General features: G+C 37.2%; 3 protein-coding genes across 4 annotated transcripts in view; 1 reads left to right on the top strand and 2 right to left on the bottom strand.

The window, feature by feature from the left end:
* The window catches only part of SYNPO2 (synaptopodin 2), a 210,921-nt gene extending 209,353 nt beyond the window's left edge, over window positions 1-1,568 (bottom strand). The window contains exon 1 of the mRNA XM_074275234.1: window positions 1,321-1,568. Within this exon, the coding sequence (XP_074131335.1) occupies window positions 1,321-1,425 (105 nt within the window). The 5' untranslated portion in view covers window positions 1,426-1,568. The remainder of the gene's footprint in view (window positions 1-1,320) is intronic.
* A 92,904-nt stretch (window positions 1,569-94,472) lies between these two features.
* SEC24D (SEC24 homolog D, COPII coat complex component) lies at window positions 94,473-203,650 on the top strand. Its single transcript, XM_074273759.1, has 23 exons — window positions 94,473-94,617; window positions 101,098-101,260; window positions 106,202-106,331; window positions 116,183-116,331; window positions 120,774-121,049; window positions 122,925-123,058; window positions 127,799-127,910; window positions 132,243-132,370; window positions 157,251-157,389; window positions 160,628-160,743; window positions 169,294-169,418; window positions 174,346-174,537; window positions 175,653-175,746; window positions 182,487-182,603; window positions 184,540-184,710; window positions 185,775-185,871; window positions 187,491-187,636; window positions 189,391-189,529; window positions 191,794-191,912; window positions 193,044-193,223; window positions 194,554-194,745; window positions 198,324-198,413; window positions 202,736-203,650. The coding sequence occupies exons 2-23, from the start codon at window positions 101,140-101,142 to the stop codon at window positions 202,874-202,876; spliced, it is 3,108 nt and encodes a 1,035-aa protein (XP_074129860.1). The 5' UTR covers window positions 94,473-94,617; window positions 101,098-101,139; the 3' UTR covers window positions 202,877-203,650.
* Window positions 203,651-209,209: 5,559 nt separating this feature from the next.
* METTL14 (methyltransferase 14, N6-adenosine-methyltransferase non-catalytic subunit) lies at window positions 209,210-243,467 on the bottom strand. 2 transcript variants are annotated; one of them, XM_074273761.1, is made up of 11 exons: window positions 243,218-243,467; window positions 235,166-235,254; window positions 233,186-233,273; window positions 229,568-229,648; window positions 227,850-227,937; window positions 226,228-226,318; window positions 222,167-222,308; window positions 220,270-220,362; window positions 215,850-215,966; window positions 212,769-212,979; window positions 209,210-210,596 (listed from the first exon to the last, which is right to left on the bottom strand). In XM_074273761.1, the coding sequence occupies exons 1-11, from the start codon at window positions 243,281-243,283 to the stop codon at window positions 210,283-210,285; spliced, it is 1,380 nt and encodes a 459-aa protein (XP_074129862.1). In that variant the 5' UTR covers window positions 243,284-243,467; the 3' UTR covers window positions 209,210-210,282. The 2 variants fall into 2 exon arrangements, with proteins under 2 accessions (XP_074129862.1, XP_074129861.1); XM_074273760.1 differs by lacking the exon at window positions 235,166-235,254 and having other exon boundaries at window positions 243,218-243,356.
* Window positions 243,468-243,793: the final 326 nt, after the last annotated feature.

Genomic DNA, 243,793 nt, shown 5'->3' on the forward strand with positions numbered 1-243,793 from the left:
CCCCCCCGGCCGTTGCAAGTACAGTAAAATTGGACTTTCTTCTTGCTGCCAGCTTTTACAAGGTAAAGTGAAGGAGGAGGAGATAGTTACAGTGGCTATCTACTAGATAAAGCTACATATCCTATACTGATGGTTGTTAAAAACAGTTTCAATGACAATAAGAACTCATAATCAAGGCCATTCTTTTCTATAGTAAGATGATTCTATTTTTTAAACCCTTTTAAAGTCCTGCAAACAGAAGTTCAGCTTTTATTGTCCCAGTATAGCTGAAGTCTGGTTATCCAAAAAGAAGGCTATATTAACATGGGCATGAATAAACTCTCCGAGGCTATATTCTACTCTAAGGAGTAAACAAATGCACATTTTAAAAGCTGAAAATGAAACTTTCAAACAGTATCCTAAATGAACTTTGGGTTACTATGGATACCTTTCAATTAATAATTTTTGTCCTAGTGTAGCTGAAGCCTGGTTATCCAAAAAGAAGGCTACATTAACTTGGGCATGAATAAATTCTCCAAGGCTACCTAAGGAGTAAACAAATACACATTTCAAAAGCTGAAAATGCAACTTTCAGTGTTATAAATGAACTTTGGGTAACTGTAGATATCTTTCCATTAATAATTTGATCTCATCTACTTATAGGGTGACCCATAAGTCTTAGTGCAGTTCTACCCTATGGAAGTGGACAAATGGGCTGTAAAAATTGACTGTCTATGAAAGGAGCATTATGACAGCCTGTGTTCAGAGAACTTTCTACCCCTGCCCCAGATTGGCCTGGGGCTGACTGCTGAAGAATGGGTGCCACTACAGACATCTCCCTAGATAGAGATCCCGGGTCACCAGTCAATGGTTTGTGTCTAATAGCAACGCCTTTTCTCCTTCCAGGACCGAGATGGTCCTGATCCTGATCCTGGTCCTGACCCTGCTCCTGGTTCCGGTCCCGGTCAAGAATGAGCTAAACTGAGCTTCTGAACCTCAGAATCTTAAACCCTCCCAAGATGCTCGACGGGAGATGACCCCGATCAATCTTTTCCTGTCTCTCGTGGGAGGCAGTGCTTTATTCTCGCCTGGCTGGAAACCCCAACACACCCTGGAGAGGGGCTGTACTTTGGTGCACAAATCAGTGTCTGTGCCTCCTGGCCCGCCACTGTTTCAAGCGAGCCTAGGCACTCCGGCGGGGAGCAGCCCAGCCCAACAGCCAGCCGGGAATCTGCCCTCCCAAGGCTCCGGGAGCCGGGGGGGCACGCGTCTCCTTCTGCGCCCCGGGCCACGGCTCCCCCGCCCGGTCCCTGCCCTCTCGCAGGGCAGGGCGCTGCCTACCTTGGCCACTTGTAGAGGATGGTTCTGCTCCTTGCCCCCGTGCAGGCGGAAGCCCCAGGGGGCCCCTCCGCTCATGGAGATGCAGACAAAGTCCCCCGTGCCCATGGCGCTCCACTCGGGGGCCAAGCCGCGGGAAGCGCCGAGGACGAGAGGCAGCAGTCCCGGCCGTGCCGCGGGAGATGTGCTCTGCCTTCGGCTCCGGGGCTGCTGCCAAAGACGGATCAGCTGAGCGGGCAGGCATGGAGCGCCCTCCCCTCTTTCCTCCTCTCCCTCCCTCGCTCCGTCTCCCAGTCCCTCCTTGCTGGCCGCCCTCTGGGCTGTAGCTCATGAATATGTTTATGAGACAGAGAAAGAGACAGAGACACAGAGACAGACAGAGACAGAGACAGAAAGAGAGACACACACACACAGACAGAGACACAGAGAGAGACAGAGACAGAGAGACAGACAGAGACAGAGACAGAAAGAGAGCATGAAAGAGAGCACAGGAGAGACAGACAGAGACAAAGACAGACTGAGACAGAGACAGAGAGAGAGACAGAGAGACAGACAGAGACAGAGACAGAAAGAGAGCATGAAAGAGAGCACAGGAGAGACAGACAGAGACAAAGACAGAGAGAGACAGACAGAGACAGAGACAGAGAGACACAGAGAGAGACAGAGACAAAGAAACAGAGAGCAGAAAAAGAGAGAATGAGAGAGACAGAGAATGAGAGATAGAGACAGAGAGACAAAGGCAGAGACAGAGAGAGAGCATGAAAGAGAGCACAGGAGAGACAGACAGAGACAAAGACAGAGAGAGACACAGACAGAAAGAGAGACACACACACAGACAGACAAAGAAACAGAGAGCAGAAGAGAGAATGAGACAGACAGAGAATGAGAGATAGAGACAGAGAGACAAAGACAGAGACAGAGAGCATGAAAGAGCACAGGAGAGACAGACTGAGACAGAGACAGAGAGACAGAGGGAGGAGACAGATGAAGAGAGAAAGAAAGAGAGAAGGGGGAAGGAGAGAAGGAAGGAGAATCACATGTATAAAATAGTGGGCAGAAATAGAAGAGGGAAAGACAAAAACTATGGAGGGCTGGGGGAGGAACAGAGATAGAAAAGGGAGAGATAAAAATAGTCGGAGTCCCCAGGCTCTCTTGATTTAATGGAAAGGGGGAAATGACTGTAATCCTGAAATCCATCAAAACCCAGGATCTCAGACCATTGTATATGCATACCCAGAAAGAGCCCACCCATTCCCTTTTCCACTTTCTCTCCACTTAAAACACTCTCAGCACAAACTGGACGAAAAGTCTGTACTTGCACTTCAGCCATGGCACTAAGTATTGGGAAGGGAAGGCAGCATAGGACCAGGGAAGAACATGGATTTTGGAGTCAGAAGATTTGGATTCAAATCTCACTTTCCTCATCTGCAGAATGAGGGATTTGGACGGCATGGTCTCCAACGTCACTTCCAGCTCTAGATGGAGAGTTCTAAAGGAATAACAATATGTTCTAGAAAAAGCTCATGTCTCCACAGACATCAGGATTCCCAGAGCACCTTTCTTGCAAAAATGCAAGTGCAGAGCAAAAGGAATTAAGTTGGGAGTCAGGAGATATGGATTCAAATCTTGGCTCTACTATATACTATGTGTGTGACCTTGGCAAGACACTCCCTATTCAGTTCCTGTACTGCCCCTATCCAAAGAAGAGAGGGAGCTGAATGAGTGAACATAAGGAGTTTATAAGTATTTATTAAGGGGTAGAGGGGGAGAAGGGGCACTGTGCTAAAATTAGAGATACAAAAAGAAAAGTCCAGGCTTTCGAGGAGCTCCCATTCCAAGGAAGAGTGACATCACACAGGGAAGACTTCAGCTGCAAGTCAGATGAAAAAGTTTCCTGGGGGCTGCAGCAAAGCTGATGGTGCTGCCTTTTCTTTCATGGCATTTCTGTTGGTCAAATCAAAACAGTTTCTGTTCTATGGTCATTGGACATTGCCAAGGTCAATGGCAAGAACCTTCTTTTCAGGGTCTTCAATAGGAGTGGCTTCAGCCTAATGCCACGGTGAGTCCTCCGGGAACTGCTGCCCAGTATAATCACTGAGGGCCTTTAGATGCAGGGTCTGAGGGGAGGCAGTGGTTAACATAGTGAGGGTATGATTTGCCTGGAGAAATAGCATCTGTGCCATCTTCCCAAAAGTCCTCAAGGTGTCTCAGATGCCTTGGCAAGGCTGATTTACCTGCCCTTTGAGTGGCAGTTGACTGGCAATTGATGGAGATGGTCGGACCTTTCTCCATAGGAGTTGTTTCGTTAGGACTGAATTGGAAACAGGACTAGTGGTTTGACAGGTGATGGAAATCCCTGGACTCTTGGGCTCATCTGTCTCTTGGTGATAATTAGAAAGCAAGTATAGCTTCCTAAGGAAGAGAGAACATGAGAGAGACAGACAGAGAATGAGAGATAGAGACAGAGAGACACACAGAGAGAGACAAAGAAACAGAGAGAGAGAACATGAAAAAGAGCACAGGAGAGAGAGACAGAAAAACACAGGCACAGACACAGAGAGAGAAAAAGACAGAAAGGTGTGCCTTTCTCCATCATGATTTCTTTCCTTATTGGTGGCTGTTTGGAGGACATGGATATTCTCAAGGTTATTGGGTTCAGGGTGCTGTATACCTCTTCCATATAAGTATGAGGAAAGGTGATAGTCAAGATGGTGGTGAAAGTTTGCCTTGCTTGACATATATTACCTTCTCTCTCCCTCTTTTTCCCTCTCTCTCTCTCCCCCCTCTTCTGTTTACCTCTTTATGTCTCTCTCTTTCTATCTCTTTCCTCCCCTTTCTCTTGCCTTCTCTTCTTCCTTCTGCTTTCTTTCTCTTGCTCTCTCTGTCTCTCTGTGTTTCTCTCTTCTTCCCTTCCTCTCCTTCTCCTCTGTCTCTTTCTCTCTCTATGTATCTATTTTTGTCTCTCTGTCTTTTTTTGACTCTGTTTCTCTTTGTCTCTCTTTGTTTTTGTCTGTTTGTGTGTCTCTGTCTTACTCTCCTTTCCTCTTTGCCTCCTCCTTTCTCTTAATCCCTCTCTTTCTTCTCTCTCTATCTGTCTCTTTCTTCCTCCTTGCTTCTCCTCCTCACTCTTCCTCTCACTACTCCTCCTTCCTTTTCTCTGTCTCACTCTTGCTCTTTCTCTCTGGATCTCTATCTGTCTTTGTCTATCCTTGTCTCCAACTCTTTGTATGTATGTCCTGTTTGTTTCTGCTTCTCTATCTCTGTCTGTGTCTGTGTCTCTGAATCTCTCTCTGTCTCTGTGTCTCTTCTGCTTCTTCACTTAAGGCCTTTCTCATGACCTCTAAGATGTCTCTGAATCTATAATCCTATAAACAGAGCTCTCAAGTAGAGTTTGAAGAGTAACAACTTACATTCAAAGCTATGAAGAAATTTATGAAAGTTGTATTTTTCCAATTTTGTGGAGGAATAACGTGAAACTCAGAGAGTCTTTGTGCAGTCACACAGATGGTAGAGAATGGAACAGGGATTACAACTCATTGCTCCTACATCCCTCTTCTTACTAAATCAAAATAATGTATTATAAACTAATATGAAGAGGAAGAATAAGAAGCATTTTTCTGTATTTACAACTGCTGTGGACATACAGAATCCCACAAGCAAAAAGGAAAGACCCACCCTTCACCCCCAGCTTAAAATATATTTATGAGAGGGAGGAGAAAATGTGTTGGGCAGGAGGTTGTATATCATCTTGCAACCATGACCACTATATGGTTTGAGATATTTGAAATTCAAAGAAGTGTTTCATTTTCCTTTTTCTTTTGATCTTTGGAATACTGCCTATAAAGTCACCTTATTCCCTGCAAAAGGAATCAGCAAGCACACTCCTGAATAGTCAAACATCAGAGGGTGGGTTTGAAACATGGCCAAAGGTCTGTGGTATTTTCACTCTGTATATATACGATGGACCATGGACTGGGCAAATGGGACATTTTTATGTCCTAGTCACTCTTTGAGTTTTAAAAACCTTCATCCACATAAAAATCCATCTTCATAAAAGAGAGCCAGGAATAGCTGAACTGCATTCCATGACAGGCCAAATGAAAGGACTACACAGGGCACCTGCCAGTTTGAGGCTAACAGTGTTCAGAACAGTCTTCATGTTCATAGGGCTCTACTAACCCCAAATCACAACCCATTACAGGGAAATTTACCTGGGATTAGACAGGAAGAGACAGAGACAAACAGACACAGAAATAGGGACAAACAGAGAGACCAAGAGAAAGAGAAACAGAGAGAGGGAAGGAAAAGGGGGAAGTTAAAGAAATAGGAGAGAGAGAGAAAGAGAAAATGGGGGAATGAAGGACAGAGATAGAGAAATGGAGAGAAGAAAGGACAGGGTGAAAAAAAAGGGTGAGGGAGAAGGAAGAAAGGAAGAGAGAGACAGAGACAAAGATATAGAGAGAGCAAAAACAAAACAGAGGGGGGGGGGGAGGGATAGTGCCAGGAAGAAAAAGGAGGAAGAGAGGAAAGAAAGAAGGAGAGAGAGAATTAGAGAAAAGGAAGGAAAGGGAGTGAAAGAAAGAAAGAAAGGAGGAGGGAGAGAAACAGAGACAGAGAGACAGAGAAACAGAGAAAGTCAAAGAGAAACAGAGACAGAAGGCAATGAGCTTAAAAATAAATAAATAAATGCCAAGCAGAAGAGTTTGCATTTAACTTTAGAGATAATGGGAAGTCATCAAAGCCTATGGAGCAGAGATGTAACTATGTCAAAACTATGCTTTAGGGAAATCACTTTGGCAGCTGTGTGGAGGATAGAATGGAGAGGAGAAAGAATGGAGTTGCAGAGAGACCAATTGAGAGATTATCGCAATATCCTAGAAGAGGTAATAATGGCATAAACTAGAATCTTGAATATGTGAGTGAAAAAAAAGAGATACTAAAGATACAAAGGAGAGGGAATCTTCCAGAATTGCCAACTCAATGAATATTTAGAATGAAGAAGAGTGAGGCCCTGAGAATGATGCCAAAGTTATCAAACTGAGTGGAAGGAAGAAAATAAGCATTTATTAAGCTCCTACTGTATGCCAGGACTGGGCTTAGCACTTTACAAATATTGTCTCATTTGACTTTCACAGCAACTCTGCAAGGTAGTTGCCATTTTTATTCTCATTTAATATTTCAGGAAACTGAGATAGACAGAAGTAAAGTGGCTTGCCTAGGATCACACAACTAGCAATTGTCTGAGTCTAAATGTCAATGCAATTTGTCCTGATTCCAGGCCCAATTCTCTATTCACTGTACCACCTAGCTGCCTCTGGAAAGAAAATGGGACATAAGCTGTCTATAGAATAATCAAATGAAAAGTCCAATAAAGAGTATTGGTTCAATGTAAATGTAGAAATATGTATAGAAGAATTGCACATGTTTAACCTATATCAGATTACTTGCTGTCTAGGGGAGAGAGGGTAGGTGGAAGGGAGGGAGACAAATTTGGAACACAAGGTTTTGCCAGGGTGAATGTTGAGAACTAGTTTGCCATATATTTTGAAAATAAAAAGCTATCATTAAAAATTTTAAAAATAAAGATAGCACAGTTCAAAAAAAAAAGAAAGAAAAAAGTGTAGCTGATTCAGGAACAGAGTCATTTGCATAGAGATGATAATTTAATACCATGAAGGCCAATTAGAGGAGGGGAGTGGCAGGTAGTTAGTGTAGTAGAGCACCAGCCTTGAAGTTAGGAGGACCTGGGTTCACATATCACCTCATTTGACACTTCTTGACAGTGTTATTCTGGACAAGTCATTTAACCCCAATTGCCTCAGTAAAAAGAGAGAGGGAGAGAAGCAGGGAGAGATAGAGACAGAGAAAGATGAGTTGATGAGCAGACAGACAGAAACAGAGAAGAAGAGAGGTAAGGAAGGAAGAAGAGGCAAAAAGAAGAGAGAAAGACCCAAGACAGAAACATCAATGATCATGGAACAGAATATGGAAGGTAATCCAACCAGGAGACTGAGGAGTCACTAGAGAGATAGAAGGAAAACCTGGCAGAGCAGTGTTATAAAAATCCAGAGGAAAAAAGAATGAAGAAAGGGATTTCCTACATCTTGAAGTCCTACAGACTGGTCAGGAAGAATGAGTACTGGGAAAAACACCATTAGCTTTGGCCATGAAGAGGTCAGGAACTTTGGAGACAGCAGTGTCAGTTGGATTATGCTGGAAGCTGGACTGCAAAGGGACTGCAAAGTGCCCATTCTGCTGTTCCCCAAATGTGCATGACAAATGGAAGCATTGGTTTGAATCTGTTGTTTAAAAAGAAAAGACCTTTCTCCCCCTGCCATATTTCAGGCAGCGTCACAAGACTGCATCTCATTGCCTGAAAAGAGCAAAGCAAGAGTAAAGAAAAGTGTTCTGGATTTGGAGTTGGAGGGAATGAACTAGAACGCCAGCTAATTACTGATTCCCTGTGTGATTCTAGATAAATCATTTTATCTCTGTGGGCCTCAGGTGCCACCTGTGTACACCAAGCACTCTGAAGTCTTTCCAGCCATAGTAACAATCAGAGAAAAGATATGCTTTTCTCTGATTGACCAATGAGTAAGAGTCAAACTATTCACTCATTCACACATAAGCTGTTGTAACAAACAAGAGCTTTGGAGCAATGAAACCAACTCCAATTTTCCTGGTATTTTAAGCCCTTCTTAAATATTAACAAGAGTTATGCATTTCTGTCTTGTGAGTTAGGAAGTATAAGCATCATTATCATCACTTTACAGATGAGGAAACCAAGGCTCAAAATATTTGTCGATGGTCACAGAGAAAGGAATCATCCAAGGTGGATCCAGACCCTAAGTTTTCCACCTCCAAGGCCAGCAACACTATCCAGCAGCACACTGCTTCTCCAAGAACAAAGTGAAAGTGAAAAGAATGACCCAGGCAATTACTAAGCAAGTATTAAGCACCTATTATGTGTTGGGTGCAGAGGATAAAAATATAGATAATGAAACAATTTAAAGGATAGAATAGATTTGATGTTAAAATATAGATTTTCTTGCTTCTTATGATTTTCCACCATGAAAAAAAGTCATATAGTAAGAGTGATGTCTATAATAATGGAACTGACCCATGAGAACCATGGGAGGCATGCTGGACTTAAGACCAGAAGACCAGAGTTTGAAATCCAGTTCCATCTCTCTCTGTAAAATGCAGGTAATAATATTTACATTATCTAATTCACTAGGTTGCTGAGGAGGTGGGGAAGAAAGAGGATGCTTTATAGGCTTCTAAAGCACTCTAGAAGTATGAATTATCAAAAACCATAGGAATGAATTTTGAGGAGAGGAAATTCCACAAATTCAAATAAATAAGAAAACTGAGCCCTAATTTAGTCTCTATTTAGCAGGTTTCATTCCCAGAAAAAAAAATAATGACCTTTAAGTCAGAGCTTCTTAAATTTTTTGCCAAAAAGGACCCATTTTTTCATGAGGAATTTTTATAAAACCCCAGGTATATAAGTACATAAAATTGGTTTATAGTTCAAATATTTGCTGATACTAAATCATAAAGAATTTTTTTAAATTTTGCTATATATATATAATTTTACCATTTATTAAAGATGAAAGCAAATTTCCATATTAGTGAAATGGATGTGCTTGCTTATTTTTACATGAAGAATTAAATCTTGGTGGAATATTTAATGCTTTTTACTATTGCCAAATTTTTCATGCCCCCACATTCAGTTATGTGAACCTTTGTGGGGTCAAGACCAATGGTTTAAGAAGCTTTGTTCTAAGTGACAGAGTGAGGAGAGCATTGGTCAGGAAGTCAGGAAGATCTGAATTCTATTCCAGTCCAAGTGTGACCACTGGCAAGTCACTAAATCAAACAAAACAAAACCCACCTCTGTCTGCCTCAGTTTTGTATGTGTAAATTGGGTTTACTATGATCAACCTCCCAGAGTGATATTTGTCAAATATTTTGCAAACCTCAAATGTCTATACAAATTTTTACTATTGCATTAAATTGAGCAAGAATAATCAAAGAATTACTAGTCAAGGTGAAGTGACAGCTGTTTTTTTCTCAGCATGTCCTATCTAAAAATCTCACATTTTTTAAAATCTCTCACCACCCTTGAATCAATCAACAAACACCTGCTATGGACCTGAAAACAAAAAGATTTGGGTTAAAATCCCACATATGGCACTTACTTCCTGTGTAACTGTAAGGAAGTCACTTACCTGCTCTGTGCCTCAGTTTCTTTATCTGTAAAATGAAAGGATTGGAATACATAACTTTTAAAAATCTTTTCCAGTTCCAAATCTATAATTAAATAATATTGTGGGCCAGGCGCATAGGTGTATTAGATGACAATGATTTAAAGAAAAACTAAATTTCATTTTATTTTCAAACAAAAATCAATTTCCCCCCTCCACTCTCTCATCCTATCCCCAATGAACAACAAGAAAAACACAACCCCTATTATAAGCATGTATAGTCAAACAAAATGGAATTCCTCATTAGCCCTGTCTAAAAAATCTCAATCTGCATTCTCTATCTCTCTGTCAGGAAATGAGCATCATGTCTTATTATGAGTCCTAGGGAATTGTGGTTGGTCACTGTGTTTATCAGAGTACCCAAGATTTCATGCACACACACACACACACACACACATCCCACACACCACACACGGGAGTAGTTGGGGAGAGGGGGGGAATGACAGAGACAGAGATGCAGAGAGATAGAGACAGAGAGATACAGAAAGAGAGACAGAGACAGAGAGGACAGAGAAAAAGAGACAGAGAGAAATATATTCATATCTATCCAAAAACAATGCACACAAATATAATGTACATACATATACTTATGTATGTAACTGTGTAATGCACATATATATGTATGTGTGTGTGTTGTTTGTTTTTGCAGGTCAAGATCTGCTTTCCCCAATCCTGCCTCTCCTCCCCATCATTGAGATCTGAAGAAAAACAAAAGCCTTTTCTACATATATATTCAAACAAAACAAATTTCCATATTGATTACATCCAAAAACTTCCTGATATACTGAATCCTTCTCCTCTCAGTCAGGGGGTGGGGAGCATGTTTCATCATTATCATGAATGGTTATTATGCTGAGAAGAGTTTGGTATGATAATATTCTATCTCATTTATATACCACAATTTGTATATGCATTTCCCAATTTTTGATCACTTCCTCAGATGCCCATCCTTTACCATTTCAGAAAAAACTATAGTTATCCCTTCCACATTGTTACTTCCCCCATCATGGCTTTGATATTTCACAGATTGGCATAAAAAAATAAATGGGAATATTATGGGGAGTTTTGCAGATGCTACAATGTGTGAAGACCAGCAGATGACACAGAGCCTATGATCAAATACTTAACCCAATTTTTATAGTAAGGTACTGTAAAAATACCATAAAAGAAAAAAGTCAGATTTCTTCTTTGGTGCAAAGGTAGAGGCAAAAAAAAAAAATTTACATGGATTTTCCAAATTGTGGGAGGAAATTACACCCATAACCCACATAATGTGGGAGGAATAAACTTTTTTTTTTTTTAATTTAGAGTTTGTTTTACTTAGGGCTAATGCTTCCCTCCATCTATCTTCCCTCTAATTTCTACCTCCCACCTCTCTCCCTCCTATTTTCTTGTATTGGAATGTTTTTCTGTATCCAACTGTGTGTATACACAGTGTGCATATTTTTCCTTCTTTTGACTAGTTCATATAAGAGTGAAATTCAAGTGTTAGATCTCTCCACCCTCCTTATTTATATAGATGTCTATCTGTGCACTTTGATTATATAATTCTCTCTCTCCACCTTGCTTTTCTTCCTTTTTTTCCATTTTTTAAAAGATCATAGTGATATTACAAAATCACATGCCATAACCCAGGTTGTTTAATCAGATTGCCTTCATGAAAGCTAGTGATGATAGGATTGTTCATTTATATTTACCTTTTTATATTTCTCTGCAATCCTGTATTTGCAATTCAAAGTTTCTCTGCAGCTCTGATCTTTTCATCAGGAATGCTTGGAAGTCCACTATTTCATTAAAGATTCATCTTTATGCATTATAGGATTATATTCAGTTATGCTGAGTAAGTTATTCTCTGTTGCAAGCTCATGTCCTTTGCCTTCTAGAATACTATATTCCAACAATGATGGCTGCCAAATTGTGTGTAATCCTGACTGTGGCTCCTCCATATTTGAAGTCTTTCTTTCTGACTGCTTGCAATAATTATTTTTTTCTACGATATGGCAGCTTTAGATTTTGACTAATATTTCTGGGAGTTTTCATTGCAGAGTTTCTTTCTGGATGTGACAGATGAATTATTTCTCCCTAGTTCCAAGAGTTCTGAACAGTTTTCTCTTAAAATTTCTTGAAATATAATACCAAGATACTTTTTTAGCCATGGCATTCACATAGTCCAATGATCCTAAAATATTTTTTCCTTAATCTATTTTCTGGGTCAGTTGTTTTAGCATGAGATGTATTTTGTTTTATTTTTTTTTCAGCCTAACGACTTTGCATCTCTTGTTGATGCATAGAGACATCAGCTTCTATTGTCTCATTCAAATTCTCAGAGAGTTGGTTGCTTGGGCAGGTTTTGTACCTCTTGTGCCAACTTATTAATTCCCTTTACAATTCTGTGTTTCATAGTTCTCACTTCTTTTCTATTTTCTCCCCTAAGATCTCTTATTCAACTTAAAAGAATTTTATCTCTTTCTTTAATTCTTTCTTTACCTCTTATAGAATTCGAGTGAAGTTTGAGTTTATTTTTAGTCATTCTCTCCTCCTACATTTGTGTTTTGAGTATTCCTGTTACCATAATAACTCATTAAGATGGAATATATCCCCCCATTCCCCCACCCAACTTTCTACTTAAAACGTGATGCTAGGGGTTGCTGGGTGGTGCAGTGGATAGAGTACTGGCCCTGAGTTCAAATCCAGCCTCAGACATTTACTACATGTGTGGACTGAATGAGTCATTTAATCCAAATTCACACACACACACACACACACACACACACACACACACACACACACACACACGACTTGAAGCTTAGAGTCAGGCTCAGCCACACTTCTGGAGGGAAGTTACAGGCTGGAGTGTTATGTTATTCCAGGTCTCAGAGATAGACTGAATATGCAAGCTTTCAGTACTCCCCACTAGGTCTGATCCAAGGTAAAGTCTGATAGCTGTTTTCCTGGTGTGAACTCTACAAGTTCCTGACCTGATCCATGGGCCTGTCTACCATGGAATGTCATTCCTCTTCAGAGGTGCTCTTCTCACTCTACAATAGATCTGTGACCTGGAAATGGGTAATGAGTAATCCAGCTCCAATTTTGCACCTATTTCTATCACAATGGCCCAGTATGGATCTAGAAGCAGTCCTGTTCATATATGAGACCATATCTTGCTCTGATGCACATTCTCTTCCTGGATGTTAGAGTTCTCTGCCCCCCCCATTTTCAGCCTCCCTGTCCCCAGTATCCCCAGACCTCCCTTTATATTAACCTGTGCCAACCTGTGCTAGATAAATGACTCACTGTGAACTTTCTCTGTTTCCTTATCAGGATTCTATTTAGGACATTTTCTAGATCTGTTTAGAAAATGGGAGAGTGGTTGTACTACTTTCTCTCATTCCACCATCATGATTCTACCTTCCTACAATGGAAAAACGTTTTTTCTTAAAAACCAATTTTGGTTATTCACTCCTACATTCTACAAATCAATTGATCATCTCATAGAGCCCAAATAATAGGTTCTCTGACTCACTGGCAGCTCTATAAGAGTAGTAACACACTGTGCAGAGATCTCTGAGTGGCCCCCAGAATGACAATGGGAAGGCAGTTCTCTAGACATTGTTCCAATAAGTACTATTCTTTTTGCATTTGCAATGACTCACATATAGGAATTCCTTTAATAGGGTACTGAATGTACCAGGTAAGGAACATGTATTTCTCTCTTCTGTGCAAAATTAATTATGAAAGAAAAAGATTCATAACACATATCATAAATATACTTAAAATAGGATTCAATATTTTGCTTATAACTATAGTTACACAATCTCAAGAGGATGATATTTAAACCTCAGAATATTAAATATTTTGTAGCACAAGTAAATATTCCTCATCTGACTTTGGCTTTGCCCTGTCCAAACAACTTCTAATACATGTATTCTAATGAAACAGTGTCCACTTGGATGGATCCTCTTGTTGGTGTTAGTCTTTTGTATACAAGTGCTAGAACTTCCTCTCTCTGCTACTTCTGATCCCAAAATAACTAGGATCTCTGAGCCTCTTAAACTCACAAGGTTGCCCCACTGAACAAATCCATCCCAACATAGGTAGTTATTAACTTAGGACCAGAAAAAGATAAATTACAAAGAGACAGCCCAATATGTTTAAAAGGATTGTGCATGTTTAGCATATATCAGCTTGTTTGCTGTCTTTGGAGGGGGAAAGAGGGGAGGAAGAGAGAAAATTTTAGAATACAATGTCTTGCAAAAAAAGGATGTTAAAAACTATCTTTATAAATATTTGGAAAAATAAAATACTATTGAGAAAAAAAAAATAAAACAAAATAAAAAAGGAAGCCCAAACCCAAAGTTTTATTTGTCAAGGCAGCACATCTCTTTTTGAAGCCATGTGCTCATGACCACATAGTGACTGGGGTGGGAGGCAAGGCAAGCCACCTGTCTCCTCCTGCTCTTGAAAAGTGACTTAATATGATCTGAAACCAAAAGGGAAGGAAATTCAAAGAATGGAGGCATTTTCTTTTTAAATATCCACTAAGTCATCAGCTTTTCCTAATTAGCAACCAATCAGGAGATATTCTCATAATCTCAATGTGCCAACTCTCCTCAATTTAGTCAGGCATATGTCACCTAGAAGTACAAAGGTCATATTCAAGTGTGTCCTGTTCAACAAGTGTTATAACTGATTAAAGTTCTTTCTATACATTAAATCTTATGACAGAGTGTCATATTGTAGTTAAAGAAAAAAAACAAAGAAGCAGGCATCACGTTGTGCTTGATACCAGAAAGAGCTCAAAAGTACACTGAACCTCAACATGAAGGAAAAGTTACTTGGAGCTTACCCAGATGATTTTCTGGAAGCTTTTCCATGCATCTTGTTTCCTAGCACCTTGGTTTTAAATGCCCCGAGAGGAGAAATTTCCTGTCATTTTTCTTCTTTCTATCATAAGTAATTCTGCCAATGGTTCATTGATTTTTACCACCAAAAATATTTTTTTCTAATAGCACATAGTTCCCAAATCTCTTCTAATTTTTCTTCCTGGTTCCTCCCTTTCTCAAGGGTTCCACTGCTAACTCCGTCCTTTGGATAAAAGATGATTATGATCAAGACCCACTGGGCCTGAGGGATTCTCTCTCTCTCCAATGAGTGCCTGGGCAATCATTCAAAAACTATCTTGCTTTCCCTCTCAAACTGATAGATGGATTTACTTGTAAGAATATCCGGAAATGATGTTATTCAGGAAATACAGCTGCTTGGCTAAGTTCCACCAGATTTTATAGAAACATAAGGAAAGCTTGATATTTGAGAAGGAGCAGCCACTTGTATAACGTATTCTCAGATTCTATCTTCATTCATTAACTACACACATGAATGGAAGCTCCATTTTCCCCCTCATAGAATATTTTACTTTTGGAAACATTTTTTAAATGGCCAAGACAAATAAAAGGAATTCCAAGAATTTTAGGAAGATTAGTATGAACTGATATAGAATGAAATGGGTAGAACAGTGGGCACAATGATCATATGAGAGCAAAAAAAAAAATTCACTAAAGGGAAGTGAAAATCTGAGTTACTGGGGGTGGGGGGAAGAGAGGGCAAGGACAGAAGAGGAAAAATGGTCCTAAAAAACAGTTGATGAAACAATTTCTCTTATGCCCAAACAATTTCTCTTATGCCAATATAGAGGCAGGTGTTATAAGAACAGGCAAGATCTTAGAATTGGCGATTTTTACTCAGTTTCTTTGTTGCAAGGAAGCCTTCAATCTCTAAGAGCACAGGGAATTAGTACTCAAAAATGGTTATTTTTATAAAAACTAATTTCATCAATAAAAATTCACTTCTTAAAATGATTATAAATGCCATATGGTGTTATGCTGGAGTTGATGTAAAGAGACCTGGGTTTGATGCTAAAATCAAAAAGGGAATAGCTGGGCAAGATATTATTTCTCTGATCCTCAATTTCCTCTTTTCTAGAAAATGGGGGAAATAAGACTCAGTAGCATGAACCTCAAAATCAGTAGATGAGGACAGTCCTTCATAAATCTTTAAGTGGTTTATCAATCATTCAACATGACTAAGCCCCTACTATGTGCCAGGCAGTGTGCTAAATGTTAAGGAGATGAAGACAAAAGTAATGGAAACATTGCAATGTGAATATGACATTATTCATTTAAGAACTAAATCTAAAAACCATGAAAGTAAGCTGACTCTGCAAGTCACTGGAGGATCAATATTTGTTTGTTTTTCATAAATGCAAATGACAAACAGGAAACATTTAATTCTAGTGAAGTCTCATTTTTGCCTTTTGAGAGCACTAACGAATTCATTTCCTCTCTAAACCTAAACAGAAAGACTATGATCACAAATTTAGAGCTAGAAAAGAGGCCTTAGAGGCCATCTAGTCTAACCCTTTCTTTTTGACAGATGTGGAAGCTAAAGCCCAGAAAGGTTAAATTAAATTAAAGGTCACCTTGGTAGTGAACCAAAAGAGATTTGGATCCAGGTTCTCCAACGGATCTTTCTACTGTGCCACATGCTATAATGGGCACTAACAATTCTTCCTGTAATAAGGTATCTATGGAAACATGTTAGCATTTTTTTTTTTTCATTTTGCAAATAGCATCGAGGAGAGCAGGACAAAACTTAGCTCCTCCCCAAAATCAAACATGGCAGAAGCTGCTCAAAGATATGGAGAGCAATGTTCCAAACTAACTAAACTCTAACAAGCCTGGTTTTACTTGGCTTCCTTTGGAACCTATTTGATCCTGCCCCAGAAATCAATGGAATCCAGATGTGAGAAAGATGAGCTAGCCTCTATTTTAAGGTTAGGATCACTTTCCAAGAAAGATGCCAATCAGATCACTTGTTCTTAGGGATGATCCTTCCAGATCCAGGAAGGGGAATAGGGAGAAGTAGAAGGTGCTTTTGTTGTTATTATTGTTGTTTTATATGGGTAGAATAAAAGGCATGGTCTGAAAGACAAAAAACATCTTATAATCAGCCATGCAGAGATAAAAATAAAAATCCCCTTCTGACCCTGCGATTCTTTAACAACTATCAAAGAAGCAAATGCCAATATTTTAGAGCTTTAAGTCACCTTTGCTTAAAGTTTAGGTGAAAAGTTTGTTGCATTTTAATTGGGGTTTGTGGGGAAGGTCTATATAAGCATTCTTTAATGTAAAAGTACATTGGACTAAGCTTAAAAAAAAAATCCTTATCTGTTCCAAATTCTAATTAGCACATAGATCATATGTTTAAAGCTATAAGAGACCTTAAAAAGGTCATTATCCTTCATTTTTGTTCATCCATTTCAGGCATGTTTAACACTTTCTGGCCCTTTTTGGACTTTTGACAGAGATACTAGAATGTTGCCATTTTCTTCCTCAGTCCATTTTATAGATAAGGAAACTGAGGCAAACAGAGTTAAATGACTTGCCTAGCTTATAAGTATCTGAGTTTAGATTTTAACTCAGGCCCTCCTGCCTACAGTACTAGTGTTCTATCCACTGCAGAGCCACTTAAAGGCTTAGAGAGCCCAAGTGACTTGGCCAAAAGCCATATAACTAAACAACTTGGTTAAGACTTAAACCCAGATACAAGACTCCAAGTTTAACAATTTACTCATTTTACCATCCAAATGAGAGAACATTATAAATTCAGCAGAACCAGGAGGATCCTGACACTGTTCAAAGGTGGCAATGAGGACCAGATATGCTTAGGAGCTTGTGAAAGCATCAGGAAAGCAAATGGGAAAGCATCAACTCTCCAGAAAACCAGTGGGTAGGGAGACAACCAGTCTAGTTCTGGTCTTGTAAACCAATGGGGAAGCCTGGATCTGTTGTCATTTTTTGCCTGGCCTAGTCTGATCTTTATCTTTCCATATTTAAATAGTAGATAATAATAACTACCTGCCCCCAAAGCCTTCAGGACATGTGACATTTAACACAAGAGTGATTGCCAAGGTTCAAGTTAAGACCTCATCATCAACACATAATTGGAAAGAGCTCCATCTGTTTGCCTTTGAACTTGCAGCTTACAATTCATCACTCTGTTCACTATACCACCTGATCATCATCATTTTCTGAAATTATTCTATCTTTCAGAGCACAGTCTCCCAATATCTAGTCTCAGACCACAATAATGATAATGGCATTTATGTTTATTATCTCTACTGAGTCTTACAGAGACTCTGAGAAGTACATTGTTTAGGTATACTGTCATCTCTAATTTACAGAGGAACAGGCAAAGTGAATCATTCACAATGACAAAGCTACAAATGTCAAAGGTCAAATTGGAATTCGAGCCCCTTGTCTTCATGCTTCATGCTTCATAAGTCTTAGTCTTTTGATGCTACTCTGGACATGTTTTGTATTCTCTGCTTAGGGGAAAAGTGAATAAGAAGAGGTTAATACACATCTTACAAAGAGGTGTTTTTTATTCTTCAAGGTGGGTTCTCCAGGGTTCCTGTGTTTTACAAGTATAGCCAAAACATATGTTAATACATGAAATTTGTAAGACATTTCTGTAATTTGTCACCTTTAAAAATAACAGTTCACTTTCACTATAATGAGTAAATGGATTGATTAAATCCCTACTATTTTTGTAGGAAGTTGATCAAGGACATTGATTAATTTGGGAATTTTGGGGGGGTATGTATTTATTTATTCAAATTATTAAAATAGTCTAGAATTCACTTGAGTTACTAGAAGAAAAAAATATAAGAAAACTGGGAAATTATGTATTTTTAGAAATATGAATCATGCCCTATGAACACATAGAATATCTTCTTCATTTTTAAAATGCTACATTGGTTCCCTGACCTTATAGAATACACAATACATTTTCTTTGGTGGGTTATAAAGAGCATGTGCAATGGTCCCTGATTGTTTCAAATAGATACTGCTTATCATTTTAAAGAACATTCATTCTATTCTTATGCTATGTAATGTTTTTAATAGGAATAGGTTCGTAATCCCCAATTTGTTTCAAATCAATAACTGGAAGCTTGTGAAATTTATTCCTGTCATAAATGAATGAGAGGAGACAGCTATATGATAACAAGAAGAGCAGAGAAGGTTATGTTTTATTATTATCCTTTTCTTTAATGAAAATGACTATTATTTCTATATTCCTTAATATTATTTAGGTCCCATTTGTGTTGGAATACTTTCTTCAAATTCTTCTTATTGATTATAATTTTATTGGACCATGACTCACTCAGGAATGTATTTAATATTTCTACTTTTCTGTATTTATGGGGTGTTTTTTGCCCTAGCACATGGTCAGCTTTTACAAAAGTAACATGCACAATGGAGAAAAAAAGTATATTCTTTTCTATTTCCATTCAATAATTGTCAGTTATTTATATTATCTACCTTTTGTAAAATTCTATTTAGGTCTTTGACTTCTTTCTTACTTTAGTTATTTGTTTTGTCTAAAGGAAGTATTTTGAGATTCTATTCAGCAAAGCCACTTCACCCTAAGAAGAGCCCAGCTCATCATTATCCATCAACTCAGCAGCCAAAAGCAAAGCTGCCTTCCTGGTTCAGTTCAGTAATGGCCAAATCTGGTGACAAACCAGGCCATTGCATTGACATATCCAGCCAAGGTATTATGCTCTTAGAAAAAGGCTGCCCAGTCAAGCAATAGAGCATGTCTTCCATAGTCAACACTGCATGTGAGAGTAAACATCATGAGGATATCTTAGAGTTGTGACTTACCTTGGCCACACATGTTCTCTATAGATATTATTCACTAACATTATATTTTAAGTTCATGACCATTCTCCCCACCTTCTGGACTTTGAGTGTTTATATGGGAGAATTTGTCCCTTATGCTGGGAGTGGGGAATGCTTTATAAATGCTATTCTTGCTTTGCTATTTGAGTTAATGCCTTTGCTAAAGAATTTAGTCTGATTGCAGATTGCAAAGAAAAAGTACACTGGTAGGTAGGGGTCTCACATGCAAGTTTTAGGGGGCTGGTCAATCAGATAGATACCTTGACATTAGTAGCAGCCATTACACTGGAATCTAACTTACCAGTGTTGATGCAGATTGGGGGACTGAGACCAAATGAGATAGGGAGAGCATTCAAATTCTAATTATCAGAGTACACCTTTTAGCTATTTGTAATGGCAAAACTGTTCCTTCTACCTCTTAGCTCATGTTGACTGGTCAGAAAAGGCAGCTGCCTGGTTTTAACAAAGATAGTCTGCACTGATTCAAAATTAATTCATCCCCAGTAAAGGGAATCTTCCATTAACCTTCAGATCTGGCTAAGCGTGAAATATAACAATACTATATTACCTAAATAGGCATAGATGTTAGCAAAATGGAGCATACCTAAATGCATATATTTGGCAAGAATAAAAGCTATAAAGTTTAAGAACCAATAAATCTACTGAAAGCTCTGGTCTTTTCCTGCTCTCTTCTGGGGAAAAGAATAGTAGTTCCAGTCCTGCTCTTGTGTTTTTCCTAAAATCATGTGTAATCATTGGAATTGTGCGCTCTGCAAATGGACCTAGCATCGTCACATAAAATTAATGCTAAATAAAGTCCAGAGATATACTAATTACTCAAGAAATACCACTTGACACATATGATGCACAATTGTATAATATGTCATCATATCTCTCCCTCAACAGTAGAATGACAGACTTAGAGTTGTAAGGAAACATTGAATCCAATCTCCTCAGCTTACAGATGTGAAAACTGAAGCCCAGAGAATAGAAGTGACTTGTCCATTCCCAAACTCAAACATATGTACTTTGAAACTTGTCTCTTTCTTTCAATCCAATGGTTGATCTTTAACAAATAGTGAGTATCAGGCCATTCTTTCCTTTTATCAGTAAACAAAAACAAAAACAAAAAAACAAACCCTAAGATGATGTTTAGTTTTGTTTTAATAAAAAACAATATTCATAAAGAAGTGGGTTTTTTTTTTTTATGAAAACCTGGGTGGTCTTGTTGACCTAGAGCCTTTTGATTTCACTGAAAAATAAAGTCTGACATGACTTCCAAACTCACTTTGGTCATCGACCTCCATTTTGCATTGTTCCAAGAAATTTCTGAGTCTGAAACTCTCTCAGATAGAACTCTGAATACATGAATACATTAGCTTGCCTTCCCTGCACCACCACCCCTGGAGTGAGCCACACATATTTTAAGTATAGGACAGCTACTTATTTCCTCCGCTACAAAAGGAACACTTAAAACATAAAAGTCCCCTAAGTTCTCATTGGCAAAGGGTGAAAACATGAAGCAGCAACATCACTCATTATATTCTCCCAGGAAATCAAGAAGCATTGTAGAACTATTCAACAGAGAGCACACATTCACTTTGGATCTCTACATTCAAACAACTCACAAATCCCTATCTTCTGGCTAGATAAACAAGATTCTTTAGTCCTTTCACCTATAAAATCTTCCTGGTGGCAAATACCCTTATCTTCAAAGAAACTAACCAATAAATATTTATTAAGCACCTATTTTATGCCAGGAACTATACTAAGAGCTAGAGAAACAAATGAATAAGACACTCCCTAACTCAAGGAGCTCACAATCCAATGAGGGAGAGAACAAATAGACACAAAGCAAGCTATATTTAGGATAAATACAAAATAATTAAGAGGGGAAAAGCACCAGAATTAAGAGGGATGGGAAAACATTTCCTGTAAAAGAAATTTAAGAAGCAAGGGAGCAAAAGACACCAATGGGGAGAGATGAAGAGGGAAAGTATTCCAGGCATGGAGGAACAACCAGAGAAAATGGCTAAAATCAAGCAATGAAGCATCTGGAACAGCCAGATGTCACTAACTTGAAAAGTATGCAAGTATATAGGGAATAAGGTGTAAGAAGTGTAACATGCTGTTGTCTCCAGAAGCTGCCAATCACTCTCTGGGAGGAGATCTGCTGTGTCAACTCAAATCTCTCAGACAGATTCTTCTTCCTATAGAGAGTCGACTTCCCTTCCTGCAGTGAGCTGCATCAAGCCTGGAATAGAGCAGAGACTTCTTCTATCTCTGGAGTGCTGTCCTCTTTATCCTCCTAGAGAATGGGCGTGGGATAATGCAAGGGCTTCTGGGAAGAACCACTTCAACCAACGAGCTTGCTCCTCCCAAGCACCCAAGCTCTTCCCTAGGAATTCACAAGTCAAACTACCAGGAAAGGCCGGAACTAGAGAATTGTTAAGTACCGATTTAGCACTTAGTAAGAATCTAATATCTCATTATCTCATTAGCACTTAGTAAGAACCTAACAAAGAAGAGTGAAAAGGAAGGAAAGGATCAAATTATGAAGGGCTTTGAATGCCATTGCATTTGATCCTAGAGGTAATAAGGAGGCATTGGAGCATATTGGAGTGAGGAGACATTGTTATTGCACTTTTAGAAATTCACTTTGATGGCTGAATAGAGGATGAACTGGAGTGGGGAGAGAATAGAGACAGGAAAACCCACTAGAAGGCTATTGTAATAGAGCAGAGTTGTTTGTTTGTTTGTTTGTTTGTTTTGTTATTTTTTGTTTGTTTTTTTAGAAGATATTTAAGAAAAGGCAATTTATATATTAAAAATTCAACTTATTAAATACAATAGGTATAAATAAACTCTGAATTCCTTACTCTGCTTCAGAATTAATAAAAGATCTTTACAACTCATTTAATAGCACTTTTACACTATAATTTCACTTGATCTTATTATTATTATAGTTTTTTATTGACAGAACATATGTATGGGTAATTTTTCTTTTTTTAAATTTTATTTTGTTTTTTATTAATTTTTATAATTATAACATTTTCTTTGACAGTACATATGCATAGGTAAATTTTTTTTTTTTTCTTACAACATTATCCCTTGTACTCCCTTCTGTTCTGAGTTTTTCCCCTCCTTCCCTCCACCCCCTCCCCTAGATGGCAGGCATTCATATGGGTAATTTTTCAACATTGACTCTTGCAAACATTTCTGTTCCAACTTTTCCCCTTCTTCCCTCCAACCCCTCCCTTAGATGGCAGGCAGTTTTATACATGTTGAACATGTTAAATTATATCTCAAATACAGTATATGTGTACATATTTACACAGTTCTCTTGTTACGCAAGAAAAATCAGATTTAGAAAGGTAAAAATAACCTGGGAAGAAAACCAAAAATGCAAACAAATAACAACAGAGAGAGTGTCAATGCTACGTTGTGGTCCATATTCATTTCCCAGTTTTCTTTTGCTGAGTATAGCTGGTTCTGTTCATCACTGATCAATGGGATTGAATTGGATCCTCTTAATGCTGAAGATAGCCATGTCCATCAGAGTTGATCCTCATATAGTCTTGTTGAAGTATATAATGATCTCCTGGTTCTGCTCATTTCACTTAGCATCAGTTCATGTAAGTCTCTCCAAGTCTCTCTGTATTCATCCTGCTGGTCATTTCTTACAGAATAATAATATTCCATAACATTCATGTACCATAATTTACCCAACCATTCTCCAATTGATGGGCATCCATTCAATTTCCAGTTTCTAGTCTTTATGAAAAGGGCTGCCACAAACATTTTTGCACATACGGGTCCCTTTCCCATCTTTAATATCTCTTTGGGATATAAACCCAGTATTAACACTTCTGGATCAAAGGGTATGCACAGTTTGGTAACTTTTTGACTATAATTCCGAATAGCTCTCCAGAATGGTTGGGTCCATTCACAACTCCACCAACAATGCATCAGTTTTCCCACATCCCCTCCAACATTCATTATGATCTTTTCCTGTCATCTTAGCCAATCTGACAGGTGTATAGTGGTATCTCAGTTATCTTAATTTGCATTTCTCTGATCAATAATGATTTGGAACACCTTTTCATATGAGTAGAAATAGTTTTTATTTCATCATCTGAAAATTGTTGGTTTATATCCTTTGACCATTTATCAATTGGAGAATGACTTGATTTTCTTATTAATTAGAGTCAATTCTATATATATTTTGGAAATGAAGCCTTTATCAGAACCTTTAACTACAAAATTGTTTTCCCAGCTTATTATTTCCCTTCTAATCTTGTCTGCAATAGTTTTGTTTGTACAAAACCTTTTTAACTTGATATAATTAAAATTTTCTATTTTATGATCAATGATGATCTCTAGTTCTTCTTTGGTCACAAATTTCCCCCTCCACAAGTCTGAGAAGTAAACTATCTTATGTTTTTTTTTTAACTTGTTTTATAATATAATTCGTTATGTCTAGATCATGAATCCATTTTGACCTTATCTTGGTGTACAGTGTTAAGTGTGGGTCCATGCCTAATTTCTGCCATACTAGTTTCCAATTTTCCCAGCAGTTTTTGTCAAATAGTGAATTCTTATCCCAAAAGTTGGGGTCTTTGGGTTTGTCAAACACTAGATTGCTATAGTTAATGACTATTTTGGCCTGCAAACCTAACCAATTCCACTGATCAACTAGTTTATATCTTAGCCAATATCAAATGGTTTTGGTGACCACTGCTTTATAATATAGTTTTAGATCAGGTACAGCTAGATCACCTTCATTTGATTTTTTTTCAATAGTACCCTTGAAATTCTTGACCTTTTGTTCTTCCAGATGCATTTTGTTGTTATTTTTTCTAGGTCATTAAGATAGTTTCTTGGGAGTCTGATTGGTATAGCACTAAATAAATAAATTAGTTTAGGTAGTATTGTCATCTTTATTATATTTGGTCTATCCAAGAGCACTTAATATTTTTCCAATAACTAACAATTGGTTAGTTATTTGTGTGGAAAGTGTTTTGTAGTTTTTCTCATATAGTTCCTGACTTTCCTTTGGCAGATTGATTCCCAAATATTTTATGCTATTGACAGTTATTTTAAATGGAATTTCTCTTTGTATTTTTAGCTGTTGGATTTTGTTAGTGATATATAAGAATGCTGATGATTTATGTGGATTTATTTTGTATCCTGCAACTTTGTTAAAGTTGTGAATTGTTTCTAATAGTTTTTTAGTTGATTCTTTAGAGTTCTCTAAGTATACTATCATATCATCTGCAAAGAGTGATAATTTGGTTTCCTCATTACTTACTCTAATTCCTTTAATTTCTTTTTCATCTCTTATTGCCGAAGCTAGCATTTCTAACACAATATTGAATAGTAATGGTGATAGTGGGCAACCTTGTTTCACTCCTGATTTTATTGGGAATAGTTCCAGTTTATCACCATTACATGTAATGGTAATAGTGCAGACTTGAAGTGATAAAGGTCTGCATTAGAGTAATGGTAATGTCAGAAGAGAGAAGAGGGCATGTATAACAAATGTTGCAAAGGTAAAATCAATAGATTGGATATAGGAAATGAGAGATAAGGAAGAATATAGGATGATAACTCAGTTCTGAACCTGAGAGACTAAAAGAGAAGAGAAGAGACAGGAGGGCTTGGAGGAAAGATAATGAGATAATATAATAAACATATATTGTGTTTAAGTTGTCTATTAGGTATTCAGTTTAGGATGTCTAGTAGACATACATTTTGAAGTCTGAAAAACCATTAGAGATGTGAAATTAAAGGTCAACAGAGTTGTGAGATTAGAGGACAGCAAAGTTGTTGGAGGAAGACAAGAAGATTTGACAATCAGAATAGAGATGGTAATTAAATCCATGGGATACAATGAGATCAACAGTATTAGAAACATTCGATGGAGAAGAGAAGAAGGCCTAGATCAGAAGAGTAAGACACAGAACGTAGGACAGCTATAGTTAGAGATAATGATCTGGAAGAGGGTCCAGCAAAAAAGAATGAGAACAGTCAGATAGGTAGAAGGAGAACAAGGACAAAGGAGTGTCCTGAAACCTAAAGAAAAGAGCATATCAGAGAGAGAATGATTAAAATTTTGAAGGCTGCAGAAAGGTCAAGGAGAATGAGGATTGGAAAAAGGCAACTAAGATTTTTGGCAACTTTGGAAAGAGAAGTTTCAGTGAAAAGTAAAGCCAGTTTGTAAGAAGCTAAGAAGAGAATGAGAAGAGAAAAAGGGGAGACACCTAATATAGATAACCTTTTCAAGAAGTTTTACTACAAAGGGCAGAAAAAAATATAGGATAATAGCAGGATTGGAAGAATAAAGTGAGTTTTTTCAAGATGAGAGATATGGCCATGTTTGTAGGCCTCAGGAAAACAGCCAGTTGACAGAGAGAGACTGAAGGTAATAGAATGGGGAGGACAGCAAGGGCAATCTGTTAGTGAAAACAAGTTGGAAAAGGATCACTTGAAAGGTGGCAAGGATTAACTTTGGTAAAGAGTTAGGCCACTTTATCACATGAGACAGGAATGAAAGAGGAGAAAGTGGCAGAAAACATTTGAGTGATAGGAGATGAGGATGAGGAGAGAACAAGATGCTCATAGGAAATGACCTCAGTTTTTTCTATAAAATATGAGGCAAGAATCTCATATGAGAGGATGGAGGAGGGGAAGCTAAGAGAGGTTTGAGGAGGGATGAAAAAGTTTATAAAAGCTCATGTGGCGACTAGGATAATGAGCTGATAAGGGAGGTATAATAAGATTGCCTAGTAGCAGAGAGGACCCATTTGACATTGTATATTACAAATATGTAATGAACTCAGGCAGAACAGTTGTATAATTTTCTTCACCTTCATTGAGAAAAAAAAAAAAAACATGTATAGGAAGTGAGAGTGATCCAAAATTGAGACTTAGCAGCAAGTAATTAATATGATAAAAAGGCTTAAGATTCAAGAGAAGAGGATAGTATAGAGTTGAAGTAGTTCAGAAAAGGGTCAAGATGGAGGGTGGGAAAGAAATGGTGCAAGGTTCAAGAGAGGTGAGCTAAAAGAGAATATAGCGGTCAAAGGATTGGAGGGTTGAGGAATTGTGGGTAAAGAGTAGGATTTTGTAAGGGAAGGTAGAGGTAGAGATGTCTCACTGAGTCCAAACACCTGAAGCATAGGGACTTCCGGCCAAGATGGCGGTGTGGAGGCAGACAGCCGCTTGAGCTCCGTGTTTTCTCTCAGGACTTACTTCATGACAAGCCTTGGAATTAATGCTTGACCGGAAAAGAAACCCACAAATAATCACCAACAGACGACATCCTTGAAATTAGCCAGAGAAGGTCTGTGTTTGCTCAGGGGAGGGTCAAACAGACTGGGCACAGATTGAGGGCAGGCAAGCCAGAGCGAGACAGACAGCTCACACAGCTCAGACCGGAGGGGGGAAGGATACAATCTCTGCCGTTTCTGCAAAAAGACTTTTACCCCAGTGTAGCTATTCCATCTTGGCAGCAAGCCAGGAGCAGCGGAGAGGGTGTAAACACTGGAGGTGAAGAATAAAACCCCAGAAAGCTATGTCTCTCTCGGAACTGCCCACCCCCACCCCCACCCCCACCCAGAGTGACTCAGCTAGTTCTTAGAGCCTCAGAGCGCAGACGCAGTGCAGCCATCACTGTTCTGTTAGTGGCTCAATGCTGCCCTCCCCCCAGTCTGTAGAGGAAGCCCATTAACACCATCCAGCCCCATCCGCCCCCCAAAAAGAGACCAGTTGTTTCTCTTGTCAATTTGTTTTCTTCAATTCAGCTCTGACAAAATGAACAAAAAGTTCAAAAGGGCTCTAACCATTGACAGCTTCTGTATGGAGAGAGAGCAGACTTCAAATACTGAGGAGACTAAAAACAGACTGTCCCCAGAGGAATCCTCTAAGGGGGATATGATCTGCTCTTCAATTCAAAAGAATCTCATAGAGGAAATCAAAAAGGCTCTCACAAGAGAGCTAGAAGAGAAATGGGAAAAGGAAAGGGAAGCTTGGCAAGAGAGCCTGGAGAAATTATCTAGAGTGGATAAAGAGATCAAATCATTGAGAAACAAAATTAGTCAATTGGAAAAGGTAAACAACTCAAAGGAAAACAGGATTTGTGAGCTGGATAAAGAAAACAGCTCTCTAAAAAATAAAATGGATAAAATGGAAAAAAATTCCATAGAAGAAAAAAACTCACTTAAAAACACAATTGGACAATTACAAAAAGATATAAAAAAAAGTGAGTGAAGAAAATACATCATTGAAAATTAGACTCAAACAAGTAGAAATGAATGACTCAAGGAGAAACCAAGAAGTAGTCAAGCAAAACCAGAGAACTGAAACAATTGAAAAGAATGTCAAGTACTTTATTAGAAAGACAACAGACCTGGAAAACAGATCCAGAAGAGACAATTTGAGAATAATCGGAATCCCTGAAAAATGTGAGGTAAAAAAGAGTTTGGACACTATTTTCAAGGAAATTATCAAAGAGAACTGCCCAGACGTTTTGGAAACAGAGGGTAAAATAGACATTGAAAAAATTCATCAATCACCTACTGAAAGGGACCCTAAAATCAAAACACCAAGAAATATAGTGGCCAAGTTCAAGAACCATCAGACAAAGGAAAAAATACTAAAAACTGCTAGAAAAAAGCAATTCAGATATGGAGGAGCCACAATAAGGATAACCCAGGATCTAGCAGTGTCCACATTAAAAGAACGAAGGGCCTGGAACATGATATTTGGGAAGGCTAAGGAACTTGGTATGCAGCCAAGAATAACTTATCCAGCAAAAATGAGCATCGTTTTCCAAGGAAGAAGACGGACATTTAACAAAATAAATGAATTCCATCTATTCTTGATGAAAAAACCAGACCTACATAAAATGTTTGATCTTCAAATACAGAATTCAAGAGATTTCTAAAAAGGTAAAAAGAAATCTTGAGAACTATACTTCTGCCATAAAAATATATAAAGAACATATGTATAATTTGTCCTGGAAACTAGAGGTGGAAAGGGAATTATATGATAAAAAAGTGTAAAGTGGTGGTACTACATCTCATGAAGGTGGCAAAGGTAACCTATTATATCTGAGAGAAAGAATGGAGGGAGATGAACATAGTTTGTATCAATAGACATATTTGATTTATGGTGAAACTTCTTCCACTTCATTGAAAAGTGAGAGGGAAAGAGTAAGCTAAGGGGAAGGAAATACAGAAATTGTGAGGAAAAGGGGTAAAATAAGGGGAGGAACTTTAAGGTGGGGGAGGGATACTAAAAAGGGAGGGCTGTGAAAAGCAAGTGGTGTTCACAAGTTTAATACTGGGAAGGGGGGTAAGAGGGAAGGAAAGGAGAAAACCATAAGCAGGGGTTAACAGGATGGCAAGCAATATAGAATTAGTCATTCTAACCATAAATGTGAATGGGGTAAACTCCCTCATAAAGAGGAAGCAGTTAGCAGACTGGATAAAAAGTCAGAATCCTACTATATGTTGTTTACAGGAAACACACCTGAAACAGGGTGATACATTCAAACTAAAAGTAAAAGGGTGGAGCAGAATCTACTATGCTTCAGGCAAAGCCAAAAAAGCAGGGGTAGCCATCCTCATCTCAGATCAAGCAAAAACAAAAATTGATCTAATTAAAAGAGATAAGGAAGGGCTTTATATCCTGCTAAAGGGTAGCATCAATAATGAACCAGTATCAATATTAAACATATACACACCAAGTGGTGTAGCATCTAAATTCTTAAAAAAGAAATTAAGAGAGCTGCAAGAAGAAATAGACAGCAAAACTATAATAGTGGGAGATCTCAACCTTGCACTCTCAGAATTAGATAAATCAAACCACAAAATAAATAAGAAAGAAGTCAAAGAGGTAAATAGAATCCTAGGAAAGTTTGATATGATAGATCTTTGGCGAAAGCTAAATGGAGACAGAAAGGAGTATACTTTCTTCTCAGCAGTTCATGGAACCTATACAAAAATTGATCATATACTAGGGCATAAAAACCTCAAAATCAAATGCAGTAAGGCAGAAATAGTAAATGCATCCTTTTCAAACCACAATGCAATCAAAATTACATTTAATAAAAAGCCAGGGGAAAATAGACTAAAAAATAATTGGAAACTAAATAATCTTATACTAAAGAATGAAAACAGCAAATCAAACACCTGAAGCAAGGGTCTCTATTACTCCATAATGTAGTCCCTTCCTTTCTTCTCCTCATCCCTTATCTTTTCCTTTCTTATAATGGTCTATTGAAAAGGGTCCTAAATTTGGAGTCAAAAGACCTCTCCCACTTTGGCTCCCAGGGTGCTCATCTGTAAAATGAGGAGTTGTAGTAAGTGATCACCAGGGTCTTTTCTAGTCCTAATTCCTAAGATCCTGGAGCAAAATCTCATTTCTCCCTCATCGCCATCCTTTATCTTCGACTCATCCCCAAGCTCTCTGATTAGAGTTCATTGTCTGTACCTTCAAGATTTCCAGAACATTTGCCTCACAATGAATACCCAGCTACTTTTGCTGACAAGAAAATACAAACTTCTTTTAAAAAGCCAATAAAAAATCATGAAGGAAACTGCACAAGTTTATCACTATTTTGCTTCTTGATTGCTTTCTCTTAAAAGATTCCCTAGCTGGTAGTAGCTCTAAGTACATTTTAAAATCAATTTCATTTTCCTGGTGTATTTCCCTTTCATGGGCATGTCCAAAATGACCATGGAGGCATTTCTTTGAATCACATGGTGTTGGCTGTGGTCACTGTGGAGGTATTTGATCGTGTGTGTGTGTGTGTGTGTGTGAGAGAGAGAGAGAGAGAGAGAGAGAGAGAGAGAGAGAGAGAGAGAGAGAGAGAGAGAGAGAGAGAGAGAGAGAGAGAGAGAGAGAGAGAGAGAGAGAGAGAGAATCAGTTCCTTCAAATTACTCAGCAGCAAGTATCAGCAGTAATCTCAGGTTCCTGAATCCAAATAGTCTCAAAGTTGCAGCTCCTACTAGCCTATGTCCTTTTCCAGCTTGGGCAAGGATGCCTACTATCAGCTGGAATGCTGATCTTTGTAGCTTCTTCTGAAGAATGCAGAAACTCACTGGGGTGTAAAAATACTTGAGGTCAATTGGAAACAAATGGGATACATTTTCTACTAGAGAGAACAGCTCCCTATCCCACCACTGCCAACTGCTTTGTCTTTACCTAGTACTTAATGTGAAGTAATCTGGCTTTTCAGCAACCCAGACTCTTCCCAATAGGACTCAGAAAAAAAAAATTCTATAAACAAATTTTACTACAGAAAGAACACTAGGCTATAGTCAGGAAAATATGAATTCAAATCCAGCTTTAAGCCTTACTATTTATTATGATTCTAGGTAAGTCATTGAATCTCTCCCAACCTCAGTTTCCTCATCTGTAAAGGGGGCAGGGGTGGAAGTGGGGGGAAGGTTAATCATAATTACTCCAAGGATTGTTGTAAGGATCAAACAAGATAATACAATATAAACCTACTTTATAAATTTTAAAGCACTATATAAATGTTAGCTAGCTGTTATCATCAACAGGGAAACATGGGATATTTTCATGGTGTTCAAGGACTTAGAGAAAGCCTCCACAGTCAGTAAATCTTCTACTAGGCTAGTGTTTCTTCTGCATTCGACTAAGCAAATATCAAAATGCCTACTATGTGCAAAGCTAGTGCACATAGGGGTGCTTAGGATACAAAACAAAACAAAAAGCAAGACAAAAAAGAAAAGAAAAGAAAAGAAAATTATGTCTGCCTGGAGGATGGAAGAGGAGCTAAATGAACATAAGTATATGTAAAGCATTTGGAAAGTAATCTTTGGAGGAAGCAGCTTTAGAGATTCTAGGAGGGTACCCTAGGACATCAGGTTTAATCTCATTTGGTGAGGAGGGGCAAATAGAGTTTAAATGATTTATCCATAGTCACACAGCTAGTATGAGTTGGAGACACAATTTGAACTCAGGTCTTCCTGGCTCCACATTCTATGCCAGATTCATTGTGTGGTGTTCCATTAAGGAAAGAATACTGTTACCTAGAGGTTTATATGACTATGTACAAGTTGTGAAACCATAGTGAGTATCAAAGGAGGAAGGTAGAAAAGCTGTTTTGTTAAAGTATCCAAAAGCAAGAGGAATTTTTGTTATATAAGGAGATAGAAATCTCTCTTGTCAAAACTGCTAGATTTTGTGAATAGAAATATAATTTGATGTACCCATTATAATGACCAATATTGGCTCCAGAGAAGAAGTGAGGAAATAATTCATCCATCCTTTTGTTGAAAGGGTGAAATACCCCAGATGCAGAAAGCTGCATAGCTATTTCAGAGTATCCCTTTATTTGGATGTGTTACTTTGCCTTTTTTTCAAGAAAAGGTTTATTGAGGAGAAGTTAGAGGAGAGAATCTATTTTTAAAATATCTGTGGTATAAAAACAACAAAAGGTATTAAACTTGGGAAGAAAAAAAGAAAAATGTTGCTTGGGCATTTTTTTATTCTTAAGCCAAGGAGAAAAAAGCATTTTAACCCCATCATAGAAATTCCATCCTACACATTAGTTCTAAGAATAAACTTGAGATTTAGTCATCCTCAGATGAGAAAATAGAGAAAAATCATGAAGTTGAGAGAAAAATCCTGTTCAACAAACATTAAGTATCTGCTTTGGGCAGAGCAGGCTACTGACCTTTGAAGGAGATATAGAGTTCAGATACCACTGGTCCCTGACTTGGGGGAGTTTGTGACTTATAGATTATAGTTCCAAAAAGGAGAGGAGAAGGGATGCTGAAGCATTTTGCCCTGAGCAATGTATGAGCATTTTGAAGAAATTGATGTGCAGAGTGGTTAGGAGGCCAATCTATGGTTATACTGATGTGTTGGAGTCAGAATTCATTCCCATTCATTCCTTGTCATTAAGCAATCACTTTTCTAAAGCACCTACAATGTGCCCAGTATATTGCAAAGCAGTAATGTTATAGAGATGAAAATTTAAAAGTCCCTGGCTTCAAGGTATTTACATTCTATGGGAGGAAGCTCCATGTACACATATAAGTAAATACTAAACCTAGGAAGGGAGAGAGACTGTGAAATGTATTCTACCAATGAACATCTATACTTACTTCACAACTCAGATTCCTAGAGAACTGCTTAGAGAATCAAAAGATTTAATGATTTTGCTCAAGGTCACATAAGCAGGATGTCAGAGGTGAAACTTGACTCCAAGGATTCTTCACTACAAGATTGGCTATTTACATGCCTACTGCCTCTCAACCAAATATAAAATATGTACAAAGTAAGAAAAAAGGAATTTGGCAAGCAATAAAAACTGGGGAGGTCTTGAGACAGCTCTTGAGCTGTCTGAATAGAAGAACTAAGTAAAGAAGAAGATATTCCTGGAATTGGACAAAGGCTTAGAGAAAGAACAGAAACAAGTGTATGTGTGATTTAGTGAGATTTCAGCAAAAGTTAAAGATCTGGGAGGGTTAAAAGAAAGAGTAGTTAAAAGAAAAAGGGTAAAGACTAGGAAGAATTTTTTTCTATCTTAATAAGGGGCATATCAAGGGGTGAAGATGACTGAATTGAAACGAATCACCCTAAGATAAAAAGGAACGTCTTAAGCAGGGAAGGGACTTTTGAGGGAGAAAATATTTGTTGAAAGGAGAGGAAAGCCTTCTTCCTTCTCTAGTAAAAATGTGACAACCTTAGGAGAAATATTTTAAGAAAATCAAATGATAGGAGCTTCTGGTGATACTAAGGGTAATAAATCTAACAGTATTTTTAAAAAAGATTAATCTTATCCTTCCTCCATTTTTTGGAAAGAAAGAAAGAAAACAGCTACTCATTGAAAATAAGCCAAATTTGAACTTTTGAGGACACTGGAGAAAATTCATCAAGACCCTCCCCCCAGTATTTAAATCATCTCCACCATATGTATACTCCACTATGTGTGTCCAATAACTATTAAATCATAAGTTAATACCTATTTTCCTCCCTCTTGGGCCTTTGTATTTGTGAGAGAGTATTCTCCTAAGGAAAGAGTATTTCAGACATTTAGACAAAATGCTTTCTAACTATTTTTCTTGATATACCATTTGACAAAACATTTTGGCTAAAGAATTGAGACAACTGACTGGTTAAGGGGAAGCATATGGTTGGGAGCCCATTAACTATTAACAGCTGCATCATCATCATCAATACCTACAACAAAGGAAAACGGGGTGTTATATTAGCTGCACTCAGGGCTTGTAGACTATCCCCTAGAATCATAAGAGCAGTAATAACTATCCTTTTGGAGACACAATCAGTTAGTGTCATTGTGAATTGGATGAGTGAGCTCCAAGGCAGTATTATATGAGGAAAAGCAAGTATACCAGTTTGTCTGGACTTTAGTGTTCAAAAAAAAAAAAAAAGGAATAATGTAAAATCCATCCAGAAAGGCAAGTCAGAACCAGATCATGAAGGATTTTAAATACCGAGGAAAGGATTTTCTTTTAAATAAAAAAAAAAAAAAAATGTCCTGGAGCAAGTGGGAGGAACAAATCTAGATCCCCTAACTTCAGAACTAGTATTCTTTTCTTAGCCATTGTATATACTGGTGCATCTATGCCAATTCAGAATGCTAAAGGCAAAACACCAGGACTTTGCCAAGTTATCTAAAGGGCACTTTTAATAAACCAATGAATATGCATATATTCTGTAAAAACAAACAACAATTGTTCTTTGGTTGGCTTCTAAGCTAGAAGTGAATTTGCCCATTGATAGCATTAATTAACCAAATCAATTTTCTTTTCTTGATGATTGTCAGGTGTAAGCATCTAGATGAGAAGAGAAAAGTAGCTACAGAAACCCACTCTTCACATGTGGGCTAACATGTGGTCAAGAACATGGAGAATATGCTTTTTAAAAAATCTTTATTATATCTATTCTTTCCTGCTCTTGGCAACAGAATATTGAAGACAGAATGGATCTGTCAAGGATCTCTTAAATTTAAAAGATCTGGAAAAACCACTAGCAAGAGGTCCACAATCTGAAGTCTATATTAGAATTTGACAGCATTTATACCCCAAATAGACCCCTATATGGTGCTAAGGAGCTACCTTCTTGGCCTAGCCCAGAAGTGACTCAACAGCTTGACAACATGACCTACTTAGCAAGGGCTCATTCCCATGCATCAACTTTGGTATTCAGAAGCAAAATTGGTGGGGCCAGTGCTTCATGGGAACTACTTTAGATTTGAGCCCATTTTCCCCCGGGGATGGAGGTGGTAGAAGGGAGAATATATTCCCAGTGTTCCAGGGAAAGTACTTTGTAATTCTGTTCCTACTATTTTCTTCTAATAAATATTTTTTTATTTTAATTACTTAAGTTCATTGGCTAAAATTACACTGGGGCATTAATTACAGGGTCAATTAGTAATAAATATAATCACAGATAAAGGTGGATAAATGACATAGTGGATAGAGCACTTTACCTGGAGTAAGAAAGAAAATAATTTAAATCCTGTTTTATATACTTGCTAGCTGTGTGACTCTGGATATGTCACTTGACCTCTGTCCAGTTTTCTCACCTGTACAGATAATAATTGTACTTATTCTTAGCACCATAGTGAAGATAAAATGAAAAATTATTTCAAGGTAAATTACAAATATTAACAGACTATATAAATGCTATTATTACATAGGAGAAATATTAACTGTAACTAATATTGATTATATTGAGGAGATATTAATTGGCAATTGCTATTGGGACAAACACATTAAAATAAGGACTTGAGCCAATAATAGTATAAGAATCACTCCACTCGAGTTTTCCCTAGATCTTTGAGGGAAAGGATCAAACTATTCTCTGAAGACTCAACTTGCTAGAGAGACTAAAAGTTGGGGTAGGCATTTATAGGGAAATTCTGTAGGTCTATATGAAGTTTTAACATAACCTAGTAAAAAAATGTCTGAGTTAAGAAAAAAAAATATAGAAGCAAAGATTTTATTGAAGATAAAAATACCAACCTGAAGTTATGGTATATAAGCTGTATAATGAACTAATGATCTAAATCTGTAACTATGATTTATGTTACTAAGTGATTTAAAAAGGGAAAAAAATGAGTTGCAGTTGAAATTACATAAATTAGAAAATGAAAATGCTAATGCACTAAAAGAAAAGACAAAAAATAAAAAAAATGCTAAAGTCAAAGAAGAAATCAACAAAATAGAAAACAATATAATAAATAAATAAATACCAAATAATGCAAAAGTTGTATTTTTTTTAAAAGACTGATTAAATAAACGAGTTGGACTAGAAACCTTCTGAACTCCCTTCTAGTTCTCAGATTCTGATATTCAAATAGCAAATTATCTGAAAAGGAAAAGGGTGAAAAAGTAAATAACCTAATTAGTAAATAAGATGGGAATATTACAACAAATGTAGAAGAAATAGACAAAAACCATCAGAGACTTTAAATATTACTACATGTTTCCCAAACTGAGAATGGAAAAGAAGTAGATGAATACTTTTATAAACATAAAATATCTAAACTATCAAAAAATGAGAAACAGTGAATCTAAATAAATCAACAATGAGCGGAAAAATGAAACAGGCTATTGATGAGATATTCTATAAGAAACTATCAAACCAACCAGATTTATAAGCATTTTCAAAAACGGAGATCCATGACATTCTACCCAATTATTTCTATGACGAAAATGTGATTTTGACCTTTAAGTTTGGCAAAGCAAAAGAAAATTGTAGAGAGGTATCAATGCAATATCAATGCAAAAATAGTAAAGAAAATTCTGGCTAATAGAATAGAACAGTATACTTAAAATGATTCATTATGATCCAATTGGAACATTCTTGGAGCTCAGAATAGCCAAGAATATAAATATATTTAAATATTTAGGGAAAACTAGTTCAATATAATATTAATACAAATAATATAAAATCATGTGATTAAATTAATAGATACATAAAAGATCTATTATGCATTACAATATTCAAAAATATAGATTTATGATTTTTAAAAATACTTATTCAAAGCCAAGTATCAACATTACATATAATAGAGAGAAGCATAAAAGGCTCTTCCACTTAGAAAGCTAGCAAGGGTATCCTATTTTCATCATTGTTATTGGACATGATTTATGAAATTTGATCTACAATAATTTAGCAAGAAAGAAAAATTAAGGGAATAAAGAAGGCAAAGAAGAGACTTGACAAAAAGAAATAATTAAAGTTATATATGGTAACATGGTGTCAGCATATGTTAAAGCCATATTTTTTTGAGATCTGGTTGTTAAATTTTCAATGTGAATATTTATTCTTTGGAAATTGGCAAAAGTGTATTTAGGGGGGCGGAGCCAAGATGGCGGAGAAGAAACACACTACTCAGTGAACGTCCTCACTCCCTCACAACCAATTAGATAAATTAAGTCTCAAAATTAGCTCAGGACTGATAGATACCACAAGGACTGGAAGCACGACTTACCAGCTGAAGAGAATCTGGAGTTTCAACAGGAAAGGTCAGTTCTCAGGGGAGGAATAAGAAAGACCAGCACAGACGGTGGGGTAGGGGCACACTGCGCCCATTGCGCTGGGAGGGGCTCTGGGATCAGAGAAGCCACTGAGGTAAAGGAATCTGGCACAGGTTGTTAGCTCTTCTCTGCTAATTATTTAGCAGTTCAGAAGAGAAAGCCAAAATATTTTAAAACTCAGATTAGATTCCCCCCCCACACACACCCTGGGGGTGACTCAGCAGAGAATCGGCACCAGGGGGTGTGGCCTCAGCTCCCTCCTGAGAATAGTTAAGAGACTGACAAGTGGGTGGATACGGCCCAAGGCAACACACACTGCCTAGCTTAGCTGGAGGGAGTGGAACTCAGCTCCAGGAAGTCCCAGAGAAGCGGAACCTTTGAACTAGGGACCGCGGTTTCTGGCAGACACTTCCAGTTTGAGCGCAGGGGCTTCTCACGTCACCTGTTGCAGACACCCACTCCCCACCCGGACACATAGGCTGAGCTTCTTGCTGTCTTCACTATTCTACGCCCTCAAAGCACAGCAGTGCTAATCACCTCTGAGGCGCTTCCAGGGAGGGGGTGGGGAACTCTCTCCCAGAGCTCTCTCTTAGCGCGGGCGCAGGGGCCACTGCATCCATCCGGTCTGGGAGGAAGCTGGTAAAGAAGTAAATAATTTCCTACCCCAGGGACAGACCCCAAAACATTTTTTAAGTATGAGCAAAAAAGCTAGAAAAACTATAGATTCCTTCTATACAGAGAAAGAGCGGGTATCCAACCCCGAGGAAGTTAACAGCAAAGATTCAGAAGATAACAACCTAAAGGGGAACGATTCCTGCCCCCCATCACATAACTCTCTCCTAGAAGAAGCTCTTAAGAAATTGAAGGAGATCGAAGAAAAATGGGGCAAGGAAAGGGAAGTTATGATAGAGAATAACAACGTCCTGAAATTGGAGTTGGAAAAAATAAAGAATTCACAGGAGATGCAGGGAAACAAAATTAGTGAATTAGAAAAGGTTAAAAAAACACAGGAAAGTAGGATTTCTGAATTGGAAAAGATAAAAAAGTCTCAAGAAAATAGAATTTCTGAATTGGAAAAAGAAAATAATTCTCAAAAAAAAAAAATTAGGGAAATGGAAAAAAATTCAATAGAGCAAAACAATTCATTTAAAAACGAAATTGGGCATTTACAAAAAGAACTAAAAACTGTGAAAGAAGAAAATAACTCCTTAAAAGTCAGGATGGAACAAATAGAAATGAATGATTCACAGAGAACCCAAGAATCAGTCAAACAAAACAAAAAAAATGAGAAGCTGGAGAACAACGTCAAATACTTACTGGGAAAATCTATAGACCTGGAAAATAGATCTAGGAGAGATAATCTGCGGATTATTGGACTTCCAGAAAACTATGACCAAAAAAAGAGCCTAGATTCTATTTTACAGGAAATTATCAAAGAGAACTGTCCAGAGATAATAGAAACAGAAGGGAAAGTAGATGTGGAAAGAATTCATCGAACTCCTTCTGAAATAGACCCTAAAAAAAGAACACCACGGAATATTGTGGCTAAGCTGCAGAATTACCACACAAAGGAGAAAATCCTGCAAGCAGCTAGAAAAAAACAATTTAAATACCAAGGTGCCACAATAAGGGTCACCCAAGATCTGGCTGCCTCCACATTAAAAGATAGAAGGGCCTGGAACCTGATATTCCGTAAGGCAAAAGATCAAGGACTGCAACCAAGAATGAACTACCCAGCTAAGTTTAGCATCTTTTTCCACGGAAGAAGATGGTCATTCAATGAAACAGAGGAATTCTATATGTTTCTAAGAAAAAAACCAGACTTAAACAAAAAATTTGATCTACATCCACAAGACTGAAGAGAAACAGAAAAAGGTACACAGAACCCTTGAGAACTGTAACTCTGTTGTGGGTATATAAAAAATACTCAAGGATAATTTGATTTTACTGATATAAAAGAAAAAAAGGGGGGTGTGGTAAAGGGAAGGAGGTCGGTTCAGAAAAAGGGGAAGAAGTGATAAAAAGAGGGAAACTACATCCCAGGAAGAGACATAGAAAATACACCATATCTGAGGGAACTTAGTGAGGGGGAGAATCATTGTGTGAATCTTACTCTCATCAGAAGAGGCTCAAAGAGTAAATAATTAACATATTTGTTTTTCAGAGAATTTTCTCTCACCTCATTAAAAGGGGGGAGAGGAAAAGGGAAAAGGAAAAGGGGAATAAGTGAAGGGACTTGGAGGGAGGGGGGAGGGATCCTAAAAAAAAAAAAAAAAAAAAAGAGGGAGAGTTGCGCGTCACAAGGGGGGTCTGTAAATTAAATATCGGGGAGGGGGATCAGGGGGGTCAAGGGAAAAAAGCATAATCTGGGGATAATACGATGGCAGGAAATACAGAATTAGTAATTTTAACTGTAAATGTAAATGGGATGAACGATCCCATCAAACGGAGACGGATAGTAGATTGGATCAAAAAGCAGAACCCTACAATATGTTGCCTACAGGAAACACACTTAAAGCAGGGAGATACATACAGAGTAAAGGTAAAAGGTTGGAACAGAGCCTATTATGCTTCAGGTAAAGCCAAAAAAGCAGGGGTAGCTATCCTTATCTCAGATCAAGCAAAAGCAGAAGTAGATCTCGTTAAAAAAGATAAGGAAGGAAACTATATCCTGCTGAAAGGTAGCATAAATAATGAAGCCATATCAATACTAAACATATATGCACCAAGTGGTATAGCATCTAACTTTCTAAAGGAAAAGTTAAGAGAACTGCAAGAAGAAATAGACAGTAAAACTATAATAGTGGGAGATCTCAACCTTGCACTCTCAGATTTAGACAAATCAAACCACAAAACAAACAAGAAAGAAATTAAAAAAGTAAATAGAACATTAGAAAAACTAGGTATGATAGACCTTTGGAGAAAACTGAATGGCAATAGGAAGGAATATACTTTCTTCTCAGCAGTTCATGGATCCTATACAAAAATTGACCATATACTAGGACATAAAGATCTCAAAATTAAATGTAGGAAGGCAGAAATAATAAATGCCTTCTTCTCAGATCACAATGCAATAAAAGCTACATTCAGTAAAAAGTTAGGGGTAAATAGACCAAAAAGTAATTGGAAACTGAATAATCTCATCTTAAAGAATGACTGGGTGAAAGAGCAAATTATAGAAACAATTAACAATTTCACCCAAGATAATGATAATGATGAGACATCATATCAAAATCTTTGGGATGCAGCTAAAGCGGTAATAAGGGGAAATTTTATATCTTTAGAGGCTTATTTGAAGAAAATTGAGAAAGAGAAGATTAACGAATTGGGCTTACAACTTAAAAGGCTAGAAAAAGACCAAATTATAAACCCCCAACCAAAAATTAAACTCGAAATACAAAAATTAAAAGGAGAAATCAATAAAATTGAAAGTAAAAAAACTATTGAATTAATAAATAAAACCAAGAGTTGGTTTTATGAAAAAGCCAATAAAATAGATAAACCTTTGGTAAATTTGATCAAAAAAAAGAAAGAGGAAAATCAAATTGATAGTCTTACAAATGAAAAGGGGGATCTTTCCACCAATGAAGAGGAAATTAGAGAAATAATAAGGAGTTACTTTGCCCAACTTTATGCCAATAAATTTGATAACTTAAGTGAAATGGATGACTTCCTCCAAAAATATAGGCTCCCTAGATTAACAGAGGAGGAGATAAATTGCTTAAATAGTCCCATTTCAGAAAAAGAAATAGAACAAGCTATTAATCAACTCCCCAGGAAAAAATCCCCAGGGCCAGATGGATTCACATGTGAATTCTACCAAACATTTAAAGAACAATTAGCCCCAATGTTATATAAATTATTTGAAAAAATAGGGGATGAAGGAGTCCTACCAAATTCCTTTTATGACACAGACATGGTACTGATACCTAAACCTGGTAGATCGAAAACTGAGAAAGAAAATTATAGACCAATCTCCTTAATGAATATTGATGCTAAAATCTTAAATAAGATATTAGCAAAAAGACTTCAGAAAATCATCTCCAAGATAATACACTATGATCAAGTAGGATTTATTCCAGGAATGCAGGGCTGGTTTAATATTAGGAAAACTATTAATATAATTGACCATATTAATAATCAAATTAATAAGAACCATATGATCATCTCAATAGATGCAGAAAAAGCATTTGACAAAATCCAACATCCATTCCTACTAAAAACTCTTGAGAGTATAGGAATAAATGGATTATTCCTTAGAATAATCAGGAGTATATATTTAAGACCGTCAGTAAGCATAATATGCAATAGAAATAAACTGCAACCTTTCCCAGTAAGATCAGGAGTGAAACAAGGTTGCCCACTATCACCATTACTATTCAATATAGTACTAGAAACGCTAGCCTCGGCAATAAGAGCCGAGAAAGAGATTCAAGGAATTAGAGTAGGAAATGAGGAAATCAAACTATCACTTTTTGCAGATGACATGATGGTATACTTAGAGAACCCCAAAGACTCTGCTAAAAAGCTACTAGAAATAATTCAAAATTTTAGCAAAGTGGCAGGATACAAAATAAATCCACATAAATCCTCGGCATTTTTATATATCACTAACAAAATGCAACAGCAAGAGATACAAAGAGAAATTCCATTCCAAACAAATGTTGATAGTATAAAATATTTGGGAATCCATCTACCAAAGAAAAGTCAGGAATTATATGAGAAAAATTACAAAACACTTGCCACAAAAATAAAATTAGATTTAAATAATTGGAAAGACATTCAGTGCTCTTGGATAGGCCGAGCGAATATAATAAAGATGACAATACTCCCCAAACTAATCTATTTATTTAGTGCTATACCAATCAGACTCCCAAGAAACTATTTTAATGACCTAGAAAAAATAACAACAAAATTCATATGGAAGAATAAAAGGTCAAGAATTGCAAGGGAACTAATGAAAAAAAACTCAGAGGAAGGTGGTCTAAGTGTACCTGATCTAAAGCTATATTATATAGCAGCAGTCACCAAAACCATTTGGTATTGGCTAAGAAATAGACCGGTAGATCAGTGGAACAGATTAGATACAAAGGACAAAAAAGGGTACATCTATAGCAATCTAATCTTTGACAAACCCAAAGATTCCAACATTAGGGATAAAAATTCATTATTCGGAAAAAACTGTTGGGAAAACTGGAAATTAGTATGGCAGAAATTAGATATGGATCCACACTTAACACCATATACCAAGATAAGATCAAAATGGGTCCATGATTTAGGCATAAAGAGGGAGATAATAAATAGATTAGAGGAACAGAGGATAATCTACCTCTCAGACTTGTGGAGGAGGAAGGAATTTATGACCAGAGGAGAACTAGAGATCATTATTGATCACAAAATAGAAGATTTTGATTACATCAAACTAAAAAGTTTCTGTACAAATAATACTAATGCAAACAAGATTAGAAGGGAAGTAACAAATTGGGAAAATATTTTTAAAAACAAAGGTTCTGACAAAGGTCTCATTTCCAAAATATATAGAGAACTGACCATAATTTATAAGAAACCAAACCATTCTCCAATTGATAAATGGTCAAAGGATATGAACAGACAATTCTCAGAGGAAGAAATTGAAACTATATCCACTCACATGAAAGAGTGTTCCAAATCACTACTGATCAGAGAAATGCAAATTAAGACCACTCTGAGATACCACTACACACCTGTCAGATTGGCTAAGATGACAGGAACAAATAATGACAAATGTTGGAGGGGATGTGGGGAAATTGGGACACTAATACATTGCTGGTGGAGTTGTGAAAGAATCCAGCCATTCTGGAGAGCAATCTGGAATTATGCCCAAAAAGTTATCAAACTGTGCATACCCTTTGACCCAGCAGCGCTACTACTGGGATTATATCCCAAAGAAATACTAAAGAGCGGAAAGAGACATATATGTGCCAAAATGTTTGTGGCAGCTCTTTTTGTTGTAGCTAGAAACTGGAAGATGAATGGATGTCCATCAGTTGGAGAATGGTTGGGTAAATTGTGGTATATGAAAGTTATGGAATATTATTGCTCAGTAAGAAATGACCAGCAGGAGGAATACAGAGAGGGTTGGAGAGACTTAAATCAACTGATGCTGAGTGAAATGAGCAGAACCAGAAGATCACTGTATACTTCAACAACGATACTGTATGAGGATGTATTCTGATGGAAGTGGAAATCTTCAACATAAAGAAGATCCAACTCACTTCCAGTTGATCAATGATGGACAGAGGTAGATACACCCAGAGAAGAAACACTGGGAGGGGAATGTAAATTGTTAGCACTAATATCTGTCTGCCCAGGTTGCATGTACCTTCGGATTCTAATGTTTATTGTGCAACAAGAAAATGATATTCACACACATGTATTGTACTTAGACTATATTGTAACACATGTAAAATGTATGGTATTGCCTGTCGTCGGGGGGAGGGAATAAGGGAGGGGGGGTAATTTGGAAAAATGAATACAAGGGATAATATTATAAAATATATATATATATAATAAAAAAAATTAAAAAAAAAAAAAAAAAAAAAAAAAAAAAAGAAATTGGCAAAAGTACAAATTAAAATTTAGTTTACTCTTTTACTAATTGTCTTGTCTTAAGAAAGCAATGAAGAAGGTTTAATTATTATTGATATTATAAAATATAAATAATTCAGATTAAACTTAGTTATAATTTTTTTAACTTTTTTTTCCCCAAAAAAGGTAGTTATTAAACTTTTACAGCATACCTCAGTGTATAAAGAAAGCCAGACTCAAAACCCAGAAGACCTGTTTTCATATCCTACCTCTGAAACATATGAGTTATGAGACCCTGGAGAAGTCACAACCTTTTTGTGCTCCAGACCATTTTCTGAGACTATAAATGGCAGAGAATATGTTGACCTAAAAGGGTATAGAGTACTTCCTCATCAGGAATTTCCTATTCCAATCAAATTACAGGTCCTCTATCCGCACCCCAAAACACACACACATATGCGCGCACACACACACACACACACACACACACACACACACACACACTTTAGAATGTAAACAATTTTTATTTTTCTTTTTTTTTTCTTTAATAGTCTCCCAGAGACCACCAAAAAATCTAGACAGAGTAATAAATTGTGGTATATGAATATTATGGAATATTATTGTTCTTTAAGAAATGACCAACAGGCTGATTTCAGAAAGGCCTGGAGAGACTAACATGAACTGATGCTGAGTGAAATGAGCAGGACCAAGAGATCATTGTGTACTTCAACAACAATACTATATGATGATCAATTCTGATAGATGTGGCCATGTTCAACAATGAGATGAACCAAATCAGTTCTAATAGAGCAGTAATGAACTGAACCAGCTACACCCAGTGAAAGAACTCTAGGAGATGACTATGGACCACTACATAGAATTCCCTCTAATTTTGTCTGCCTGCATTTTGGATTCCTTCACAGGCTAAATGTACACTATTTCAAAGTCCAATTCTTTTTGTACAGTAAAATAACTGTTTGGACATGTGTGTATATATATATATATATATATATATATATATACACACACATATATAAATATATATACACACACATATATAAATATATATACACACACATATATATAGTATTTAATTTATACTTTAACATAAATATTAAATACATGTTAAATATGTATTGGTCAACCTTCCATCTGGGGGGGGGGGAGGATGGAGGGGGAAAATTAGAACAAAAGGTTTGGCAATTGTCAACATTGTAAAATTACCCATGCATATATCTGGTAAAAAAAAAAAACTATTAAAATAAAAAAAGAAAAGAAAAGAAACATGAGCCAATTAAACTCCATAAAGGAAGGAGCAAATAATCTACTCAAACAACATGTGCACTGACAGACCCCTCTGGTTAGTGTGATTGACAGTTCTGTCTACCTTGTTCACTAGCACCACCTGGTGGTAAATATTTGTCTTCATTGAGGATTAGTTCCAAGTCTGGAATAAATGGATTATTTTAATACCATGTTCTCTTGACCCTAGTATTCTCATGTAGCAATTTGATAATAATTCCCATTAAAACATGACTATACATAATGTCCAAGGTTCCTAAAGTTGATTCTGATTTTGAAGGTTTTTTGAGCCTCGATCACAATCCATTTTAATATATTTATCCAGAGATGCTTTAGTAATTTAATAGCAATGAACTAATACATAACAATCGAAACAAATTACTCTATTGTTTACAAATAACTCATTATGTAAAATACAACAATTCAAGAACAACTCATTAATAACAAATTTTACACCCATTGGTTTTGATGCTGATTCTGATTTTGAAAAGACTGATCCTGCACATGCCAGGCCTACAACTTGAGAAGCTTTAGGCAAGATTCTACATACCATGCAATTACATTCCAATGGCATAAGGTGCACTGAGTTATATCTCAGATCACTAATACCACAACTTCATCTCTACAGCAGTTATTTTACAACAGAGATTTCCAAACATATTATTTTCTAATGCTGATTCTTTTTTTTTAAGCCTTGGCAGCTGAATCTTTTTTTTTTTTTTAAGTTTATTGTAATTATTTTATTTGTTAAATATTTCCTCATTTTTTTTTATTAAAACTTTTTATTTTTCAAAATATATGCATGGATAATTCTGCAACATTAGCCCTTGAAAAAAACTTGTGTTCCAGTTTCCCCCCCTTTTCCCACCTCCCTCTCCTAGATGGCAAGTTGAAATATATATTAAATCTAATATATGCATACATATTTATACAATTATCTTGCTATACAAGAAAAATCAAATGAAACCAGAAAAGGAAATGATGAAGAAAATAAAATACAAGCAAACAACAACAAAAAGAATGAGAATGTTACAATTTTTGATGTCCGTGAGTCAATTGCTATAAACATTGGATTAACAGCCATGCTCTTTCAGTGGCACATGTAGTCAGAAATGGAACCACCAGATATTTCCTAGGTCTTCTCCTTCATTTCAAGGGACTTCTCTTTTTCAGTCTCTCTCCAATGGACAAGATGAATACGGCTCATTGGCATCCATTTGATTCCTTCTCCATCTGTAGAGATACAAGCAAGTTAACCTCCCCCAAGCAGTTAACCTATCTGGTCTCTTCCATTCATCACTTTCTGAATCTCTCCACATCATATGGCGATTATCTAAAGATATTAAATATCACCAAATTGTATATCAGGAATATGTATAAGGAGACCTGATGCTACTACTTCTCCTGGGTGATAGATCACACATTGCCTACCTATATTAGTGACTGGGATATTAGCTACACATTCCCCGGTTTCCCAAATCAGTGTATGGATAGACACTGTTTTGTAAGCACTCTCAGAAGATGAAATGGTCAAGCCTACTCTTCCTGGAGGCAAGGGATTTATAGGCCAGACAAGGACAGATTTCACCTCTCTAGGGGATATCTCAGTAGTCCCAGTAGCATAAAGCTCTATTCTCCCTAATGGCAATCCCCTTACCCCATCAGGTTATGTTTCAGTTGACTGATCATGTTGGAGTGCTGAACTTTTAAAGACTCTGTGGGTGTAACAGTGGCTGTCATCATGCCCCAAGTGTTTTCTGCTTGGGGTCCTAGAGCTGAGCCCCACTTTCCATTTCCCTGAATCACTCTGCATTCTGATGCCCAGTGGAAGTCCTTGTTGCATTTTGGACATGGGGTTTTGGGTCTTATTTTCCCACCCTGTTCTTTCATTTTATCTTTTTGTCAACATTGAGTTTTCAGATGCCCTGTTTTACCACATTGAAAGCACTGACAAGTCTCTTTGGAAGTCCCTTCCTAAGAGGGACCCTTTTTTCCCATGTTCAGATTTTGAAAAGCCTGTATCATAGTCTGGGCATAAAAGGCATTTGTGCCCACTGTGGCACAGCATCTTATGATCTTTTTTGGTCCTAGTATAATTCTTCTACAATCCTCAAGCATTTTCTCTAGCAAATTGTCTTATCATAATTTCTGTTGCTACATTTTCACCAATAGTTCGTGTGACAGCTGTCTGCAGATGTCCCACAAAATCAACAAAATAGTTCATTTGGACTTTGCACTATTTTTGTGGAGTCTTCCCCTCTATTTTGTCTTCCTGGAAGGGTGCCCCATGCTTTGATAACTGCAAAAGCAATTTGCTCATACACTGCCAAAGGATAATTAATCTGTGTTAAAGTGTCTGCATAAGGACCTACAGCTGCTAGTTGGTGAAAGGTGATTAGTATATTAACTCCAGGTTACCTATTTCATTGGGCTTTATTCTACAGAGTTCACTATACTCAGAAAGCCACAACAAGTTTTGTCCAGGTTCTAAACATGTCCTTGCTATAGATTTCCAACATTAGGGGTTAAAATTTCATAAGCCAAATTCTCTAGTAGCATCTTAACATAAGACGATGTAGGCACATAAGGAGTGCATATATCTTTGATAATTTCCAGATTAAAAGGAGTGTATTTTCTCCTAACTTGACCTGAAGAGTCAAGCTCTTCAATCACAGGGTATGGGTTCTATTCTCAAACCAGATGTGTCCTGTCCTTCCTCTTTAGCTTTAACTAATACCTCTTGTAATGGTGACATGGGAGAGGGGGGAGAAAGTGCTTCATGGGTGGTGCTGATAGTGTCATTACCCCTCCCACAAAGGTGGAGTTGAAGGAGGAGGATCAGGAGATGAGAAATGCCCTAAGGGTGCATGCTTGAGTGTAAGGAGTGAAACTGAGCTGGGAAAATGAAAAGGTCCATTTCCTTTAAGCTTATCTGCATGGTACTTAAGGTACTTAACTTGGCCCAACAGGCTATGCTCTCCAGCTTTGATGTCAGTACCATCTTCCTCCTGCTTTTTTTCCTCCTGCTTTTTCTCCTCATACTTCCTTGTCTGGCCATCCACATTAAAATCTTTCCTTGTTTTGAAACTTGTGGGATTCTTTAAAGCCAATTGTATTATATTGTACACAAGGAATGTTTCCTCAAGAATTAAATCAGGACCCAAAGCTTTGTAATATTCAATTACTTGCTCTCCCACTATTTCCCACATCTCTGGCTCTATTTTTTCTTCCTCAGAGAGCCAAGGAGACATGCACTTTAATATATTTAAGAGCCCAATGATCTGCTTCTGAGTTACCAACAAACCTTGCTTCTCTATTAACCTAACTACACATGCCTCATACTTCCCTCAGGGTGGAGAAGGCTCTTTTCTTAGTATTTGCCCCATTTCAGCTGAAAAATGAAAGTGACTAATTTAGCCCTTACCTAATCTTCCCACTTGACTATTTTTATATTTACCCTATTTCTGATAACAGGGACTTCTCCACTGAATGCACCAATTGGTCAGTCAAGCTGCTGAGTGTAGGGCCTCATGTCCTAGCCTCATGGCTAGGCCCCACATTTAGACACTAAAATGTAGTGTGTTTTCTAGAACCCCCAAGTTGGGTTGCCAAAATATACTATGTTTTCCAGAGCCCCCATCCTGGGCTGCCAAAATATGCCATCCAGACTAGCTCTCTAGAGGATTTTGGGGACCAAAAATCTAAGATCTTAGTGGAGGAGTGAAGAAGGCAAGAGCCTCTTGAGTATAGTCAAAGATGGAGTCCATTTATTTCCAGTCCTATCAGCCCCTAAATACCTTAGTATGATTATATCACTATAGCACATTGAGCATGTGCCAACTAGAGAACCATTACAGCACCATAGCACACTGTACAAGTACTAACTATAAGCACCCTGCTATTGATATGTAAATTTCTCTCTTTCCTGTAAGTATCCCTTGCTTCAAGTAGAACACAGGTGGTCATGCCCTCCTTGACTTCTCAGAAAGAATGAGAGCCCTTAGGGGAGATGGGGAGCCAAACCAGATATTGTAAGCAGGTCCACTCTGGGCTGAAAGGTCTTATGCCTTACCTAGAGTTCTCCCACTATAGTTAATTTACCCAAACACATTCAAGACTTACATAAATATGATTATAACACACTAGTCAAAGAAGGCATTAAATAAGTGGATGGAAATTCCTTAATCATGGTCAAACTGTACTAATATAATGGATTTAATGCCAATCTAATCAAACTAACACAGTTTTGTTATGTAAAACAAGATAAAATAAAATTAATTTGAAAGGGAAAAAATATCTAGAATGTCAAAAGAAAAGGAAGGAGGAATAAAGGGTAATATAACTTCCAGATCTCAAATTATATTGTAAGGCATTCATTATTGGTGTGATTTAATATTGGTTTAAAAAATAGAAATATAGCTATCTGAAACTCAATAAATATGCAAGAACAATAAGCAATAAAATCCAGCAACCTACTATTTAATACATCTTAGGATATAAACTTTTAGAAAAGGACCCTCTATTTTATAACTGCTGATAAGCATCTAAAACAATTTGTCAAAAAATATATTTGAACCAGCATCTTATACCATATATCACAATAAACTCAAAATGTATAATATAACTTGAATATTATTTTGTTAAATATAAAATACAATTAAATAAAATATTACAGTTTTGTGCAAGAAAATGGATATATATGTCACATGCCCTTAGGACTCATACAATAAACTCCCATTAGACTAGCAAATTGAATCCTTAGAAAACAACTGAATCAATTAATTTCTACATAGGGATAACTGCTAAAAAGAAATAATAAGGGCAAAAAAAATTATTTTTTAAAAATCTGCCAAACTGAAAGTGAACTTTTTTGAAGTACATGCTCATTGCCTGGGGAAAGTACATTCAAACTTGAAGCCCAAAATCTACACATGGAACATACGTGGCCAAAATGTTCCTCCTGGACCTGGAACTCCTTTTCTCCTTTTCTAAAGGCTTCTCAAATTTTATTTCTAAATATGGCATAGCTGATGAATGAATTGCTACCTTGATCACTTAGGCTAACTCCCTTGGAATCTCAGCTATTTTGTCAATCTTTATTTGACAGAATCAAGTAGGCTGATCCTCAGGAATAGTTCCCCACTGACTTCAGCCATTGCTGTCTCTAGCTCTGGAACTATGGTTGTGGGTGGGACCAGAGATAGCTTTGATCTTCCAGGATTACTAATCACCAAGATATATCCATATCAAAATACTCATTTGACTAAGATTAGGTGGGGGGAATAACACTATAGACAAAAGAAATAAAAGTGTGATGCAATCATGATTACCTGGCAGCCCTGTGGGATATAGGACTTCTGCTGTTTGCTCATCCCATACTCTATCAGTCATCAGGAAGTAGTACAACCTCTCCCCATCCCATCCCAGAACATTGTCTTCTTTTTTGTATGTGAAGTCAATCTCAGCTCTATCATTAGTCCTCTCATCTGTAAAACAGCTCATCAAAACATAGCATCTAAGTCATTCATGACTGGAAAGTGACTACTCAAATTTCAAATGTTAGGTAGGAAAAGAAAGTCTGAGCATCTTCCAAGGACTGAGCTTTCATTGGCCAGTTTTCCCATTATATATGACTCTTTTTCTATGGGTAGGAAATAATTCTTAAACAAACAAGAGACAGAGGAGATATCAATAGATAAAACAGATAATTTTGGTTACATGAAATTAAAAAGCTTTCTCCTAAAAATTAATGTAACTAGCATAATAAGGACAACTGCCCACTGAGAAAAAAAATAATCTGCATAAAATATTTACTGATGAGGATCTGGTATCTGAGAATACATACAAAATTGTGACAAATAATTAAAATAGAGTCATTCTCCAATTTCTAATTGAACAATTTCTAAGTGGTTTTCAGGAGAAGAGTTACAAGCCATATTAAAGGTAGTTCTATATAACTAATAATAAATAGATATTAAAATAAGTATGAAGTTTCATCAAATTGGCAAAGGTAAGAAAAGATGGAAATGTTCATATTTTTGGGAGGAAAACCAGCATGCTAATACATTCTGGGATTTTGTCCAAAAATTCTGGAATAGAATCTGGAATTGTGTTTTAAAAAAAGGGGGGGGGGTGGGGGAGAGACTAAAATATTCATTTCTTTTAATCCAGAGATCTCACTGCAAAGATCCCATTTTCCCCCAGGCAAAGACCGAAGGAAAAAAAAAAAAGGTCCCATTTCTGTGCCAAAATATTCATGGCAACTCTTCTTTTGATCACAGATAATTGGAATAAACATAGATGAAAAGGAAGCAGAATCAGAAAAACAAAATACAAGATGACAGCAATCTTTAAAAATGAAAGGAAGGAAGGAAGGAAGGAAGGAAGGAAGGAAGGAAGGAAGGAAGGAAGGAAGGAAGGAAGGAAGGAAGGAAGGAAGGAAGGAAGGAAGGAAGGAAAAGAACAATAAAGTAAAAAAATGTTATGAAATGTTATGAAATTAAAGTGATTAAGATAATAAATTGAAAAAATGTACATTCTTTCCTGTTTAACAGATGCAGGAAACTATTGATATGAAGTATTTCATACACTTGAGATGCAGTTGGGTTGGTTGAGATGCAGAGAGGTTGTTTGGTTTTGTTGAACTGTCCTTTTGTCTTTCCTTCCTTTTAAATCTTTGTTAAAAGGATTGGGGGAGAGATCTATTCAGAAATGAATATGATATACAGCTAAAAAATATCTTTCATTTTTAAAAAAGAGAAGGACAGAAATAAGATGCAGTTCTTAGAATAGGCAGAAGGTAGTTAGAACAGGTTATTAAAATAGCAGAAATGATGTATGTCAGTTTTGTACCAAAATGATGTGGGTGATAGAGGCACCAGATGATGGTAGGCACCCAAAGTTGGGATTCAGTCATGTGAAGAATTCACAATGGCTATACTCTTTGACCAAAGGCAGATTTATTTAGGGGAAGAGGTTACAAACAAAAAGAAGATATATATATATGAAAGAGTGGGAGAATATATGAAAGACAAGCTCCTCAGTAGAACCTCCAATTACCCAGTTGAAAGGGAGCACCTCATGAGTTTGAGGCATACCCTTAGCTAGTAGGCTAAATCCTGAAAGGGACTTGGCACCCTAAAAGAGCTACTTAGCTGTAAGGAGGAGAAGGGGTTTTGAGAAACATAGTGTAGTTAATAGAGATACCATGTGTCATAGGGAAAGAGAAAGGAGAAAGACACCATGGCAGACTGACCCAAAGGAAGGCAGCAGCCATGGGATGGCCCATAACTAGATTTTACAGGGAAAATTTAACCTTGGGGTTTCTGATAGGACATGGCAAAGTGAGGCTGCTCAAGATTTCTATAGAACGTAGGTCTCAGGAATTTGATTTAAGTTGGATTTGAGACTAGACCATGTCCCCAGAGGGTGGGGCCATAGAGCTAAACTGATCTCTGTAAGAACTTTCTCATTCCTTGCCTTAGGGATTAATTTTTATCAATTCCTCCAATTTTGTGAGTTTTGAAAGGTCAGAAGGGCACCTCAGCCTTTCAGAGGCTAGATATGTGGCACTGAAAATCTGGAAGTGACTTTTAGGATTCTAGCCCAGCAGTAGTTGAGGCCAGGAAAAAAACCAGCAGCACTGCTACCTTTGGACATAAATTTGGTGAGACCAAATTTAGCTAAATTGAACTCATTACATCCTCTCTCTCTTCCCTTTCTCCAGCAAGATTTCTATCACTCCTCAAGTAGTGAAGAAAAGGTTTGGATATTTGTTCTTGCTATATCTTTGAAGTAAATATACCTTCATAAAATTGGTAGATAGCATTAGGGTGCTTGTCATTGTCAATGGAAAAGATGACAGTATTTGCTCCATTTTTCCCAAGAACTCCCTTCCATGTCTGGTAGTCTCAGCCTACTCTAGCATTAAAATCTTCCAGAATTAAAAGCTTGTCCTCTTTCAGCACATTGACAATAATGGTCTCTGAGTCATCACAAAATTTTCCTTTGACCTCATTAGGGTTCATCATGGTAGGAGCATAGGCATTGATAAACGGTGGCATAACATTTTCTTGCATGTGGCAATCATATTGTCATGAACTTATTATTCATTCCTTTTAGAAGATTTTTTATTATTTGTTATTGTTATTTTTAAATTTTATTTCCTAGATTAGTTTTGATTACAAAACCTACACCCATCTTCACAGCACTCCTTTTCATTGCAGCCACTCTAGAAAAATGTATATCCAGCTCTTGCTTCAGTAAACTAGTCTTCGTGATATCTGTTGAGTTCTCTCGCAATAAGAGCTGTTCGTCTTTCAAATCTACTGGATTTTGTGCTGTGTACAAGTGTGCACACACTCCATGTGCGTGATGGTGAGCAGAATCAACTTTGTAGAAGTTTTTGTACAATTTTTGTTTCAATCACAGGGTGCCATCTCCATCTGCAGTGGTAAAGCTAGGTAAGCTGATAATTTTTATGGCATCTTTTCTAGCTCCTTCCTCACACCTGGAGGTGGGCAATGAAATCCTTAAAAAGCTGTTTAGACACCTTGGGGCTACCAAATTTCACTGCTGGTTCCAGTGAAAAGGCAATCTTAAGGCTTGGGTCACCTGTGTGTAGTTCCCAGTGTATTTGCATTTGCTGCTTCACTTGCCCATCACCACAGGGGTTTGAAATAGGTAGAAATGGTAAAATGGTGATATCTTCTGATTCATAAGTAAATTAAATTTAAATGAAGCAGAGCTGCACAAAGTTGTCAACCTCACTCTGTCTTCCAGAATCATCAGTATCCAATGTCAGAACAGCACTCTAATCTGTTGACATTAATTCGTCTTGTAGTCTTTTTGCCTTGGGGCCACCACTTTTTTACTTTATGCAAATATTTAGCTTAGATGGTATAAGTCTATGATTAGTCCAGCACTCTGCACCATACATTACCTTTCTCACTCTCACACTGTATCTGTCTCTTCTTACAATCATACTGACACATGCATTGCCATAGCTAAATCAATATTTGGGAGGCTCCAAAAGAAAGTATGGGAGAGGACTGGTATTAAACATATTATGAAACTGAAGGTCTACAGAGCCATTGTGCTGAGCTCATTGTTGTATGCCTGTGAAATCTGAAAGGTACACCTGCACCATGCCCAAAAACTGAATAGCTTACATTTGCATTGTCTTAGAAAGATTTTGAAGATTACTTGGCAAGATAAGATATTAGACACTGAGGTCCTTTCTTGAACTAAACTGCTAAGTAATTCAACTCTACTGCAGACAGTATAACTCAGTTGGGCTGGTCACATTGCTCAAATGCCAAATGTACATTTGTCCCCCCACAAAAAAAAAAAAAAATATATATATATATATATATATATACACACACACACACACATATATATGTACATACACACACACACACATATATATACACATATATATATACATATATATGTGTATATATATGTGGAGAATTTACACAGGCAAACACTCACAAGGTAGTCAGAAAAAAAAATACAATACAAAGACACTCTCAAGGTCTCTCCTAAAACTTTAGAATTGATTATTGACATGGAAGATTCTAGCACAAGACTAAGGAGCATGCTATATTCTCATTTGAAAATATGCTATGCTTCATGAGCAAAGCAGAATTGAATTAGCTCAGAAGAAACATGAGATGCTCAAAGTAAGAGAAACTACCCCAAATATTCCTAGGGACTATTTGTGTCTGACCTGTGGCAGGGCATTCCAAGATTGTAATGGTCTGCTCAGCTTGAGCTTGTAATGGGCCGATCAGCCACAGTTGAACACACTGTAATTCAACTCTAACATGGTGATGTCATTTTGATCCTCTTCAAGAACAAAGGTCAACAACCAACAGCCAATCAATGGAATGAACACAGTCAGTGGAGGCTCAAGTCAATGTCAAGAGAAAAGAAATAATCTCTCCTTGCACTCAGGTTAAATAGCTCAAGGTATTCTAGAATTGTAAGGGCAAATATAGTCTGCCTGCCTTAAGGATTATGAGCCAAAATATAGTCTCTACATATATAAAATTATTTAAATCATGAAGTTGGTCTAATTTAAGCCTGACTTAGAATATAAGGGATAATGCTTATAATCCTGGATCATAGATGTCTCTCTTAAGAACCCTTTGTTGTTTTTTGTTTTGTTTACTCCTTTCTGAATCACAATGCTCCACTATGCAGTCCACTAAAACCTGGGGTCTTTTTCTGACAAACTGCTAGCTAATTATGTTTCTCCCATCCTATACTTATAAAATTAATTTTTGAACCCAAATTTAAGGCTACATTTTTTTCCTATTTTAGCCTGGCAGGGTTTTTATGACCCCTAACACTCATCTAATGTGTTCGTATGTTCCCAGCTTCATCTCATTTGCTGATTTGATTAGTATAGCATCCATGTTTTCATCCAAATAGTTTATAAAAATTTTAAACAGCATAGGGCCAAGTTCAGAGACTTAGGGTATTCTTCTTGAACCTTTGAGATCTTATAGCACCATACATCCTCATGTATTTTATAAAAGGGGGGGGGGGTCCTGAGGCTTTTCCCATTACTCACATAATCAACTATGGCCTCATCACCTCTCAGCTGGATGAATGCAGTAGCCTCCTAAGTCTCTGCTTCCAGTCTCTCTTCACTCCAATATATCTAGTTACTAAAATGGTTTTCCTTGGGCCCAGAACTATATCATTATTCAATAAACTCTAGTGGCTCAATGTCTCTAGGATAAAATCCAAACCTCTTTGGATTTTGAAGCACTTTACTATTTGGAGTCATCCTACTTATCAGCCTTACAGTGCACTATTAGGCTTCCTTAACTTCAATGGTCCAGCCAAATTTGTCCTCTCTATGTTTCTCACAAATTTCCATTCCTTTTTATTGGCTGTCCCTTATACCAGGAATGAACACCATTTCCCATTGGCCTCAAGGAATTCCTCATTTGCTTCAAAATTCAGCTTCCTATAAGAAGCCTTTCCTGACCTATCCTTCTCCCAGATGCTTGTGCTACCCTCCCCCTAAATTTCCCAACTATTTATTTTATATTTATTTCATCTGTACTTAGACGAAATGTGCATGTTGTCTAAAGCATAAGCTCCCTGAGACCAATTAGCACTCTGTTTTGGGGTTATTGGGTTTTTTGGTCCTTGTATCTCTAGCATCTAATACAGTACTTGCTTAGCACATGACAGATAATAAATTCATAATAAATATATTCTGATTATTGATTGATGAGGCATCTGCATGGGGCTATGGATAGGATGCTGGGCCTGGAGACAAGAAGACCTGACTACAAATTCAGACTCAAATATTTATTAAATGCATGACCTTAGCCAAATTACTTAACCTTTCTTTGCCTCAGTTTCCTCCTCTGTAAAATGAAGATAAGGATGAAATGAGCCAAAAATTTTAAAAGAGCTTAGCAATGTTTCACATATAGAAGAGACTTAATAAAGGTTGGATTGATTATTATTATTATTATTGTCCAAGGTTACAGAGGTAATCAGGTGCCATGCAGGCATTCAAAATAAACTACCATAGGATTGGGTCTGTCTCCAGTAATTTCCTCTCCTTTTAGAAGAATAGTGAAACAAATTGTTAAAGGATTTCTCTGCAAAGCTGTCAGGATAACTGGTTTTTAGCCACTTATTAAATGTAACTGTTACTGCTTAGTACAGCAATTAAAGTTTAGCTCTAGCACCAAATTAGCCAAAATAATCTAATTATTCTAATTCCAAAATCTTTCATTTTGGAGCTATGTCTCTAGAGGAAGAATTGAAGATGAATAAATCATTGCCTCAAATGACCACATGACTCGCTGTATTCCTAAGACCAATATGGTCCAAGCCCACTGGGACATGTGAGTTGAGATCAAGCCACAGAGATAGGACACAGGGCAGGGGAAGAAGTTTTGGTAACAAAACCTCTCTAAGTGATGAGTGAAGAGCCACTAAGAAATTAAGAAAAGAGTCAGAAAATGGCAGGGCTCAGGAAGATGAGGGATTCAGGTGAGCCTAGGAGTTTGGCTTGGTCTTGGATCTTGATAAAAAAGAAAAAGTTTCTAGAGTGGAACTCTGCCCTCTATATTCAAATTAATTTTGTTGTTGTTGTTGTTGAAATGAACTAATCAACCTAGTCCAAAGAGTTATAGCACAAGTATCCCAAAATGACTAAAAACTCATAGAATCAGTTTTATTGATTTATTTGAATTAAACCAAATTTCTATTTCACAAATGATGAACTGGGGGCACAGTTTCATAGCTTATCTTGTTTCTGTGGCTCAGAGGCTAGGGTTAAAGAATGTGCATGAGAGGAGAAGGGCTGGGGAAACATCTTCCAGTCTGATTCATTTCAGATTTGATAAATGTTGACAATATTCAAGGTCTAAAATAAATTTAGATATGTTAATCGTCTCTCACTGAATCTCAGCCATCAGAATTGACCTCAGAGGCCAACTTCTTCATCCCTTATATGATCAGGAATCAACTCTGAAACAGACCCAACAAGGGACTATATGGTCTTTGTTGAATGATCTCAAAAAAAAAAAAAAAAAAAAAAAAAAACCTCTAGGGAGGAGAAATCACTTACTCTTATCCTACTTTTGTAGAATCTCTAATTGTTAAAAAAAAAATTCACCTCCAACTTTCCATTCCATCCCATGCCCCAGTAGAATGTAAGTTTCTTATTTTTGGCTTATCTTTGAGTTCAGGGTTTCCCATGGGACCTTCCACAACAAACGCTGTTTGAAATGCATTACCTCAAACCTGTCTTTGCCTCTTTTTGACATGTATCCTGACTCCTACTTCTGCTATGTGGGGCCCAAGCAGAATTTTGTCATTAAAAATGATAAGAATAGAGACTAGACTTGTGATTTCATTAGAAAGGTAATTCTCAGATGAGGAAACTCCCTCTAGACCTTCTTTGCAACTTAACAGTCTCTTGAGAGTTGCCTCAGGAACTGAAAAGTTAGGTGATAGGTAATGAGTATCACAGACAATTTTTCTCTGGAACCAAGGTTTTTCAGATGGGGAATGGGGGATGGAGGAGAAGTGTCCTATCTATTTCTATTACTAAATATTAGTTACCTCTATCTGTTGTCATGTTTCTTCTCTTTTAAAATGAAAAAAGTTTAAATCCTAAAGGAAATTTCTTTTTTTGGGAGGGGTGCAGCTAGGCAAGTGGGGTTAATTGACTTGCCCAGGGCCACACAGCTAGTAAGTATTTAATGTGTGAGGCAGGATTTGAATTCAGGTCCTCCTATCTTCAGGGCCAGTGCTCTATCCATTGCACTATCTAGCTGCCCCTAAGAGGTTTTATTTTAAGAATATCTGGAGATTTCATGGCCATAGAATAAACCTGGCAATTCCAAAATCTTGCCTAGATGTTTGCATCTGCATTATGGGGAAAATAAGAGCATCTCTGTCAGATTAGATAAGGATCCAGTGAGATATGTAGAGAGAGTGCTGCTTTAGCCCAGTGGCTAACCAAATCACAGGGCTGGCAGCCTGTACCAATCACTATCCATTACCTGCCATCATCATTTGCCAGGATATAGCTCAAGGAAAAACCTGCCTTCTCACTATAGGAAATAGACTTCTTAATTGTCACATTCATAACTCATCACCACCCACCTCAGATTTCCAAGGAACAAATTCATCTTTGCCTCTAGATTAAAGATCCCCACACTCTTTCAAAAAAAAAAAAAAAATACTCAATATACAAAATGAATTGGCACATAATGGGTTCTTTGAGTTCCATACATAAATAATGGTAGAGGTGAAGATCACTGAGCATATTACAGGTAATTAGCACTAACTTGGCAGCCTCACTTCACCCCCCTAAGGATAAGCAGCTGAAAGACTAATAATTAAGCTTCTTTCTTGGCAAAGCTGCTTATTAGCTGTTAGACATTTTGCCTCTGCTCTACCATCATCCAGTCCAACCATAAAACATAATCTGTTGGTGGTATCTCTGCTGATAAGTCTTCCCTATGGTCTGTTTACTTTTGTCTCTCTGGGCACAACTACTTGGATAGTCTTTCCCTTGAATAGTGGGTGCCAACCTACTCTCACTGAGGCTTAGGGGCTCTCTCTTGGCTGCTGGTTGAATGCTTTAGAAATGGGGAATATGTCAATTGCTCTTTGAGATCCTCTTCAATGGAAAGAAAACACAAGAGTGAGATTATCCTATTTTGCCTAGGAAGAATAAATGCTTGTGGCTTGGGGCCCAGTTGGTAAATCAGATAGGGGCATCCTCCCCACTAGATAACCCAAATCCATCCTCGCCTTTGTGTTTCAAATATCTATAGAGTTCTAGATCATCAGACAATTAAAAGTTTTCTAATCATCACACAGCACCAATCCCTAAATCATCATGGCCAATAGAAAGCAATCAGTGGATATTGGTGCATGCTCAGAAACTGGGATCATAGATGAAGCAAGTCCTTGACTGGAATGCTGACTGAGCTGATCCTCAGGTGGCACCACTAGAGGTCACTACCTTCGGGCCACATCAGTCACTTTTGTGTCGTCCTTTGCACTTGTCAAATTAACTGTTATATTGTCATTTTATTTTTTAAAGGCTAAAATATCTAAAAGTTAAACACTTTAAAATATATAAAATTATGTTTGATGTAATACATTTTAAAATTGGTAACTATTTTCTGTAGCTATAGTATAAATCAAATTAGAATTAATAAATGATTTTAAAATTATATTTTGAACTTGGAGAATAGTTTTGTGAATAGAACTTGTTATAGCAGTTTTAAAAATACATTTAAGGGTTCCAAACAATGTTTTTTCATGTATTTTCTGCATTTATTCCCAAATAATAACTCGTGCACAGTAGACCATCCTTTCTTATAGCAAAAACAAAACCAAAAAGAGTCAAGCAATCATTGTGATTCAGAGATCTTGACTGAAAGCATATGTGACATGCCCATTCCCTCTTTTTGAGGAAGATGTGAGTTTCTTTATCAGCTCTATGAAAGCAATGCATCTCATCTGAATCCTATTGCATTTTTAGACATTTTAACCAAACTCAAATAAATCTTCTACATGTGGTATGGAAACTAAATCATAATAGTGCTTCCTACTATTTATATACAAATGTGTCATTTATATATAAAATGTTTATGTAAGCCACTCTAATTTTTTCATAACATCAACATATCCATATAATTAAAATTAGGAAGTTTTAGTTGGAATCCTAGCTCAAATACTAACTGTGTGATCCTGAGCTAGTCCTTTATTTCTCTGAGTTTCCTCATCTGTAAAATGGGTAGCTAAAAGTTCTATCTCTGAGGAATATTGTGAGGAAAATGTGCTAACAGAACTATAAAAATATTTCATCCTATTGCTTCTGCTAATGGAGTTGCATATACATTTTAATAAAAGATAGTTTGTTGCAGAATATTGTTTCTCTTAAAACCTCCTTGATCTCATTCCATCAATTTGGAAAAAAAAAATTTGACCTCAGATAGGAAGAATGTGATCTTCCATATTGAATGGCAAAATAAATACAGGGATCATCCCTCCTGAATTATCCACAGCTGTATGGTATTAGAAAGTCAAAACTCAGGCCTCTTTCTGTCAACCAAATATCAGACATCATTACTTAACCATATCAAACTATTCTACCTAGAAAAAGGAAAATATTTTGTAGAAAATAAGATCAATTTAAAGAATCACACTATTATTCTCGAATGAAAAGCTGCAGCTAACTAAAAATGGTTAAATTTATCTGTGCCATCCTATTCAGAATCTATCATCATTCTGTCTTCCCATAACAAACTGCCAAAATAGGATAGGGAAATAAGTGGGGAAATAGGAGAAAGATTGAGGCCATTCAGAATTAGAGAACAGCCCATCTTTCTTTTTTTTCTCTTTTCAATTTTCCTTTCTTTCCAGTGTTATCTCAAATCATTCCCTTCCAGGCAATCTATACATCAAACAAACTAGTCTTCCCTCCATCCTCTAAATGTGCCTTTTCCACTGTCAATTCCATCCCTTTTCAGTGCTATGTCTTAAACTTAATGTTCATCAGTTGAATTTCAATCAGTTCTTTAAAGTCCAACGCAGATGCAACTTCCTTTAGGAACTCTTGATTCCTTTCATAATGGTCTTTCCTTTTAGACATCATAGAGTACTTTGTTTAACATCTTATTCTTATTGTCCAATGGCAAACAGAATAGAAATCTATGTGATCTCTTCCATCCCTACGCTTTTAAAGGGTGGGAACCTTTTTTATCTAACATCTTTATTTCACATTACTACCAATGTATTAAAAAAATAATAAAAAATTTTAATCAATTGATTAATGAATTAATCTGGACTTTCATTCTAGAAACAAATGGAATAATCATATGTTAAACACCTATTACATACAAGTCACAGTTCTGAGAAAAAGGGGTATAAAGATAAAACATAAAAGTTGTTGGCCTAAAAGATTTTACAAGTTTGGGGGAAGGAAAGAAGAAATGTATGTATTTAAGCACATGTCTGTAACCTTTATATTGTCTAAGTTTGGAAAATTAAGGCAAATATGAAAGAATGAAATGTTAATTCACTCCCTTCTCTAGTCCTTACCTTTAGAATCTGAATATTAGATAGTACAGATGTTTTATTTCTCGTTCCATTGGGCAATCCCTAATCTCAAATTACCAGCTTTGACTCTAATTCTGCATAAAGCTTTGTGCATGAATGCAAGGAGGAAAGGAATAAAAAGGGAACAATAAAGAAAGAAACAATGCTACAATCAAACCTTTTCCTCCTAATAATAGCCATTAATTTACTTTAGCTTAAAGGTAATGAAAAGAATTCCCATTTCTAATTTTAGGAAATTTATACACCATATTTTAAAAATCAGTATCAAGCTATTATGTTGTCTATATCCCAAAGAGAGAGGGAAACAACCCATATGTACTAAAATATTGATAACAGCTCTGTTTGTGATAGCAAAGAATTGGAAACTGAAGAGATCCCCAACAATTGTGGAGTAACCAAATAAATATAGTATAAAAAGGAGATGGAATACTATTGTGCTATAGAAATGATAAAAGGGATGTTTTCAGAGAAACCTGGGAAGATTTGCACAAACTGATGCAAAATAAAAAAACAGAACCAGGAAAACAATTTATATGAAGACACCAATATTGAACAATCAACTCTAAAAATCTTAGGGACTCTGATCAACAGAATGACCAACCATAATTTCAGAAGCTTCATGGTTAATCAGGATAAAATAGGCTGTTCACCTTTTGATACAGAAGAGATTGAGATTTTTTTTTCAACCTAACCAAAGCAGCAATTTGTTTTGCAAGAAATTTTGTTTTTCTTGAATTCTTTTTTCAAGGAGGGATAGTGAGGTGTAAAGATAACTTTTTAAATTGCTCATTTCCTTTTATTAATTTTTTTAATCTTTGGTTCAAGGCAATTCCTTCTTCAACATTTGATTAACTAAAACTCCCTCTTTTTTAATAGTAACCTCACTTAACCAAAACTTGTTCCATAGATTAAAAAAAAAAAAAAATTACTGAAGGCCTTCAATATTCCTTAGCTAAGAAGCTACAAAAAGAATCTCAACTGTCCCAGACTCTTTGGTAACATATACTTCTTCTTCTATCAGTCTATGAGTCCTCTAAATGTAGTTTTGATGAGGGTGAAACCAGACAGCCCAGTATGTAAATGATCAACAAAACCTTACATCCTCTGGAGAAAAATTCCTTTCTTATACAAACTTAAAAAGACTTACAGTGTCTGGAGAAACTCCTTTGTTATACAAACTTCTCCATATCCTCTGGAAGCAGAAAAGTCTATTCAGATACAAACTTAGGTATTCTTGCCTATTCTGTTCTATTATTTTGTTTTTGTATAAAATAAAGTTTTCAAGCCATGTTGCTTTGCAATATTACTTCTCTCTTGAAGTTGATATTGCCCGCCAAGACTTTGTGGTGTCTTTTCCTAACGAATAAAGGCTTTCTTATCACAGCTTTGAATAGGTGAGTTCTTTCACCAAGACCTGTCCTTAGAACTTTGGAGAGAGAGAGAGAACCACATACCCATCTCTGCCTAGTATTGCACCCTCTTCAGTTTAAACTGCAACCTGACTTAATTTACCTATAGAATCTTTTTAATTAGATTTGTTTATTCATGAGACTATAACTATTTGACTAAATTTATTCAACTTGTATGACATTGAAGAAAGTATGAAATTATTAATTTCTTTAACTCCATGATCTAAAAAGAGTGTACAGGACTGCAATATGTAAAAGAATTATTTCCACTGTCACTCTAATGTAATTCCATTTAAAAGAGATCTTGTTAGAATCTTAATCTTCATTCAGGTTTATTATTTTACTCGAAGGCCTAAAGCTAAGCTATTCTTAGTTTAAACATAGTAAAACCTAGATTTCTTTTTGCCTCTATAATTACTGCATGATGATAAATATATTTTGGAAGAAGTTTTCTACCACATGAACCCAGAGAGAAGATATTTCTTTCAAAAAAGGGAGAAAGTAGATCTTCATTTTAAAAAAAATTTTTAAATCAATATCAATAAGATTCTCATTTTTTTGGATCAACCAGTCAAGATAGAATCCTAGTATTTTAAATGTAGGATAATTGTTCTGAATTTCTATATATACAAATTCCAGTCATTATTCCTCTTTTGCAACCCCACTAACCACAAATAAAAAAATATATATAAGCAAAAAATGTTGTGATCAATCATAATTTTATGCAGAATGTAAACAAACTTTAAAGTAATTGCTAAAACCACAATTAAATTATTTTAAAGAAAAGAAAATCTATGAATTGAAAGACACTAAAACATACACATGAATTCCTGATCAGGGTAAAGTTTAATACCAATAAGACACACACCAAGGCTGTGCCTCTACAAACAAAGGCACCAACCACCACAAGATGTACAGCTGCACTCAACATCAGTTATGGCAGTGATCCTTCTTTACTGTCTCCCCAATGTCTGTCTCCTCCATTCCTTGCTCTTAAAACATGCAGGCCCCTTTTCCAACCCTGTATCTCTTTGTACATTTTCCACAATATCTCTTTGTCTCTCCTAGGATTGGAAGAAACAGTATTGTCTATTTCAGACTATAGTTCCCAGAAATTCATGCAGCTGGGCTTTTAGAACCTCCTATCTTTACCTACAGAAAAATGTTTCCTAAAAAAAGCAAACAAACCTACATACTTACATAGATACGTATATATTACAAGGTATTTAGGAAGGGAAGACCCTAGCAGTGGGATGGATTAATCAAGAAAGGCTTCTTTGGAAGGTGATCTTTAAGGAGATAAAGTATATTATGAGATAGAGGTGGGGAGAGAATACATTCCAGTCATGATGGATAGCCAGTGCAAAGGCATTAATGAATTAATCCAAAAAGCATTTATTACATACTACATCCCAGGGACTGTGCTAAACATCAGGAGATATAAAAAGAAAAGAGAAGACAGCACTGTCCTCATTTAACTTATGTTATAATAAAAAGGACAATAAATATAAAGAATTGGTAGACAAAGGGGCATGTTGGTATGGAAAATTCCAGGGATATTATGTGAAGCCATAAGAGAATAGATTGTTATATTCTTTATAATAGCAATAGTAATCAACTTTAACATGAAGTTCAAAATTAAGAAATAGGGTGAAAAATAAGCAAAAAGATAACAACAACAACAATAGAAAGAACTTGACCATTAAAAAACTACTATAGTAACAGGGAAGATCAACACTCAAACTCAAAAGCAGACAATGAAGTAAAAATAGCTATGAGCAAAACCTCGAAGGGGAAAAAAATGTGAATTGGACACAAAACCAAGAATTCCTGGAAAGCTAAAAAATTATTTTCAAAATCAGATTGTAGAGGAAAAGTTAGGTAAAGAAATGAAAGCAAAAGAAGAAAATTATAAAAGATAATCAACAATTTGATAAAAGACACACACACACACACACACACACACACATGCACGCACGCACCCAAGAATACAGAAGAAAATACCACTTCAAAAAATAGAACTGGCCAAATAGTGGGAAGAAAAGAGGTCTAAAAAAACCTCACTAAAGAAAATAATTCCTTAAAAATTAGAATTGGAAAAGTGGAAGCTCATGACACCATGACATATCAAGAATTCATCAAATAAAATCAAAAGAATGAAAAAGAAAAGAAAATGTAGAATAAATAATTGGAAAAACAACTGACCTGAAAATAGGAGACATAATTTTAAAATTGTTGTACCACCTGAAAGCCAAGATTGAAGAAAGAGCCTTCACATTTGAAGAAATAATCAAGGAAAACTCCTCACTATCCTAGAACTTTTATCATGCCCGTTTTTGCATGAAACCTTCCCTTGATATCTCTAATTTTCTTGAAGAGATCTCTTGTCTTTTCCATTTTGTTGTTTTCCTTTATTTCTCTATGTTGCTCATTTTAGAAAATCAAGAGAAAGTTTCAGTCAAAAAGTGAGTATGATAAAAGACAAAAATGGTGGGGATTTAACAAAAACAGAAGAGATTAAGAAGAGGTGGCAAGAAAATACAAAAGAATACAAGGAAGATCTTAACATCATGGATAACCACAATAGTATGGTTACAGATCTAGAGCCAGACAACCTAGAGAATGAAGTCAAGTGGACCTTAAGAAACATAACTAACAGTAAAGCTAGTTGAGCAGGTGGAACTCAAACTTAGTTATTTAAAACCCAAAATAATAATATTATTAAAGTTCTGCCCTCAACATGTCAGCAAATTTGAAATACTCAACAATTAACAAAAAAGGAAGGTTTTTTTTTTTTAAATGTGTGCTTCAATCTATATTCAAAGTTTATTAATTCCCTGTCTCTGAAGGTAAGTAGCATTGTTCATCATGAACATGAATTTGTTCCAGTGGTTGCTATAGATCTCTACTCTCTTGAAGGACAGTTAGGATGATTTCACTTTTGGACACTCAGGCTTTATGTCTAATAAATTTTCCTCCATTATACTAATGCTCAGTCCTTTTTTAATTGATTCATACCTCTTGAGAGATAAGACACTGTTGTGTATATATGAATCTCTCCTCCTCTCCACTATCCTTCTTCCTGCCCCCACCCCAGGCAGTCTTTTAGGACATGATACATAGGCTAGGTGGCAAAATTATTGGCTAAAAGATGGAAAGAAAACAGGAAATTGAGCCCTGTATATGAACAACAAGAAGTTAATTTGGACCATAGAATAAGGGTTCTTTACTGAAAAGGAAAAAGGAAGGATGACAGAATTTATCCATCAGGGAAATGACAAGGTTAAATCTTTATCAATGGAAATTCATTCTGGCAGCAATGTGGTGGTTGAACTGGAGTAAGAAGGTATGAGACAGTGAGAACAATCAAGAGGTTGTAGCATTAGTTTGGGTGCAAAACAATGAGAAATTAAACCTCCTAGTGATTCTATAAGTACAGCAAAGAGAAGGCTTCAAGAAACATTGCAGTAGAAATAGCAAAGTTCATAACTTGTCCTTTCAAATCTTTTTACATATTATACAACCACATATGTATTTTTTTGTCCTGTGACACTGGTTTCCTTCTTGTCCTTGAATAAGATATCCCCTCTCCTGACTCTGGGTATTTCCACTAGATGTACTCCATACATGAAATGTTCTTACTTATCTCTGCCTCCTGGCTTCCTCTAAATTCCAACTATAATGCCATCTTCCATAAAGCTCTCTCAGTTGGCTATTTAATATTTATCAGATATATAGCTTGTTTGTGGATAGATATTTGCATGCTATCTCATCTATTAAACTATTAATTCCTCATGTGCAGAGACTGTCTTTTGCCTTTCCTTATATCTTTAGCAGTGCCTGGCACAAAATAGGGTGCTTCATAAATGTTTACTGACTGACTGGTGATTAGATGTGTGCAATGAAGGAAAGAGAGGAGTTAGAATCAAAACCAAGACTTTGAACCTAGAAAACTGAAAAATAATAGTACTTTCAACAGAAATCTGGAAGAGTGAGAGATTTGGAGGAAAGATTACAAATTCTAATTATCAAAACAATTCAGTACTTAAGAAACAGGTTGATCAATACAATAGATTGAGTACACAACATGCAAAAGCAAATGAGTACCATAGTTTAGTTTTTGATAAACCCAAAGACTTTTATCCTTTGTTTGATCATGAACTTATCCCCTGTCCTTAGATCTGAAAGTTAATTTCTTTACTATTTCTCTAATTTATTTATGAATTCACCCTTTATGTTTAAGCAATGGATCCACCTGGAGCTTATTTTGTTAAACTGTGTGAAATGTTGCTCTTTGTAATCCATGATCAAACAAAAGATAAAGATTCTCACAGAAGATCAGATGAACAAAATTATCTAAAAATTAAAACTTTTTTTCACATCAAAAAAACCCCAATAATGCAGCTACCATTAAGAAGGAACAAGTGGGGATGGAGTCAAGATGGCAGAGAATGCACACATGAGAATCTGAGCTCCTCTCACCCTCATTACCAATTTTTAAAATCAGCCTCAAATATTGTGCTAGACTGGTAAAGTTTATGAAGATTGGAAGTACAATTCACCAGCCAAAGATAATCCAGAATATCGCCAGAAAGGTTTGAACTGAGTGGCAGGAGCAGACCAGGCGCAGGGCAGGGATAGAATTAGGAGCAGGGTGGCCTCTGCAGTTGGAAGGTTTACATAGAGCTCTCTGCCATAGCCTGACTACTTTGCTTTGGTTGCAGAGTGGTGGACCAGCAGAGAAGTTGGAGCCTAGAGTAGTGGGTACACTGAGGGATGCCTGAGCCTGAGAGGATCTGACTGCGCCCATCCAGGACCAAAAGTGACTCAGTGCAGACCATAACACAGCTCTTTGCAGCATTCTGCAACTAGGAGCTCTTCTTGGGGGGCAATCACAAACCTGCATGGCAGGAGCACAGCCTGGGGCAGCCTCTCATCTACACAGTGAGGGGCTCAGCCTGGGATACTGGAATCTCCTCAGCTTGACTGCGCTCCCCAGGCAGAGATACCTCCAGTGTGGTGAGTGATAGAGCAACTGCTAATACTCAAAGTGGGCATTTGGGGGGGGGGGGCAGTGATACTTTTGCTGCTTAACCTCTAGCCCCAAGGCAGTCACTAATCCTCACATCAGGGCTCCTGGCAGGACACTTACATAGCCCAACCCTTGTTACCCAGGCCTACTCACTTCCCTGTAGAGCTCTTCCCAGAGCCCTCCTGCAGCTCATCTGTTCCTTGCAATCCATTGAGAGGACAGTTACTGTCCCTATACCCACCCTTGCTTTGCAGAGGAAGCTGGTAACCTCCTTGCCCTGAAGGCAGACCCTGAAGGCTTTTTTTAAAATGAGTAAAAAAATGAAGAAAACAATTGATAGCTTCTATACAGAAAGAGAGCGGGTTTCCAACCCCAGGAGGCTAATAGCAAACAGCCTCCAGACAATACTCCAAATAACGCTCTCCTAGAAGAGACTATTAAAAATCTCAAAAGAGAGTTAGAAAAAAAATGAGGAAAGGAAAGAGAAGCTATGCAAGAGAGTAACAACCTTCTGAAATGTGAATTGGAAAAGGTAAACAACTTCCTGAAATGTAAATTGGAAAAGGTAAAGAATTCACAGGAAGTACAAGGATCTGGCTGCTTCTACATTAAAGGATTGAAGGGCATGGAATTTGATATTCCGAAAGCCAAAAGAACTTGGAATGCAGCCATGAATAAACTAAGAAAATGTTAAGTTTAGCATTTTCTTCCATGGAAGAAGATGGACATTTAATGAAACAGATGAATTCCAGTTGTTTCTAAGGAAAAAACCAGATCTAAGCAAAAAAAATTGATCTCCAATCATAGGACTCAAGAGAAGCAGAAAAAGGTAAAAGGAACTCTTGAGAACTGTATTTCTGTTGTGAATATACATAAAGTCCACATGTATAACTTGATTTTACTGATATAACAAAAAAAAAAGGGAAATAGAAATAGAAAGGGGATAGTGTCAGAAAAAGGGAAAAGGGGAGATAAAAAGAGAGAAACTACATCCCACAAAGAGACAAAGAAAATCTATTATATCAGAGGGAAATTAGAGAAGGGGAGGAATTGGCTCAAAGAGAAAATTAATTGACATATTGGTTTTATGGAAAATTCTCTCTCACTTTATTAAAAAGTGGGAGAGGAAAAGGGAAAAGGAAAAGAGTAATAAGGGAAGGGTACAAGAAAGGGAAAGGGATTTAAAAGGAGGAGGGAGGGATACTAAAGAGGGAGGGCTGCATGATACAAGTGGGGCTCATAAGTTTAATACTGGGGAAATGGTTCAGGGGGGCAAGGGAAAAAAGCATAATCTGGGGATAATATGATGGCAGGATATACAGAATTAGTAATTTTTACTATAAATGTGAATGGGATGAACTCTCCCATTAAGTGGAGATAGATAACAGACTGGATCAAAAGTCAGAACCCTACAATATGTTGTTTACAGGAAACACATTTAAAGCAGGAAGATACATACAGAGTAAAAGTAAAAGGCTAGAGCAGAATCTATTATGCTTCAAGTGAAGTCAAAAAAGCAGTGGTAACCATCCTTATCTCAGATCAACCAAAAGCAAAAATTGATCTAATCAGAAGAGATAACGAAGGAAACTATATCTTGCTAAAGGGTAGCATAGACAATGAAGCAATTTCAATAATAAATATATATGCACCAACTGGTATAGCATCTAACTTCCTAAAGGAGAAGTTAAGAGAGTTGCAAGAAGAAATAGACAACAAAAGTATAATAGTGGGAGATCTCAACCTGGCACTCTCAGAATTAGATTAATCAAACCACAAAACAAATAAGAAAGAAATTAAAGAGGTAAATTGAATATTAGGAAAATTAGGTATGATAGATCTTTGGAGAAAACTGAATGGTGATAGAAAGGAGTATACTTTCTTCTCAGCAGTTCATGGAACCTATACAAAAATTGACCATATATTAGGACATAAAGATCTCAATTTTTTTTTTGAGGCTGGGGTTAAGTGACTTGCCCAGGGTCACACAGCTAGGAAGTGTTAAGTGTCTGAGATCAGATTTGAACTCGGGTCCTCCTGAATTCAAGGCTGGTGCTCTATCTACTGCACCACCTAGCTGCCCCAAGATCTCAAAATTAAATGCAGGAAGGCAGAAATAGTAAGGGCTTTCTTTTCAGATCATGATGCAATAAAAACTACATTCAACAAAAAGTTAGGGGTAAATAGACCAAAAAGTAATTGGAAACTAAATAATCTCATCTTAAATAATGATTGGGTGAAACAGCAAATTATAGACACAATTAATAATTTCACTTAAGATAATGACAACGATGAGATATCATACCAAAGTATGTGGGATGCAACTAAAGCAGTAATAAGGGGAAATTTTATATCTTTAGAGGCTTACTTGAAGAAAATAGAGAAAGAGATCAATGAATTGGGCTTACAACTTAAAAAGCTAGAAAAAGACAAAATTAAAAACCCCCAATCAAATACTAAACTTGAAATTCTAATATTAAAAACAAAAATTAATAATATTGAAAGTAAAAAAAAACCATTGAACTAATAAATAAAACTAAGAGTTGGTTTTATGAAAAAAAAACAATAAAATAGATAAACCTTTAGTAAATCTGATTAGAAAAAGGAGAAAGGAAAATCAAATTGTTAGTCTTAAAAATGAAAAGGGGAACTTTCCACCAATTAAGAGGAAATTACAGAAATAATAAGGAGTTACTTTGCCCAACTTTATGCTAATAAATTTGATAACCTAAGTGAAATGGATGACCACCTCCAAAAATATAGGCTTCCCAGATTAACAGAGGAGGAAGTAAATTGCTTAAATAGTCCCATTTCAGAAAAAGAAAAAGAAAAAGCTATTAATCAACTCCCTAAGAAAAAATCTCCAGGACCAGATGGATTTACATGTGAATTCTACCAAACATTCAAAAAACAATTAGCCCCAATGCTACATAAACTATTTGAAAAAATAGGGAATGAAGGAGTCATACCAAATTCCTTTTATGACACAGACATGGTACTGATAACCAAAGCAGGTAGGTTAAAAACAGAGAAAGAAAACTACAGACCAATCTCCCTAATGAATATTGATGCTAAAATCTTAAATACAATATTAGCAAAAAGACTTCATAAAATCATCCCCAGGATAATACATCATGATCAAGTAGGATTTATACCAGGAATGCAGGGTTGGTTCAATATTAGGAAAACTATCAGTATAATTGGCCATATTAATAACCCAATTAACAAAAATCATATAATCATCTCAATAGATGCAGAAAAAGCATTTGATAAAATCCAACATCCATTTCTATTAAAAACACTTGAGAGTATAGGAATAAATTGACTTTTCCTTAAAATAATCAGTAGCATCTATTTAAAACCATCAGTAAGCATCATATGTAATGGGGATAAACTGCAACCATTCCCATTAAGATCAGGGGTGAAACAAGGTTGCCCACAATCACCATTACTATTCAATATTGTATTAGAAATGTGAACTTTTGCAATAAGAGTGGAGAAAGAGATTAAAATAATTAAAGTAGGTAATGAAGAAACCAAATTATCACTTTTTGCTAATGATATGATGGTATACTTAGAGAACCCCAAAGATTCTATTAAAAAGCTATTAGAAATAATCCACCCTTTAGCAAAGTTGCAGGATACAAAGTAAACCCACATAAATCATCAACATTCTTATATGTCACTAACAAAATCCAACAGAGTTACAAAGAGAAATTCTATTTAAAGTAACTACCGTTAGTATAAAATATTTAGGAATCTATCTGCCAAAGGAAAATCAGAAACTATATGAGCAAAACTACAAAACACTTTCCACACAAATTAAGTCTGAGCTAACCAATTAGAAAATATTAAATGCTCTTAGATAGGGTGAGCAAATATGATAAAGATGATAATACTACCTAAACTAATCTATTTATTTAGCATTATACCAATCATACTCCCAAAAAAACTATTTTAATGACCTAGAAAAAAATAATAACAAAGTTCATATGGAAAAACAAAAGGCCAAGAATTTCAAGGGAATTAATGAAAAAAAAAAAATCAAGTGAAGGTGGTCTAGCTATACCAGATCTAAAATTATATTATAAAGCATCGGTTACCAAAACCATTTGGTATTGGCTAAGAAATAGTTGATCAGTGGGATAGGTTAGGTCCAAAAGACAAAATAATTAATAACTTTAATAATCCAGTGTTTGACAAACCCAAGGACCCTATCTTTTGGGATAAGAACTTAATGTTTGACAAAAATTGCTGGGAAAATTGGAAATTAATATGGCAGAAACTAGGAATTGACCCACACTTAGCATCATACACCAAGGTCAGGTCAAAATGGGTTCATGACCTAGGCACAAAAAATGAGATTATAAATAAATTAGAGGAACATAGATAGACTTGTGGAAGAGGAATGAATTTATGTCCAAAGAAGAACTAAAGATCATTATTGATCACAAAGTAGAAAACTTTGATTATATCAAATTGAAAAGTTTTTGTACAAACAAAACTAATGCAGATAAGACTAGAAGGGAAACAATAAACTGGGAAAACATTTTTACAGTCAAAGGTTCCGATAAAGGCCTCATTTCCAAAATATGTAAAGAATTGACTCTAATTTATAAGAAATCAAGCCATTCTCCAATTGATAAATGGTCAAAGGATATGAACAGGCAATTCTCAGGTGAAGAAATTGAAACTATTTCTAACCATATGAAAAGATGCTCCAAGTGATTATTAATCAGAGAAATGCAAATTAAGACAACTCTGAGATACCACTACACACCTGTCAGATTGGCTAGAATGACAGAGAAAGAATGCAGAATGTTGGAGGGGATGTGGGAAAACAGGGAAACATTGTTGGTGGAATTGTAAATACATCCAGCCATTCTGGAGAGCAATTTGGAACTATGCTCAAAAAGTTATCAAACTGTGCATAACTTTTGACCCAGCAGTGTTACTACTGGGCTTATATCCCAAAGAGATCTTAAAGAAAGACCTGTATGTGCAAGAATGTTTGTGGCAGCCCTCTTTGTAGTGGCCCAAAACTGGAAACTACGTGGATGTCAATCAATTGGAGAATGTTTGAAGAAACTGTGGTATATGAATATTATGGAATATTATTGTTCTGTAAGAAATGACCAACAGGATGATTTCAGAAAGGCCTGGAGAGATTTACATGAACTGATGCTGAGTGAAATGAATAGAACCAGGAGATCATTGTATACTTCAACAACAATACTATATGATGATCATTCTGATGGATGTGGCCATTTTCAACAATGAGATGAACCAAATGAGTTCCAATAGAGCAGTAATGAACTGAACCAGCTACACTCAGCAAAAGAACTCTGGGAGATGATTATGAACCACTACATAGATTCCCAATCCCTCTAATTTTGTCTGCCTGCATTTTGGATTTCCTTCACAGGCTAATTGTACACTATTTCAAAGTCTGATTCTTTTTGGACAGCAAAAGAACTGTTTAGTCATGTATGCATATATTGTATTTAATTTATACTTTAACATATTGAACATGGATTGGTCAACCTGCCATCTGGTGGAGGGGGAGGAGGAGAAAAATTAGAACAAAAGATTTGGCAATTGTCAATGTTGTAAAATTACTCAAGCATATATCTGGTAAATAAAAACTATTTTAAAAATTAAAAAACAAATTAAAAAAATAAGAAGGAAACGAGTTACTGAAATCTTTGCAGGGTTTTTTTTTTTTTTGTAAAGATTTCATTTCTAATATATGTACAGAATTAATTTAAATGTATAAGAACTGGAGAAATTAATTCATAAGAATAGAAGATTATTTAAGACTATTTTAAACAGATTTCAGAAGAAATCTATCAATTGACATATAGAAACAGTCTTCCAAATCACTAATAATTAGAGAAATTCTGAGGAAAATAACTCTAAATTTCCATTACAAACCCATTAGATTGGCAAAGTTGCCCCAAAAATAAATAAATAAATAAATAAATAAACAAGGAAAATAACAAGTGTGGAAAGGTTATGGGGGGCATATATTAATGCATTATTGATAGGAGTTTGATATGGTTTAGCCATTTTATACAACAATTTAGAACTGTGCCCTAAAAATTATTATGCTGCTCATACTCTTTGACCCACTGATACTACAACCAGGTCTATAAAACAAATGGCAAAGAAACAGGAAAACGACTCTGTATACAAAAAATATTTATGAAAGCTCATTTTGAAGTATCAAAAAAATAGAAACAGTTCTGAGCAATGACTGAACAAATTATGATATATGACTGTCATGGAAAGTATTGTTCCATCAGAAATGATGATAAAATTGTTTCAGAGAAAACAAGGAGGACTTATATGAACTGATACAGAGTGAAGTGAGCAGAAGCAAGAGAACAATTTAACAACAATATTGTAATGACAAACAACTTTGAAAGATTTGGTAACTGATCAATACAATGACCATCCATAATTCCAAAAGAACTCATGATGAAACATGCTACATACCTATAGATAGAGATCAGATAGACTCAGAGTACAGATCAAGATACACTTTCTTTTCTTTCTTCTCTTCATTTTTGTTCCTTTTCTTTATTTCTTTCATCTTTCTTTTCTTCATGAATAATAAGGAAATTTATTTTTATGACTATATACTTATATGAAAATTTTGGTTTTCTTATGTTCTTAAAGGATGGGGAAGGGGAAGATGGAGAGAGATTATTTATAAGTGGAAATACAGAAATTATTTTTAATTATTATTATTTTTTTTTACTTAATTAGTAAAAAGACTTTAAAATTCTTTTTTTCCCCTGAGGCAATTTGGCCTAGGGTTATACAGCTAGGAAGTGTTAAGTGTCTGAGGTCAAATTTGAACTCAGTTCCTCTTGACTTTAGGGCTGGTGCTCTATCTACTGTGCCACCTAGCTGCCCCCAAGGCTTTAAAATTCTAATCAATGCAATGTTCAACCATGATTCCAAAGAATACATGATGAAATGTGCTTTCTATCTCCTCATAGAGAGGTGATAAACTTGAATGAGAGAAAAGAGTATCTAGAAGATAAGGGTAATCAACAGTGCCAAATCTAGGCAATCCATTTAGCAAACTCTCATTTAATGGAAATTCTCATATATAATCCTGTAAATAGGATCATATGTTCCATACCTAAGACAGGAATGATTTAGTTCTTTTTCAAGGAAAACAAAATTTATTTGTCACATCATCAGATCACAAATTTAGAATTGAAAGGGTCTTCAGAGGCCATTGACTTCAATGCACTCATTAATTTACAGATAAGAAAACTGAGGCCCAGAATAGACCTCAGGTATTTAGTAGTTCTGTAACTTGTCAAGGGTCACATTGTAAATTAGAGGCTGGATTCAAACTCTTCTTCCTGACTTCAAAACCCCATTTACTGCACTACTTTCCCAAATCCCCTGCCAGAATAACCAATGTAACTTGTAACTGGTTTTTCCGAATGCAGATCAAAAAAAAAAAAAAAAAAAAAAAAAAAAAAAAAAAAAAAAAAAAAACTCCAAAGATATAAACAGGTTCTGAAACTGTCACAGGAAGAAGCAAGTGTTTTCTCAGAAAGCAGTCAACGCCTGCTTTGCTAGTAGAGTATACTTGTCGTGGAAGAGTTCAGAACAGGTGACTCAGCACTAGTCATTCCCACTGTATGGAATACACTCTTCTAGTAAAATATGCCCTCCCCAACATCTAAGGCGTAATTACAGGTAAGTCTATACAGGAGTTTGAGCACCAAAAAGAATAGCTAGCATTTATTAAGTGCCTGCTATCAGAGAAGAAGAATGGAGTAATGGACAGAGAATTAGGAAGGCCTGAGTCTTAGCGAATTACTTATTCTCTTAACACCCTAGGTCAGTGGTATCAAATTCAAATAGAAATGGGTATTGAGGATGGGAGGGGGTGCATAAGGACACCTGAGGCTGTATATTTACCTAGTTTAAAAATATAATTTTTTTTGTATATTGTATTTATTCTATATATTAATACATTGTACATGTTTGTATTGTAACATATATTTTATATGTGATAAATATTACATATTTATATTTTATTACATTTGTATTTATTGTATTTCCCAGTTACATGTCATACTGGTTATCCCTGGGAAATGTTTGAGCTCATCTATTCTGGGCAACTATGGGACCACAAGAAGTAGGTGGCACAATGAATAGAGAGCAGGGCTTGCAGTCAGGAACTCCAGCCTCAGACCATGTGACCTTTAAGCAAATCATTTAACTTCTATCTTCCTCAGTGTACTCAATTGTTAAATAGGAATAATAAGTACTCCCCAGGGTTGTTGTGAGGATCAAATAAGATCATATTTGTAAAGCACAGTCCCTGCCACATAGTAGATACTATACAAATGTTAACTGTGATAATGATGACAATAAGTTACAAAGAAGGTGATTTGTGGAGGTTGTTTCCTCACCTGAGAATTCTCTATATCATTAAATTCATAGGCCCAGTTCCTACCATAGAGTTCAGACTAAAATGTGCCAGATAGTCAGACAAAAATGACAAAAATTAAGTAGTCTCTGATCTCAAGAAGGAAACATATGGCAATTGAACACAGCATACCTTCTTGATAACCACGTTGGCATGGAAAGTCTGGGCTACATTTAAACAATTAATGAAAAGGAAAACAGAGAAAATGAAAGGAGAAAAAAACTTTCCCCCTCATAAGGAAGTTCTTAAGTACAGGGAACTCTCCCACTAGGAGTTAGAGACCTAGAATTGACTAAATATCACCATACACACACATACTCTCTTAGCCAAGAAATCAAACCATCATGGGTGAAGATTCCAGGATTCCCTCAAAGGATAACCCATATAGATTACCTGTCATCGGGGGGAGGGAGTGGAAGTAGGGAGGGGATAATTTGGAAAAATGAATAATAAAAAAAAATAAAATAAAAAGAAATTAAAAAAAAAAAAAAAAAGGATAACCCATATATTGCTCTAATGGATTCCCAGGCAATACATAGGACAATTCAGTTGTTGGTCTGAACCAAATCTCTCTAGGAATCCTCAAAATACATAGGACTCTCCATTTGCTCCTTCTGCAAAATGATAGAGCATTCCATATGTTAGTCTGAAGTCACCCAAAGGTAGAAGCAAGCAGTTTAAAGAGAAAGTAAATAAACTTGGTTTGACTCTCCCAAAGGATTATACATCAAGGGTGGAAAAGAATTGACCCCTCAGATCCAATGTATAAAGAGTAGGTGATACTGGGGAGGTAAGCAGCCTGAACTATTAGCAATCCATTGAGGCAATAGATCCATTAAACATGTACTTAATAGATGCTTGTTTCCTACCTAACTTCCTCATTTCTCTACTATCCCTACTGTCACCCTGGCAGATTCATATTCTTGGAATTATCATCACAGAGAGGGATGGGAACAGTTTCTTGGAAAGAGGAAGTCAAGTTCCTGAAAGTATGAGATTCATCTGCACTGAGAGGGGACCAAATTGTATGAGCATGTCAAATGTATCTATTGCCTCAATGAGTTACTGATAGTTCAGAGTAAATGACCACTGCTAGTGAAAAAGCAGAGAGAAAGGATAGTATTAATAGGCTTTATTCCCTTGAAGTCTGCTCTTATTAGCTCATGATCTCACTTCTAAAGATCTGAATTTTGAAACTATTGCCAGTTTTGTAAGGTTCAATACTGGGCTTTCTCCCATGCCCATCAATTCTTTTTTTTTTTTAGCTTTTTATTTTAAAAATATATGTATAGTTTTCAACATTCATCCTTGCAAAACCTTCCAAATTTTTCCCTCCCTTACCCTACCCTCTTCTTTAGACATATGCCTATCTATTCTAAGTTTGCCCCCAGATCAGCTTCTATTGGTCCTGTAAGCAGACTCCTGTCTCCAAATGCTTTTTTTCTCTTCCTTTACTTTCTCTTTCTGAGCCTGGAGTAAGGTACAATTGCTCAAGTTTTGTTGACCAACAATTTTGTTTCATCACAGTGAATATTTAACAAGACAGACTAAGTTTCTCTAGCCCAGAAGGAAATAAAGATGTTCAAGATTGCAAACAGCCCTTAGGAACATTTGGCTTTCTCTCTGGAGAGAAAAGAGATGAGGAAAGAAGAAAATTTTGATCTGTTATCAGAGTTATTGGCTTCATAGACTTCCTCTCTCCATGGTATCACACTGTCATTTCTATGTAGATGACTCTGACTTAAACATGGACAATGTTAATTTTTCTCCTTTACTTTAATTTCACATCACCACGTGCTGGTTGGATATTTCAGACTGGATGTCCCATAAGCATCTTAAACTTAACATGTGTGGCCCTGTCACCCAGCAAGTCACTTAAGATTTTTTACTCAAATTTCTTCAACTATAAAATGGGGACAAAAACAGTACCTTCTTTCCCAGGTTTGTCTTGATGGATCAAATAAGATATTAATTATACATTGCCTGGTAGGTGTGAACTTAATAAATGCTTGTTTTTTTCATAACTTCCTCATTTCTCCACTATTCCTGCTGCCACCCAAGCAGATTTACATTCTTGGCATTATCATTCTTTACATTCTTTCAATCCAATTAGTAATCAAATATTATCATTTCTATCAAAATATCTCTTTTCTGTCTCCCTTTCATCACTTTCACCTCACCATTACAAATCAGGCTTTTAATCATCTCTCACATGAACTATCACAATAGCCTCATAATTGGAACTTTGCCTCCAGATGCCTCCCACCTGCAGTTAGCCTTACTTTTCAATGTTCTCTTTACTTTCTTACCACTTGTTCAGTTTTCCTCAATTTGGGATCTTTTTTCAAAAATGTATGTATGGGCAAAGTTGGTAGTCAAGCTCAACTCATTCCTACTCCACCAATGACAGTGACTATTTCTGCCCAAATCTCTTGAATCACCATGGAGTTTAGCATGGTATCTGGTACATGGCTGGTACTTAATAAATGCTTGCTGATTTTTTCCCCTGTGTTTTATAGGAGCCATCTACTAGTGGCTGCTGGGGATCTAATTCTGACCAGCAGAATAGATCCCTTCATGTGAGAGGATGATAATGATACAAGGAGTCTGAGAGACAGTTACATTCTCTGACCTCCCTCCCTTTCCCTCTTGCCTCTGATTTATTTCATTCCTCATTCACAAGCAACATCTTCATCAGTAAAGGCTGATTTGCAATTCCTTCAAGTGTGTCATGATTCACAACTGTGAGGGCTTTGAGAACCAACCCACCCCTTAATGGTACAGTCCCCTTTAACTTTTTACAGGCTTTCTAGGTTTAGACTTGGTCCGTGACATTTGTGGGCATGGCCAATGGTCTGTTACATATAAATTTAAAACAAAGTAATTTCTGGAGGGATGGCATCATAGCAACTGTGGAGGATGTTGAATCATTAAAGGCACTTGGACTAAGTGATGGAGCAAGCAAGAGGGGAAAGTGAGAAGAGAGTGAATGGACATGGGGACAGCTAGGGCAAAGGCAAGAGATGGAAGGACATATTCCAGGAATTGTGAACCGGCCAATTTAACTGGAACAGAAACTGCCTCAGAACAATGTAAAGGTAGGGATTGGAGCCAGATTATGAAAGTCTTTAAGTGCCAAACTTAAATGCCAAGGAGTTTGTTTTAATAATATTTGGCACTCCATTGGAGTGGAAAATGGATTGGAGACGGGAGATGTTAGGCCAATTAGAAAGATACTTGCAATATAGTCTACCCAAGGGGTAAGGGATGGCTCATACTGGGATATTGGTTATATGAGTAAAGAGAAGAGGAAGTAGTTGAGAGAGATTGTAAAGGTGGAATTGATAAGATTTGGTAACTGAATAGATAGGTAGGGTGAGAGAGAATGAATGGTAGAAGATGATTCCTGAGGAACTACAAGAGGATGAGAATCTTAAAATGAAGTACCAATGTCAGGAAGAGGGGAAAGTTTGAGCCATGTTGATTTTAAGATGTCTCTGAGATGGCCCATTAGGAATGGCTAGAGATCAGAAAAATCTAACATGGATGTCTATATCCTAAAATGATCTGCAAAGATAGGATAATTATGGCAGCTGATGAGGTCTGCAAATGACAAAGTGAAGAGGGAGAATGGTACCCAAAGAAGAGAATTTGGGGTACACCTACAGTTGCTAGAGGGAAAGGAGATGTGAATGATGATCCAGCAAAGGACACTAGATAAAAGAGGTTATATCAGTAGGAGGGAAACTAGGAGAGAACAGTATTATAAAGAGACACAGAGAAGAGAGAATCTATTTAAGAAAATGGAACATTCAGCATCGTCCAGTGCTGCACCAATATCTCAGATACACCTGTCAATGAAAATTCAAAATTTCTCCTCCTTTTATTTCAAGAATAATGTCATGGAATTTGGATGTAGCTCCATTTCCTAAGCAATAGGGAACATGGCCAGTTTTCTAGAGGAAGAGATTGGCTGTTCTGAGAGGCATACTGTCCAGAAATGAGCTGATTGACTCTACTCCAACTTAGTCTGGGCATTCTTGAAGCATCATATTCAGTTTTGGGTGCCATATTTTAGGAAGTCAACAAGCATGAATTAAGTGCTTACAATGTGCCAGACACTATGTGAAGTGCTGGAAACAAAATTTAGAAGATAACACATTAAAAGAAACCGAAAAGTCAGGGTTGGGGGGAAGGCACCTACACCAGGCATGGCAGAGAAAGAGAAAGTCAGAAGAATTAAGAGTCTAGTCTGGAGAGGAATATCAGACATTAATCAGCTAGAGAGAATCCAGAGAATCCAACTGGGATGATAAAGGTTCTCAAAATCAAGTCATATGAGGATCACACAGTTGAAATAAAGGGGGATACTTAATCAAGAAGAGATTTTATTTTGTGAGGAGAATGAGAGATGACATGACAACTATCTTTAAAGATCTAATGATGTTACTTGGGAAAAGGATTAGACTTTTTTTCTGCTAGATCCCAGAGGACAGGACTAGAAACATATATAAGTGTGTGTGTGTGTGTGTGTGTGTGTGTGTGTGTGTGTGTGTGTGTGCACATATAAATATATGATATTTTTAAACATTTTTATTTTAAAATTTTATATTTCAAAATGCTTATATCAGCTCTCTTTGTGGTGACAAAAAACTGGAAATTGAAGGGATACCCATCAATTGGGGAACTAGTTGTTGGTATATGACTGTGATAGAATACTACAATGCCATAAGAAATGAGCTCAATGATATTACAAAAACATGAAAAGACATCCATGAAATAATGAAGAGCAAAATGAGCAGAACTAAGAGAACACTGTATATGATAATAGCAATTTTGTTTTAAAAATGAAGTTATTTTGACTATTACAAATATCCAAATTACCTATAAAGAACATAAGAAAGATGATGTCTACATCCAGAGAAAGAACTGATAAATAGAAGTATGTATAGAATCATTTTACATAATCCTCTCCAATCTCATCCCAACCTACTTTTCTGGTCTTATTTCAACATCATCATCTTTCCCACAGTCAGTCCACAAGACTTTATTAAATGTTTTTTATGTGCCAGGCACTGTGCCTAGCTCTGAAGGTATAAGAGTGGCAAAAACAGTCCTTATCTATAGGTGATCATATTTTAGTGGGGAATACAACATATGATTAGAAGATTATCTTAGGGAGAAGGCTCTAGCAGTGGACAGGTAGTATACATTTTCATGCCCTCAGCACAGGGTTTTGCCCATAATCTATATTTTCTAAATGTCTGTTAAAAGTGAATGAGTATTTTTTGTTCACATCCAATAGCAAAGCATTGCCTTTTTGTATGACCCCAAGATCATCCACTTCAGTTGTGTGCTGGTGAATGTTTAAATATCAGATTTCTGGAGGAATGGAGAAAGTATACCCAGCATACTTTAAAATATGATCTACATTATAAACATTTTCTCCATCACTTTCTTAAATATAGAGAATCAACAAAAATAAAGTCTCAATACATAACATTTGCTTATTTTTAAAATATAAGATTATCATTTCTCTAAAGTCAGTTTAAGTACTTTTAAAAAATAGAGATTAGGACTTTTCATTACTATGGGGAACTCTCAGATGAGGAAATTCACTCTACTAATTCAGGCTGACACTCTGTCTGCAACTTCTAGCCTTAAAGTTTCCAGGGCATGGGGAGACTTAGCTAAGGCCACACAGCCTGTATCTCTGAGACAAGATCTAAACTCAGATCTTGTACCTATTGTCCCATGCTTCCTCTCATAACCTCCTTATCATCATATGCAAAGTATGTCTGAATCCAGTTTCCTGGTCCTATTTGAGACAAGCTTTATTTCTATTCCAATGTCTTACATACTTTCTTTTGTCTGTTGGTCTCTACCTTGCCAAGAACTTTAGTTTCTCTGAACTCCTTGATGTTTACTTATTTATCTTGGGCATTTAATTAGTCATTAGGGCAAAAGATTATCACCATTATCCTGAGAAACTGGGATGGCCAGTTCAGAATGAAACCTTAATTCACATTTCTGGAAGGTTTAAGAGGATTTAGCTTTGAGGACCAGAGGGATCAAAGCAGAGGAGAAAGTAATTGTTTTATGTGTATTTGGAATCAGTGATTCTTGGTTCAAGAAAGAGAGGGCTGCTAAGTGCAATATCTCCTCTCCTGGGAGGAAATGTGCATAAAATACACTGAAGTTTAATCTACTAATTTTTAATCTAATTCAGATTTTTCTATCACTTTCCTAAGTTTAGGTAAGCAACAAAACAATAAATCAAGACCTGGTTTTTACTATTTGCTCATTTCCCAGGTATAAATGTTCACAATGAAAATTTTAACAATCATCCTTGCAAAGGGTTTCTTCATTATTGCTGTTGTTCAGTCACCTCTGATTCCTTGTGACTCTGTGGATAATAGCACAGTATTGTTGTCAATGGGGTTTTCTTGGCAAAGGTAATAGAGTAATTTGTCATTTCTTTTTTTCAGTGGATTAAGGCAAATGACTTTTTCTAGTCACACAGCTAGTGTCTGAGGTAGGATTTGAATTCAGAACTTCCAGACTCCAATTTCATCAATTGGACAATGGCTGAATAAATTGTGGTATATGAATGTTATGGAATATTATTGTTCTGTAGAAAATGACCAACAGGGTGATTTCAGAGAGGCCTGGAGGGACTTACATGAATTGATACTAAGTTAAATGAGCAGAACAAGAAGATCATTACACATGGCAACAACAAAATTATACAATGATCGATTCTGATGGATGTGGCTTTCTTCAACAATGAAATGATTCAAATCAGTTCCAATTGTTTAATAATGAAGAAAGTCAGCTACACCCAGAGAAAGAACTTTGGGAAATGAGTATGGACCACAACATAGCATTCCCACCCTTTCTATTATGGTTTGCTTGCATTTTCGTTTTCTTTCTTGGGTTTTTTTTTTCTTTCTATATCCAATTTTTCTAGTGCAACAAGATAAATGTATAAATATGTATACACATATTGGATTTAACATATACTTTTAACATATTTAATATGTATCGGGCTACCTGCCATCTAGGGAGGAGGTGAGGGGAAGGAGGGGAAAAGTTAGAACAGAAGGTTTTACAAGAGTCAATGTTGAAAAATTACTCATGCATATGTTTTATAAATAAAAAGCTATAATAAATTTTTTTAAAGTTTCCAAACCAGAAGTTGAGAGGTTAATAAAAACACAGATAAAAATATTTTTAATGGCAATGATTTAGAAAACCCAAGAGACCAACCAAAATAGGCAATGGTCACCAAAAACATGCCAGCTGTATGCAGTGTATGGATGGAGGACCAGTTATGATGGCTGAAGATGTGTTCAGCTCCATCACCAACCAGGTGGCTGTAGAATTTACTCCCTGTGTGACTTGGACCAAGTACATAACCTCACTTGGACCAAATTTCCTCATCTCTAAAATAAAGGAGATAGACTAAACCCCTCAGTTTCCTTCTACTTTGTAACCTATGATCCCCCCCAAGCACAAATCTGTAATGAAGTTTCCTCACATATGGCTAGCCAGAGAAACATGTAGACACAGGAAAGAGAATGTTTTAAATAAACTACAAATGAATGAGCTCTAAGCTAATTGCAGGCAAAATTTGAGAACAGCCTGTTAAACACATGGCTTATGGATTCTAAGAAAGGGAAGCAGTAAACATACAGAGCCAATATAGATTCATTAAGACTAGGCAATGCTATAGTGATCTAATTTCTTCTTTTTTTTTTTTTTTTTTTTTTTTGACATTGTTACTAGACTGGTAGATTAGCAGAAAGCTCTAGGCTTCATCTAACTTGATTTTATCGAGACATTTAATAAAGTTATAATTTCTTTGTGAACAAGATGGAGAAATGCAGTGTGAAAGAGAGAATAAGTTAGGCAGATTCAAAACTGGTAGAAAGAATGAATTTGTTTCAAATCTGGGCTCAAACACTTAACACTTACTAGCTGTGTGATTAAATTAGTCACTTAACCCCCATTGCCTAGCCAAAAGAAAAGAATGAGTTTGTTGATTAATAAATGAAAAGAGTAGAGGCAATGTGCCATGATCCTGTTCTATTAATATTTTTTCTAATGTTAAATGCATGAACAGGGGCTATGTGTAGTCATCCAAGGCCCTTCCTCTCTTCTGCCCCAACCCTCTTATAGACACATATATTCTAAGGCCCAGAAGAACTAAGGCCTTGTTGCAGGCCCTATAATTCAATTTTATTAGGTTTTGGACATCCTCAACTGAATACTGACTTCCTCCCATATGTACCCCCCAGATTACTCTTCCACTCAGGCCTTTGAGCTCTCTACATCCTTACCAGATTGTTATTAATTGTAGATATGACTGTTCATACTACTTGGATGACTAGATAGTCACCAACTATAATCTAGAAAATAGAGAAGCTTTAGGGGATTACCATCTGCCCTGACGTTGTTCCCTAAAGTTTACTTGAGTCTTACTTTCTGCCCTAATGTTGAACTCTTCAAACCCTTGGCCATTGCTACCTGACCTGCTAGGATAGATCAGAGATAACTAGGTTCATAATGTATAGAATACTGGGCCTGAGTCAGTAAAATGTGAATTCAAATCCAACTTCACATACTTATCAAATGTATGACTCTAGATAAGGCACTAAATCTCTGAAATGAGGATCGTGATAGTATCTGCCTCCCGGACTAGTAGTAGATAATGTTTTAAAGGTTATTTTTTCTAATTACAAGTAAAGACAATTTTTTTTATATTTTTTAAAAACTGAGTTCCAAATTTCCTCCCTCTTTTCCTCTCCTCTCCTTCTCTAAGACAATAAGCAATTTGCTATAGGTTATGTGCAATTATATGAAACATTTCCATATTTGTCATGTTGTGAAAGAAGAAACAGACTAAAAAAAGAAAAACCACCAAAAATGAAGTGAAAATAGGATACTTTGATCTGAATTGAGACTCCATCAGTTCTTTCCCAGAATAGCTGTGAGGATCATATGAGATAATATTTGTAATTAGCACAGTGTTTAGAGCATAGTAGGTGCTTAATACATGCTAGTTTTCTTTCCTATGGCATTCTAAGACTGCCTGGGCTTTGTCATCTATATTGTTGCTATATCCTTAGAACTATTGACTGGGTTTTTTCATTTCTCCTGCAGATGAAACCCCTTCTATCTGTTGTCTCCCCTGATTTGAATGTGAGATCATTGAGAGGAAGGACTGTTCTGCTTGTAATTTCAATGCTTAGCACAGTATTGGGTAGATTGTAAATGTTTTAATACATGTTTTTTTTCATTCCATCAATAATATCTGTAGAGACATTAATGACAAGCTTTATTACATTTGCATGATGGAAACTGGCAAGAATAACTAACAGTTTGGGTGACAGAAGGAAGATGTAGAAAGATTTGAAGAAACCAAGAAAATGGGACAAATTAATAGCACAGAATTTAATTAGAACAAATATGAATTCTTGCACATAGCTAGAAAAGTCAACTGTTAGCACTGATCCTAAATGAGGGATCCCTGATTTAATAACATTTGAGGGCAGGGCTACAGATTTTGGTAGTTTGCCAAGTCAATATGAGTCAACAATATGATGCTGAGTTATCCCAAAAGGTTAAAGTCATCTTAGAATATTAAGATTGTGGAGCTTAATAGCGTTTCAAGATCTAGTCCAAGGTTTTCATTCAAAATATAAGCAAACTAAAGCCTAAAGAAAAAGGTCACAAGTTGATTGAGTGGTAATATCTGGAACTAACTCCAGATTAGCTATCTTTTTTTTTTTTTTTTTTTTTTTTTTTTTTTACTAATTCATCTGTATTAATAGAATTACTATAATGTTCAAAGCAAGGGAATTCTACTCCACTTTGCCCTAGATAGGCCATGCCTGGAATACTCTTTCTAGTTCTTTGGCCTTCATTTAGAAAAGGGGTTGACATGACAGAATATGTCCAAAGGACAGAGACTAGAATGAAAGGGCAATTATAAAGTATGCACTATAAGTATAGCACTCATATTAGTGTGTGGTACGGAAATGGTGAGGGAACACCATTTAATAAAAAAAAGCTGGAGAGAGCTCTAGAGAAAAGCAAAGTTTATTGTACATTCTCGCGAGAAGGGCGTCCCACTCTTCGAGTAGACTATCGAAGAGAGGAAGCGCCTCCTGTGGGCAGGACAGCACCTTTAATCCCTAACGCAAAATGCCCCCTCCCACCACTGACCCTCATCCTCATTGGCTGAGAGTCTTACATTCTAAACGCGAGATCTACCCATGAAATTGAACTTGACCAATAAGTACATAGTTGCCCATATTTGGATGAAATAGGGAGATGTCATAGGAGGGGAAGGCAATGCCCTTCAGAGTCCTTCAGGCCTACTCGAACTCTGAAGTAGATGAAGCCTTACTCGATTTTCACAACTGTCTTGAGAGATCTCACCTCATCTCATTCATTAGGATATCTATTAACCTCCACTAGCACTGGCTGGTTGATTCTCTGGAGCACAGGTGACTATACCTCTTCCCAGTGTTCAAAAATAATCTTCAAGAATTATAGTTTCTATTATTGTTGTTTGATGAATTGTACAAATGGCGCTCAACGTGGACGCATCAGGAATTATCAGGTTTTGAAAATATTTAATATTCAGAATTAAGATTCTGAAAGATCCGGTAGAAACGCCACTTAAGAGGGAAGACAGAGAAGTAATATGGACCCAGGTAACTCTGGGATCGGGCTCAAGGACACAGCTGAACATAATGCTTATATAAAAAGGTTAAAGAGCCAGATGGAAGATCTTTTAACAGAGATCACCACTGAAGAACAGCAGGAAGCTTGTAATCAAGCTCCCAGAAGGCTATCCCCACACCCAGTAAATATAGCTCGGAGAGGGAGCAACCTAGAGCTAATGCGTATGTATGACAGTATAGAGTATAAAATGCCACAGCAAGAGTTGCTGGAATTGCAGGTTAAACTACAGATTGAGATAGAGAAAGAAGAAAAAGCTAGGTTACTACAGATAGAACAGGAAGAGTTCAAACCAGTGGCTGAAACTAAGGAAGGAAATAAACGAACCACATGGACTTCAGTGGTAGAAATTCTTCTTAGCGTTTTGTTGGTTTACCTTATGTATTGTTGTTTTAAGGAATTTATCGATTACTCTTCCATTGAGAAGAAGTTTAGTTCTTTTTATGTGCAAAGCTCAGGTTTGATTTTAAATCAGCCTTTGGGGAATTTTCCAATTCCTCTTGCCTCGGCCTCACCTTCTTGGGCCTAGGGAGAAGGAGGAGGAGGAAAAGGAAGGGAGATAATATCATCAGCACTGCCCATTAATCCATTCAAAACTCCTGTGTCTTCATTTCAAAAGACAGGAGTGGTCTTTATGGCCCAAGGCAAAAAGGAATTGTGGGGTATTGACTATAATCAGAAAAAATTTTTAAATACAGTTCAGTTAATTTCTAAGAAACCTTACAGGGATAAGACCTTGCAGTTAGAGAGAGTGGAGTTTTATACTTGTAAAACTGCTAGGATCCTCTGGAGAGTTGGAACTCCTCTTCTTACTTCATGGATTTTCCACTTCCACAGGTGGGCTTGATTTCCCAACCCCCTATGAGTAATTATAAAACAGTGTTTATGTTTAGAATGGTTTGGAAAATTGCTGTTTTAATCACTAGAAGAAATAGACAGTGTGTGATCTTTGACCCAGGAGGAAAAGTAATATCAGATTTATTGATTCACACTCCTGAAGTACAATTCAGTATCAGAAACTCAAACTTTGATTTTTAGGCAAAAAAATTCAGGGATATAGCCGAGTGTTCTTTTTTCATTAACTGTATGAGTGAATGTTTTAAGACCAATGGACATTATGGCTTCATTACAATCTGGAGAAGCAGCTAGACATGTGATCAACCATTTTTCTATTGTGAAATTTCACATGCATTTAAGACAGTTTATGGATTGGCTTACAAATACTTTGCCTTTAGGTGTTTTTGCATTGAATTTGACTTTGCCCATTCCATTGGCATTTCTTATCCTATTAGTAAAGTCATTACTGCACATACTATATCCCCAAGATCTTTTCTTCTAAACAAGAGAAGGGAATTTTGGGATATGAACAAGATGTAGCAATACATATATGTGATTGCTTGCAATTTTAAAATTTTGATTTTACATTTTTAAACACTTTTGATTTTACATCTTCAAAGTATTTTGATCTTGCTAAGTTATTTTGATTTTACATTTTAAAGTTATTTTGGTTTTACATTTTTAATCTATTTTGGTTTTACACTTTTAAATTATTTTGGTTTTACATTTTTAAATTTTTTGCCTTTTACCTTAGCAATGCACTTCGGGCATACACAGAAAGTGCAGCTAAGTGACAGACTGACTAACTTTTGTCTGACTTTTGTTAATCTTTTTGACAACAACTTTGTTTCCACTGTGATGTGGAAAGGCCTGGATGGCATTTGGAAAGGCCCAAGTTGGGCCCCGAGTACATTCCTTCCTAGGTGCAGATCCAGCAGTAGAGTTCATCCCCACCAGAGACATTTGTAACCTGGGGATCCAAGAGAAGGACCAGACAACAGCCCAGAGGGACCAGCCAGATGTCCACAGCCCTTCAGACGCTGATGGCAGCGATGCCCCTCCTGACCGCGACACCAGAGACAGCAGACACTGTTCCAATGTAGCAGCTGAGATGGACTGTTTCGGGTGATATGCAATATAAAGACTGTAAATGGACAATGGGCCTGCTTGCTTCTCCCGTGGCTACTTGCCATATGGTGGCCTGGGGAGAGGCTTTGCCCTATGCTTTCTATTGAAGGACTATGCTTTTAAATTAGTGGGTGAAAAACCAACACACCCACCTGCCGTTGTTATTGAGACAATGTTATTGGACATGACTTTGCTTATGTGCACCTGTGAAACTAGAATTGTTCTAGGATTGTACAACAGAAAATTGTAAGAAACTAGAATTGGTCTAGAATTGTGACAAATGTGACTAGAATTGTGACAACCTACCTCACTGATATTTAATTGTTAACTAGAACTGTGATGTTTTAACCTTGTTGACTTCCCACCTCAGTGTTGACATCCTACCTCATTGGCATCCAACCTCATTGGCATATTATATCGAGTATGACTTTGATGAATGGGTTGAACACTTGGGCCACTGTTGAGCCTAGTTCTCATTGTCATACTTCTGTTTACTGATCTGCTGCTTTGTACCTCCTTGGGCATAACACTCTGTCATCTCATGGATCAAGTGAACTATAGCTGGTGCTAAAAGTTTAGCTTGGTGAGATGTGCGGTTCCCGCAAAACAAGAGAAAGGGAATTGTAAGGGCCCTTTAAATGGGTTTCACCACAGCGCATCATTGAGGCCTGGAAGTAATTTCTGTGGATATTAGGACTGCCTTGTAGGTGGGAACCTGTCCATTTTGAGATAGCTTCGTAATGGGTGACTCTCTCGCTGATTGGCTGTGTGTGTGACCTCACAGGCCCTATGTAAGCCCACTGCAGGCAGCAATCGCTCTCTTTAACCTGGCGCTCTTCACCCTGGCTCCCTCAGCCTGGGTGGCCAAGCCAGAGATGGATAGCCAAAAGAGGTCAAGGGTTTTGGTAGTGAACACGTGGGTCTTCTGACCAGGTCAGAAGGCCAAAAGATAAGTTCACAGCTCCTGATTATTAGAAATTCTTTTTTTTTTCCCCTTTGTGGATTCCTCATGAAATTTAGCACAGTGTAGCAGTGTATCTGGGGGAGGGGGGGAAACAGGGAGGTCCAGGAGGCTGGTGTCCTTATAAAGTCCTAAAGTTGTCTTTCCTCAGTGAATTTGTTTAACTGGATCATGATGCAGGTATTGCTGCCATTCCTACCACTTAACTGATTTGCTTTGATGTACATAGGCCAAGAAGTCTGTTTGATCCTTTCAGCCAATTATGAGATAATTCCTATGTGATGTCATTTATATTTATCCAATATTATCCAAGGACCTTAGCTTCCAAAATTGATTAGAGACTTATTTGAGCCTAGTTTTCACCTTTGATTGATTTGGAAGTCTGGGTTTTGAAAGCCTTATATAAATTAGGAATCCCCATTCTCTGATGCAGAAGAAATAAGGATGCTTAGCCTGAAAAAGAGGAAGCTTATATTTTAGAGGTCCTGGTTATTGTCATATCTTTCAAAGGATGTCAGGTAGACCAGAAATGAGATTTGTTCTTCATGGCCCCAACTAAACCAGTACTAACAGATAATTGATACAGGGAGCAAAATTTTGATTCAGTATAAAGAACATTCAAAGGACTAGAGCTTTCCAAAATTGGACTAGGCTACTTTGTGAGGGTGTGGCTTTCCCAATCATTGTAGATATTCAGGAAAAGACTGAGTAACCACTTTTACAAGATGCTATAAAGAGTGTGATGTTCTGTTTCCCTAAATTGTAATCATTCTCTTGGAGCAGATCTCTTGGGGAACTTCTGGAGGCAGCCTTAGTTTCGTCTCAGTTCAATAATCCCTAATCCAGCCAGAAGTTAAAGCCCTTACTGTCTCTTTCCAAATCTTATCTCCTTCACTTGGGGCTCAGCTAGTTTTCTGGAGGCTTTCCTCTCTCTTTGGTTCCCAAGAGCTCTTGCTGCTAGTCCTTTCAGCTTCAGCCTCTAGCTCCCTCTGAATCCAAAGCCTTCAGCTAGCACAAATGTTGAAAATGGAATGAATCAGACTCCACCTCCAAGAGTGTGGGATTGTGGGTTTCTACCTTGTAAATCCTAGATCTGAATCTCCTTTCCAATGGGCTTGTCTTTTATATGCTCTCTAAAGGTGTGAAGTCCAATGTGTGAACCAATGATTGAACTCCTTTAAAGGTGTGAACTAAGTACATTACCTTGTCTCAAGTTCTGGCCCATAACATCGCCTTATAGGATCAGATCAATCATACTGAACCATTAGATAATTATATCCATTCCAGTGACACTTGGCACCTTGTAAGAATCCTGACATTGAGAATCATAAATTAGGCAAGCTCTCATTCTGGAATGCCATAACTCCATGATATATTTATTCCATATCACTGGAGGCTGTTTTACAACATTTAAGTGTGTTTCATATTCTGAAATAAAGAACTAGACAAGACAGTATGAATAACAACAACTAGTTTTCATATAATATTTTAAGATTTGCAAAAACACACCAGGGAAAAAGGAAAAGAACTTGTATGTTCCAGAATATTTACAGACTCTCTCTGTGTTGGCAAAGAAATAGACATTGAAGGAATGCCCATCAATTGGATAATGCCTAAATAAATGATGATATATGATTATGATAGAATACTACTATGCTGAAAGAAATATGCTGAACTGGTCGGGTTTAAAAAAAAATGGAAAAATTTGCATGAAATAATAAAAAGTGAAATGAACAGAACCAAAAAAAAAGATGTCTATAGTAACAGCAATATCTTTTGAATAGTTCTGAATGACCAAATGATTTTGAATGTTATAAATACTCAGATCAATTATGAAAGACCTAGGAAGAAAAATGTCATCTATGACCAGAGAACTGATAAATAAAAATATGCAGAATATGATTTTACTTATATTTATATATCTATTCCAAATGGTGGTCTTCTCTTGTGCAAGAGAGGGAGGGAGGGAGACATGAAAATAAAATTGTAAAAAAAATTGTTTTAATATTTGCAAAAACTTTAGACATGCTATCTCATTTGATTCTCATAACAACCCTGGGAGGTAAGCACTATTATTACTATTTTACAGATGACTGAGAAATAGAAAGGTTAATTGACTTTTAGAAAAATCAGTGTCTGAACAAGCTATAACATGTTTGTGTCAGGAATTGAATTCAGATCTGCCAGTCTCTACATCCTCTGTTTTAGCCACTATACCACATTCATGCCTCTTCTCACTACATGAACACAGTTAGAAGAACTACTCAGATGATGTGCTAGGTGTATCACCTACATACACCATACAAAAGTAGAGTTCATGGTATAACAGAAAGAATACTACCTTGGGAGTTACAGAACCTGCCACCTTGGGGCAATGCACTTCACACTCTGGGCCTCAGTTCTCTCATCTGAAAAATGAAGGATTTAGACTAGATGGCTTCTCAGATTGCTTCCAGTTTTATATCTAAGTTTCCAGGAAAGCAAGAAGAAGAGATCCTATGGATTATCTGGTCTAACCCTTTCATTACATAAGCAAATACAAAGAAATTGAGATTTTCCTGAGATTTTATATGGTGTGATAAATAGATAGGAGGGAAGATCCTATCTTCTGTCTCTAAATTCCAAATTCTTTTCATGTCATATCTGTAGAACATTACGTAAGATACACATATTACGTATATGTTTATATTATATGTATGTTTGTAACTGTATATACATACTATATATAATATTATACTTTATATATTGCATATTATATAATGCATTTTATAAATATATATTTATATATAGATAGGATCTATCTGAAGGTGTTACCTTTTATTACCATTTTTTTCTATGGACATCTTTAGATAGTAAACAGAATTTGTCAAATTCCTTTAATAAGAAACAAGTGCACAAACTCTTCTGTTGATCCAAATTTCATCATCTTTTGCATTAAAGGAGATATTGGCATGTCCTAATGGTCATCAGTTTTGGAGTATTTGTAACTACTGGCTAAAACATCCCTGTAGAGTAGTCACCTATAGCAACAGAACATGGGTCAAAACCTAGCACAGTTCAGTTTTAAGAACAAGATGGACAGATCATTTCCTAAGTTCCCCTTCAGCTATCTTCATTTCCAATTTCTTAGCCACATCTGAAATTGACAGTTATATGGCTACAAACTTGGCCCCAGAACTCACTCCTAGATCCTGCTTTTTAAACCTAGAATGAGTGTACATAGTAGCTTTCAGTTGGAGGCCTGCCACCCATTCAGAAGCCCAAACTTCATTTCCTACAGTTGCCAAGTCATTTGTAGGTATCTGAAATGTGGTGGCAAGAGCCCTGAATTTGGAAGCAGAGGCCTCTGCTTAAGTTGTGACTATGTTACTCCCTTCCTGAATAATATGGAACCAGTTTTGAAAATAAAAGGATTGGCCTGCATCCCAGACAGCTCTGGTTCCATGACTACAGAAGAAGTCTCCTTGTACTGCTTAAACCTTTCCTATGGGCTTACTTCCCATTCCTACCATGTTTAGCTTGCATATACATACTTGCTTGCATATTGTCTCATCAATGGACTAGGAGGTCCTTGAAGGCAGGAGCCAGTGCAGGAGTCTCTGCATCTTAAGTGCTTAGCCCATGTCCAGCATAAAGTAGGTACTTAGTGTTTCTTCTTGATAATGAAATCTCTCATTCTCTTTGGTTATCAGTTTGCTCCTCAGAAGAAACGAGGGGCTTGAATTAGACATTTTCTTAGAGCTCCTAGACTGCCATTCTCTCAATCACAGAACCTAGAGTTTGTTTTCCCCTGGATGCTGCCTTCATTTTTGTTAGGTTTAAACATGTTACCCATCAACTCTGAGCCTCCTCCTGTGCTGTAACAATGTCTCTTCTTAAACAGAATCTGTTTCAAAAGTAACTCCTTAGGGATACATGTGAAATGTTGAGTGAGAACTCTCACCCAAGTGTTTCCAGAGGATGGACATGTAGCCAGAGCCGGGAGTTCAAAGACAGCTTGAAGACCATTTAGTTCATCTTCCTTTTACATATCAGGAAACTGAGGCCCTGACAGAGCCAGGGATTTGCCTCAAATCACATAAATTCCGAGATTTGGAGGCAGAGGGACCTTGTAGGGCATTAAGTTTGGCCTACTCCTTTTATAGAAGAGGTGACGGATGCTCAGAGAACTTCAGGAAGGATGAGGGGGGAGGAGGAAAAGGAAGACGGGGTAACACTTGGAGGAGGAGAAGATGAGGAGGAGGGGAAAGGGGAAAAAAGGAGGAGCGAGAGGAGGAGAAGGAGAGGAGAATACGGGGGAGGAAGAGGGGAGGAGAAAAGGGGGGACAAGCTGAGGCCGAGAAAAAGAAAGAGAAGGCGGCCTGCGCCTGCAGCAGCCTTGAACCGCGTTAGCTTGCTCGCTGTGCTGCAGCGGCTCTGGGCCGCGGGCTCGAGCCTAGGCGCGCACACACGCCCTCCCTCCGCGGGGCCCCGCGTCGAGCACGCGCGCGCTCTCCTGCAGCCGCTGCCTCGGGCAGGGCAGGCTTTGACGTGGCACTCACAGCCCCGGCAAGCGAGCCGGCGGGCGGGCTAGTGGGCGGGGGTGTGCGCGGAGGAGCGCGCGGCGGCTGCAGCGGGCCAGGAGCACAGCCGAACCGAGCGGCCGCATCTAGCCAGGTAGGCATCCGCGGCGGGACCCCCACCCCACGCCCCTCCGCTTCCATGTGATACTGGCATCCCGGGCCCTTTGCCTGCTGCTCGACGTAGATCTGTAAGGCCCCCGCCTTTCTCCTAGCGCCTCGGTCCCGGTGTCCCGAGCCCCCAGAGGTGGCACGTACTTCCAAACACTCGGGGATCACCGGGTCCGCCCCTTCCTGTTGCCGATGGAGAAACTGAGGCCCGGAGAGGTGCCCAAGGTCGAGCAGTCAGAGATGGGATTCGAATCCACATCCTCTTTCTATGACACCCGTGGGCTTCCTCTCCTCCCCCCCCCCCAGCTTTTCCTTGGAATATGAGACTGTTTGAGTCATTGTCAAAATCGGGGGTTGTGATTTTAATGCTTTGAGATCCGAAGCGGTTGCGTGATTTTCAGGGTCCAAGGGGTACTGAGGAGCCTCCCTCCCGGGGGTCCCGAAGGACCTTGCGTCGGATGATTTCCTGTCGGGGATATCTCTCTCTATGTGTCTGTTTCCCGCTGAGTCAGGGTGCTCCGTGCTAACTCGCTGTTCGTCGTGTGTGTATGTGAGTGTGTGTATGTGTGTGTGTGTGTGTGTGTGTGTGTGTGTGTGTGTGTGTGTGTGTGTATGTCATGGGCCGGGAAGTTTGACGTGGCAAACTGCGCTGGGCGAGAGAGGAAGCAAAGTTCCCCCACTTGCATTGGAGAGATCCCAGCCTCTTCCTGTGCACTTGCGGGAAGCATCCCGGGCTCCCGGTGACAACTTTAGTCGGCAGCAGCTGAAGCCGGCAGGTGGACTAGTGGATGGGCGAACAGGGGTGTGTCCTGACCAGCTCTGCTCAGAGGTGCCCTGTTGGATAGGCTTGACCAAAGCTCAAGCTGCCACGTCTCCCTGTCTGCTAAGCAGTGGGAGGAGGGAAGGTACTGTCCCCAACAAAGGACACTGCAAACAGGCCTTTGGTCTTTCCTCCCCTGGTCACGTTTGCTTCATGGGTGGAAGGGAAGGAAGTCGGCTTGTAATGCTCTTCTTGATCTCAGTGTTGGAGTGCAGAGTGATACTAGGGGAAACAAATGGGGGAGAGGGGGATTTAAAGCTCCAAATGTTAAGGATGATAGGAACCTCAACTATCTTCTTAGCAGAGGTCTGATTTCTAAGAATCTTCCCAAGAAAACCACAGCTGGTGCTCTGGGTGCACTGGCTTCTCCAGACAGAGGTCCTTATAAACCATCTTTGTGCCATGGATCTCTTGTGGCAGGCTGGGAGATACCTCTAGGCCCCTTCTCAGAATACAGGTTTTAAATGCAGAAAATGAAACTCAGTGGATTAAAAAGGCAACCAAAAGATAGTAAAAGTTGAGATGTCATTTTTTCCCACCTAAGTTCACGAGCATCCTTGGATCCCAAGATAAGAACACCTAATCAGGAGCCAGATAGCCTGATTTTAAATTCTAGGTTTGTTACTCTCTGAATTACCTTGGACAATCCTTTAACTTCTCTCGTAGTTCCCTTAGCTTGAAAATAAGAAAGAATGATAAAAGAAGATCCAAGTCTAAAAGAGCTTTAAATCTAAAGAAACACAATTAAATATGATGAATAGTGTTCCGGTATTATAGCTATGGGTCATGGCATTGGAGGAAGGAAAAGGTCATTAGAAGAAATCTGAGAATTTGAGAGCAGAAAGCTCTAAAAATCATCATTTATAGATGGGGAATCTGAGGCACACAAATGAAGTGAGCTTCATGAGTGATAGGCCAGAACTGTATACTTCATCTTCCACTTACCATGAAATAGGTTTCTTGTCAACATACAACTGGATCTTATTTTTGTGAAAACGAGAAAAGATTTTAGGATCACAGATTTAGAGCTAGAAGGAAAAATTGGCCCAAGCTTCTCATTTTACAGACATAGAAACTGAGGCTGCAAAAGGGGAAGTCAACCCAAAATCACACAAGTAGTAAATGGCAAAGCCAAGATTCACATCTTTCCACTGTGCCCCCATTTTCCCCCCAAAAAAATTGATGTCCAATTCTGAGAATACAAATGGGCCCCAAACAATAAATGGTTATTATGAAGTTTCACTTTTCCTCTATCTGGCCTTTTATAGCGTTTCAGGTAAATTGAACATCTTTTTATATATAAGGGAGAAATTAAAATTTTCCTGACAAATTCACAGCTGATCTTATAGATTTTAAGGTTGGCCAAGTATCTTTCTCAAAGCAGGCTGGGAAGGGTTTCAAAGAGATTGTGATATATACAACTAGTATTTGAAAGGCTCCACTGCCCCTCCACCCAGATCTGATTCCATGCTTACTAGACACTTTATCACTGCTGTCTCCTTTGCTTAGGATGACTGTGGGCAACTAAAGACTGATTATAATCTGCCCTCTAGTTTGTCTAAATTATGACCCATAACATTGATTCAACATTAATATGGAAGGATGGGAAGAGCTTCCAGCTGATCTGGGTTTGAAGTCCCAGCTTTTACTTATATTCTTTAGTCATTTCAGTCACATCTCACCTTTCATAACCCTATTTGGGATTTTCATGGCAAAGATACCATAGTGATTTGCCATTTCTTTCTCCAGCTTGTGTTATAGATGAGGAAACTAAGGCAAACAGTGTTAAGTGGCTTGCCCAGGATGACAGAATTATAAGTGTCTGAGGCTGCATTTTAATTCAGATCTTCCTGACTCCAGGCTCAGCACTCTATCTATTGAACTACCTAGCTGTGTATCATTGAGCAAATGTTTTCAGTTTCTATATTGATAAGATGAGTGTTGGATTTGTTGATCACCAAGATCATTCCCAGTTCTGAATCCTGTCAACTTTGATACTTACAATCTTTCATTTCTTTTAATTTTAATTATGTGACTTACAGAATCACACATCTAGTTAAGTTCATCTAGTTGAATCTCATATTTACATAAAAATCCCAATTCCATATATATATATATATATATATATATATATACTAAATAGTCATTCAGACTTTCTTTGAGGACCTCCTAAAAGTAGGCATTCACTGTCTCCTGGGGCAGTCTCTTCTCCTTTGAAACTGTTGTAATTGTTAGAAAGTTTCTCCCTATCCCAGAACTTGACCCTCAATTTGCTTCTCAATTGTTTTAGTTCTGCCTTTTGGGACCAAGTAGACCTAATCTAATCCCTCTTGCATATGACAATCCTCCAAATATTAGATTTCACCAACTATCCTTTTAATAATGCAGCTATCAAAATCAAACTATGAACTACCATTTACAGACTCTATTCTCTTTCTTTTTAAAATATCAAGTTAATATTTAGTCTTCTCTGGTTGGGTAAAAACTATCATGTCCCACAGAGTTCTCTTTTCAAATTAAAATGTTCTTATTTCATTTAAAAGTTCTTCATTTGGTGTGATGCTTTTCAGTTTATGGATAGCTTTCCTAAAATGTGGTGCCCAGAGCTAAATACAATATTGTAGGTGTTGTCTGATCAGGACAGACAGTGCTATTTCTTTACTCTTGGACCCCTTTAAGACCCCTCAGATTGTGTTATCTTTTTTTGACTTCTGTATCACACTGTTGACTCATGTAGAATTAGAAATCCACCAAAGGCCCTGAACCTATGTCAAATGACCTACTGTCTAGCCATGTACCCCACATCTTGTACATGCAAAAGTTTGTTGTTGGGTTTTTTTTGCACCGAAGGGTAATAAATCTTTATATTATCTCTATTCATTTTCATCTTATTTGATTCAGGTAAATGTGCTAACCTATCAGAATCTTTTTGAACTCTTCTTCTGTCATTCAGTGTGTCAGCTATCCCCCTAATAATGTGTTTTTTGACAATTAGATGAATATACCATATAGACCTTTATCAAGGTCTTCATCCCTGTTCTTGATCAAACATATTAAGCAGTATAGGGTCTAGTACACATCCTGAGGAATTTCAATGGAAGCTTCCTTCTGAATCAACATAAGTAAGGCCCATTAACAATTATTTTTTAGCTAGTCAACCAGTTGATATTGAGCCACTAATGATTCTTTTTGAATTATCTGACCAGGTTATAACTTATTAGACTGGAGTGGCAGTCTGTATCACTCCACATTGTCCCCAGGAATAGCCCAGAGAATCTTTATCAAATGCCTGCTAAAATTCAGAGACTCTGTTTCTTCATGATGCTGCTGATTTGCTAGGCTAAAGAAGCTAAAGAAGAAGTAAGATTAGTCTGTCATACCTATTCTTGAAGCTGTGATGACTCTGTTCTCATCACTTCCTTCACCAAAGAAATCCCTTTAACAGTGCCCTCTGTGTTTGCCAGGAATTAAACTGTGACCTACCATTTATTGACACTATTATTTTTCCTTTTAAAAATTTGGGAACTGTGTTGCTCTTGAAGGGGGTGGGAGTGGGGGAAGCTGATGTTGATAATTATCTGGTTCTTCATGATCTTTTAGAGATTTTTTGAAAGTTCCTAGTGAGCACCTATTTGAACTTGTTTCTTTAGGTTCATCAAGGGAAGCCAGATGCCCAGGAATGAGCTCTCTACTTATCTTAGTTTTCAATCCCTATTAGTCATTTTTATTCTATCCTTTCTAGTTCAAAGATCATTCTTGTTGGCAGAAAAAAATAATTAGTACATGAGGTGAATGGTTCTGCCCTTTCTTTGACATCTATTTCTACTATCCCATTCACCATGAGCATTGGTCCTATCTCTTCTGGGAACTTCCTCATTCCCTCATTATAGCTTAACAATCCCCACCCTTTTTGTTGTTCAGAATCTCTTCTCTAGCCTCAGCTTTTTCCAAACTCTCTGGCATTCTACTCACAAGCCTCTGCCACACTTCTTTGTTCATCTTCAGTTACCTGCCCTTGTTTATCTCTCCTATACGTCTTTTAAAATTATAAGCTAATAATAAAAATAATAGCTAATATTTATGCACTCACTATGTGCCAAATATATTATTTGATTTGATTCTTACAACAACCCTGGGGAGTAGATGCTATTATTATTATTATCCCTCTTTTACATATGGGAAACCAAAGCAAACAGAGGGTAAGTGACATATCTAGGGTCACACAGCTAATGTATGAGTGCAAATTTGAACTCAGGTCCTCCTGTCTCAAGTCTCAGCATTCTACCCAGTGTGTCATGTAGTAGCCTCTAATAAGTTGCCTAATAGTTCCTTCCTTTGAACAATTCCTATTTTTCATCTTCCTTGTGTGTCTTCAGAATTCTGTTCTAGTTTCCATCTCTCCTGGACTGACTTCTTCTATAGAATTTTAATCCACTGAATCCTGCCTGTCCTTCCTCTAAACTCTCTGAATTCTGTTTTCCTTGTATCTAGGGTGCAAGTGAGACTCTGCCTGATTTCTTTTTTCTTCATCATCATAAATTCTAAGATGGAGTATTACTTCTCCATGCTTATCTCTGCCTCTCAGACTCCTCAGCTTTTCTCAAAATGCAGCTTAAACACCATCTTCTTCATAAGGTTTTTTTGATAGTTCTTCCTACTACTAGGGTTTCCCCCCATCTCTCAGATTATCTTGTAATCATTTATACATATTCATGTGTTGTATGTTACATGTTGTCTCCTCCATTAAAAGGTAAGCTCCCTGAAACTAGGAACTGTTTTTACTTTCCTTTGAATCCCTAGTGCTTAGTGCTGTTCCTGGCTTATGACAAGCATCTAAACTAGTCCCTGGTGCTTTTGAGCTTGGCATTTTTAATAAACTCCTTTTTAATTTTCTTAAAAGAAAAGAATGAGATCCTCATAGATGCATGCCCAGGTTAGCCTCAGGGTGATGACTTTTCTGGCACATAATTTTCAAAGCTCAAGTCACAATCTACATCAGGGGAGGCTATTTCCACAGTAATGAAAGCCTGGATCTTAAGTCATTTCTATCATTCCTCATATTCCCCCCCCCCCATCTTGTTATCATTCAATCCTATATAACTCTTCTTAATACTATATGTGGTTTTCTGGCAAAGATAGTGGAGTGGTTTGTGATTTCCTTCTCCACTACAAAAAGACAAACACCGTTTAAATGGCTTGCTCAGCTACAGCCCAGCATTCTGTCCACTAAACCATCTAAATGCATTGAAAACATATTTGTTGTCTAGTAAGTAATTAAATCTAAGTCAGCTGCTTAGAAGGAAACTGTGCTAATCACTACTAGTGCTTCCTATACCATTCCTACTACATTGTAAGCTCCATAATGGAAGAGTCTTTAAACTTTGCATCTTTCAGGCACCCAAAGAATACTCAATAAACTGCAGGAACTTAATAAGTATTTGTTGTTTAGTAGTCATTTAACCTTTTTGCTCTACAGCAGCTATAATGAAATGAATGGTGCTTAATGATAAATGGATGTAATAATTGTCCCCCATGGCAAATCCCCAGATTGCCCCAGAGTCCTTAGAACATCTGCAAAATGTCCATTTCCTTTAGGAGCACAATAACTCAGCCCTTGCGTCTGACCTTATCTTTTCCCTGTTTCAGCCTTAGAAGAAATCTATAATCTGGAATGAGATAACTTTCATCATGAGCCAACAAGGTTATGTTGCTACCCCTCCATACTCTCAACCACAGCCTGGAATAGGGGCACTTTCCCCACCTCTTCGTGGACACTATGGTGACCCATCACACTCAGCCCCTCCATCAGGTAACATGGATGATGTTAGTTCATTAAAAAAAAAAAAGTAGTGATTTTGAAAAGGATTTGGAGAGTTTAGTCATCTGCAAGCTTAATGAGAATCAATAGTGTTATATGGTAGTCAAGAAATCAAATGCACTTTTAGGCTTCAGCAAGAAAGAGACCTATTTCCAGGGACTCTGGAGGGAAAAATTCTGCTCTGCTCTGTTCAGATGCCATCTGAATGAAAAACATTTCTTAACCTCTATGTGCTAAGTGAGAGGCAACATAGTCTAGTGAATAGAGTCAGCCTCAGAGCCCGAAAAACCTTGGACCAATTCTGGGTCCTGATGTGTGCTGAAAGAGTGACCCTGGATAAATCACTTCAGGATCCTAGACAGCTCCTGAAGAATATAGATGGCAGCAAAAGTATGGCTGTATGTTGGTAGGTGGAGTTTCTTCATCTAAAAGTTCCCTCATATCAGTGAATTCACAGATCCCACCTTTTCCTGTCCTCCTAGGCGCTGAGCAATAGGGGAGATTGTGTTCAGTTTTGTGTACTACATTTTTTAAAAGATCTTGATGGGCTGGAAAGTTTTTAGTGCAGTACCCTTTAAGGTCATAAGATCCACAATTAAGGGCAGCTGGAAGGGATTCAGTAGCTTAGCTAGCCCAGTTCCCATACTTGACAAAAATATAAAGTAACTTAAAATAAGTAATCCAATAAATCAAATAAAAATTTATTCAGCATTTAGTATATACCAGACATTGTCTTAAGTGCCATTAATTAATAAATTCAGAGTCATTTGTTATTATACATTTATGTAATATATAGTTATTATATGTAACATTCTGTTATACAATTATATAATAATATATTTTATGTATATATTATATATTTTGTAGTATATCATTATTATAGAGTCACATAATTACATAATTGTGTTGTTCAGTCATTCAGTCATGTTTGATATTCCTGTGAAATTGTACTTTCATGGAGTTTCCTTAGAAAAGATAACATTAATGTTAAATGACTTGCCCAGCATCACACAGCTAGTTAATGTCTGAGGTCGTATTTGAACTCAGGAATTCCTGAGTCCAGGCCTAGTGTTCTGTCCACTGAGCCAGGTAGCTGCCTTCTTAATTATATAGTAAAACTATATATAATTTGTGTATAATATAATAATATATTACACAATCATATAATGTGTTTTTAATTATATAATCATGACAATAATAATTGTATATAACTATGTAGTTATATGTTACATAATATAACTTCATAATTAATGATTAATAAATTTATTAATAAGTCTGTGATTGATTAATGAATTCATTTATTAATAAAAAGAAAGACAATCCCAGTCATTAAGAATTTACAACCAAAATTCAGGAAGTGGGAGGAGAGGATGAGGTCATTGAAGCAACAAAGATGGAATTTGATCTCGAGCCCCTTGAATTCAAATTCTCTTAGGTTCCTACTTCAATAATTCAGACTTCTGCCATAAGAGGATAGAACAAATGAGGAAGGTATCTAGCTAGCCTAGAGGAGCCCAGATTTCCAAGGTAACAGACTCACTTCTCTCTGCAAATATTTGAAGGGAAGAGGGATTAGACATGTTCTGTTTGTCCTTAGATAAACCAGGATCATACACTTAGACCTGGAAAAGACCTCAAGAATCATATAGTCCAATTCCTTCATTTTACAGAAAAGGAAACTGAGGCTGAGATTTCCAAGAATATTTCCTACCCACTGCCAGGTCAGATGTGGCAGAAAGAAATTCAAGCCCACATCTTCTGACTCTCCATGTAACAGCTTTTCCTCAGGATTGTATTGCTGAGAGAGGTGAAGAGTAAGGAGGCAGTAGTCTGTTTGTACACAGTACTAATCATGAAGCATGTAGGGTTTGCTTAGTCTGGGCCAAGGGGTAAGAGAGGGAGAAAATATGAAAAAAATTCTGGAATGAGTAGACTGATGCCAGATTGGAAAGGGTTTTAAATGCCAAATAGAAGAATTGTATTTTAATCTATAGGCATGAGGGAGCTACTGAAGTTTATGGAATAAAGAGGTAGCAACTTTGGGAAGATTTGGCTCCTGACTCCAAAGAGGTGCTATTATGGACTTATTTATCATCACACTAAACTCCAGATCTGCTGGAATATTACTGGGTACACTAAGAAGCAGTGGGACATAATGACAGGGAAAAAAACTAGGGTCAAGCACCAACTTTGACACATACTGTGATTTGATCTAGATAAATCATTCTGGACAAAATTAGTTGCAAAATACATACCAGTGAAAAATGGGTTTCTTCCGTAGTCTTTTCCCTATGCCCACAAAACTATAATTCCAAGCCTGGGACAGCGAGATGGCCTGGAAAATAGAACACCAGCTCTGGAGTCAGGAGGACCTGAGTTCAAATTTGACCTTAGATATGTAACACTTACTAGTTGGGTGATGACAAGTCAACCCCAATTGTTTCCCCCCCAAAATAAATAAAAACAAACAAAATTTTAAATATAATTTCAAGCTTTAAAAAAAATCCACAAAGGTTTCTTGGAGAAGTGAATTCTATTCTCCAGCATCTCTGCATTTTTTTTTTTACCTGTTTTGTTGTTTTTATTATTGTTGTTTTAAAATTATCTGCCCCCATCAGAATGTGAATTCCTTGAGAGTGGGGATTGTGTTCTTGCCTTCCTTTCTTTAGCCAACTATTAGCACAAGCCCTTGCTCACAGGAAGCCCTTGATAAATACTTGTTGACTGACTAATTTTTGAATGGAATGGCTGGGCAAGAGTGGGGACACAAGTGAGACCCAAAGCTGTCTTACAGTCCATCATGGACTCCTTTCCAGGTTCTAGGTCTTAGAACTTTTGTTTTATGCTCATGTCTTTAAAGTTATATTCATCTCTATCATGAATATTTCAATGGCTACTTCCATAGAGTCTAATCTACTTCTTATATAATGTTATATATATATATATATATATATGTGTGTGTGTTTATGTATGACATATACATATGCATATGTATGCATTCATGTATGTATAGCAAATTATGTGTATATATACATGTACATATGAGTAAGATATACATATCTTACTCTAGTATGCATATATATATATATATATATATATATGTATATATATAGACAGTTAGGTAGTACAATAACCTGAGGGCCAGACCTGAAGTCAGAATGAGTCATCTTCCTGAGTTCAAATCTGATACTCACTAGCTGTGTGACCCTGGGTAACTCCTTTAGCCCTGTTTTTCTCAGTTTTCTCATGTGTAAAATGAGCTGGGGAAGGAAATGACTGACCATTCCAGAGTTTTTGCCAAGAAAACCCCAAATGGGGGCAAAGATGACTGACTGAATGTCTGTCATGACTGAAATGATTCAATTACAACTACATATATGTTTACATTTATTGTATGGTATACGGTTTTTAGGTATGTAATAAGAATATATTCTTCATCACTTTCTTAAGTCTTGACAATTGAAAAAACAATAAATCCAAATGAAAATCTCCTCTTTCCTTTTAAAATATACCTAAAGTTAGAGAAGCCACCCCAAATGTTGACAGGAACTATTTGTGTCTGACTAGGGCAGAGCCTTCTGGGCTCATGTTGGTCTGATCAGCCAAGTTATGTGCACTGTAACTTGATTCTAACATAGTCATTTTGGTTCTCTTCAAGAACAAGGACTACACTAACCAACCATACATATTCTAATATATATGTGTATATGTACACATGTAAACATATGTGTGCATATATGTACTTTTCAATTCAATAAACATTTGCTAAGTGACTTATGGGTGACTTATGTGGTGAACACCAAATTAGGTAATCAAAATCTAGTAAGGAGATACCTCCCAATAGATATCGTGTGCTTCAGTGTAATGAACCCCAAACTCAGGTCCCTAGGGTGCTGAGTTTGGTCTTAACTCCTGAATTTGGATCTAAGCTCTGTCTCTTACTAGTTTGGTGATGATGAGCAAATGTTTTAACCTCCCTGGGTCTGTTACCTCATCTGTAAAAGTAAGGTCAATCGCAGAGTAGACAACTTCTAAGATTGCTTCCAGCACCAGAGTTGAGACCCTGTATCTGTGATACAGGAAAGATCATAAGACATACAAATGAAATGCTATGACAAGACTGAGAAGAGAATGGTTATTTGTGGGTAATCAGGTAAGCTTCTTGGAAGAAGTAGCTTTCTATCTGGGGCATAGAAATTTCAAGTGGAGATGAGGGCAAAAAAACAAGGGAAATATTGTGTAGACAAAGTACAGATGAAGCAGTGTGGGATGCAGAACAGGTAAATTTTATTCCATTCAGCAAATAATTATTAGGCTCTAGCAGTGGGGTTTCAAGACCAAATGGACCAACAATTTTTCCCCCTAGTCACAGTGGTAAGAAACTGAGCTGGGATTCAAACCCAAGTCCTTATACTACAAATTCAGGACATTCTTCTTTTTCTCTTGATAAATTTAGTCCAGTTTGATGGATGAATGGAAGGAAGGAAGGAAGGAGAGACAGAGGGAGGGAGGAAACCAGGGAAGGAGGAGAAAAGAGCTCATTTTATGCAAAACACAAAGTTTGGCTGACATGCATTTCAGGTGGATGGAGAATATTCTAGTTATTTTCCATTCTCTTTATTTTATTTTTAGTTTTTTTCATCCAATTTCAGTATTAGTCACTGAGGCAGGGCTCACTCAACCAGGACTGGAGCCCAGAATTTCAGCACAGAGTGAGAAGATTATGCGATTCCAAGCTGGAAAGGACATTAACTACTTCATGAGTCAACTCTTTTTACTTCAGGATGAGGATATTGTTCCATAGATTATTACCCACTTTTTCTTCCTTTATCAGTCCATGTTATTGGCTTAAGGATTTTATATCACCTGCCATAATCCATTAATAGCATATAAACCTACATTTATTTACCTGTACTCTTTGTTGCATTACAGGTATAATGAAGCCAGCTGGGCCTTTGGGACCAACTGCTCCTATTGGGGTATTACCTCCTGGACCCCCCAATCCTGGGGCCCATCAATTCGGCCAGAATGGTCCTAATATCTCAGGGTATACCCAGCAGAGGTGAGTTACTCAGACTCAATTTCTTCATGATATTTCTTGATCAGAAAGTTGTTTCTAAATAATTTGAGTGTTTATGGGATGTGCTGGCCAGCTCTTCAGGGCTGGGGAGGGGGAGGTATGCTCAACACAATTTTAAGGTTTTTTTTTGCTTTTTCTGAGGCAGTTGGGGTTAAGTGACTTTCCCAGGGTCACACAGCTAGGAAGTCTTAAGTGTCTGAGGTCAGATTTGAACTCAGGTCCTCCTGACTTCAAGGCTGGTGCTCTATCCACTGCGTCACCTAGCCACCCCTCACAATTTTAAGTTTAATCTTCTTTATTGATATTTCTTCATCACTTTCTTAAGTCTTGACTATTGAAAAAACAATCCAAATGAAAGTCTCCTCTTTCCTTTTAAAATGTGCCTAAAGCATTTGGTCCGATTCCCTTATTTGCTGCTATTATTCACTCTGTTGTATGGCACTTATCTGTATAACCACAGTATCCCTCCAATAGAAATAAGCTCACTGAAGGCAGGGGCTGGGGCATTTTTTAGTTACGAATCCCTAGTTATAGCCCAGTCCTTTGTCCATATGGATCTGTAGGATCATCTATATTGGTTCTCCTTCCAATGGAGAATACCACAATATTTCCTTGCCCCCTCCTCCTGGGTGACTCTTCCTCTTGTCCTTAGCAGATAGTCCTCCCTATGTGTTGGGGATCTTTCTCTGATTCCCTTGATGTTGCAAGGGTAGAGTACCTTGGCTCTCTCTTGATCTTCCCTCGGGCTTTCGAAATAACTGGCCCTCTTGTCTTTCCTGTGGGACATCTCTCTGATGATATCCCTTATGCTGAGTTTTCTGCACAACTCTCGGCTTGTAATGTGCTAAAGCCTGCTAATTCCAATGAATAGGCCTTACATAGAGTATAATAAATAAATGAATAGATGGATAGATGAATTGGTGAATGAAAATAGCTAGTAGCTAACATTTATATAGTGCTTACCATGTTCCAAACTGCTTTATATTTGATTCTCAAATACCTCAGGGAGGTAGGGACTATTATTATTTATCTCCACTTCACAGATGAGGAAACTGAGGCAGAGAAAAGTTAAATGACCTCAAAATGAAAAGGCATTTATTTATTAAGCATGGACTTTGAGCCAAGCATTGTACTAAGTTCTGAAGACAAGATATATAAGCAAAGACAGTCCTTGACCTCAAGGCAGACATTGACTATGTCACAGATCTGACAGCTGAAAAGGACCTTAAGTGATTATTTGATCTAATCCTCTAATTTTCTAGAGCACTGCATCTGGGAAGTCAGGAAGATCTGAGTTTGAATCTTGATTCAAATATTTGAATAGCCCTCTTACCTTAGGCAAAGTACTCAGTCTCTCAGCTTATCATTATTATTATTACATTCTAAAACTAAAATCAGCAAGGAAAAGGGAACAGAAGCTAATACAGTAGATGGAATGTTATTGGAGTCAAATCCCAGGCTTACTCCCTAACTAGTGGTTATGGGTATCGTGAATAAGTCATTTAACTTCTCTGTGTCTCAATTTCTCTCTCTGTAAAATGAAGAGTTAATATTTATGACCTTTGAGTATACTTCTACTTCTTGTCTAAAGTCACACCTATGGTAAATGGCAGAGCTGAGGTTTGGATTCACTCAGATCCTCTTATGTCACATTCAAGGGTGGTTCCATGATGAAATTATTTTCTTTCCCTTGGCAAGTGAGCATTCATGATTCATAAATCTTTGTTGGATGGGATTCAATGGACTTGAGGCCCTGAAAGCAAAGTCATAACAACTCAGGGAGGAAGTCACCCAGGAAGGAGTGATTAGCCCGCTGAGAGGTCAAAGAGAGAGCTGGGGAAAAAAAAAAAAAAAAAAAAGGTCATGGGATTGTGCAATAGAGATCATTAGGTACCTTTTCCCATTGAGTGAGGGGGCTAAAAGCCAGGTATCAGGGGTTGAGACATGAGTGGGAAGTAAAGTAATGGAGATAACCAATGGAAATTGGGGGGGGGGGCCACATAGCCGGACAGAGAAAGAATAATTGAGGATGATGACTCAAGAAAATGGAAGGAAAGAGGGAGGGTTTTTTTGTTTTTGTTTTTGTTTTTGTTTTTGTTTTTCAAAAAGGACGAGTCATGGGCATATTTAATGGCATCCAGTGACACAGATCTGGTTATCCAGCCCTAGTATTTCTCCTAAGCTCCACACTTGTATCACCAGTTGCCTGCTGTACATTTCAAAGTGGACATCCCAGAGATATCTCAAACTCAAACTCCAAAACTCACACCAAATCTGTCTGAACTTTTTTATTTCTGTCAAGAGTCCCACCATCCCTCAAGTTACACCAGTTTGTAGCTTCAGTGACTTCTGCTTTTGGATTTAATTAGAACTTTCTATCATACCCTCTTAGGGTACCTTCAGTCCTTTATTTCCAACCTCCTTTTATGTACTGTTTTCTCCCAATTTGAGAACAGGGACTTTTTCTGTTTTTCATTGTAAATATATCTAGCACAGCACCTGATACATAGTAGGCACTTAATCAATGTTTATTGACTTCCTGACTGACTGTTAGGTGGCCACTATGTAACAGAGTGGATTGAGCATTACACTTAAGAATCAGGAAGACTTGAATTTAAATGTAATTTCAGACTTACTAGCTGTGTTCATCTCTGGTAAACTGTATTAGGCTTGGTTCAGTATTTTAACCATTTGAAGATGTTTTTGACTCTTCAAATGTCTCCTAGCTTCCTGCCATTTATAAAGTCAATAGAGTCCTTCTAGGCCATTTCTATCACCTGGATAAATTATATTAGCATAATCCTCTGTATCTGTCATTCTTATAACTATGTTTTAAAAAAATGAAGTTAGTCTAGTACAGGGCTAGGGAATCTTTTTTCTGCCAAAGGCCACTAGGATAGTTATAATATTATTTGTAGGCCTTAGAAAGTGATCAACTTATAAAACTCAAGCAGTGGGGGGGGTTGTTGTACCCAGCTCTCAGGTCATCATTGCTTGCAGTTGCCTTGGCAAATGAAAGCCCATGGGCCGACATTCCCCATTCTTGGTCTTAAATTGGTTTTAAATTTTCCAAATTCTATTTTTTTTCTTTTGAATATTTTAATTACATTTATATACTTTGTTTTACCATTCTCTAATGAATCTCTTTTAGAAAGCCATTCCTCATAAATAATGTTTTCAAGAAAAAGAAATCAGCAAAACCCAAATCTAAAAATAAATATGCAATGTTTTACACCTCTGCTAAGGAGCTGGGAGAGGTGCCTCTTGGTACCTCTCTTTGGAGGCCAAGCTTGTTCTGTGTTATTTCCCAATATTCACTGGCCATTGTTTTGTGGTTCTTTCCATTTTCATTGTTGTCATCATTTACTTTGTTTTTTTAGATCTGCTTACTTCATTTTGCATCATTTAAGTCCATATTTCTCTATATATCATCTCACTTGTCATTTTATACAGCACAATAATATTCCATTGCATTTATGGACCTCAGTTTGTTTAAATTTCTCAATCAAGGAACATTGACTTTGTGTCCAGGTTTTTGCTACAAAAAAAGCAAAAACAAAACAAACAAATAACAACAACAACAACAACAAAAAACTCCCTGGCACAATCTGTTTTTAAAGCCATGCTAGCTTTTTGTTATTGTTTTCTTTTTCTAAAAGTTTACTCACCATCCCTTTGATAATAAATTCTATAGTTTATCCAAGAACGCAAGGTCACTGACCTAGATTATGCAGATTCCACTGTCTTCCTCTTCTTCAAAAATCAGGACAGCATTTACAATTTTAAGGGTTATATTATATCATGGATTCTCTACCATCTTTTTTTTTTTTTAAACTGAGGCAATTGGGGTTGTGACTTGCCCAGGGTCACATAGTCAGATTTGAACTCAGGTCCTCCTGACTTCAGGGTTAGTGCTCTATCCATTGCGGCACCTAGCTGCCCCTCTCTACCATCTTTCAAATGTCTCTGATTGACATGGCTCAGCAAACATACCTGCCAGCTCTGTCCATATCATGGGACTTTGTTAGTCTGGTCCTGGTTATTTGAATTCTTCTGATGCACCAAAGTGATCACTTACTCTTCATCTGTAGCCACTCTTTATTGACTATTTTGACCTTTCTTTCCAAAAATAGCCTTTACAGAGATAACAGAAGAATTGACTAATTCAGCCTGTTTTGTCATCTTTTATTGTTGCTCCATCTAAATCCCCCCCAATTCTTTCTGTTCTCTTCTTTCTTTGATCTTCTACTTTCATCCAGTATAATAATGTAACTTTTTCGTTTTCTTTAGCATGCCTTCCTAGCTTCAGATCCTTCTGATTGTTAGCACTTTTGTGGCTAACCATCCATTTCAACTAGCTTCTCAGATTTCTTGGCATAGATCTGTGTGTATATAACTGTTTCTGATCTTTTTCTTGATTTCTTTGCTCTCATTGTAATCTCTCCTTTCTCTCCTCTAACATTCTGGTAATTTGGGTTTACTTTACTAATTTTCCCCTTAGATTTCTTGTTATTTTCCTTTGTTGGTCTTCTAAACAAAAAACAGCACTTGCATTTCATTATTGTGTCCATTGATCTTCTATTTTCAGTTGTACAGATCTTGCTTATTTCTTTTTTCTTTCTTGGTAGTTTGTTACTTTGTTTTTGCTAAGTTGTTGGATTCAAGAGATAGAATAAAAACTCAATTCTTTTATTGTATCTTTCTCTTTTGCTAATATAACTATAAATTTCTGCCTAAGTCTTACTTTAGCTCTACCTCATATCGCTCATAAACTGTCAAAAGTTTGACAGATTGCTTTCTTTCTCTTTTGGCAACCATTTATTTAATATTAGAGGTAATTGTTCTCTGAATGTGTGATAAAATTTGCTTTTAAATTAATTTGGGAATGGGTTTTTTTTCTGTGGAAATTCATTTGTGTCTAGTTCAATTTTTCCTCTTTTTTTGGAGTTTAGGATGATAAAAGTTTTTTAGTCTTTATTCTTCTTAATTATGCATTTTCATTAAGATTTATTGACATTTACTTGAGCAAAGTAGGTTTCTGATAATTTCTTCTTTTATTAAAATATTCATTTTTCATTTTTAAAAAATTTTGGTAATTTGATTTTCTTCTTTCTTTTTTTTTAAACAAATTAATGGTTTGCCTTTTTAAGAAGCCCTCAATGTATTTGTTAATACAATGGTTTTTGTTTTTCAATTTTGTTTAACTCTTCTTTTCATCATTTTAATTTTTGTGTTTATTTGGAATTTTTAAATTGCATGCTTTTATGGAACCTTTTTTTTTTTTTTTAGTTCCCTCCCAGTTCATTGATCTTTGCTTTCTCTCTTTTATTGATGAAACTATTTAGAGGTATAATTATTCCCTTAAGAATCATTTTGGCTACAACACAAGAGTTTCGTTACATTATCTCATTGTTGCTTTCTTTGACAAAATTATTTATTTCTGTGAATCATTCTTTTGGATTGTATTATTCAGTCTCCATGTATGTCTTATTCCTTTCTTAAAATTCTTCATATTGATTATAATTTTGTTGAATTGTGGTCAGTAAAGTGTTTAAAACATTTTTATCAGGTTGTTGGTTTGTTGTTGTGATTTTGCTTTAACACAAGTTTAGTTTTTGTAAAATTGGATCCTATATGTTTTTCTTATTGACATTCAGCAATCACCAGTCTTAATATTTGTAACTCTTCTAACATTTGATCCAGGTATTTAATTCCTTTCTTGTTTATCTTTTTGTTAGATTTGCCTAGGTTTTAACAGAGTATATGGAATTTCCCAATGACTATTGTTTTACTATCTACTTTTCCTACTTCAACTAGCTTTTCTTTGAAGTACTTAGTGCTTCCTTAAAGTGTGCTATTCAACATTTTTATAATTAATAGTAATAGTGCTTCATTATCTGTGGTGCCCTCAAGCATAATGTTGTTCCCTTGCTTATCTCATTTAATCATGGGCATTTTTATTGTTATTTTGCCTGAGATCATTATTTTTATCCCAGCTCTTTGAGATTGACCCAAGATATAATAGATTCTGTTCTAACGAATTATCCTTTTAATTCTGTATGAATCATTTTGTTTCAAGTATGTTTCTTGTAAATAGCCTATGGTTGATTTCTTCTTTCTAATCTGTATTGGTGCACTCTCCTGTTTTATACAAGAATCTACTCCAACCAAATTCATGGTTATTATGTTTAGGCAATTTTTTTTCTTCCATTACATCCTAGCATTTTCTCTCTAGGGTCCTTCCCATTCTTCCTGAATTAAAAGTGGGGGCGGAAGTGAGGAAGGAAAGGGAATAGGATCAACTATATAATCTATAATTATAGTTGTCTGGTCCTCCTCCTCTGCTCTCTTCTCTTGAGGGCAGTGAGGTGGCAGCTAGTAGAGAGAGTGCTTGATCTTAGAATCAGGAAGACTTGTATTCAAATCTGGGCAAGTCATAAGTCATTCAGTCTCAGTTTCTTCATCTGTAGAAGAAAAATAATATCTATTTAATATGGTTGTTATGAGGATGAAATTATATCATTTGCAAACATCACAAATTTGTAAACCTTAAAGCTTTATATCAATGCTATTAATATTCTTTTTCTGTCCTATGTAGTCAGCCTTCCCTAGGTGAATTTTCTTTTACTTGTCAGTCAACTAGTATTTATTAAGTGCCAGACACTGTGCTAAGTGCTAGGGATACAAAGAAAAGTAAATGATTGTCTCTGCCCACCCCCCAAAATGTTCACAATCTAATGTCTGATGGGGGAAATGACATGCAAACAACTAGATACAAACAGGATATAGATATACATGAGTTGGAGGCAGTAAGATTAAGAAAGTTTTCTGTAGAAGATGGGACTTTAGCTGAGGCTTGAACAAACTCAAGAGCACTGAAATAGAGATGAGGAGAGAGAGAATTCCAGTCATGGGGAACAACCAGTGAAAACATTCAGAGTTGGGAGATAGAGGAACAATGAGGCCAGAATCATTAGATCACAGAGTACTTGAATGGGGATGAGATGAGAAGAGTGGAACATGCAAGAAATTGAAAAAGGATGGAGAGGAACTAAGTTAGGAGGCCTTTGAACACCAAACAGAAGTTGTAAATCTGATGCTGGAGCCAATAAGGAGCCACTAAAATATATTGACAATGATTAAATATACTTTAGGGAGATCAGTTTGATATGTTAAGTAAAAGAAAGACTAGAGTGGAAAGGAAGAAAAGGAATAAAGGTATATATATATATGTGTGTGTGTGTGTGTGTGTGTGTGTGTGTGTGTGTGTGCGTGTATATATATATATATATATATATATATATATATATATATAATTTATTATATGCCAGGCCTTAAAGAACTTAAAAAAAAATTACTTCATTTGATCCTTTTTTGGGGGGGCAAGGCAATTAAGGTTAAGTGATTTGTCCAGGGTCACATGACTAAGAAGTGTCAAGAATCTGAGACTAAATTTGAACTCAGGTTCTCCTGACTCCAGGGCTGGTGTTCTATTCACTGTGCCATCTAGCTGCCTGAATTTCATTTGATCTTTATAAGGGTACTGCTATTATACACATTTTACAATTAAGGAAGCTGAAACAGACAGAAGTAAATTCTAAGTTCATAGAACTAGTAAGTGTATCAATTCGAATTTGAATTCAGATCTCCATAACTTCAGGCAGTGTGATATCAGCTTCTGAGAGAGACTTGAGACAGACCAGTTGTAATAGTTTAGGTGTAATGGGAGCCTGCACCTTCTAGTCATTCTTTTCCTAGATTTGTCCTCCATCTTTCCTTTCTCTTTTCCCATGTTTTCACAACTGACTTTAATGTATTCCTATATCAAGCTCTGTATATGTATATGTATGTACATGTATATTCAACTTCATTTTCCATATGAGGGAAGTTTATGGGATTCCTGACCTCCCCACCCCAGCTTTCATGTGTACATGCTCTTCTTAGATGTACCCTAATGTTGAGAAATAGTAAGCTTCTATTTCTTCCTCGTTTTTTCTCTTTTCTTACTCATCTAAGAGAAAGCAAACAGGAAAAAAAACAGACCCCGAGTTTTTGGTTTTTTATTCTTCCTCCACTGATGACAGTAAAATTCTAAAGAAACAATGGTTTCTTCTCCTTCTAATAGTATATGAATTTGTGATCATCATTTAACCTCTGCAAGTTGCTTAAATGTATTTATCTGTCTAAGTTTTTCTAGTTTCCTGAGATTGCATTTCAGACATTCTACCCCATCTGTTTTTATAATAGGAATGCTTTAAATTCATTTATTCTATGGAGGTTCATTATTCTCTTCCTCCCCTAACCCTGCCTCAATATTATACTCAGCTTTTTAGGTTGTTATATTTGATTTTAAAAAGTCTTTTTTGCCTTTTGTCATATGATATTCTAATCTTTCCTTTTCTGTATACTATCTGTACTATATCTTGGTGTATTCTGATAATAGTTCCTTGATATTTTATCTCTTTTTTCTTAGAAACTTATCATATGTTTTCTCTAACATGGAATATATGAATTTGGCCTATGACATTTCTGGGTGTATTCAATTTGGGGTTTCTTTCAGGTGATGATTGATGGATTCTTAACTTTTTCACTTTGCCCTCTGTTAAGGATAGTTCTAAGTAGTTTTTCTTTATGATTATATAAAATATAACACCTAGTGTTTTTCTGTGGTCATGGTTTTCAGGGAGTCTAGTTCTTAATTTCTCAAATTTTCTTTCCTTATCTGATTTTCCAGATCAATTCCTTTAGCTAGTACATACCTCACATGGTCTTCTAGTTTTTTCTTCTTTTGGTTTTGTTCTAGTATTTCTCATTGTTCATTGAATTATCAAGCAGCTTATTCCATTCTTCTTGGAAGGGCATAGCCATTGTTTCTCTAAGGATTTTCATCTTTGATTTTAAACTATTCTCTTGCCAAATATTCTAATTTCATTCTTTATCTCTTGTTTCCGATCTTTTTCCACCTACTCTTGGAGTCCTTGTATCTAATTCATTCTTTTTTTTTTAAGGCTCTACAATACTTATTGTGATATTAATTTCTTCCTCTGGAATATTATCTTAGAATTCTTCTAATCCATGGTATTTCTTCACTGCATTAAGTAGGTTTTTTTTTTCTTTCACTCATCTCTTCAATTTTAGTTTCTAGAGAAGAACTTTGTATGAGGGGCAAAGCCCTGTCCCCTCCTGATTTATTGAAAGGGATGGCTGGGCTCTTTTTCTCCATCTGTCTCCAAGTCTTTTTTTTTTTTTTTCTTTTTCTGAGGCTGGGGTTAAGTGACTTGCCCAGGGTCATACAGGTAGGACGTGTTAAGTGTCTCAAATCAGATTTGAACTCAGGTCTATCCACTGCACCACCTAGCTGCCCCCTCCTACAAGTCTTAGGTGACTGAAGCATGGTAGTAACATCAACAGGAATAACAAAGTTAAGAGAAGGTTCAGGGAAAGCAGATGAAGTCACCTTTGGATATGTTGAATTTTATGTCATTGTGTAATATATTTTAAGCTGGAATAGTCAGATGACAAAACTGAAGACCAGAGGAATGAAGACCATGTAGATTGTAAATAGCAACTCTGCCTCACTTAAATCTAGTTTATGAACAAGTCAAGATATCACCCCAATATGTCATTGGTTTTCTTCAAAAATGACGGACCAACAACCACAAGAAGCAGATCTGGGATTCCTCCCACAATCTTCTATTTCCAGATACAGTAGTATTCTTTTCAAGACATTTCCAGGGGTATATGTACTTTAAAGAATCATTACAATCTTCCAAATTATGTGTCTGTGAAATCCTTTCTATTACTGTCTAACCCCAACTCTTCTCTCTTCTCAGGTTTCCAGGCCTTCCACCTGTCAACAATGCTGTCCCTCCCTATCCACCATCCTCTCATCTGCCACCAGCATCCTATCCAAGTCCTGTGTCCACATCTGCCACCACCCAATTGGGTCATCAACTTGGTGCCATGCAAATTCACAATTACGGTAATGGTGAATTCTTCCTTTTCAGTGCTCATTCATGTGCTAAATTGTTTTTCGTGAGTAAGGGCAACAGCTGATAGACCTTGATCTAACATAGAATCATAGAGTATCCAGAAGAGGCCTTAGAGGCCACTGAATGCAATACCTTCATGTTGCATATAGGAAAACTGAGATTCAGAGAAGTCAAGCAACTTGCTCAGGTTCACACAGCTGAGAAGAATTCTAGGCAAGATTTGAACTTACATCCTTCTTTCTCCAAGGTCAGCACTCTGTTCTATATACCTATGAGTTCCTAAAATAAGAGTCGTGAATATTATTTTCCACAATATTCTTAACTTTATTTGGTTGATATAACCTCCTTAAGGTCAGGGTCTACTTGATTTTTGTCTTTGTATGGTCTCAATGCCTTCCTCTATGCAGCTAACAAACCAGTATCCCTAAAACACAGATCTGTTCATGGTATGTTGAAGAGATTCCTCAGCTAAGAATTTAAACCCCATTCCAATTTGGCTCCAACTCCCCTTCCAGACTTTTTTACCTTAGGCCCCTTTCATCTACTCTGATTTTCAGAGAAATTGGGCTGATTCAAATGGGGTCACAGAGAGTTAGACAAGACTAAAATGATCCATGGAATGTCAGAGATGGGATATGAAGCCAAGTCCATGCAGGACCATGAACAATTTTGCTTTTAGGTGATTTTTACAAAAACTGAAAATCTTTTTCCAGAGCCTTGAAAGGAAATCAATGAAAATACAAGTGTAGAGAGGATCGTTGTAAGGATCAAACAAGGCATCAAATGCTATGCAAATCCTAAAGTGTTCTATAAATGCCAATACTTAATATTATTATTCTGTCTCTCATAATTGTATTTTTTCCTTTTTTCCCCCAATTCTTTTGATATATATTTATGTGTATATATATTTTTTTATTAAAGCTTTTTATTTACAAAACATATGCATGGGTAATTTTTTTACAATGACCCTTGCAAAACCTTCTGTTCCAAATTTTCCCCTTTTTCTCTCCACCCCTTCCCCTAGATGGTAGATAGTCCAATACATTAAATATGTTAAAATGTGTTGAATCCAATATATGTATACATATTTATACAGTTATCTTGTTGCACAAGAAAAATTAGATTAAGAAGGAAGAAAAAAAAACTGTGAAAGAAAACAAAATGTAAACAAACAACAATAAAGAGAGTGAGAATACATTGTTGTGGCCCATACTTAGTTGCTATTTTGCAATTGTACTTTGAAAGAAAAGTGCAATTAAAATAACATTTTCTTATAGGATAGAGTGCTGGGCCTACAGTTAGGAAGATCTGAGTTTAAATTCTCCCTCACTTACTAGGTTAACCATGTGACCCTGGGCAAGTCACTTCACCTCTGTCAGCCTCAGTTTCCAAATATATAAATGATCATCATAGTAGTATTTACCTCCCAGGATTATTGAGAAAATAAATAAGATAATATTTGTAAAGTGCTTTGCAAACCTTAAAGTATTCTATTAATTTTAGCTTTGATCTTGATTAGTATTAGCTAATTTTAGATTACATAAAAAAGGAAGGAAGGAAGGGAGGGAGGGAGGGAGGGAAGGAAAAGTGTCTTAAAAGTTAAATGCTTTGGCAATTCAACAGCTATAAGGAAGCCAAACCAATCCAGCAAACATTTATAAAGTGCCTACCATGTTCCAGAAATTCTACAAGGCATGGGAGATTTTTATTGTTGTTGTTCAATTGTGTCTAATTCCTTGTGCCCTCAATTGGGGTTTTCTTGGCAAAGATACTAGAGTGATTTTCCGTTTTCTTCTCCAGCTCACTTAACAGATGAGAAAATTGAGGCAAACAGGGTGAAGTGACTTGCCCACGGTCACATAACTAATAATTATTTGAGGTTAGAGTTGAACTCAGGTTTTCCTAACTCTAGGACCAGCTTTCTATCCATTGTCCTACCTTGCTGCCCATTAAAGCACTTCGGATACAACTAATATAAAGGCAGTCCTGCATCAAGGAATTTATAATCTAAAAGAGGAGACAACACACAAAAGGAGGCAAGAAAAGGTGAAGAGACATAAGGGAGTAAATGATATGGGGCCATTTTGTTCCTTGGAACTGAAACCTGGTAGAACAGCAAATGCAAAGTAGAAAGAACTGAGGGTTCTGCCCTCTAAAAAGCAAGACATTGAGAGGAGTTTAGTGTTCTACCCTCCAATCAGAGGAGAGAGGAAACCTAGGGATATGGTGTCAATTAAAGTTTGAATTAGCAGCTTGTAGATGAGTTTAGGAGTGATGTACATTTGATTCCTGATATTTAATAAATCTAAAAATATTACTCCACTACTGCCTCAGCAAAAAAGAACACCAAGGTTCTCACTGACTGGTTACATTTTCTTGGGGAAAAGAGGTCAGAAGATCATATGATCTATAAAGAGAGCTGAAAAACATTCAGAACCACTCTCATTGTTAAACAAGTTTTTTTGAAGTCCCTAAGCCTTTTAGATGAAAAAAAAAAATTTACATGTATTATACATAATATATGTGCTAATACCTATGTATATGTGCTATATATATACATAAATATATGTATACACATACACATACAAACATAGCTACACACATACATATATATATATATATATATATGTATATGTAAACTAGGTTTAAAATTTGTTTTCTGTTTGTCTATGGCCTTCATCTTTAAGTCTTTTTTGATGGTGAGACTTGAAGCCTTTAGTTTTCCTTTAATTCCAAAGTGTATTTTGTTTTGATTTTTAGTAAGCTAGAAGAAAAATTGGACAGAGAGCAAGAATGTAGTCATTCAACCAGTAAATCCCTTGGATATTCTAGAGGAAACACAAAATCTCTTTCTTTCTGGTTGGCCTTAATAATAGACTTCACAGTCTTTTGACTGTATCTTTTTTCTTACCTGATGACCCAGTAAGCCACTTTCCATCTGGGGTTTGCTCCCCAGGAAAGGGGAGGAATTAGAAAGTAACAGTAGAAACAGTTCAGAAATGAACTGAGATCCTAGGTTAAGAGTTAGAAGGTGGGCAGCTAGGTGGCTCAGTGGATAAAGCACCAGCTCTGAAGTCAGGAATTCCTGGGTTCAAATATGACCTCAGGTACTTAACACTTCCTAGCTGTGTGACCCTGGGCAAATCATTTAACCTCAATTGCCTCAGGAAAACAAAACAAAACAAAAATAAAAGAGTTAGAAGAACACTTCAGAAACAGGAAAATTGTTTGGATTGCACTCTTTATAAGGAAGGCTATGAGGGTTGGGGAGGCTAAATTAACATCTAACAGCTGATTTTTAAGTTATGGTACAGAATAAATAGTTTCATAGATTTAAAGCTATAAGGAACCTCAGAGGGCCCCTACTTTAATTTACAAAAGAGGAAAGTTTGTCCCAGGAAAGGAAAATGGTATGGCTAAAGTCACACAGTGAGTTGTATGACCAACAGGTCATGAGTCCATTTTCTCTGGCTCCATACTCAATCTTTATTCTTACTCTGCCTTTCCATTCCTAGGAATGGTTTTCTTTTGTTAGGATTTCAAGATGGTGTAGTGAAAAGAATTCTGAATTTGGGGTAAGAGAATCCCTGGTTCTGCCTTATACAACCTGTGGGACTTTATGTTCTTTTAAGTCTCAGGGTACTCATCTGTTAAATAATAGGGATGGACAGCAGCCTCATTGTTGTTCAATATCTGGTACAATGGGTCATTCAGAGCTTGAAGATTCCAAAAATCCATCTCTTTAATAAATAATGTGTGTATATAGATGTACGTACACCCATGCACAAACACTGCAAGGTAAAAGTAGTGTGGCAAAGCAGTTAAAAATTAGCACATGAAAATAAAAGCAAGTAAAAGCCACTGGTAAAAGACTTGAAAGCAAGCAATCTGCAAGGAGGTTCCTGGGGTCTGGAGATGTCCCTGTCAAAGTCCTACAAATTGCTTTTATGCTCTTTTTATCCAAGGGCCCATAGTTAAGGTGGACTCACCCAGATCTGCACCACTATTTCCTTGCTCACTTTGGTCCTTTCTGGGGGCATAGGAGTATGGGGGCTAACTCCTCCCAAGTTTCCCCAGGATCCTAACCTGTAGCAGACTAGAGGACCACATTTACCTCTAGTGTCAACATTCTATGACCTTCTGAATGGTTCTTTTCATCTTTTGGAGGACACACAGCTTGGTTGTGCCCAATTTGCTTGAACTTCTGTATAAGGCACAATTTCTCCTTCCATCTTCTTGGATTGCAGGGTTCTGAAATTCTTGCTCTGAAAATGTCATAGAGGGAGGAATACCATCTACAGTACATGAGAATCACAAGAACTTGGGCCTTTAATATTGAGTGACCGGAGAACTCAGGCAATTTATAAAAGTTTCAGGCTGCTGGAGGCTAGTTTCAGTTCTTTTTCACATTATTCCTGATGTCTTTGCACAGGTCCTGGCATGCCTTCGGGCTCCCCAGGCATCCCAGCCCCACCTTCAGCAGCATCTTTCCAAGGTCCTCCACAGCTGCCCCAGCCGTCCATTCTACAGCCAGGCCCCCGGATCCCCCCACCTCCACCAAGCACACACAACGGTCTCAGCACTGCTCCCCCATTGCCACCAGCAAACAGGCAGGATGGACTCCCTGGATCTGGCCCTCCCACTGCCAATTTTCCATCTCTGCCTCTTCCAGGACAACCTCCAGGCCCTGGATATCCTCCTCAGCAAGGTAAGAATGGCATTATTACCTTGGGGGGAAATACTGAAGAGGAACCCATATAAAGGTCTCATAACTGAATGAGGGGGCCCATAAAATTATATTCTCATATACATTGGAGTCATATAAAAATTTCTTGGACAAAAGGGAAAAATGAATGAAAAAAGTTTAAGCTCTCCTAGGCAACTCCCCAGGACCCTAAGATTCAGAAAAGATGCCAACTTTCACCAGGAGAGCAACTTTCCTCACAGCTCCCTTACCTTTCCTTCTACCAATGACATCACAGGTCCAATTCTCATTCACAATTTCTCTTAGATATGAACATTAATAGTCATAATTTTATCTTCCCCTAGTTCACAAATAGTAACTTGAGTTATTCTCTCCCAGTTAAAGCCTTTAATACACTGAAAACATTTACATGCAAATGAGTTGATAGACCACAATGCCCTTCTAGGTTTCTTACCAGAAATAATACATTTCCTTTGAGGCAATCCTCATAACATACAATCTGGGTTTCTCCTCAACATTTTATCTGATTTAATCAGTTTTTCTTATGCATAGCTTCTATTTCTGTCCCTCTCAGCAGTCAGAATGTCCATATATAAAAGGATCAGTTAATTGCATATAGAAGAAAGCTTTGTGTTAGCTACATCTGATATCTCTAGAGCTTTGAAGCTAAGGTTCTTTCATAAGAAAAATAGGCTAAATGACCTTACATCCATAATTTTCCTTGGTTTTTAGAACTGGACTATCACTCCGAACCATTAGCAACTTTAGTGAAAAGCATTAAATCAGGAGATAGCTATATATATATTTCTCACTGCTGAAAGACATGACAAATGCCTGTCTCCTGCCTGTCTAGGGGAATTCAGCAAGATCATCCAAAGAAAACCCTTTTATTAGAATTTTGCAGTGCCAATTGTGACAATCATTGCTGCTGTTATAGGACTAAAGAACTGCAAGGAAAATGGAATTAGAGCCCTAGTTACAAAAGAGCTTCAGAGGCCATTTAATTCAATCCCCTCATTTTTCAGATGAGTCCACTAAGACACAGGAAAGTAGAGGGTTTTTTCCCCCCCAGGATTACACAGATAGTGAAGTAGGATTTGAATCCACATTCATTGACTTGCTAGAATTTTTGTAGGACTTTAAAATTTGGTAAGATTTTTACAAACATTGTCTCTTTTAATCCTTATAACAACCGGAAGTAGCTATTATCCTCATTTTACAGATGAAGGAACTAAATCAAATAGCAGTTAAATAATTTGACCAATGTCATACAGGTGTTTGAAGCTGGATTTGAACTTCTTGACTGCAGGCCCGGTCTTTTATACTCTGTGCCACCTGGCTGCCCTATTAAAGGAAAACTATTAAGCATGCTTAATACCACAGTATATTCATATATAAGAATTAGGGCAGAGAAGATAGACACTTGTTCATTAGAGGTTATTTTTAGTTGTCCTGTTTTGGTTCCTATATTTCTTTATTGGCAATAGGATGTAGTAGATGAGGAGCTGACCTTGGGAGCTGTAATGGTAATTTCCTGCCAGTAAGACCTGGAAGCCTCAAATGCCACTTTGGGCATTACTAATTGGGTGATTCTGAGCAAATCACTTAACTTCTTATTGCACTAATTCTCAAAACTATTAATTAGAGAGTTTGGTAGAGAAAATTTTCTCCCCTGGGAGTTCCCTCAACTACTAAAAATTATAAATCCAGCTCTGTCCTTTCATGTGTTCTGCTTCTGGCACGTGTTGGGATACTTGGAGATTCTAAACTTAAGGTATAGACAGAAGGCTAAAAGCAGCTTTGTTCATATCTGGAGATGATAAAGGCCCACCTGGTCTTAGATGGTCAAAGCTGACATTTATTTCATTGTTTTTAAAGGGACTAATTATGGCCCTCCCCAGATGCCTGGAGCTCAGCTGACTTCCCCAGTTGGATTTCCTGGTGGCCCTGCACAATTGGCTGGGCCAACACAGCCTCCAAAGAAGCTTGATCCGGACTCTATCCCAAGCCCAGTAAGTGATCATTTTTCTGAGCAAAGGCATCTGAGGTCCATTTCGATGCATTTACAGTCTCTTCTGAATGCACACAGTTCATTCCTTTGTCATCCCTTATAACTGTTGTCTATGCCTCTTAGATAATCTACCCAACATGGTGGACGTCTTCAGCAAAGTCATTTCATATTTTTTTACTACAAGCTTATTGACTACCTCTACACTCTTATTCTTATCTTGGTGGCTATTATTTATCAATCCTCCTGCACATTCTTTTTCCTTCTTTAATGAATTCAGTGACTAGTTCACAGTCTTTCTATCTTCCTAGTCCCTTGCCCTTTTATTAGCAGACTTCAGCATGGAGACTGAGATTCCTTTGAATGCCCTGACTTCCCAATTTCTTAAGCTTTTCAATTCCCATGACCTACTCTTCCTTTTCACATCCCCTCCACTATATATGGAGATGGTCATATCCTTGACCACCTATAAGTGTTCTTTCCACCTGTCCTCTAACTCTTAAACTCCTTTATCTTATCATTATTTTTTATCATTCCATCTATTTTTACATCACACAATCCCTCTCCTTCTTCTTTCTCATTGTGATTTCCATTCCCTCAGTTCTTTCTCAGGCCATCTTTCTTCCCTTTCTTCCCTGAGTTATTGTTTTCTCATTGTTCTCCAAACCCTTCACTATCTGCTTTGAGCTCCAAATGCTTCCTCCAAATCTATCAGTGATCTCTTTTTATCCAATCTAATCAGCATTTCCCCTTCTTCAGTCTCCTTGACTTCTCTATGGCTTTTAATGGCCATCTTCTCCCCTGGATGCTATCTTCTCATTGGGTTTTTGTGATACTGTTTTCTCCTCCAGTCCATCTAACTAGTGAGTCTCTTTTGCAGATGTTTCATTCAGGTTATAGCCACTTACCATGGACTTAAGCCAGATTTCATTATTAAGTTTTTTTTTTTGTTGTTGTTTCCACTTTAAAGCTGAGATTGGATCGTATTTGTTGTCATAGAACTAATTGCATCAATAATGTCACAAATCTCAAACTAATGTTAAGGTTTATAATGAGAGAAAATTGCTTGTGCATAAAAATTCTGCAGTGCCCATCAGAGCTCATCAGAAGTCTGCTTAGTAGTTCCATATAGATATCATCTTTGTTTCATGAGATCAATCAACTAGCATTGATTAAGCACTTCCTACATTTCCTAGCACTGTACTAAGTGGAGGGTATATAAAGAAAAAGGAAAATCAGTCCCTGTCTTCAAGAAGCTTACATTCTAACACTGAAGATGACATGTATAAATCAGAACATATACTGTAAACAAAGAGAAGATCAAACATAACCTTAGAAGAGATATTACTCATTATTGGGTTTGTATCCCAAGGACATCATAAAGGAGGGAAAAGGACCCTCATGTGTAAAAATGTTTGTAGCAGCTCTTTGTGGTAGCCAAGAATTGGAAAAGGAGTGGATGCTCATCAATTGGGGAAAGACTGAATAAGTTGTGGCATATGAAGGTAATGGAATGTTATTGAAAAGGATGAACAAGCTGATTATAGAAAGGCCTGGAAAATTTTACATGAACTAATGCTGTGCTAAACAAGCAGAACCAGGGATACATTGTACCCAGTAATAGCAATAATGTGCAATGGTTAGCTATGAAAGGCATGATTCTTCTCAGTAATTCAGTGATCCAAAACAATCCCAATAGACTTTGGATCGAAAACTCCATCTATAACCCAGAGAAAGAACTAAGGAGACTTTAATGTAAATCAACACATGCTATGTTCACTTCTTTTTTCTGTTTTTTAATCTCTCCTATGGTTTTTCCCATTTGCTCTGATTTTTCTTTCCCAACATAACTCATAAAATAATATGTATTAAAAATAAATAAATTAAAAAGAAAAAAGAAGGAATGGCATTACCATCTAGGGCAGGGGCAGGGAGAAACCAGTATTGGCCTCCTGAAAGATGTGACACTTGAACTGAATTCTGAAATCAAGAATTCTCACAATCGTGTTAGGAGAGAATGCTGGACCAGTAATGTTTAAGCTAGAGCAGGTAGACCAACATGACTGATTTCTAAGGCATAAAGACTGGCACAATGATCTCCTGGTTCTTCTCCCTTTACTTTGCATCAGTTCATATAGGTCTTGCCAACTTTTCCTGAAACACCTCCTCATTTCTTATAGCACAATAGTACTCTATCAGACTCATATGCTACAATTTGTTCAGACATCCCCTCGATTTTCAATTTTTTATCACCACAAAAAAGAGTTGCTATAAATTTTCATGTGTGTAATATAAGTCCTTTGCCTTTTTCTTTGCTCTTAGAGATATAGATCTCGTAATAATATTTTAGGGTCAAAGAGTACATACAATTTTATAGTTCTTTGGGTGTAGTTCCAAACTATTGTCCAGAAGAGTAAGACCAGTTCACAGCTTCACCAACAATTTATTCTTGTTATTATCTCCTCCAGCATTTGCCATTTCTGATAGGTGTGAGGTAATACTTCAGAGTTGTTTTGATTTGCATTTCTCTAATAAATAGTGATTTTTAGCATTTTATATGACTCTAGATAATATTTCTTTCTTCTGAAAACTGATTATTCATATTATTTGACTATCAATTGAGGAACAGCTCTGATTTTTATAAATTTGACTTAGTTTCCTATATATTTGAGAGATGAGGTCTTTATTAGAGAAACTTGCTATAAACATTTTTGTATTGCTTCATCTGTTATTTTCTAACAAATTGTAGTTTCCCTGATTATCTCTTTTAATTAGGTTTCTTTTTGCTTTTCTTTTGTCTGCAATCATAACTGCCACCCTGCCTTTTTTTAAAATTTCAGCTGAAGCATAAAATATTCTGTTCCAGTCTGTTATCTTAACTTTTTAAAGTTTCTGCTTCAAGATGTTTCTTGAAAATAATATATTGCTGTTGAATTCTGGCTTCTAATCCATTATGCTATCCACTTTCACTATAGATGAGATTAGCCCATTCACATTTACAATTATAATATTGTATATTTTCCTACTTCTATTTTCTTCTATTTATCCTTTGCTCTCTCTCTCTCTCTTTATTGCATCCCTTTTCAAAAGTCTTTTTTGATACTGAATGCTATCTCTCTTAATCCACCCTTACTTTTATTATTTCTTCTCTGTCCCCATAACTCTTATCCCCTTCCCCTACTATTTCTCTATTGGGTAAGAGAATTTATGTACACAGCTGAGCTTCCCTCTTTGAACTACTCATCATGAGAGTGAAATTCAAGAATTGTCCACCTACCCCCATTTCCTCCTCCACTATAAGAGCTATTCCTTGCATTTTTATGTGAGAAAATTTATCCCATTCTACCTCCCTTTTCCCTTTTTCTTGCTGTATTCCTCTTTCTCACTTCATTTTTTTCCTGGTCATCCCTGTATAATCAACTCACATTCATGCCTTCTGTCTATATAGACTCTTTCTAATTATCCTAATAAGGATAAAGTTCTTTCCAGTTACGTGTGTCATCTTTTCATATAGGAAAATAAACAATTTAACTTTATTGAGTTTATTATTATTATTCTTTCACATTTACCTATTTATAGTTTTCTTGAGTCTTACATTTAATGTCAAATTATCTCTAATCTTTTCATCAGGAATGCTTTAAAGTCTGCCATTTCATTAAATATTCATTTTCCTCCAGAAGGATTAAACTCAGTTTTACTGTGTAGGTCATTCTTGGTTGTGATCTCAGTTCCTTTGCCTTCCCAAATATATTCCAAGTCCTCTGCTCCTAACATAGAAGCTGCTAAATCTTGTGTGATCATGACTCTGGCTCCATGATATTTGAATGATTTCTTTCTGGTTTCTTGTGATATTTTCTCTTTGATCTGGGAGCTCTGGAATTTGGCTATAATATTTCTAGGAGTTTTCATTTGGGGATCTTTTTCAGGAGGTGATCAGTGGATTCTTCCAATTTCTGTTTTACCCCTTTTTAAAAATTACTTGAAATATGATGAGTAGGCAATTTGTTGGCTTTCAGGTAGTCCAGTAATTCTTTGTATCTTGCATATGTCTTATTTCCTAGATCAGCTGTTTTTCCAATGAGATATTTCAAATTTTCTTCTCTATTTTGTTCTTTAAGGTGTTCTCTTCAGTATGTTTTTGCCTCTTTTATCCAGCTGTTAATCATGTTTTCATAATTTCCTTGCATTATTCTCATTTCTTTCCCCAATTTTTCTTCTACACTTTTATCTCTTTAATTCTTTAATGAATTTTTTTGATCTTGGGTTCAAGTATCATTTTTCTTTGAGACTTTGATTGTAGCTGATTTAACCTTGTTTTATAAGTGTAGGAAATTCTATATGAAGAAATATGCCTTTATTGTACATGTTTAACCTATATCAGATTGTTTCTGCCTTGGGGAAGGAAGATACAAGGGAGGGAAGGAGAAAAATTTGGAACACAAAATTTCACAAAAATTAATATTAAAATTATTTTTATGTGTATTTGGGAAAATAAAATACTATTGAGAAAAAATATGCCTTTTTTGCAAATTATAGTGTTGGCTGGATACTGAGAGGTTTAGAGATACACAAATTGCACATAGCAGGAGAATTCAACCAGGTTTTCTGTCTTTGTGACTACTGGCTTCTAGCCATCAGACCATCCTCCTTTCTCTGGATATAAAAAAAATAATAAATTACTGAATCTTTTAAAAAATGAATTAAGAAAATACTTACTTTTTCATGTGGGTTTCTCATTTGTCAGATTCAGGTGATTGAGAATGACAGATCCACCAGAAGTGCTCAAGTCTATGCTACCAACATAAGAGGCCAGGTTCCTCCTCTAGTAACCACAGACTGTATGATCCAAGATCAAGGTATTTCTTTTCATTGCTATTATTATTGGACTTCTTGAAGTTGGGCAACTTATTAAAAACAAATACTTGGAGCCATCATCCATACTATCAAACCAATTCATGAATGAAACAAAAACATCATTCCTTCAGCTATGCCAGGAACAAAGATCTTTTGGTAAAAAATGCCAAATTCTATCTTATGACAAATAATGTTAAGCTAAAATTAAATGTAAAGAAATAGTCATTTAGGAAAACTTTCCAAATCTTACTTCCTTAATTTGTTATTTCTCCTTTTTTGTTTGATATATTTTCACTTGTGTATTTCTAAAATAAGTTTCTTAGTCATGAAAAACATGGTATAATAATTGTATTTTATACATAACAATTACTATTAGAATATAATTATTAACATAGTACATGTATAATATATTATAATATTATGTTAGTATAATATATAATATATATAGCTATAGATAAATAGATATAAAACAATATTATATGTAACAGTTAATGGACTGGGAGTCAGAAGACTTTACCAGATTCACTGTGTCGTCACCTTAAGCAATTGAATGAATTGTTCTGATCCTCTGTTTTTTGGCCTGTGAAGTGAGAAGGTAAACAAGTCTCTAAGACCGTTTCTTTTAACTGCTGATTTGTTATTTGAAATTCTTACTACCTTGGGCTACATTAAGAAAATGTGAATTTAGGGTATCACAAATATAGAAGAGAATGGGGGTAGAGATAGCCTAACTCACTCTGCCCTATCCAGACCACATCCAGAGGATGTATAGTTCTAGATAGAACATTTTATGAAGGACATGGATACACTGGAATATAACTAGAGGACAGTGCCCAAGATAGTGAGGGGTCCAAGAAGATTTAGAGAGCACAGAAGAGCTATAGTCAAAGATTGAATGGATTATCTCATAGAAAAGATTAGCTTTCTTCTGCTTGGCCCCATTAGCCAAACTAGACACAATATGGTAACTCTGATTAGATAGTTTGTAGGAAAATGTTATTTTTAAGGTACCATTTGATACTTTCTCATTTTCTTACATAGAAAACAAAAGCCATTTCTAAATGTGTGCTTTAAAGTCATTCTGATACTTCAGTGGGTCTATGATCTTTGGATGTGGAGATGCCCAGCAGAGTCAATGATCACTTTCTTGATTTATATTAATCTCCTCTGTTTCTTTCAGTTGGGCCAGTTATCTTTTTTTTTCCATTTGTTGTACTGAATTCATATTGGTTACATCCCTCCCTTATCCTCCTCAAACCCATTATTTTTTTTTTTCTTTAGAAAAAATAACATTTTATTTTTATCTCTTGTTTTTGTTACATCATCAAAATTTCTACCAGTATCCTTTTCTTATCCTCTCCTGGGGAATCCTATATAATAAAGCATATTTCTAAAAGTGGAAAAAGAAAAATCAGTAAAACCAATTAATAATAATAGCTAGCATTTATAAGTATAAAGCATCTAAAATACATATAATTTAAATATATAATGGGATATTGTATGTATTGTATGCCATGTATAATATAAATGCTATATAGTATTCTAAGGTTTACAGAGTGATTTATAAATATTATCTCACATTATTTTCAAAATAACCCTGGGAAGTAGATGCTATTATAAACCCATTTTGCAGATGAGGAGACTGAGACAGACAGAGAATAAATGGCCAGTCAAAGGTCACACAACAAGAAAGTAAGAGAAGCAAGATTTAAACTTGTCTCTCTGAATACAGGTCCAGCACTCTATCTACTGTGCCACTTAGCTGCCAAATCAACAAAGTCTGAATATGTAAACATGCAAAGGGATGGAATAGATCACCATTTATCTTTCTTTTGTCTTTTGGAGTACTGGATTTGGAATACCAAAGTCCCACTTTCAGATCCTTCCTTAGACATTAACTAGCTGTATGACTTCACCTCTCTAGTTCTCAGTTTCCTTGTCTGTCAAATAGAGGGCTATTCTCGGTGACCTCAGGGGTTCTTTCTAGACCTAGCATTCTATGATCTGCAATCTTGAGACCAGGATGTTTTTTTTTTTTTTTTATTATATATATATATATTTTATAATATTATCCCTTGTATTCATTTTTCCAAATTACCCCCCCTCCCTCTATTCCCTCCCCCCGACGACAGGCAATACCATACATTTTACATGTGTTACAATATAGTCTAGGTACAATACATGTGTGTGAATATCATTTTCTTGTTGCACAATAAACATTAGAATCCGAAGGTACATGCAACCTGGGTAGACAGATATTAGTGCTAACAATTTACATTCCCCTCCCTGTGTTTCTTCTCTGGGTGTAGCTACCTCTGTCCATCATTGATCAACTGGAAGTGAGTTGGATCTTCTTTATGTTGAAGATTTCCACTTCCATCAGAATACATCCTCATACAGTATTGTTGTTGAAGTGTACAGTGATCTTCTGGTTCTGCTCATTTCACTCAGCATCAGTTGATTTAAGTCTCTCCAGGCCTCTCTATATTCCTCCTGCTGGTCATTTCTTACCGAGCAATAATATTCCATAACCTTCATATACCACAATTTACCCAACCATTCTCCAACTGATGGACATCCATTCATCTTCCAGTTTCTAGCTACAACAAAAAGAGCTGCCACAAACATTTTGGCACATATATGTTTCTTTCCGCTCTTTAGTATTTCTTTGGGATATAATCCCAGTAGTAGCGCTGCTGGGTCAAAGGGTATGCACAGTTTGATAACTTTTTGGGCATAATTCCAGATTGCTCTCCAGAATGGCTGGATTCTTTCACAACTCCACCAGCAATGTATTAGTGTCCCAATTTCCCCACATCCCCTCCAACATTTGTCATTATTTGTTCCTGTCATCTTAGCCAATCTGACAGGTGTGTAGTGGTATCTCAGAGTGGTCTTAATTTGCATTTCTCTGATCAGTAGTGATTTGGAACACTCTTTCATGTGAGTGGATATAGTTTCAATTTCTTCCTCTGAGAATTGTCTGTTCATATCCTTTGACCATTTATCAATTGGAGAATGGTTCGGTTTCTTATAAATTATGGTCAGTTCTCTATATATTTTGGAAATGAGACCTTTGTCAGAACCTTTGTTTTTAAAAATATTTTCCCAATTTGTTACTTCCCTTCTAATCTTGTTTGCATTAGTATTATTTGTACAGAAACTTTTTAGTTTGATGTAATCAAAATCTTCTATTTTGTGATCAATAATGATCTCTAGTTCTCCTGAGACCAGGATGTTTTTCAATAGCATCATGAGCATAATGTGAACCTTCAAATGATATGTTGATGGCAGAACCATCTTGGGATCATTAAAAGTTCTATGGAATTTCCAAAGTTGGTCTGTCCTCTCTTTTCCTCATGTTCTGTGTCTAATTCATAGAATTATGGATTTGGAGCTGAAAGGGTCCTAATAGACTATTTAGTTCAACTTATTCATTTACAGATTGGAAAAAAAATTAGACCTAAGTAGGTTAAATAATTTTCCAAAGTAGATAGTACCAGAATCAGAATTTGTACTCATGTCCCTGGATTTCTCATTGTACTGTTCTATACCATTTCCTTCTCTAGTTTATTGTACAGATAAGAATCTGGGGCAGATAGTCCTAAGTGACTTACTCAGGGTCCCACACACTCCTAGAGATGGATCTTCCTGGTTCCAAGCCAAGTTCTCTGTCCACTGTGCCACTTAGCTGTCTTCTGTTTAATATACAGCCTTTAAAAATCATTTATGTATTTTGCTTTGATACATCAGACACTTCCCAGCCAACACTCAAATAAACCTTCCTACAAAATATATCCTCCACAAAAGTTTATTATTGACAGAAATAAGGATGTGTTCATTAACTATGGCAATGAATATCAATATTGTTGTATTCAATCAGCATTACTTTTCCACAATAACTTTATTTGCATTGTTGTAGTTATTATGTATGACAAGATTCACCCCTTAGATTAACTAGGTGGTGCAGTGGGATAGGTGCCAGGCCTGGAGCTAGGAAAATTTATCTTCCTGAGTTCAAATCTAGCTTCAGATACTTACTAGCTATGTGACTAGGCAAATCACTTAACCCTGTTTGCCTCAGTTTCTTCATCTGAAAAACTGAGTTGGAGAAGGAAATGACAAACCATTTCAGTATCTTTGCTAAGAAAACCTAAATGGGGTCATAAAGACTCAGACATGACTGAAAACAATCGAACAACAATAATATGCACTCTTCATCCAGTTGATTTTTCCCACATGGATGGCTAGTTCTATTCTATTATTTTTAATGTGTATATTTTAGGATGTATTTTTTTCACTGTTTTTTTAATGAGTTTTTTTGAATGTTTCAGGGAATGCCAGTCCTCGTTATATCCGGTGTACAACATACTGCTTCCCATCTACTTCAGATATGGCCAAGCAATCTCAACTACCATTGGCTGCCATCATCAAACCATTTGCCACTGTTCCTCCAAATGAGGTAAGAGAATTGGACACAAGCATATGACACTTTAATAACTCCTCTAATATACTTCCTGGGCTTAGTTCTTACATTGCATCCTGCTTTGCAAATGGGGCTTTTACGTCTACATCTACTTAAAACCTAGCCTTCTAGTTAGCCATCTAGTTAAAATCACTGTTCAGTAGCAAAAAGAAAAAAAAAAAGTCCCCTAAAAGCAAGTTTAGGGCACTTATGTAAACATACCCTTAACTGACCAAATCATTTTCATTTCTCTCTTTTTTTTAATCACCATATATTTAGAGCAATTAAGTAATTTGACATAGAAACTAATTGATCTAGTGGAATATCTTAGTCTTAATACCATTAATGCATTCTTCTTGCCCCATGCAATCCTAGAATTCCTATGTATTCATTATAATACTGCAATAGTGAAGATAGGGTCTAAAATATTCTATCTGCTTTTCTTCCCTCTGGATCAAAGTATTCTTTCACTTAGATTTCAAATTCAACCTCCAGTTCAATCCAATAGACATTTTTTAAGAAGCACCTGCTAGGTAAAGAACATTGTGATGATCACTTAAGATCACACCAAGTTTAGATTGGTCCTGGACCCAGCCCTCATGAAATTTATATTCTATTCTATAAAAGGGTTATGATGGGCACAGATAACCATAATACCTGAGAGGCAGTCCCAGTACCATCATACATCTTATAGGAAGAGGTTTTGATGAGAGGGAGTTGAGAAGATAGAGGAGGAAGACAACGTTGGGAAGTCTGGATATTGCTGGAAGTGCAGTTTGCTGAATGTACCCAATGGTGTCATCCCCAATTTATTTCTTCTTGGGTCCAAAGGGGAGGTACTAATAGAGATACTTATTTTAGGAGTACGTTTATCATCGTAATCCCTAAAGGCTTCAATTTCCCATCTGTAAAATGAATGGATTAGACCAAATGACTTAGAATTCTAAGATACTTTCTAGATCAAGCATCTATTGAGATGTGTTAAAAATTCACTTCCAGATCATTCAAATAAGTGGGTCATGGAGTGAATTTATATACTATGTACATATTAGAAACATAAATTTTTAAAACAGGAAAGAACCTTAGATATTAACTTTTTGCTTTACGGAGTAAGAAACTGAAGGAAAGATAATTTTTAAATTTGCCTAATTTAAATAAATGGGCATCAGAAAGATATGAACAAAATAGAGTGTGAGATGGAAGGGACTCAGACTAGCAAGGAGATAATTTAGGTTTGTGATTCTCAGTCTCCTTTTTCAGGCATTTTCTATAAAAAGGCCTTCTCTGTCCTTAGGCCTGCTCTTTGAAGAAAATTTCTGTCAGGAAGATGATTTTTCCTGTAAATTGGGAATTGCCTATTTAGAGAAAGAATGATCTGTAGAATGCGGTATTATTGCTGGAAGGTCTATGAATCCTGCCTCAGCTAAGAGGATGACAAGAAAGACTGTGAGAAAGGGCCTGACAATGGCACCAAGACAATTGTACCCAAGGAAATAAGGGAATGTGTGTCCATGGGTCAACTCTGTGACCTACCTTGGTTAAGTAGTTTTTTTTTAATGCAGAAAATGAAAGCATTGGAATCATAGGTGCATTAGAGAAGTGCTTAATTAAACATTAGGGAACCTCAGTTCATATTCCAACTTTGCCATTTATTTCCTATGTGATCTTGGGTAAGTTACGGTTTCTTAAGATCTATTTTCTCTCATTTATCAAAAGGAGCAATTACAGTGGGTGATTATAAGAGTTCCTTCCAGCTCTAAAATCTCATGAATGAATGAATGCATGAATGGGTGAAAAATTATCTTATAAAGCACCTATTATGTAAAAGGACTGTGCTAATGATCCTATGACTTAATAGGGATCATTGTCAACACTGCTGTCCCTGATCTTGAAAAGCTGCCTAGATAGAGATTTCACTGGACCCTGATCCAGGGCAAACACTGAGGAATTGTTGAGGTATTTGGAGTCTCTTCGTGCGAGAAGTCAGGGCTTCTGAGATGGGACAGGTGGTCATTTGTACAGCCTGACAGGATCCAGTCTGTGTTATGTATATTTGGAGGCATTTCATTAAGGTGTATTTTTGGCACTATGTCATGAAAACTAAGCAGTCTTTGGTATTGAAAAGAGGTTTTAGTTGGTTTTGGTCGACATGTGTAAACTTCACGTCTATTTACTGCCAAACACATGCTGATTTTCTTACCCACTATATACATTTTGTATGAAATTCCTGTTTTATCACTTTGTTCTCCAGAGAACAGGCTGTGTGTGTATTGTGTTTGGTTCTTTTTTTTTCCCATGGAAACTATGAGATACAGAAAAACCTACCTTCCCAAAGCCAACAAGTAGATCTCATTTAAAATATAAGTTTGACTCCACTGAAGAAGAAATGACTAGCATTGTTTTTATTATTACATTTATATATTACATTACATACATTAATTACATTTCTAGACTTGTAGCTTTAAGCACTTTTAGCAATTCTCAGCCTGAGGCTGCAAATTGGTGTTTTTGACTCACCAAGATTACATGCATGTGCTTGTTGAGTAGGCCATTACCTTGAGAACTGGTTTGAAACTGTCTTTGTAGCTTAAACCAAAGGAGGGAATCCTACTGAGCTTAGTGAGTAGTAGGGCTTATTCAGAATGATCTAAAATTGAGTCAGCTTAAAGAAATCTTACCATACATTAGGCCCTCCCTCATAAGATGCATTCTCCCATCTATTACTACAAGGCAAGAGAAAGCAAGGAGAGGCTTGCTGAAATGGATGTCTTCTGTCTGTGGGGTTAGATAGAAGAGCCAAGGGTGACTACAAGCTCTTCAGGAACACTCACAGGGTAACAATGACTGTCAGTCCTAAGCTGGGAATTCATGAACAAAGAAGCATATCTCAGGCTAGGCATAGTGATTCTGGATATCTGTCCATCTCTTCATCTCTATTGAGACAAGTGAGAGCTATCTCCTCACCAGTCACTCAGAGTAATTAATACATCTCATTTCATCACTGTTCTGCAGAATTTATTGGTAGGATGATTGGTTTGGGGACAAGGAATGAAATGAAATTGCCTCTCAGTGACAGAAATGGCCTGAGCCTGCTTCCTTTTTGATTTTTTTTAAACTGATGGATGTTGCAGCATGTCTACATGGTTGTTTGTTGCTAAACTTTATATAATATGTGATTTCAGATTCAACTTAAAAAATAATCTCACTACATGTAGCAATACATTATATGTATATTATATGTAATGGTAGTATTTCTGCTTTAAATCCTTGATATTACAATGAAATTCCTACTTTATTAAATGTATTTGATATGCTTGTTATTGTGTGCAATTTAAACTTGCTTTCCTCTTTTTTTTGGTTGTGCTTTTCCTTTTACAAACCTCTAGCAACAGGTAGTTTCTGAGAATTACTAATCTATGTTTGTATTGCAGATGTACTTAAGGAATATGTAAAAAAATCATTTTAACAAAAGAAATATAGATATTTAAAATTAAAAAAAGAAAAGCTGCCTATATAAAGGAAGCACCATAAAATAACAAAAATGAAAATAAGTAATGCTCTTCATGACTAAAGATTATTCCTACATTAACACCTATTGAAGATTGAATGATTGAGAAGTATCCTCAATGCTCTAGGTGTTTCCAAATAGCCAGATGGTTGCTACCCTATAGGCAAACCATCCATAGTGCAGTGTGTGTGTGTGTGTGTGTGTGTGTGTGTGTGTGTGTGTGTGTGTGTGTGTGTAAAACTATATTTCTATTTATCAGTTCTTTCTCTGGAGATGGGTAGAATCTTCTTTCATAGGTTTTTTGTAGTTGATTTGAGTATTTGTAATGCTCAGAATAAATTAATCATTCACAGATAATCTGAATAATATTGCTGTTACCAGATACAATGTTCTCCCAATTCTATTCATTTCACTCTTCATTCATTCATGCAAATCTTTCCATATTTTTTAAATCAACAAGCTCATTATTTCTTACAACACTGTAGTATTTGACTACAATTAAATACCACAACTTGTTCAGCCGTTTCCCAATTGATCACATTTCTTCAATTTCTAGTTCTTTGCCACCACAAAAAGAGCTGTTATAAATATTTTAAAACATATAGGTTCTTTTCCTTTTTTCCTAATCACCTCAGGAAACAAACCTATAGTGGTGTTTTTGAATCAAAGGGCATTCAAAATTTTATGAATCTTTGGGCGTAATTGTTTCTTATTCTCCAAAATGGTTGGATCAATTCACAGTTCTACCAATTCCAATTTATCAATATTCCCTTCAACATTTGTCATTTTCACCTTCTCTCATTTTAGCCAATCTGATTAGTGTGAGATGATATCCAAAAATTGTTTTAATTTACATTTCTCTATAGTAATTTAGAACATTTTTTCACATGTCTATATATACTTAATTGGGGACTGACTCATATTATAAATTTTACAATGTTCTCTATATATTTAGGATATGAGAAGTTCATCTAAAAATTACCTATTAAACTTTCCCTCCAATTTTCTGTTCTCCTTCTGATCTTGGGTACACTGGTTTTATTTGTACAAATCCTTTTTAATTTAATAGAATCAAAGTTGTCCAATTTATACCTCTCAATGCTCTCTATTTCTTGTTTATTCGTAAATTTTTCTCCCATCCATAAATCTGTAGTTCCAATTTCCTTATGATATCTCCATTTATATTTGGCTATAAATCCATTTTGACTTTATCATGGTAGATGATATAAGATATTGGTCTATACCTAATTTCTTCCATACTGCTTTCTAGTTTCCCAATAATTTTTTTTCATCAAATTGTGAACTCTTATCCCCAAAGCTTAAATCTTTACATTTGTCAAACATGAAATTACTATAATCATTTACTGCTGTTTATTGTATGTCTCCTCTGTTCTCTACTTTCTTAAATTGCAGTTTGTGATCCCACAAGGGGTCTTGTAACTGAGTGTGGGGTCATGAAATTATGATTTATAATCAGTAAATGCTTGATTTATGTACCAATTTTATATACTTATATACCTAGAGTCACATAAAAATGTCTCTAGTGAAAAGGTTTCACTAATTCACCTTTTTATTTCTTGGCCTGTACTAGATAGTTTTCATGATTTCTTCCTTATAAATAAAATTTAAAATCTGGTACTGTTAACTCTCCTTCCTTACATTTTTTTTCCTTTGACATTCTTGACCTTTTCTTCTTCAAATGAATTTTGCTATCATTTTTTTTTTCTGGCTCAATAAAATAACTTTTTTGGTGATTTTATTGAGATAGCATTAAATAAGTAGACTAATTTTGGTAGGATTATTGCTTTTATTATATTGGGACAATGTGTTTGCATAATATAAATGTGTTTTGAGCCAATAGAAAGTTTCAATACCGCAGAATCACATTTCCCTAAGAGTCAGTTTGTTGCAGTGGATAGAGTCCTAGACTTGTTGTCAAGAAGACTTTAGTTTGAATCCTGCCTTAGACTCTTACTAGTCATATAAGGCCACTTCATCTCTCATAGCCTCAGTTTACTTCTCAAAAAAATGGGATCATGATAGTACCTGCCTCTGAAGACTGCTAAGAGGGTCAACGGTGATAGTCCACAGCTATATTTTGTTTTATTGTGCTTTACTTTATTGTACTTCACAGATATTGTGTTTTTGACAAACTGAAGGTTTGTAACCACTCTTGAATCCAACAAATCTCTCCGTGCCTTTTTTCCAAGAACATGTGCTTACCTAGTTCCTCTACATCACATTTTGATAATTCTAGTTATATTTCTACTTATTCATTAATATTCTGTTTTGGTGATCTGTGATTAGTGATTTTTGATGAACTTTTGCAGTTTTTTTGGTGGCTCCACAAACCTTACCCATATAAGACTGAATTTAATTAAATAAATGTTGTGTGTTACGACTACTCCACCAGCTGGCCATTCCAGTCTCTCTCCCTCTTCTTGGACCTTCCTTTTCCCTGAGACACAAACATGTTGAAATTATGCCAATTAATAACCCCACAATAGCCTCTAAGTATTCGAGTGAAAGCTAATTTGACAAACTTCATTGCTTTCTTTTCTTAAGAAATTGCCACAGCCACCCTAATCTTCAGCAATCACCACCCTGATCAGTCAGTAGCCATTGAGGCAAAAGATTATGACTCACTGAAAGCTTAAATGGTTAGCATTTACAACAAGATATTTTAAATTAAGACATGTATTTTTTTAGACATAGCACTGTTGCACATTATATAGACTATAATCCTGTGTAAGCATAATTTTCATATGCATTGAGAAACCAAAAAAAATCAATTCATTTTATTGTGATATTTGCTTTATTGTGGTGGTCTGGAATAGAACCCACAATATCTCCAAAGTATGCCTGATTTTTAAAAGCTCTTTACAAGAGCTATAAAAGATATAAGCTATTATTATTCTTATTTAGCTCAAAATAGCTGTCAGCTGGTAAGAATGAAACTTTTCCTCATGAAAATTATCTAAATTTTTAAAAGAAAATGGCAAGAGGAAGGTGACAGGTTGTCTGTCATCCTTCATAGGGACAATCCTCATATCAAGTTCTACATATTTTTTCCCTTTGGCACAAAAAGAACAGCTGACCACCTCCCCCCCTTTTTTTTCTTCCTTGAATACCTCCCTTTTTGATTTATGGGCATTCCATTGCCTCTGTAATATTAAGGGCCAGGCGCCCTTGTCTCATCATCCTGCTAGGACCTCCAGATTTGGTCTCTGCTGAGGAGGTTTGTTTAGGGCAGTTTCTATAACATCAGTAGCTGATAGACAGCACCACCTTCTAACTCAGCCTTGTGTTAGCAACAGTTCTGGCAAACAAATGGAGCTCAGTGCCTTGCCACCTGTGTCTGGCCAGCTTGGCTTAGAATGACTGTCCCAGGAGCTAGGGATGTTAGGCTTTTTTGTCACTTTGTTTTCCTGGTGTTTAATTTTCAAGCTGCTTCTGGAGATTTAGAAATGGCCCTGCAGTTCCATTTCAAATAGTTAGAAATCAGATCTCTATGATTTTCATGTTAGGAAACTGATGTTTCTGCTTTGATGCAATAGCTGAAGAGGTAGTACAGAAGTTATATAGAATCCTAGAAAAATAAGAACTAACAGAATTTTCTAACTAATTTTTACCTAATTGAGAAGTAATGTGGTATTCCAGAAGACAGGGACTCAAATATGGCTTAACCACTAGTTTGTGACCTTAGATAAGTCACCCTATCTTTTTGGAGGAAGGGGTTATACTCACTTATCAGTTCTCAAAATGTGGTTTTTGGACTCCTGGGATTCTATGAATCCCTGAGAATCTTTTAGCGAGTCTATAAGATCAAAGCCATTTTTATCATAATTCAAAAATGTTTAGTTCCTGATCAGGCAAATATTGATAGATAACCTATATAAACAAAAGCTCTTAACAGGGGATGAGGACCTCAATAATTTTTGAGAATGTAAAGGGGTCCTGAGACCAAAAAATCTCCAGTATTCTGGAGAATCTCTCAGGATCCCATCTAAGTCTGCTTGCTTAGAGTGATTTTTAGTTTCTGTTCTCACTAAATGAAGAGAAATCCTTATTTGGTATAACTGTGTAGTGAGAACATGAAGCCTCAGAATTTGGATAGAACAGAGATTGGACACATGGTTTTGAGAGCTCCCTGGTAAGGAAATGCCCTCTGCCAAGGCAAATTGATGCCTTTTCTATGATTTAGTCACAAAGAGTTGGCTGGAATGTGTATAATTGGCAGGAATTGAACCTAAGCAAGAACTCTATTAACTATCCCATCCTGCCTTTCATTCTGCCCATGGGGATGTTCAGGGGGGACTAGCACTTCTGGCATGAGAGCTGCTGAGCCCATTTCAGGGTTGCTCACCCACCTTTGGTATCTACCTGTCATCCACCTCTTACCTGTGGCTCCAAACTATAGCAGGTACAGCAGCCACACTTTAATAAAACCCTCTTGGCAAATGGGCTAAACCAGATTGAGGGTAACCAAAAGGTCTTGAACCTATGGATGAGTTAAGGGGGGTTTATCCCAAACACACGAAGACTTCCTCCAGCTGAATGGGTGGATGAGAACAATTTGTTCCAACAGCCATGAAAGCAGCTGACACAGACACTGTGAATCCCTTAGAACTCGGTCAGACATCAAAGACCTCAGAGTCATCCACTGCATCCCAGGCCATTGCCAGTCATCCTGATTTTTGTCTTGATACCAGAGTTCAGTGATTCTGGAAGAGAGAATGAAGCCACCAATTTTGTGTAACTTTGCCTCACTTAAATTCAGTTTATGCAAAAATCAAGACATTACCCGTTATGTCATTGCTCTTCTTCAGAAAGAAGATGAACACAGGAAACAGTAAATACATTTTTACTTGATCAAATGAAGCAAGGAATCACAGATGAATAGCCTGAGTCCTGTTCTGATATTGTCCCAGGACAAACACAGGAAGTCTCTCCCAACATATTGACTGGACCCCATATGAGGATATAAGGGAAAAGATAAATAAGTTAGTTACACAAGATGAGAAAGTGAAGATGGGAGGCAAAGTCTCTTGCAAAGAGGCATTGAAGTCTCTGGGCTTCTTCAGTTTCTTCCTTTCTAAAATGAAGGGCAGGGACCCAGTGACACAATTATGTTCACTGTTTTCCAATCACAAATGATCCTCTTGGTGATTGACAGACAGCTTGAGTCTGTTGGACAGCTGGTCAGAGAGAGGGCAAGAGCCAAGAACCCAAGAACAATGTCAAAGCTGCTGGTCAGAAGTGGGATTCGAGCTTATGATCGATCTTCACTGGCACTTATTCCAGATTCCTAGGTAGATGTATGACAGACTAATTTCAGTATTCCCTTTCCCGAGTGTAGAAATTAGAGAAGAACAACTAGGTGGTTCAATGAATAGAGTACTGGCCCAGGAATCAGGAGGACCTGAACTCAAATGTCATCTCAGATACTTGATACTTACTAGCTGTATGATTCTGGACAAGTAACTTAACCCTGATTGCCTCACAACAATAAAAAGAGAGAAATTAGAGACATAAGTGACCCAGTTATCTAGGTCCCTTTTCAGAAGATTCTAATTCAATGTCTCAGTTAATTGTCAATGTCTCTAATTCAGTTGTGGGGATGACCTTTATCGAGGATATTAATGTGAGAAAATTATATAGCAAAATTTTTAAAATATCTTTGTTTTCATTTACACTTTTATTATTGAGTGGCAGGGTTTAAGGATTAACCACACTTACTGCACAACATGTGGTGGTCCAGCAAGCAGCCTACTAGGTGAAACTGTTACCCTTATTCAATCTCAGACTGAGTTTAGACAAAAACTAGTAGCATTTATCTATTTCATCATTAGCTCTAAAAATTGCAATCTCTTCATCATTAATGAATTCAAATCTGATCTCAGACACTTACTACCTTGTAACCCTAGGCAAGTCATTAATCCTATTTGCTACAGTTTCCTCATCTGTCAAATCAGTTGATGAAAGAAACAGCAAATCATTCTAGAATATTTGCCAAGAATGCCTCAAATGGGGGCAGGAAGAGACAGATACAATTAAAATAATTGAACAACAATCTTGTGGATATAAATAAGTTATAATCTATACAAATTTTAAACAAGGTAACATGTAATAAGACAGACACATAATAATAAAGAATGTTAAATTATTTACAATGTTGTGACAAAATAAACTGAGGGAAATCAAAGCACTATTTTGCCTCAAACTCTCATTGTAACTGCAAATGAGTTGCAATTACATAATTTACTTGAATTCAAATGCCTTATAAATGTTGGAGAATTGGATTTGAATTCAGGTCTTTGAATTCGAGTCTAGCCTTCTCTCCCCAACAATCTGAACTACAGCCACAGATAAAAATTATGCTTTTGCTAAACCTGATTTTAATGATTCTACTTTTAATAAAAATATTAAAAATAAAACTTGAGAGAAAATATCAGACATAAAAAAGAATCTTCTCTCTATCCCAAATATTGATAGAGTTATTTCTGCTTTCTGTAATTTCTCCTGAGATACAGATCTGCCAGGATCCCTTAGGAGCTATGCAATGTCCCTGAGGGCTAACCCTCCTGGTCTGTATCCTACTCTGAATATTCCTTCATTGGCATTGCTATGCTCACGTGTGGCAGTGGTGACAAAGACAGACTCCTTTTAGATCCAAGTGACAGACACACAGGGAAATCTCCATCTGTTAGGGAAAGGATTATTCAGTTTTTCTTTTGGTCATATGTATCTGCAGCTAAATTTATGACATATTTCTATTCTCATCCTACAAGATTACACATGCTCATTTTCTAATTCCAAGATCCATTTGGAAAACACATTATAAGTAACAATTTAATTTTTTTAGCTTCTCAAAGGTTTTCAATGTCCTCGGGACATAACTTTAGACTGGTTAAGATAAGATGCCATGGCCACTCTGCATGAGAAGTTGAATTCCTAGAGATCCAAAGAGCAGCCAGGATCAAGATTGGGGATCACAAGAGCAATGGCTACTATGTGGGTCATTCCTGTTTTTTATTTCTCCCCTTATATCTTCTACTATAAATGCATGGTTAGAGTCTAGAGTCTACAAAAGTGTCCTTATTCTTTTGTTCAGAGAGCTGTAGAATAGAAACAATAATGATTCTGGAATCCAAGGAGCTGGGTTCAAAATCTGACATCCATTAATTGTGTGATCTTAAAGAAGTCACTTCACTTTTGAGGAAACTTCAGTTTCCTCATCTATAAAAAGTGGAAGTTACACTGGATTAGGTCAGGTCTACAGCCAAGTTCCTATGAACTTAGGTAATGTTTTCTTTCTTGGTCTTAATTCCCTGCTCTATAAAATGAGGGACCTGGATCAGACAAATGTAAGGTCCCCTCCAACTCTCTAATCCTATGAAACTCTGAATGTTTTGGCCATTTTGTGATTCTCAAGTAGTGGTATCCACACTTTTTTGATTGTACATTCCTATCAGTAAAAAAATGTTTGAGCATGTATCTCCATAATACATAGGATTAATATATTTATAAATTACACATCCCTGTTGTAATCATTGTTTACCTTAAGATTAATATAAAAATAGCAAAATGATATATTAATTAATGAATATAAATTAAATATAAATATGAAATATTTTTTAAAAACACTAGAGATAATAGGGAATCCTGTAGGATAGTGAAATGATCTGACCTGTGACAAATTTAGCCTGATCACTTTGGCAGTGAAATAGAGGATGCCCTGAAATGGGGAGAAATTTGGGGGCAGGAATACCCACTAGCCATTGTTTCAATAGTCCAGCCATGAAGTGTTGAGAGCCTGGTTTGGAGGATGGCAGTGTCAGAATAGAGAAGGGGGCATATTCAAGAAATATTCTTAAGATAAAAATGATAAGTCTTAGCAACAGATCAGATCACATGTAGAGTGCATGAAGAATTGAGGATGAAAAGGTCTCAAGTCTGGGTGACTGGGAGGATGGGCCTGTGCTAAATTATAATAGGGAAGTTGAGAAAAAGGAAAGGTGATGGAAAAAAGATACTAAGTTCCATTTTGGAATAGAATCTGGGCTAAGTGGAGTCTTAAAACCCTGTCAGAAAACTTCTGAAAAACATAGGCTCTCAGAAAGTCTGGAAATGAAAATGCCCTTTTAGGGGAGTGATGCTCACATACTCCCCAGGTTGAAGTGACCTTTGGAGCAGCCCATTGGAGGAATATCCAGGCATTTAGAGTGATAGCACTCTCCCAGCAGACACAAGGCAGAGCTTTGTCTGTGCTTTGTCTCTTCTTTGTCTTTTCAGACAATGGTGAGCTTTGGAAAAGGGACTAGCTAAGGCAGGAAAGTGCCAGAAATAACTCTATCTTGCAAGTTAGGGAACCTGGATCCAAACTCTGCATGTGCCATTCATTCCCTGTGGCATGAGGCAAGGCAAGCAACATCTCTGAATTTCTGTTTCTTCTCCTATATACTGAGGGAGGTGGACCAGACTAGAGGAGTCTGATTAGAGGAAGCTACCTTCTCTTGTGACCGTAAAACTCCAGAATGCTGCCCAAACCACATTACAATATAACTGACAATTTAAAAAAATAAAATATAACTGAATAGAAGTAACATTAATATGTGGTTTTCTAAGTCAATATGCATATACAGGGATCTTTTCGTACTTGAGTTTGATACCACTACTTGATTTGGCCTCTCAAATGCCCTGCACTCAAAAACTATCATTTTACAATCATGTGATCTCCAAATTTCTTATAGCTCTGGTAACCTATGAATTAAAACCTTGACAAATATGAATAAATGTATGTAGAAAGGACATCACCATTCTTGTACCATGAGATTCATCATGATCAGTAGTGGAACATGAAAGATGCGTTTAGAATTAGGATGATAACCACAGGGATCTTTTGGGAGGGTTTTCCCATTTAGGGACATCATATCCCAATGCAATGCTATTCCCAGCCCCCATCTATCTTGTGGGTCATAATCTGGCTCGGCCATTTCCCTTCATTCATTTCTTTACATTTGGGAGGATGAAATTAAGAAGACAAGCTAAGAATTGAATGGTTGTTCTGCTATTCTCCTACTCCAGCAGGAATAATTCTCATAATTTATTCTCCTGTGTGTACTCTGTGGTCCAGAGACTCTAGCTTTTCCTGATACAGGGCACATCAGATAATCTATCTCCTTACTTTGCATTTTCACTAGCAGCTGACCCCCTTGCCTGGAATGTTTTCTCTCTTTATCTCTGCCTCCTGGTTTCCATGGTTTCTCTCAAACCTCAGCTAAAATCTGAATTTTAGCAAGGAGCCTTTTTGCATCCCCCTAATGCTGTGTTGCCTCCCCTCTATTGATTAATTCCAGTTTATCCTACCTGTAGTTTCTCTGTTCATAATTGTTTGCATTTGTTTCCCTCCCCCACCCTAGATTGTGAGCTTCTTAAGCAGGGACTGTCTTTTTGCCTCTCTTTTTAACCCTAGCACTCAGCACAATGCTGGGACATAGTAGGTGTCTAATAAGTGGTTGTTGACTAACATCCCAAGTAATCAAAGACTTCCACTGTTAATGTCTTGCTTTAGGCTGTATTTCCTGAGCTTTTCCTCTGAGTACTATTCCTATACAGATGGTCAGGAGCATACCCTGAGGATATTATTTCTGAATGTTCATCTCTTCATCTTTTTTACATTCTCTGTTGTGCTTTTTCCTCCCTTAGGTTCTAGGATTTCCTGGCAAGAGTATAGCATCTTAAACTATAGTGCTTCTCTGCCCTCCACCTCACCTCCACCCTCTTTTTACCAACTCTGCTTCTTTGATGTCTATTCCTTTTAGGAATTCAGTTTTTTTAAAGTATATCCTCAGAGCAACATAGGCATTACAGGTCCCATTTCACCAAGTCAGTTTCAGTGACAATTTAAAGTTTGAGTTTATGTTTGCATCTCTGGTTTTTCTTATTATTCTTTGTCTGTTAGAAATATCTTTGGATCAGACTTTTATTGCTGGCTCTTTTCTTGAATTTCACATAAAAAATAGGATCCATTCAAAATTATGTGGTAGTTTGCCAGTTATTTTTGTGACTCATCTTTATATTTCTGAATAGAAAGAGGAAGAGAAAGAGCACTTCTTTGTCCTTCAGAGAAATAAGTTTTGGTTGGAAATTACTATTATTTTTTTTAATCTTATAAATTCAGGTTGACAGATCTCAGAACTCTTGTCTATCTAATGTAGTTAAATAGAAGTCATAGCCATTGGTTTGCCACAAACCCTTAAATCAAAAATTACTGTTATTCTTTTGAAATTCAAATTAATACTTCACTGGAGACAGAAATTATTTGTACCTATAAAATATCATAGATTATAAAGGCTATAAAATTATTTGATTGATTTTAAAAATGTATTTATATATACATATCTATATGTTGATTTATTCATATGCATATCTATATATCTATTTGTATATTGTTTATATAAATATATATACTTATTTATAAATCTTATTTCCCCATGTCCTATCTCCTCCAGAGAGCCATCCCTTACAACAAAGCATTTTTTAAAAAGAAAAAAAAAATGCAGCAAAACTGATTAACACATCAAAATATCTTACATTGTATGTAATGTTCCACACCTGTGCTCCATGACCCTGTCAAAGGAGTAGGAGGGGAGGGGGGACTTTTTAATGTGACTAATTTTTTTAACAGACATAGAAGAATGCCTGTATCTAAATGAATATTGACCTTCCACATGGAGTATCTTGTTCCAACAATGTCAACATTGCTCAAATATTTTTGGAATGTCTTCTTTGAAATTCCCTTTAGGACCAAGTTTCAAGTCACACAAGAATACCAGTATCATTATTTTATAATTATAATACTATTTTATGAAAACCTTTATTCCTTCAATGTGACCACTCCCTATATTTGATGTCTTGCTTCTGAATTTGTTTGTTTGTCCTTTCTCTCCCCCTCAAAAAAAAAAAAAAGAAAGAAAGAAAGAAATCCAACTTCTAGGGATTTTCTACTAGTAAAGATATTCAAAAAAAGAATTAGGAAGAAGAGATATCTGGCTTCAAGTCTTAAGGGACAACAAGAGGAAGAGAAAATATATTTGTTCTGTTTTGTTCCAGAACACAAAATGAAGGCCAAGTGTGTTTGGAAATTTTGGGATTTAGTTCAACATAGAATTCTTCATTAAAAGAATTTATAGCACTTAGTCCTGACAAAAATAAATCAATAAAAAGGATTCATCTGGGGAAATAGGCTCACATAAGGGCTTAGTCGTTGGGCAGAAGGCAAGTTTCCACATAGGAGAAATAAGTCATTGGATGAGAATGCCAGGAGATAGAAACACAGCAGATGGTAAGGTCTGGAGGAACTTAGGAAACAGTTGAAGGACAAATGATTAGGCTGGTTAGCATAGAATTGTTGACTGCAGACTCATCTAAGTTCTGTGAGCAGTCAAACAGCAGAGTGAAGGGGTAGGAAAAGAGGATAGAATGTCACCCCATGCTACAACCCTGGGGTAAAGCCTTTACCCATTCAGAATGGATTCTAGAAGACCATATGGTAGGAAGTATTATAGTGATAGTTCTTCCTGTTGCTGTCTTGTTTTTGTATGAAAATGGAGTAAAAATAAATAGGTCTGTACTACTCAAAAAGTAATAAAAAGGATGATAGTATGGTCTCTATGGCTCTGTGAAAATAACCAGATAGGAATCACAAAAGAAAAGAGGGAATAAAACAATGGGGGAGTGATGTGCCCCCATGGAATGAATGCCCACAACTGTGGGGTCCCTGATCTTCCAAAGCTCTAAGAAAGCACTTTTGTCAAAGAACTCATTTTGAGGAAGGCTTTTGTAGATGATGTCTTCCAGATAGTGAGATGCATGTCCTAAAGATGTCAATCAATTCTTAATCCTGAATAATCAAGGAGGATTTAGCTTCTATTCTGTTACTTGTTTTACCTCTCCTTTGTCCTATATTTAGAATCAAAAGCTGTCCTGCCATTTTTCTGAGAAAGTCAAGTTTACTATTTTTGAGTTGCAAGGAAAAGTTTCCCAGTAACATCTCTTAAAGTTCTCTCTCAATGATTTTCATTCAGTTTCGCTGGACCACTAGCTATTATATAAGCATGAACTTAGGATTTTATGAGCATAAAAGTTCTCTCCAATAGTCAACAGTTATACAATATCCCTGAGTAAATGTTAGTGTTGGGAGAGGGGGAAGGGAAAGGATGTTATTTCAGCACAAAACTTGGGGTCATTAAAAATACTGCATGGTTTCCCAGGTGTGATTCACTCTGCTTTCTCTCATCAGTGCTGGGTCCAAGTCTTGGGGCTGGGTCACTTTCTGCATCTGTCCAAGATAGCGATCAAGTTACTTTCCACTGATTTCAGTGACATAAGACTCTCTTACAAAAGACTTCTAGTCTCCATGGAAACCAAAATGAACTGAAGAAGAAAAAAGTCTCCAGGTTTATGATGCAATGTGGAGAGATGTCTCTCTCCCCAACATTGCTGCATATACTCCCTCACTTGAACAGTTTCAGGCTTTTCTAACAGCTGCTCCAAGAATGAAAATATGTTTTTGACCTTTAAAAATACTCCCATCACCTGGAAGACTGTGTCAGCAAAAAATCTAAAATCAAATCCAACCAATTATTATTTAAAAACTATTACCAATTATTGATGCAAGCGTCATTAATCTAGCCTGCTGTGCTTGCCAGTTGATATATCCGGAAGCTTTGTGGCCCACATTGGGCTTGGGATTCCCTTTTAGCACTCAGTTTTGAAGCCCTTCTACTCAGGGATCTGTCCAAACTGAGTAGCCTTCAGCAGCCATTCAGCTCCCAGAAATCCCTCATGGAAGCACCAAAAGACCAAAGCCAGGTTTGTTTGAAAGATTTTGGCTCTCTTTCTCATAGAACACTACTGGCATGATTCTTTTATTCTCATGTTTGGAGACTGACTTGTCTGGTGGGATTCTTTGCATCAAGATCTCTTGGAGGGCATGGGGTGCTTGCATTTTTTTTCTTTGTGTTCCAAATCCCTACTACAGCACCCTGATCATATAGTAAAGACTTAATAAATGCTTGTTTGATTGCTTTAAGCTGCATAGATTCTTTATGAAGAGAAATGATGAAGACATTAGAGTTTATAGAGATAAAGGATACCTCAGCTTGATCCTTAGGGAGCCAGATCAGTGGGGAAAAAAACTTATTTTTGTGGTTTTAAAATTTTGGAAAATAGTTTAATTTACAAGGGGTGTGACCCTAGGCGAATCTGCATCACTTTGACTCAGTTTGCTCATTTGTACAGTGCAGATAATGATATTTTTATTTCCTACCTCTTCAGAGCCTTATAATAAAGACAGTGCTTTGTAAATCTTAAAGCTTAAGAAATTAGTTATGAAGACAAGAAAGAGAAAACATCTCATTTTCTTCACAGAAACATGGGGAAATGCATAGGGTTATAAACCAACTCTTGTCATCCATACTGTATTTGCAGATTAAAAAAAAATTCTTTCTTGACACTAGTCATAAAATCTTCTCCCAATGAGTTTTCCTTTATGAAGAAGTAACATGTTTTATGTTTTTTTTTTTTTGCCTGGTGCTAAAAAAAATAGGAAAAATGTCAGTGCCTTCATATTTCACCAAGAGCAGCAATTTGGGTTCAGGGCTGGATGCTCCTTCTATCAATCAGTTCATTTCAATGCAGTTCCTATTTAGAGTAGGATCCTAGAAGATAGAGGGAGAAAATAACCATGCACAAAGCATAGTTAAACATTTATAATTCAAATGTTTATAAGTCAAGGATAATCTATACCCTGAGACATACTATGTACATTTCCATAGTCTTTCAAAACCAATGCTTATGTGCTATGCCCTAGTCCCAAATATGGTGAAATTTACTGCTTTATAGAAAAAAATAGCTTCAGCATTACATGATGCTGTTGATCCCAACATTGTTTGCCAGTTTGGGATTTTTTAACCTCTTAGAGCAACCTCCCAGATCTAAATGTTTATTCATTACTTACAGACCTCATCATAGACATAGAAGAGATCATGGCTTCATGAGGGGAAAAAAGTTTTTTTTTCCTTTTTCTGTGAATGATTTGAATGTGACCAATGTTCTTCACTTAAATTAGGAGACATCACTAGAAGTTGGAAGGTCTGGGTTCCAGGTCTAGTTTGGTCACTAAATAAGATTGATCTTGGCTTTGCTTTCTGGGCCTAAATTTCCTCATCTGTAGAATGACCGATCTACTCCCGTCTAAGTCCTCTGATTCTCTGTTAGTAGGAATCACTTCTGAAAATGCCAAATCATTTTACTTTTTTGAGTCTTCTTGCCACAGTTGCTATAGTGACCTTCACAAGACATGGATCTGATTGCGTCACTCCCTGCCTCCAGAAACTTTAGTGACTCTACATGTCCTGATGGATAAAATTAAAATTTTTCTGTTTGGAATTTAAAGTCCTTCACAAGCTGGCTCCTACCTATTCCTCCATGATGACTTGTCACTGTTCTGTCAGTCATGTCCAATTCTACATTATCCCTGGACATTGTCCCTAGGGTTTTCTTTACAAAAATTCTGGAGCAATTTGACATTTTTCTTCTCCAATGTGGCCCCATTGTACATATGAGGAACTGAAGCAAATAGGGATTAAGTAACTTGTCTAGGGTTACATAGCTAGTAAGTATCTAAAGCTGGATGCAAACTTAGGTCTACTTGTCCCCAGACCCACTGTAGTGCCACTTAGCTGCCCCTGACTACTCCCATTATTCCCCATCACACACAATATATTCCTGCTAAATTGTTTTTCTTGCTATTCATGGTACAGTGGAAAGAGCACTTACTCTCAGAGGAATGTGTTCAAATTTCACATCTGACATTTACTCCCTCTATAACCTTGAGCAAGTGACTTAATCTCTCTGAATCTTTTTCTGTCTCCTTGAAATAAGAGCAATGGACTTGCCGAATACTGAGATTCATTCTGACTATGATTCTGTGGCATATCATCTCTTATCTCCACACCTTTATCCAGGCTGTGCTCCATGCCTGGTAAGCTCTTACTCCATACTTCTGCCTGCCACATAGGAAGCACCTGTTGTTTGTTGATTCCTGGAATCTTTAGTTCTAAATACAAGGTGGTGAGGATTTAGATGGCAAGTTTCTAGTCAGATTGACAAATTGTCAAAGTTATGAGTCAGAAAATCTTTTCTGAATCTTTATTCTGATATTTAAAATATATTATCCCACTCAAGTTCATGTCATTTGTAAATTTTATAAGTACATCTACTTTCCCTCCATCTGAATCATTGATCGAAATGCAATATAGCAATAAGCCAAGTACAGATTCCCAGGGCACCTCTAGAGATCTTCCTCCTATTTGGGCAATGGTTTCAATATACCACCTCTAAGATCCTCCCTTTCCCTGTGTGATTTCCACAGTCTACTTTGAAACATTCTCATCTATTATCTAATCATTCTTATCTTGGATGCATTTCTGTCTTCTGAATATAATCCTTCTGATTTCTCCTTTAAATTCTGGTGATGCTCATGGATTCCTGGATAGGAATAATAGGTTTTAAAAAAAGAAGTATCTCATCCCAACCCAGTCCCTGAGAAGTCTTTGTTATATTTTATGTGATTGCAATGATCAAAGCTCAGAAAAAGAGTCACCTCTCTATGGGTCACAAGGTTTTTGGAACAGCCCTCGAGGCTGAATTTCACCTTTCTACTTTAAAATTATTTGAATTGTTGTATCTGAAGATTGTTCAGGACCACATAGTGCTTTTTAGTTGCATTTGGAGGACTTTTTATGTAGCAAAGTCTCTTCTGGCCTCATTTTAGAATCAGAATAAAAGCAGATCTTTCTTCTCTCATTTCTAAGAATGTTGAGACTCTGAAAATCAAATTTTCAAAGTTTCTGCCAACTAACTTCAAAGTTAATATTTTCAACTTGTCAGAATTGGTTCACATAGTTTAGAGGCAGAGTTTAGGAAGATTCAGTTATTTTACAGTTGAGGGAGCCAAGACCTAGAGAGAACACTAGATCTCAGAGCTGAAAGGACCTACAGGTCAGCTTGACCAAGATGCCCAACAAATGGTCATCTGGACTTTGGTTAAAAAATGCAATGGGGAAGAAAACACCATCTTTTCAGATAGCTCCTTCTAACTTTGGATTACTCAAATTGCCGGTAGTTCTTCCATATATAACATTAAAATCTCCCTTGTGAATTCCAATTCTATTCTCTTGCCAGAGTCAAGCCATTCCCTCTTTCCCCATGTAGTCCTTGAAGAAGTTTAAACTAGGGTCTCTTCTTTAGGTTGAATGCATTACAGGTTTCTTTACCCAATCAATCCTCAGGTATCATCATGTTGAGACCCTTCCCATTTTATTTGACCATTTTCCAGATTGCTGATATCCATCCTAAAAATAAGGTACTCAGGACTGAACCTACCACTCCCTTCATGGCTTGTCTAGAGCACAGGACAGAGTGCTTGTCCCCTCCTATGTTCCAGAATCTACTCCCTCTAAATATATTCTACAGTCACGGTAGCCTTTTCGATGATCACATCATCCTATTGATCATGAAGGTGCATTGAGTTAGGTATGATCTCATGGATGGCAAGAAATAGTCCAGAGAGATTCAAAGCCAGAGCCTTTTTCAAATCCAGTTCTTTTTCCAGTGCCCCATGCAACCTTGCTAGAATTGTATTCCTGCTTGGTATTCGAATTACTCTCTCCCTTTTTTAGCTATAGATGAGCAAAACTGAGATTAGATGATTAGAGCCAGAACAAGAATCCTCTGAATAGGGTAGCGCAATAGGATCATAGTTATCCCATTGACATCAATATTTTCCATTCATGATGGATGTCCATCAATTGGAGAATGGTTGGGTAAATTATGGTATATGAATGTTATGGATATTATTGCTCTGTAAGAAATGACCAGCAGGAGGAATACAGAGAAACTTGGAGAGACCTATAGGAACTGATGCTGAGTGAAATGAGCAGAACCAGAAGATCACTATACATTTCAGCAACAATGCTGTATGAAGATGTATTCTGATGGAGGTGGATATCTTCAACATAAAGAAGATCCAACTCACTTCCAGTTGATCAATGATGGACAGAAACAACTACACCCAGAGAAGGAACACTGGGAAGTGAATGTAAATTGTTAGCACTACTGTCTATCTACCCAGGTTACTTATACCTTTGGAATCCAATACTTAACGTGCAACAAGAAAATTGGATTTACTCATATATATTGTATCTAGGTTATACTGTAACACACACATGTAATATGTATGGGATTGCCTGTCATCTAGGGAAGTAGAGGGAGGGAGGGGAAAATTTGGAAAAAAATGAATACAAGGGATAATGTTATAAAAAAAAATTACTCATGCATATATACTGTCAAAAAATTTATAATTATAAAATTAATTTAAAAAATTTAAAATAAAAAATAAATCTCAAAAAAAAATATTTTCCATTCATGGTTTTGATATACCACACATTGGCAATAAGAAATTAAGTGGGAATTTTTGGAGAGGTTTTTGGAAGCCGTAGATAATATGTATAGGCCAAAAGACAGAGCCTGATCAAATATTTAAACTATATTTTATAATAAGGTACTGTAGACATTCCATAAAAGAAAAAAATTAGACTTCTGAAATGGTACAAAGGTACAAAATTTCATATGGTTTTCCCAGATTGCATGGGCATCATATCCCTAATCCCCCTGCAGTGTAGAAGGGATAACTGTACTTTCATAGCCTTACAGTGAAAAATATACATGGAATGTACCAGCATATTCCATACCAGAATATGATGTCCACACAAGCAGGGGTAGGGGACAGTGGGTAAAGTACCAGCCGAGAGGAGGGAAAATCTGAGTTCAGATTTACTAGCTGTGTGATCCCGGGACAAACTACTTCACTCAAGGGCCAAGATGGCATCTCATAAGGAAAAGGCTATGTGGGTCCTGCACTAAGAGGATTTGGGAGTTCCCTATATCAAAGAAATCACAAGCCCAGTCCCACCCCACTCCAACCCCCCTCCATCTATACTCTGTCGCACTATAGACCTAAAACAGTCTTTAAATTTCAAACTTTTTCCTTCTCTTATTTTGCTTCCATTCAAATGTATGATATATCGATATAGACATAGATATAGATAGATTTAAAGGTGGGGGTGGTTCTAATGGATGAGGGTGAATAAAAGCTTGGTAAAATGGGAAAAAAACAGAACAAGAGCCAAGTCAGTTTCTTTAAATAATGGCATCCAGCAGGCCAGCTGGTTTGCTATCCCTGGTGACACAGTGCACCCTAGAGGAATCTTACTGTAAGTGTCATCTTCCTGGCTCAGCTCTCTGCAAGTCTGAATGCAGAGAAAAAAAAAATTTTTAATTAAACTTTTTATTTTCAAAACATATGCATGGTAATTTGACAATATTGACCCTTGCATAGCCTTGTGTTTCAGATTTTTTTCCCTTCTTCCCCTCACCTTTTCCCCTAGATGGCAGGCAATTCAGTATGTGTTAAATCCAATATGTATAAATATATTTATACAATTCCCTTGCTGCACAAGAAAAATCAGATCAAAAAAAGAAAGTAAATGAGTAAGAAAACAAAATGCAAGTGAACAACAAAAAGAGTGAGAATGTTAGGTTGAGATCTACATTCAGCTCCCACAGTCATCTCTCTGGGTGTAAATGGCGAGAATCTTTTTCTGAATGCCTTTCCTCATTTAATACAAATAGTGCTCGGGATTCACCAGTCTTTCCAGAAACATTTAAGGACCTGCTCTACATAGAGCCTGATGCTGGCCACTGGAGGAAGATGCACATGTTCCCTTACCTCCCCCCACAAGAGGGTTTATAGTCATTTAGGAGGAATAAGACACAAATCCAGATTGTATAATACCCACCATTTTATGAAAAGGGCCTTGGAGGATATGTGGGACAGGAGGTTGTGAGTTAAATGCTATTATTTCTGTTTTACAAATGAGGAAAACTGAGGCAGAAAACAGAAAAGTAGTTTACTCACAGTCACATAACTAGTGTCTTATGAAGAATTTAAACTCATTTCTTTGTCTTATTAAGAATTTAAACTCAGGACTTTGTGTCTATCTCATTTGAATGTAAGCTCCATGAGGGCAAGGCCTACTTTTGTTTTTATAACTCTAAAACTGAGCACCTTGTTTATCCCATATTAAGAACTCAATAGGGGCAGCTAGGTGGTATAGTGGATAAAGCATCAGCCCTGAGGTCAGGAGGACCTGAGTTCAAATATGACCTCAGACACTTAACACTTCCTAGCTGTGTGATCCTGGGCAAGCCACTTAACCCCAATTGCCTCAGCAAAAAAAAAAAAAAAAAAAAAAAAAAAAAAAAATATATATATATATAATCAGTTTAGTCAAATATCCAAAATCCAGCCCTGGAAGAGTTGGAGGTAATGCCAGAAAGGCTGGTAAAGGGACAAAGGCAGAGATGAAGTGTCAACAAGTAGGTTCTTCTTTCATGCCTCACCTGTGGACAATTTATCTCAGCCTTAATTTCCTTTTCTGTAAAAATGAAGGCTCTGAACTAGGTTTCTGAGGCCCCTTGCCTCTCTTGATCCATGATGCTATAAGTGAACTCTGTAATTATTTCATCCCAGTGTGCCAGTCAAGAACAGCTGGTTAGGGATCTTAGGCTCAGGAGCCCCATTCCGTCACTTTCCCAATTAGGAGAGAAGCCTGCCTCAAACCCCCAGTATGACTGAAGGCAAAAGAGCAAAGGATAAAAAAGAATAACCGGGGATTTTTAAGAGGGCCGACTAGAGAATGTGATCCTAAGTCCTTGCTAAGAGCAGATACATAATCTCCCGAGGGAGAAATCAGGAGGTCGGGAATGTATGGTTAAAAAAATTGATAAAACCACCTTCAGAAGGAAAGTGTGAGACTGGCTGTTTATAAGATCATGCAAACTCCTGCCATCTGCAGAGCACTGGAAAGCTTCTCCACTGGTCCGAAAGATGAGACAAGGCAGGAGCACTGAGAAGCCAAGGTTCCAGTGACTGAAAACAGAAATCTAAACAGCTGAAAAGCTTTTCACATTCCTGAGCTTGGAGAGTGTTACCTCCCTTGTCTAAAGACCTTGCTAAGCTCTCTGGGGTTTTTAAAAGAGGGGTGGAAAAAGGAATGTGAGCATGCTTTCACACCTACAGAGACACAGGGGTCATGTTGGCACTGTATATTACTTTTTGTTCTAAAAGGGTCTCAGTCACTAGAATGCATCAGACACTGTAGGGGCCAGCAGAAAAAAGGGTTCTCTTGTTTAAGACAAGGATATAACCCTGTCAGAGCATAGAGCTCCTTCATTGAGGAGTTAATAGAAAGCCAATGAAGGTACTTGAGCAAAGGAATATAATATCTACATCTGTGGATCAGGTATTGTCCACTAAACCATGACCTGGTGATTTAGGTCTGGACAGAGTGTGTGTTTTAAAATGGTCAGGGAAAAAAAAAAGATTGAGACCAAATCCCATTACCTATTGTTGTTGTTGTTTTTACCAGTGATCTCCCTTTCAAGGAATATTATTTAAATTAGTTTTTAAAGACTCCTGGAAAATTAGTTACCAACCAAACATATCCTTTTTATTCAGATGATTTTTCAATGACATGGCCTCAAAGCCCCTCTCGCCCTAGTTCTTTTCCTCATGGCATTCTCTACCTTAATCAGATCCTTCCTGAATTGTGGTTCCCAGAATAAAGCACAGCAAAATGTGTTTTGATTAGGGGAGGGGAGCAAATATTTCTTGGGCACCTATTTTGTCCTATACATTTTATAAATATTTCCTTTGATGCTCACAACAATCCTATGAAGAAGGTGCTAGTTTTATCCCCATTTAACAGATAAAGAAACTGAGATAGGCCAAAGTAGGGGCCTATCACTACATAGTAAGTAACACAGGTCTTCTGATCCAAGCCCAGCACTCTCTCTACTATGTCCATCAGTTGCCTCTAAATTACATATAGGCAGATTGAGTGCAGCCTTAGAATGTAATAGGTTCGTTTCTCACTAGACAAGACTCATACTTTTCAGCAGGGGCTTCTTACTTAAGTGTCACTTGGACTGAATGGCTGCTGAGATTTCTCTGTATTCCAAGAATCCAGGCTTCTGAAATAAGCCTGTATATAGGCCCAACCATTCTTAATTCTGTTCTAACTTAAGGTAGAATTTATTTTGCTTAATTATACAGATTTGTTTTGAAGGTTTTGTTTTTTCTTTTCTTTTCAATTTGAGGAGGTGAGAAAAAGAAAAAATAAATACTCATTAATTGAAAAATAAACTAACATGAAAAAAATTCTGTCATATCCTACCCAGATGCCTCTTTATCTTGTAAATCACGGTGAATCTGGACCAGTCAGATGCAACAGGTGCAAGGCCTATATGTGTCCATTTATGCAGTTTATCGAAGGAGGAAGGAAGTACCAATGCGGATTTTGCAACTGTGTGAATGATGGTAAGTAGAGACTTCATGTTCACAACTTAAGTGAAATATTTCAGAATGGATAAACTTTCTAAATAGCAATGTTAAAACCTCCAACAAGTGTCACCTTTTTGGTTCTTTTGACAATGTCTCGGGCATTGCACAAAGAAAATTTGGGTTTCATCAAAATGTGGGCATAGTCCAAAGAGAAGGACACCCACCAAAGAACATCAGAGTCCCCTTCACTTGTCAGAAGCTTCACATATGTCTGTCAGCTGCTCCTGAAGCTTCACATATGTCTGTCAGCTACTCCTGGCCTGGGGACACCATGGGTCTTCTGCCTCTAGGAAGACCCCTCGATGAGCTCTATCTCCCTGAGACCTCCAATATTGGAAGAGGAAAGAGACAGGGCATTGCCTACACATGCAGCCCTTTCTCCCTGGGCACAGGCTTTCTAGAGAGTGAGGCAGTCCTGAGAGTCTCCTTTATTGTTGTTTAGTCATTTTCCATCATGACCCTATTTGGGGTTTTCTTGGCAAAGATACTGGAATGGTTTCCATTTCCCTCTCAAACTCATTTTACAAATGAGGAAACTGAAGCAAAATAGGGTTAAGTGATGCACTCAAGTCACACAGGTAGGAACTGTCTGAGGCCAGAGTTGAACTTGGGAAGATGAGTCTCCCTGTCTCCATGCCCAGCATTCTATGCATTATAGCACTACCCAGTTGTCTTATGTTTTCTAATTACAGACCCACATTTCTCTCCATTACAGCTTTATTTTTAAGTTTACTTTATCTACCCTTCCTCTATCTAGTATTACCCAAAATACTCAGATCATTCTGGTCCCTAGCTCTATTTACCTTAACCCTAATCTCATCAAACTAGAAGTGGTCCTTCTTCTTGCTCATCCTTGTATCTCTGATTCCATCCTTGTCTGCCTTCTCTGGCACTTTGTCCCTTCAGTCCTCCCCCTTCCCTGCTAAATGTGCAATCTTTCTTTATCTATATGATAAGCTCTTTCCAACTCTTTAAAAAAATTCTTCATGTAATCCCACCTATCCAAATTCTATATCACCACTCCCTTTTACACCCAGACACCAAGAACTGTTTATGCCAGTTGTCTCTGCTTTCTAACCTCCCACTTAAATTCTCTTGCAGTCTGGCTTCCAACCTTATCACTTAAATGAAACTTCTTTCTTCAAAGTAACCTTGGATAACCAAGTGGTGAGCAATGATTTCACAATTGTACTGTCCAGTGGTTTTTTCTCAGTTCATATCTTTCTTGGCCCCTCTGCAACATTTCACATTGTTTTCCACTGATCCCTTCTAGAAGCTCTCTCTTTCATGGCTTTTTGTGACACTGATCACCCCCCATTCTCTCCATACCTCCCTAGCCACTCCTTAGTCTCCTTTGCTAGATCATCCCAGAATCCCACACCCGACATGGGAATGTGCTCAAGGCTTCTCTTTAAGCCCCTCACTTCTTTCTTGACATGCTCTGACAGTAATCTTATTAACTCCCATGGGTTTAACCAAACTTCCATGTAGATAACTCCTATAAGTAGACACCCTAACTCTTGCTTATTAGCGACTCCCAACAAGATATCCACAGGCATATCAAATTCATCATGTTCAAAACAGAACCCATGTTCTTTTCCCTGTAAACCTTGTCCTCTTCTTCACTTCCCAATTTCTGTTGAATATAGCCTTATTGTCTCACAGATTGAAAGCAGAGCACTACTTTATGTGCTACTATTCTTGTGACCCTGGACCAGTCACTTAATGTCACTTGTACTCAGATTCTTCACCTAAAATGAAGTATTTAGACTAGATGGCCTGCCTGTAAGAGTGCTTACATCTCTAAATTTTTTATCTCTTGATTCTTAGAATCCTCTTTCTCTAAACTTAACCTAGTTGACCTGGATCATTTCTTTATAAATCCTAGAGCCAAAAGTCAAAAGAATTTAAATACAGAATGTTGAAAATTATCTTTGCATGTATTTTGAAAAATAAAAAAACTATTATTAATTTTCTTAAAAAAGAATTTAAACCCAGAACAAAAAGAAAAAAACCCAATTGGGCAGAGTAAGGAGGGCAAACAATTAATTATCAACAGAAACATTGGGATATAGGATTATAGAGGACAATAGAGGGCCAAGAAAAGGGCAAAATGGTCATGAGGTGAATAGTTGACAAGTCAAGCCAACAAACACTTATTAGGTACCCACTTTGTGTTGGGCGCTATGCTAAGTGCTGGGGATAAAAAAAAAAAAAAAAGGCAAAAGAGGTGGCCACAATAAAAGCCACAGCAGCAAAACAATTCATCATGCTAGTTACGCTTACTGGGGGCCCAGACAGTGAATCAAGCTTTTAATAATCAGATCATCAAGAACAGAAAAGGCTTTTAAGTTAAGTATTTTTAAAATGTATCTTGAGATAAAAGGGTTTTCTTTAGAAGTTCAGATCTGAGGGTCCTGTTCTTAAAAGAGAAACCATTCCCTTGGCCTCTTTCAAATGAAAGTTCTCTTCCTTATAGTGTTTCAGCTGTAACAGCAGGCCAGTGGCGAGCAGGGTTTGCAGTGGTCAGTCCTACTTACCTTCATGTGGCCAGAATTCCCTTCCACGAGAAATATCACACCGTATTTGTGCAAGTGTTCAGCCCATGACTCAGAATACAGCATATTTGTGCTCTTGGATGCCATCCAAGGATTTGCCAGAACTAATCCTCCTTCTCCTCGACAACGTTTGAATCACACTAGATTTGGATTTCCCCAGTCAGGCTCATCCAGTGGGAGTCTTTTCCCTAATACAGTAATCTTCTCCCCCATAAAATGCAAACATGTACCATGAGCCAAATGCATCAGAGAGAGGGCTACACAGAGTCAGGCCCTGTTGGCTTAGCAGGAGGCCCTTCAGGCAAGCATGCTGGCCATATTCACAGCTTACACATTGAACTAAGTAACACTAGTTATCGGTTCAGCTGGACCAAAGCCTAGGGTACCATGCAGTAAACAATATTGAAGTTTCTTGGGGGTAGTAGCAATAAATCCAGATGGAATTCTCAAGGGTAGAATGAGATAAGGTCAAATGCACAAAGTAAAAGCTCCTTCCCACAATGCACTCGGAGCTTGAGCTTTTGCAGGTGCATTTTCAGGCAGCTTTCAAGGGCTCTGACTATCATCCCTTTCTCTCTTGATGGTCATTAAGGATTTTCTCACTTCTCTGTGTTTATGTAAAAATATAAGTGATTCTTCTGTTTTTCTTCCCTTAGTTCCACCCTTCTATTTCCAACATCTGGACCACGTTGGCAGAAGGCTAGACCACTATGAGAGGCCAGAACTCTCTCTGGGATCTTATGAATTCGTTGCTACTTTGGATTACTGCAGAGTAAGTGCTACCAGAATTGCAGAATAAGTATTAATTGTGATTGTAAGAGATCTGTAGGGCCTCACCAAGGAGCAATTGGAGAACTGGTCTTAGAGGCAGAAAATCCAGGTCCAGGCCCTGCCTCTGCTACAGACTGATCTCTCAGTACTGAAGGGAATTCTTAAGACTTGTGGAGAAATGGATTGAAAGGAATTTCCTCATCCAAGAGTTTTCAGATTCAATGAAATCCCAAATCCAGTTCCTTTTCTGGTAATGATGGTAACCAAATTGTGACTCAACATGAACTGAAGCAATGCTTCTTGAACTTTTTCCACTTATACTCCCCTTTTGCCCAAGAAATTTTTGTGTGACCCTAGGTATATAGGTTTATAAAGTATACATATCAAACATTTGCTGATAATAAATCATAATTTCATGACCCCCACATTCAGTCACGAGACCCCATATGGAGGTCACAAACCACAGTTTAAAAACTGAGAACTAAAGAAGCAAAATTGGTTTGTAGGGTGAGATGAGGAAAGATCTCAAAACCAGGAGTCCAGCTCACAGTAACCTTGACCTTTGTTCACCTCTTCTCAAGAGAGGTGCTTAAACCCAATCCATACCAAAATGCTTTCCTTCCAGTGATTGATTAAAATAATTTTCCCCCCCAATCCAGGAAAACAGTCTCTGTATCATGGAGTTGGGCTTTCAATTCAGTGAAGGATCTCCTATAGATGAGGCTCACTGCTTTCTTTTCATGAGGATTACAGAGGTCATCAATGCTACAAGTAGTTTGCAGGCTGCTGGTTGCTGTAAACCAATTAGGAACATTCCTAGGGAAAAGATGGAAAGGATAAGATAGCTATTGCTAATGCACAATGACTGGAGCTTTGTCCTTAGGCACAGAAATTGTAGAAAGTGCAGAAATTTAAATGATTTCCTTTAAAAGAACCATGTGCTCTTTATACTTGTTACAAGTACATGTTGACTGCTCATGTCCTCTTTTCAGCCATGTCAAAATGATTGAGTCCTGCTCAGTGTTCAGTGGCAAAAGAGCTAAAACTTAGGTTCCAAGAATTTGAAATCGGATCTCAAATCTGACCCTTAGTAAATGTGTGATCTTAGTCCAGTCACTTATCTTCTTTACACTGTTTCCTCATCTGCAAAATGAGGGGATTGGACACTTGGCCTCTTGTATTCTCTCAGGCTCTTTGAACCCATGATCCATCTTCCACTATTCAGCTAATAATAAATATTCGTTTAGATGGAAGCAAAGCTATCTGATGGGGCAGCTTTGTCAATAACACCCATTTTTTTGGTACTGCAATAACCAGTTGCCCACACTTCCTCTTGCTCCCCATTCCTCCAAATTGGTCTAATTTCCTTTTTAAATTATTTGCAGATGTGTATTAAAAGTTGAGTTGAGGGTGCATATGTGGCAGTTTGCCTCAGGCGTGCCAAAAATGCTGCCAAAAGGGGAAAGATGGGAAGAAAGAGGTTATTAGGGAGAAACAATTAACAAATTCATGAACTGTGCCTTAGATGAGATTTTTTTCCAAAGATAACATGACTAAACCAAATGAGATCTTTGTTTCCAATTATCTGCCTGGCATTTCCTTTTGGTCTAGCCACCTCCCACCCATACTCATCTCTCCAACCTGCCCCCTTGGTTTCCTATTTCTACAGAACTTTTAAAGCTCTAGCTCCATCTGTTTTACCATTGAAGGTGTCAAGATATAGCTGACCCTCTATAGGTGAGTCAGTTTATCAAATCAATTGGCAGCCAATAGAAAGCCCCAATGTCACTTTTAGCAGCTTTCGTGAGATTTGCTATATAGATAGAAGTTGGAAAAATAATATCTTACAAGGAAAATTTTAGAAACATGCTGATTATTTTTAATTGCTCCAATTGTTTAATATTAAGTTTATTTCAGTATCTATGTTTTTCAAGCATCCATGATTCCTGGAGAATGAAAGCAAGAAAAGAGAAAGAAAGGACTAGCACTTTGGCTAGAAAGGGCTTTTTTGACTATGCAAACTCAAGGGAGAAGGTCACCTTTACTTATGTTGTCTCAAGTCACCTTCCAAAATCATTTGGGTTGTCCTAAGTTACTCTCTTAAGTCACTTTGACTAAGTGAAATATGAATTGACATAAAGAGAAACTTGAGGCAGAGAAACTAGTTAGAAAGGTGTTGCAATAATAAAGTCAGAAAGTGATGGGTCCTGGGATGAGTGAAAAGGGAACAATTACAAAATAAAAATAATTTGGCAATGAATTTTATATATATATATATATATAGGATAATAAATTGGTGAGTGCAATAGAGGAGCTAAAGATGAACCTTAGTTGTAAGCCTGCATATTCAAGAAGATGGTGATGTCCCACCTAGACAGTAATAAGAAAGTTGGGAAGAAAGGCAGAGTTCAGTTTTGGACGATGCTTTGAGTGTGAGATGTCTCCCTCTGCATTTAGTTTGAGATGTCCAAAAGGCAGATTAAGGTACAGGATTAGAATTTAGGAGGAAGGTTGGGGCTAGATCTATAGATCAGTGAAACATCTGCATAGAGAGATAATTACACCCAAAGGGATGTATGAGATCACCAAAGTAGATAGTATAGAGAGAAAAGAAACGAGAGCCCAGGATTTGAGTAGAAGAGACAGTGTCAGGAAACTGGGAAATAAAACTGAACATTTAGGGTGAAGTTAAATGATGGAAGACCTTGGAATCCAGCCAGAAGAAAAAAGAAAATTTTATCTTTAAGGAAAGGAAATTTTTGAATGAGGAAGTGACATGATAGAATCCATATGAGGATGGATTTAAAGAAGATTTATATAGGAGCAAAGAGTAAGCAGGATAATCAAGAGTGGGGAGGGCCAGCGGTCAAGAAAATCATAACAGAAATAACTCTAGAAATCTGAGTGTGGGTCACAAGTCAAGAGAATATCAGATTTGGCAAGGGCTTCAGAGGCTGTCTAGTCCAGTCTGTGTAGACAAGAAAATTCTGTAGAGCAGAGAAATGATCCTGAAGTATTTACCTGAAGACTTCTACTAGCAAGGGCCCTGCTGCCTATTCCATGTTGGGAGAGCATTAATCATTGGGACCTAAACTTGTCCCCCTATAACTTCCACCCAAAGTTTTGCATCTGTCATCTGGGATCAAGAGCAACAAATCTAATTTCTCTTCCTCATAAAATCCCTCTAAATATATATGTACACCCCCCACCCACCCACCCCCAACACACTCACACACACACACACACACACACACACACACACACACACACACATTTTAACTTTTCACTTCCTCCCTCCTCCTTTTCTTCAAGCTAAGAATTTACAATTCTGTCTGCCGGTTCTTTCCTGCTGCCAATAAACAGCAAATCTTTCTCAACACTTAAAAAAAAAAAAAAGAAAGAAAAAAAAAAAAACTTCACTGGACCCCACTACTGTCTCTATCTACTCTGTTCTATCTGCTTCTTCTTTCTGATCTTATTGTCTTCATTTCTCCTTGGATTCATTTCTTACCCCTTTGTCATTTGACTCGTGACATCATCACTGAACTGAAACGGCCCTCTTTAACTGACCAATGTCTCAGGTTTCTTCTCAACATGTTTGCTGCATTTAATGCTGTTGATCACTCTCTCCTCAGGTACTTTCTCCTGTCTGGACTTCTGTGACACTAAGCTCTCCTGGTGTCTCAAATAAAATCTGTCTGACAGAGGTTTAGCATCCTTTGCTCATTCATCATCCATATTATGCTCCCCACTTCTGTTCCCAAAGTTCTATCCTAGATGGCCCTTTCTTTTTCTGCACTATCTCTCTTTCTGTGACTTCATCAGCTCTCAATCATTCTATATAAATGACTCCCAAATTTATACATCTAGTCCCAGAACTTGAGTAGCAAATTACTAGCCACCCCATAGATATTTCAAATGGATGTTCTGGGGGTATCCAAAATGCAACATAACTAAAATATATAATCTTGGGGCAGTTAGGTGGTGAAATGCATAGAGCACTGGAGTGCAAAAAACCTGAGATCAAATCTGGTCTCAGAGACTTATTGGCTGTGTGACTCTGGGCAGGTCACTTAATCCTGTTTGACTCAGAGGAAAAGAGAGACAGAGACAGAGATGGAGACAGACAGAGATAGATGGAGACAGAGAGAAAATAGGTAAAGAAACACAAACAAACAAATAAATAAATAAATAAGATATATTTTCCCCCTTCCCCAAGCCTCCCCTCCTACCAAATGTCCTTTTTTATATACAAAGTATGGAAGTTTTTCCTTTTGCCCAGATTTGTCACATCATTATTATTATTGGCTCTTCACTCTCACCTCAAATCCAAGCCATTGCTAAATCATGCCCTGTGTACCTCCATACACTCTGCATCCATGCTCTTCACTCACAGAGACACCATTTTAGTTTTAACCTACATCACTTCTTGCTTTCTCATTCTCTCCCTGCCTCAAATCTCTCCCAGCTCTGATCATTTCTCTCCACCCAACCACCAAAGTGATTATCCTTGCCTGCAGAACACTAATCACTCCCTTAATCAGTCAATGCAATGGCTCTCTATTCCCTGGAAGATATACTAGTACTCCATTTGTCTTTTAAAGACCCTTACAGGCTCCAAGCTACCTATAAACTCTCATTATATCTACCTAAGCTCCTTCTTACACTATATGGTCCATCCAAAGTGGCTTTCCCCACTTAAGTATGCCTTCTTATGTCTCTGTGAAGTACCACTGACTGGTCCTCTTCCTCCCTCTCAGTATCATAAACTCCCCAACTTCCTTTACAATGCATAACAATCCCCACCTTTAACATGAAGCTTTTCCTGGTCTCCCCAACTTTTTGTGCCCTTCCTCCTTAAACCACATTTATATGTACGTTGTAGTTATTCTGCATGTACTTATATATGTATATATTGTCTCTTCCAGTAGAATGTAATCTCCTTGAGGGCAGGCACTTTCAGCCTTATACTGTATAGGCCTAGTGCAGTGTTTAGCACATAGTAGACAGTCAATAATGTTTATTGATTGTGTTTTTGAGGGCAGAGGCTGTGTTCATTCTAGGACATACTGAATTTGAACTGAATGTAAAGGATACAGGTAGAAATATCTACTTAGACATTTGGGGACATGGTTTTGAGATCAAGTGAATAAGTGAACCTTACCACCCATTGGTCATCCAAATTAAACAGGCCTACATCATGAAGCAGATTCTGTGGAAGTCAAGAAAAATGTAACTGACTTTTTAATTGACATCATAATTGTTAGTAATAACTCCCACTGATCTGCAATTCATCTGTTTCTTCAGCCCACCATTGATGTGGTGATCCTGTGTGGGGAAGGAAAGCCAGATTCACAATGTTTATACTAATAAGAGCTTGGGGTTGCCTTTTTAAATGAAAGCCAGATTTCCAATGTTTATATTAACAAGAGATTGTTTTGGGTTGCCTTTTTAAATGATCCTGTTTCTTATTGGGAGCTATGATTCCTAACATAATAGCAAGAACAACTATGCTTCCACAGTGCCTTCTTCCCAATCACCATAGGAGGTAGGCCAGTATTATTTTCCCCCATTTTACTGATGAGAAAACTGAGGTTCATAAAATGAACCACAATCACCCAGCTAATAGGTGCCAGAGCCAGAATTTATATCTTCCAACTCCATTTCCCCACCCATTATACTCCACTGCTTCTCCTAGTGATATATTACAACTAAACTTTATCACAAAATAGCTTTTCAAAAGTCAGTTAATCCAGTTTGTCTTAGCATAAGGATCCCCTCTACAATGTCCCTTGGATTGAAATTAATTGAAAAAATATTGAAGGATGTTTATTATTCATAATTATTATAAAGTGCAGAATTTGCTTTAGAATGTCTAGGTTTGTCTACTGGTGGAATATTAAAAGTGAATTTGGTGCTTTCTTTTCTGGCCTGAGTCCATAAAGTTACTCTGAGATTTTTTTTTTCTTTCCTAAATATTTTTGCAAGAGCAAAAAAAAGTGAAGCCTATTTTGCTTCATGTCCTCTCAAACAGCATTAAGGACTCACAGCCAGAGTTCTGAGTGGTGGCAGCTGGCCCATGTTATGAGGTTTCTGCTAAAACAGATGGGAGGGAAACGCAGCAGCATTTCATTTTTACCACAAACACGTCCAAAATTATCTAAAGCCCTTACTGACATACTACAGGCTTGGGAGAATAAAGAATAAATTTAATTTTGAAGTATGAGAATATCATATCCTAAAAAGTAGTAGTAGTAATAGCAATAAAAATAATAATAGTTAATATGCCACTTTAACATTTGTAAAGAGCTTTACAAATATGATGTCATTTGATCTTTGTAATAACCCTTCATAACATTAGAAGCTGTTACTATCCCCATCTTACAGATGGGAAAACTGAGGCTAATAAACATTAAAATGACTTATTTACTCAGAATCACATAGCTATTAAATACTTGGTAGAATTTAAACTCAAGTGTTCCTGACTCTGACTAGTCAGAGTCTAGTATTTTAGCTATACTAGTATTCTATCTACTAGTAGAAAGGCTTGTAAAGCAAGTTGGGATGAAGACAAGCAAAATGCAACATGATTCAGATATTTATTATTCCATTTAACTCAATGAAACAACCATTAGTAGAGTATGACAGATCCAAAACAAGTCCTTGCCCTCAATGAGCTTATATATTTTTATATATGATACATATGTTGTTAGTAAATAACACAAAGTTTACAAAGTAAATTTAAAATAATGGCGGAAGTGGGGCAGGGAGATGGAAAGGTCAGGAAAGGCTTCAAATAAGAGATCTCATCTGAGCTAACCCTTGAAGTGAGCTAGGTTTCCAAGAGATAGAAATGAGATTCATTCCAGAAAGTAGAAAATAAGGAAAAGCAAATATGGATATTTGAATGGAAAGTTGAATATATAAGTAGAAATTAAGAAGAGGTAAGCATGAAAACCCATCATAATTTCACAAAATAAAATAACTACATATACTGGTAGACTCTTGAAAGTATAATAAAGCATACTAGAGAGGCTCTATTTTCTTCTGATCAACCACCTGTGCTAGCTCAGAAGTTTTTAAATAGGAGGAAACTCCTGGCTGTTTCTAGCTGATGATGAGGAGAGCAACTTCTGCCTAAGCTCTGGTACAGAATAATTCTCCAGAATTCTGAACCACTCTCTCCTCTGTGTCAGTCAGTACCTGAGTACACTACCACATCCATCATTTGACAGAAAAATCATTTTGGGACTGTAGGAACATGAAATCATTGAGAGGTAGGAAGGAAGGCTCAACCTTCTTAATCTTCAGAGACTTAAGATATCTAGAGCTGGAAAAGATGACGGAGGTTATCTAGTCTAAGCCCCTTATTTTTGCAACTGAAGAAACAATCCAAATTGATTAAATCACTTGTTACATAGGTAGTTACATCTGAGGAAGGATTTGCATCCCAGCTTATCTGACTGCAGGTCAAAGACATGCATATTAAAGAAGCATGAATCAGCATCTCATATCTATCAGATTAGCAAAAATAATTTAAAGCAGTGAAACTCTGGGTTGTAGATAAACAAGCACCTAGGTTCATTGCTGCTGACTTAAAAATTTATAGTATCTTTTTGAAGAACAATATGGCAAGAGTCAAGAAAGTTCTCAAAGTGGTCATGTTCTTTGATGCAGTAATTCCATTGCTGATCATATACCTGAGAGTGTGGAGTGGGCAAGGCCATTCCCAATTACTCGGACTTTTGTCCTGACCCTGGACTTTGATGACTCTGGAAGAGAGAAACGATGACTTTGTGCAACTCTGCCTCACTTAAATACAATTCACCTAGGAATCAAGACATCTTGTGATGTCATTGATCTTCTTCAAAAATGAAAATAAACAACATCAGAAACAAACAAAAAATGATTAAAAGATTTTTCTTAAAACAATTATTTATAATTGCAAAATATTAGGAAACAATCTATATGTCTAAAAGTGGCCTATTAATGGATTAGAATACTATGAAGCAATCTTATCGAGCAGGGGTGAAGAATATTTAAAAATTCAGAAAGGTGTTTAAATTAAAAAAAAAAAAAAGCAGAACCAGAAGAATATATACATTAGTTATAAACATGTAAGAGGAAAAAAATGGAGGATTATAAATAGTCAAAGAATCCCAACATATAACTAATAATAGCTAGTTTTTCTATAATGCTTTAAAATTACAAAGTATTTTGAGTGGTTATCCCATTTAGAAGGGTAATTGAGAAGTCATCTTGAATGAATATATTTTATGCATTAAAATGAATTAACTTAAATGAGTGATCATTAAGTAAATTTAATTAGTAGTACTGATGATAGCCTCAAGTTTATGATAAATCATTTTTTAAAACTGGGGTTGATGTTTTGCATTCCAAGGACTTCCCAGTGAGCCAGCCTCATGCTCACCCTGGATTCACGAAACCATAATGTCTTAGTCATTTTTTTTAGAGCCTTTTGGTTGCTGAGATTGTTCCATGGACAGATTTGTACCTGTATTGATGTGTTCAATGTGCTTATATCCTGCAGAACAACAAGCCTCCCAATCCACCAGCCTACATCTTTATGATTGATGTTTCCTATAGTAATGTGAAGAATGGCCTAGTCAAGCTCATCTGCGAAGAATTGAAGACTATCCTGGAAAACCTTCCAAAGTAAGATGCCATGGTATATTTTATACTTCTGGCAATGCTGATTAGAAATTAAATCCTCGTAGTGAGAACTCCCTCTATTAATGCAGATTATAATGCCTCCATGACTTTAGTAGAACAAAATGGCTAGCTCATGGACACACAGCCAGGAATCACTTGAGATACTGTTCAAAACCAGGTTTTCCTACCTTCAAGTCCAGATCTCTTTCCATTATGGTCTCTTATCTACATGAAAAACTTTTTTTTTTCAATAAAATTAAAAAAAAAACCTTCAGCTTAATATTTTGGAAAGGGGAATTAATAGGGTGGGGAAAATAGACTGAATTTGGAGTCAAAGAACCTGGGTTCAAAAATGGGCTATACCACTTATTCCCTATATGATCTTGGACATATCACCTAAACACTGTGGAGGTAAATCTGGTTTTTATTTGAAAAAAATTAGCCAATCAGACTAAGTGATCCTTAAAGTTCCTCCAGGTTTCAAATCTACAATTTTGTGTTATTAAAGATGGAACCTCATTCATCCCTTCCTCTTTCCCCAAACCTATAATATATTCAGTGTTAAGGCAAGTGGTGGTGATTTCTATTCATTCACCCATTGCATTCATTCATTAGGCAGTTCGTTATTAGGCAATTAAAACCTATGGGACATTGTGCTCAATGCTGAGGAATATCAAGAATGCAGCTAAGGCATAGCTATTGCCCTCATGGTGCTTGCTCTGAGCTGGTAAAAGCAAAGGAAACCCTGTGGTGACTGATGGTACTTTCCATTAGTGAACACTTTGGAGAAAAGTCAATTAAAAGCTTTAGGAAAGGTTCTAAGGAGATTGCTCTTTTTTGGTGGCAGCCCAAGTTATTGGCTAAATTTCTGGTGTCTGTAGCATATGTCCACCATCAATCCTTATTGCATCTGCTTCCGGTAGGTGCGCATGTTGGAGACTCTAAGCCAGATTGTGTAATAACAGAGAAGAGTATTTTATGGTAATGAAGACAATCCTGTTCATACAATGCTATTCAACAGTTCTGAGGAAATTAACTTGTAGACTTCAAAGATTTACAAGGAAGCAATTTTGTCATTTGTAAGGTTTGAAGCTTGTCCACACCTCAGTTTCCTCATTTATAAAATGAGGGAATCAATTGAACCAACAGACTATAATCATAGCCTCAGAGAATCCTAGATTGGGAGCTAGAACAGATCTTGGAAGCCATCAAGCCTACTTGAAGGGGATTCCCAAATCAGCTCAGGTTCTGCTCCTGTAGCACAGCCTTCAGTTCTCCATCTATGATTCTATAAATTGGATGATGGTGTTATTAGAACCAATTAGGAGATGAAGCTACTATCCATGAGGAAGCATGTAGCCTAGTAAATGGAGCTCAGTGTGTGCCCCAATTGCAGCCCCTCCACTCTTACCTTTACTTAGCCTCTCCTGGCTTATGGGGAAGTGGCTTGTTGTGCTGTAGGCGAAGCAGCCAGCCCTAGGATGGTCAGAAGGTCTAGTGCTTGGGGTCCACCTTCCAGAATGATGACCTTTGTGATTTAGAACTTCCCTTTCCTAGGTGTAAAGTGGAAGTGATACCTCTGCTGTAGGCCTTGCTGAGTTTGTGGTATGGCACTATTTAGAGTGGGGAAAGATTTGAGATGGTCTGGTGTGGAGTCTGGTAATTCTAGAAGCATTTTTTTTTAATCATCCCATGTTACCTAAAGCTTTTTCTTATTTTTAGTCTGTTAGGACTGAAAAGTAGGGCCTTGAGTATCAGGGTAGATGAATGGCTCAAGAGACAGCCAAAGGGCCAGACCCACATACCAACCTTCCCTCCCCACCTCCCTTTGCCATGTCCCCTGGAGATGCATCAGAAAAGAAAAAAGTCGAAATTATAAAACATGTTCTTTAGATGTGTTTTAATAATTCAGCCTGTTGAAGATTAAATCATTTTAGGACAAAGTTTCTTTGTTTATCAAGGTTCCTCAAGTATGTTCTCATGGAGAGAAGCCTGATGTTTTGTAATATTCTGAAGACATTTAGATTAGAAACTTCAAAATACATTAATTCTGGCTTTTGAATGTACCCAGACAACTCCAGGCTACTTCCTCTTTCACATCATTGAAAGATAGCTGAATCCAGTGGGAAATCATGTTCCACATTCTTCAATAGGGTCATTTCTTTATTTCTTTTCTCCTTTTTAAAAATCTACTCCTAGTCAGCTATTGCAAACACCACTCTTTGTCTGCTCGCTTCCTTCTGTCCTGAGGAGACAGGGTATATGGGAGCTGCTCAAGGCCTTTACTGTCCTCTGAGAGCCCTGAGGAGGAAAGGGCCACAAGAGCTCTACCTATAGGTGCCAACATGGCAGGGGGTCATACCTCCTGCCTCCTCCTATGGAGACACCCTTCTTCCCTGCAGCTATAGGAAATTTACTACACTGGAGTTTCACATTCTCCTATCAGTCTGTATTATACAACACAATCTCCCTCTCACCCTTTTCCCTTGCACCCCCCCCCCCTTGGGGGCTTAGATGTCTCCCTAGGGGACAAGTTGCCCCATTTCTTGGTTGATCTCATGATTAAATTCCCCTCTGGGTCAATGCCTCTGATTCACTGCTTCACATCCCACGCATCTGGTGAAGTATATCTAACTATGGAGCTATATTTAGTATTCTAATTTTCATTCAATAATAGAACATCTATAAGTATATAAAGAAAGGATCAAAGAACTGTAGAATAGGGAAGGATGGATCTACCTCACTGTACAGGTGAGGAAACTGAGGTACAGAGAAGGGAAGAGATGTCCCCAAAAGGTGTCTGTAACAAATCTACTTCCTCAGATTCATACTTTCAAATACAACAGCCAGACACAGACTATCTTTATTTGTCTGTCTCTCTCTCCTATTTGATATGAATTAAAATATATTCTAGACCAGGATTACTCCAGGCTACTATTATAATTCATGCTTGAGATTTAGACACTGAGAAGTACTCATGAACAATAAAAAATTAAATAAAGAGAAATTAACCTAACAATTAAAGATTTAAGAAGGATATGCAGGTAGATATTCTTGCCATCTCCTTTCATATTTGTTCTGGCAACAGCACCTGGTCATAATGATAAATCAACTTGCATGGAGAAAGATAAAAGACCTCTTTTCAAGGAATATTCAAAGGAATACCAATTCCTAAAAAAAAAAAAAAAAAAAAAAAAAAAAAAGATTGAGCTGTTTTTTTCTCCAGTTGCAGGAAACCACATCTATACCTCAAACCCTAAATTCTTGGACCAGTCAGATCCAAAAGGCAGCCCCCTCTTCTCTTTTGAAACTTTCCAATATTTATAAACCATACTACTCCTATCACAATATGTCATCATGACCATCAGAATACAATATTCACAGGGCAAAAATTTAAGTTTACAGCCAAGAAAAATTAACCTGTAAAGTTGAATTTAATTCTCTGGGGGCAGAGAAAGGGAAAAGGGAGTAGACTTAATGGAACAGAGGACTGTCAGGTACATTGAAACATTTTTTTAAGTGCATAGGAGAGAACAGAAGAAAGCCCAGTGAAGCAAGATAATTTTGATAATATATATAGTAATATATAATAATTGAAAGGAATATATAGAATTTAATATATATCATGTTATTTATATGTAAATATGTATGGGATGATGTGTAATATATACACATATGTAAATAAACATGATATATATTAAATTCTATATATTAATATATACATATACATGTATATATAAATATCTAGAAGGAAGGGCTTTGAAACATATGTGTGTGTGTGTGTATATATATATATATATATATATATATATATATACATATATATATGCTATATATACAGTATATATATGTATATATATATTCCAGTGTTTTTACACCTTACTCTCCACCACATACTCTTTGATCCAGTGAACCTGGGCCCATGGCTAGTCTACAAACAACACACTCCTATCTCAGTTCTGGCCATTTTCACTGACTGTACTCCATTCCTAGAATACTCTTCTACCTCTATTTGGACTACTAACCTCTTTGACTTCCTTTAAGAATCAATTAAAATCCCACCTCCTTATAGAAAGCCTTTCCCAACCCCACTTAGTTCTATCTCCCTTCTTTTCTTAAATATTTTCTATTTATCCTGTATATCACTTGCTTTATATAAATCTGTTTGCATGTTGCATAAATATGTGCATATTTATATTAAATCTAAATGCATTTGTAATACTTTAATGCTAAGAGTATGAAGTAGAGATTCACATTTTCATAAATTTTTTCCCCTGAGGCAACTGGGGTTAAGTGATTTGCCCAGGATCACACAGCAAAAAAAAAAAAATTCTCTTTGTGTTTTGCTGTATGGGAAAATGCTTTTTTGGTGTTTAAGGTTAAAATTTTAAAAAAAAGGAATTTAGGGGATCATTAGCAGATTTTTCCAAAGAATCTTTTTCCTGTTGTGACTTGAAGGCTGTAGTTCATTGCCTTACCTTTTCTACAAGGAAGCAATCAGCCTCACCTTTAATTCAGTGTATACAAATATTCCTCCAGAACAAGTATATTAGGGAGGGGGATAACATAGGACTTTGTGCAGTCAGAGTCAAAGGTGGAAAGTCATTACCATTGAAAAGAGAACAGGAACACTTTCAAAATCAAGTAACATTTAATTTTGGCTTTAAGGAATGGTTAGGGAAAAAAAGAGAAAGAAAGAATGAGTAGGAAATGAATCAGTGATTTGGGACCAGGTGGACATGGGAAACTGCATTCAAGAGATACAAAGTCAAATGTAAGATTTAAAGGGAAAAGTCATTGGGGAGAGGAGTAAAGAGGAGACATACTATGTTTTGTAAGCAGCTCCTGTATACAATTACAGACCACTTCTTCCCATTCCCTGACTAAACTTGCAGAATAATCGTTGATTCTTTCTTTGTTTTGTTTCCAGGGAAGAGCAAGAAGAGACCTCTGCCATTCGGGTAGGATTTGTCACCTATAACAAAGTCCTCCACTTTTTTAATGTCAAGAGCAACTTGGCCCAGCCCCAGATGATGGTGGTGACGGATGTGGCAGAGGTCTTTGTTCCTCTCTTGGATGGCTTCCTGGTCAACTATCAAGAATCTAAGGCCGTCATTCATAAGTAAAGAATTTTTCATGCTTTTCAATCTAGATCCAATTTTTAAGTATTGCTCTGTCTCTGGTTGAGTCAGTGCCACTTGGCATAAAGGACCCAAAATTTAACATCAGCAAATCTAGGTTGAGACCTGGCTTGGCCAGATTTCTGGTTACTATCTCAGTTGCCCTATCTGCAAAAGGAAGGAGTGGAATTAAATAAGCTAGAAGGGAACTCTGAGGTCATTTAGGCCTACCACAGGCATGCTGGTAAATGTTTTAACAATTGGCTTGCTGAAATAAAATAATGTGTACTTGACTCACTTTTCAATTTAATCTATATTAATAAGCCATTGCTTTCTTAAGTCTAGACATCCAACCAAACAATAAATCAAACCTTGATTTATAGTGCTTGCCAATTTCTGAGGTGTAAATGTTCACACTGAAAAATTAATAATCATCTAAGGTGCCTGTCCTAACTGGTACTGGCACACCCCTGACCTCAACCCCTCCCTGAATAATATTCTCTTCTACAATCTTAAATCATAAGATCATGGATTTAAAACTGGAAGAAAACTGAGAAGCTCCTGAGTTTAACTCCCCTCCAACCTCCCATATTGCAAATGAGGAACTGAGGCACAAAGAGATTAAATGACTTTCTCAGTATCTCATGACTAGTGAGTGTCAGGGAATAAAAAGAGCAAAGGAACTCACCTTCTCCTGACTCAAAATTTAATGCCATATCCTCTGTGCCATGGTGTCTATCAATGAATTAAAGGACCTGAGTTCAGTCAGAGTTCAGCTATAAATTGGTGAGACTTTGAGCAGATTGCCTGTGTCTCCATTTCTTCATCTGTAAAGTCAGAGAGCTGAACTAGATGAAGACCCTCATCTCTCAGTGTTATGACTGATAACAAGGTCATTGATCTGTAATGGAGTAAATAAGGAGGCCTGAGGTTCATTGGTGGGTTTTTTCTACCCAAAGCCTTGATCTCTCTATAAGATCATGGTCCAGGAATGCAGACATTCCCTGAGAGACCAGGACACATCAAACATGCCATGGTGGGTATCAAAATGAGGCCATCGTAGGGGGCTGAGAAGCTAAGAATTTCTTTTGGTAATGACCCTTACTCTTTCTTGTAGCTTGTTGGACCAGATTCCAGAGATTTTTGCTGATTCTAATGAGAATGAGACAGTCTTTGCTCCTGTCGTCCAAGCTGGCATGGAAGCCCTAAAGGTGAGCACACTTCTCAGTCTGTGATAACTAAGTCTTTGCTGGAAATTATTTTTAAGGTCATTTGCTGTGATCTCTATAGGACTCTAGATCCTCAGTCATGGGGAGAAATCACTTAAATTTTTTTTTTTAATTCCCAGTTTTTCTAGTCTTTACATTCCAATCTGAACATCAGCATGTAAATGTTTCTTTGATGAACTTTATAAAATCTTATTTGTAAATTGTTTCAACAAGGGAAGCTAGATAGAGCACTGGCCCTGAAGGCAGGGGGATCTGAGTTCAAATTTGACCTCGACATTTAACACGGACTAGTTATATGAGTCTTGGCAAGTCACTTAACCCCAACTGCCTTACCAAAAAAAAAAAAGAAAGAAAGAAAAAGAAATGAAATTGTTTCAGCATCATCTCCTATACTGAATAAATGGGGCCAAATGTCTCAATTATTTTACTTTTGGATGCTCAGACCTGTCTTGAGCCCTTGAACCCCTATAAAAATGGAAATTCTCTGCCTGGAAAAAGAAGCAACTTAGTGTGATGAAGAAACTCTTGGTTTTGGAGTCAATAGAGTCAAATTGTAATGACTCAACAGACAAGAATTTATTAAGTATTTACTCTGTGCCAGGTATCAAGGATAGAGCAGTGAATGAGACGCTGTCTCTGCTACTTGTTACCTGTATGTCCTAGTGGCGTCACAGATCATTTCCCTCTCTATAAACTGATATCATAGCACTAGACCTTAGATCACAAAATCTGAACATTGGAAGGGTCTTGCTGGCCTTCTTGTTCAACTCTTATTGGAATGCTCTCCATCCCATCCCCAGCTAGTGGTCTTCCTGTCTTTTCTTGAGGATCTCTAAGAAAGGGGAACCCAGGACCTCTCAAGGAAGCCCATTATACTCTTGAAGGGAGATTTTCCTAATTCCCAAACTAAAATCACCTCTTTGCAACTTTACTCTTTGCTCTTCACTTCTGCTCCACATGGAGTCCCCAGATGTGACACAAGAAGAACTCTAATTCTGATCATAGAATGAAGTAATTCCAAGATAACCTCAGACAGATGTCTTGCAAAATGCTTCCTTCAAGCCTGATTTTATTGATGTGGGTACCCTCTCCACCAATACAGACTGCAATCCCTCAATACTCATATAGACAATCATCAAGAATTGAGCAATCCATTTCTGTATGGCCAACTTGATGATGTCTTTCTCTTTCTTCATGCCTGAATGACAAACCCCCAGAGTCCCTTCCTGGGATTGCTCTCAAAGGGTTTCCTGTCTGGGAGAATCTGCCAGAACTTGTGATTCTCTCCCATACTTTTCAAGAACATAGGATCACTTCCACACCATAAGGAGGAATTGGAAGAGGGCTTTTTGGTCATAGAATTTGTGAGAAAAGTATGTCACACGCCCCCCCCCCCCCAATCAACTGAAACTGCCACAATGGCACTAGCTAACACTTACTTACAAGAATTTGAAAGAAAAGCAGCTAAATATGGGAACACTGCCTATTTGTTTAAAATGTTTGAAAAAAATGAGCAGAGGCATGGCCTTTAAAAAAAATGGCAGGTCTGGGACTGGTAAAGGAACCATTAATAAGTACAGGGCTGAAGGCCAAGGAACCCCAATGGAAGAGTATAAAAGTGAAGTTTTTCTCCTGGAAGAGCCAATGGCAGTTATTTGGAAACTTTCCTCCCCCATGGTAATAATATCTTTGCTTGCTCTTTGATCGCTGCCAAAGAAAACCTCTCTGTAATCATCAGAAGTAATAAACTTCCCAGGCCCAGCAGATGGAGTGGAAACAAACAGAATCCACATCCAAATGGACTTGTCAGAAAGATAAAGAGGGACTCTTTGGAAGCCTCTTGTGCTTGTTTTCTCTGAAATTCCTTGACACCACGTTTCCTGCTGTAAATGCTTCCCTGCTCACAGAATCCAATACTTTTAATAGACATCTTATTTTTTCACATCTCATTCAATCCTTTTAAAACTAGAACCTTCCATGAGCAAGGAGTTAATATTGCACTTCATTTTTACCAAAATAAATCTTCCAAGTTATCCATAATTGACGTCCTCCATGACAATAGGTGAAGAGAGATAGGATAGAACTTAACAGAAGTTTAGCAATAAATTACTTTTGTACTTATACTTAAAACATGCATAACTTTTTCAGGCTAAGGGGACTTTTCTTTAAATTATCTATAATACATACTTAATTTTCAGTTTTGGGGGAATAGAGATAGCAAGAAACAGACAAGTAATTTTGTTGATATAGAAAATTCCCATTTGAGAAAATTGCTTCTATCAATATATAATAAAGACCTAATTGTGAGATGAAAGGAAAGCCTATCTCAAATTTATTTGCATGGAAAACCAGAGAGGAAGTTTGGAATTTCTAACCCTAAATCAGTTATTTGTCTGAGAATCTGGCTCAAGATACAGAGTTAAAAAAGAAAAGACTAAATGTTGACATAGGGGTATTCTGCCTGGATTTTGTTAATTGGGCATGGCATGGTTTTGACTAAAATATTCTAGTCTGCCCTTATTATGGAGAGTATATAGCCACCCAGAAGCTGGTATGAAGGACCAAGGCCCAGCCAAGACAATGGAAGTAATAACACTCATTGAAGAACCAAGATGCCCAAGAGGGAATGAGACAATGGAAGCAATAGAGATGTAGCCTTCAATTGGGAAGCAGCAAAGACATGATGCTCAGTTGCAGGCCTAGCAGAGAGCAGGTGTGGATGGAGCAATATAAGAATGTCAACAATAGCTATCAGCCACTCTCCCTCTGAAGTTGACTCTCGGGTCACTGTGGACACTCATGTAACTGCTTAGGTCTCATTTTCCATATCTGGAAAACAAAAGAATTAAACCAGATGACTTCTGGGTTCCCTTTCAGCCTTCTATCTGTAATCCTAAAATGCTATCTACTTGACATTTCTTGGTTCCCTTCTCAGAAAAACTTGATTTATGGGTGTCATCTCTAATTCATTATGAGGAAAATGAACTTCAGCCCAGATGAGTGCACTTATCTCAGTTAAACTGTTATTATAAAATTGACTTTAAAATCATGGTCTTTGGTACAAGCTTCTCTCCAACCCTGTGTTCTAAGTCAGTTCTATGTTATTCTTGATTGTTTCCTCCCTTGTTTCAGTCTCTAAGATGACCCTTTTCCTCACTTAGAGCCAAGCCTCTAATTGATACTCCTTCCTATCCCTTTTGACAGATTACCTCTGCCACAATCCTCTTCCATATTTAATTTCTTTTTTTTTTCTACTGGTTTCTACAAAACACAACTTCCATCCTTAACTCTCATTTGGGCCTTCCATCCCCTCAAGCTATCATCCTATATCTCTCCCCCTTTTTCACATCCATCTCCTAAAAATATTGTCTGCATTCATTATTTCTACTTCCTTTTGTATTACTCACTTCTCAACCATTTGTAATCTGACTTCTATCTTCATTATTCAACTACAACATCTCTCTGCAAAGCTACAAGATGATATCTTAGTTACAAAACTCAATGACCTTTTCTCAGAACTTATCATTATTGTTCTCTGCAGCATTTGACATTGTTGATCATCATCCACTCCTAGGCACCTGCTCCTACCTAGATTTTCATGACACTAAATTCTCTCCCTCTCCTTCTCCCTTTCTCCTCTCCCTCTTTCTCTCCCTCTCTCTCTTTCATTCTAATGAATTTAAGTATCATCTCTATCCAGATAAATATATCTAACCCCAGTGTCTCCCTTAAATTTTCTCTGTGTCTTCAATTGCTTTCTGGACATCTCCAGCAATAATCTTCTCAAATGCAACACATTTGAAACAAAACTCATTGTCTTTCCCCTAAATTGCCTCCTCTTCATAACTTCTGTATTTCTAGTGAGGGCACCTGGACCCTTCTTTCTCTGCCAAATTAACATTCCTTCACACATGATCAGGTAGTTCCAATTGTCCCTTCTTGCCTCTAGAAGAAAATACAAACTCCTTTGTTGATTTTAGAATCCCTTGCAGCCTATCTCCAGCCTTTCCCAGACATATTGCATCCCGTGTTCTAGTAAGAGATGGTTCTCCTTGCACAACATTCCATCTCCTATGTCAGTGGCTGGCATGCACTCTCCTCTTCACCTCCACAAATGGATCCCTGTTATTGTGGTCCAGCATGTCTGACTCTTTGTGACCTCCTGTGGGATTTTCTTTGCCAAGATGATAGACTGATTTGCCATTTCCTTCATTATCTCATTTGATAGATAAGGAAACTTGAGACCAACAGGGTTAAGTAAAGTCACTTAAGTAACTTTAAATTAAATTAAGTGAAATTAAGTGGCCCAAGATCACCTAGGTAAAAATTGTCTGAGACCAGATTTTAACTCAGCAAAATGAGTTTTCCTGACTTCAGTCGTAGAACTTTATCTATTAAGCCATTTAGCTACCCAGTGGGATCCCTAGCTTCCTTCAGAGCTCAACTCAAGGACCACCTCCTGCAAGAAATTGATATGTGTGTGTGTCTGGTTTTGATGATGATCCTTTTGTTTGTTTGTTTTCAACATTCATTTTTGTAAGACTTTGCCTTTCAAATTTTTCTCCCTCCTTTACTTCCTCCATCCTCAAGACAGCAAGCAACCTGATAGAGGTAAAATAAGTGTAATTCTTTTAAACATATTTCCATATATGTCATGTTGTGCAAGATAAAAAGACCAAAAAGGGAAAAAAACTATGAGAAAGAAAAAAACAAAAAACAAAAAATAAACAAAAAAGGTGAAAATACTATGCTTTGATCTTCCTTCAGTCTCCATCATTCTTTTTCTGCATGCAGATGGCACTTCCCATCACAAGTCTATTGGAATTGTCTTAAATCACCTTATTGTTAAAAAGATCGAAGTCCATCACAGCTGATCATCACATAATCATCTTGTTGCTGTGTACAATCTAGTGTTGTTGGTTCTGCTCACTTTACGCAATGTGATTGTAATCTTGATTCTCCCAGGTGCTAGTGTTCTCCCCTCCCTGAAATGACTTTGTACTTGTATATCTTACATTTCTAAGTAGATATTGGATCACCACTCCCCAAGAGAATGTAAAGTCTGTGAGGGTAAAGATTGTTTCATTTTTGTCTTTGTATCCCCAGTGCCTGCAACAAAGTAGACATTTATTATTTCTTTATAACCAAGTATGAAAGTAAGTTAGTTGCAGTATATTTCTAATTTCCACCTATGTACAAAAGTGGGATGAGAGTTGGTGTCCAGGAAATATCTTCTCAGAAAAGGAGATGGAATGGTCAGGTGGTCAAGGAAAGGGCTAATCAGGGAGAGGCCCAGATGTTGCCCTGGTGCTTATGAAATGTGAAAAGCCCTAGAAGGAAGTGCCTTTTATGGAAGACTAAGGGAGCAAAACATGGATAAATATTATACAGGAGGAGGTATGAAAGACTTGTGATCTGTACTACTGGAAGGAGTATCTGCATCCAAGAAATCCTAAACCTACTGGAGTGCCTAAGTATTTATGACTAGTCTTTCACTAAAGCACAGGAGAATAGCAAGCAGAACAGAGTTTTGGAAGTAGATGACCCGAGATAACATGAATGATCTCCTAGTCTCTACAATTGAAGGGATTGGACCAAATGAAATTCAGAGTCCCTTCCAACTTTAAAACCTCATGATCCTATGCAAACATTGCTGATGCCTCCTTTTGGTGTAGAGGTAATTTTTGGAATTTTTCAAAGTTGCACAAACAAAATAATTCCTGCTCAACTAGAGAAGCATTACATCTCTCTGTCCACTTATCAAGGAACAGCGCGGCAACATGCAGAAAAGCCCTTACTCAGAATATTAGCCTCATTTTGAGCCCCAACATATCCCTAATAATAAGTATTGCCCATTTAGGACAAATGATCATAGACCTAGAATTGAAAGGAACCTTAGGGGCTATCTAATCCAATAAATTCCACGCCCATTTTATAGATGAAGAAACTGCAGTCCCAAGGGGTTGAATTATTTATTTGATCAAGATCTCACAAGTGAGTTGAGTGGGACTTGCTCTAAGCTATGAAGAGGCTGTATGTGATCTTTGTCCAGGAAGAGGGCCCATACATGGATGAATGTACAGATCTTTGAAACTTTGCAGAGAGAAAATTATGTCTGTCTGAGGTTTCTTCCCCCTTCCAGATCTGTGATCCTGTGTAGAAATAGAACTTTGCCAGAGACTTCCTTTTTTGGAAATGTTTTGGACCACAAATCACTTCTGTTTCGAATAGATTGTAAGCTGCTTGTGGGAAGAGGGTGTGTCATTATTAATCTCTATTTTCTAGTATCTAGAGCTGTACCCTGCACATTTGTTGTTGTTGAGTTTTTAGTTAATTGAGTTTAATTTTAAATCAACTTCCCATGTCCCCATTCGAGGTTTTCTTGACAACGATACCAGAGTATCTTTCACTAGCTCATTCTATAATATAGAAACTGAGTCAAACAGGATTAAATAACTGGCATGGGATCACACAACTATTAAATGTCTGAGATCACATTTGAAGTCAGGTCCTCCTGACTTCAGGACCAATGCCCTTCTCCACCCAGCTCCTACCCATTACAGGGGTTTAATATATGTTGAATTGAATTGAAGAATGAATAGTAATTAAACTCCTGTGAACTCCCCAAATTTACAAAGTTGTATGATATGAAAATTAATCCCAATAGTTTCTAAGTAAGCACAGCATAGTGGAGGCATTTTTTTTTTTTATCCTTGTACTAGGCAGCAGACTGTCCAGGAAAGCTATACATCTTCCATTCATCATTGCCGACTGCCGAGGCCCCGGGCAAACTGAAAAGCCGAGATGACAGAAAACTGATCAACACAGACAAAGAAAAGGTATTTCACCTGCAGCAGCTTTTGTAGGTTCCACATTCCTTCATTCTTTCAAGAAGCAGACACATTCTTATCCCTTCTAAAAAACTGAATAGGGGGGCAGCGAGATTCATATCCCAGCCTCGGATTCTCAAAGGTGTCTTTGTGTTCCAATTGGTGAATAACTGAAATGTTGCCTCTTGACTTTCATATAAACTGAGTTAATTCTATTGTAACATCCATATTAAATGTCCAAATAATCCTCTTAGTCTAGGTTCCACATTAGGAAGATCACTGTTTGTCAAAGAGTTCCAATGCCTTTTCTCCAAGGTTGGGAATACTTCATATTTCTTACCATATACCTGGGTGATGTAGGGCCACCACTCCCCTACTGCACCAAACCCCACTCCTGGCTAGACTGTTTGAGAATATTGATGCTTTATGTCCCCAAGGAATTCCCTGCCCTTTGTGGAGCCCAGAATCATTTATCTATACAGAGAGTTCCCAGTTATCATTTTGTCATATTTCTAGAACTGCTTGTTTTGTTTTGTTGGGGTAGATAGCTGTTCCCTTAAGGGAATAGTTCTCAGGGAAAGGAAGTTTAGAAAATAAAAACATTTGCATTCAGACAACTAAGTATCACAAAACTTTCTGTATGGATCACACTGTAGAGAGGAGGAAAGAAATAGCATAATGAGAATGGTGTGGACATGTTCTAATGGGGATGGTGTAAACTTGTAATAGGGATGTATAGACCTGACCTAATGGAGAAACTATGGACCTGAACTACTGGGGAGAGTGTAGATCCAGTCCTAATGGGATGGTGTGAACTCTTAAACTAATGAGAAAGTATGGATCTGAACTAATGAGAATGGGTGTGGATCTGTACTAATTAGGATGGTATGGACTAAAGGGAAAAGTGTGGATCTGTACTCATAGGAATGATGTAAACATATTAATAGGGATGATATAGACCTAAAATAAGGGGGAAAGTATGAATCTGTACTAATGGGAATAGTGTAGATATGTATTAATGAGTATGGTATAGATTTATACTAACGGGGATAATGGAGACCTGCACTAATGGAGATGGTATAGACCTGTACTAATGAGGAAGGGGTAAGAAAGAAGAAAATTTAGCCAAGTCACATAAGCTACATTTTCCTAGGAGGCCAGAGCTGGAAACAGAGGCAGAGCCAGAGCATCCCTAAGACTTCTTAGATAACTACCAAAATTCTTGGGATTTGGACATGAATAATTGCAAGCTGATCAGGCTACAGCATGTAGAGAAAGGCCCTTTGAGACATAGAAACTGAAGCCTACAGATCTGAGCCTCAAGCCATTCCTTTTTGGGGAGAGAAGTATCCTTTTGTGACTAGTCCCTTCTGTCTGACCTGCTCCACTCACTAAGATGAGAACCAGAATCCTCTCCTTACACAGGGCTTGAGTCTTTGCTTTCCTGAAGGCCTCATTTTCTTCCTCTGTCAAATGAAAGGATTGGTCCATTTGGGCCTTGAAGTCCCTTTGAGCTCTCGAACTATGAACCCATGAGCTGGTTTGTTTTTCAGCTACTTTCAAATTCAGGTCTACAGGCATTTATTAAGCATTTCCAGATACTAAATGCTGAGGGTTCAAAGAAAGAAAAAGTCACAAGGGGTTCAATCTGATGGGGGAGACAATATTCTAATGACTATGAACAAATAGGTTATAGACAGGCTAAATTGAAGGCAATGAGCAGAGGGAAAGTCGCAGACTTAAGAGGGATTGGGAAAGGATTCCTGTAGAAGGTGGAGTCTGAGCGGGGACTGGCAGGCAGCCAGGAGGCTAAGATGAGGGGGATGGGGGATACCCCCCAAAAATGTCTTGAGTCAGGAGAGATGGAGTGTCTTGGGCAAGGATCAGAGAGGAGGAGTTAATTTTTCACATGTGTGTGAGTTTTCTTTTTCATCTCTACCCTCAGACGCTTTTCCAGCCACAGACCAACATCTATGAAACCCTGGCTAAGGACTGTGTGGCAAGTGGCTGCTGTGTGAACCTTTTCCTCTTCCCCAATCAGTATGTGGACGTGGCCTCGATGGGCCTGGTGACCCTGCAGACTGGAGGCACGCTGTATAAATACAACAACTTCCAGGTAGCCAGCTCCCCCCTTCCCTAAGAAGCCAGATGCTTCCTATAGATGCCATCTGCTTCTATTTTACCAGATTTCCCTCTTCTCATAGGTTGGCAGGCTCTGCCCTCTTGTGGACAGAACAAATTTGAGTTCTAATTTTCTATGAAAGGTAGAAAACATCCCCAAAGAAGAATGCTCAAAAGGGAGTTCTGTCTTTTGCACACAGCTCCCCTGCTATCCTGAGCAGGCTCAGTTCTATGTTTCCTGGGGATTTTGCCCAAAATTGGAAGTTTTTCCCACTTTTCGCAAGAGGATTCTTTGCTTTCCTTTCCTTGCATGAAATGGTGAATGAGACTGAGTCTGCTTCATTACTCCCTGGCCAGTCCAGGACCACCTCATAGACTTGGAACAAACATTGCTCAGTTGGGATTTCAGAAATTATTTCACAAGTGTGAGGATGGTAGCTTAGCAAATAGAAATGCACAGTTAAAATCACAAAGAAATATGCTACGGGGGTAGTGGATCGAGTGCTGAGTCTGGAAGCAGGAAGGTCCAAAGTTGGATCTTGTCACAGAAATGTGTTAGTTGTGTGTTTGTGGGCAAGTCACCTGGCCTCTTTGGGGTCTAGTTCCTTTATCAGAAGAATAAGGGGGCTTAACTGGTTGATTTCTGAGGTCCCTTTCTCTGACTCTATGATCCTATTCAATTCCTACTGTATCCAAGGTACTGTGCTAGATACACCAGAATAAAAGATAAGAAACAATCCTTATCTTTTATTTATATTTTTTTTAACAGTCCTTATCTTTAAAGTGCATGTATTCTCAGCACTGAGCCTGTTTCTTTCTCTGTAAAATAAGATGATTGGATTAGACAGACTCTAAGGTTCTTTCCACTAGGAACATTCTCAGATCTGTGGAAGCTAATTGTTTTATCTCTAAATTTCCCCACCTATAAAATGGAAATAATGGTGCCCATTCTGATCTCTACATCCCTGTTGTAAAACATATATGTTTCTGGTAGGGTCGCTTTTCTCATCTTTTTTCCTCTTTTTGGTGTACACTGACAGACAAAATGTTCTTTTTTAGAAGCACTTGGACAGCCAGACATTTTTGAACGACCTCAGGAATGATGTCCAGAAAATGACAGGCTTTGATGCTATCATGAGGGTACGCACCAGCACAGGTAAATGTTGTAATCCCAATCCCAATCAATTCACACATTGGCCTGATCTGTGAGCCTCCCCAATGACAAAGAAGGGGGAAGTATCTCTGAACATCTAAGTACATGGGGCCCTGGAAGGGAGTAGATGGTCTGATTTCCACTTTCTTCCTTGTAAATGGATGGGGTTGAATGAAGTAATCTCAGGATCTATAATCGCTAAGATGAGAGGCCTGTGATCTGTGTTTGGCAGAATAATTTCCATACAATTTAGGTTGACTCAGTCCTTGCAGTGTCAAGAGTCTCTTTTACACCAAAATGAAGGAAGGAATTGTCAACAAAAGACAAATATGGTTTTCTTTACTTTCTGAGGTTAATTTAAAATGTTTGCATCATGGCATATAAAGTTTGAAAGGATCCACCAGCATGGAATAATGGACTTAGGAAACAGGAAGTCTTGGGTTCAAATTCCTACTCAATTTATTAATTATATCTCCCTAGGCAAGGCAATTAACATCTGTCTACCTCAGTTCTCTCATGGGAAATGGGAATGACAATAGCACCTACATTCCAGAATTGTTTGTAAGGATGACATAATATTCATAAAGTGTTTTGCCAACAAACATTATAGAAATATTAGCTATTATTAGATAATAATGAAAACAATAATGATAATAAGAACTGAGAAATAGATATTGATCCGAAATATAAAGAGAGAGCTCTAGAAAAAAAAAAAGGCTTAAAAGTTATATTCTTTAGTGATTCAACTGCTTTCAGTTATGGCCTCAGTTTCCCTACCTTTAAAATGAGAGAGTTGGATTCTGGAACCTCTAAGTTCCATTATAACACTAAATCTATATTCCCATGATCCTAGGTCAACTCTCTCATTGAACAAATGAGGAAATTTCCCTCCTCAGGGAATGGAAATGATTTGCAAAGGTTGCCTAACTAACAAGAAGCAAAGGCAGGATTCAAATGCGTGAGCTCAGATTCTAAATCCATCTCTCCACTGCAATAGAATCTGCTTTTAAAGGAGAAATGAGCCCTTAATTTGCAAACTGTATTTCATTCCTTATTTTCTAAGCTTGGAAATAAAGTCAAGTCAAGTCAAAGCTGTTGTGACCAACGATCAGAGATGAAGCATCTAATGACCTTCACCCTCTCAGAATATTCTTTCTGTGTGTGATCATATCAGAACAGGTGTTTCCCTTCAGTGGGGGATAGCAAAGGACCACCAAGCATGTGATAGACACAGTCATATTTCATTGAATCAATGCATATAGAAGAGGAATCCATATCCTCCCGGAGGGGAGGGGGCTATTCCTTCCATTAATACAGCTTGCCACCCACCCATCCTTGCTTTCTCCAGTGATGCATTTCTTGACCCTGTTCTTTCAATCAATCAATGTGTTTATTAAATACCTACTGTGAGTTAGGCACTCTGCCAAGGAATCAAAGACAAAAATGAAAGAGTTTCTGCCTTTGAGAAACTTTGAATCTATAGAAAGAAATTTACATCTATAGGTCCATCATTCTTCCACAGAGGCACCCAAAGTGCTGGAGGATCATAAAACAGATAAAGATATGGAAAAAGGAGGGAGCTACAGTCACTTCAACCAAGAATTTCTGTTTTCTGATTTCAGGTTTTAGAGCCACTGATTTCTTTGGTGCTATTTACATGAACAATACTACAGATGTGGAGATGGCAGCTGTGGACTGTGACAAAGCCGTGACTGTGGAGTTCAAGCATGATGATAAATTGAATGAAGATAATGGTGCCCTCATTCAGGTGAGACACTGATTTTGTGGCCACACTCGTCTGCCCCTCACTCCTACTGAAGCTTGGATGAGTCCCTTCAATTCTCTGTGTCTCAGTTTCCTTACCTGCAAAATGGGAGTGGGAGGAGAAAGGATTAGTTGGCCCCTAAAAGCCTTTTCATCTCTAGAGGATATCTTGGACCATTTAGGAGAGGGCACGAATTTCCTCTTGGTCCTATCACATGTAATTAGTCAACCTACAATAATGTGGTCAAATGGAGTTCCTCTTCTATAGAACAAACATTCTGCTACTTAGAATCAGTTCTCATGACTCCCCCTGTATTTCCTTTGGAGCTCAAAGTATCCAGTGGCTTCCAAGGTCTTCTGCCATTAATGTTCTAGGCAAAATTTCATTATTGGGGAGAGGATAGAGGTTTGGTTTTCTTTCTTTTTTTTTTTTTTTTTTTTTGCCAACCTAGTTTCCCTTCTGCATCTCTCATCAGCTTCCTAGTTTACTTTTTATTTCCAATACCTAGACACCCTCAATCCTTACATGAACCTCATACTTCATTATCTTTTTTATCTTTGTTATCTTTGGCCCATCACTAATACCCTGAATGACTGTGGGAAAGTTAAGCCTTAATTAATTTTTTTTTTTAATTTCAAGGGTTTTTAATTCAATTTAATGAGTTTCCACTGAGCACCTACTTTGTGCTAGGCAATGAGAATAAAAGATCCTTCACTCCAAGAGCTACCACTCCCCTGGGAAATCTGTCTTCTCCTAGGATTTAACAGGCAGGGTGGTGAGTAGACAGAGTGCTGGAATCAGGAAGATTCATCTTCCTGAATTCAATTGCAGATTCAGACACTTACCAGCCATATGCCTCTAGGCAAGTCACTTCATCTTGTTTGCCTCAGTTTCCTCATCTGTAAAAATGAGTTGAGAAGGAAATGGCAAACCCCTCCAATACCTTCTTCAGATGAACTGCCAATTTATAAAAATGGAAATCTATAAAGGAGAATTTTATTTTGTAGAGTGATGAAGGGCTATTATTTACATCACTTAATTGCTCTGATTTACCTAGTGCAAAATATGCTAAAACAGTCTTTAAATGAATCCTTATTCATCACTTGGCTTCTATTCTCTGTGTAGATACATTGATTTTTGGAGTTACAGCCAATATGAAATCGGGTTTTATGTTGTGATCAAAAACAGAACCCAGAAAGATTGGACTGCTAAAAGATTGACTGTGAATAGTTCCTAGTCCAAGTCAGGAAAGAAAGGGAATCCATTGCTTCACAACTCTGTGGATATAGATCTGAATTAGGAATATTTGAAGGAATTGTCCAGTATTGAGTTCAGGCCCTTCCCTGAATGTATTCATTCATTCAGCAAGCATATATTAAGCATCTGCCATGTACTATACAAAGATAAGGCTGAAATGATCGCAGGTCTTAAAGAGCTTAGATTCTTCTTTTCAAAAGAAAAAAAAATTAATTGATATCTCTTGGTTTTAGATCACCTATATTTTCTACTCTCTACTATTGAAAGAAAATTAAATAACATTTATTAAACATTTACTCTGTGCCTTGCTCTATACTGTGCACAGAAGATACAAGTGGAAAAGTGGGGCATCCCAATCCTGGAGTTTGCATTCTAATTAGGAGAGATAACACAGTACTTACAATGTGCACAGTAGGCATCTAATAAAAAGTTTATTGAATAAATTAATTAATCATAGACCACCAGCAAGTTAAGCCTGTGATCTTCTCCTTGGCATGTAGTGTGCTGTACTCTACACAACTATCAGTGGTCAGAGAAGATTGAGAATCCACAACATCAGCCTGAACTGCAGCTGCCAGTTGGCAGACCTCTACAAGAGCTGTGAGACCGATGCCCTCATCAACTTCTTTGCCAAATCAGGTAAAACCTATTTCCTGGAAAGGGGAACCTACACAGGCTGAAGGTGCGGGTGGGTGGGTCAGGAGGTATTTTAGTTGATTGAAAGGTACTTTTTCCTAGAATACTGCTCTTGGGTGAATATGCTCCGAAATTCAAAGTAAGGAACCAGCATATCTTGTGGAGACAATCAGGAAGCAGCTTGATCTGTGTCTTTCATGAAGTATCTGCCCCAACCAGTGGGCTTCTGGGTCATGAGGTCTCCTCTTTCTTTTCCATTGTCTGATTGGGGATTTTCCTTGCCCAGTTTCCTATTGTCTTAGAGTGCCCATCCAAAATTTTTTTCATGGGGAAAAGAAAAGAAGTTGTTGGAAGGGCAGCCCAAGAGTGAAAGGGTAGAGAGACCACTGAGGTTGAGGTTCAAATCCCATTTTAGACACTTATCAGTTGTGTGATCTTGGACAAATAAGTGACCCCTCTCTGTAACTTATTTTCAGTTGTTTCTAGGGATTCTTCCAGCTCTAATTATCTATGATCCTTTGAACTGGTAGGAGACCTTGCTTCAACAGCAGGTTAATAGAGAGTTGGACCCAGAGAGTCAGAAAGAGCCAAGTTCAAATCCAGCCTCATATACTTAATAGTTGTGTGACTCCAAGAAAGTTATTTAACTTTTCTGTTTGCCCTGGTTTCCTCAACTGTAAAATAGAGATAATAGTGGAACCTGACTCCCGAAGGTTGTTTGAGGGTCAATTGAATTCTATTTGCGAAGCACTTAGGTCAGGACTAGCACTGAATTAATGCTAGTTTCCTTCCTTAATTCTCCATCTCTTACCTTTTTCACTTTCTACTCCCTATCCTTGAAATCTCCTCCCAACCTTCACCATCTCCCATTTTGACCTCTTTTCCTTAAAAGATGGGAACCACTCCCAGGAACTAAGAACTGGGACCCACCAGCTCCTTGCAATTCCAGTTGGAACTCTGAATATATTTTCCCCTAGAAATGTTCAATTCAATTCAGTTTCATTGAAAACAGAAGCAAGCACTGTTTTGTTTGACCATTCACTTTGTCCTTTCACCATGCTGGCTGCCCTTCTCTGGGAGCTCTCTAGGGTAACATGATCTTCTTAAAATATGGTACCCAGTATAATTCAGTCATGGCTGACTTTTCCATGACTTCACTTGGGGTTTTTGTGGCAAAGACACTGGAATTGTTTGCCATTTCCTTCTTCAACTCATGTTACAAATGAAGAAACTGAAGGTAATAAGGTGAAGTGGCTTGCCCAGGGTAACATAGCTAGGAAGTGTCTCAGGCCAGATTTGAATATAGAAAGATGAGTCTTCCTGACTCAGGCACTCTATCAACTATACCACCTAGCTGTCCCTATTCTCTACCAGTATACAAAATATCCTGGATATGGAATGGCCAAAGCAGAGGACAATGTGAGTATCACCTCTGTAGTCCTGTGCTTCCCTTAAGGAAACCTACATCCACGATAACTTAGCACAGAGAGCATTTTACAAATTTTACATCAGGATCCCAGATCTTAGACCTAGAGCTGGAAGATACCCCAGAGGCCATACAGATGAAGAAATTGAGAGTCAGCAAAATTAAAGCACAAGTCACTCAGATGCTCTGAAGTTTGCCTTGATGTGATACATAAACGTGAGGTGCTGTAATTACTATAGCATCAGTACTTGAAAGGACGATGGTTTCATCATTTCCACATCCAGATGCTCCTCCTGGAGGTCTTCATGAGTTTCTGTGGTCCCATTGATCTGATACCACCCTTTGGACATCGGGCCACTTCTGAGTTAATTAATCTGGACAAGAGGTAGTAGGTGTATAGTCACTAGGCCCTTTGCACAACCTTTCCAGTTTGAGAGAACCTGCCCAAGTGTTGCCTTCTAAAGGCCAAGCTCACCTCAGTAAAGCAGAGGCACCGGGGAGGCTGGAGCTCAGATGGTCTGTGTATCATCTCCATATCCGTAGTCAAAAATGATCATTTCCTCTTCAATTAATATGCTAAAATGCTAAAACTGACACTGAGGTTTTTTAATTGGTGTAAGCAACTTGGGACAAATTCAGGTAGTGAGTTACCTACGTCTAGGGTTCCCTTACAAGAAAGGAAGAGGTAAGATGCAAAATCAGTCTCTTCAGTTCAGGGATAATAGAATGCTGGCCTTCTTACCTAGAATTAGAAAAGCTAAATCTAAATGCATTGGGGTATTTTCCCTGCTATTGGGAACCTGTCTCTAAATCTCGTATCCTTTACCTATTCTGCTTGTAGCATTCACAGCCGTTCTCACACAGCCTTTGAAGACAGTCCGGGACATCCTGGTGCATCAGACCGCTCACATGTTGGCATGTTACCGCAAGAATTGTGCCAGCCCTTCTGCTGTCAGCCAGGTGAGAAAGACCCGGCCCACTCTGGATTCAGAGATGCCGGCCTTTGTCTGGCTGGCCGGTCACCTACAGACCATTTAACCTTGCATCTCCTGAAATGGCAGCAGGGGTCATTCCCTAAAGATGGAGAGAGATTTCAGTGTTCCAACCATGATTAGGATTTTTATCATAAACCTGAGTCACATAATTTCATGAAATGTATCTCCCACCAGGTGGTGCTAGTGAGCAAGATAGGTCAGATGGGCAATCATCTTTTAGCCAAGAGACTGTCTCCAAGATTTCCAAGCAAATCACTCTCCCTACTCTCCTCATCTTCAACCCCCACTTTGGCAGGAATATAGTTTTCTTTTCCAACTCAGAGAGCTGCTTTCCCAAGAAAGGAAGGAATGACACTTTCTGACCTTGACCATTCATTCCTGTATCTTTTCTAGGAGTAGCTTGACCACCGATTCTTTGCCAAGCATGTAAACTCTAATGCCTCCCTCTGAACTTAGTTCAACAACTCCATACCCCACTTCCCACATCTGAACCAAATAATCCCTTATCTCCAGAAAATGGGACTCTATGGCTCCGAGGCATCTAGGTGGGACAACAAATACAAATACAGCTGAGCCTGATCTCAGGAGCACTTGAGTTCAAATGTGATCTCAGATGCTTACTACATGTGTGATCCTGAGTGAGTCACAATCTCTGTCTCAGATTTCTCAATTGGGAAATGGGTATAATAATAATCCCTACCTCCCCTCACAAGATAAAATTGTAAAGCACTTAACACAGTGCTCTGGCACTAGGAGTACTTAATACATGTTTCCTTTCTTCTATCCCATCTTATCTTTAGTCTGTATATTAAGTAAAATGTAACAGTTTGGGTTTCTGTTGACAAAAATCTTCATTACAAATTAAGAACAGTAGAAACAAAAGACTGCATTCAGGACGATAGTTAATATTTCCCAAACCCAGATGGAAGCAGAGTTAACTGACTTGCTCAGAATCACATAGGTAGTAAGTATCTGAAGTCAGATCTGAATTCAGAAAGATGAGGCTTGAGTCAGGCCTGGTCTTCCATACACTGTGCCCCTTTACTGCCCCTTCCAAGGTCAGAAAAGATCATCAAACAATTCCATTTCTTTTCAGCTCATCCTGCCTGATGCCATGAAGGTATTCCCCGTGTACATGAACAGTCTGCTAAAAAATTGTGTGCTACTGAGCAGACCAGAGATCTCAATGGATGAACGAGCATATCAGAGGCAACTGGTCATGTCAATGGACGTTGCAGATACTCAACTGTTTTTCTACCCACAGCTTATACCAATAGTAAGTATGCAACATAAGAGGGGGATATTGTCTACTCTTTCCCTAGACCATTTCTCTGTCACATGCATCAAAATAAGGAAGTTAGGATCATGAAAGCCTTCCAGGCATGTTTTGGGATTTGGTGGGATTGTTTTCCTGTGCAGCAAAAAAGTAGTCACAAAAATTGAGGGTGATGAGGGACTTGGAGGACTTAATTTTCCAAATAATTCTATATCATTCATATAATTTTTTTCATCAAGTTGGAACTCCTCAACCAATTAAGTGCTCAGATTAATTGGATATTCATTAAGCATATATTCTGTGCTAAACACCAGAGATAGAGATAAAGCCTCAAGTAAGTCTTGTGCTTAATTAAGATCAGATTTTCTTGAGATAGTAGAAGTGAGGTATAACATGTATATAGACAAGTAAATCCAAAGTCATTTCAAGAGTGAAATAGCGCTACTAATAATTGGAAAGGAAAAGAAACTTCTAATGGAGAAGGTGGCTTTGGATGATGCTTTGAAGAAGGCTTTCCATTAAATTTAAATTTTCAAATAGATTAAAGAAGTCAAGTTCTGTTGTTTAGGAGATGGCATCTCTACTTCTCACACTGGTGACAATTCTTGTGTATCATTAATCTCACACACACACACACACACACATACACACACTCACATTCACATGTGTGATAGGTATTTGCCACCATACTGGTGCAGAAACCACACATCAAGTGGGAAAGCAGCTTGAGCAGCCTTGCCTCTGCAAGATGAGCAAACTGAAAGATCATTTACAGCTCAGTGAAAGAGCAGCATCCTTTAAAAGAGGTCCCTTAAGTAGCATGTATTATACTTGACCTTGGGATAAGTATAATAAATAAAACTCTTCCAAAGCACTTAAGGAGCATTAAGTTCTTGGAGGATTTGGATGAGTTCACCTGAGAATTACTGAAGGATGGATTCATCTTTCATCTTGGAATTTTTAATTTAAAAGATTGAATCAAGAGTTTGTGCAAAAGTCACCTAGCTTTAGCTTGAATACTTCCAGAGATAGGTGAGCTCACAATTTCACTAGGGCATAAGGCTGGTTATGCCCAAATAACTTTTAGATCATTGGTTCTCCAAGTGTGGGATTCCCCTAGGGGCCCCTGAGGCCCTGTCAGTGCATTCTCAAGGTTAGAACAACTCACAATAATACTAAGACATCTTAATACAGCATTGTAAATTAATAGTCACCACATAAACAAAAGCTTTTGGAGGGGCCTCAATAATTTTTAAAGTACAAAGAGTACAAAAATCTAGTTTCAGAAAGTTTGAGAAGCATTGCTTTGAGTCTGCTTTTGTTTCCTCAGCACACAATGGATGTCCAGAGTGAAACTCTCCCAGTTGCCATTCGGTGCTCTGAAGAACGTCTGTCTGAAGAAGGAGTGTTCTTATTGGCAAATGGACTCAGAATGTTCCTCTGGTTGGGAGTAAGCACTCCACCAGATCTGATTCAAGGAATATTTAATGTGCCCTCCTTTACACATATTAATACAGATGTAGTAAGTTTCATTTTTTCCTTTTGGGGTATGATATGGAGGAGTAGGGAGAGGGTTGTGATTGAATTCAAAATAAAAATCTTTTCCAATTTTCTCTATTTAACACCCACCTATGGATTACAGAAAGGAAAAAGCCATTATCTCCCATAGTTCTGCATAAAAAAAAAACACCATTGCGACATTTAGACTAAAGCTGAGAGTGTGGAGAAACTAACTTCTACCCCTTTTGTCGAGTCTGACCTCACTGAAGTGGGATGAGGGCAGAAGTGCAATGGATAGGGCTGGCCCCAGTCAGTAGGACCTAGTTCAGATCCTGAGGCCAGCCCATACACTTGTTGGATGACCCTTCTCAATGCCTCAGGCAAATCTTGCTACAGCTGATTTTTTGCTAGTGTCCTCATGAAATCATAGCTGTCATTCCATTCCATCCATTGCTACCACCTCTTTGGATGCTTTATAGTGATTGATATCAAGTTGGCAGGCTCCCAAAGCCTCTCCCAGCAGAGGACAGGTTCTATCAGATTCTACAAGGTGGAAGAACTTCAAAAATGGACCCTATTATTAAATATGTGCACCAGAAAAGTTTGCCTACAGACAAGAAAGCATCACCAGCAGTTTGGCCAACAACTCCAGATGATGGATTCACAAGAAGCATGAGGGTATTATGAATTGTTTTGGCCAAAAGATTGCTCTACCCAAGGAAACCATTGCTACTTGAAGGATTAAAACCATCTGGAATGATCAGCAGCCTCATTTAGATCTTTCTATAGCAAACCATCAAAGAGTCTATTCCTGTGATTTGTAGTTTCCACAAATATCCAATGATCTTAGATGACAATTATGCAACAGAATATTTTAGTGCATCACATTTAGATACCTAAAACAATGCGCAGTGGAATAGAGGTCAACCTGTGCTGGGGAAACAAAGTTATTCTAGAGAAAAGAATCTGGGTCTTTAGGAACGCTATAAAGATACCTTTTCCTTTAAGGAAATGGCAACCACCTGACCCATCAACTGCAAGACATTCTGGTGAGCCACTGCAAAAGAGAACCATTACTGTGAACTGTTTGTTTCCAAGCACACGCCCCCAGAGGAGGGCTGAATCCACAGCATATGGGGAGATTTGAGGCTGACATCATTTGCATGGGGAGTGACCTTAATATTTTATGCTTAATATTTAGTGACTTCCCAAATGTGGGGCATGATTATATAAAAGTTTGCATTTCCAATGAGTCACAAAGTCTAAATTCAGCTGTCAGCATATTTAATTCAGAATGCCATTTAGTACTCAGTGTTCAGCAGATCATCAATGTCAGGACTCCCTTTAGTCATGCAGGGTGACATCAAGTCAAACCATCTCATCCTGTGAGATTGATGCCTGGGTCTTCCCATAAATGCACAGCAAAGAATCCACTCAATATTCTGAAGGCCTTTTCACTGAACTTTCTATGGTACCAGCATGGCATTTGGCCAAGCCACCTATTCATTATCCTTGGGAATGACCTGCTAATAATGTTTTTCCATGATGATAGCCTGCCCACTAATTTTTGTACATACCATGCAGAGAAGTATGTTGTTACCCACTGGGGCCCAAAATGAAGCTCTTCATTGTCTCTGAATTACCTGCCATTTTTATTCTGTGGAGATTATGGTATTCCCCTGTGAGAATATATAATCTCTTTAAATAATTAGTGGTAAAATTAGTGGTAGTGTACTAAAAGAGTGGTAGATCTGGGAGTCTCAATTCAGTTACCATATTTGTATACTTAGACTGGGGCAAGTCCCTTAATTTCTTTTGATACTTAGTTTCCTCATTTGTAAAAGGAGAATCTGGCTAGATATATCTCTAAGATCCCTTTCAGATTTATCTAATGTGAACAGATGATAAAATTTAGAGAACCTTATGAGCACATTTTTCATCATAAAAAAGGAAAGATCATTGAAGAGGAAACCATCTCCCACTAAGGAGACCAAGACCAAAAAAAAAAAAAAAAAAAAAAAAAAATCTAGAATGCAACATGGAAAGGTAAATGAATCTAAGAAACATTTTTGCTCAATTTAAGGAAGAAAATACAATCCCTTAATTATTCCACAAGCATTTATTCATAGCCTACTATGGGACAGGCACTAGAAACCAAAAGCCCCCCCCCCAAAAAAAAATTTTTAATTAATCCTCTGCACTAAAATAATTTATATTCTATTGAGGGAACCACATGCATATAAATACAAAATATATACAATAAATTTGTCAGGGATAGGAAATCAGACAAGACCTCCTGCAGCCAAGTGGCTCTTAAAATGAGTCTAAGGAAGCTAAGGTATAACACAGGTGAAAACTAAAGTTTGTTGATTGTCCAGGAAGTTAACGAATAAAACAGGTTGGGGATAATTCTGTTCTTAATGCATTGGTTTATTTAACAGATAGCTATCATCCCTGGGAGACACTGTTATTACTTTTAAATAGAATGCCATAATCTGAGCTGAAAGGGCTCAGATCCCATCTAATCCCACCCATTCTGTCCAGGATTCTACTCAACAACATATCAGACAATGGACATCCAGTCAAAAAACATGCATGAAGGAAGCATAGTGACTTCTCAATTTTTTCAGATAAGTCCATTTTAATGGTACCTACAAAGTGGGAAGTAATGCTGTATTACCTACTTTTTACAACTTATAGTTCTAATATTCATGTTAAGCATTCCCTAGATCACTCCGCCTGTATACTGTTCATAAATAATGTGTGTGCTCTTAGCATTTTCATACAAAGGATCAATTTTAGGATAGTTCTGTGTTAATGGAAGAAAATTGAGCAGTTTTCTGCTTTCTTTAATGGAATGTATGGGGATAGATTACAGCTCCACAGTCCACTAAGTAGTCCTAAAGGACACTTTCAAGCTTCTTTTATACAGTTGAAAATTCAGTCTAGCAGTTTGTTGTGAAGATGTAAAAGTGATTACTGGGTTGTCATTTCAAAAATTGAAGTCATTTTACCACTGCCTTAATCCCCACAACTGTGAAAGAGAATCCACTAATGGGGAATAAAAGATCTTTCCCTCAAACAACATAATTTCCAGTTTTCCACCTAGAAAAGAAGGAATCAATGAGTGAATAGATGAATAAGTTTTTATTAAGTGATTATTCTGTGCCAAGCAGTGTGCTATAGAGTCCCGGATCTCAACAGCACATTCTAATGAGAGAGACCACATACATAGGGAAGACTTTGAGTGAATTGCACAAAAACAGCCTTAGAATAAAACAGGGTTCCCATGGGTCATTTCCATTATGTCCCCAAATCAAAGTACCAGAGGATCCTGTTTGCCTGCTACAAAGATAAATCACTGTTCCTTTTTGGAATTTTCTTCCAAAATTGGTGGGATTATTCTCACTATTCATTTTTTTTCTAAAAGATACTTCTCTGTAAGTATGAGTGGCAAATATGAATGTAGAAGGGTTTTAAGTTAACATTCATTATCCAATTCAAAATACAATCTACCTGGTTTCAATGCCAATTAAGTATAAACAAAATCCTTTCAAATAGGCTTCTTTGAACCTTAAAATTTGAATTCTCTTAATACAGACATCACTGCCTGAGGTGGGGAATCCATACTCTCAGAAACTTAGATTGACCATGAATAATATCCAGCAGAAAAAGCCATATTCAATGAAGGTAAGGAATCAGAGTTTTTCATTCTTTAAATATTTCACTGCTTTTGAGCAAAACCCTACTGATCAGTAAACCAATGTATCAAAAAAAAAAAAAAATAGCTCTTAATGTGCTCCCCCTTAGACTCCCATTCCCTACTTCTATAAAGGAGGAAGCGAAGTGTCTTATCATAATTCATTGAGTCAAGCTTGTTCTTTGTAATTTTTGCAATATTAATTTTTGAATGGTTTGTTTTTTTCCCACCTCATTTAACATGGCTGCTGTACTTTCATAACGTGATCTTTCGAAGACAACTTTATGTATATTATCTCTAAGCGTCTCCAGCTATGTGTTATCACCTAAGGGCAGATAGAATAGTGCCTGTAGTACAATTTAATAATACATTTGCACTCATATGACGCTCTCCCACATGGTCCTGGAACAAACTGATAAAGTTAACAAATATGAAGTCTTTTCCATAAAAATGTCAACCTACCAATGCTTCAGTCATCATCACTGACAATCATTAAAGTTTATCAACCTTTAAAGTTTATAAAGTCTTTTCCTCTGATCCTTATAATCAGGGGTGTCCTGGAGCTAGCTCCAACTGAAGAGTCAATTATTAAATCTCATGTGAGTTTTTATTCCTTGAAAATCTAGGTGACACAAATCCAGGTTTTATTGTTTTGATTGTCTAGACTTAGGGAAGTGATGGGAGAGAACTTAAAATTCAAAAGTGTGTTGTGCAAACTTTTTTTTGGAGGAGAGGGGGTGGAAGAGGGAGACGGGAAGCCAGTTGTTAACATTTGCCAGCATATTCCTTCCTGTAACAAATCTGTAAATTACTTTTCAATGAGAAAACCAATGCTCAAAGAGGCCAAAAGATCATAGATTATGCTACAAAGAAGGTCTTTTTTAGAGATCTTCTAGGTCAAGGGCTCAGTACTTTTTATTTTTTCTATCATGGACCCTTTGTGCAGTTTAGAGAAATCTACATGTTCCTTTTTGAATCACGTTTTTAAATTAATAAAATACATAGGATTTGAAAGGAAATGACAAATGAGAGAAAACAAAGACAGTCTTTTCCAATCAAAGTTCTTGAAGTGCAATTTAAGAGAAAACTGAGCTCCCATCAGGCGTAGATCATACAGTGAGTAGTAGTAGCAAAGATGCTAGATGGCTGAGCTCCAAGCCAGCTCCTTTTCCACCTTCAACTCTGCCATTCCAGGCACTTCATCGGTGGCCAATTTAACTTTTCTAGTTAAGGTTATATATTTATATATTTAGTAATATCATGATCTCTAAAAAGCCATGATATTAAGTTATTCTTCACTTTCCAGTCACCCTTGAGCTAAGTTTATCAGTAGAATGATCCAAAATGAGTCTCCCTTCTCTTCAGTCTCTTGTCTAGGGAGAAACAAGCTGTTCATAGTTGGCTTAATAAACACTGTTTCAAAGGCTCAGGCCTTCTCTCTCACTTCCTGCAGTTCCCACTGTGACTTCTTCAGACCAAACCTAAATCAGTGGGCCCACATCTTTTGAACATCCCATTATCTTGATGGCTCCCAAGTCTATCAGTGTTCCTCTTCAAATGTGGCAGCAGGAAGTATATATAAGAACCATACTTTCCATTGCCCTAGATTCTTTGCTTATTTTTATTATTTTTGCTGAGGCAATTGAAGTTAAGTGACTTGCCAAGAGTCACACAGCTAGGAAGTGTTAAATGTCTGAGGCCAGATTTGAACTCCAGTCCTCCTGACTTCAGGGCTGGTAGGTACTCTATCCACTGCACCATCTAGCTGTCCCATATGCTTATTTTTTTTAAAACCGATTTTTTTCTTGATATCTTCCCCTCACATTCTTCTACCTTCCAGAGAACTATTTCCTTTAGCAGTTTTTTAAAAGAAAAACTTAAGATTTTTTAAAAATCTTTTCAACAAAACCAATGAATAAAGTGAAAAAATTTATTGTATGCAATATTCTGCAACTGAGTAGAGGAAAGTCTTGTTTTCTCTCTTCCTTGGAGCCAAGTTTGTTCTAATTTTACAACATTCATTTTTTGATGCTCTGTGTGGTAGTTTTTTTTCCTTTGTGTTACTATGGTCAAACTTCTCTTATTAAAGCACAATAGCAGTACAAGATCTCCAATGTTTTCCATTGCCTCCTATTGATTGACCTCATAATTAAAAACTATGAGATTTTTCTTGTCTGTTTGCCTTTTTTTTTTTTTTTTTTTTTTTTTTTAAGAGGAAATGCCATCAAGCCATTTCTTCCCCGTCTTGTATGTGGGCAGTTGACTTTTATCATGCAGAGACCACAGGGTAGTACAGTAAGTAGAATACTGAATCTGTAGTCAAGAAGAGCTGAGTTCAAATCCAGTGCAAATTCTTAGCTTCTTTTCAGTTACCTCATGTGTAAAATGAGAATAATAGCACCTACCTCACTAATCATATGAGATATTTGTAAAGCACTTAACATACCACCTGGCATATTGCAGGTGCTTACAGAACACTTGCTTCTCAGAGATCCAAGCTTTTGCGGTATGAACTATCAGACAAAAACTATTGGGAAAACTGAAAAACAGTGATAGAAACTAAGCATAGACCAACATTTCAACTATATACCAAGATAAAGTCAAATGGGTACATGATTTAGACATAAAGGGTGATATAAGCAAATTAGGAAAGCATGGAAAAATTTACCTGTTAGATCTATGGACAAGGGAAGAATTTATGATCAAACAAGAGAGAGAGAATCATAAGACATAAAATGGATCATTTTGGTTACATAGATTTTTTAAACTTTTGCATAAACAAAATCAATGTAGGTAATACAAGAATAAAAGCAACAAACTGGGGAATAAAATTCTATGGCAAGTTTCTCTAATAAAGGTCCAATTTCTCAACTACATATAAAATTGAATCAAGCAATTTTTTTTTTAAAGCCATTCCCCAACTAATAAATGGCCAAAGAATATGTACAGAAAGTTTTCAGAAGAAAACAAAACTATCAATAGTTATATTTAAAAATGGTCCAAATCACTAAAGAAACGCAAATCAAAACATTTCTAAGGGACACTTCACACACATCAAAATGGTTAACATGACAGAAAAGGAAAATGACAAACATTGGAGGGAATGTGAAAAAATAGGGACACTAATGCACTGTTGGTATTGTGAAGAGGTGCAGCCATTCTAGAGTACACCTTTGAACTATGCCAAAAAGGCTATAAAACTATGCAAACTCTCTAACTCAGCAATACTATTACTAGGTCTGTACCCCAAAGAAATCAAAGGAAAAGTGATAGGATCTATATTCTAGCAGCATTTGTGTGTTTGTGTGTGTGTGTGTGTGTGTGTGTGTAATAAATACTGGAAACTGAAGGAGAGCCCATCAGTTGGGAAATCGCTGAACAAGTTGTGGTACATATACATTGTGGTATAAGAAATGATGAGCAGGAGGGTTTCAGAAAAACCTAGGAAGACATGAACAAAAGTAAAGTAAAGTGAAGTGAACAGAACTAGGAGATCACTATAAGATATTAACAGCAATATTGTAATGATGATTATCATGAAAGACAAGTTATCCTGATGAATACAGTAAACCAAGACAATTTCAAAGGACTCATGATGAAAAATACTATTCACCTTTAGAGAGGACTGATTTATTCCTGAGTGCAGAATGCATAGTTTTTTTACTTTTTTTTTTTTTTTTTGGGGGGGGAGGGCAAACATGGCTAATATAGAAATGCTGCCCCTAACTTTGCATGTATAAGTCTCAAATTGCTTGCTTTTTTGATGAGTGACAGAGAGGCTGGGGAAAAGGAGAGAATTTGGAACTCAAAAAGAATGAATGTTAAAAAATTAACAAATGATAAAGAAAATTTTAAAAATCAATTAAAATAGGGGGGAAAATGCTTGTTTCCTTTCTTCCTATTTGATTTCAATCAGTTAAGACTATTAAGACCTTCTCTTTCTTTTGATACCAGCATCTTGACTAGTCCAACCCAGCTTTAAAAGAAAAGCACAAAAAGAAATAGGAAAGAAAAAAGGAGAAAAAAAGCTAGAAGCAATCAAAATGGGGTAGGAAGGATAGAGCCAGAAAGATAATGTTCTAGAATAAAAGCTTCTTCCTCTGCCTAGGTTTCCAAAGCCATTTCGGCTTTTCTGTCTTTCTTAGGCTCATGACAACAAAAATTAATTACACTGGCATATTTCCCAATGAACTTTTTTAAATTAGGGAACCATTTACCATTTTTAAAACTATAAGCATCCTTATCAAGAATTATTTGTAATTTATACAAACACTGCCCAAGCCCTGTGATGACTGGATATTCTTTTTTCCAGCTTACAATTGTGAAGCAGCGAGAGCAGCCAGAGGTGATTTTCCGACAGTTCCTAGTGGAAGACAAAGGTCTTTATGGAGGAGCGTCTTATGTGGATTTCCTCTGCTGTGTCCACAAAGAGATCTGCCAGCTGCTGAACTAAAGGAAACTGGCCTCTCCATCCTTTGGTATTAACCCCCATTTCTAAGGGGATGATACCCTCTTGGTCACTGTCCTGAAGGATGTTTTGAATCAGGCTTTCTTTCTGTGTACAGTTTCTGAATCTACATTGCTCATCTTCTCTATCTAGTGGCCTATAGAGCCATATTCAGGTATCCAGCTGAAGACGGACAAGACGGTCAGTCCTGAAATATAGAGAAAGAGCCTACTTCTGATGACAAATTTTAACTCTTAGCTAAGTCTATGCATTTCATATGAGGCAGAGTTTACAAGACTCATTCTCAATTCTTTTCTTTTCTATTCCTATAAATTATAAAGATGTATAGATATATGGAGGGAGAGGAAACCCTAGTGCCTTTCCCACTGACGATATAGGAAGAACCACCCTCATTTTTATATGGTACTTAATTTTGTAAAAGACTTATTTTTCCATTTCAAACTCATTTTTCCATTCAATGGTGAACAATTTACACAAAAGTCTACCTAAACAAGGCTTAGACTCTGGTAGAGATCTTCTGTGCATTCAGCAACTTTTCAGAATTGCATATTGTAAGTTGAACCTTTTTCCCTCTGTTCCTTATTTTGTCCAAAAACTGTCAATAATCTTAATGATTCTTTGTACAGTTTTGAAGGTTTCTACCTGTATATAAAGGGATCTTAATTAATAGAGATAAATCACTTCATATGAATCTCATCCATAAAATATAGGCAGCATTAAGCTCAAAGGTTAAAAAAAAAAAAAAAAAAAATCAAACCCTGGGCTTTAGAAACTAGAAAGAGCAGCAATCTGACATAGTCAATAGAGAGTTGGTCTTTGACTTAGAAAAATCTGGGTCCAAGTCCTGCTGCTGACACATATTGACTGTGTGATTCTTGATGTGTCAATTAATCTCTCAGTATACCCAGGCAATTTTTAAAACTGCTAGTAGTTAAGGAACATACCAGCAGGGGTAGCTCCTAAGCATTCCCTTGACCAATGAAATCACAAATCAAAAAAAGAGAAGGAAAGGTTCTCAAAGTTATTTGTTAAATAGACTCAACACAGAACTTGCTAATCATTTCTTACAGAATATTAAGTATCTACAAGAAAACAAACTTTCTAAAAAAATTTTTTTTAATTTTGCCAATTTAAAATTTTATTTTATTCTGCCAATTTTTTTAAAAAATCCTTTACAAAGTCAAAACTGCTTATTATTAAATTATAGGATTTGTTACTGAGTTAAAGGTTTTCCTCTTTTAGGACCCAATCGTCCCCTCCATTCCACTTGAAGCCAGTCTTTTCCACTAACTGGCTTGACAGAGGTGCAGGAGTGTAGCTTCACTGCACTAATATTCATCAGACACATGTGGATGAGAGAATTCTACCAACCTGACTGCCGCAGATGCAGGTGAAGCTCCACTAATCCCTAGAGGGAACAGCCACAAATAGGGCTTATTCCACATAGGAGAACCATTTGGACTTCATTTATCCATTTTGTTGTGAAGGGACTTGTGAGTGTCTGAAAAATTTTATCCAACCACCAGTGGAAGAATCAAGTTGCCTTCAATTCCTCCTTTGATGCTAAGGTCCTCCTAATTTTATTTGGACCACAGCCCTTTGAACAACTCAGGCACCTGCACTGCCTTCCTGTTGTGCGGTGCTATTGTTGATGAAAACAGGAACATGACTGCCTCTCTACCACTCTATCGCAAGGCAGCTCCATCCCTGTGGTTGGTGACTCTTCCCAACTCAAATTAATTGCAGAGAATAAACCTTGATAGGTTTAGTCTACATGTTTAACTAAGGAAAGAAAAACATTTGTTATTTTAAGTGCAATTCATTATGTACTAAAACCTAAGGGATTTTTACCAGCAGTTTAAAACATAACCAAAATGAAATGAATTTTATTAAAAACATTTTCATCATATGTTTGTGCCCTTTCTTTTTGGGGAAAAAAAAAATTCCCATATTTCCTTGTTCTCACTAAAGTCTTTTGATCTGATGGGTCCTTGGGATTAACATCACAATTCACAATTACAGATCCATTTCTGGTATACTTTCACATGTTATCATCTCATTTGGTTTTCATAACAATCCTTTGAAGTAGAAAATGTAAAAATAGGACTGTCCCCATTTTATGGATACAGACATGAAGGCTCAAAAAGACAGGTTAAGTCACCTGCCCAAGTTCTATGTCTATTAAGGAGAACTGGGACTTGAATCCAAATCCTCTGACATCAAATCTAACAGTCTTGTATCTGCACCATGCTTATTGCTCCTTTGAATCAAACCACTATGTCCTACTGGAGTTAAATTTGACCAATACTAAAAATAGAAAGAAGGCTTAGAGGGAGAAGGGGGTTAAAAATCAGAGATCTCCACTTTCTCCTTGAGTTATAAACTCCTTTACTATTCTCATGCCCCTTGAAGTAAAACCTCAATTCAAATGATAAAGATGAACATGCATTTAAAATGCTGGGGTGCTAAGTAAGCAATGTAATGATTCCTCAAACAAAGAATATCTTTTCTGTCCCTGAGTTTTTTTAAATTCCTTCAAGTCTAAAATGAATACCTTCAACACTGGAAATAACCAGATGTTGTGTGGCTTTTCAGAAGTCACTGGAATATGAAATTTAAAGAATAGACCCCAAAGTCAGGGAGATCTGGATTTGGTAGCAGTCTCCCAAGTTTAGAGGTGGAAGGGCCCCTAAGGAAAGCTTGTCTGATTGTTTTAATCAATCAGGTATTTATTAAGCACTTACTACTTGCCGGGCACTGGGTTAAGCACCATACAAAGAGCAAAAATAGACCCTGACCTCAAGAAAGTTATATTGCAATGAGGACTTGTGTATGTAAATTACAAGATACATCCCAAATAGATGGAAGATATCCTTAGAAAAGCAGTGGCTAATGGGTGGGTTAGGAAAAGCTATTAAGATGGTACTTGAGCTGAGCTGGAAAAAGCTGTTAAAAAGATGGCACTTGAGCTAAGCTGGGATTTGGTGAGACGGGGTGAGGAAGGACTGTTCTTCTGGAATGGGGGAAGTGGGAGAAGTAGGGGATGGGGCTTCATGTGAGGAACAGCACATAGGATATAGAGGGCACTGCAGGGGAGTAATACATAAGACTATAAAGATTGGAAGATTTAAAATGCCAATTTGTAATTTGTATTTGATCCTAGAGGAAACAGGAAGTTAATTTAGTCTTGGAAAAACAACAGTAAGCCATGGTCAAAAACATAAGGAAAATCATTTGCCAACTGTGGGGAGGACAGATTGGAGAGGGGAGAATATTGAAACAAGATGTGTTTCTACTACTCTTGAGTAGTTCTGGTGAATAACTGGAGAAATTCAGGGTTTGGCAAGAAAACAGAGAATTCAAGAATAAAGGGTGACAGTCTAGGAAGGGAATAAAGTGAAACAGGTGCTAAAGGCAAACTTCCTCATAAAATGTATGTTTTGGATCAGCTAAATCACACAGGGAGTCAGGACCTGAGTTCAAATGCAGCCTCAGACACTTGACACTTACTAGCTGTGTGACCCTGGACAAGTCAATTAACCCAGACTGCCTCATCAAAAAAAATGTCCCAAGAGGTAGAAATTCCAAGAATCTCCACCCCATTCCTTACTTCCCTCCAGAGCACCCAAGTTCTCCCTCCTTGTGAATGTTCTCTAAAGATTGAACATTCTACAAAAGAGTACAGGAGCTGAGGGAGATAACGGTGGAAGTTGAAAGAAAAATATTTATGAAGCATTTATAAGGTGCCAGACAGTGCTCAGCACCAAAAACAGATCCAAAGTTAAGATCTTCCTTCTTTTGGAAGGGATGGGAGGGAGGGGAAGGGGAGAAATTACCTTCCACTTGAGAAAGAGTGCATGCCCAAGCTTGAAGCTGGTCCACAAGGCAGTGGAGGGGCAGCCCTCTCCAGAAGCACTCATATTATTGTTTACTGTGCTCAAAGCAATAGGTATAAAGGGAGCTACAGCTTCTCCTCCTTTTTTCTCCCTTCTCTTCCTGGTCTCTCTCCTGTCCTCTCTCCTCCTCCCCTTCCTCTCTCCTCTTTTCTTTCTTCCACCCCTCTCCCTCTATCCCCATCCCAGCTAGACACAATGCATTGTGGGACAACAGCAGCATAAGACCCAAGATGGCAGCCCTTACACGAAATTAATGAAGGACCTGAAGAAATTTCTAAAAATGTGGAATGAAAAACTTCCAAAGCAGTAAGATTGATGAAGCAATTTATTGACTAGGAAGTGTTTATTGCTTCTGACTGGCATCCCATCCCCCACCATAAGGGAGTCTTCAGCATCTAAATCAACTTCCCAGCAGAGTACCTATTCAAACTACCTAAGATAACATTTCAAACATCCTCAAGTCACAATGAAGGGCAGGTGTGACTGGCAATAATTTTGTGCTGAAAATTGGAATCCAGCAACCAAAACTGGCCAATCAATCCAGTCCTTCACAGCATTTAACAAGCCCTATTCTGGGTAATCATTTTGTACAGACCTAGCTGAAAAATACTCTAAAGACCATAAACAATTTATTTAAGCCTTGGTGAGGCTGTAGAGTGTGATCAAGAGACGAACAGAATCCTGGAAAGATAGGCCAGGGCCAAGTTATGAAGGGCTTTAAATGCCCAACACAGAAGTTTACATTTGATCCTAAAGGTAATAGAGAACCATCAATAGTTATCGAGAAGGAAAATGGCACGATCACAACTATGTCCAAGGAAAATCACTTTGGTAACCGTGTGGAATAGACTGGAATGGGGAGAAACTTAAGGTAGAAGACCAATAAAGAAGCTATTTCAAGGTCTGGATAGGAGTTTTAAAAGCCTCAGGTTAGGTGTTGCCTAATGAGTAATGAAGAAAGGCCAGATTCAAGAGATAACTGGAGAGGAAAAGGGGAGAGTGAAGAGCTGAAGAACACACGTGGGTGGTGAACCGGGGAGAGGGAAAGGATGATACCTTTACAGAAAAAGGGGTAAGGGGGGAGCCCTTTCCCCTTGAGGGAACTCAACCCTCTGAAGTGATCATTGGACTTGTCTGCTTAGCCACTGAAAATAGGACTAGAGTCAAAGGGTGGAAGTGGAATTAGATTCGCATCTGAAAGTATAGAAAAAACTTCTTAACTTATAGGATTCAGAAATGGGGCAGGCTATCTTGCAAAGTAGTAATCTTCCCGGAATTTGTCCTTGTTCAGACAGATTGGCCTGGGTGACCTTCCAATTCAGTCAATGATGTGTTAGTCAGAGTTCAAATTCTTCCTCTTGTCTTGAAGATAGGTTGTAAACTTTTATCATTTAAGTTAGCCCAAAAAGAACCTAGAAGAGGTGTAGGCTCGTAATCCAACTTCATTTTAGTTGCACCATATGTCTATCTTTTCGATTACTGCTAAGAATTAATTTAGGATGTTATTTATGAGATCGATTTGTACTGAGCTATGAATTTCGTCAAAACCTAGGGGCTTACAAATTCTCATTCAAAACTCATTTTTGGAAACTTCAAAACATTGGAAAAAAAATTCGTATTAGATGTTCCCCCAAAAGTTATGTAAATCTCTTTAATTAAGGAATTTCATGAAGCCTACGGACAAGATTCAGTCAGCCAAACCCTCCATTATGGGTTTGTCTTAAAGTCCTGGAGTTACTGGCTGAGGGCAAGTTAAAGGTCCTTCTCAAAGCAATGTCCATCAGAGATGAACACTGGGGAGAAAGGAAGAATTATGCTAAGAAATGGACGGATCCCTCTCCAGTGCCAAGAAGGCTGCACACAGCAATGGTCCAGTGTGCATCTGCCTCCCTTGTTGGTGTAGTCGAGACTCCCAAGCCAAGTAGGAACATCTTTTCCGAATAAAAGATTTGAGTCTCCCCTCACCCATGGCCAGGAGTTGGTCCCCCAGAAAGGCAGTTATATGTCCTGATTCATGTTCTCTCTCAGGATATATGTTTCCACTGCCATCAATCCAGGAAGGAGCTAAGGAGACCAGAGCTTTTCCTAACTTCTTCTATTCAGGTTGTGACTTTATTAAAAGGAATTTTCCTCCTAGCAGATTTGTTCACTGAGGAGCCATGTTAGGGAAAAAAAATAGTTATAACTGAGACAAAAAGGATTCAACATAATCTGGTACGCAATAACCATGTTTTTGTGAATTTTCTCAATCTGCTCAAAAAGTTAGTAATATCTAAATAGGCTTTTACTTTCAAGCTTCCAGGATTTTTATCCAGAAACTAGACCAATTCAGCTCCTTGAAAGCAGACTCCTGAAATGTTGTGTCTTAAGTTGTAAATATAATGATCACCTTTCATTTAAAAGAAAAACCCTACTCAAAATATTATAAAATGGTATTTATCAAAATTAACAATGAAATCATTCTCACTGCCCCAAAGTCAGCAATTTCTTTTAAAATATGAATTACAGAAGAAAACTAGGTTGTATAAAGTCTCATATAAATGATTTACCAAATCAGTTTCTCATAAAAAATATAAACAAAACATACAGCTGCAATAAGTAGAATCAGATTTCTTTCCACAAGCTGTGTAGCTCTCCTTAAATTTTTCATAACAAATGCCACTTTTGTTCCCACTGAGCATTACATTTTCAGGAATATGTAAAAGAAACAGCTGATAATCCATATTAATCTTTAGGTCAACTTCTGCAGTTTTCCTTATTTCTTTTACTTAGTAAAACTACAAAAAAGTACTGGAAGTCTGAGAATGCCCAAGCCCACATCTCTGCCAATTTCATGAATCTGATCTGAAAGTTTTCATGCTTTTAAGGAAGACAAGGAGTCATTGATAAACACAAGAGGTATTTTTCCATGCTTCTGACAAGCTTCTGCTTTCTACACCTGCTGAAGAGCCAAATTCTGCCTAACTACCTGTTTAACTCTGAAATAATAATAAAAAAAATTAAAACATAAAATCTTAACGGTTGTTTTGTCTTATAGCAAGACACTGAGAAAACAGAAATGAGAAGCAAGTCTCCCATTCTATTTCATCAATGCCAAGACAGCTCTTATGCCTGTTTGTAAAGTGCCTGAGAAAACTGACAGCAAGCAGGCTTAGCTCCTTGTCCGGGCACTAATAATAGAGTTTAGTTTTAAAGGTTTTCTTCAGCTATTAAACAGAGTAAAAGGTCTTGTCTGATCTAGAACTTACTAGACTAATTTCATCTGGGCTAATGTACTTCTGTTTTTTCCCTCTGCTCAGTTACATGCACATGACCAATGGCATGGTCACCTATTCAATACAAACCAGACAAAGCTTGCCAAGAATGACAAGTACACGGGAGGTAGCCAATGGTTTCCAGATGCAAGGAGTTGACTGGTTTTGGTTCCTAAAATGAGTCCCCCATCAGACACAGAGAAGGAAAAGAGGAACCAAAGGGGTCAGGCTGCCAATGGAATTAGCGAGGTGGGAAGCCCCCTCTGTGTGCTCCTCCACGGCCCCCTCTAAAGCCACCCCTCTCTCCTCGGAAAGTAGATCGATTTCTTTCTCGGCCTCTCTCTCCACGGCCAGCAGAAGTGCCCCCTCTGCCACCTCCCCTTGGGGCACCGCCTCCTCGATCAGATTTTGATTTTGGAGGGGGTGACTTTGGCCGCAATCTCTCAATTTCTTCTGTACATCCCGTTAGAGGGGAATTAGGAATGCTGAAATAGGAAGCATAAGTTTCTGCATTGAAGTTGCTATTGGTAAGATTGGGTCCCACAGTAAGCCAGCCTAAAAGAGACAAAAATAAAGAGTCATCAATGTTTACTCTACTCCCTCTCCCTCCCCCCATCCAAAGCCTACCTAGATTTCAGGGTCAAGTTTAAGTTATGTCTCCTGAATAAAGTCCTTCCTGACTGAAAGAAGAAATGCCCTGACACTCTCCCAGCACTTAATACCTGGGTGACTTTATGTGGCACCTTCTCATACAAGGTCATCTTGCCTAAGGCTTTAAACATTCCCTGTTTATCACACCCTCCTGACTAGGCTGTAACTCCTAGGTGGCCCTCTCTTAGACACACATAGCTACTATGTGTCTACAACAGTGTCTATTCTTGAATGAACAACAACAAAAACAAATCAAAATGCCACCTGTTAATTTGAAAACATGGCAAAGAGTGAACAGCTGTGTACATGAGGGGCCTAGGGAGCACAGTGGTCCTCAATATACTCAGCTGGGTATTCAAGAGAAACTTGGTGGTAGACTTGAGCTTCTCTTAGGAAGAGACTGATGAAAAAGTGGGGTGTACAAGAGGACAAAGGACAGATGAGCTGCAATTTGTGACTCATCATGATGTATTCAAGGGTATTCAAAGGAGACCCCAAACCCAGGGTACACACCTTTATATGCTCTGTTATTCATATGGTACTTCTCCCCAAGAGACACTAAGTCCCTTTCTTTGTATTCCCAGCATTTACAAATGTGTAGCACACAGCAAGAACTTTAAAGTTGGCTGATTGACCAAGCACAAAAGGAAGTTGGCATATAAATCAAAAGCCTGGAAGGCTAGAGGCGAGAATCCAGGGACACCTGGCAGGGTAGAGGGCTATACTACAACTATGGTCTCCACTTTTGATGTAGTGTATTAGGTTCATTCAGTATCCTTGGATACCCAGAAAAGTAACCAAGAAATTTTGTGGAAAGGGCCATTAGAGGTCAGAAGAAGATATTGTTTCCATCAGCAATATGGTAATAAACTTTTGTACCCCGAACTGCAGTGAAAAATGTTCATTTTTCCTTTAAGGAAGTTCAGTGAAAAAGCAAAATCATTCACAGAACTCCAAAACAACTTGTTTTGGGATCCTCAGAGAAAATCCAAATATCTCAAATCTCAATATGTTGTAATTGTAGACATACAATATAAATATGTGTATACATACAGCCTGTAACATGGGAAATCATTTTGAAGTCCAAAAAAAGTTTAAACTATTTAACTTTGCTTTCTTTTCTAAAAGATATCAAGCCTTGTGAATTAAAAAAAAAAAAAAAAAAAAAAAAAAACAAAACCTCCACAAAATCTGAAATGATGCTGTTGCCTACAACTATGGTGGAGATTATATGTTTCAAAACACAACCTTGCAAAACTGTTTCACTTCTACTTTTCACTTTTCAGTTCTGAAGTAACAGTTCAGTACTTAACTTTTTAGTTAATTTTTTTACAAAATGGAATAACTGGAGCCTGATTCCAATTACAGTAATGCTATCTGCAAGATTATTTACCATAGCCCGACCACAGCTTGCTCCCCTTAACTTCTAACAGACAGACAGCCGACAGGGTCGTCCCCCACACCATCACAAGCACAGCACGGCCTGAGAACCATTACGTTGTGCTGAGTGGGCATCACAGCTCATTCGAAATCCTCAGTCCTCAGGGACAACACTCAACCATTTATTTTGCCTTCTAATATAATTAAAAGAAGAAAGAAAAATAAACATTCTTGATGATCTCAGCTTCCTCTAGCTATGAAATATGAATGATTTTCCCCACCCCCACATATTTCTTATATAAATTCCCTTCCCTTTGTTCTATCTTAATGCTATATTCACACAACTCCAGTTTATAATTATGGCCACCAATTCAAATTTCAGAGAGCCTTTGGTGAACATTTAACATACAGAAACTAAATACACAATATGCATCCAAATGCAAAACAAATTTGGCTTTATATTTCTCATCAGAATTAAAATGACAAATCACATAATTGTTTTTAGTTTCCTTTTGTGGAGAAAGCTACCAAACTACTCCAAGTTTTCCACAAGATTACATCATTCCTAGTGTATCATGGAAATTTTATTCTGCATATTATTTTTATACAATATAAAAAAATTAATCATTCTTTATTAAATATATAAATATTTTGAGATTAAAGGATGTTGTTTTTTTTCTTAAACTGAAGTCTTACCTGGTCGGATTGTACTGTCCCTTCCAAAAAGATGAAGTCGTCTTCTACCAAGGCAAAAATGTTCAATAATATGAAAAATCTCTACAGGTTTTTCTATATTTCCAATTTCAGGTTCTTCTGTGATAATTAAGTCAATGTCAACATTGGCATGAATGAAGTCACCATCGGTGCTACGCCGAACAGTTCCTTTGATGCCCATCAGGCAGTGCTCCTGCACAGAACAAATGAACAATGTTTCCTCCAGACAGCTGCCCTTATTTTTTCAGATCTCTGGGATAAATATTCTAGGAACCTCCCAACTTGCTGTGGTCTTTAGGATTATAAAAGCCAAGAGAACTATCAAGGTGAGAAAATGAGTCAGACCTTCTCAAGCTAGGAAAAACCCAAAAACACTTTTGGAGGAGAAGGGAGAGCAGCAGGGGACCACTAGAGGCTTCACTTGAGATAAGCCCTGATAGAATATGATTCTGAAAGGCAATGCTAAGAGTGGAGTCTAGACCCTGGGAACGGCACGTATAAATGTAGATGAAAGGATGGATGTGGTAACAGCTAATCAGAGTTTGAGAGAAATATGAAGTTATATAAGCCTGAAAAGGTGTGTGTGGAACACCTTTAATAAAAGAGTGAAAAGTTTATATCATAGAAGGAATTTTATTTTTTCTAGTTCCTTCAACTTTTACAAGAACTTTCATATATATATATATAAAAGTGAGGAGATTATCAATTGGTAGATGCCTTTCGAGAAGGGGCTTGAAAGACTGTGAGGAGATAACATCACTAAATCTTGGCAACCAACTAGACAAGAGTTGGGATGAAGTAAAATGTCTACCAGACAAATAAATGTAGGCCCCTGAGTTTAGAGAAAAGATTAATCTATGTGATAGATAAGTATTTTACAAGACAATATCTGAGGGATGGAGCAAACATAAAGAATCAGTAAAGGAGTGGGAAGAAGAATCAGACAGAGAGGAAGAGATTCCGAGACAGAAGAGCAATAGAAGACAAGGGAAGAAGATCAACAATCCAGGGAAGAGGATAGGAACAGTAAAGGTCAAATATGGAACACAAGTCAATGCCAAGAAAAATGAAAAAACTCTTTGTGATTTATGAACTAAAAGCTCACTGGTAGGATCCTGAAGAAAGTAACAGTTAGAAACACTACATTTAAAATACACTAGACAGTATAATATACCTGGAAATACATTTGTCAAAACAAACTCAGGACATACATACACAAACTCATAAAAAAATTTGTACACAAAATGAAATTTAAGTAAATGGAGAAATATTAATCATTCATTGATAGGCAGGGCTAATATAGTAAAAAAAATTTACCAAAATTAATCTATACATTCAATGGCATCATGATTAAATTAGCAAATCATTTTATAGAACTAGAAAAAATAATAAAATTCATTTGGACGAACAAAAAGTTCACAAATATCAAAAGAACTAATGGGAAAAAATATATAAAAGAAGGTTTAGCAGCACCAAATCTTAAAAGTGTATTATAAAGCTATAATTATCAAAACTATCTGTTACTGGCTAAAAACCAGAAAGATAGTTCAGTGGAACAGATACAATCTAGAGCAACAAATGAATATAGTTATCCAGTTTTTGACAAGTGTAAAGACTTAAGTTCAGGGAATATGGAGTCATTATTTGGTAAAAATTTTTGAGAAATCTGGAAAGCAGTCTGGCAGAAACTGGGTATAGACCAGTTTCTTATACCATTAAACCAAGATATGGTCAAAATGGATACATGACCTAGATATAAAAGGAAATACGGTAAGAAAATTTGAAGAACAGCGGAACATATTACCTACAGACTTATGGATAGATAAACTATTTATGAGCAAACCAAGAGATAGAGTGTCATGAGATATAAAATGGATAGATTTAGTATATTCACTTTAAAAGTTTCTATGTAAATAAAACAAATGTAACCAAGATCAAAAGGAAAACAAAAAACTGGGGGGAGGGGGGGAGCAAGGGGTAAAGATTTTATAGACAGTTCGTTAGATAAAGATCTCATAACTCAACTATATAAGAACTTTATCAACTCTATAAAAACGTGAATCGTTCCCCAGCTGATGAATGGTCAAAGGATCTGAACAGGCAGTTTTCCAATTTAAAAAATCAAAACAATTTATAGTCATGAGAAAATGCTTTAAGTCATTACTAATTAGAGAAATGCAAATTAAAACAACCTTGAAATATCATTTTACACCTCTCAGATTGGCTGAAATGAAAGGGGAAAGTGACAAATGTTGGAAGGGATGTAGAAAAATTGGGACCTTAATTTACCATTGGTTTTATCTTATCCAACTATTTTGGAGAAATTTGGAACTATCCTCAAAGAGTTATTAAACTGCCTAAACTCTTTGACCCAGCAATACCACTCTTAGATCTGTTTCCCAAGAGAATTAAGGAAAATGGAAAAGAAACTACATGTTCTAAAATATTAATAGCAGCTCACTTTATGGTGGCAAAGAACTGGAAATTGTGAGGATATCATCAATTAAGGAATGGCTAAACAAATTGTAGTATATGTTCATGATGAAATATTACTCTGCTATAAGAAATTATAATCTTAATGATTTTAGAAAAGCATAGAGATCTCCACAAAATAATGAGTCAATGGAGTTTACTTAGAGTAAGTGGTGGAGAGAGACATGTCATAAACCCAAATTTTGGGCAAATCACTTTGGTGGCTGAATGGGGGATGGAGTGAAATGGGGAAGAGATTTGAAGCAAGAAAGAGTCTGACCATCAAAGCATTGCAACATCTTAGCCATGCTCACAATAACCCTTTGAGTATTTAAAAAACCATAAAAGAACAAGATCAAAGACTGTTTTGAGGTTTTATCAAACTAAGTTTGGGGGTAAGTGCTACTTAATTTATATAATTATTGCCTATTAAAATAAAAATATACATAAATATTTCTTATAATTCAATTTGTATGCTAAAAATCAAAAACAATGTCCTTACTCCCCTAAAATTACTCATTTCAAGATCATTATCAATGCAAAGGAGTACAAAGACAGGAAGAATTAAAAGAAGCCAGGATAAGGCTGTACCTTTGTCCTTTGGAAGACAGCCTTTGGGTCTAAAGTCTTTGTCTTCCCAGGATTGTTTTTGTTGGTTTTAATCCAGCAAATATCTTCACATCTTCTGTAACCCCACTTACGTAAACACTAAAAGAAGTGGAAAACAGTTATTAGAATTTTCGAAAATTAAACAAAAAATAATTGGTTATTTCCTAAGTGAGGGAATAAAATTTCAAACTGTTGTGGCAATTTTGTTCAGTGTGTATTGAAAAGGATAAAGCCCAATCTATGGGGAAAAAAGCAGAAGTGGAACACACCTATATAAATAGAACTTCAGAATGGTCAAGTACTCTTTGCATTCACATTTCCAAATGGAAGACAATCCTCATCACCCACTGACATGTGACTGCTCCAGGTTCCCAATAAAAAAAACGCATGTCACCAAGAAACAGTTTTACTTTCTCATGTCCCTGGAATGTTGTGATTGTACCTTGCAACAAAGCTAAATGTTTATAAAATTTTGAAATGAAGTTCTACAACATTTCTTAGTGTGACTACTACAATCAAAAATAGTATTTACAGCATAAAAAAACAGAATACGAATAATGTCAGGTGCTAATGCTACACATCTGCAGAAACCAGTAAAGTGAGCTAAGGACCACAAAAAAATTACAACAAAACAAAACAGGGATAAGATTGCTGCGGAAAGTGGACAGAGTAAGATGGATGATTGAAAATGGAGGAAAAACAAAATTGCTCAACCTAATTTACTTCAATTATTTTCTAAGAAGAATGATCTTGGAACTCGAAAGGACATAACAAAACTGGCTAATAGAGAGCTGATATCCAAAGTCATCTTGGAGATGATTAAAAGGGGGAAGGTAACTCTGTTGATCTTGATAGGTTCACCAGGATCAAACTACAATCCAAGGCACCAAAAGAACCAGTGGATTACTGAGCCTCTATCAATGACAAGGTTTCCCAGAATGAGAAAAGGGCCATGTCTTGGTTTTCAAAAAAAGAAAGAGAACCTGAGGTATAATGTTCGGGCTAGCTTTCTGGAGGACCTCGGGACCAGCCTTGATCTTAGTGGAGGAGCGCAGGAGGCAGGAAAGCCACCAGGAGGATGGCCCAAAATAGAATGTCTCATTGCCTTTCCTTCTCAGCCCTTATATACCTTAGTACAATTACATCATTACAGCATACCGAACATGTGTGAACTAGAGAACCATTACATCACCATACTAAGTACTAAGTATATATGTGAACTAGAGAACCATCATCTCATCAAATTCCATTGAGTTAACACCTTGTTTCAAGTATAATTCTCCAGAGTTCCAGCCCTCTATACTGAGGCATTAATTCCTAGGAAAAACTCTAGTATTTATCATGAAAGGGACAGTTGGTGACCAAAGTGGTGATCACAAAGAGCAGACTTCTCAGGGGTGAGGCCAGATATGCCTCATTTCCTTTTCTGACAAGCTTATCAAACCAGAAGACAATGAGAACAGAGTAAGAGAGTTTGCCCTGATTCCATCCAGGTATTAGATCAAGTATCTGGTGTCATTTTGGCAAAAAGAATGGGGTTATACACAGGAGACAAAAAGACATCAGGAAAGACTCCATGAGAGCTGAACAATCCCTGAATGTGCTAGTAAAGGTTTAAGAGATGGCTTTCTAAGAGGAAAAATGTAATCTGCACTATTCATATTTTGACCATCACCTGAAATTTAAAAAATGAACAACAAAAATAAAACTACTCTAAAATTAAAATGTCTACTAATTTCTGAGGTGTAAATTTTTTACTCACACTAAAAACTAAAAAACCAATCTCTAGCATGTGCCTGGTCATACCCTGGTATTTATAGTTCAAGGACACTACAAGATCTATGCTTAGGTGACATATGACTGTCAAGAACAAAAACAATACCCTGACTAAATGAAATTAATTATGGATAAATGTAAATAAATTCTTACTCTGGCTTCAGAAAATCAACTCCATATGGACAAGTGGAGAAGGCATGGCCAGAAAGCAGCTTACATAAACAAAACTCAGAGGGGTAAGACGGGGGAAATGGTTTTGTTTATTTTACCCCAAAACAATTGGAGTTAAAGTGACTTGCCCAGGCTCACATAGCTAGGAAATGTTAAGTGTCTGAGGCTGCATTTGAACTCAGGTCCTCTTGACTCCAAGACTGGTGCTCTAACTCCTATGACAACTAGCTACCCCAACTCAGAAGTTTTAATGTACTGTATATACAACACAAGATAAACTGCCAAAAAGACAAGGTCCCAAATGCTTTACAAAATACAGAGGCCCAGAGAGTGTTGTTTTAAGTCTATAAATATTTATTAAGCACGTACTAGGTGCTGGGCCCTGCAGCCCTGGGCCCTGATAAAAATATCAAAAGACAATTACTACCTTCAAGGAGCTTACAATCTAAGGAGACAAACAAAAATGTACAGACAAGCTATATATAGGAACAGAAAATAAAGAGAGGAAAAATACTAAGGGTTCGGGAAGGCTTCCTATAGAAGGTAGGAATTTAGATGGGATATAAAGCAAATTAGGGAAGTCAGTAGACATAAGGACCAACCAGAAGAATATGTTCAGAGACAAGAGATGGAGTGTCTTATTCAAGAAACAGCCAATAGGCCTATGTCAGTGAACTGAAAAGTTATGAATCAAGGACTGCTATGAAGGGCTTTGAAGGCCAAATAGAGCATTCTGTATTTGTATATGGAGGTGATGGGGAGTAAACGGAGTTTACTGAGAATATATGGTGGGGAGAGAGACATCATAAAGCCGAATTTCGGGCAAATCACTTTGATGACTTAATGGGAGATGGAAGGAATGGGGAAGAGATTTGAAGCAATAAGGATTATCCCCACAGTGTATTTCATCATTGGTTCATGTATGTGGTAGAGAGCCTGCACCAGAGTGGTGGTCATGTCAGAGGAGAGAAAGGAGGCATATTGGAGAAATATTTGCAGAGATGAAATCAAAAGCCTTGATTAGCAGATCAAATATATGAGGTGAGAGATAGTGAGAAATGGAGAATGACTCCTCGGTTGTGAACTACAGGGCTTGGGAGAATGGTGTTGACCTTCACAATATTAGGGAAGGTAGGAGTAAGGGGAACGATAAAAAGTTGTTCTGTTCATGCTGAATTTACAATGTCTACTAGACAGTCAGAGATGTCAAATAGGCAGCTGAAGACTCAAGACTGAAGGTTAGCAAGAGATTGGGGCAGGATAGGTAGAATGGAATTATCAGCATAGATATGGTTAATTAAATCCTTGGGAGCTGATGCTCTACCAAAGGAATAAGTAAAGGGAGAAGAGAAGAGGGGTCAGGCCAATAATGTTGAGGGCAACCTATGATTAGAGGCATGACCCCAGAGCAAAGGAGACAGAGGAGTGGTTAGAGAGGTAAGAAAAGAACCAAGATAGAGTGGTATACCAAACACCTTGAAGAAAATTATCAAAAGTATATAGGAGGGTGATCAAGTGTCAAAGGATGCAGAGAGATCAAGAATGAAATCTAAGAAAAGGCAACTGGATTTGAACACAGTTCTGTAAGTCACATTTTAGAAAGGAAAATGATAAGATGAAGGCAAATAAGGATGCTAAGGATCTAGCACACCTTGTCACATTAATATCAGCTGAAGAAGTTAAGGATCTTTAATGTAGAAAAGACAAAGTGAAAAATATGACGGTTATCTTCAAAGATCAGAACTGACATTTAACATGGGACAGTAATTTACCAGCTGTTCTGCTAGAATGCAAAAAACAGCACTAGAAGCAATAGAAGCAAACCACACAGGCAAGTTTAGACCTGGAATAAGGAAAACATTTGTTTTTTAAACATCAGTCTAGCTAAGTAGAGAGGCTCATCACAACAAGTTACCCACTGGGTAATGATTTGTTTATTCACAGCAATCTATATAGTCAAAATAACCCCCTCAAAACCCCCCAACATAAATAGGTTCTAATTTCATGCAGGCCTCTTCTGCTCTGCATTGAAAGTAGCAGAAAGGAAGGATAGGAGACACAGAAAAAAAGAGAAATACTTATTCTATGACGAGAAAGTGAGAGAGAGAGAGAGAAAGAGAGAGAGAGAGAGAGAGAGAAGAGAGAGAGAGATCACCAAGTTATTTATTTCCCATTCACTTGTTTCCATGGGTTCTCACTGAGGAGCTTTCTAATGTCCTGTACACTCTTCAAACTGGCTGTCTCCTCACTTACCCCACTCTTGATTAATGATATAATCTGGCTTCTTAAGGAAACTAAGGACCACATTCAAATTATCATTTAAAACATGGACTCAAAAACATTAAGTTAAATAAGATTGTTCCATGAACCCTTATGAAAGCATATTAGTTTCATTTTTTTCTTAAACATTAAAAAAAAACAAAACAAAACAAACAAACAAAAAAAACCTTCTTACCACTCTGCCAAGGTCCAGGCCTTCCCCAGAGCCACACCACAAAAAGACAAATGATCGCAGTCCAGAAAGCTCCTCAATTTCTAGCTTCATAATCTAAGGAACATAAAATAATATTGCACAAAAGTATAGCTTATTACATATTCTGTACAGCTGGATTTTAATCTACACACTTTTATCTTAAGTAAAAAATTTATAGTAAAAACTCCTATATCTTCATTCACATGCTGGCTCTACCAAAAAGAATATAATTAATATTTTAGGATAACAGATCAGTAATGTGTGGAAAGAAAGGATCTTATCAATCCTTCTAGGCAATATTCTCATTTTATAGATGAGTTGACAAAGACTCCAAGAAATTCAATAAGCTATTCAGGATCATAAAGCTTATCAGGGCAGCTAAAAAGCAATGTAGCAACATACTGTTTTATAACTTTTTCTAAATTCTAAATTTCACCAATTCTAAATAAACAGGAACACTCAAAAAAGGGCATCTGAAAACACACATGCACATGCACACATACAGATACACACAAACACACATCTTTCCCTGAAACATGAAATGCTTCATTTCAGTATCACTTCACAGCAATATCAATTTAGGGACCAAAATAATTTTGAACACATAATTCTGAGCAAGGTGGGATACAATTACTTTACACTAACAACAAAAGTAAAAATAATTTTTTAGTGCATTCCTTACCATTTTTCAACTATCTTCACAGTTCAAGAGTTCTTATAATTAGGAACTAAAAGCCTTTCTGTATTTAGCAATCTTTTTTTTTTGTTGCATACTATTTATTCTGTAGATACTTTTTAGCTGTACTTCTTGTTTTCCCCTTCAAATGTAAAGTACTTAAGGGGATTGTACTCTCAGCAGAGAATTCTGTGCAATAAGTACTTCAAGTACATTAATAAAGGCTTAATCCATGTGACTATTTAATCTATGAAATCACAGATCCATTTTCTAACACCTACAGGCCTAGGTATGGGTCAATTATTCACTAGAGAGAAGAATACTATAAGGAGGTCACATAAATTTTATCTCCATTTGTTCAAAGAATAGAGATGGTTTAAAACAAAACTTTACCTTAGACATTTACACCATTGTTCTGAACCCTTGTAAAGACCTTGATAGCTACCAACTTCTTTCTCCCCATTAAGAAGGGTTGCCCTAAGCATCACTATCATCAGTATTCTGCTGAGGATACAATAATGCTAACTGGTTACTTAAAACAGTGGGCAGAGAAGAGCTTTCAGTGGCTTTTATGACTCCAAGAATATATGGGTTCATCTTGTGGAGATCACTAAAACAATTCACAACTCTCCTATGCTTAGTATTGTTTTGAAGTAGACCAGTAATTTTTAAATTATCTCTCCTGGATGTATTTATTGTTTTTCCAATGAAATACTTCACATTGTTTTCATTCATACTAAATATCATAAATCATATAATTCATTCCTCTACTACCTACATCAGCTTCATGAAACTTAGCTGACTGCTTCTTAAGGGTGATAGGTCCATAACCCATTACTGGGGATTCTTGAAATCTTTCTAACTTGGTTGGAAATATTAGAGCTCTAGAGTTTGAATTCGCATGGCATACCCTTCCAGGGCTCAATGAAGCATCTGCATATGCCTTTAAAGAAGAATTTTTATGACCTATTCTCTACTCAGTTTTTCCCTGTAACCAGGCCTAAGACTTATATAATGCTAACTAAGATTTTAATCTCAGCCATAGCATGTTATAAGCACATTTCATATAAGAGGAACACATATACATAAACTTTCTATTCAAGCTTGAATTTTCTAAAATCGTATCTTAAAAATGACTAATGCATCATTAAAAACAAAAAATAAACAAAGCCCTATCACTTTTGTTTTTTAAGAAATACTTACATCATCCCAAGTCCAGCATTTTTCATTAGCAGTAATTCCAGTTTCTCGGTAATATTCTTCCAAAGGAGGTTCCAGAAGAATTACATCAAATTTGGATTTTAGTTCTCGAATGTCAAAAGCATCTAAATCTGCTTGTAAATACCTAAAAGATTAAAGCACAAGCGGATAGGAACCATTTTAAGTATGTTACTTAAACAATTAGACAAAAAAGACTTTAAAACAAGACATACTAATATTATTTCCAGAGTTCCCAAAAGTTAATCACCAAAGGAGAACTTTAAGTTCTCTTAGCACGAAACACACAATCAAAATTGCTCTAGGGCATGGATTGATGATTATTAAAATTTCTATCAGGTCTACAAGTAGCAGAGATAGTATCTATGGGAGAAATACTATAAATCCTGAGTCAAATGCTGCCTCCCCCATCCCAGACAAGGCCTTTGTTTCTTCCAGTAGCAGCACAGCTATCTATAAAAGTCAAGGGGAAAAATACAAAGCAATGTGTAGTCCCAGAAGGCTCCAAATGTTGCTCTCAATTTAAAAAGCCTACTGAGCAGGAGGCAGTCAAGATGTTGAAGTAAAAGCAGATAATCATCCAAGATCTCCCCCAAACCTTTCCAAATTCCTTTAAATAATGATTAACAAAAAAAGATGGAATGGAATAATTTTCCAACCAAAGACAACTTGGAAGGTTAGCAGGAAAAGTCTGTTGTACCACAGTGAAAGTTCAACACAGCCACAGTATCACCAGTAAAGCCCTGGCCTAGGCACCAGAGACAAAGAAGATTGGCAGAAAGATTTGTCTCACTAGGATTAAAGGGCCTTGGGAAGCCAGCAAATAAAAAAGGGGCAGCAGTGGTAGCAGCTTCTAGAAGCCTCAGCCTACAAGGGGTCTTTACTAGAACTAAGGAAAAACTTTGTTGCTTTATCACACTAGAAATTAACAGCAACAGTGGAGTGAGGACCCTCTTCTTCAAGGCACAGAAAAGAGTGCTTGTGGTCACTCACACACACACTTCTCCTTGAATCATAACATCTTGGAAGAACTGAAAACTTAAAGAGCCCTAGAAGCATCTCTGAAATCAGTTGCACAAAACTGCAGCTTGAGACATTCCACCATTCACCTGGAAACAGAGGCCTACTTTTACAAAGAGCTAAAAGTTGAGAAATAGGCTGGAAAATGAGCAAAAAACCCCCCAAAAAACAAAAACAAAACCATATCCTGACCACAGAAAGTTACTATGATGACAAGGAAGATGATAAAATCAAAGTTTCTATATCCAAAGCCTCCAAGAAAAATAAAAATTTGTCTCAGACTATGGAAAAGTTCCAAAGAGTTTCTGAAAATCAAGTAAGTGAGGCAGAGAAATGAGAGTAATGCAAAAGGAAATATAAAAAGCTGATGAGGAGGACACTTTAAAAAGCAAAATTGGCCAAATGGGAAGAGGTAATTCCTTAAAAATTAGAACTGAGCAAATGCAAGCTAATGATTTTATCAGAAATCAATAATAAAACAAAACCAAAAGAATGAAAAAATAGAAAACAATGTGAAATATTTCATTGGAAAAACAACTGACCTAGACAACAGGTCCAGGAGAGATAATGTTAAAATTATTGATCTACTTGAAAACCATGATCAAAAAAAAAAAAAAGTAGAGATATGATCTTTTAAAAAATTTACCAAGGAAAACTGTCCTGATATTCTAGAAACAGAAGGTAAAGAGAAATTAAAGGAATACACCAATAATCTCTTGAAAGAGATCCCAAGATGAAAACTCCCAGGAATATTATAGTCAAATTCTGGAATTCCAGGTCAAAAGAGAAAATATTGCAAGGATCTAGACAGAAACAATTCTAGTGGAGCCACAGTCAGGATATCACAAGATTAAGCAGCTCCTACATTAAAGAACCAGAAGGCTTAGAATATGATATTCCAGAGAGCAATGGGGCTAGGGTTACAACCAAGAATTACAATGAAATAGAAGTTTCAAGTTTTGATGATAAAAAGCCCAGAGGTAAATAGAAAATCTGATTTTCAAATATAGGAATCAGGAGAGGCATAAAGAGATCATCAAGAAAGGGAAATCATAAAGGACTGAATGAAGCTATTTTCCTACATAGGAGAATGATACTTGTAACTCATAAGAACTTTCTCATTATCATAGTTAAAAGAAGAATATATAAGACAGAGGGCACAAATGTTGTACTAAATATGAAGAGATAATATCTAAAAAAAAAAAACTTTTAAGAGGTGAGAGAATGTATTGGGGAAAAAGAAAAAGGGATATGTGGAATGGCATAAATTATCTGCCATTTAAGACGCAAAAAAATGCTTTGGGCGAAGAAGGGAACTGAGTGAACTTTACTCTCATCAAAACTGGCTCAAAGAAGAAATAACATACACACTCAATATGGATATAGAAATGTATCTTACCCTACACGAAAGCAAGGGAGAAGAAGATAAGCGAAGGGAAGAGAATGATAGGAGAGAGCACATGGGAAAGGGGATAGTAAGAAGAAAAAACACTTTGTGAGGCAAGGTAAAAGGAAAGAACAAAATAAATGGGGAAAATACTGTTAGCAATATTAATTGTGAAAAGAATTTTGAAGCAAATTTCCCTGATGAAGGCTTATTTCTCAAATGTAAAGGGAAATGAATCAAATTTATTAAAAAAGAAAGAAAGAAAGAAAGAAAGAAATGAGAACCATTCTCCACTGATAAATAATCAAAAACTATGATCTATGCCCAAAGAGAATATAAAATCATGCATAGGGTTATAAAATTATGCATATTCTTTGGCCTAACTATACATTAAGTATGATTCCCAAAAGAGATTTACAAAAAGGAAAGAAAAAGGACCTACGTGTACAAATATATTTAGAGCAGCATTTTTCTCGGGGAAAAGAAGTGGAAATTGAGGGGATGTTCATCAATTGGGGAATGGCTGAATAAACTGGTATGTGATTACAATGGAATATTATTGTTCTTTAGGAAATAAAGAACAGGATGTTTTCAGAAAAACCTAAAGAGACCTCCATGAATTCAAGAAAAGTGAAATGTACTGTGTGCAAAGCAATAGCAATGTTATGGAATGACAGCTGTGACAGACTTTGCTATTCGAAATGATATAATGATGCAAGACTACTCTGAAGGACTTAGAATAAAAAATGCTATCTATACTCACAGAAAGCACTGATTGTATCTGAATACAGATGGAAGCATACTTTTCCCTTAACTTTATTTTTCTTAAAACTTTTTTTGGGAGGAGGGAGGAATCTATGTTTTCTCATGCAACAATAAATTGACTTTTATGGAAATGTTTTGCATAACTTCACATATCTTTTCAATCTGGAACTCAAAAAATTTTTTAAAATGTAAAAAAAAATTGTTTTACATATAACTGGGAAAAGTAAAAATATATTTTTAAAAGTCCATCTGTTAAGTATGAACTCAGTGAATATTAAATTTTATGAATTCTACCTTTTTTCCCAGGTTATAAAAATTACATGTCCTCATTTTCCCCAACTCTATGCTCCAGAGAAGAGTTTCAATGGTAATAAAAATGAACTTCTCTATTCATCTAGTATAAAGCACTACAAGCTTTAAATAAATGTCAATTCCCAAGACTATTCATAACACCTAGTTATAAAATCTTAGCACCCCCCAAAATCTGGTCAAATCCTGCATTAATTACATTCATACAATATGGATTAGAATAGAAATGTCTGGATGTCAGACAGAATTACTACAATAACTATAACAATACTACTTTTATAAAACCTAGTATTCTGCTCAAAGAAGTGTGAATTTCTGTGACATGAACACATACACACACACACACACACAAATTCTTTCTACTACTTTAACCAAGAGGTTTTTATGAAGAGTCTGTGATGTGCTCAGCCTTAGGGAGTTTCAAAATAACAAATTTCTCCAAAGAAAAAGAAAACTAGATTACTTTCTTAGATAGTGGCCAAAAGATAAGTTTCCTGAATTGGCAAACATTTTGGTTTTCAAGATAATAAAAAAGAGTATTGACAATAGTAGTAAAAGCACTTACATGGGAGGAGTGTTTGATTTTGCAATCAGCTCATCCTTCAGTCTGATAAGCTCCCTCAGTTTAGGATATTCTTCAAATCTATCTGCTAAACCTGAATGGTAAAATATTTATATTAACAAGTTTAATTTATGAAACTAAATTATAAGAAGTCCCTAAACCAATAAATCAGCAAGTATAAATTAAACACCTACTATGTGCCAGGTACCATGCATGCTAGGGAGAAAAACCTCACAGTTATTTTTACCACTGAGTTTTTAATAAGGGCCTACAAACACAAAAGATAAAGGTTTACTGGATAGCTCTCATTATGTCTACAGTGGATAGCAACAATTCATTATATCTAATCCCCCAGTCTTTGTTTATACTCCAGTCAAGTTTCTGGGACTATGCTGGGTCTTAACATCTCCTAAGGGGTTTTAAAGCAAGCTAGATGGTACCAGTTTAAATAAAGACAATTGGACTCCATACATATAAGTAAACGTTTTTTGTTTTTTTTTTTAAATTATTCACTAATGGCAAGAATTCATTTGTAAACATGCACTAAGAGAGTACACACAGAATTATAGGTGGTACCATTTAAAAAAAAAAGTTTAACTATGAAAAGCGTCTATTTTACTGAATTCTATAACATCTACAAAGAAAAGACATTTCTAATCTTTTAAGCTTATAAAATGTAAACAAAATATAATTTAAACAAACTCCAATTTTTGTGAACTCAAAATATATTCTTTTAGTCAGTAATAGAAGAATTACAAGCAATTCTCACTTATATATGAAAGCATATTTTTCTTAGAAACCACATTTGATTCTAGGATGAACCACGACTTGTTTTGTGGGCTCTTTACCTCACTATTCTGCCTAGACTATCACAGACTGTTCTTGCTTTACTTAAATGGATCGTTCTGCAGACCTCTATGTGAAAAATTTTTATGTAATGTGAACTTGACCATGAATGTGGGGAAAGGAAGTAGAAACAGAATTATGATTCCATGGAAGAAAGGGGTCAGGATGTGATTCAAGGATAGTTGAATTTGGGAACAGAAAAGTAAGAGAAGGAAAAAAACACATTGGGGCCAGGGACAAACACACAATGCCCGTGTACAGTAGTACAAAAGATAGACATGCAAAGCTATTCATGTAAAAGAGTGGGCAAAGTAGGACAAAGTTCTCCTCTTAAGATCAGAGATCTCAAGCCAAGTCCCTGATCCGATGGTGTTAGCAGTGGCAGTCTCTCTGAATGTCTACTGTTCTGCTTTTACTTGGAGGTTTCTTTAAAGAGATTTTTTTTTAAAGGTTGTTTTCTTTGTTTGTTTGATTGGTTACAGGAGGTAGAGGCAGAGTGGGATGGGAGGCCATGCAGCATCCAAATAGAGGTCAAGGAACAGAGAGCACAGGACTTATAATAAAGTTAAAATAGGATTTTTTTTGGAATGTAGATTTTTCAGAATTCTTTCTCTAAAGTAGAATTGGCATGATGTGAATTTACATAATGCAAGAACTGCCTGCATTAAAATTAGTTTGCACTTCTTGAACATTCATGAATGAGACAGGAAGATGGATCAAAAAGCTGATAAGCCAAATACAATAGAGAGCTAACTCTTGTTTGGGCAAGTTTGACATACCTACATCTCTGATGAAATTCTGTGGTCTGTGTCCTGTGTCAACAAAGTGTTGGCAATAATCATTGTGAGGATTTAAGCTCTGAGTCCCCTAAAAACATGAAAATAAAAAAATATATATATATGAAGTTTTAGTAAATACTATATTTCTATGGTATGTACCTATATATAACTGTTTTGTTGTTCAGTCATTCCAGTCATGTCCAACTCTTCATAATCCTATTTGGGGTTTTCCTGGCAAAACTACCGAAGTAGTTTGCCATTTCCCTCTCTGGGTTCATCTTACCAAAGAGGAAACCTGAGGCAAACAAGATTAAGGACTAGTCCAGGGTCATATATGCCTAGTAACTAACTGTTTGAGGCCATGTTTGAACTCAGGTCTTCCTGAATCCAGGAACAGTACTCTATCCACTGCACTACCTAGATTCCCCTTAATATATATATATATATATAAATAACTTACTTAAATTTAATATTTTTATTTTGGGGTCAGTCTGCAACCTAATTGCAGGGCGATCAAAAGTAAAACACTGTATTACTGGGTGCTAAGAGAGCTGCAAGATGACCAAAACATGGTCCCCAGTGTAGAATTGGCACATGAATAAGGAAAGTATGACACATATAGTACTCTACTCAAAGGGTTTAAAATATTAAAATATTTCAATAAAAATAGAAGCTTTATGGGCACAGACTGACTCAGAAAGTCATATAGTAACTATTTTTGTCATATTATATTTTTACTTATCTTGTTATGCAATTCCCAAGTATTTTCAACTGGCTGGGCTACAGTCAGTCTACCATTTCTACTTTACAATAGACACATAACATGCCAAAATTGATGTACATACGCAACTACGTAAAAAAATACTATGAGAAGAATAGAATACATAGTAGTCACTTAATAAGATGATTGTTAATTAAGCTAAGTGATTGAAGAGAAACATAAAGAATGCTATCTAAGGTCCAAGGAAGAAAGATATCATTTCTGACTGCAATATCAGAGAAAGTTTCATAGAGGAGGTGACATCTAAGACATTTTCAAGAACAGAGAGGATTCCAAAAGCAAGTACTTGGGCAATCACCAGAGCTAGGGGAAAAGGAAAAGTATCTATAGTACCAGGAAGTATTTTAGCCAAAAAAATGGAAGTAAGCAAGCACTATGTTGTCCAAGAAAGTGAGCATCATTTTGTTAGCATATGTGAAGGAACACTATGAGATGAAGCCAAAAAGGCAGACTAAAGGGTCTGTACTTTACTTAAGATGGATAGGAGCAGGGATTCTTAAGGTGGGGGTCACAAACCTTTTTTAAAAAATATTTTGGTATTTTAATTTACTTGGTTGCTTTTGTCCATAAGACTTTCCTTTACAATCCACAGCATTTTATTTTATGCTTTTAGAAATAGTATTTTGGCACTACCAGACTTACAAAGGAGTCCATAACACAAAAGTTCAGAACCCCTGATTTAAAGAGAGAAGAAAGTGTAGAATCAAGAACAGCAGGCACTATATAGAGGCAAAGAAGGACAAAAAAGATGTGCGAGATGAGAGGTAAAAATCCCAGGTACTGGAAGCTGCCTGGGTGTGGAAAGTGAGAAAGGCCAAGAGGCCAGAAGCCAAGGAGCATGTCCTCTCTGTGTCTGAGAAGGAAGACTGTATTTGAGAGGTGTTTCAAGAGTGGGTGTAAAAGGGACCCCACCACCTGGGAGTGTTTGTACTCTCACCTTAAGGAAAGTACTAGAGTCTTTGTAAATTTCTTCCTCGTATGGCAGGTTCTCTTCATCTTGCTGCATTTCTACTTCATCCTTTGAGGGAAAAACCCAGGAAGAGTGAAAGAAGATTTTATATGCATAGACTTCACTCCACTTAATGAGTGATCCCTTAAATAAATCTTTTCCAGCTCCTTCCACAGCACATAATCAATCATTCCACTGCCCACTTCCCAAGGAAAAGCCAGTTAATTTATTGCTTTTTTCTCATCACCATATAATGATATATGATGAACAAATAACCTAGAAAATGATAAAGATGTTAATTATATAAATTGGAGAACATTATTGGTAATGACATAGGAACAAACTATAAATAAAAGGAAATGAATTCTATATCCATATGGAGTCTCTGTTGATTATAGACTGACTGCCATATATCTTGTCTTCTATATTAGTAACATGCTAATTTTACACTAAAGGCAATAAATCGAAAACTTCAATGTCAGATTCATAACCATCACAACCATCAAAAGAGCAGATTACTTCATGCAATAAGTCATACATGTACAATGATATTTTAAAAACTCTGTCCAATGTGAAAACCCACAGGTTATGAGACTCTATAACATCTTCTTTTCCTTTGGACTGAATAAGAATAATAAAAGCTAGCATTTAGATCAGTTCAAGGTTTATAAAAGACTTCACAAATATTATCTCATTTGATTCTCAAAACAATCGTGGGAGAGAGGTGTTATTATCCCCATTTTACAAGGAGGAAACTGAGGCAGGAAGAGGTTAAGTGACTTGCCCAGGATCACAGTTAGTGGATGTTTGACGCCAGAATTAAACTCAAGTTTTCCTGACTCTGGACCCAGTACTCTCTCTACAACATCATCTCTCTGCCTAAATACTAATTAGAATCATAAAATTTTGGAATGGGAAAGGATCTCTTGTACAATTTCTGCTCCTAGTCTAGATAACCTCTGAATGCATACAGATCTTACCATCTTTTTGATTCATTTTCCTCTTAGTTTGCAAATATTTTTTAGTATAGTACATATTTTGGGAAGCAAATTTCCTCAGGCAAAGAGAAGTGTACCCATAAGTCCTAAATAAGAGTATGTATTTAAAGCTTTTTATTATGTACTTAATATATTTATTTATTTAAACATTTAAAGCATAGCAGGTACTAAGACGAAACAATTCTCACTTTCAAAGTGTTTAAATTCTACCATGTAACTGTGAAAATATACAGTGGGCACAGTATCCTATTTTTAAAAAATAATAACAATTATTCCTTTTGTCATGATGTAGTCTGAAATCAACATTCCATATCTAATTAAACTTCTAATTAATAAAACAGATAAAAACATTTAGTTTGCAAGGTGCTACATACCTTGTAATCTTCCAAAAATACTAAGTAATAATGTAATAAATTATTCTATGCATATTATGCTGCACAAAATAATGTTAACATTTCATTTACACAGGCAACCACTGGATTTTAAATCAGTTGTGTTTCAGCTATAAAATCCAGGGCTGCTTTCCAACATTAACTGTCATTACAACCTCCAATACAACTACAGTGAATAAATTGGCCAAGACTTCTAGTCTCCTCGCTCTCAATAGTTGATAATGGTACACAATTCCAAAAGTCAGATCCAGAAACCCAGCTGTTTCCATTTGTTATTTACTTTCAAGAAGAGCACTAGGAAAAAAATTTCTATTAATTTCTCTCAAAAAAAGGGCTTCAAAGCTGCATCTATGACCCTGAAAATCATAATTCACAAATTTAAGGCAAAAGAATTAGGGTTTTTACATTCATTTTTTTAAGTACAAACTAAGTCAATCAAAATTTATTAAAAACAAAAATATTAAGAACCTTACCTAATAACTTCACTAAAAAAAATTGAGGCCATTCACCAAGAGCTGTTTTCCCTTCCATCACATCTCACATCACTCAGTTGTGTCTGCTTGTACTTTTTCCATTTCTACCCATACCTCACAAAAAGGTGACCACTCTCACCAAGGTTAATCCCTCTACATGTAGCCTCAATCCCATTCACTTCAGATTCTTTAGCAGATTTACCCCTCTGTTATCCCTACTATCTCACTAAGTTTTAGTCTATCTATTGGCTGCTTCCCAAGGCCTACAAATGCACTCATGTCTTCTAGTCCTTAAAAAAATACCCTCATTTAATCTGCTCAGCCCAACTAGTCATCTATTTCTCCTCTTTTCCAGGACTAAACTCCTTGAGGAGACCATCTATACCCAATGCCTCTATTCTTATCACTCTGTAGTCTGTCTTTCAACTTCATCATTTACCTCAACTTCTGATATTTACCTCTTCAAAGTCATCAATAATCTTTACTTGCCAAATCAAATGGCCTTTTCTCCATTTTCATCTTCCTTGCGGCATCTTTGCAGGATCTGATGTTGTTAATTATCTTCCTCTTGGATTTCTAGTCTTTCTTTTGCTATTCCTCTCTCCTGACCCTCCTTCCCCAATTTGACCACTCCTCTACTTCTCTGCTAGATCTTCAGGCAAATCATGCTGCCTAACTGCCGTGGACTCCCTTTTTTCCATCTACATTCTCTCTCCATGACCTTGTCAATTCCATTGATTCAATTACCAGCTCTATGCAGATGATTTTTAGCTGTACTTATGCAGCTCTAACTTTTCTTTCAGTGTCCAATCTCTCATCTCCAATGGTTGTTTAGATAACTTAAACTAGATGGTTTTTAGATATCTTAAACTCAAAATATCAAATACTGAAGTCATTATCTTTTCCCGAGTCTCTCCTCTTCTACACTTCTCTGCTGTTAAGGGCAATACCATCCTCCCAGGATCTCAACCCAGGTATCAACTTTATCTGTTCACTCACTTTGAAAGTGCATATCCACTCACCGTCTAGTATGTATGGGTCTTTAGCATTTCATGCCTGCATTAAGGAAACAATCCCTGGGTGGGTCTGCCTACCTCAATTCTCTCTCTACTCCACCTCATCCTCCACTAAGCTGTCAAAGTAAGTTTCCTCAAGTCTGACCAAGTCACTCTCTCATTCAATAAATTCTTGTGGCTCCCTATAAGCTCAGGGTTCGAATATAAAATTTCCTATATGGCTTTTAATGCCTCCAATAACCTACCTTGCCCTTTCTAGTCAGCTTGTACTTTATTCCTACACTCTGCTGCCGTTCTTCCATTCCTTGCAAATAATACTCAATTCACTGACTACATGTTTTTGTGCCCATTATTCCTATGCTTGAAATGCTCCTTCATCTTCCCTCTGAGATTATCTCCAATTTCATAACAAAAAAAAAAAAAAAAAAAAAAAAATGTTGTTATGTACATCGAAGTTTATCAGCTGTTCCCCCATCAGAACAAGAGCTCCTAGAAGGCCTGGCTCATTGTAAGAGCCTAGTATTTGGTGACTCACTAAAATAACTTGTTACTCCACCTAATAAGTTAATATTTATGATTTTAAAAAAATATATTAGCCATTAAGATCCATCGAGACCAGAAAAATGGTATCATTCTCTCACAGAACATCATTTTCATTATACAGAAGAATTCAATATTTTAAGTATTTCTTATCTCAGAACATAAGGCTGTACTAGTATCTACTTACTTTATATTCCTCCAAGTCTTCTTCGTCTGCCTCTCCTTCATCCAAATATTTGCGCTTTGCATTTGGAGCTGAAGTGTCATAAGAAGCCCTAGAAATTCAGAATAAAACATTTTACAGACACAATGAAATTTCTTATTCTTTTTCAACTACTATGACAACAAATATTGAGCCTAAAATACATATAATGATTGCACATATAAAACCTATATCAAACTGCTTACTGTCTTAGGGAAATGGAGTGTGGGGGAGGGAAAGAGAAAATTTGGAATTCAAAATTTTTTTTAAATAAATGCTAAAAATTGTTTTTACATGTAATTTTTAAAAATAGCATATAAAAAATAAAAATAAAACAAAGTGTACATAAGACATTGTGTTAGGTGCTAAAAGCTAAGATGCAGGTCCTTCATGCAATAAATAAAAAAGCAATCATTTATTAAGTGTTTACTATAGAAAAGGCACTATTCCAGGCTCTGAAAGGTCACTGCCTTCAAGGGGATATGACAAGTATAGAGTGGATGAGAAGGGTATGAGGCAAGCTCACTTAGAAAATGTTATATTTGTGCGAAACAACGCACTGGGCACTGAGGATACAATAACAAAAGCACAAAAGAGTCCTGGAAGGAGGCAGTGCCCTCTAAAGATGATCCCGAGTCTGAAGGGGCACACAAAAGTGTGGAAAAGGTCAAGATGAGAAGAACAATGAGACACCTTGTGTGGCAAGAACACAGATCAGGTGAAAGCCAGTAACATGTATTCAAGCTGTCTAGGTATTTTAGAAACAAAGAATCTCAGAGACAGTAAGCTCTGAAGCCATCAAGGTCTTAATCTCTGATCAAGAATCCCCCCAACAAGTTCAGCTTTCATACAGATGTAATTAATCAATCAATGAGCAATGTAGTAAGTAATGGACTAGCTAAGTGTCAGGGACTATGAGAGGGTCTGGGCACAAAGACAAATATAGAACAATTGCTGTCCTCCATAAGCTGTCTTTCTGTGAGGAAAGACAAAATCAACACATATTAGCATATACAAAAAAAATACAAAATAATTATTTTGGAGAGGCATCTGGGGGCAATGAAAACAGGCCTCAGGAAGGTGAGGGCGCCTACAAGGAACCTTCAAAAGGATTTCAAAGTGTTGGAGGTGAAAAGGCATGGGACAGATGGGCAAAAGAAATAAATTAAAATGTATCTTAAAGACTCATTCATAAATGAAGAGAACAGTTTAAGTTGAATGAGGAAGCAGGAATTAAAACTCCAAATGGGGTGAGATACGAGTGCAGGGGAAGTATAGAGTCCCACTGCTCCATTCTTCAGAATACTATTGATTACAAAATAATATAAAAACAGTACTTCAGTCTAAAGTCCTTGATTTAAAGTGAATAACTTCCTTTAATTTTTAGTTCTGAGCATGTCCAGTACTGATATCTTTTTATATCATTTTTACAAAAAAGTCTAACCAGAATGCCAATAGAGAGGCTGGCCAGGCAGGTCAGCCATGGAAGGGCCACCCAGACATAGGGAAGTGATCAGATCAAGAAAAGTAACAGAAGTCTTATGAACTCCATTAACAAGATTTACCTCTAAGCACCTTTATTAGAAGGGATGGCTCTCCAGCAGGAGATAGAAAGAAGCAGTGCAGAATATAGGTTACAGTAAGAAAAAGACATTAATAAATGGAGCTTTTTTGTTTAACAAAATGAAGAGTCTAACCAGCAGCACTTCGGATAGCAGCAGCATTTACATGACTGCCTAGGATCCAGGTTAAGTCTGAAACAAATGTTCACCAGTCCAGCATTCTGGAAGCAAATTTGTCCTGGGAGGGGAACTGATAGGCTTGAACAGAGTGCTCAATGCCTCTTATTGCAAATTAGTCCAAGTGTACAAATTCACGCCAAAGATTACTGACTTACCAAAACAGAAAGGTTTTCCCGCATGCTCTTTACTAAAGCAAACCGTGAAAATCAGTGTTTGGACTAACCTGCAAGTTTCTCTGGTCTCAGCAATCTCCCTTTGCTCGTCTTTGCTATTTAACACTGCACCGATACTGTCAGCACTCTCAGCTCCCAACTGAGAACAGGCAAAAACAAAAGGTATGTTATGGCGGTGGCTGGCAGCTGAAAGCCTCAATCTCGCTGACAATGGGAATTATTTTTCCAACAAATAATAGAAAATGTGCAACTTCAATATTTAATATGGCTAGATTATGGACTATCACAGGTTATGTTGGCTATAATTCACTGCAAAGTGATTAAAGAGAACATTTCTTTAGTTAAGAACAATTTTATTTAACTTCAGAGAATTTTAAATTTTTCATGTAGATAACGTGATAAAATCAGGATTAGAACTATTACATACCAAGTGAAAAATTAGTAGTTATCTTATTACCTTCCCCATCATCAACAAAGTAAAAAAGCTGTTTTAAATAAGCCCTGGTGTCTTATCCAAATTTCTGCACTAAAAAAGTCCCAATTGTGACAGAGCACAGTGTCCCAGAAGGCCTGCTGGCCTGGATTGGAGTTGCAGCTGTGTGGCTGACTCACTCACAGGCTGGATGACACTGGCCAGGTCACTTAACCTGCTCATTTCCTCATCTGTAAAACAAGAATCAAGTAAAATGACTTCCACTACCCTTTCCAGCTTTAAATTTTAGAAACTCATGAATGAACTTTTCTTATTTAAGATTTTCTAGAAATAGATTCCTTTTCATCTGTATTTTTTTGAAATTATTATTAAAAAAAATGTTTGGTAACTGGTCAGAAATTTGGCATACATGGAGATTCTACTTATACAATAAAAATAGACTTAACCCATTTAGAGAAGTTTGGGGATCTGTAATGACAGAGGGATCACCTTCCCAAAGAAGGCCATGAGGTTCAGTGAAAACACACTGTACTCTGTGTTCAGATATTATCACTTTCAAAATTGAGCTTTACCCACTTATGTCTAACCACTCTACTCCCCTCCTTCTCTCTGAGTTTTGACCAAGACTCATCTCTTATAATAGTCCTGAACAACTAATTCTGAAAGGAGCATTCCTCCAAATAGACATCCCAGACTAACAAGAGAGACAGCAGCTTCTCTTGTTCCTGCTCTAAATATATGTGACTGTAATAATCACAAAGATTCAAGGTAGCCTTAGGACAAATGTCTTCTATCACTGCTTAACTGGCAATCCTAAATGCAAGATGTCACACAAACTTGCATATTAAAGGCATATGATAAAGAGGGCATGTGCTGCTCTATGCCTTTCCAAAAAACTGGCCTAGAATACAGTACTGGACTAGGTAGCATTAGAGGTTGATGGGACAAAAGACAAGGGACAAATGAGAAGCAACTTGCCTTTACTCACAATGATACTAATAATTTTATCATTACTTTAAATAATAATTAATTCAGTAGTTTAATGATTAATTTAATGATTAAGAATTAAATATAAATTCTTGATTTCATTTATGTATATTATTATTCAAAAATCTACACACATATAAAATGGTAACTTGAATTAAGTTATAAATCTCAAGTAATCTGAGACTATTCTGACCAGAAAACGTAGCAGCACCAAATAGCAAAAAGGATTGAATATGGAATTTGGAGGAGTCAGTTCAAATCTTTAAAAAGCTACCCCATCTCTGGACTGCTGCCTTTCTTTAGAGAAAGGCAGAGATTGAACTTGATGGCCTCCAAGGTCCATTCCAGCCCTAAACCTCCAGAGCTTCCTTATCCTATACTTCTCTAAATGATTGTGTAAAAATGGTTCTATGCAAAAGACCAATGGATACCAGGAAGAGACCCGACAGAATGTGAAGCCAGGATCTGAACTAGTCCAGAAGCAATACATAATAAAAGAGATCTCTAGAAGAAATAAGCAACATGATCTCACAGCTCTTTCCGGTAAAGAATGGCAATTTGAATGGTAAACTGCTTTACACAATCAATCCTACTGAGAAACTGTTCCCATGTAAAATATCGTTAGTTCAGAAGAATGAGAGCAAGTTATTAGGATGTTGTAATGTAGACATCATCCTTGAATTAATTATAAACCTGGCCAGATAGCTGACAGGTTTCTGAGGGTCACAATACAATTCCCAGCAGCAGAGATTTTTAGAGATAAGCAGGCACTTAAGATATCATCAACTCAACTCACTCTTTTATAAAAGGTAAAAACAATGAGGCCCAGAAGAAGGATCTGATCAAACTCATACAGACTGAGGATGAATGACAAAAGAGAAGAGAGAACTGAGAATTAGATCTACTACCTCTAGATTCTAATCCTCATAACACTTATACATTTTAACAGTAGGCAGCTGAGAACTCCAGGACCCAAAATCTCTTGATCATATACAATAACCGATTAAATCATGTTTAGTGACAGAGAATAAGATAAATCAACATTGGCTATCAGTCTCTAAGTCAATAATCATTTAATAAATGTTCATTATGTACCTGGCACTGTGCCAAGAGCTGAGAATACAAAGAAAGGGAAAAAAAAAAAAAAGTCTATGCCTGTACATGAAATATATATTTTAACTGGGGAGATAATATGTAAATATTTTTGGGGATATGAAATGTATGATTAAACAAAGATAGTGTTATTGGGGAAGCCATTAGAAGCTGAAGGTACAAGGAAAAGCTTCCTGCAGAAAGAGAGATTTGATGGGAGTGCATGGGGAATAACTAGCACAAAGCCCCAGAGACAGAAGCTAGGGGTATTGTGTTCACAGTTTGTGAATAGGAATAAGGTTCAAGAAGATTGGAAAGGTAGGGAAGAGGCTGGGTTATAAAGAATTTAAATGCCAAACAAGTTTACATTTGAACCCAAAGGTAAGCAGGGCATATCCAGAGTTTTATTATGGTGGGGAAGAGAAGGGTATCAGGCCATTTTCTTAATTAGGAGCTGACTGAAACTTTCTCAATGGATGTGAAAATTCAGTTACAACCTTAAAAATTCCTCAGATAAGAAGCCAGAGATCAAGGAACTAGAAACTGATTAGATGTCCATCCATCATTTGGTCCATCCAATAAGCTATGGTATATGAATGTAATGGAATAGTATTGTTCTATAAGAAATGATAAACAGGCTAATTTCAGAAAGGCCTAGAGAGATTTATATGAAGTGATGCTAAGTGAAGTGAGTGGAACCAAGAGAACAGCAACAATAAGATTATATCATGATCAATGAAGACAGACTTGACTCTTCTCAACAATGAGGTGACTCGGGATGAAAAGTACCATCCGCATCCAGAGAGAGAACTATGAAGACTGAATGTGGAGTGAAGCATAATATTTTCACTTCGATGTTATTTGACTGCTCTTTTTTTCCCCTCCCCTTCTGATCTGATTTTTCTTGTGTGGCATGTTAAATGTGAAAATATATTCATAAGAATTACATGTTTAACCTATGTTGGATTACTTGTCTAGGGGAGGGAGGAGAGAGAAAATTTTAGAACACAAGGTTTTACCCGGATGAATATTGAAAACTATCTTTGCAAAGTTATTATAATTTTTTTTTTTAAAGATAAGACACCAGAGGAAGAATCTTGATTGTCCCCACCTCTGGCTATCTGGATAAATTCCTTCTTTCTCAATCAATCCACTGTGAATGCTTTAAATCTAGTTTAATCTGAGAATGATTTCTTGATCACTCTCACATAAGTAATTCTGTCTCTAAGAGGCCTCATGGAGAAGTGAAAGGCTGTGGGTTAGAAACTGACAACATGGAAGAAGGAAAGAGAGTATCATGAATGTCAGCAACAGCCATCAGGGTCTGGACTAGAGAGTAAATCTGTGCAGGGCCAACCTAAAAAGCAAAGAAGTTCCTTACAAAGAAGTGTCAGAAAGTCTGTAAATTAATAATCATTCATTAAATACCTACTACTATGCTAAGAACTGGAAATACCAAAGGGAAAAAAAAAGGCAAAAGACAGTCCCTGACCTCAAAGAGCTCACAATTTAATACAGGAGACAAGCAAGCAGATATATAAAAACAAGTTATATACAGGTTAAACAGGAAATAATTAGCATAGGGAATTAGGAGAATTACAAAGGGCTTTTCCAGTAGAAAGTAGAATTTTAGTTGTTTACTTGGTTAGTATCCTTCAGTTTCCAAAGAGGACCAAAATGACAAGAGTGAAGTTCTAGTGTGTCTGGCTGTGGCTAATCAGATCAATGTGAGCTCAGATTTGGGATGGCTTCTCTTAACTTAGCGCATCTCTCATTTCTTCTGAGCTAATTCAATTTTGTTTTACTCATAGAATACAATACCTTCTCTGATGAGGACACATCTTGCTGGACAATCCTCTGCCAGTGCCTCCCATGTCATACCATTAATTCTAAAGTTCTTAAGAGAGACCTTGGGCAGAGATCCCAAACATGGCAGCCTGGCACCAAGGATTTCTGCCCACTGGAACACTGGTTCCGGTGCCCTCTTATCTCTACCTTCAACTTTACTAACTAGACTTTAACTTTACTTCCAATCCCATAATAAATCTCTTTTATCAATCTAAAAAAACAAAACAAAACAAAACAAAACAAAAAAAAAAAAAAAAAAGAGAGAGAGAGACCTTGAATGTGTCCTTGTATCATTTTTTCTGACCATCATTTTTCACACAAGTCAAGTCACATCTAAACAATTAGAAAAATATTACTTGCTCATAAGTAGGCTGAAATAATATAATAAATGACAACTTTCCCTAGATGGCTTATTTACTGTCATATCAATCAAACTATCAAAAAATATTTTATAGAGCTAGAAAAAAATAATTACAAAATTTATCTGGAAGAACTTTTTCTGACACCTTGTGAGTGCTTGCCTGTATGAGTTCTCTATCAAATAATCTTTTTGGTAAGCATACATTTAACACTTGAACGATTGACCCAACAGTAAAGTTAGAATGCTTGGTAATTTAACTCAAAAAAGCACCTCACTGTCTGGTATCTTATCCTGCCAGCTGATCTTCAACTTGAAAAGGTAAGATTTCAGTTGGGATTTAAAAGGAAGCCACAGTGGTCTGGAATCAGATGGAAGGAGAAAAAGCACTTCAGACTAGAAGATAGCCTGAGAGAATGCCCAGAGATAAGAGGTGAAGTGTTCAGTTGTGAGACAGCTTGAAAGTCAGTGTCCCTGGATCAAGAGTACAAATAGCATACCAAGAAATTGCTTTCCTTCTCAATTGGGGAGTTAGAGGGCAGAGGAAAGAGGGGAGGAAAGGAGAGAATTTGGAAGCCAAGTTTTAAAAATGAATATCAAAAACTGTCTCTCCAAGTACTTGGGGAAAAAATAAAATACTAAAAAAATTTTTTTTAAGAGTACAATTTTTTTTTCCCAATTTTTCTTTGCAGCATAATAACTGTAGACATATGTATTGAAAAATTGTACAAATTTAACATACATTTGATTACTTGCTGTTTAAGGAAGGAGGTGGAGGAAGGAAGGGAAAAAAATTTGGAACACAAGGTTTTGCATAGGTGAATGTTGAAAAATATCTATGCATGTAGTTTGAAAATAAAAAAGCTATTACTTTTCAAATAAAAATTTAAAAAGAGTATGTGTTGAGGAGTAAGGTAGAAGGTGAAGGGCTTGGCTTTGAATATCAAACAGATCATTTTACATTTGATCCTGGAGCCCATAGGGAGTCACTAGAGTTTCCTGATAAGGGAATGAGGTGGTAGGACCTGTGCTTTAAGAAAATCACTTCAGTAGAAGAATTGTACATGTTTAACATATATAGGATTACTTGCCTTCTAGGGAAGGGGGTGGGGGAAAAGGAAGGGAAAAAAATTTGGAATACAAAGTTTTGCAAGGGTAAATGTTGAAAATTATCTATGCATATTTTGAAAATAAAAAAGGAAGGAAGAAAAGGAGGGAGAGAAAGAGAGAAAGAGGGAAGGAAGGAAGGAAGGAAGGAAGGAAGGAAGGAAGGAAGGAAGGAAGGAAGGAAGGAAGGAAGGAAGGAAGGAAGGAAGGAAGGAAGGAAGGAAGGAAGGAAGGGAGGAAGGAAGGGAGGGAGGGAGGGAGGGAGGGAGGGAGGGAGGGAAGGAGGGAGGGAGGGAGGGAGGGAGGGAGGGAAACAAATCACTTTGGGAGACTCGAGGCAGGCACACTGGCCATTTGTATGAGAGAAAATACAGCCAATACTGAACAGAGTGGCAAAGGAAACAGTGATGTCAGCAGGCATTTCAGTGAGGGCTAGAAGATGGAAGGAACTATTGGATTTTTCTGCCTGCATGAATTCCAGCATCTAAAGTATGTTCTAACATCACTTTATTCATTCATTTATGAGTCAATGACTTAGTACAAAGCACTGGTATAGATGTCAGAAGACTTGAGTTTGAACCAGAAGCTAATTGTGACTAAACTCACTCATTGGGCCTCAGTTCCTTCATCTATATCATGAAGGTAAAGATTCTTGAGCTATCTACCAATCTCACAAAGTTGTCCTGATGAGAATACTCAGTAAAATAATAAATACTGCAAAATGTATAACATCATTTGCCTGTAATAATTCTACACACAGGTGATACAAAATGCCACAAGGGAAACAAATAACAGAGCAAACTTTCCTTCTTTTCTGAATTTGTCCCCAATCACAATATACTTCTTCACTGTGAAAAACTGGGCTCCTAGAGTGAGCAGGTAGTCAACCCACATTATAGATGAACCTCTTGCATACAAGGAACACTGAAATGTCTGCTACGTGCCAAAGCCTCCCAAAGCTGGGAGGACACAGAGCTCAGGTAAGATCAGCAGCTCTACTTATGGAGACTGGGATCATAAGCCATAAATTCAGAATTGGAAAAGGGCCTTAGAAAGCATCTAATCCAAATTCTTCTTCCAAACTCATCACATCAAAAACAATAAAGCCTTTTAATGTTTCAAGGCATTTTATAAAACATAAAGACTCTAGATGTGCAGTGGAGAAAGTGCTGGGCCTGGAGTCAGGAAGACTTTTGGTCAGAGAGATCTTGGGCAATTCTTTTATTAATCTCTGCCTGCCCTCAGCTTTGAAAAACTGTGAAACTGAGAAAATAGCAGGAGTGTCCTAGCAGGATGGTTGTGAAGCTTAAATGAAATAATAAGTAGCACACTGTCTGGCACGCAGTAAACTTTACATCAGTGGTAGTTACTGTAGCATTGCCTTCTCTGAGTCACCCAACTAGAAAGTACTACAACCTCTCTTTTCGGGCCTGTAATTCACAGGACAATGCAGCCCATCTCCACTATGGACCGGCTGGTCCTGAGTCCTGGCACAAGCTTCCTTCTGGGGGAGCTGCCGATCCCGCAGCGCCCCCAGCTTAACTGCTGCGTGCTCACCCTCCCCTATTCTGGGAGTACTTGAGGACACCTTTGATACCTCTCACAGAGCCCAGCACATCCTGAAGACATGCCTGTGGATTGATGCAGGAATCATCGTTCCCTCTTTACAGCCCTAGAGCGATCAACTAACTTGCCTAGGCAGTCAACTGAAGTTTTTTTGTTTTAAGTATCCACAAAGTTTATAATCCAGGAAAATCCAGGATCTCCTGGCCCATGGATTCCAAGTCCATCGCGTTTTCTCTATGTCCACTTGTCCCTCATTTAGAGATTCGGAAACAGGCTCGAAGGGTTAACAGACTAGTCGGGGTCCTATAAGAAATCAAGATTTCCAAAGACAAGAAGCTAGGACCCGGGAGGGCTTCCGGAAGTGAGGGAGCTGAGGCTCCTGCAGAGCAGAGACCTCGGAGTGGAGTTTGAGGGCCGGTGGGAGGCAAGAAAGAAGTGAAAGAGGGTGCTGGAAGAAGAGACCCCTCCCCGCTGCGGGGATAGGGTGGGATACGGGAGCACCGACACAGGACCTTGGACAGGAGCTCGAGTCATTGAAGGGCGGGGCTTTAGAGGAGGAAGAGCATGCGCAGCGGGAAGAGGCGGGCAATCGGGAGAGGGGGCAGGCCAAGGGAAGAGGAAGCGGGCATGCGCGAGGGGAGCAAGGCGGGCATGCGCGGAGCGGCCGCGTGTCCGGGCAGCACAGTATCGCGCCCCCGCCCCGTCACTGACCTGCTGAGCTAAAAGTTGCCGGCGTAGCTTCTGCCGCTCGCGAATTTCTTGAAGACGGCTGTCCATGTCCCAGCCGCCGCTTTTCGCACTGTGCCAGGGAGGCAAAGGAGACTCGCACAGCCTCCTTCCGCGACAGACAATTCCCCGAGGCTGAATCTCCCTAAGCCCGCGTCCTTTCCGAAGACCTACCCCAACGACCCGCTCAGCTACACGCTCTCGGGTCGCTTCCGGCCCAGGAAGTCCCGCCTCTTCCCCGCGAACACGCCGGCGCCGGCGCCGGCGTAGTGTTGCGTGAGTGCGTCGTGACGTCAGTCACAAGGCGTGACGAGCGCGGATCTCGAGAACTCTCTTCCAGTCCCCTCCCTCTTCTGCTCTTCTTGTCTGTTCCCTTCTGCGTCGCGCTCCCGAGACGCTGCTCTGGCAGACCTTCCGCCGCGCCCTGGGGTTTTCCCCAGTCCGGGGACTCAGTGCTGATGATTCCATTTTGTCTTCCTGGGGGTACCTTATTCCTTTTGATCCAGCTTGCTCTCCAAGTTCCCAGGTCCACAATCCAGCCCAGACTTCTCTGCTGATGTC

This window comes from Sminthopsis crassicaudata, chromosome 6 (genome assembly GCF_048593235.1).
Source record: "Sminthopsis crassicaudata isolate SCR6 chromosome 6, ASM4859323v1, whole genome shotgun sequence".
NCBI lineage: Eukaryota > Metazoa > Chordata > Mammalia > Dasyuromorphia > Dasyuridae > Sminthopsis > Sminthopsis crassicaudata.

Excerpts from the sequence above, each read along its gene's own strand:
- SEC24D (XM_074273759.1), top strand. The coding sequence starts at position 101,140 with ATGAGCCAACAAGGTTATGTTGCTACCCCTCCATACTCTCAACCACAG. Across the intron at positions 160,744-169,293 it reads CTACTTTGGATTACTGCAGA|AACAACAAGCCTCCCAATCC; the intron begins GTAAGTGCTACC and ends TATATCCTGCAG. Across the intron at positions 169,419-174,345 it reads ATCCTGGAAAACCTTCCAAA|GGAAGAGCAAGAAGAGACCT; the intron begins GTAAGATGCCAT and ends TTTTGTTTCCAG.
- METTL14 (XM_074273761.1), bottom strand. The coding sequence starts at position 243,283 with ATGGACAGCCGTCTTCAAGAAATTCGCGAGCGGCAGAAGCTACGCCGG. Across the intron at positions 227,938-229,567 it reads ACTCTAGTACTTTCCTTAAG|GGGACTCAGAGCTTAAATCC; the intron begins GTGAGAGTACAA and ends TCATGTTTTTAG. Across the intron at positions 222,309-226,227 it reads AAATCAAACACTCCTCCCAT|GTATTTACAAGCAGATTTAG; the intron begins GTAAGTGCTTTT and ends TTAATCTTTTAG.